A 288,358-nucleotide genomic window follows, 5' to 3' on the forward strand; every position below is an offset into this window, starting at 1 on the left:
AAAAAAAATATTTATGGCCGGTAAATTCTCTTATGTCCAGTGTTATTTATGTCAACTACATTTTTCTCAGCTACATTTTGAATGACAAAAACTATGACGAAAATCTATTGACATTTTCGTCAACAAGTAAAAATGAGACGAAAATGTTATTAAGGGGCAATTTGAAAGAGATCCAGTCAGAACTGATGTGTGGATGCGCACATTTGAATTGTCACACGCCGATCTACCCAGTGGGACATAAGTTGGCATACACTTGATGCATAAAACATTAAAAAATGTAAAGTCTGGGAGAAAGAAATGAGCAGACATATGGATAAATCGTGACAACACAAAAGAGAACTATATTCGGTACGGTTTTCCGTGCGCACACACTCGAAGCGCGCAGCCGCGCACACAGAAAGCTATACAGCGCACGAGTACTGAACTGAACTCTCTGTCGCATCTGAATGGACAAATACACACAACATTATGTCAAAATGTCCATTTTGGAGAGTATTCACATAAACACAGCCGGTTATGTTTTAAAAAAACATAAACAGTTGTGAGAATATCAGATGTACATCAGTGTATTGTATCTTCGCATTCGGTCTTAAAGTGACAGCAGCCTAATAAACTTAATGCCATCTGTGCCCTTAAGATTTATCAAACAACAAAAGACGAAGAGAAAAGCATTCACTGTTCTTTAATAGCTTTAATAAGGATTTAATTTACACATATAAATATTCACCCCCGACTCTTAATGCACCATGTTTCCTTCTGGAGCATCAGTGAATGTTTGCAGCTTTTTTAATAGTTGTGTTTGAGTCTCTCAGTTGTCAGTTGAGCTCAGTTTAACTGCTCAGGACAAACAAGGGACTCATGAGCAACCATCACAAAACAAACAAACATGGATCATCCAGGTAACCACACACAGCATTAAGAACCAAGGGTTTGTAAACTTTTGAATGGGGTCATTTTTATAAATTCAGCAGTACTAAATAAAAATATCATGCAATTTTTATGATCCTTCTTATTTTGTTAAAACGATTAACATTTTTGCAGATTCTGCAAGGGGTATGTAAACTTTTGACCTCAACTGTATATAGTCAAATTATCATTGCAATTCAACCTAAACGGCAGTTATAGATAATGAAATCACTGAATACACAGCGCTCAGTAAACAAGTTACTTCAGTCTAACTAACGTCATATATAAAGGTGGCGCCTACACATCATCAAAGTTACACCACCACCCAGAAACAACTCAAACTTCTCTAGTGTTATGACATTCAAAATCATATCTGTCATATCTTGTTTTATGTACCTTGTCAAACTACTTGTTTTCACTCCAGTAAGATAGTGTGTGCTTTTGGCAGTTATGCTGTTTTGTGCAGGATTGTGAAAGACATAAATCTCCTGACTAATGCAATATCTTATGCTCACCCTGGCAGCTGCAAGCATGCAAGAAAGCCCTCAAATACACTGCTGTGCCAAACGTTACGAAACATCTGATGCACTGAAGACGCCCTGCAGACAAAACTGTCTAGACGCCGTTCGCCGTAACGCTATACCTGTCTAAGGTGTGTGTGGTGAGTCAGTCACTGCGTTAGAGTGTGTTTATCATATTTAATGAGTTATGTCTACAGCAAAGTGATTGAAAACATGTTTGGGTACACTTTGAGGGCACATAAACACATAAAGAGAAGAGTGGAGAGAGTGTTCAAATGAACTTAACCATGAAAATAAACAAGTAGTAATACTGATTTAGAGTTTTTTTTTATATTTAGTCAAGTGTTACTTTGACGTCTGCATGTCTTCACTCTACCTACCAATGAAAGTGTGACTTCAAAATTTAAAAATGCCGCCACAGGATGAATTCAACTGCCATAAAGGAAACCACAAGTATATAAGACACCTACTTATAGAGACCACAAGTCAGGGTACGCCCAACAAATGCTAAAAATTCTCAAAGACACACACATACATTTACATACCACAAAAATGTGTTCTTACTTACTACAATCGACCAGCAAGTGTGGTTTTCTTCCTGACCAGACTACCACTTCTTAATTAACCACACACAAATAAAGGTTGTCCACAGCCTCAGTCCTCCAGCCACACATATCTGATGACAGAAACTTGTCAGAAAGATCAGTTCTATTAGTTTGTCAAAAAAATGAATGAATGAATGAATTTAGAGAGTCCGAATCACTTGAAATCTGGACAATGATTGTATTTCTGAAGACCTCAAATCATGTTCAAAGAGTTTTAAACATAATACAGTAGTTTAGGATACTTATAGTACTACTTTCACATGTCAACATTGTAAAAAAATTACCATATTTACTTTCGTAATGCATGTTTCTGATCGTATTCTTCACAATTTGTCTGTGTATGTTATTCCAAAGAAAAAAAAATACAATTTTTAATCAAAATGTAGCTAATAACCTGCTCTTCATGTGAAATGACTTTCTTCTCTGTTGATGCTACTTGACTTATCATTGAATATCTTGATTCACTTGAAAATATGTCAGATTACAGAAGTAAAATTTGTTACTGTAGTTTACTGTAGCTACATTCAGACTGTTAGAAATATCATAATCTTGACTGATATATTTTGAGATAAATGCCTATTCACTGAATGTACTGAAATACAGATAAGTTAAACATTAGCCGCTAATTACTTATAAATGGAAATGGCTTCTAGTTTTACCACAGATCCTGCAAGTTTAGTTGTTGTGTGAGGAAAACATAAATTACATATGTTTAAAATATATAGTATATATTAATATTATATATTATGTATATATTAATGCAGGGCAGATATCGAATGATAGGAAATATTGTTGGACCATTTATGCACAGTGGCACATTTTTCATTTCACTTTAATGTTTTGACATTCGTAGTTTTTATAAATTATTTAACTCTCTCGCGCTCTCTGCTGTCTTCTTGATTAAAAAGCTGGCTAATCCAATAATCAGCTGTTTACAAAATAATATAGTATTAGCGCCATCTACCTGTGACACAAGGCAATTACTTTTAAAACCTGACAATATGTAGTGTGCCAATCAGGAAAAATAAACATAAATCATGTTAAAAAAAGCAACAGACAGAAGAAATATTTCGTTTAAGTCAGTAATTGAGAAAGCTGGCCTGCATCAAGTGATGTCACAAACAACTGCAAAATAATTATATTTTTGTTTGGCTGTAGGCCTATTGATACTCTGTGCAAAACAATAATGCCAATTAATTATTTTGAAATGTAACTGTTTCCAAAAGAACAAGACTACTATTATATATAATTTTTTATAATAATGCCTTATCGATTAATCATAAACGACTGTGATTGGTTCAACTTCACCGGCGCACAGAACAGTAACAGGTATCACGTGACAAACAGTGCAACGGTCTAAAAATCCTTTTATATATGACACTGCTGAGAAGCGTTAGCCATTTGAATAAAATATATAATGAAGTGTTAAAATAGCAGGTTTGTTATTTAGATTTCATATACTTTGTGTCTCTAAGTACCATACCTGATCAATCAAACTACTAAACACTAAGCTTCGCCCGTTTTGAGTAAGCCCTGTTTCACCCTTTCACATTAATAAATACCTTTCTTATTTTGATTCAATCGTTGACATTTTTCTATTGTTTAAAACTAAAATTTACTCACACTATCTAACCTCAAAAGGATGCCACTACCCTGAACAGAAAGCTCGAAAATGATTGGCCACTATGACCCAATTGCAGACGCAGCCCAGAAAAGCAACCATCTGATTGGTTCCTGGTGGCGCGAAACAATCACATGGTACAGCATTTCGCGCGAAAACTTCTGCAAGAACTCGTGTGGTAGACGGGACGGAGAGTACGTCGTTATAACTTTGTAATACCACTTGATTTAAAATGGATCTTATGGAACCGGGAGCGAATCAGAATGCTGGTCAGATGATCAAGGATGAACTGGCGGAGAAATGCCAAAAATTATTCCAGGCTTTTTTGGAAGAGTGAGTAAATTGGTGTTTCTTATTGTTCTTCAGGCACTGGTTACACGATGGGTACCAGTATAGAATAACAACAATAATTCGAATAAACATTACACGCTTTTACAGTAACGTTAGTCGTATGATTTTATGTTAAACTACAAATGTATCATATATAATTGTATTCAATTTTAGAATGAACATGAACGTAATTAGACTTGTGCACGTGCACACCATCTTTGCCATAATGTACAATAATTATATTTTGTATTAATTTGTGGTCGTAATCATAATTTTGTGTACCGCTCCTCAGGTTTCATAATAGTGATGGAGAAGTGAAGTACCTGCGGGACGCAGAGGAATTGATCCGGCCGGAGAGAAACACACTCGTGGTCAGTTTTACCGACCTTGAGGGCTTTAATCAAGAACTGGCAACCGCCATCCAGGAGGAATTCTACAGGTGTGAAAGGAGCCAAAAGAAAAATCTATATTGTTCTCATACATTGCTTAAGAATTACATATACTGTATATTAAAGTGCCTTTAACTACTATGCAATAACACTTACATTATTAACCTGATACAATGCACTTATTGTGTAAATACATGCTTTTACATTGTACTTATTTTTAAAGAAATACCTGCATGTAATTACAGCTGTAATTAAAGGATTAGTTCACTTCAGAATTGAAATTTCTTGATAATTTCCTCACCCCCATGTCATCCAAGATGTTTATGTCTTTCTTTCTTCAGTTGAAAAGAAATTAAGGTTTTTGAGGAAAACATTCCAGGATTTTTCTCCATATAGTGGACTTCACTGGGGTTCAACGGGTTGAAGGTCCAAATGTCAGTTTCAGCGCAGCTTCAAAGAGCTCTACATGATCCCAGACGAGGAATAAGGGTCTTATCTAGTGAAATGATCGGTCATTATGTAAAAAAAGTAAAAATGTATATACATTTTAACCACAAATGCTCATCTTGCACTAGCTTTGCTATGCGCTACGCATTATGTAATCACGTCGGAAGTACCGCGGTAGGGCGAAAAATCGTCCGAAATCGTTGTTTTACCATTTTTTTGTAAAGGCCGTCTGACTTAGTCTTTACACGTTCGCTTTGTAGACACTTGATCTGTACTTCTACCTATGTCACGCGTGACTTTTCCAACGTGATTATGTAATGCGTGGTGCATCGCAGAGCAGTGCAAGACGAGCATTTGTGGTTAAAAAGTATATAAATTTTATTTTTTTTTACAAAATGACCAATCGTTTAACTAGATAAGACTCTTATTCCTCGTCTGGGATCATGTAGAGCTCTTTGAAGCTGCACTGAAACTGACATTTGGACCTTCAACCCGTTGAACCCCAGTGAAGTCCACTATATGGAGAAAAATCCTGGAATGTTTTCCTCACAAACCTTCATTTCTTTTCCACTGAAGAAAGAAAGACATAAACATCCTGGATGACATGGGGGTGAGTAAATTATCAGGAAATTTTAATTCAGAAAGTGAACTAATCCTTTAATCTAAAATTACACTGTTGACCCGTCCCTTTCATCTTGACCCATCCTTAAACCTAACCATACCACCAAACCTGTCCTAACCTTACCCGCATCCACCTCAATAGCAGCAAAAGTGTTATGCAATACAATATGAACACAATAAGTACATTGTACTTATTTCTTAGGTGTCTTAAGTACATAGTAGTTAAGACACCTAATATAAAGTGTGACCTTGTTTACTTTGCAGTGTCCATCTTACTATTTAATTACACATACTCATTGATCTAAATATTAATGCTTAACATTGTAAGTTGTTGTTAGTACTATGGTATCAACTATTAAGTATAACTTTTTCAATTATTATTATTGTTTATTAACATTATAATGCTGTCAAGTATGCTTACATTTTGAAACATAAGTGTGAGTGGATCAGAGAATCTTCCTGGAAGAGCCTGAAGCACTCTTATGTAACCCATAATGATAAATACATAATCTCAGATGTGCGGTTAATGTGTGTAATATGAGTATGTACTGCAAATGGACTCGCATTTGACAACTACAAAGCTGCCTTATAAAACTGATAAAACATTGTTTTTACCTGTATGTAAAAAGTAAAGTATATTTTTTGTTTGTTTTAGACTTTACCCCTACCTGTGCCGTGCTGTGCGTAATTTTGCTCGGGATCATGGAGAAGTTCCTATCTCCAAGGAGTTCTATGTTGCCTTCCAGGATCTACCAACCAGACACAAGTAAAGAGAATTATTAGATAGAGATGGCTGATTAATTATTTCAAACTAAGATATGCATAGTTGACAAAATTCTACATCAATTTGTTGTTTTATTTTTTGAACAAATGCGTCTCTAACTAATGTTGTGGGTTCCTGCAGGATTCGTGAGTTAACCGCGGTGAAAGTTGGCTCACTCGTGCGCATCAGTGGCCAGGTTGTCCGTACTCACCCTGTTCACCCTGAGCTGGTGAGCGGGACCTTCCTGTGTTTGGACTGTCAGGGAGTGATAAAGGACGTGGAGCAGCAGTTCAAATACACTCAGCCGAGCATTTGCCGCAATCCTGTGTGCAACAACCGTAGACGCTTTCTCTTGGATACAAACAAATCCAAATTCATTGACTTCCAGAAGGTATGAAAGGTGCTTTTTAAACCATATACTGTTACGTTCTTTGGTAAACCCTCTTACCCGCCTTGAAATGTAGGAGAAGCCACAGTGCAAAGCGTTACAGGGAAGGTTCAGAAAGGCTGCTAAATATATATCTTTCTGTTGGCTCGGCAAAAATCAAGTATGCCATTTTTCTGCAACATTTTTTAAGTGACGTGTCAGAAAAAAAAAGTATTTTTACATGACAATTTGCAATAAAATAAATAAAAAACGACATCACAGAAGCCATATTTGAAGCAAATGAATAACTAAAGTCCAGAAAATAAAACAATTAAACCAGTAAATACTGAAAATAGAAAGGTGTGGCAACAGATATTTGTAATGTCAGTTACTAGAGGCATAACTTTTATTATTTATGTATTTACACAGGAATAGGGCTGCATGATTTGTGAAAAAAATAGGTTAGACTTAATTTTAAGGTGTCTTTGTTACAGTGTAATTACACATTTAAGTACAGAGTAAAATTAATGAACTACATGTACTTACTATAGGGTTAGGATTAAGTTTTTTTTAGGGTTAGTTGCATGTAATTATGCATAATTTATAGTTATTACTATAGTAATTACATGTAACATGAGTAACAAGGACACTGTAAAATAAAGTGTTACCAAAAAATATAATTTACCAAAAAATATAATTTAAAATATAATTAAATATAACTTACTGATAAAACTTTCGACTGTTATTAAATTATTAGCTGAACAAAACCATTGTAGGGCTGCACAATTTGGCCAAAAATAATAAATTATTATTTATGATTTTTAAAAAATATATTAATTAAAAAATTATTGTAATATTTCACACAGAGCGCATATATTTATTTAATAAAATGACAGCATTTACAATTAGATAAGCCATAATGCAATTCTTATTTTTATATATATATATATATAATATGCTGTATTTATTATATATATTATATTATTATTTGTAATCTTATAGGCAAGACTCAACAGGCTAAAACACTGTTGTTGTTTTTTCTTCAATTTTGAGATTTTGGGCTTTTTGGCTTTTAATAAAGTGTTTTTTCAGACTAATGACAAGAAAACATCTAAAATCCACCTTTGAGCTTGTATTTTTTGGCACTTTATCTATTTGTGTCTATAGATTTCAATTACAATACATATTTTAAAGGCCGTTTTCTCAAAATGAGTATGTTCTCCTACACTGAGCCATATATCTCCACTGCAGAAGTACTTATATACACCAAACTTCACAGTTTTATTCCTATCTATATGTATCACATGCTTATATTATAAGCCTTTCCGATGTTGTTGTGCTCTGTCAGGATGATTGAGCAGATGACATTTCATCATACTGTCTTAAGCCATCCTCTTTGTCAACCACTGTATCTACAATTTAGTGTTGTTAGCATATATTGATGTTTTACTTACCTTGATTCCAGGTACGTATCCAGGAGACACAGGCTGAGCTGCCACGAGGCTCCATTCCTCGTAGCATGGAGGTGATTCTGCGGGCTGAGGCTGTGGAGTCGGCACAGGCCGGTGATAAATGTGACTTCATTGGCTCCCTCATTGTTGTGCCTGATGTATCCCAGCTGTCCACACCAGGTATACAGCTCTCATCCAGTCGGGCATCACTGATGATAATACAGTGCATGTAAATCTTACCATCATGCGATCATATTTGTTTCAGGTGTGCGTACTGAGACCAGCTCACGTACGGCTGGTGCGCAGGGTTACGAAAACGAGGGTCTCCGTGGGCTTAAAGCGCTGGGTGTCAGAGAACTTTCCTACAAACTTGCTTTCTTGGCATGCCACGTATCCCCCACCAATCCCAGAGTAAGAGTCAAGCCAAGCATTTCAACATTGAGGTCTCATTTTCTATGATGTGCCATTGTTTTAATTGGTGTCTCTGTTTGTAGTTCGGCGGTAAGGAGATCCGGGATGAGGAGCAGACGGCAGAGAGCATCAAGAAACAGATGTCGGTACAGGAGTGGGAGAAGGTGTTTGAGATGAGTCAAGATAAAAACCTCTATCACAACCTCTGCACCAGCCTCTTTCCTACCATTCACGGTTAGTCACTATGACTATCATTGGCCATATGTGTGTTATGCTAATTTGGCCACAAACACAAATTGACACTATCAAAATGTGAGGATTGTTGATTATGTTCTGTTTATACTATGGTCTGTATGAATAGAGATAGGGGTGTGAATTGTCACTGGTCTCACGATTCAATTCCACGATGCATCGCATCCTCAATTTTCAATATTACTGCACATGGCTACATTTTCGTCAGTGAATACAAACAGTCAGATATATGAACTTCATTTTTTTTATCTGCTCCAAGAAAGCACACTTCCTGAATATAGCATCAAACAAAACTTAAGTCTGAACACAGCAGACGACAGGAGCATTTAGAACTAATAAACACTAGTAAATACTAAAAGTGCATGAAACTGTCAAGTAGTTACAATAACATTCACTGGCACGCACACGCACACATGCGCTCTCACACATGCACACACTGTAAATATTAAAATAGCGGATGCATTTTTTTATTACTCTCTTTTGTGTTTTGCCTCTCTTCGCCATTTTATGCTAACGTGAGAAGCACGTATGCGACGAATAATGTCAGAGAAACATCAGTAGGCTATAATCGATTATGGTCTATTATTGCATCGATGCACAATCATCCATGTCTGCATCGCAATGCATCATAGAAACGATTAATTTCAACACCCCTATAAAGCAATCGTGTCTTGAATGAATCTTGAGATTTCTTGAGAGTCATCTTGAGATTTGTTGGTCTAGCCAACATGTATGTCTGGTCATTTGTTTACATCTCAAACAGCATTCTACCTGAACCATTCCACACAACCTACTGGATAATATCAAGATGGTTTACATCATGTGTTTTTCTCAGGTAATGACGAGGTAAAGCGGGGAATTTTGCTGATGCTATTTGGAGGTGTTCCTAAAACCACCATGGAGGGCACATCTCTGAGAGGAGACATCAACGTCTGCATCGTGGGAGATCCCAGCACAGCCAAGAGCCAGTTCCTTAAGTGAGAATTACTCTAGAACAGGTTAAAAATATAAAGAAAATAAGGGGACAAGGGAAATGTACTGACATTTCAGCTAGTTTTTTAATATGTGTCCGAAATGTGTATTGAAAAGTGGAATAACTATTAGTTTTTATGGCTGTTATTCAGGCATGTTGAGGAGTTCAGTCCACGGGCAGTCTACACCAGTGGTAAAGCCTCCAGCGCAGCTGGTCTCACAGCTGCTGTGGTGAGAGACGAGGAATCTCACGAGTTTGTCATTGAAGCTGGAGCGCTCATGCTGGCTGACAATGTGAGTTCAACTTTTACAAATTATTTATTTGTGTAAAACCCCTGTGATTTGATATTCATAATATTTGTTGTTCATAGGGTGTTTGCTGCATTGACGAGTTTGATAAGATGGAAACGAGAGACCAAGTGGCCATCCATGAGGCCATGGAGCAGCAGACCATCTCCATCACCAAAGCAGGGGTCAAGGTAGGGGTCAAAGGTCAAAATGTGGATTTACAGTTCACAGTTTAGCTTCACAAGCATCAGTGCCTCTGTGACATGTTTCCACCACCAGTTTAGATAAAAAAGACAATAATTAGGAATGGATTAAAACCTTGTATTACAGTATGAGTAATTTTATTTCATGATAACGATATAAATCACAATCTTTTCCCATTGCTGTTTGATTAACATCAAAGACATAGACAGAAGCGAGTATATTAGGCTGCTGTCACTTTAAGACTTAATGCATTGACACATCCAATTTTTTCTTAAGATATAAATGACATGTGAGAACTTGATTTGAATTCTCTTTCATGTCTTAAAGGGTTAGTTCACCCAAAAATGAAAATTCTGTCATTAATTACTCACCCTCATGTCATTCCAAACCTGTAAGGCATTCGTTCATCTTCAGAACACAAATTAAGATCTTTTTTAATGAAATCTGAGAGCTTTATCCCTCCATTGACAGCCTACACAGCTGCCATTTTCAAGCCCCAGAAAGGTAGTAAAGACATCATTAAAGTAATCCATGTGACTCCATTAAACAATTTTATGTTTATTTTAAACATAAAATTGTTTAATCTTTATGAAGCGCCTGCTTTTGCGTCAACACGCATGCATCGTGGTGCTCTCATGAACGCATGTTGGAGATGAATATTTTGTAAATAAAGTGGTAAATTTTGTTTTTTTGGGGCAAATAAAGCACTCGTGTAAAACTGAGGTTATAGCACTGGAGTCACATGGATTACTTTAATGATGTCTTTACCTTTCTGGGGCTTGAAAATGGTAGTTGTGTAGCTGTCAATGGAGGGACAGAAAGTCCCAGAAGCCATAGTAGCCAAGATATTTTCATACTTGTTCCATAAGAGACTATTTTTTAAAATCGTAGGCAACTCTGAATGCTCGCACATCCATCTTGGCTGCGGCGAACCCAGTAAGTGGACGTTACGACCGCTCCAAATCTCTCAAGCAGAACATCAACCTGACGGCACCCATCATGTCACGTTTCGATCTCTTCTTCATCCTGGTGGACGACTGCAATGAGGTATGATCATGAACAACAGTGTAACAGCATATGAAGATGATTGTGGATACAGCAGGATGTTGTTGTACTGTTAGTAAATGCCTCTGTCTCTCTCTTCAGGTCACTGATTATGCCATAGCCAGGCGTATAGTGGATCTCCACTCCAGGATTGAGAATTCTGTCGAGCGTGTCTACAATCTAGATGAGATTCGCAGATACCTGCTGTTTGCTCGCCAGTTCAAACCAAAGGTGAGTGACAGGAAGACTCAACTTCATTATTTCTGATGCTGCCTGAAGTAGAAGACAGCCACACAATATTGAGAAAATAAATTGGACTACAAGGGCTGGGTTGAAAATATAGATTTCTTGATTTTAATTGATTCTCATTTCGATATCGATTCTTAAATCCCAAGTATAGATTTTTTGGTCCGTGCTGTTTTCAGTTGAACTTCACTAAACATTATTTTTTAGCACACCTCCCATCCAATAATCATAATAACCTTTGTGCTTTGTTGCTTTTGATATGAAACAAAGCCTCAGCTTTAAAATTGTCAATTTTATTACGAAACTCGAACAATAAATAACATTTTGGTGCTCTTTAATGTGGCTTGACAGATGGCTGTAGTCGCCTCAATTCAAGTGGCATGTAAACCGATTATCTCTTTACTACTAGTTATAGCATGAAATAAAAGATACCGTAGAACCTCAATCAATGTTTTAACTGCGGAAAGACATCAATACAACAGCTTGTAAACAATACGTCACATAATGTTACATTTATCTCAGGAAAGCCAATCAATGTTGATAGTTACCTAGAAATATTAACCCTAGAGAGGAGCATTTTGCTAAATATATGCACCAGATTACACATTCCTTATATTTTTACATCAATATTTAATGTATGTTTAAATAAATCCGTCATGAAAACAAATGTTTATGACAGCAACCATTTAAATGTTCATATATTTCAAAAAAGGAATTGGAGTAAACACTATATTGTCATAAAAAGTTATTATTATAATGTTGTTACATTAAAAAATGCCTTATGTGCAATTTAAATGTTTTTAGACAAATCAGTTGCTCATTTTAACCTTCAGTATTAATGTAACAACCGACAGGGTTCCTTATCCACCTTATTTTTCAGGTAAGAGCAGGCACGGCCATTTGTAATTTTAATGTGTCTGGCTTCTGGTGTCATTCGCTTCCATTTTTTATGTCTCGCACATTCACAGAAAACACCTTACTTCTGCGTTGAAAAATAAGGTGGATATACTCTACAGTATTAGTTCAGAGATTTTTTTTTTCTTTGAGAAAAGTTGACGTACTGTACCTGATATATATCCAAATGAATTGATATCGAAATGAATTGAATCGGAATTGAATTGATTCGCACATTTGTGAATCAAAATCAAATCAAATCATGAAATTTGAGTCAATGCCCAGCCCTACTGAATACCAGGTGTAAAGGCCAAAGTCAGCTATTTATTAACTGTCTCAATCTGTGTGCGTGATTTCAGATCTCAAAGGAGTCTGAGGAATTCATCGTGGAGCAGTACAAGCGTCTGAGACAGCGGGACGGCTCTGGAGTTACTAAATCAGCCTGGAGGATCACAGTTCGCCAGCTGGAAAGCTTGATCCGTCTTTCTGAGAGCATGGCCAGGATGCACTGCTGTGATGAGGTGGGAACGAAGAAAAGAGAAAGACAGGAGCATGATTTTGGTTTGCTAATATCTAAAATGATTATCAGTAATAGTTAACTTCCTGTTTCTATTTTTTAGGTTCAGCCAAAGCATGTCAAGGAGGCTTTCAGGCTGCTGAACAAGTCCATTATTCGGGTCGAAACTCCTGATATTAATCTGGATCAGGAGGAAGAGGAGGCCATGGAGGAGGAAGATGACAATCAGATGAATGGTACAGTTGTCTTCTGTTTCTATACATTTAATGTTTCATTCAGGCTCATTTTGATTAATTTTGGTCTAGTACAACATTTTGATTTCATGGTGACTTTAAAATGCTACAAAAAAATAAATAAAAAATACAACATTAAACTGCCAGCGTGTTTTTGAGTTGAGTTCAGCCTATATTGAAGGTCCTTCAGATATCATATTGGACAAAAGGAGGCTTCAGAGTCAAAAACATTGATAACTACTGTTCTAAACTCTCTTCTGCTCTTTTTAGGTCATGACGCACCTAACGGTGTGAATGAAGCTGTTAACGGAGAAGTAAATGGTCACGAGCACACAAATGGTATTAACGGTCACGGGGTCAACGGAGACAGCGCTAAACCCTCGCTGCGACTATCGTTTGCTGAGTATAAACGCATTTCAAACCTGTTGGTGCTACATCTGCGTCATGCCGAGGAAGGTGAGCACTCTGCAGTTATTATGCACTTTTATCACAAACTACAACATGACAAGCTTAGACAAACACAGTTAGAAGAATCTAATTTGCATTGTGCCATTTCTCCTAGTCGAGGACGAGTCTGCACTTAAGAAGAGCGAAGTAGTGAACTGGTACCTGAAGGAAATCGAATCAGAGATTGATTCAGAAATGGAACTCATCAATAAGAAGACAATGATAGAGAAAGTCATCTACAGACTAGTTCACTACGTAAGGAAACATTTTCATGATATAAATCTTGTTAGTTTTATGTGAATATATGATAGCTTGTTTCCACCACAGAATAAAAAAATAAGTAAAAAAGGTAATTGCAACTTTTTAACTCACAATTATGACTTTTTTATTGAAATTGTGTTTCTATCTAACAATTTAGACTTTATAACTCACAATTACGAATTTATTTCTCACAATTCAGACTTTATAACTAGAGTTTCTGAGGAAAAAAAAGTCAGAATTGTGAGATAAAAAGTCACAATTACCTTTTTTTTATTCTTAATTCTGTGGTAGAAACAAGCTTCCAAATGAATATGTGATGTAAAGACTACATGAAAAGTGTTTTAACAAAAAATGTATTCACTTTTATCTTCATCAGGATTATATTCTGATTGAGCTGACACAGTCTGGGCTGAAAGGGTCCGCGGAGTCCAGTGGAACAGAATCCCAGGAGGAAGATGTTACTCTGGTGGTCAACCCCAACTACACATTCGATGACTAGACCTTCTGATGCTACATTCCCTGCTGTATTAAATCCAAAAAAGGGATGTTTGATAAGATGATGTTCAGGAAGCAGCCCTCTTCAGCCTCTTCTCTCTTTGTAAATTGGTTGTTTTCTGGTTTTAGCTGCATACTGTTTCCCACAATGTTTTTTGCATTGCATTGTAAGGATGGGTATATCCATCATCATTTTTAAGAGGATTTATGACCTTGCAAAAAAGGGGAAAAAAAAAAATTCATTTTGTAAATATGTGTCTTGTTTTTAGTATTTTAGAATATTTTAGAATGTTAGAAATGGACCTGCATAAAATGTTTTGCATATACAGTTTATCATGTTTTGTTAAAAGTGCTGTCAAAAGTATAACATCAAAATAACTTGTTCATTTTGCAATAAATTTTAATAGATATGCTTATCTGGTGAAAAGCAAGTTTTTTTGTGTGTTTGAAACATAAATGAGATGCTTAATTGTGTATATATTGTTTGAAATGTTACTGGCCTGCTATACACCCATACCGAAAACGTGAATTTTGAAGCAGTTACGTTCATTTTTGAAAACGTACGTTTCTAATAAATAGATAATACAGTTTGGGGTTTGAATGTGTGCAGTTTAGGTTGTAGAACAAAACGTCAAAATATCGTCAAGTTATGTTTATCACAGGCTTTATTTTACTCTTAAATTGGAAAGAAAAAAAAAAATAAAACCCCATAGGAAAATCTAACGGGAACAACTGGCGAATTAGACTTCCGGGTTTTGACGTCATCCTGCACAGTGCGTCACAAAGACACGTGATACGCTTTTTTTTTTTTTTTTTTTTTTTTTTTTTTTTTTACACAACAAAGATGGCTGCGCCCTGCAGGAATCTAATGAGGTCGACTTTGCAAGGTACATAAACAGGTTTATATATAATTAAATTCCTAAATCATTATACGTATGAAATAATTGGCTGGACGTTATTTTTTACTAATGAAGAATGCTTTTAAACCACCGCTACTCATTTAAAATAAAGTTGCATTTGGAACTTACCTCAATAGCTTGACATTCATGCAGCAATAATCTACTATCCACTGAATGAATGCAAAGAACAGGTTATGCTAAATATCTCTAACGAGAACTCTGGGAAGATGAACTATGTTTTTAAGAACATAATGTCTCGCGTCACGTGTAGTAGGTATCACACAAGCATGTTATACTGAATATCAGCACGGTTGTTGATATACACGGGAAGCTGTAGGTACTGCAGATATTTAGACTAATAGTACGATTTCGAGTGTTATATTATTGCTTGTATACAACTGTTAAATAAACAAGAAGATCATTTGAGAAACTTACATTTTAGACAGACTATTCATCATGAATGAATCAGTGGTTTTTCAGAGTCTACTCCCACTCCATGGAAAACCAAATGTAGCCTATATTTATTGCATTAACATTAATTAAACTAGAAAGCTGAAACGGAGGTATGTATAATTAAAACCTAAATTCAACATGACTGTTATTTATTTCTAAAGTAAGCTACATTTTAGGATGAAAGTATGTGACAATGTAGTTTCTGCGACAGCTCCAGACTCAGACGCACGGTGTAATACCGAATTCGTTCACTCCTTACTGATATCAACTGCCATTCAATACAGATAATTGAGCGGACACAGCAGCAACAGAGTCAACAATGAGATTAGATTCCTATGCTGGAGTCGACCCCGAATCTAGGACTATTTGACTCCCTATCACTATTGACTGATTCGTTCAAAACCTAAGATTCGAACACCGATTCACTGACTGACTCATAAAGACAGTCACGAGTCGCCACCTACTGGCATTACCAAAGAACTCTAAGGATGTAACCTTAAAGGGTTAGTTCACCCAAAAATGAAAATTCTGTCACTTTGACACTTCAAAATGTTCATAAAAAGATTGTAAAACTAATCCATATGAATTGAACGGTTTAAGTCCAAATTTTCTGAAGAGACGCAATCACTTTATATGATGAACAGATTGAATTTAGGCTTTTATTCACATAAACACTCATCAACGCACACATCAGTTATGGTAAACGGAGCTCAAGCATGTTTACTTGATGTGCGAGAACCAGTGAGGTTAATTCTCGTGTGTTACACAGCACGTTTGAGCTTCCGAAAGAGGTTTGATCTCACGTGTCAAGCAGGTTCAATGTTTATATGTGAATAAAAGCATAATTTAAATCTGTTCATCACATAAAGTGATTGTGTCTCTTTTCAGAAAATTTGGGCTAAACCGCTCGATTCATATGGATCAGTTTTACAATCTCTTCATGAACTTTTTGAAGCGTCAAAGTGGTAGTTGAGTAGCTGTCAATGGAGGGACAGAAATCACTCAGATTTCATCAAAAATATCTTCATTTTGGTTCCAAAGATGAATGAAGGTCTTACAGGTGTGTAACGACATGAGGGTGAGTAATTAATGACAGAATTTTCATTTTTGGGTGAACTGTCCCTTTAAACCATGAGTTTGGTTTTCAGAGAAAAATGTATTTAAATAGTTTTGGATTAAAATGCAAATCGGACTTTTTTTCTTGCAACTGCGAGTTTATATCTCACAATTCTGAGACAAAAATCTGATTTACAACAATAAACAACAATTAATCATTATTACAGTCAAGACAGACTTGAGACAAACATAAAATCAATCACATAAAAGCCTACCTAAAACGATGGGTCTTAAGGTGAGATTTAAAAACAAGAAGTCTTTCACTGCTTCGCACATCCTGTGGTAACCACTTCTATAAATAAGGAAGTTCCATTATCTCTTCATCACGGCACCTGTTAGTGGGTGGATATATTAGGCAGCAAGTGAACATCCTGTCCTCAAAGTTGATGTGTTAGAAGCAGGAAAAATGGGCAAGTGTAAGGATTTGAGCGAGTTTGACAAGGGACAAATTGTGATGGCTAGACGACTGGGTCAGAGCATCTCCAAAACTGCAGCTCTTGTGGGGTGTTCCCGGTCTGCAGTGGTCAGTATCTATCAAAAGTGGTCCAAGGAAGGAACAGTGGTGAACCGGTGACAGGGTCATGGACAACCAAGGTTCATTGATGCACGTGGGGAGTGAAGGCTGGCCCGTGTGGTCCGATCCAACAGACGAGCTACTGTAGCTCAAATTGCTCAAGAAGTTAATGCTGGTTCTGATAGAAAGGTGTCAGAATACACAGTGCATCACAGTTTGTTGCGTATGGGGCTGCATTGCCACAGACCAGTCAGGGTGCCCATGCTGACCCCTGTCCACCGCCGAAAGAGCCAACAGTGGACACGTGAGCATCAGAACTGGACCACGGAGCAATGGAAGAAGGTGGCCTGGTCTGATGAATCATGTTTTCTTTCACATCACGTGGATGGCCGGATGCGTGTGCGTCTCTTACCTGGGGAACACATGGCACCAGGATGCACTATGGGAAGAAGGCAAGCCGGCAGAGGCAGTGTGAATTGCAAGTTATAAACTCAGAATTGCAAGAAATAAAGTCCGAATTGTGAGATACAAACTCGCAATTGGAAATAAAGTGCATTTCTGACTTTTTTCCCCTCTGAATTATGAGAAAAAAGGTCAGCCTTGTCAGTTAAAGTCGCAGTTACCTTTTTTATTTATTTTTTTTATTTTGTGGTAGAAACAAGCTAACCCAAACAAAGTTCAACTTCTGAGATAATCTGCATCCACTTGATTACCCAACCCTTAACCTTCATTACTAACTACACCTACTCTGCATACACATGATCACTTTCTTAGTGGCACTACATTTTTTATTTTTTTTAGTTATTTTTTAAGTTCAATTTTCACAAAACACCTGCTCTAGTAGATCAGTATGGTAAGAAAGCAGAAAATAAATGTATGCTAATGTATATTATTAAAAAATTCTTTACCAACCTAATATAAATTTGTTTTTCAGGTTTATATCAGCTATCAAATAGGACACTGTGGATAGGATCACACTTTGAGCAGATAGCTGCCCGTCTCAGACCGCAGGAGGATGTTTTGCACAGCAGAGCCCTACACTGTGGACATTATGCCTTACAAACCATCACCAAGATGGAATCTCCAAAAGTTATGAACACACAGAAAGGAGCTGAACCTGAAAATAAGACCAACCAACAAAAGAAAGAAGAGGAGGAGGAGGATGAGGAAGATGAAGATAACAGGCCTGAGTACATCCCCAAAAGAAAAGCCAAAAATCCAATGATGAAGATTGGATATGCATGGTAAGAACAGCTTATATTGCATCTTTGCATTCTGCTTTAAATCAGTACTGAAAATCTATACATTGAGCAGCTGCTGACACCGAAGTGTTTCTCCTAGGATGATTGGCCTGCCTACTGGAATCATCGGCTTTATTCTGGCAAAGAGACAGGTGGACAAGAACCGACTGAAGCAGCTGAAAATCAGACAGAGAATGAAGCGATCCAACGAGGGAGATTACGAGAGTGACCGATATAAACCAGCCTCCAGGATGCAGTGAAAGCTCTACTTCTGTGAAATGACTCTATTGTACTAAAGAATGGCTTTATTGAGCACTTATCAGCAGGTTGCCATGGAAACAGTGAACTGTGCAGAATATAACAAAGACATTGTAGAAAGCAAGCATTTATTGTGGTGGATCTTATGAAGACTTTGCATTTGGGTATGCAAAAAAAGAATGATGATCTTTTACCCATTTTGATGTAAGTGCAGTCGTTACCATGATTGTTCATAAACATACAGAATAACTTAAGCAACCAATATTATCTATTAAAAATCAACGAAATAACTGAATAATACTCGTGTTCCTTTTATTATGATCGTTCTCGTAATAACAACATATCAAACGTCAGCCACATTGTTGTCTGAGAACATGGTAACAAAAAAATACATGTTTACTTTGTTTATATCATTCTAATGTATGACAAAGAAATTTAGATAACACTTTTTATGATTCATTATTTACAGAGTATCTTTGGCGCTAATCAAAAATGGAAAGGCACCACTGTACGTCACAATCTGTGACATTTATGTAGTATCAAATTCATCAAGCGAAGACATTTCCCAAAGCTAAGGCAAAAAATGTATGATATAGATTTATACTGTATATAAAGATGTCTGAGATAAATACTCTAAATTAATAAACTGAAATACACTTAGATTGTATGTACACAGCAAAAAACCTGTACCCTTTTCCAAAATGCATCACACCCATTTAATATCGATAGCAAATACAGCAAATGTATGTCGATACAGTAGAAATTTGCATAATACAAGTGAGCTGCCATTACCATGACATGGGGACACAGTAATGGCTCACTCATATTTTATCAGAATGTATGCATATGGTTACTTAATCATGGAAATCGCCAATAATTAGTCGTGGAAATTATATTCATCCCTTACCATTTGTTTGATGAGTATAATGCTAGCTATATTTTACAAGTTTGAGTATATATTAGTTGGGCATTGACTGAGAAGACACTGCATAGTGCATAAACAGTAAAGCCATTATGACAGCACAGAAAAGGTCCAAGCTTCTATCTCTCCGCAAATCCGATAATTTGCAGGAGGAAGAGGAAGATCTGGACAATGTCCACATAAAGGGAGAGGGCAGCAAACACATACTCCTCTGGGCCGATGGAGTGCTTCCTGTTCCCGATGAGCAGTTGAGTATGATAGGCCAGAAACTAATATTTAAAAACACACAAATGCAAAGAAGTGATTTTAGGATGGAAAGAGTGAACAATGTTCCCATGCAGAACCAAAGCCTTCCAAAAAAGGTGAAACTGAATTCAATTTGTTTGATTAGACATACCAGAGTGAATGCAATGGCTCCTATACCTGCGTAGAGCATGTGAAGCCATGGGACCTTAAAACAACGAACAAAGAAAACAACGGTTAAATGATCGAATGACAATTTTTGTGCAAATAACAAGATGCAAAGTCATGCTTACGTATTTGAATGACAGAACGATAGCCGTAATGATGCCAGTCACAAACACCACGATTCCGAGTATGCAGAAAAAGCCCGCACATTTAGTGAAATCCACCTATAGAAGAGCAGAAAATCATGTCAACACACACTCTGACACAATGCCTTGATGTAAAATCACGCCCATATTAAATATGCACCCCACCTTAGTCTGAAAGCAGAAGATTGTCACCGCAACGCACACGACAACAGTGATGCCCAGGGCCAGGAACACTGCCCTAGTACTGTAATAACTGCAAACACAAGGTACAATATATATACAGTGTAGTAATGAATTACATGTAATCTGGATTATGTAATCAAAAATTAAGGACTTGTAATTGGATTATATTATGTTGTAATCAAACTATAGTTACTTTTTTATTGATTACATGATTACATGTTATTTTCACAATGGCAGTAAATTATCATAATTTATTGGTTCTCTCTACTACTACTTTTTTATCTTTTAAATTTTCCTTTCTAGAAAAGTCTACCGCTTATATCTGTTCAGAAGGTCTTCCAGGTTTGTGGAATTGCACACACAGACTAGTCCCTAGTCATATGACTATCAGTTATAACCAGGGCTGTAACCACCATAGACATTGAGGGGGACAAATCCCTCCCAATAATTAAAAATGGCCAAATTGTCTCACTCAATATTTGATATTCTTTTGATGCTGTTCTGCTGTACTGCATTACACACTGCTCTGTTTGTTGTTAGGATGACAAAAAAATGTTTAAATGTTACATTTTTAAGCTGTATACCATGAACGGTCTAACAGCGATCGTCAATGTCAGAATGATTGAGATGGCCAATCAAATCAAAGTAGACGGGGCTTACTGTTCACAGAAGATGAGTGCAAATTCCAACGCAACGTTTTAGTTTCAGCAGTGAAGGAGTGCGTCGTAAGATGTAAGTAGCTAAATATTTAATATTTGACAAGTTTTTTTTTCTGATAGAAATGTTCAGTGACTGACAGTAACATCCAGTGATGCATCAACATTTTTATAACATTTCACCGTTTTGAATTGAAAATATGCTATTATTTACATGATTCATGTAATTTATAACTGAATGTGATGAGATGTGTGCATATTTAAAAAAAAATTATTTGCAAATAGTTTACTTCATAACTACAATAGATCTGAAACTTTTACCAAACTTACTTCCTTAAATCCCCTTTAATTCCTTTAAATAATAAGACTCATGCAAAAAAAAAAAAAAAAAAACTTTGGTCCCTCCCAACGTTCAAGACATGGTTACGGCCTTGGTTAAAAAAGCCTTTGATCACTGGGTTTACAGAAGTCATTTCACTTTTAACAAGTGTTTTCTCAACATTGCAAATACTGCATATTTAATCAGCTCCTGACGAACACATTAATCATTATTTGATTTATCACTCATTTAACCGTGTATTACTCTCATTGGAAGGCTTTGGTCTTTCAAACGCTTTAAAATGTACAGATTTATGTAATTTTATATTTACATACAATACAACTTTTTTTTTGTCAGCTGAACCTCTTTGACCCAATATATTTACTTGTATCTAAGTTAATAAGTTATGTCAATAATAAAATTAAGTCAATAATAATAATAATAAATAATAAAATTAAATTCATGGTTCTCTGATGTCGACTGATGGTCACATGACATGCAGGTAAACAAATAAAATATTGAATCTTTTTACTAAGTAGTGCTGTCAAACGATTAATCTCCTCCAAAATAAAAGTTTTGTTTACATAATATATGTGTACTATGTATATTTATTATGTACATATAAATACACACACATGCATGTACATATTTATATATATTTAACAAAATATATTATATTTATAAATTATATACATATATATATATATATATATATATCTCAACATTTTAAGTGGATCAAAAAGTTCATCAAAGTTATCCTAAGAAGAAGGTTTCAGGACAACTTTGATGAAAGGTTTTGATCCGCTTCAAATGTTGACTACTGTATATATACACAAAACACACACACATATTATGTAAACACAAACTTTTATTTTGGATGTGATTAATCGTGATTAATCGTTTGACTGCACTATTACTAAGAGTTTTATTTTGATTGTTTTTATTTTAAAATGATTTATTTTAATTCTAATTTTTTATGATTCAAATAATACCTTGATTAATAGGACCCCAGTCTGGGAAATCCATTAACAGGCAAGTATCAAAAATTAAAAATACATTCGTGGCACCAAAGCATAAAAAGGGGTGGAAACAAAACCATTCTATCATTCTATCACATGGACATGTGATAGATGTAAGTGTACTGTTGTTTGATGTCGACTGATGGTCACATGACATGCAGGTAAACAAATAAAATATTTCATCTTTATCTCATCATGTAGTGAGACATTCCTCACCTTGCTATATTTCCAGTCATGAACGATAAGGCCAGTGTCTAAAACAAGACAAAATTAGCAAAAAGATGACATATTTTATTTGTTTACCTGCATGTCATGTGACAATCAGTCGACATCAGAGAACAGTACATCTATTGAAACACTGCAAACAGTCCTCACGCTATGGTCGTGCTATTTTCTCATTTCTCCACCCACTTTATCTCACCATGTTGTGAGACATGCCTCACCTTGCTATATTTCCAGTCATGAACGATAAGGCCAGTGTCTAAAAGACAAGATACATAATGTTATTCAAAGACTTTATGTAACATCCTTAATACTTGCTCTACAGCATTACATGAAAGAACAATATTATCCATTACAGGTTTGGCCACACTCCCATTTAATTCATTCAGAGTGACTCAGTATTTTCCAACTCACAAAAATAGCCAACAGGATCAGGTTCCATGGGAAACGCCTCCTATAAAGTGACAGAGCAAAGGCTAAATCCATTGTTTCACATGACAACTTATGTTTGTAGTGGCTCTTTTTATGAGGGATTTAGTTTTTAGATTAAATGTGTGTGACTAAACTAAACTATGAGCAGTACAAAACATCATCATCTGTTCCTTTTATTATAGCTGCTATGAGATTGATTGAGAAAGGGAGCAATCATCTCACCTGGGTCCCTGACAGCAAACCAGCACGATGTGTGTGACAAAATAGACAGCACTGGGGAAAAAAAAATAAAAAATCGTCATTTCACATTGTTCTACATTTGTATTTAATGTTGTAAATGTGAAGTATTTGACACACTGAACAAACAAAAGTCTAGTTCTTACTATGAAACCCAGTAAATGGCTGGGTTTTTCCTCACAAACACTCCTACGGGTTCCCTGTATAAACAAAAACACAAATCTGAGTTTAACCACAAAGTCTACCTGAACAAGCAGCGATAACGTTTATCCTTTATTTTCTGTGAACACAAAGCACATGAAGTAACCACACCAAGAACAGAGACTCACACAAATGTGAAAATAGCCACAATGGCAGCTGTGACAAAAAGCTGAGCAGCAAGGATCAGGTAAACCTGCAAAACACGATGGAAACATTATTATCTGTTATAATATTCACACAGTTTTAATTATAGAGGACAAATTAAGCACAAAGTATACTTTTTACACATATGCGAGGGACAGCGTACAGTGCGCGTGACGCGGATTTCATCATCAGAAGAGTACGCGCACCGCCGGATTTTTGTAAACGCACATACTTTGTACACGATAAGCGATTAACCTGATAGCTTAGTTTATACACACATTTGCATTTACACTACATATATTCTCAATCATCTTTAATGTAATTATGTTAAATTAAGAGTTGAATTTCCAAATATGTAAGTTATAAAAAACAAATTAATGATGTTCAATTATTCACATAATAGGCTATTTTTATTAACAGGCTATTTATTAATTAACAGTTAATCAAGTGTAGGAAATTACGTTAAATTGGTTTTATTATGCACTAATGTGTTTTCGTACGCATTATATAGTAAGCTATACTTATTTTAAATTAATATAATTTGTATATACTTAGAATAATTATTAACTGACAGTTTAGGGAGACCCGATTTCGAGGGAGGACCTGATTTGTCATGACACTGGAAATCATGCAAGCTACAGCGACGACAGACATAGCGCCTACATAGACGAGAGATTGTGCAAAGAGGTTAGAAAGTACCCTCATTTGTACAACTCTAGCATGAAAGAATACAAAGATGTTTACATGGGTTGTAACTCAATTTTGCTCAAACCTGCGCATGCGTCGAACGCCTGTGTATGCGTACGAGTCAAATGAAGTATACTTTGCAAGGCTGTGTGTTCGCATATGCGTAAAAAAAAACAAAGTATACCCAGGACTTAATGCTTTTTTACATGGTCAACTTTCATGTTTCTGTTTGAGCATGAAAAAGGTCTGCAAAGTTAAAAGCACAAAGTCCCTCCAGCAGAAGTTATTCTCTATATCAAAAGGGACGGGCCTGGTTGAGTTGCGTTAGTAGCGTGTTGTCACCATGTCCAAGAGATGCTGTTTTTAAACCCTGAATCTATCGAATTGATAAGAAAAACTGACGACATTGTTAGAAGCTGAGATTTGTGAAGCTGTGGTTATGTTAAGGGGCGTGACATTTTTGAAACGCGTTCAATGTGGTTGACCAATTACAACACATTGATCCCACCGACCAATCAGAGCACATTGTGCTTTTCAGAAGGAGGGGCTTCATAGAGACCGGAACTAAACAGAGCATTACTGACAGACTGGGAAGAGAGAGCTGCAATAATGCAAAATATGTAAAAAAAAATAAAAATAGGGTGTTTTTTGAACATTCAAGCATGAAAACCTATTCTAATAGACCCCAAATACTAAATCATATAAAAACGGGCATAATATGGCCTCTTTAATGTAAAATTACAACATTCTCATAAAACTCTTTTACATTGAAGATGATGCAGATTATAGAAAAATGGTTCCTTACTTTCCGTATAAAACTGTGACGGACACTTGTACTCTCGAAATCTCCTGCTGTGGTAAATCCTTCATTGTCACCTGTAACAATCATGTTTTCAGTGAAAACTACATTTCCTGAAGCTTAAAACCATCATCATCTAAACAAAGATTAAAATAATCATATTATGTTTTAAATAGCTATCATTTCTAACAATTTTTACCCAATAAAGATTTTTAAAAGTTAGTGTACTTGTTTACAGTGCCAGTGAAGAGCATGTTTGAGATGAAATATGAAATAAGACGTGATGAAAATCAAGAGAAATCAAATATCACTTGTAAACCGAATGTGCTTTTAGTGTGTCATTTCCAATTTTGTCAAATTATGCAAAAGTGTGAACATTTTAATAGTCTTTTATACATAAAATACTAGTTTTGGAATTAGTGTAAGTAGAACAGATAAGAAAAAAAAAAAAGAGTTGGCCATTTTATTCCAAAAATACAGTTTAAAATGTCATTTCCATGAATATTAAACACAGATGTGGTGGGGATTTACATGAAAAAAAGCAGTGGGAAAAAAGACAAAATTCTCATGTGATGTATGTATGTCCACTGTGTTAATGGACAAATTAAATAAACTAGTGAGAGTGTGAAAACTGTTTAGATTATTTGTGCCAATGGTTAAAGAAATACCCAACTATGTAAGGGATAATACAATCAAAATAAACCCAGGCAAGAAGCTATAGAGTCTCACCCGGAAGGACTTTAAAGTAATAATGTACAACCAGCTACTCTTATTGCAAAAGTTCTTACCAATAAATAAATAAATGGACATTTAAATAATATTATTACATTACAAGAAAGAGACAGCAGAGTGTTATATGAGACGTGAAACTTACACATACTGTATAGGAAATCAGATGCCAGGGACAACAGTAAAATGATATAGTGTCATTAAACAAAAGTATTTTACCACAGCTGCGACTAACCAATCAGAATCAAGTATTCCAGAGAGCCATAATGAATCACTATATTACTGGCCTAATCTCGTTAGAGCTACAACATTATGAAAAATGATTACTTAAGTTAAAATTCAATTTAATCGCCTGTATATGATCTGCTAAAATTAAATTTCCTGTAAAATCGATCATTTAATTAATGAAGCAAATCCTAAACTAGCTTTGCTACAAGGTAAGCTGACCTGGATAACAAATAATATTGTTCTTAAATGTTTCAGGAGCATCAACACAATGAGAGTAAAAGCCTATAAAGGTGAAAATTTAATAAATACAACAAATAATACAACTGACCTACACCAGTAGGAATGACAGGCATGACTGGTAGACTTGGTGGCGGGTATGCCGCAGGCTGTCCTCGGTAAGGATCATTGGGCTGTGGGTAAGGTGGTTGTCCCCCGTATGCGTTGAATCCATATGGAGGGGCAGAAGCGGGGTAACCTCCCCCAGGCTGAGGGTTCGAGAGCAGCCGGGATTCATCATAACCCGGAGGGAAATCTGACCTTGACATGCTGCTTTAACTCCTGTTGGGTAAATAAAATACAACTATGACCATTTGTGAAAGTAAAGTGCAAATGCAACCAAAGTTAAAATCAGATTTGCACCAACACGAAAATTTATTTTTTGTTCTTTCTTTACGAGTACGCAAATGATCAAGTGTTACCCATGTTAACCAAGAAAACTTGTTTGCTGCCATTTCCAAACTTTCTCCCATCATCCAGCCCTAAAATATTTTAAAATAACTCTAAAATCTATGATAAGGTGTTAAACATGTAAAACACCTTATAAACTAATCCATGGGACTTTCCCAGCTATTAAGGAAACATTAAGGAAACATTCCATTTTATCATTCTTCAAACATTTTTGGAATGTTACTTATGAACATTCTAAAATAAGTAACATTTAAAAAAATGTTTGAAGAAGGTCCAACTAAAACATTTCAAAAAAAAAAAAAAAACACTCCATGAATGATGTATAAATAATGTTTTTGTGCTAACGTTTTGAAAACATTATTAAAGACCCACCAGATAACTTTGAACAAACTTTTTATGAATGTTACTGGAAGAACGTTTGGTCATAACGTTGAGAGAACATTGCCAGAACATTAGCTAAAGTTCTGAGAACATTCCGTTAGCTGTTAGTTTATACTTTGATCCATTCATCCCATGATCTGTCAGTTATTGAACACTGCCTATTAGGAGTGTGATGAGATCTCGTGCCACTTCATACTCAGCAAGTAGAAATGAAATGACATTCATTACAAGAAGGGCTGTCATGACAAGATTTCTTAAAAATAGTGTTAAAATATCATCTTGTTCTTGTGAACCCAATATTGTGTATCGTCTCGTCTCATGAGCTAAGTGTATCGTCACACCCCTACTGCCAATAACTGAGCTTGAAATGATCTTTCCCTTTACTATTACAAGTACTTTTAAGCAGAAAAACACAGTCAAAATAATTTCACAAGCAAGAATGGGCTTGCTGTGCCCTGGATATACTCTCTCAGCACTTTTCAATACTGACAAAAGTAGATAGCGTTCAGTCTGTGGTCACTAATGAGTCATTCTACAATTGTGGTGACAGATGATGTCTCTCAATTTTAAATGGTAAAAAGTCAAACACCATTGTACACAATCCCTGTAGAAACAAGGTGTAACTTGTAAATATTCATTTTAAACCTGCTCTTTCTTGGTTTTCTTCATACTGTTCATCTCTGACACACAATTCTACATTTCAGTACAGGATTTTTAATCACCTACTGTCTCCCAGAAGCAAGGTGTCCCCCAGGGATCCGTTCTCGGGCCATTATAATTCATAATTTACATACTACCTCTGGGCCAGATCTTACATTGTCATGGTTTTAATTACCACTTTTACGCTGATGACATTCAAAGACATCTGTACACCTGCTCTATCTACCCAAACTGATAAAATCTCTGCTTGCGTGCATGAAATAAAAAAAATCGGCTCAATTCAATTCGAATACTGAAACTAAACATGGAAAAAACTGAGATCATTTTTATTGTCACTCGCTAGCAATATTCCTGATTTCGCCTCTGAGATTGCTGGTACATCAAACCATCAAGTACAGAAACTTTATTCATATTATAATAATTTGCACACACTTTGTTACACAATAAATTGTTTGTAAATTATTATAATAATATTATATAGTTATATTATTATAATGTCAGTGGTGTAAAAGCAATATAAAAACAACTAAAGCACCTTTATGAAAAACACAGTTTTTATATAGACTTAATTAGAATATAGAAAGGCCATGTGTGGTTACTGTTTTAATATTAATAAGTGATATTAAGAACATCAGCCCAATTATTATATTTTGTAATACCTTCCTCTATCCTGAAAATCAACCTAATCATGAAATTTGTCAGTGGTGTTACTGGTTCCCAACTGTTCTACAATTATTGCTCTACGATTTAGTTAATGAAGTGAGAAAGCAGGTAAAATAATTAATATAGCATTGCAGGAGTGAGAAGTTCAGCAAGTTTCATTTTTGAAAACAATTCAGACGTAAATGTAAAATGATCCCAGTAAATAAGGAGAACGTTTCTGAGAGAGCACTAAACTTAGAATATCCTTCCTGCTTTAAGTTTTTTCCCATCAAGATTCTGTGGTAAAGATAGCAATGTGGCTGTGTAGAGTCTGAGAGGTCCGGATGCAAACAAAAGATAAGTGGACATTGTGCAGCTCCGCCTGCACCCAGTTCAAGTCTACACCGGTTTCTTTCTATTTTAATCCCTACAATGCCATGCATAAAATATAAAAATAAAATTTTTGAAAACAAATGATGTGGGAGTACAATCTCCTTGTTATTTAATTAGTGTATGTAAGCGACACTGTTATTATAGTTATGTAGGCCTGTATGTAGTTATTATCTGTTAGTTGTAGGCCTGTCACGATCATAAATTTTATGCTAATGATAAATTATCATACTGATACAGTGGGCTCCACAATATTGGCACCCTTGTTAAATATGAGCAAAACTGACTGTCAAAATTTGTCTTACATTCATTCAAAATATTCACAAACATGATTATAATCAGTTTCAAATAGTTGACAGAAAAAAATTCTTATCATAAAACAAATATTTTTGCTGCATAACCAATGAGGTTCACTCTTGTGTGTTACGCCACACGTTTGAGCTTCCGGAAGAGGTTTGCTCTTGTGCGTTATTCAGGTCTTTTCATAATAACAAGTGATCGATTCTCTTAAGAAAATTTGGACTAAACCACTTGAATCATATGGATTAGTTTTCCGATCTCTTTATGAAGTTTTTGAAGCGTTGAAATGGTAGTTACAAAGGCAGTCAATGGAAGGATATCTGACAGCATTCTGTCATCAAAAAGATCTTCATTTGTGACCCTAAACCACAAAACCAGTCATAAGTCGCACTGGTATATTTGTAGCAATAGCCAACAATACATTGTATGAGTCAAAATTATCGATTTTTCTTTTTTGCCAAAAATCATTAGGATATTAAGTAAAGATCATGTTCCATGAAGATATTTTGTACATTTCCTACTGTAAATATATTAAAAATGTATTTTTGTGAGTGGATATGCATTGCTAAGGACTTCATTTGGACAACTTTGAAGGTGATTTTTTCAATATTTTGATTTTTTTGCATCCTCAGATTCCAGATTTTCAAGTAGTTGTATCTCGGCCAAATATTGTCCTATCCTAACAAACCATACATCAATGGAAAGCTTATTTATTTACGTATAAATCTCAATTTCAAAAAATTGACCCTTATGACTGGTTTTGTGGTCCAGGGTCACATTTATGTTCTAAAGATGAACGAAAGTCTTACGAGTGTGGAACGACATGAGGGTGAGTAATTAATGACAGAATTTTCATTTTGGGGTGAACTCACCCTTTAATTGTTGAAATACTCATTTCCACTATCTGGGCAATAATTAAGAAATTTAAACCAACCGGAGAATGTAACACTCTACCTAGAATAGGACGTGCCTATATTGGCCCCCGAAGAGGATGATTTGAGTCGCCAAACAAACTGTAAGGATCAAAGATGGAGATCTGCAGATGCCAGTTAGGTCTTAGAGTCAGAAAGTCTCCAAAACTATGATCAGACCTCAACTATATAACCACAACTTGTTTGGGAAAGACAGGTTGCAATAAAAAAAGCATTTGGTGATATCAAACAGCAAACAGGTGTTAAGTTTCAATGTTTTATGGTCAGTCAGATGAGACCAAAATAAAGCTTTTTGGAAAAAAAAAAAAAACAGATGTGGGTTTTGGCATAGACAGAAACATAGCCATTTAGAGAAGTACCACTGTGAAGTATGGTGGTGGATCTTTGATGCTGTGGGGCTTATTTTCTTCCAAAGACCCTGGGAAACTTGTTGGGATACACACAGTACCAGCAGATATTAATTAAATCAACACCTGACTGACCCTGTCAGGAAGCTTAAAATGGGCCATGGATAGGGGTGGATGATATGGCAAAAATATATCACGATTTGTTTCAGGAAGATCACGATTTTATCACGATTCTTTTTCATATTGGTTTTATTATAAGTCACTGAGCAGTACAGCAAAACTAATTTGCCTACTTTAAAAATGTAGCTTTACAAGGTAACAAAATATAAAAGAAAAAAGAATGACAGACCAAATTTAAAAGGGGATTTTATTTAAAATTATTTATATAAATTTAAACTGCAACTGACAGAATGTGCACTGCAGCACGATACTACTATATTTCTTCAAAAGCAGATCATGGACACATTTTAATCTTTCACAATCTAAAATCGTGATATCGCACACACCCCTAGCCGTGGTTGAATCTTCCATCGTGGCAGATGATCTAAAGCACATCTCAAAATAAACAACAGAATAGTTCACTGACCACAGAAAGAAGGTTTTGCCATGGACATAGCAGTCCCCTGACCAAACCCCAAAGAAAACCTGTGGGATGAACTGAAGAAAAGAGTCCAAAAGCATTGACCTCTGAATCTGAAGGATCTGGAGAAAATCGGTATGGAGGATCTATTATGTTCATCAACCCTATTATGCATTATAGACAATCCATAGCTGTTATCTTGGCATAGGGAGTTTGCACAAAGTATTAAATGAAGGGGTGCCAACAATTGTGGAATACATATACATATAATTCAGAAAAAACACTTTGGGTAACACTTTATTTTAAGGTGAAATAGTTAAACGTTACTACATGTACTTACTATATTAGTAATAACAGTAAATTATGCATAATTACAAGTAACTAATCCTAAACCAAACCCTAATTGTAACTCTATAGTAAGTACATGAAGATAATTAATATTACTCAGTACTTATTTAAGTACAATGTAACTACTAGGTACGTCACCTTAAAATGACGTGTTTTTGTAGGCAAAACCCAGAAGCGAGTTAGCATTTTAGGACTTCCGGTTCCATCGCCCTGAAGTCTATGGGTTTTTTTTAATGGGTTTTTGCTAAATCGCCTGAAATAAGGTCTGTGGTTAACAAAGCCTCTAAATATTTTCACGTTTTGATCTATGACATAAAACACACCAGTTATAACCCGCTTGTGATTTTTTAAACCTTTATTGTGTCTTAAAAATTAAGGTTGCTAACAAATTGTTAAAAGGGACTACTTCCTTTGGCGGGGACTTTAGACGTCATCATGACAAACAGGACATTTGGACAGCATTTCTCATGAAAAAGTGGATAAGTATTCATATACAGCACAGATCATAATCAGCAAGCATGTTTTTAAAGAAAGCTGTTTTTGGTGGTGGTGACGTTGATCCGCGACCATAGTGTGCTGTAGTCCGTTTATAGCCTACTGTTAGCTTTTTATATCTGACAACTTTATTTAGGTTTCAAAATGTATAAATGTTGTGTTAACTTGTAAAGATTATCTTGATAGACAAAACGTGTAAGTGTCATAACCCTTTGTTAAACACAGAGCTTATTTTTTGTGATTTTCCAAAAGTCTATGGGAAAAATGCATTGCTTTCGATCGAGGGAACCCGTGCGCCGCTAACTTCCAGGTTGGCCTACAAAAACACGTCATCCCTGAGGTACTCTATAAAGTGCAACCAAAAAATTTTTATGATAAGAATTTTTTTTCTTTCATCTATTTGACTTTAATTAAAGGTTCGATTTTTGTGAATATTTTGAATGAAAGACTAAGAGGAGAAATTGCAAAAACTAATTTTGACAGTCAGTTTTGCTCATATTTACCAAGGGTGCCAATATTTGTGGAGCCCACTGTTATTTCGTTTAACAATTTAATTCTGTTTTGCTCATTGTAAGCCTAATATGTTATTTGGAGGGTATTACATGGATAAAAGATGGAAATCTTCTACATTTTGAACTGGAACTCCATCCCCCTCTTGAAATTCACTCCCTGGACTCAGTATCGTAGTTTCATGTGAACTATCTATATCTATATACGTAGTTTTGATTATCTACAATAGTGTTTTTTTTTACATTCTTTGGCAAAATTTGATTGAAATTTAAACTGCACAATTATTCTGGTTATCTCAAAACTAATACAAGAACGAATAATCAAATGTACAATCAAATAACCACAATCAGATGATTAATCAACGATCGTGACAAGTCTAGTTGACGGCCACTTTCCCTCTCACAGTTGTGATCACAGCAAAAAAAATAGCACTGACCACATTTTAACAGTCTTCCTGAAAACAGCCGACAAGGCAAAGCCCATGAAAGGCCTTACAGTGAGCGGTCTGAACACAACTAGTATTTCCTCGGCAACTAAATTTTCATATGCTTTATTTCAGGGAGAGAGAGTTTGTAATTTGAATGTTACGATACTTCTTTTTTGCATGTTTATACAGTATTTTTGCAATAGGAGAAGTACTTCCTGTTGTCAAACAGATGTAAAGCAGTTCACACAGATCCAGACAATGAGGTCAGCATGAGCATGTGACCATCTGCTAAGAAAAGTGTGATTCAAGTCTAACCTGGGTGAAACGGATTGTCATTTACTGAAAGTATCCTGGGAAAAGGCGTTTCTACATTTCATGTTCGGGGAGGAGTGACTGGCAAATTCACAGCAGTTAAAGAGCAACTAAACTGAGTCATAGGCGGTTACTAAATGAACAAAAATATTTCAGGATATGTGACAGAACACCTTTAATGTCACCTTTTACTTTCAAAACCAAGCACATAGAAGGACTTTTTTGTGTATCTTCCTCTAGGGTCTGTAGGCTATTTACACTGTTTACAAAAACATGGATGTTGTTGTGTAATTCAAGCCAGACTGGAAAAGAATGTCTCCATTCTTGATTCAGTTCATGAGTCAAACAAGCCCTCCACACACTCTTACATCATTACGTATTCTGCTAAGCAACCTTTTACTTTTAAAATGGAAAATAAACAACACTTTCTTCACTTTCCGTACAGGTCCACCCTGATACATGAGATTTGCCAAAATGTTATGCAATCAGGTCATGTTCAACTAAATATTGTTTAAAATAAATACAAAATTGATCAGGCACAGTGGAATTTATTACTATAATTCAATAGAAAACATTATTAATGCAATTAAACTGAAACAACAACAAAAACAAGGCAGCTCAGAGGCTTTGAAACAAATCCACAATTGGGCTGGAGGGCATTTTAGGAAAGTGTTAACTCTCATATTCCTACATTATAAGTTAATCTTTATAAAATAGACTAGAAGTCAATGTAAATAACGTTACAACGACTAAAAGCTGCGGTCTTGGACGTCATCTTGAACATGTTCACATATCTTGCCCTCACTCCCCCTTTGAAATATTTTTACCATGGTAACCGTAGTTTCCGGCTAAATATCAGCTGCTACAGTTGTTTTACTACTGTAAAAGCTTAATAGATTAATCAATCGACGTAAAAAAAAAAACCTTTTGAACAGTATTTTATGTTTTACAAGAGCACGTGATGGTGCAATATAACAATAATATTCTTACCACGCGCTGTCTGAAATCCAGAAAACTTTATACGGTCGATGTCGAAGCTTGGAGAAAGAAATATCAGACGATATAATCCTGTTTAAATAAAAACCCGTGAGTTGACACCCTGATCCAGCTTCTTCAACTAATGTAGAGCCAGGGTTTGGTCGATGACGTTCAGTGTTCAAGATGCTTTCAGACCAGCAGGTGGAGTCAACAGAGCCTGAAACATACTGCGTTTAACTAATCTACGAAATAGCCGTTGGCCCTGATTAAATGAAAACGACACCTAAATAATCTTGTCAATCTCTTATCTTTATGTAATGCTTCACCCAAAAAAAAAAATACAAATCCTCATGTAAGAAGTCTGTCGAGGTGTGGTGAACTAGACACACCCAAGCTACATATTTGTATTCTTAGAACAAGCTGTCATGTGTGCTCGTTCGGTCACTTCCGTTGTATTACACCAGGTGGTGCTAAAGTGCAGTTCCTACTTTTCTGCAATTCCTAATTTTTAGATATCAATGGTAGCAATGCAACAATATAGTATATACAGCAGTACTTGCTGGCAATGAAAAAAGTCGAATAGAGCGAATAGAGATAGGATCACAAAAGTAAGCTAAGATTTATTTTTTATTTCGATTTGTGCAGAAACAGTCTATGAAATGTTATCACTCAATAATAGCTGCCTGATACAAATAATGCACCTTATGAATAATAGAACAAATAAAATACGAGACAAAAGAGTCTTGGTCACTTCTGTCCAATCGTAATTGTACTTTTTAATTGCGTCATCGTCGACACGCCCACTATAATGGCGCTTCCGGACTGGACAGTGTATTTACTTTGTATTGCTTCAATATGTGGAGGGTTTTACATCTGTCGTTTTCCTAAATGCGCAAGAAAAAGTGCATGGAAAAACAGTCTGATCGGTAAACTGATGGCTCGCACAGAGAAACCACTGTTTTGGATAGCGTAAGTGGCTAGTTTGTCCTGCTGCGGCAGTCATTTTATTGTTTACACAGGCTACTGGTTTTATCCACTTATACCGAATATTATGTTTACATAAACTGTTTTGTAAGTCGTATTGAAATATAAATTATTTACGTACGTAGACGTTCCCTTCAGTGAGTGTCACTGATTTGACATTTTAATCATGGTCAGTGATTAATGTACCTAATGTAACGTTACTTAGAGTAAAATGTAATTTTTGTTTTTAGGGCTTGACTACACCATGGTTAGATCAATTAAATTATGCTTTCTTATAAACCAAACTAGGGTACTTGTTGTGAAATACACTAGCCTAAACACTTAGAAACATTAAAGGGTTAGTTCACCCCAAAATGAAAATTCTGTCATTAATTACTCACCCTCATGTCCTTTTAAACCCGTAAGACCTTCGTTTATCTTCAGACCACAAATTAAGATATTTTTGATGAAATCCAAGAGGTTTTTTTTATCCCCCATAAAAAGCAACGTAATTACCACATTCAAGGTCCAGAAAGGTATTAAAGACATTGTTAAAATAATCACGTGACTACAGTGGTTCAACTTTAATGTTATGAAGCGACGAGAATACTTTTTGTGCTTAATTTATGTTCCGAAGATGAACTAAGGTCTTACGGGTGTGGACCGATATGAGGGTGAGTAATTAATGACAGAAATTTCATTTTTGGGTGAACTAACCCTTTAATTTACTCCCCTAAATGATTATTTAGTTTGAATTGACAACATTTCTGCTCAAATATCATACTATTATTAGTGTTTCAAAGACAGGAAGTGGGGCAATTTCATAGAACATACCTGTACATAACTGCATAAAATACTCAGGTGTCCTCTTTAAAAACACTTCCAGGTACTCTCTGTATACGCGGACCAAACTTGGGTACATATTTCATAAGAGGCAGATGAGGAAAGCACGGGAGCGGTACCCCACTGGCCACTCCAGAACTCAACCCACAATAATAAACGGTGAGCAGAAACACCTTTTTCCATCATACGCTCTGACTGAACAGCGTATTACCAATAATTAATGTCACACTATTATTTTCAACAGGCATCAAGATAATACCAGTACCCATCTTATCAGACAACTACAGCTATGTGGTTATTGACACCGCATCCAATACGGCGGTTGTGGTTGATCCCGCCGACCCTCAGCCTGTTCAGGTTGGATTTCAAACAAGTGGTTTCAGAAATAGTTTGCTGGATTATATATCTTACTCGAATGAAATTGCCAAACCCATGTGGTTTAGTGGAAATTACTCCCTCTTCCTCACTGGTTTACCAAAACTGTGTAAGATGGAATAATTTTCAGTTATTTTTATTGGAAATCTGTCATTGTAGTGGACAGATTCCAGTTTTTCATTCTCACAAATGTAAAAGTAGAGTCATAGTATCAAAATATATAGGCTGCTTCATAAACATGAAGAGATGCTTTTTTTTTGGCATGTGTGATGTGTAAAGTCACATGTCTCATCTTTTGTATCATATTAACCAGAGCCCCTAACAAAGCCCCGAGTTTTATTTTCTCATTTCTCATTATTTCGTGGTCTGTCTTTACACCCACACAGGCATGCCTAGAGGAAGAGGGGGCGGCATTACAAGCTGTTCTCTGCACGCACAAGCACTGGTAAGACCAAATTTGCAAATGCCAAACATTTATACAGCCTGAATGCTGTGCAATGAATGTATTAGCAGCAACTATGACAGAATGACAGTCTTTTAGTTAAAGGGTTAGTTCACCCTCATGTCGTTCCACACCCGTAAGACCTTCGTTCATCTTCAGAACACAAATTAAGATATTTTTGATGAGCTTTTTGGCCTCTGATACACTACAACGTTATTACCACTTTCAAGGCCCAGAAAAGTAGTAAAGACATCGTCCACGTCCACGTGACAGTGGTTCAACCTTAATGTTATGAAGCGACGAGAATACTTTTTGTGCACAAAACGATGTCTTTACTGGGCCTTGAAAGTGGTAACAATGCGGCAGTCTATCGAAGGCCAAAAATCTCACGGATTTCATCAAAAAATATCTTAATTTGTGTTCCAAAGATGAATGAAAGTCTTAAAATGACATGAGGGTGAGAAAATTATGACAGAATTTTCATTTTTGTGTGAACTAACCAGCATCAAGATTGAATAGCTAAACACAAAAATTAAATCAAAGTATTTATATACATTTTTCCCAATCCAGGGACCACAGCGGAGGGAACAGGGCTCTAAAGAGACGATACAGTTCCTGTCGAGTGTATGGGAATGCTATGGACAACATTCCAGGCCTCACACAGTCAGTACCTTTGAATATCTTCTTCTGTTCCATCATGAATCATTTTAACTGTTAAAATGGCTCTAAAATTAATATTTTGTTTATTTACTCAGCCACATGTTGTTTAAAACCTGTAAGACTTTTTTTATTCTGGGGCCAGAAAATAATATATTTTGAAGAATGTTTTCAACTGTTTTTGAAAGTCAGTGAGGTCCAAAACAACTATTGTATGGACAAAAAAACACAGAGAGTAAAAAAATATCCACAGATTAATCAAATGCCCACAGGTTTGGAATAACATGAAGGTGAGATTTTCATTTTTGGGTGAATCGTTCTGTTTCCAAAAGTCTAAAAGTTATATGTTAGGTAAAAGTTAGATAGTAACTAACTAACTAATCAAAAATGTATCGGAGAATATATATTAATTTGTCTGTCTAATTTGTTCTATATGATATAATAATTTCATATGGTGTTGGGTATTACTTGAGAGCACGAAACAGACCATTTAAATTGATGTTTTTTGGATTTAGCCCCCTTTCAGACAAAGACACAATAGATTTTGGAACTCGGATGCACTTCAGGGCCTTCTTTACACCTGGGCACACGGTGGGTCACATGATCTACCTGCTTGATGGCCGGGTGATTGGTGGCCCCAGCAGCTTGTTTTCCGGGGATCTGGTATTCCTCTCTGGATGTGGTGAGTGTGGCATTAAACATTACGTTATCATTAAAATGTCATTGTATCATTTTGTTTAAAATAATATTTGTAGTGTTATTGTTACCTGCTTTCAATGTTTAACATTGTGCGTATACAAATTCTTAAATTACTATTTACCTGATATTGATGCACAGCAAGGCATGCCAACTGCAAACAATAATTCTGGATTCCTAAATCCAGCTAGGTCTATTTAAAGCTCTGACTCATTTCCAACCCTTGTAGGGAGAATGTTTGAAGGTAATGCCTCAACTATGTTGTCATCTCTGGATACTGTGGGATCGCTGAGCGATGAAACTCTGCTTTGGCCTGGTATGTAAACATATACTTTTTATAGTCACTTGAAGTTGATAACCAGAGTCAATTTTGTTCTTAGGTTATTTGGCCCATGTTTCAGACTTTACTCTGGGATCATAATAAATCCTGGATAGTCAGTTATTTATTGGACAAGTACAGAACATAAGCTGTTTGCATAACCTTCATGACTCCAATTAAAGCTTTTGTTGTCAGTTTTGAACTGTTACCCCTAGGCAAGAGAGTGTCTACAACTATATAAAATGCATTAATTAATTAGTAATGTATTTATGGCATTCTTGCACCACATTTAGGGCTTTTCACACTTCAAAATTCTAAACCTTGGGTAAATGGAATCCGGGGTTATTTTGCTTCAAATTTCACACTGCTCATAATTTACCTGGGGTTAATTAATCCTGGGTATTCATAAACTGATGTTTTATACTGTACATTCCTAAACCCTGAGTTAACATACTTATTTGCATATTTACTGTATCAGTGTCATTAATTGGATGAGCCCAGCAAACAACATGTTTACATAAAGACTCTAGCATTGCACATCCTCATATTATATTGTTTGACTGTACTTTTTCTGAATGAACTTTGCGGACTATAGAGGCAAGAATTAAGTGGTTCTAATCCTACTCCGGAGCAGGGTTTTATAACCCCGGGTAAAAAGCGGTGCTAAATTACAAGTGTGAAACATTCCTTTACCTGGGGGTTAAAACGGGGTCCCTATTTTGCCCTATTTTGAATCATTGCTTAAAGGTGCAGTAGGTGATCTGGGAAATGCTAACGTTAGCCTGCTAGCATTGAAAGCATGACTGCTGCAGATTGATTTTGGTGTTGATACTGTTGACATGGATATGCATAATTCCGAGTCTGAGTGAACAGCTCCGGTGTGGTGAGAAATCGAGTCCCCCAGGAATCGGGTCTCCTTTAGGACCCCGAGTGATCCCATTGGTTTAACAGGCTTTTAATGGGTAGTGTTTTTAACGCCTGATTATAATTCCTGCAAAATGACGTTATGAGTTACGTTGTTTAAAATGTGTTATAATGACTATTAATGACTTTTTAATTACATGGTTCATATACTAGTATATAACTGAAGCTATAGGTTGTGCAATCAAGGATTTCTCCTTCTTACTGTTTTTCATACATCTACCCGATTAGCCTGCTAGCTTAGCTTATATTATATTAGGTATGTTTTTTGCTTCCAATATCTGTTTCCAGTTATTTTATTATGCAATACATAGGCATTCATTTTATATTTCAATTATTTTGTTTGTGCACTTAATGTAATAAACATCATACAATAGCGAAATAGGTTATAATTAGTCAAGACATCACGCTAACAACTTTTGATCAGGCATTACCACCTGGGCCCTAAAGGAGACCCAATTACTGGGGGGGGGGACGCACAGTATGATGTCTGCGCGAACAGGCTGCACGAGGTTATGTAAAAAGATACGTTGACAGGCAGGTAGGACATCGTATTACTACATTCAGACACAATATAATAACTGAATGAACATTTTATGGTCCTACGCCTTCCACAGTTGGTATATATTTATAAAAATACATTTAGACCATTTAATATAGTGATTGCTATCAGGATATGAGGAGACTTTAAACCAGTATAACAAAAATGTTTCTGTAGAGAATCACCTATTGCACCTTTAAACCTTTGTTTAAGCTGGATTTAATCCAGGGTTAATTGTAATGTGACAAGCCTGTTTGTCACTTTTAGTTTTTTCGCTTTTTTTTTTCCGATTTTATTCTTTTTGCAAACTAGCACTTGGTTGTGATTATGAGGAAAAGCTCATTCATGTTAATAAAGTTGGTCTTTCTTCTCAGGACATGAGTATGCTGAAGATAACCTCCTGTTTGCTGCTGAAGTGGAGCCTTGCAATGTTGTGCGAGAGCAGAAGCTGCAGTGGGTGCAGCAACAGAGGAGTCAGAGATTGTGTACAGTAAGGAAAAAGAGAATTTTATTAAAAATTCCTAATATCAAAGATGCCAAGATGTCCAAAACAGTCCAACATAACTGTTAAATTTTGAGGCATTTAATAATATTAAATCATTTAAATAAAATTCCTACCATCCAAGCTTGATTTAAAGGGATAGTTCACCCAAAAATGAAAATTCTGTCATCAATTACTCACCTTCATGTCGTTTTAAACCCATAAGTCTTTCATTCATCTTAGGAACACAAATTAAGATATTTTTAATGAAATCTGAAGATTTTTATTCACATATAAACATTGATCAGCAAATGTATATAGAGCACTCAGATTTGGTAAATGGAAGCTTGAGCGTGTTTGCTAGACACGTGAGAACCAATGAGGTTCATTCTTGCGTGTCACGCCAGCATGAGTTTTGACGTTATTTACCATATTTGAGTTCGCTGATCAATGTTTTTATGTGAATAAAAGCCTAAATGAAATCTGTTCATCATTTAAAGTGATTGTGTCTCTTCAGAAGACTTTGATTAAAGGGGTGGTTGATTATGATTTTACTTTTTTAACTTTGGTTAGTGTGTAATGTTGCTGTTAAAGCATAAACAACATCGGCAAAGTTATGACGCTCAAAGTTCAATGCAAAGGGAGATATTTTCTTTTAAAGAATTCTCTGTTTAAGGACTACAACAAACGACTGGTAGGGACTACAACGAGCTTCTTCCTGGGTTAGTGACATCACTAACCCTAAAATTTACATAAACCCTGCCCATAAACCATGTTGTTACCATGCCCTCATTTTACGCCGGCCTGCTTCACAAACGAGGGTAAATTCAACGCTGGATTTGCACAAAAGATTAACATGACAGGCACATGCTAGTCGATGAGTTGAATCAACTCCACAGCAACTACATAAATTTATCCACTAACCATTCAGAAACGTCCAGTTTCATTCTAAAAGTTGTAACTTCTTCCTGAGTCTCTCCATCAGTGTCGACTCCGGTTTGATCAATGTAAGGCTGAACACCGTTACTGACAATCCTCATTTTGGCTGCGTGAGATTCTCCAGTTTTGTTGTTGTTGAGCAACTGAAGCATGAGCTGTTAAAGCTCCGCCCTCTTCTGGAAAGGGGGCCGGGAGCAGCAGCTCATTTGAATTTAAAGGGACACACACAAAAATGGTGTGTTTTTGCTCACACCCAAATAGGGGCAAATTTGACAAGCTATAATAAATGATCTGTGGGGTATTTTGAGCTGAAACTTCACAGACACATTATGGGGACACCAGAGACTTCTATTACATCTTATAAAAGGGGCATTATAGGTCCCCTTTAAATTAAAAAATCTCTGCATATCTCTCGCTTTTGGGAGAACTAACCCTTTTAAAGTCATCCTCTCTCTTCTTCATACAGTGTCCATCCACTCTAGCAGAGGAGAAGCAATACAATCCTTTCCTGCGGAGTCACTCCCAGGATCTCCAAGGGGCTCTGGGCCTGCAGCAGAAGCAGGACGAGGACTGGACGTCGTATCGCGCCCGTGTTTTAGAGGAGCTGCGCAGACGGAAGGACATTTATAAGGAACGATAAGGCTTTTATCCACTTACATTTGAAGGTTGCAACCACTGAAACCATTCCAAACTAAACATCTTAACATCCCTACGTAGGATTCAAAGAATTAATGTGAATTTAAACGGTGACCTGAAAAGTAAAGGATTTGTGCAGAGAGTGAAGTTGATTTGGGCATTATTTTGTATACAAATTATGTTTCTTTTAACTTTTAAGTATTTGGTAGACTCTGAAAGGCATTGTTTTCCTGTCGTTTTAAAGCTCTACTTTGTAGATGTTCCCTTTAAAAATGACCAACGTTTTGAATAATAATGGTACCACAAGCACTGATATTTATGTTGTCCTAATAAACCCATGAATTATTAACTAATTTGTGTCTGTGTTCCATGTGTATTCCAAATATTGTGGCGCGACTACAAGAAGGTTTACGGCAGTTGTTGACAACATCGTTGTCAAGGAAACCAAAGATGCTAATAAGTTGGAGGCATGAACGAAAAACACACATAGACCCTAAATAAAACGGTTTAAAGTCCAAATGTAGATGCTGTTAGTAGTTTGGACTGTTTTCTGTCGTGTTAAGGCCATATGTGTCATTTTGTAGTTGATTCCGTTAATTCTGCCTTTTAATAGCATTAGCAAAGTAGCTCGTTTGACATCTGCTGAAGCACTGAGCTGTTACAATCCAGGTAAAAAGAAACAGACGCGCATAGTTATTCACTCCTACAATCTCAAAGGTCGATATTATATATATGTAGGCAATATTTTGAACTATTTCTGTGATAGTCTCTGGTTTTGTCTGGACTTTCTAAGACATGGAGGAGAATGAAACCGAAGTACTGAAAGCTTCAGTTAATGCAGTGGAGTTTATTTACAGCATTGGTAAGTAATTTAAACATGATTATGATTCAATAAGTCACTTCTAAAGTTAAAGAATTCAGTTTGTTTGTCAGAGATGCTATTTTAGGGTCAGGGACCATCTGTTAATGGCATCCAGGCCCTTCACGTTCATAAAGTTGCACTATTATTTGTTTCTTTTTTATGTATAATCTGAACTTTGCAGGATGGAGGCTGTATGCCAGTATTGTAATAAGCATGAAGCACTGACATCTACATAAATGTCTTTAGTACTGAATGTTTCTTTACAAGTCCTCATAACTGCAGTCATCATAAATGAATCTTCAATAAAGAGACTAACAGTAAGTGATTGCAATTGACTTATGATTGCAAGCCACTTCTGCTGACACTTCTTATAGGATCCAGGGATCTGGATGATTGTTTGTTTGCGGATTCACTTGTGACTGTGTCAGATTCGGGCAGGGAGCTGGGAGACTTCTCTGTGAGTGTCACCAAGGCCAGCTACAACGAGGAGCTCTGCTATCTGCTCCATGCCAACAGTCATGGAACGATTGATGACATTCCTTGTGGCACATCCATTGAAGGTGTGATTACATTGTATAATGACTATTTCGGTAACGCTTTAGATTACAGCCCGGAAAGTACTGCATAATTACAATGAATTTACAGCGTAACTTTAGATAATTATAGTGTACCTATAAAGTAAGTAGGCTACGTGTAAGTATAGGGGAACAATATGTAAAGTCTGGGGAATAAAGGGGTAACAAACAGTATAAATAATTTGTTATTTTCCTGGAAGTATTTTAGAACTAAGGGGTACTTATACTATTATGATCAGGGGTTAAATTGGGATTTGTTATGTGGGGGGGCTCTGTGGTTTCAGGGGTGCATGTGTATGCGAAGACAAACTAAAATATAACAAGTTGAGAGAGCCATCTGCTATGAACACTAAAATGCAGATCAAAATCATTATATAGTAGTGTGCAAAGCTACATCTGATGACAATAAAATCTTTCTGTAGGCCTGTGCCTTCTCCTTTGTGTCAGTATCAAATATAAGAGTGATGTTACCATTAAAGGAGAGAATATAAATACAAAATACGGAGTTCGACATTAAGCCTTGTTTTGTGTTTGTCCTTTGGACAACTAAAATGGTAATTTAGCCTACTTGTCAGAGTAAGATAGTAGCTTGCCTGGAAAAAAAAATAGGATTTTTTTGTGTGTTGTAAGTATAATTTATTCTGAAACAAGCAACATTCTCATCAGTGTTTTATCAGCAGTGACATATTTAAATCTGCATATTTATGTTACTTACTCTGGGGGCATTTTATTAACCTTTATAAAGGGCATTGAATCGCATTGAAGGCTGAATCAAGAATGAAGCAGTTGTTTATGATTGGGCCATTGAATCTTCACTCAACCGATTCGTTCAAAACGCTGAATCATTCACAACGGATGAGCGTAGCTGCAAGATCCGCTGGTTCTGCTTTGTTTTGAACTATTTTCGCTGCTACAATAGAACAAAAAACAGGTAATATTGCACCTAAAACGTAAACTACTTGTTTATTGAACTGTTGTATGAAATTAGTGTAAATTTCAATCAAGGTGATATTCAGGAATTCAGCACTTTCGGTCGTGTGATGCTTAACTTTATCATATGTCTTAAATAGCTAGCTACAAAAAACCTACATATTGAATTTTTATTGCAACATGATAACTGAGTGTCTTTGTGTGAGCAGAGCTCATTTGTTTTGAATTCTCCTCGAGAGGTTACACGCGCCTCAACAGCGCAATAGGCTATCACCGCCATTATACATTACATATATTACTATCCACTATCAATCGCCACTTAAGCTAAATTAATCATTCTCGCGTTTTGGTTATTGACATTTTAATCAAGTTATTTATCTGGTCAGGCAAGTAAAATTCTCTTTCACATCAAAAAATCCTGCAGTCCCAGACAAGCGCATGTCGAGCCCTGGTAAGCCTATGTGCCGGGGATGACCTATGACCCTGGTAAGCCTATGTGCCGGGGATGTCCCCGGACGACCCCGGCCCAATTTAACCCCTGATTATGATATAGTGCACTGATAAAGTGCACCGATTAAGTTGTTTCAAGGCAAGTAGAAAGAACTATTGCAATCTTTTTTAATATATGGGGAAATATACTTTTGTTTCATGTAGTTACAGGGTAAGTATGACATTGCGGGCTGTAAATTAAAGTGGTGCTTGTTACATTCTTGTTTCAAGTAGTTACAGGGTAAAAAAAACCCCCGCAAACAATCTGATATCACTGACTCCGAAACCTTTATTTGAAAAACAACTTAATTAAAAACAGGTCTACAACACTTATTATTCAATTATTAATTTTTTTTAAATCAACTTTTCATTTCAAATTCTAAAGTCCTGACAGAAAGTAACACGTTTTGTCCACTTTTTGTTGTTGTTTCTCTTGCTTGGCTTCCTCCTCTTGTTGTTTCTCAACTGATGAATCTTAAGAAGGAATCCCATTAAAAGAAAATAAAGTACACCCAGAAAATTTCTCATGGTTTAGGCTATTCATCTTTTCGCTTCCGACCAACTGTCACCAGCGCCTGCGTGAGAGTCGACTTTGCGTTCGACGAAACTTACTGTAATGAGCACCGTGAAGCTTTCATGACATTCTCGCGAGAGATTCATGTGAAACTCGCGCGAGAACTGCCGTCTGTTATTCTGTCTTGTTTGTTTCTGATTATCATTATCTGTTATTCTGTGTATTTTGTTGGTCGAAAGTTTAAAATATTTGGTATTTTTTCTTACAAATACGTATCGTTTGACTTCAGAAGACATTGATTCATCCATTGGGATTGTATGGATTACTGTTGTTATTGCTGTATGTGCTGTTTGATGCTTCGACTTTTAGGAACACATGAGCTTGCATTATAAAGCGTTCCCAGATATGATTTATTTTTCTAAAAAAACTTTGTGTTCATCTTAAGAAGGAAAGTCGTATAAATCTCAGATGGCATGAGGGTAAAAGATGAGTAAATGGTGAGCACATTTCCGGGTGTACTGTATTTTCTTTTAATACAGAACAGCAAAATTCCCTCTTAAGATTCATCAGTGGAAAGAAAGAAAAAGAAGAAGAGGAACAAGAGGTGGAGGAGGAAGCCAAGCTTGAGAAATGAATAAGAAGTGTTGTAACTTTAAACCTGTTTTGAAATAAGTTGTTTTTCAAAAAAAGTGATATCAGATTGTTTGCAGTTTTTTTTATTACTTATCCTGTAACTACTTGAAACAAGAGTGTAACAAGCACCACTTTAATTTACAGCCCGCAATGTCATACTTACCCTGTAACTACATGAAGCAAAAGTATATTTCCCCATGTATTAAAAAAGATTGCAATAGTTCTTTCTACTTGCCTTGAAACAACTTAATCAGTGCACTTTCTCGCTGAATTGCTCCCAAAAGTACGATTGTTAACTATCATAATAGTATAAGTGCCCTTTAGTTATAAAATACTTACAGTATAAATAATTTGTTATTTTCCTGGTTGTTACCCCTTTTATTCCCAAGACTTTACATATTGTTCCCCTATACTTACACGTTCTTACTTTATAGGTACACTATAATTATTGAAAATTACGCTGTGAATTCATTGTAATTACGCAGTACTTTCTGGGCTGTAATCTAAAGCGTTACCACTATTTCTTCTCTTTATTATTTGTTAGTGAGAACACACATTTGTGTAATTTTCTCAATCTTTTCTTAAGGTTTGTTAAACTTAAAGGATTAGTTCAGTTAAAATGAAAATTACCCCAAGCTTTACTCACCCTCAAGCCATCCTCGGTGTATATGATTTTCTTCTTTCTGATGAACACAATCTGAGTTATGTTAATAAATATCCTGACGCATCCAAGCTTTATAATTGTAATGAAAGGGACCAACGAGTTTGAAGCTCAGGAAAAGTGCATCCAACCATTATAAACAACTCCACACAGCTCCAGGGGGTTAAAAAAAAGGCCTTCTGAAGTGAAGCGATGCACTTTTGTAAGGAAAATATCCATATTTAACAAGTTATAAAGTAAAATATCTAGCTTCCGCCAGACCGCCTTCCGTATTCAACTTACAAAGAAAGTGTAAAACTCTCACAGTTCAAAACATTTACGCTATGTCCTACGCCTTCCGTATTCAACTTACGGAAAAAGCGTAACTGATGGAGCCGTGTGGAGTACGTTTATAATGGATGGAGGCACTTTCTTCAGCTCATACTCGTTGGTCCCGTTCACTGCCATTATAAAGCTCGGATGCATCAGGATATTTATTAATATAACTCCGACTGTGTTCATCAGAAAGAAGAAAGTCCTAGGATGGCTTGACGATGAGTAAAGCTTGGGCTAATTTTCATTTTAAAGTGAACTAATCCTTTAATATTTGTTCCCTTGTGTTGTTGCCAGCCTACATATCCAAAAAGCTTGAGATACTGGAAGAGAATCATCATGAATATGTAAAGGTATCTTTTCTATCGACATAAAGTTTATGAAAACATAGAGTAGGTTCTGGTTAATTCAATACTTGTTAACCAACAGACTCAGTTTAATGTTTTAGAAATAATAAATATAATAATCTAAATTGCAATGTAAAGCCACCCAAATCTGAGGTGTTGTAAACATTCCAGCTGGAAAAGCAGACGGTGGACCGGAAGGTACATATTGTTAGACAGGATGATCAACTAGTGGTAAACAGGATCATCTCAGAGAAAGAGGTGAGTATGCTGCACAACATATGTTGAATATGCTGTATATTTACTTAAATTTGTGCAAAAAAAAAAAAAAAACATTTAAAATAGAAAATCCAAACCTCCCAGAGCTGGTCAGAAAGTAAGGCATGGTTTAGATTGATTACGTACATTAAAATGTTATTATCAGTTTGTGTCAATAATATAAATTCTCATCTTTGAACTTTAGGGAGTGAAGACACAAACCCACACATTTCCACTGAGTTCTCTTAAAGGCTTTGTGTCTGAGGCATCCAACTTCCTGATCCTGCGCATTCTGGCTCGGCACAAGACTGTTCCAGAAAATATGACATTCCTGTCATTTGATGCAAATACAGTGCTTTCTAAATCAGTTTATGTAAGTCCAGGGAGACTATTGCGTACATTACATGATGTTATTTATAGGCCAAATCATGTACATGATGTGCTGTTTATCATTCTTGCATTTGTTTGCTTCAGAGAGAACTTGGGTGTAAGAAGCAGATGATTGGGGAAGAGTTAGTCGATATCTTTGGGATTGAAAGGACTGTCTCCTCTGCTAATGACTCCTCAGCAACTTGGCATTGCTACTTCATGCCTGATGGGTAGAATACTCTCTTCTCATCTGTTTCTCATAAGAGTGGGTGGTAGCTGTTGATTAGCATCTTTCAAACAAAACCAAAGCTGCCTTATATGGTTGTTTACAAACTCAAAGCATTTTCCAGCGCCTACAGATGGAGTTTTAAAGATATGCAGAGGTTTGAACATTAACTTTCCTTAAATACTTTACACTTAGGCATCTGGCAAGCAGAGTGCAGTTGGGCTCGCCTGCAATTATGAAGCTACTGCATTTGCCTTTCTTGCTCGATGGAGGTTTGAATACTTGACTTTATCACTTTGCATTCTGCTCCTTTGTGATCAGAATTAATCTTTAAAGTAAAAAATTATGAATGAAGCAAAAAGGTTTTGCTTTTTTTTTCAGTGGAGAAAGACCACATTCCTGTGTTTGAGAAGAAGCCACTCATTTGGGAGGAAGACTTGGAGCTTTACTCAAAGTTTCTAGACAGAAAGGTTTAACACAAAGTACAATGTAAAATAAAGGTCACTTCTAAGCAAATTTGTGACTCATTTTCACTCGTTTATGACACAGGAGGAACTCAAAGCGGACTACTCCTCCTACATCAGACAACACCCTGAGCTAAAGGCTTTAATGGCGGACTTCCTGCAGTTCCTGCTGTTGAGGAAACCTCAAGATGTCTTCTCCTTTGCTCGTGACTTTTTTGCACCCTTTGCCTCTCAAAGTCCTCAGGGAAAATCCCGTAATGACTCCCAAAACTTTCCATAGGGATAATAAACACTAACAAAGTGTGTGATGTAGCAGAGATTGAAAATAAAAGTTTTCTTCTAATAGTGCCTTGGTATTAATGACTTTCTGCTCTTTTTTTTGTTTGTACTGTAATAGTATTTGGTTCATACGGATGACCAGATCCTAATGTGAGAGACACAATAGACTGGTAAAAATAAATTAGCCTGTAAAAATAAATATTATTTATACTGATTCACATTAAATATAAACTTTCTTCAAGCCAAGCTGTCTGTAAACTAGAAGTATTTATTTATAATTCCATGACTCAGAGGTATTCCCCATAATTATACCACACATTTGTGAGCACTTATGTCACTTCCTGTTGAAACTGAAAGTAAGGCGTTGTAAACGTCGTAGCATTAGCATGTCGATCAGACTCAATTGATTTTGTTTCTACGGGTGTTTACGTTGATTTTATTTCAGTTGGATGTTGTAAATGTAAAGGTAAGAGGAGTTTTGAGCATTTTCGTTGATTGTTCGTTCGAGTGAACTTTCATGAATGTGTTTGTCGTAACTTGTTTTGGGATTCGTTTGATGCCATCGCAGCACTTGACTCGGAACAAAATGTTTTTGGGTAGTTGACAGGAAATTACAAGCAGTGGCAGAAGTGTAGAGTTGATCTAAAACTATTTTTTATACTGTCGTGCTACACTGAATATTACTAGTTTAAAAAAAAAATCTTATCACACCGCAGAACTGTCAGGTGATTTTAAATACGTCATCTAAAATCGACAAAAATTCACACTTAACCTGGGCGAGGTTAGTTTTTCGAAGGGTATATTGTCACAAAGGTATATATCAATATGCTTTTGAAACAAAAGTCTTATTACACAAATGTAATAAGCAGTGGTTTTGTGTGATACGATCTAATACTATAGTTCAAAACTTGTTAAATGATAGTATTTGTTTGTGAATTCTGTTTTCCAAACTAAAATTCCATTATTATTTTTGTGAACTCAACAAAAACACTCTTGAAATACATTAAACTACATAATGAAGGTTCTTAACACCTAATTCTCAGAAGGATAAGGGTATTTTTCATAAATGTTGGGTTGGGTTGGGCAAGTTGTGACATGTTTCTGATGTATCAGAGTATCAGTTTACAATGCAAGGTCGTGACGATGTCTTGAACACTGAGGGGGACCAAAGTTTTGTTTTATTTACTTATTTAGTTTGTAGGGGGTAATTGGTCTTTTTATTTATTTAAAGGGATTAAATAATAAAAGGATTTTAATGGATTTAAGTGAATAAGGAAGTTGTGTAGTTCAATTTAAAAGCAATTTAAACAATTTGCAAATAATACTTTATTTAAAGCTGCAGTCCGTAAGTTTTGCCTCTTTTTCGCCATCTCTGTTTGAAACCTGCAATTGCAGTTATTTGTGGAATTATCATCTTTATGTGGGTTGTGCATCGGCATGACTCCTCAGAGCGGGTTAATCTAATGTTTTGAGGAGAATGTGTGGCTGTCGGTCACGGCAAATAATCATTTTCACCAGAAAATATCATCTGAACAAGTATGTAACAAATCTGCCACTTTTGTTCTGACCAACTGAGAAAATAAGCATTACAATAAGTCGCACTACAAATGGTGATTTAGATCTCATTATCGCTTATCTCATATCACATCAAACCGTGCAAATTAATTTTTATTGTTATACTTTGTTCTCCAATTGTTAATGTTAACAACATCAGCATTGCGTGACTACGTGTAGCTATTTAGTGTGTATTAGCGTTACCTGTAGATTTCAATTTGTGTAAATTCAGTCTAAATTCTAACGTTAATTTGTCATACCATACAATCCGCCATCAAATTGATAAGTTTAATTATTCCAGCTGCTGTGAGGAAAGGCTATAAATGATCCGGCATCCTCACTTGTGATTTAGCCTACTAGCTGGGACTCCTTCTTCATGTAAACAGACGTGACGTAATGACGCGAAGACGAACGGCTGCATGCTCGAATTTCCTGCAAAAAAAACCCACCAGTACCACCTGAATTAGAAAACATTATTACAAGTTTACCGTTGTGAATCAGGCTAAGGTAAGGAGATAGTTTTGAACACTGGCTAGTTACTTGCTCAGAAATTGATTTTGAATCATTTTTAACCAAAAAAAGTTACCGACTGCAGTTACTTTTATTCATATGTCTAAAATGTCAAAAACCTAAAATGTTTCTTTTGTCACATTCAGTTTTGAATTACATGAATCATGTAAGTAATACCATATTTTCAATTCAAAACTGCAAAAAATCATTAAAAAGATGAGCAATTGGCATCACTGGATATTACAATTTTTTAATTTTTAATCTTTCACTGTTAAAACTTAAAAAAAAATGTTTATTTATATTTTATTACACTTCAAACAAAGTCAGTGTACAGTCAAAACTGCAGTAATAGAGGAACATACAGCCAGGGGTTAGGCTAAACATTATGTAAATATTTTAAAGGACTCACATATAAAAACAGTTGCTTTCGTATTATGTGAATGAAAAATATATTGATATATATGACTTGATATATATTTGATTTTCTTTTTCAAGAACCAAAGATTGGGTTTTACTGTACTTGCATTAATAAATATGAAATTTAAATTTATGATATAATATTCTTTCATTTTATTTAAGGGAATATTAGTAAACCCAAATATAACATTTTGTTAAAACAAAAAAAGCAAAAGCAAAGCGTCACATTGGAATTCGAATTTCACGCTCATCTTCTGTGAACAGAAGCCCCGCCTTCTTTGATTTGATTGGTCATTTTGACATTGACGAGCACTGTTAGACCGCTGAGGCAGATCAGCCTAAAAATGTAACTTTTAAAGCTTTTTTTGTCATCCTAATCATAGAGCAGTGTGTAATGGAGTGCAGCAGAGCAACATCAAGAATATCAAATATTTGGGGGGACAATTTGGTCACTTATAATTATTGGGGAGGACTTGTCCCCCTCAATGTCTATGGTAGTTACAGTCTTTTCACAAGTATGGGTTTTCTTAAGTTGTTTAAAATGTTTTTCGTTTATTACACTGACTTCCTGTTTTACATTATGCAGCAGAATATGAATCCTCAGAAGTTTCACGAGATTGACGAGGACCTGACAAGTAGCGATGTGGCCCAGCTGAAGTTTCTGTGCATGGACCTGATTCCCAAGAAGCGTTTGGAGCCGGTGATAGATGCCAAAGATCTGTTCCTGCGACTAGAAGAGCAAGCACTGCTCGAAGACGGGCTACTCGTCCCTGAGCTTCTGATCACAATTGGGCGCCTTGACTTGCTTGTCATCCTGGATAAAACCAAAGAGGAAGTGGAAAGAGAGCTGCCAGAACGCGACGATTCCAGTAAAGGTGTCTCCGAGTACAGGTATGAAGGAAATTCCTAATGAACCGTAAATGTAGATTACTACAGTCTGAAATTCCCTCAAAGTGATTGTCTGATAAAGATAAGCACACTGACATCACATGCTAGACAAGATCCATAGAAGAACGCTATCATTATCAAATAGTTTTCTTAGAAAATGCTGCTTGTTCTTACTTTACTGTCAATATATGACGTCACAGTGTCTGTCTTGTTTTGTTTTACTCTCTCTTCTTATCAGAAAGATGCTATTTAGACTATCTGAGGACATGACAGAAGAAAACCTTCGCTCAGTAAAGTTCCTTTTGGATCTTCCAAGGGCAAAACAATTTGCTGTGAGTTTTATTTTGAGCCCTGAAATTATAATGCAGTTATAATTAATTGCACACAAATAAAAAATTAATGTGAAACTGGAATATGCAATTACTGATGAAGAACTACTTTGACTGCAAAAACTAGCTTTGTAAATGATTTTCCATTTTATTATTTAATTAAAAATGGTTGCTGTTTTTAATCCCAATTTTTGTCTACTATTTACAGTAATTATGGGCTGCAATTTAACCTGTTATTTTATTTGAATTGTACAGTCATTTCTAGATGTTGCAATTGAGATGGAAAAGCAACAGAGGCTTGGGGAAAACAACCTAGATGAACTTTACAGTGTTCTAGAGAGATGTGACAAACAGCTGGCCTGCAGGATAGAGGAGTTCAAGAATACACACAGAGGTTACTGATGAAATCAAATGAATTATACAATTCTGCTCTTCTCATTTACCCAAACATATACAACAGCTTTTTTTCATTTTGTCTAATAGGAGGCAGACTCCCTCTACAGGAAGTGTTTCCTAATGAACGACGGCCTTTACCCATTGTAAGTAAGCCAAATCTTTGCCTTAAGAATTTCACATAGTATAACACAAATCATTCTCAGGATTTTTGCAGAGGATGTTTATTTATTTATTTATTTTGCTTAACTGCTTTAAAATGGTCAATTTTTTGACAGAATATTTAAAGAAAATGACACGCACACAATGTACAATGTAAACCAATGTCATGTAACTTACTCTTCGATGATTGGTTGATATACCAAGGGAGGTATATTTTATACTTAATATTTTATGGTGTTACAGTGGTGAAATTACAAACTAGAAATACACATTCTGAGACATGAAATGAAATGAATAACTTGGAATATTATTAACATTAAATCGTCTTTCTCCCATTTTCACCTCAAAATTTTGGGTAGGCTGTGCCTCCCACGACGAGCCGCCACTGTTCTGGGTAATCTTAGAAAAAGTGTGAAAACATTTACACCCACAAAATCTAAAGCAGTGTTTATCAAACATAATTTATATTGACCTTCAAGTGGTGAGCTAACAGAGTACCAAATTATTAGTAAAAAAAAAAAAATGTCATTAATGTCACATATTTAAATGTATTAATTGATTTATTATTGGTTAAATGTTTTTTAAATTGGTTTCATTCTCCTCAGAAAACCATGTTTATCCTCATTGCAGTTTTAATGTAGTCTAAGTCATATTTCATTGCCTTGCTTAGTTTCGATGATTTTAAAGGATGCGGGAATGTCACACAACCTGTCAATATATGCTGAATTTGGTGCTTCAACCAACTGTCAGATGAATTTGAGCCAAAATTTTGAGTTTGATTGGATACAGGCCTTTATATGTTAAGCGTTGTTTACTGTCTTTTAAGTTTAGTCAAGCCTTTTTGTTTTGCTATCATAACTAAATGCAGTTGCATTTTATTATTTACTTTTAGTGTTGTTTTTTTACCCTGCTGTCCATGACTGTATCCCAACAGAATGGCAGTCCTTCTTTTTTTTTTGGGTTGTTGAGAACCACACATCAACAGCTTATATCTGCAGTGAATATTTTCACATAAATTAACATTCTCGAAAAGAAGAGCTTTTGAAAATAACAGTTAATAATAGTTGTAGTCACATTCCAATACAGAGTGCAATTATTAATATACTGCAGTTTAATGCAATATGTTTCTCTTCCCTCTATATCTTGCCACCAACACAGCGGATGGAAACAGAGAGAGGAGATGAACGTAAGTTATATATGTTATACAATGCTTAACACAACATTATACACCACATGAATGGTCTTTCTAAATGTATCTATCTCTCACCTTATACACTTTTTCTTAGGGAGGAGAGGCTCTTCTGTTGGCTCGCTTGTCACCGATTCAGACCCTGTACTTACGGTAAAAAAAAGTTTGATTACTTTTTATTCCTAATTGTTTCATTGTTAAAGTCCTCCTGTAGTCAATAATTTTATCCCTTAAAACTCACCAAAATGAAATATTTACACATTTTTTCCAGTGAAAAAAATTATTCATACCTTAAAGTAGAATGTAACTCTACACCCTTGCTTCAATTAGTATACGCGGAACCATGAATATGCAAATTAGCCCCGCCTCTACTCACTCACACCAGCTCAGAGATCCACTCGGTCAACTTTACTGTAGTGAACGCTGCACAATGGCAAGTGGAAATACTGGTTTAATTCAGCCAGAGGCCTATATGTTTGAACCAGAAACAGAAGAAGAAGTGGAAGAGTGAATTATATAGGCTTGCATTCATGTTGATACGTCAGAATGGTAATGCGGACACATAATGGTAAATAATATGATTAGCGTTTGCTTGATTATCTTATCAAGCAGCTAATAATGTGTTGCTAATGTTACACAAACCATGTTCCCGTTCTTCAGTCAGACAGCTGCCTTCTAACAATCAGCATAGAAACGATTTGAACAACTCAGAACGTCAGTGGAATTTAGTTCATCATAAAATCGTAATATACATAATTCTCCCTCTATATTGCTAAATCTACCCGATTTTTCATATCAACAGGAAAATATACCAGGATAACCTGGCTTCTCTTGAGACTCCCCTGGTTCACAATCGCAGCATAGTAATGATATGCTAAAGCCCGCCCGATTGGTTACAAGGTAGTTTGTGACGTAAGAAACACTGGCGATTTCAAACCGTGTTTTGAGACTGTCTTTGGTTCACTGCAGTTTTAAGGAGAAAATACTCAGCAATGGTGTTCACTTATGAATTTGCACATGGTTTGTCTTAAAGCATATTAAAAACACCACATAGACATATAAACAACTTGATTTTCACCACAAGGGGTCTTTAAATTATAGTTGAATGACAAACTATTCGATTCACCATTGCTATAGATGTGGCTTACAGTTCTATAGTTTCACACTCCTATAGAAAATGCTCATCAGGCAACACTTCTGGGTTCTTCTGGACCCTGGCGCTTCATTCAGATTGAACTGAAATTGAACAAAAAGTTGTGTGGGTGGGTTTGAAACACTGTTTTCAAAAGATAATGGGTTATTTCATCAGGATTGGTGAATCAGTACACATCCAGGATTTCACATCATTTGATTAGTTTATGGATCAGGGTCATTATGATCAGTTTTAAAGGATTATTTCACTTCAGAATTAAAATTTCCTAGTAATTTGCTCACCCCCGTGTCATCAAAGATGTCTTTCTTTCTTCAGCCGAAAAGAAATTAAGGTTTTTGAGGAAAACATTCCAGGATTTTTCTCCATATAGTGGACTTCACTGGGGTTCAACGGGTTGAAGGTCCAAATGTCAGTTTCAGTGCAGCTTCAAAGAGCTCTACATGATCCCAGACGAGGAATAAGAGTCTTATCTAGAGAAACGATCGGTCAGTTTCTAAAAAAATAAATAAAAATTATATACTTTTTAACCACAAATGCTCATCTTGCACTGCGATGCGATGCGCCACACATTACGTAATCACGTTGGAAAGGTCACGTGTGATGTAGGCGGAAGTACCGCGGTAGGGCGAAAAACTTCAACTCATTTTCTCCTCCAACTTCAAAATCGTCCAACATCGTTGTTTTACCTTTTTTTGTAAAGGCCGTTTAACTTAGTCTTTGCATGTTCGTTTTGTAAACACTTGCTAGGTACTTCCTTCTACGTCACGCGTGACCTTTCCAACATGATTACGTAATGCGTGGTGCATTGCAGAGCAGTGCAAGACGAGCATTTGTGGTTAAAAAGTGTTTAAATTTTTATTTTTATTTTTAGAAAATGACTGATCGTTTCACTAGATAAGACTCTTATTCCTCGTCTGGGATCATGTAGAGCTCTTTGAAGCTGCACTGAAACTGACATTTGGACCTTCAACCCGTTGAACCCCAGTGAAGTCCACTATATGGAGAAAAATCCTGGAATGTTTTCCTCAAAAACCTTAATTTCTTTTCGACTGAAGAAAGAAAGACATAAACATCTTGGATGACATGGGGGTGAGTAAATTATCAGGAAATTTTAATTCTGAAGTGAACTAATCCTTTAATTGAACCCAATAGTCCCGCAGCTGACAGATTTGAACTTTTTCATCAAGGCACATACTTTAATCACAAATTAACTGTTAGTGCCACCGCTGTGACAAAAATGATTTAACAACAATTTTCTATTAATAAAATGTATGTATGTTGCATACTGGCTATTTGTGAAATGATATGTAAATAAAAAATGTAATTTTCATGTGATTTGCTTTACATTCATCAGAATCAGCAGTCAGATACAGAATATTACAGCATGACTCAACGGCCTCTTGGATACTGTCTAATCATCAACAACTACAACTTTGAAAAAATGACCGAATTGAACAACCGAAAAGGCACTGAGAAGGACAAAGGTATTTTGGGTATTAACTTTTTTTTTTAAATCTCATATGTATTCCTTAAAATTGTGACTTCTAAATGAACTTTGTCTCTCTGTCTCTGTAGATGATCTTGTCCAATTGTTTCGCAGAATGCATTTTATAGTTGAGGTGCTGGATGATCTGACAGCCTCAGATATAAAAGATGTGATAAAGAGTTTTGCAAAAAAGGATCATACTCGAATGGGCGCTTTTGTCTGCTGTGTCCTCTCGCATGGAGAGAAAGGCGCTGTGTTTGGCATAGATGGTAATCTGGTTGAAATCCGTGAACTCACACTGCCTTTCGCTGAATGTCTCACGCTATTACGCAAGCCCAAGCTTTTCTTCATTCAAGCCTGCCAAGGAAGCAAGGCCCAGAATGGTGTATGGGCATCAGATGGACAAGTGAACGACACAGAAGAAGGAATATTTGAGGAAGATGCTTATAATCCTGCGTTGAGCAGTGTACCTATAGAAGCTGATTTCCTAATCGGAATGGCCACAGTAGAGCATTACCAGTCCTTTCGCCACACTAGAGAGGGGTCTATCTATATCCAGGAGCTCTGTAGACAGCTGGAGTTATTCTGCCCCAGGTGAGTTAGAAACACTGAATGAAAAATATTCATTGGAATTCTCAGATGTGCCTTTGTTGGGTCTGTATAAATTCATGTTCCAGTTCCGTGATGTTTACTTTGCAGTCTTTAGTTTCCACCGGTTTGACCCATTTATGCAGATTAAGAATGGCTATTCATACATACACTTCCATTGAAAAATTTGGGGTCAGTTTTGTTTTTAAAGAAATGAATATATTTATTCAGCAAGGACACATTAAATTAAAAGAGACAGTAAAGACATATGTATGTTACGAAAGATTTCTGTTTCAAATAGATGCTGTTCTTTTGAGCTTTCTATTCAAAATCCTGAAAAAAATTTATCACGGTTTTCGCAAAAATATTAAGCAGCACAACTGTTTCTTATTTGGTGCTCAAGAAAAATATTATTCATGAATATATTTATATTTAATATTTCATTATTAAAAATATTTCAATACGAAAGCAATTCGGTCGACCAAAATCCATACGGCTCCAGGGGGTTCATAAAGGCCTTCTGAAACGAAGCGATGGTTTTTGTAAGAAAAATATCCATATTTAAAACTTCATGAACTACAATAACTAGCTTTATTTGTGGTGTAAGAGAAACCCCTGACCTGACTCATGACGCAATGACGAATGTGGAAGTGCAGAGGATATACCAAAAAAAAACACCAGTCATGAATTAGAAGTCTAAAATAATAATTTTTAAAGCGAAATGTCGGAGGATTTCGATATAAGAGAAGAGGAGTTTGAGTTTGTTGCACAGCCCTATTTGTTTAAACTGAGAGAGGCGTCTAAGCTTACGATACTCCTACATCCCGTCAGGGGTTACTCTTGTGGCGCAATATGCGCTCGTCTGACGGAAGCTAGTTATTTTATTTAATAAAGTTTTAAATATTTTTCTTATTTATATTTTTTTTATTTAAAAATGATTTTATAAATTATATATATATATATATATATATATTTTTTTTTTTTTTTTTTTTACAAAAACCCATCGCTTCGCTTCAGAAGGCCTTTATTAACTCTCTGGAGTCGTATGGATTATTTTTATGATGGATGGATGCATTTTTTTGGGCTTCAAAATCTCGACCCCCATTCACTGCCATTATAAGAGCCAGGATATTTTTAAATATATCTCCGATTGTGTTCATCTGAAAGAAGATAGTCATATACACCTAAGATGACTTGAGGGTGAGTAAATCATGGGATAATTTTTGGGTGAGATAACCCATTTGCGTGGCGGCGCATCACGTTTATTTAACCCCTGACAGCATTTTTTTTTAGAGTTGCACTCCGTTTAGAGAACGACGTTTCAAAGCTTAAAATGGTGATACAATACACATGAATTATGATCCTTATGGCTTTCATTATCAACTTGGTCCTTACGTCAGTATTCCCTGTTGTCCTGTATTCATTTCATCAACAAACAATTTGCCTTCGGTAGAAATCGCTCTCTTTATAGAAACACTGCCTCCCTCGCCTCCTTGGATAAAATGCTCCTGTTGAATATTCATGGATTAATTTAGATGGATACATAGTAAAGTTTGCTTGTCTGCTTTTTTTCTGATAGAAATGAGGATATCTTATCCATCCTGACAAAAGTAAACCATGCAGTGAGCACCAAAGTTTTGAAAGGCCGCAAGCAGATGCCTGAACCTCGATACACCCTCACCAAGAAGCTGGTTCTTCCCATGGACTGAAGCTTATGATTGACTTCTGTATGACTGGATTCACACTGGACAAGTTTCCGTTATTCCGTTACTCAGTCTCTATATCAATCCTTCAGGGAGGAACTTCGGTACTATATATTCGTATTGATCTCGCTGTCTCTCGGAGTTCTAGTCTTAATTATTAAAGAAAACTGTGAGTTAAAGTTTATTGAACAGAGTTATGGAAATTTGATTCTTGTTTAAACAATGCAATTTAGGAGCAATAAAACAATTATATTTGATACTGGGCACAAATATTTTTAAAACTATAATGATAAGTGTGATGCCGGTTTTATATCAGCAGTCTAAATGATTTAGTTTTGAATTCTGTTGTAAATACAGATCTATTGATGTTTCTGGATTAAATAAAAACCAGAGAGTTGTTGAAGACCTTAACATGTAAATAAAAGAATGAAATAATGAAATATTCTTAAAAGTGTCATTTTTTTTATTTAATTTTTATTTTATTTAATATAATGTTAGTATAATGTTTTGCATCATAAAACAGAAAACTGACCCTGTTGTGTACTATAGACTTCAGATGATTTTTCCCCATTATTATGTTATTACATTTTAACTGCATACATGTTCTTTCTGTTAAAATACATGTGTACAAGAACACCAAAAACTTACATTAATATACATCATCTTTTTAAGAAAGGTCCCAAACCATCCCCAAGAGATCTTATATCTATTCCTTAAAACATAAGTTATCTTTCCTATTGACATATTATTACTGTTTCTTTCAGACAACGTCCTATATTTGGTGCACAAATACTTTTCCAATATAAAGAAATAAGCCATTTTGCTTGCAGGATATACACTCTAAAAAATGCTGGGTTAAAAACAACCCAAGTTGGGCTGAAAATGGACAAACCCAGCGATTGGGTTGTTTTAACCCAGCGGTTGGGTTAAATGTTTGCCAGACGTGCTGGGTAGTTTTATTTAACTCAACTATTGTTTAAAAATGACTGTATTGCTTGACTAAAAATCAGACACATAATTACTAGAGGCAACAATAATAATCAAAAGGTGAACATTTATTAATAAGCAACTTAATAAATGTTTATTGTTTAATTATTCATTAAACTTATTAATAAATGTTCATTTATTAAACATTCAATAAATGTTACTTTCTAACATATTTTGGGTTCATTTAAAGCAAGCTATACAGTGATTTTTAAACAATAGTTGAGTTAAATAAAACTACCTAGTAGGTTAGGCAAACATTTAACCCAACCGCTGGGTTAAAACAACCCATTCACTGGGTTTGTCCATTTTCAACCCAACTTGAGTTGTTTTTAACCCAGCATTTTTTAGTGTACGTTTATAAATATATATTCCTTTTTAAAACTTTATTTTGAATTAAATAATAATCAAAAACAAAAAGGTGACAATGGATCATTAAGATCTTCTGTCATTACTTTCACATCTTTTCAAAACATCTTGACTTCACACTCCTACGATACAGTGTACTTTTAAACCCACTGCATCTTAAGCAAGTGTCACTCTATTTCTAAAATAGTCTTCCAGGTTCTACGTCAGAATACCGGCTCAGTATTGGCCGACGCTGTTCACGTGATGCAGCAGCCGGCCAATAATGAGTCGGCGTTCTGACATAGAACCTCCTCGAAGCGATGAACGTGAACAGCATAAGAGAATGACACAGAAGAGAAGATACTGTTGAATAAAGTTATTTTTGTTTTGTTTTTGCGCCCAAAAAGTATTCTCGTCGCTTCATAACATTAAGGTTGAACCACTGCAGTCACGTCGACTGTTTTAACGATGTCTTTAGTGCCTTTCTGGACCTTGAAAATGGTGGCTAAATTGCTGTCGATGGAGGGACAGAAAGCTTTCAGACTTCATCAAAAATATCTTAATTTGTGTTCTGAAGATGAACGAAGGTTTTATGTGTTTGGAACGACATGAGGGTGAATAATTAATGATAGAATTTTAATTTTTGGGTGAACTAATTTTTCAAATGTTTTGTTGGGATACTGGGACTATTTCATCAATGACATTAGAGTATTGTTAATGTATAAGGACTAAATACTTTTGGTGCTATGCACATAAAGGAATTAACTTCTACAGCATTTATTAATATTAGTTAACGTTAATCTCAACATTTACTAATAGCCTACATATTTATGATAAAAAGTTGTATCTGTTCACATTTGTCAATGCACTGAACTAACATGAACAAGGGTTAATAAATGCTGTAACAAATATATTGCTCATTGTTAGTTCATGTTAGTTTATGCTTTGACTAAAGTTAACAAATGAGACCTTATTGTAAAGTGTTACTGAGCATTTTATTATTTATTAGTTGTTTTGCAATACCATTTTAGTATCTAGTTATAGTAATTATGGGTTTCATGTTTACCTGATAATGCAAAACTGTATTTTCTTTGTAGTAGTAGAGCGCTCTCATTCTCACTCTCACTTTCATTTGAATAATGCAGTCATTTCTAGACATTATGAATGAGATGGAAACCAAAAGCAACAAGCTTTGTGAAGACAACTGGATGAACTGGCTGGATTTGTCCAGGGCCGAATTTTAGCCCCTGCAGTCCACCCTGCACCTCAGCAAATGTGCATTTGCGTCCCATGCCTGTATGTGTACTCATATATCCTTGACCAGGGATTCTCAAACTGGGGTCCAGGGACCCTCAGGGGGGTCCATGAAAAAGTTCAGAGAAAAATGTTGTAAAAATGTATTAATATGAAAATAGATATAAATAATAAAACATTTTTTTAACGAAAATAAGTTACAGAATTTATTCCAGTTCTATTTAGATGGTATTTAATGATGATTATCGCTCTTTAGTTTATTATAGGCTAGTTTCTCTTCAGGTTTATACATCTATGGTGATAGCCTACACTGTAAACTTAATAGAAAGTAAGAATACAAAGTATTTTCCAGACAATATTGCTAGCATTTTTTTTTACTGTATACATTTATATATACATTTAGTTAAGAAAGGGGTCCCTCGCGAAGGGAGCATCATATTTAGGCGTCTGTGGCATCAAAAAGTTTAAAAACTCTGCCCTAGACTTCGCTGTAATGATATTATTTATGACGGCCATTTAATTTTCTTTCGAGGGCGGAGATTCGCGGGCTCTGCTGTCTGCGCGCGCTCTCTCTATCTCTTGCTCTCTCTGCACACCTGGTGCCCACAGACTCGGCCGGCAAGACACCATCAAAATATTCCCTTCTAGACTGGTCTGCACTGTTTATTCAGGCAGTTTTCTCGAGTTGACGGAGGTGAGTGCTTAGTGTTTATGTGAGAGTGCTTGTATGTTCATTTTTATGTAAATTTCAAAAGCCCGCGAACAGAAAAAACTTCCTGCTTTTTTTTCCAGCAGTGCTTTTCTTTGCACTCCACCACACTGACGAATGCACCATCACTTGATTTTTTTTGCGTTCTGAATTTGTTGCATGTTTTGGTTTTTAAAACCGTGTATTATATAATTGTTGTTGTTGTATGGATGTGCAAACATACGATTCTGTCGTCTTTACAGTCCTTTTAATTACTCTCAGATGGATGAAACTGAAACTGTCAGCAACAATAAAAAAACAAGTCAAGCTACCAAGAATGGGCAAGAGAAGGGCAAAGCATCAGATGAATTAAAGAGAAAGAAAGCTGTTAGGAGGAATTCACAAGTAAGTATTACATTTAAGACTATAGTATGGAAGCTTGTTTCTGCCACTAAATAAAAAAATTAAAAAGGTAATTGGACTTTTTATCTCACAATTCTGTCTTTTTATTCTTGATTTTTTTTTCTCACAATTTAAGATTTAAAGTCACAATTGCGTGATATAGTCAGAATTTTTTTCTCGCAATTGCCAGTTTTTAATATGCAACTCTAACTTAATCTCACAATTCTGACTTTTTTCTCAGAATTGCAAGATATAAACTCACAATTGCGAGTTATAAAGTTAGGATCGCAAGATATAGTCGCAATTCTGAGTTTTTCTCGCAATTGCGAGTTTTTAACACGCAATTCTGACTTTTTTCTCAGAATTGCAAGATATAAACTCACAATTCTGACTTTTTTTTCGCAATTGCGAGTTTTTAATACACAATTCGGACTTTTTTCTCAGAATTACAAGATACAAGTACAATTGCGATTGTTATAAAGTCAGAATTGCGTGATATAAAGTCAGAATTGTGTTATAAAGCCAGAATTGCATGATATAAAGTCAGAATTGTGTTATAAAGTCAGAATTGCAAGATATAAAGTCAGAATTGTGATATAAAGTCAGAATTGTGTTATAAAGTCAGAATTGCGAGATATAAAGTCAGAATTGTGTTAGAAAGTCAGAATTGTGATATAAAGTCAGAATTGTGTTATAAAATCAGAATTGTGTTATAAAGTCAGAATTGTGATATAAAGTCAGAATTGCGAGATATAAAGTCAGAATTGTGTTATAAAGTCAGAATTGTGATATAAAGTCAGAATTGCGAGATATAAAGTCAGAATTGTGTTATAAAGTCAGAATTGCGAGATATAAAGTCGAATTGTGTGATATAAAGTCAGAATTGTGTTATAAAGTCAGAATTGTGTGATATAAAGTCAGAATTGCGAGATATAAAGTCAGAATTGCGAGATATAAAATCAGAATTGTGTTATAAAGTCAGAATTGTGTTATAAAGTCAGAATTGCGAGATATAAAGTCGAATTGTGTGTTATAAAATCAGAATTGTGTTATAAAATCAGAATTGTGTGATATAAAGTCAGAATTGTGTTATAAAGTCAGAATTGCGAGATATAAAGTCGAATTGTGTGATATAAAGTCGAATTGTGTGATATAAAGTCAGAATTGTGTTATAAAGTCAGAATTGTGTGATATAAAGTCAGAATTGTGATATAAAGTCAGAATTGTGTTATAAAGTCAGAATTGCATTATAAAGTCAGAATTGTGATATAAAGTCAGAATTGCGAGATATAAAGTCAGAATTGTGTTATAAAGTCAGAATTGTGATATAAAGTCAGAATTGCGAGATATAAAGTCAGAATTGTGTTATAAAGTCAGAATTGCGAGATATAAAGTCGAATTGTGTGATATAAAGTCAGAATTGCGAGATATAAAGTCAGAATTGTGTTATAAAGTCAGAATTGCGAGATATAAAGTCGAATTGTGTGATATAAAGTCAGAATTGTGTTATAAAGTCAGAATTGTGTGATATAAAGTCAGAATTGTGATATAAAGTCAGAATTGCGAGATATAAAGTCAGAATTGTGTTATAAAATCAGAATTGTGTTATAAAGTCAGAATTGTGTTATAAAGTCAGAATTGCGAGATATAAAGTCGAATTGTGTGTTATAAAATCAGAATTGTGTTATAAAGTCAGAATTGTGTTATAAAGTCAGAATTGCGAGATATAAAGTCGAATTGTGTGTTATAAAATCAGAATTGTGTTATAAAGTCAGAATTGTGTTATAAAGTCAGAATTGCGAGATATAAAGTCGAATTGTGTGTTATAAAATCAGAATTGTGTTATAAAATCAGAATTGTGTTATAAAGTCAGAATTGTGTTATAAAGTCAGAATTGCGAGATATAAAGTCGAATTGTGTGTTATAAAGTCAGAATTGTGTTATAAAGTCAGAATTGCGAGATATAAAGTCGAATTGTGTGATATAAAGTCGAATTGTGTGATATAAAGTCAGAATTGTGTTATAAAGTCAGAATTGCGAGATATAAAGTCGAATTGTGTGTTATAAAGTCAGAATTGTGTTATAAAGTCAGAATTGCGAGATATAAAGTCGAATTGTGTGTTATAAAATCAGAATTGTGTTATAAAATCAGAATTGTGTTATAAAGTCAGAATTGCGAGATATAAAGTCGAATTGTGTGATATAAAGTCGAATTGTGTGATATAAAGTCAGAATTGTGTTATAAAGTCAGAATTGCGAGATATAAAGTCAGAATTGTGTTATAAAGTCAGAATTGTGATATAAAGTCAGAATTGCGAGATATAAAGTCAGAATTGTGTGATATAAAGTCAGAATTGTGTTATAAAGTCAGAATTGCGAGATATAAAGTCAGAATTGTGTTATAAAGTCAGAATTGTGATATAAAGTCAGAATTGCGAGATATAAAGTCAGAATTGTGTTATAAAGTCAGAATTGTGATATAAAGTTAGAATTGCGAGATTCTGACTTTTTTCTTACAATTGCGATTTTTTTAACTTACAATTCTGACTTTATAACTAGTAATTCTGACTTTATATCACACAATTGTGACCAAGAGAAAAGAGAAAAGAAAGTCAGAATTGTGAGATAAAAAAATGTCCTGTTATTTAGATTAGGTACATGCTGTTTGAGAAAATTATGTTTTTGAACAATTATTACATTATATTATATGATTAATAGTATTTTTCTATTTTTATGTTATGTAGGGAGCCAAAGAAAACCTACACAAATGTGTTCAAAAGACTAATTTACCTAAAAGAAAGCGGGAGCCTCTTCAATCTACCAGGAATATTTCTGACCATTACCCTAAAAAGAAGCATGCAGGTAAGTAATTTACAATCTGTTTTATGTTAGCAAACCAGAATATTAGCCATGCATAGCCTTCTCCTAACCTGTCTATATTTTCACAGTGACAAAACAGGAGGAATTTTATTCCATGTCACATAGCCCTCTTGGGTATTGTTTGATCATCAACAACTATAACTTTGGGAGTACGTCACTTGGAAACCGGAAAGGGACAGAGAAAGATAAAGGTATTTTTTTCTTAAATTCATGTGCCCTCGTAATCTTTAACCAAAATAACTTCCCCTTCCTCTTACAATGACATATCTTCTCTTTACTGATAATGCGTTTACTGGCGTGAGGGCGGGGCAACCAGTCACTCACATGAGATCACAGCAATAGCAAACCATAACCATCCAATCAATTCCCAATAGACAAAATCATGTCCCGTCCTATATTTTTTCTTGTTCGAGAAGCTGTTTCACTCAGCTATACATCACAATATGAAAGAAAAGATTATCGCAACTTCTGTTTCATGCCGACTTTAACAGTCTACTACTGAATGTCAAATATGGCTTTATGGTGAAGACTTAACTGTACTTTACTTTGTCTCCTAGATGATCTCACCAGAGTGTTTAAGAAAATGCCCTTCAAAGTTGAAGTGCGGGACGATTTGCAAGCAAAGGATATTCGAAATGTGATAAAGGAGTTTGCAGAGAGGGATCACTCTCAAATGGATGCTTTTGTCTGCTGCGTCCTCTCCCATGGAGAGAAAGGCTCTGTTCTGGGAATAGATGGAAATCAAGTTCCGATCTGTGAACTCACACAGTCTTTTGCCGAATGCCACACACTAGCATGCAAGCCCAAGCTTTTCTTCATTCAGGCCTGTCAGGGTAGTGAGGCCCAGCAAGGTGTGTGGATGGCCGATGGACATGAGAGCACCACAGAAGAAGGAACATTTGAGGAGGATTCTCATACTGCAGCATTCCAGAGTATCCCTAAAAGTGCTGATTTCCTCATTGGAATAGCATCAGTGGAGCACTGCAGATCTTACCGCCATGTAAAAAATGGGTCTATCTTTATCCAGGAGCTCTGCAAGCAGCTGGAAGATGGCTGTCCAAGGTGAGTTAAGTGCATGCTTCGATTAGGTTTCTTCTATTTTCACATAGCCTTTATTCCTGTCGTAATCGCAGCGGTGTGTTGCTGAAATCTGAGCCGGTGATGGGCCGCTGTTCGGCGGGAGAGCTGCGAACTTAAGACCGCTGCTCCGCGTTTCTCATAGCCAAAAGCTATCGTGACAGGCTCCTTATAACCTGCACATAAACAAATAGTACAGAGTTCTGAGAACATATTTTAACATCCAAATTAATAATATTCAGTATTATAATGAATAAAAATCAGTTTATTAAAAAAAAAAAAAAATGACCCAACAGGCTTAACCCATCGTTTTTTTAGAGTGTGTAAATAAAAGGCCCTATTTGCACTTGGTGTTACCATCCGGTTTGGCTGAGTTTATCAAAAGTAGTGCAATGCATCTTGAAAACACATTGTGGTCTGATCAGTCAAATCACCATCTAAGTTTGGGAACGCATATGGCCACATTGCATTTGTAAACACTAATGTTTTAAAGAGTCCCAGACATGATCGAAGGATGACCTACTCATGTAACCAATTTGTATCTCTTTTTTTTTGGCAGGAACAAGGACATAAACTCAATTTTGACAAAGGTGAATAGAGCAGTGAGCTCCCAAATTTTTCAGCGTTTCAAGCAGATGCCTGAGGTTCGCTACACTCTAACCAAAACACTCGTCCTTCCCATGAAGCAAGTCTCCTGATTGGCTGCAGCATGACTTTCTGGCATCTATTATAAAAGACATGGTCAGACTCAGAGCACAAAGATGAGCGGTTTGTTTCTTTGTTACTTCTGCATTTATGTCAACATTTATGTAGTGCTGTAGTGCATGGCACTAACAACACCAAGGTCATAGGTTTGATTCTCAGGGGAATTTATGAATTGATATCTATCTATCTATCTATCTTGTGGGAAAAAAGTGCCTTTTGTAATACCAATGTTTCATCTGTTTTTCATTTTTCATATATATTATCTGAATGTTGCCTTCGAGAATCAGTTATCAAAAATCAATTACTTTGAGGTGGACGATGTGTTTTAATTCTTAAGAATTGTGTTTTTGCATTGTTTTATTTTTAGGGACATATTCATGGCAAATTTTTATCAGCTAAATTTTATAGTGCTGTTTGATCTGATGGGTTAAAAAAAGCAGCACTCCAGGTCCTTATTATGTTGTGTCCCTGGTAGACAAGTCATAATGGTTTGATGTTATAACCATTAGTTAATGATTGATCTCATTTACGATAGCACTGCTTCATTTACATAACTAACTGACAATCATCAGAGGCATAGGACAGCTCTGAGACGAGGTTAAATTAATTGGAGCGATCAGAAATGTGACTAAATTATTTTTGTAAATATATTTTTGATGAACATTAATTACTAAGTCAAAGGAATGAGTGTGAATTAGGAGCTTCAATTAAATGTATTGTACTTTGAAACAATTGACCCTTAGCCGGGAGTTTGATTGACAAGCTATCTAACCAAACATAACGCTGAATCAGCCATTTTGTCCGACAAAGCAGTCAGGAGTTAGAAGATTACCTCGGTGGACTTGAACTTGAAAAATAGTGTGTACTGACATCTTTCCGTGTTGTGGCGTGACAGCGCCATGGCTTGTCGGACAAAGCAACAGTAACTTAGGGGGGCGGGTCTTTGCAAAGGGTCAGTTGCTTCAAGAAAGACCTGACAAATGCTTTCTTTCCAAAATAATTTTTTGCTGACATATTTTATCACTTAATGTGATTGAATACTCTTTTATAGCCAATTATTGGCACTGGACACAAACTGTAGTTTGTAGCAATTACAGTGTATTTATAATTACCATGTCAGTTCTGGAAACATTCTTTGTGAAGCCTACATATGACAAACTGTTTCTTTTGGTCCTATCCCATGGCATGTTTATGTGTTGATGATTGTTTATTTTAATTGGATAATGTCAAGTATATTTCATTGTACATGGAGTAATGCACCAGGTTTTTGTATTTAAACAATTTTTATGACTGTTACATGCAAAAAAAAAAAAAAGTTATCTTTGTTACAGTTTGTGTAATATGCACTCGTATGCAAAAGTGCTGTACAATAAACACAAGTTTGTCATTAACACACACCCATATTGATGATGACCACTGATTTGAATATTGTTTCATGTCTCAATAAATTGCTTGACACACTTACTTTTTAAGATTAATCAGGTGGAAGAGGTTCAGAAATTGGTAATTTAAAAGTGAAAGAAAGTGACATTAAAGGAGAAGTATGGTAACCCATACTCAAAATTTATCCTCTGCATTTAACCCATCCAAGTGCACACACATTAGTAGGAGTGAACACATAAACACCCGGAGCAGTGGGCAGCCATTTTCCTGTGGCGCCCAGGGAGCGATAGGGGTTAGGTGCCTTGCCCAATGTCACCTCAGTCATTGAGAATCAAACCCGCAACCTTTGGGTTATCAGTCTGACTCCATAACCTTTAGGCCACAACTATAAAACCCTTTTATAAATGCATTTGCCTAAAACATATTCAGGCACAGATTTATTCAGGGTTCCCACACCTTTTGACCAGTAAATTTCCATGACTACAAGTTGATTGCTGATTAAAGACCTTACAGAATTTTGATACATTTTTCGTTCCTGCAAAATCACATTGTTATAATGACCATTAATGTCTTTTAAATTACATTGTTCATAAACTAGAATATAACTGAAGCTATAGTTTGTGAAATCAAGCATTTCTCATTCTTACTGCTTTTTAGTTAGCTTATGTACTAGCATAGCATTAATCTACTCAATTAGCCTGCTAGCTTAATTTATATTACAGTAGGTATGTTTTCTTATTTTATTTTTTATATTATAGTAGGTAGTCAACTTACAAAGAAAGTGTAACACCTCTCGCAGTTCAAAACGCTTACGCTATGTCCTACGTTTTCCGTATTCACTTTTAACTTGTTAAATATGGATATTTTTCTTACACAAACGCATCGCTTCGCTTCAGAAGGCCTTTATTAACTCCCCGGAGCCGTGTGGAGTACGTTTATGATGGATGGATGCACTTTTTTGAGTTTCAAACAGGTGATTTCCGTGCGCTGCCATTATAAAGCCATTATAAAATTATTATTATAACTCCGAATGTGTTCATCTAAAAGAAGAAAGTCATACCTAGGATGGCTTGAGGGTGAGTAAATCATGGGGTAATTTTCATTTTAAAGTGAACTAATCCTTTAAGTGAACCGTACTGAGCCGTACCATGGAGTGGAAAAGTGAGCCAAGTGAGCACTTGTGTACATGTTTTACAACCTGTATCCAACCTCAATAGCAGCAAAAGGGTTTTGCAATACAAGATGAACAAAATAATATAACAAATAACAATATTTTGCTATCAAAAAAACTTTAGGATGACCATGGCACTCTTTCAATTTAAAAAGCCTTTATTATCAGATGGTTACATACAAAAAATCTAAAAACTCTCCAACACGTTTCGGCCCATGCCTTCCTCAGGGAGAGCACCAGGTGAAATTCATATCATATAGTATCAGCAGCATATCATTATTATTTTGCTATACTGTTCCTTTCATGCTACCTGATGGCATGTGACTTTATGTGCATTGCAGGTGACTCTGAGTAATATATCATTCCATTTTTACATGCAGTAATACACCATATTAAAAGATTATTTTATTATGAAATAATTGGAAGAGTGTATTTGTATAGAATATAGAAAGTGCATAGAAAAGTATAAACATTTTATATAAAGAAATGTGTAAAACATATCTGCAAATATTAAACAATTAACCAAATCTTATCGAAAGTTACTTATAAAACTTGGAAAAACAAACAGATCTCAAATGGCTCATGGTTCCCTTGAAGTAAACAATTTTGGTCTGGATTTAAAAAAAAATCGTCCTTTAAGAACATCCTCAAAGTAAATGTGCTGTTTAAACTTGTTTTGAGATTTCCTTTTAAATGATCCTATTAAAACATCCATGAGAATGACATATCAAGCCATGGCTTCACATATGTAGGAGCTTTCAGTGGTTCACCGGCCGCAGGATCAGTTTCTTCCTCATGGCGACTTCATGGACAGGCATTTGTTTGCTCATCTCCCCCAGACTGCTTACATCATTATTCACACAAAGCAGGATTGTGTGGATGTCTGTACCCCTGGAAACATAAAAATAAATAAATAAAAAATGTCTTTTTTGATAGTATATATAGTTCTGACTTTGTGCGTGATTGATTTCAGTACACATTCTTTACCTTTATCATTTTCTCTAATTTGTATACTCAGATTTTCATAATGAACATAAAACTGCTGCATGAAACCTTTATGTTATAAACTTACAGTGGACAATGTTTCTCTAGGTTTCGGCAAAGTGACTGAATAAACCAGGAGCCCTCTTCTGGCTTTCTAAAGGAAACGTGACCATCAGTGGTTGACCTGGCAATGAGGAAATCCGCGTCAGCCGGGATTGTGATATCAAAATCACCATCCACCTCCATCTCTGACTCTCCATCTTCTGGAGCATCCGCCTGGACTTTCACACGATATTGATGTTTTTTGCCACGACATGCCTGTATAAAAAACAGTTTGGGCTTGCCGGCAAGGTTTTTGCAGGTAATGCCATTGAAAGGCTCCCGTATTTCATCAACAGAAACAACACCATCATCGCTTCCACAGACTCCTTCTTGTATGCCATGGGAGAGAACACAGCATACAAAGCAGTCTCCATCTACTGTCTTCCCTAGGTCCTCGAGGAGATTCTTCATTTCAGCTGCAGTTTTATTTCTGTGCTCCACCACCTTAAACCCCAGCCAGCGGAAAACTTTGGCAAGATACTCTGGGGTTGAAAAGACAGAATATGAGAAACTTATGTAAGCTTGTTTCCGCCACTGAATAAAAAGTAAAAAAGGTAATTGCGACTTTTTATCTCACAATTCTGACTTTTTTTCTCATTATTGCGTGATATAAAGTTGCAGTTGCGAGTTATAAAGTCAGAATTGCGTGATATAAAGTCAGAATTATGACATAAATTTGCAATTCTGAGAAAAAAAGAAAAAATTGTGACTTTATATCACACAATTTTGACTTTATAACACACAATTGCGAGTTTATATCACGCAATTCTGACTTTATAACACGCGATTTTGAATTTATATCACGCAATTCTGACTTTATAACATAAAATTCTGTTTATATTACACAATTTTGACTTTATAACATGCAATTGCAACTTTATATCACACAATTCTGACTATACCTCGCAGTTGCGACTTTATCACGCAATTCTGACATTATATCACACAATTCCGACTTTATAACTCACAATTGAGTTTATATCTCGCAATTCTGACATTATAACACGCAATTGCGAGTTTATATCACACAATTCTGAGAAAAGAAGACAGAATTGCGAGATGTAAACTCGCAATTGCGAGAAAAAAGGTCAGAATTGTGAGATAAAAAGTTGCAATCATCCTTTTTTTTTATTCCGTGGCAGAAACAAGCTTCCATAGCATCTATTCATCTATATAAATATTCAGAATTATTAAAACAAATCTAATTCTTTTCTTTCTCAAATTATTTTTTAATAGTTTACTTTACACAATAAGTTAAATAAGGGATAATCCACAGCTAACTGTATATTAAATATTTTAATGCACGACGTAGAGGCAAAGAACCACCTGACGCGAAGCGGAGGATTGCCTCTGTGGAGTGCATTCAAACAGTTTAACGCACAGCTAGCCGTGGATTATCCCGCTTATACCATGGTCGTTTACCAGCATTGACAAGTTAAAGCTGTTACTGATGTTTGCAGCACAATATTTGACCGGAAGGGTAAACATGACGGTTATTTTCGTCAGTTACGGCTTGTTAGATCTAGCATTCTGCCCACTTTAAATCACGCACTGATATAAATATGTGCAGTTACATTTATTTGAATGAATTATAGCATTTATTTGAATTAATTATTAAGAGAGAAAGAGAGATGTGTGTGAATTACCTGCGTCTGTGCAGCATCTCTCTACTAACAATGAAGCTGTAAGTTTAATTACTTTAAAAACAGCGATGTTACCCCCTCGTTGCTGAGAAATATAAAGTAGCGATTTGGTAGCGAAGCTATTTTATTAATAAATGTCGCAGGGCAGCGATGACTGTGTGTGTGCAACGATCTCCAATCTCTGTGTGCAAGTCATGTGTGTGTGCGCATTAATATAGAACAATGATTATACTGATTGGAACTACCAGTGCATTAAACATTTTTAATGCACACCTTTAGACCAATCAGAATCGAGTATTTAGAAAGACCATAGTATAACTTAAAATATTACACTTTATTTTAAGATGTCCTTGTTACAGTGTAATTATATACATTTAAGTACTGAGTAATATTAATTAACAACAGGTACTACTTACTATAGGGTTTAGTTTAGGGTTAGTCGCATGTAATTATGCATAATGCAAAACTATAGTAACTACTATGTAACAAGGACACTGTAAAATAAAGTGTTACCAAAATATCTAACGCTAACTAAATAAAATACAAAAAATGTTTAAAAAACAAACTTTGGTCCTCATCTGATCCCCTTCTTTCACTCATGGTCGTAAAATTTACATTATTGATGATTACACAGACGCCACGTGGAATTTGTTCTATTTTGTAGTGAGAGACCTGAAATAAAAGCACAAATACACACATGAGTGGTACAGAACATACTTGACTGCAGCATTTACAGCTACTTGAATATATGAGCGTTACCTCCTGAACTGGAGAATCAAAAATGGCATGATCCTTTAATGTTGGAAAATTTTCCATTATACAATCCTGTCTTAAAAGGTCTATGAATTGGCGACAAGTTTCCTCCCCCTTTCCCATGAGTTTGTCAAGTAGGTTGATGACTCTTCTCTCTCTTTCAGGAATATCTGAGAGGTTCCTGTAGTCGCGCAGAGTAATAAGTTTATTCTGCTGCACATACTGCAAGACGATATCGGCCTCTACAGTTAAAGTGTCTATGAGGAAGACTTTATTTTGTTGAATTCTTTGAAAGTATTTTTTGTCCATTGTACAAAATCAACACTTATGAACTGGAGAAAAGAAGAAAAACATAGATATTAGTTTATGTCAGAGCATCTTTAGTACAGTAAATTGTTCATATTCACTTCACAGCAAAGAAGAAACATGCTATACAATAATACAAAGTTACAAAGAGTCAATAACCTAATAATGGCCAATAGTGCTGACATGAGCAAAGTGAAATAAAAGCTCAGTTCATATATTATTAACAACAAGTAACACAAACCAAGTAAGTGGCAGCTTGTGCACGCAAGTTTTAAAGTTACAAATGACTTGATGTTCACACAAGGAAACAATTTCATGTTGCAGCGTTCAGGTGAGCAATAAGTTAAGCCTATGTTTTAAATCGATCCATCCATAGTTCGATATAGATATGCTATAAATATAAACATAATACTTATTTGACAATTACTACAACTTGTTTATAACTAATATTACATCGTTCGGTTTACGATTGTCTGACGAACCGAATAAAATAAATGCGGTTCACATTTGTTTGCTTTCATTTTCCCTTTCTACACCACTTAAATCACATTTATACAAAACGTACAAACGTCGATATATCTAATTTGCAATAATATTAGCAGAGACGCTTAAAGATATATGTTATGTTACGTTTACATTTTAAAGTAAAACACCGACCTTGTTGTCAGATAATGGTTTCCCTCGCAGACTGTGTTGCCAAGTCCGCGGTTTTCCCGCATCTTTAACAGTGTTGCCGCGGGTTGTTTTTCATTCCTGGTTGAAGCGACCCCAATAACGTGTTATTTAGCTCCTGGAATGCGAATTTTACCAAAGGAACTCCGCCAAAAAAAAAAAAAAACGAGGATTTTACCCCCCTGAAACGCGATTGGGCTAGTTTTGAGTAACAATTGGGCGGGTTTTGTTGTGAAAACCTGGCAACTCATTCGGAGAACTGTGTGTGGGGTTGCCAGATATTCTGGGTTGCCTTACCTTATGTTGGGTCAACCTATGTGAATTGTCAATAAAAACATTTACTAACCTTTAGGAAAATGTTGATAGTCTGCCTCAGGAGGTCAAGCAAAATTTTATATGAGTAGTTTCATTTTTTTTATTCTTTTATTCAGTTTTTTCAGTAAATAAACTTGGTTACATTGGTAACACTTTACAATACGGCTGCACTAATATGCATTAATTCATGCTTAACTAATGCACAGATAATCATGTTTTAATGTATGACTCATGAAGGACTAAACCATTAAATAATGATTACTGCATCAGCAACTAATAAAGATTCTATATGATTAATAGATTAAGTAATATATGAATTGTTATTAATTAAATGTGTCATAATGTATTAATTTCTTAATAACATATTTTATTAACTAAAAGTGTAAGTGTAAGTTAAAGTTAGTGCACAAATATCAGCACACCAGAATCTGAACTACAGATTGATGTTGCACTGTGTTTAAACTGGATACGACCATTATCAAGTCATGCCGCAACAGCTGTCTGGACATGACATTTGTCCTTCATAACAGAAGTGCATTTGATGTGTTGTGTTGCGTCGTGCCGCATCCAGAATCACTATCACTGATTATAATGGGTTTTATTCTCTTTGTCCGGTGTAGACACGAAATAGCATTGCCCGGCCGTATGTTTTCAGTGTTCTGCCTTTGAATCCTTGACCTCAAGCTTAACCTGACACATTCCTGTGCCATGAACAACAAGGTTCTGTATGCAGCAGTTCCTCTGGTACAGTGGAATCACGGTTGTAGATAGTTGGAAATTGAAATCCATGGCTTAGATGTCAAAACCCATTAATGATATATTACTTAACAACTAGTTAATAGTCATGTGCCTCAACAAGTAAAGTCATAACATAATGATACATTTGCAAATAATTAGCTAATGATTAATTAAAGCAGACAATTTGAAGTTGAAATACATGGCTTCAAACCACTGTGGTAATTAACACATTAACTTAGACTATTTGTTAATAAAATATGTTATTAAGGAATTAATACATCATGAAACATTTAATTAATAACAATTCATATATTACTTAATCTATTAATCATATAGAATCTTTATTAGTTGTTGATGCAGTAATCATTAATTAATGGTTTAGTCCTTCATGAGTCATACATTAAAACATGATTATCTGTGCATTAGTTAAGCATGAATTAATGCATATTAGTGCAGCCGTATTGTAAAGTGTTGCTGACTAGTTAGCCTAGATTACTTTCCATGCTAGGTTAATCTATTGATTTCTAAAAAAAAAAAAAAAAATTGAAGAAAAAGAAAACAATAGTTGAAAATAAAATTAATCACTATTGTAATAAAAGTCATTTTTGTTTTACATGGTTAGTCAATGACATTTTAATTTTTGTCTCCATAAGCAGGGTTTTCATTGAACAGCGAACTGTAATGGATGTGGATAGCATTGGTAAGTTTGGTCCCTTTTTACATTAATTCAGGATGAAAATGGCAGAAAAATGTTTGTGTAAGTAGGTAAGAATAATAAAAGGAGGATCTGTAAATAATAATGTATTTATTAATTAATTATATATACATTATGTGTGTGTTTACAATGGAATCTCTTTCTGTGTGGGTATCCTCTTTTGTGTATATTGATACAAATATGCAATAATATATTTTTAAAGTACATTTATTAATCAAAATCCCATCCATTTCTTGAAACCAGTTGTGTTTTGCAGTCAATTACAGTTAGCGCTCTCTTTTGTGGTCTGTTCTTGTTATTTCATGTATTGCTCCCATAGAAGGGCTGAATGAGGTTCGTCCTGCAGTGTATCGAGCTGCTCTAAAGCTTCGCTCATTACAAAAACTATGTCAGAGTAAGTTTTTCTGTTTAACTTTTTTTTTTTTTTGTGAATGCAGCAGGATGCTTTTATATAACATCACATACTCTCACACACTTATTATGTATCAATTTTTCAAACTCCAGTGCACCTGGTGTCACTGCAGGATTTGCGCCCAGTTTTAAATACTTTATATTCTGGGGAACCAATGATTAGTCTTTCTCAAGAAGATGTACAGCAGCTTCTAGAAGAACTATTCCAGAGCATTTCACATGAACTTTCCGGTCAGGCAGTACCTGAAGCCACAGATCAAACCACCAGACTTCTCTTTAAACTGTTTGACAGGTGAGGGGTGACTATTAATTCAACATTATATAGTCTATTTTTGTACTTATGCATGTGTAATTTAAGCTTGCTTTCTTTTAGAGAGAAAACCGGTGTTATCCTGCTCAGGTCAGTGGAGGCCGCGCTGATCGCCCTCTGTGGAGACACTCTCTCAGCTAAACAGAGAGGTCTGTTCCACATTCACTTGATTTGTATCTCTTCTTCTGATTCTGTCTAGCTTTCAGTATTAAAGTTGTTAGGATCATGGTTCAGTGTTCAGAGTCTGTGCTTGTGTCTCTGCAGCTCTGTTCCGACTGGCTGAGAGCTACAGTGGGAATCAGGAGAGCGACAGGGGCTCCATCAGTCGAAGTGCTCTCAGAGTCCTGCTGGAAGACCTCAGCCAGGTGAGAAAAACAACAGAGTTTGATCCAATTAATAAGAGCCACTTCTAACAAATACTAACAAATTTCTAAATTAAAATCGTCTGGTTAAGGTTCCAGCAGTGGTTCAAGAAAACCATGTGTTTGGTCATGCTGAAACTGCAGTGTCCTCCTGCTTCAATGGGGTATTGTACATTTTCCCAACACACTATATTTATCTCACAGAATATAAGCATGCAAATATATAATCAGTGTTACAAGTAACTTGAGTTACATAATCAGATTACATTTTCAAGTAACTAGTAAAGTAACGCATTAATTTTTAAATTTACAACAAAATATCTAAGTTACTTTTTCAAATAAGTAACGCAAGTTACTTTTTCACATTTATTGACTGACGTCTCCTGTCTCCATGTTGAGAGAAATAAAGTGTGGAGGTGTTGTGTGCGCTGTGTGAACATGATGGTTATTGTAGTTCTAGACTAAATGTGAACATGCATTTACTCATCTCACTTGCACGAAAACACTCAGTATTCCTCAAAATGAATAAAAACCGTGAAATGCAATCTCAGAATTTTACGCAAACCTGTAATAAACTATATTAAATTACACAAATATCCTTTATGTATTTAAAGGGTCAGTTCACCCAAAAATGAAAATTCTGTCATTTATTACTCACGCTCATGCTGTTCCACGACCTTCGTTAATCTTCGGAACGCAAATTGAGATATTTTTGTTGAAATCCGATGGCTCCGTGAGGCCTACATAGGGAGCAATAACATTTCCTCTCTCAAGATCCATAAAGGTACTAAAAACATATTTAAATCAGTTCATGTGAGTACAGTGGTTCAATATTAATATTATAAAGCGACGAGAATATTTTTGGTGCACCAAAAAAAACCCAAAATAACGACTTATGTAGTGATGGCCGATTTCAAAACACTGCTTCAGGAAGCTTCGGAGCGTTATGAATCAGCATGTCGAATCCGCAGTTCGGAGCGCAAAAGTCACGTGATTTCAGCAGTTTGGCGGTTTGACACGCGATCCGAATCATGATTCGACACGCTGATTCTTTACGCTCCGAATCTTCCTGAAGCAGTGTTTTGAAATCGGCCATCACTAAATAAGTCGATATTATGTTTTTTTTTGGCGCACCAAAAATATTCTCGTCGCTTTGTAATATTAATATTGAACGACTGTACTCACATGAACTGATTTAAATATGTTTTTAGTACCTTTATGGATCTTGAGAGAGGAAATGTCATTGCTCCCTATGTAGGCCTCACGGAGCCATCGAATTTCAACAAAAATATCTTAATTTGTGTTCCGAAGATCAACGAAGGTCTTACGGGTGTAAAACGGCACGAGGGTGAGTAATTAATGACAGAATTTTCATTTTTGGGTGAACTAACCCTTTAATCTCACTTTATTAACCATTGTCTTTGCTGAAATTAGAAAGAAGAGTGTTGAACTTCCTTCTTCTATATCCTATTCTTCTTGAATTTTAGCACAGCTGAAAGGTTTGTTTGAGCTGCACCCTCTACAATATAGGCGTAAATATGCATTTCCTTCTGCTTTAGGCTTATTCATGTCACTTTTGGTGTGAAAGGGCCTTAAAATTTGCCAAATTAAAAAACAAACAAGCAAGCCCAGCCCAGGCGAGAAAAAGTAACGCAAAAGTAATGTAACGCATTACTTTTCATAAAAAGTAATGCAATATTGTAATGCCTCACTTTTAAAACTAACTTTCCCCAACACTGTATATAATCTCTTTATATTTTAGAAAGGTGGTCCTTCGCAAGAGGACCATCATAGTGTTTACTAAGCTATGGCATCAAAAAGATCTAAAATCCCTGGTAAAATTTTTACACATTTTCCCTTGACAGCCCAGATTTTTTAATCACTAAGCTATACTAGCGACAATATATGTTGCTCACACATGTATGTAAACAGCCTCAAATCCTGTAAATTAGGGATTTTTTTCTCTCTCTCAGGTAATCAGTGCACATGTGACTGAAGAGCATTTCATTGGCTGGCTCCAGTCAGAACCCCGTCTGCTCTTATGGCTGTCCACTCTCTACAGGATTTCAGTGAGTGAGGCTGTACAACACAGAGTCCGCTGCCATGTCTGTAAAGCCTTTCCTATCACTGGCCTCAGGTTGGTTTTTTAATATTATTGCTATACATCCTGGCGGGGTTTGAAACTGGTTTACTGGCCCACAGCTCTGGTTGTAATGTTTATGTTTCAGGGTTATTATCGTTTACTAAATCAAAAATAAATGAAACCTAAATAGTAATACTAAAAAATGACCTTCCCATAGGTATCGCTGTCTGAAATGCCTGAACGTACACCTGTGCCAAAGCTGCTTTCTGACTGAGAGACGCAGCAGGAAACACAAACCCTCCCATCCTGTACTGGAATATTGCACTCAGGTGTACTACCAAACATATAATGTTTTACATATACTGTACATGCATTAACTAGGGATGTCAGTTTAATGCCTTAATTTAGTGTGAGTAGTTAAAATAATTCATTTTAGTTTTTATTTTATTTTTAATTTATTTAGACACAATATTTTAGCATTTTAAAGGGTTAGTTCACCCAAAAATGAAAATTCTGTCCTTAATTACTCACCCTTCCAAACTCGTAAGACCTTTATTCATCAACACAAATTAAGATATTTTTGATGAAATCCAAGAGTTCTTTTTATCCCTCATAGACAGCAATTTAATTACCACATTCAATGTCCAGAAAAGTAGTAAAGACATTTTTAAAATAGTCCATGTGACTACTTAATGTTATGAAGTGATTGTCGCTTCATAAAATTAAGGTTGAACCACTGTAGTCACATTGACTGTTTTAAAGGGTCAGTTCACTCAAAAATGAAAATTCTGTTATTAATTACTCACCCTCATGCCGTTCCACACCCGTAAGACCTTCGTTGATCTTCGGAACGCAAATTGAGATATTTTTGTTGAAATCCGATGGCTCCGTGAGGCCTACATAGGGAGCAATGACATTTCCTCTCTCAAGATCCATAAAGGTACTAAAAACATATTTAAATCAGTTCATGTGAGTACAGTGGTTCAATATTAATATTACAAAGCGACGAGAATATTTTTGGTGCGGCAAAAAAAACAAAATAACGACTTATATAGTGATGTCCGATTTCAAAACACTGCTTCATGAAGCTTCGGAGCGTAATGAATCAGCGTGTCGAATCATGATTCGGATCGCGTGTCAAACCGCCAAACTGCTGAAATCATGTGACTTTGGCGCTCCGAACCGCTGATTCGATACGCTGATTCATTATGCTCCGAAGCTTCATGAAGCAGTGTTTTGAAATCGGACATCACTATATAAGTCGTTATTTTGTTTTTTTTTGGCGCACCAAAAATATTCTCGTCGCTTTATAATATTAATGTTGAACCACTGTACTCACATGAACTGATTTAAATATGTTTTTAGTACATTAATGGATCTTGGGAGAGGAAATGTCATTGCTCCCTATGCAGGCCTCACGGAGCCATCGGATTTCAACAAAAATATCTCAATTTGCGTTTTGGAACGGCATGAGGGTGAGTAATAAATGACATTATTTTCATTTTTGGGTGAACTAACCCTTTAACAATGTCTTTAGTCCCTTTCTGGGCCTTGAAAGTGGTAATTAAATTGCTGTCTATGGATATTTTCATCAAAAATATCTTAATTTGTGTTCAGAAGATGAATGAAAATCTTACGGGTTTGGAACAACATGAGGGTGAGTAATTAATGACAGAATTTTCATTTTTTGGGTAAACTAACCCTTTAAATTTTAGGCATTTATCAATAATATCAGTATCAGACAGAATTTTAATAATGGTACATTAAAAAACAACAACAATATATATAACACACTCTTTTAATTCTGCCTTATATAATGTGTGTTATGGTTTGTTCAGCCATCCTGGAAGGAGTCGATGGCATCACTGGCCTCCAGCGCTCGACACGCTTTGGTACCTCGACACACTCGGAGAGAAGCAGAGAGGAAGAGAGCCGTGAGAGTAGGGTCCAGGTACAGATTTTGTGTGTGTGTGTGTTTTTTGTGTTGGAAATAAATATTGAACAAACCTTTAAACAGCTAATGAAACATGTTTAACAGCACAGATGATTGCATGTGTTTGTGTGTCTGCAGTGCCCCCTCTCCAGTGCTGCCGTTTGTGGCAGATCCAGACATGCATAATGCTCCTGAAACACGTCTGACTGCTGCTGCGGTTACAGTAGAGTCTAAAGCCCTGCAGACAGAAGAGACAGAGACTCCTCAGGTAACTTACCTGCAGTATTTCACAATAGAGGGCAACAGAGGGGTTCCTAGAAGTAAAAATCTGACCTCCCATTCCAATAAAGCAAAAATGCACATTATATAATATAAATAAAATATTTTGGCTTTTATAAAGTCTTGTTTTCTTGTGATCTCAACAAAAGTTGTGTTCAGTGGTGGCCAAAATTGATTGAAATTTAAATCACCTTTTATTCTAGTATTATTTTTTTTTTAAAAAAGATCATTTTAAATATATAAAATATATGTAGAATTCAGAAGGCCTTGTTATTAGAGACACCGGTGGTCATTAAGTGAACTGCAGCCAGCGACTTTCTGAGTCTTTCACATAAAAATCAGTCTACATGGCTTTTATAGACAACCTAGGAAGTCTAGGAAGGTCTAGTTTTTCAAGTTTTGTTACAAGCTGTTCACACATTGGCAATAAAAAAGCAATAAATACAGTAAAATTCTTACATATAGCCCCTTTAATCAAAGTGTCTTCCTCTTTCTTTTGCAAAATTTATTCTCTGATGATGTGCACTGGCATGAGGGCGGGGCAACCTGTCACTCACATGAGATCACACCAGTCGTAAACAACAAAATCACAATTTTTTTCCTCATTAGAGAAGCTGTTTCACTCATACATCAATGTTTATGATGTTTTAGAAAGAAACAGCTGATCTCCAAAAAGACCTCATTGTTACCCAGAAGGCCATGAGGGATCTGCAGAGAGATAAATGGTGGGACTTTTTTCAAAGTAAATCTTTGAGGATAGAAAAGACTGACAGTCTTGTGCGTCGTGTGCGTGAGTGAAAATTGTGCAAATATCTGAACATAGACTATGCATATGTGTATGTTTTTGTTTAATACTAGTATTAAATGTGTTGACATATATTTGTCTGTGTTGGTATTGTATTTTTATGTGATGGGATGTTATGATCAGGCTCCTGGAGAAAGAGTTTCAGGTGTGGAGAGTTGCAGCGCAGTCAGAGCATGATTCATTGGAGGACAAATGCACTGAGCTGAAGACCATGATGGAGGCGCTGAACCAAAATAACCAGCATCTGGAAGATGAACTGGACAGAGTCAGACACGTGAGAAGCGGCATAAGGAGGGCATTTAAGATAAATGTATTGGAATTGCATGTAAAATCTCCATCCATTTGAATTGCACAGTTTTAACATAAACTCACAATTGCGTGTTATAAACACAATTGCAAGATATAAACTCGCAATTCTTTTTTCTTAAAATTCTGACTTTTTTTCTCACAGTTCTGACTTTGTAACTCATAATTCTGACTTTATAAGTCACAATTCTGACTTTATAACACAATTCTGACTTTATAACTCACAATTCTGACTTTATAACACAATTCTGACTTTATAACTCGCACTTCTGACTTTATAACACAATTCTGACTTTATAACTCACAATTCTGACTTTATAACTCGCACTTCTGACTTTATAACACAATTCTGACTTTATAACACAATTCTGACTTTTCGCAATTCTGACTTTATAACACAATTCTGACTTTATAACTCGCAATTGCGACTTTATAACTCATTATTCTGACTTTTCGCAATTCTGACTTTATATCACACAATTCTGACTTTATAACATTAAATAGAGGCAAATGTCACATTAAGTTTATTAGATTATGTTAAAACTGTGCAATCCAAATGGATTTTAGTAGGGGGCAATATTTGCCGCCTGAAATTGATGGACATGGTGAAAGTATACTACTCTCTGAAGGGAACATTCAGCATTTTTTTTTTTCCCCGAAAATAGTAGACATGCAGTGTTGACAAGGAATGTAAAACAAGTTCTTTAATTGTTCTTTGTTGTCATTGTCAGGTGTTGAGTCTGAGGGACAGAGATCAGCACAGAATTGACTTTCATTCCCATTCAGAACTTCAACCAGAACATGATGACAGCATTAGTGAGAACGACTGGACACAACCAGGCTGTTTAAAACCTCATGACAGCTCCAGTGGAGAAGAGGAGGTTGAGAAGGAGAGAGAAGCATTTCAGGAAGGAGGGATAGAAGTGGAGGAGGAGACTCTTTATGAGGTATCAGAAGACATCTCTACAAATCTGGATGACACAGATAGTGTTTTGACACAGGACGTCCAGACAGCTTCAGGGCAGCAAGAAGAAGTTGAGGAGGAGGGACTACAGGAGGAACAGGAGGAGCTACTGCATGAAAGACAGGATCTTTCTTTATTTAATCAGTCCATGTCTGATTTAGCACTGGAGGGGCATTCAGACTCAGATGACTCAGAGATGGACGAGGAGGAGGAACTTTGTGAGCTTGTACAGCGACTTAGAAATGAGCTCTCGCAATATACAACCACAGGTTTGTGCAGTCATTTTTATTATGCTTGCAACTTTGTAGCTTTGTTGTCACATATCATTCTAATATGCTTATTTTTGGTTTCTCTCCATCAGGGACTGTCTCTCTACAGAAAGAAATGCTAATGACGGCAGCAGAGGGAGTCAGAGACACGGTTTCTCATTTGGTCACTTCTGTGAGAACCACCAGTTTGGCATGATGGCAGCCAATCATGGGTTGCAAATAAACTTTCCCTCACATTTCCAACCAATACAAGCCAATTTTGTAGCTGTCATCCCATCACAAGGTTCATCATAACAGCAGATGCTTAGAGTGGATTGATGGTTGACCACCTCAATTCACAATTTAATGAAAAAAGAGGTTGCAACTCTTTTTCCAAAATTCACTTTATATTGTTAATCTAAATGAGACATTGGTTAATATTAGAGGCACCATTATTGACATCCTGGATGATATGGATAAGGCTATTATATTCTAGTTACTACATGAATATTTGATTTTGACTGGTCAATTGCAATTCAGTGGTCAAATTATTGGCACAACGTCTGGGGGCAACAGTGTGTAACCCCTAAAACAGAAGTGTTCAGTTTGCGTTTGGGTCTGTCTGGGTTTATTTTAAGATAATGGCTGGCTGACCCTTAATTATAGTCCATGTCAATAAATGATCATTCATCCCTAGTTAATGTGTGATTTTAGAGTGGATTTATAGGCTGTTTTTTAAATAGATTTTTAATACTAGATATTTTGGATCTTTTTTTTTTTTTCTTTTAATAATGTCATGTTTATTTTGTTGGACAATACATAAACATTATTAATTTTAATATTTTGCATTCAATACACAGTACATGTTATATTCTTATATTTTGTGAAATATATTCATGTTTTTTTTATTTTAATGTGAATGCAAACTCAATAAATGTACTAGTGCTAGTTTACACGCACAGTCGAACGCACAGCCTTGCAAAGTATACTTCATTTGACGCATGCGCAGTTTTGAGCAGTCTCTCGGCACGAGTTACAAACCCATATAAACGTCATTGTATTTTTTCATGCAAGAGTTGTACAAATGAGGGTTTTTTCTAACCTCTTCGCACAATCTCTCATCTATGTAGGCCTCCATCATGGCTGTAGCTTGCATGATTTCCTGTGTCATGAAAAATCGGGTCCTCCCTCGAAATCGGGTCTACCCAAACTAAGTTAATGATTATATACGAATTTAAAATACGCATATAGCTTACTAAATAATGCGTGAGAAAACAATTTAGTGCATAATAAAACCAATTGAATGTAATTTCTTACATTCAACTGTTAATTAATAAATAATTATAATAGCCTATTAAGTGAATAATTAAACATCATTAATTTGTTTTATTTATAACTGAAATATTTGGACATTTAACACTTAATTTAACACATAATTACATTAAAGATGATTGTGAATATATGTAGGGTAAGTGCAAATACGTGTATAAACTAAGCTATCAGGCTAATTGGTATCTGTATGCTATGCTAGTATAAGCCAACTAATACAGACATAAATGGTCATTATAACGTAGTTGAAACAGCATTTATCATAACATGATTTTGTAGAAATTGTAAACAGGCGCTAAAGAGAGTACCTATTAAAAGCAATTTAAACCAATGGGATCATGTGGGGTCCTAAGGGAGACCCGATTTGTCACTACACCAGTTTGTTCTGTTTATTAGTTTTTCTTTGAGTACCTTGTGAATCGACGTCCCCAGGGCACGGCTGCCACCTTGTGGATAAACTAATGACTGCAAAAAAAATTAAATGCGCAAGTGTGACCTGCGCATACTAGTACGCGCAGTTACGAAAATCCGGCGGTGCACATACAGTACATTTCATATTTGAAATCACCAATGAAATCTGACAACTGTCTCATAAATTTTGTTTCTAAACGCTCAAATCATGACAAAAACAGTATTTTTCAGGCTGGATCAAGCTAATACGCATGCGCAGTCCTAAATGCGCGTCTCTTGTGCCTTATTTCGGAGGCTCGCGTCTGACTGTTTCTATAGAAACCGGAGCTTCGGCCGCTGCAGTGACGCGATGACTTTACCAATCGGCGATTGGCTGTTATTTAGAAGGCGGGACTTATTCCACCATATTGCGCGTTGCACTTTCTCCCATTCAAAACAATAGACGCGTCTTGTGATATTCTATAGTCTTTGCCCTCGTGTATGCGAAAAAAGTGAAGTATACTCTGGGCTTTAGACAGATGCCAGTCAGAAGGATTGTACAGAAAAAAAATAAAGATCACAAAGAGGAAAGTTTTTGTCAAGTTCTTTATTAGTAGTATTTGTTGTTTTGGCAATGTTTCCATGGGAACATGAGATGGCTGTAAAAGGGCTCGGGGTTTAGAAGATGAGTTCAAAAACCTGATGGTGCAGATCAATGATGGTATAGAAAAACACCCTCTCTCTGCTCTCATTTCAGTGGCATTTGCCAAAATTAGAGCTCCCTTTACTGCAATAGCCCCATTCTATTAATAATATTATCACAAGTGCCTTAATTATGCTGTCCCACACAGATGACAATGACATTTTAATTTTCAGAAGCTGAGATTTTCATAGAAACATTCATTTTAAGTAATCAGAAGCTTATTATAATGTCAAACATAGATGGCCGAGCATATAAAAGACTGCCTTATTAATAATCCGCTAGCGTGAGATCAGTTTCATTGTTGGTCTCAGTTGAGAATTCTTTACCAAACCAAAAGGTTTGTGCAATGTTTCCCCTTTGCATAGTAAGTAAATGTTAACTGTTTTTCCTTTGACATGCAGATACCTTGAAAAGCGCAGCAGGCTGTGTGGGCTCTGCCCCCAGTGCAATTACATCATGCAGCTCTCTGATTGGCCAGTGATGGCATTCAGGTCAGGGCAGACCTACAGGGCCCAGCCAGTTTAAAAAAATGTTTTTAAGGGGAACAGTAATTGTTGTCATTAGGCATATATAACAGTGGTGATTTCATCATGCAGCTGTATTCGCTGCCAACCAAATGGATTGAATTTTTACTTTTTCATTTGGGTTTCATTAATACTACAGAAAGTGCCTGCCATATAACATGCGGAAATAACAAAAAGAAAAACTTTAAAGTTATGCCTTGAAAAATGTTTGTCCGAAGAAGATATGGGCCCCTCGAAGCACACATGGATGTGTTACCCACCTACTGGAACTTCAAATCATTCTTCTTTTTTTAATTAACAAATATCGGTGTCCCTCCTCTGCCATGCGAGGTCCACAGCTGAAGCTGGTCATGCCTGGGTCGGAACCGGAGATCGGGGCGTGTAAATCGGAAGTCGTGCCCCAATGAGTGGTACCATCCACTACCAGTTATCAGGGTTGCTAAAAGGCTCGAGACCAGAGGGCAAAGGAACGGGGGCAGCGCTAGAGAAGCAGTTCTACGTGACTTTGGATGAAAAATGTTTGATCATTGAGTCTCTTTCTTCTCTCGCTTTCTGTCCTTTTTTATTCAAGTAACGCCAACGCTGTCGGCAGCAGCAGGAGAGGGTAGAGTCCAGCGGGTTCTGACAGAACCCAGGGGCACACTAGGCAAGGATGCAGTTCTCTTAGCCTTTAGATGGCACTGGCGTTAGGGTCATATCGTCTTTTCTTGACATTTCTTGGTGATGAGGACAAACAGGACAAAACAAACGAGAGGGGGGTTAGTGCAGGCAATGCCAGAGACATCAACATACAATCTGCTGCCCATCTGACCGCCTTAACCCGCAGCAACCACGTGGTTGTCGTCTCATCAGCTTCTTAATCAACTGAAATCATTTATCAAAAGCTACCCGTAACGTTTTTGCTTGACCCCTAATGCCGTTGGGTTGCGGCGGGTAAAAGCGGCTGTCCTTCGCAGCGTCAAGGAGAGACACAGAGTGTCCCTCCGCTGACTGCGGGTGAGTATGTGTTAGAAAGACAACAAAGGATGTGGAAAAAGAACATTACCTCCTGGGAGAAAACACGGACATAGACATAGAGAACAGCAAGAAAGAGTGTACAACATCGAGGGTCAGAAAAGGACGTCACACCCACAACATGAACGACGACGATACCACCAGGAACAACAAGAAAGGCAACAAGAACTGCAACAACACTAACAACAACAGGGGTTTGACACAACCTCCCCGTAGCGTGGCTTGATGTGGGGCATCCCAGCAGTTTAACATGCACCTGTCCATAGAGAGGTTAGGTGGGAGACGCCACTATCGCTGTGTGGGGGGGTGACTGGGGTAGCATGCAGGTGCAGTGCAGCGCGTGTGTCTGTACCAGGTCTCTGTGAAGCAGGCAGTAAAGGCAGCGGTGCCGGGCGAGTCCGGGTGGGGGGTGAGGGCTCTTGCTCTGTTCTAGGTTTTCAGGGGGCCCAGGGCCTTCCGGGAGATAAGAGGGCGTGGCAGCCAGCCATGGCACAAAGGCTGCCTACGACACAACCTCCACCCCTCTCCGCTCAAACTCTCACCCTTTCAGACAACGGAGGGGGGATTGAGAGAGAGATCACGGCGAGGAGAGCGGGTCAGAAAGTCGTCATCCCTGCCCACCCCGTCCCACCCCAACAACCCACCCCGCTTCTCCAAGCAAGGAAAACAACAAACACCCCTCCCCTCCCTTCACTTGAGGTGAGCCCAGCCTTTGTGCGATGCTCTGATAGCACTCCGCTTTAGCTCTGGCTTGGAGCCAGTCCGCATGCAAACTTTAAATGGGCTCAGTCAAGATGCTATGTGCAAACGAGCATGCTGAGGTGGGCTAAGTCCTCTTGGATAATCTCCAGATCTCAAAGCTAGTTTTAAAAAACTTCCTCCTAATTGGGTCTACGCTGGCCATTGGAAAGGTTTTATAAACAGTTGCTAATCTACATTTTTTCAACCAAATCACCCGTAAAGTTACGCTAACAACATGTTTGATGTTACACACATTTACTGGAATCTTTAAAGCTACACTATGTAACTTTTAAAACATTACTTGCAGAGGAACATTGTTTTGGTAATTACGAAAGTTGTCCTTCGGCTACGCCAGGGGTGTCCAAACTCGGTCCTGGATGGCCACTGTCCTGCAGAGTTTAGCTCCAACCCCAATAAACACTCCTGAACCAGCTAATCAAGGTCTAATTAGGCATACTAGAAACTTTCAGGCAGGTGTGTTGAGGCAAGATGGAGCTAAACTCTGCAGGACAGTGGCCCTCGAGGACCGAGTTTGGACACCCCTGGGCTACGCTATTTTGCACGGTTGAATCTGATGGCTGGGGGGCCAATAAATAAACCAATATAAAGACACATATCCAAAAAATGTCTTTTGAGCAGCTTATAAGTAGCTTAAATGCAAACAGTTATGTAAAAATACAAAAATTTGGCTATGCTGACATAACGAATGCTATTCATATCAGAAAAGGTAAAATGGTAGAAACTATAGTTTCTTTCTGCATATAGATATTGAGTAGGCTATATGCAGGCAAAAGTTATATTTGGTTCAGAAATTGGCACTTTTACCAAGATAAACATTGTTAAAGGGTTAGTTCACCCAGTTCTTGAAATGAGCCAGTACCGCCAGTTTTCCTTGTGTACCGGCACTTCCGACACTGAACTGAGCATTGGGAGTACCGGCACTTTTATTTTTCCACTTTAAGCACTGAGTTCACCCAAAAATGAAAATTCTGTCATTTATTACTCACCCTCATGTCGTTCCACACCCGTAAGACCTTCGTTCATCTTCAGAACACAAATTTAGATTAAATCCGAGAACTGTCTGACTCTGTCTGATAGTCCACGTGACTGCAGTGGTTCAACCTTTATTTTATGAAGCGACGAGAATACTTTTTGTGTGCAAAAACAAAACACAGCGCTTTCGTGTTCTAGTGTTCATATTGGCCGGTTCTTGCGTCAGCATCAAACGCATGTGTCGTGCTGCTCACGTGAACAGCGTTGGCCAATACTGAGTCTGTGTTCTGACGTAAACACGGAAGCACTGGACGTAAACAGCGTAGGAGAATGACACAGAAGAGAAGATATTGTTGAATAAAGTTATTTTTGTTTTGTTTTTGTGCACAAAAAGTATTCTCGTCGCTTCATAACATTAAGATTGAACCACTGCAGTCACGTTGGCTATTTTAACTATGTCTTTTCTGGACCCTGAATGTGGTAATTTCGTTGCTTTCTATGGGAGATAAAAAAAACTCTCAGAGTTCATCAAAAATATCTTAATTTGTGCTCCGAAGATGAACAAAGGGCTTACGGGTTTGGAACAACATGAGGGTGAGTAATTAATGACAGAAATTTCATTTTTGGATGAACTAACTCTTTAAGTCAATGCACAGCAAATGTGATGAACCAAACTGGTGTTGATTTGTGTTTTAGTACGGGCGCCGTCACTTTTGTTTTCTCCTTGCAAACTCTTTTCATCTATGAGGTTTGTTTGTTGTGGCTTCAAGCAACTACAACACCTTCCACTGCATATAGTAGTAGCCTGACCTTCTATATATTTTTTATGGATATAATATAAACACACACATACGAATGTCAGAACTATGAAGTTTCCCGCAAAATTCAGCCCTTCATTTTAAAAAACAACAACAAAAAAGTTACATAGTGTAGCTTTAGGTAAGCATACAAGGTTACTTTCTCCAACAATTCCCACCTTACTACACAAATTGGTCATGGCATTACTGATATTGTACACATTTGAAATGTTAGCATGTAATTACAAAAAAGGCTACACATCATTCTTCTCTTTTATATTGTTGTTAATTCATAACTGTCATTAAACATCTTGCTCAGTATCCATTTTACCATTTTGCTCGCATGCATGTCAAGCGATGAGCCAGTTTGCACGGGGTTCTGCTACAGTCTACAGAGCGCTAAACCAATTAGGTTACATGTTTTGACGTAGACTAAAGCTGTAATTTGTTTTTTTACATATGTAGCCAGTTCATTTCAGTTTTTTTTTAATGGTTGTCAAAAGCTAAACGTCTAGCTAGCATGTGCTAATGAGGTAAAGTCGTGTGTAAAGAAGATATTAGCATACTTAAGAGATTACGTTTAAACAACTTAAAGGCTAAAATGACATATTGTTACAGGGAAAAAAAGACAAATTACACTTAGTGTCCCCCATTTACATTTTATTGTAGCATGTAACTCAGAATTTAGGACTTAAAATGATGACCTATTTTTAAAATCTGTTGTCTGTAGCAGAAGCCCAGGCCCTTGTGTGTGTGTGAATGTGAGTGTGTAGTGGTGTGAAGTGTTGTGTGCATGTATGCAAAAGTGTGTGTGTATGTGAGTGTGTGTATGTTTAAGTGTGAATGAGCCTGTTCCAGGCTGGCAGGCAATAGGAAGCATGCGGTGCAGCTCTTACTTAAATCCCCATCCCGTCCCCCCCAGCACTATGGCTGCCATCAGGATGGCCCCTGCGATGGAGCCTATGATAAGGTTGGTGGCACTAGGACCTGTAGAAGGGCATGATGGGAGAGAAACATGACGTAAGCTGCAGGGGGCACCTGCTCAGCATGCAGGGTTTACACATCAAATGCTGGACTTCACTTATATTATACACTCTTTCAGTCATGTGATTACTCAGGATGCGTGTGACATAGGAAAAGCTTGGGAATCCGTAGGGTAGATTATGCTCAACTAACTTACCATTAATAGAATAGTGTGTGTGTGGGATGTTATTGGACGTGGGTATGGAGAATTTAGGGGCTGCAGATTTTGGCACAGGGGAGCGGCACAAGTTGGTTTGTCGGGTAAGATCTTAAAGCGGGTGTTTCGAGCTACGCTACCAACGCAGGACTGACGAAAACAAATACACAGACGCACACACAAAGAAACGCTAACCTACAAACACACTCATGGTGAACTTTCACCCACTCACGCACACGTCGAACCTAGTTAAAATGGAATATTTTGCTCAGCTCAGAAAGTGGGCCAGTTCCGAGGGGATTTTGTGTCAATGTCAGTCCAAGTCATCTCATGTTTTTCCACCTTCCTCGGTTGTTCTTCGTTCTTGATCCTCGATTTGAATCTTTTGTTCTATGTAAATGCCCCACATGGACCAGAGAGGGAAGCACCGCAACACTCCATTAACACAGGGTGATAGTAAAAATATCCATGATAATAGCAGCCAGGGGAGAGGAGAAAATAAGAGATAGACCAATCAATCAGTCCAATTACACGACAAAAATTACAAGGCACCATCACATTCAACACAACGGACAAAGCCACTGGGAGAACATGTACACACAACCGCACGTACACGCGCACACACAGGGGATCACAGGATCTCCCTCTTGCTGGGGGAGTGGCATTAAAGGGTTAAGAGGTGCTTACTCTATTCCCCACCCTGTGCCTCCAAAAATCACCCCCAGGGCCAGAATGGTCCCTGCCACTGCCCCTATCAGCCTGTTTGTGGCCACGCTCACTGTGCAGAGGAAATAGGGGTGATTCAGCAGAGAAAATGTCACTCAAGGCCCCATTTTTAAAAAATTGTACACGTACTAGTGTTTGCAAAAGTCTTGTGAGTGGGAAAAGTGACACCTACAAAAAGCAGTGATCTTTGGAAATGGCTTTGCAGTGGATTTTTTTTTTTTTTTTTTTTGGAGTTAAGGTGTGTATGCAACTGAGGACTATCTGTGTATGTATATGGCAAGCTTTTTATGTTTAGAGAATTAGGAGAGGTCACGAACCCTTGGGGCCCGGGTCCTCGATGACGGGCGGCTTTTTCGGGGGGTCGTGCATGCTGCAGTCAGTCCCTGCCCAGGTAGCATCACAGGTGCAGGTTGCTTCATTATTGCACACCTGAAAGATGATACACAGTAGGAAAAATATGTCAGTATGCTGTACTGTGTGTGGTGTAAGCCTGGGGTTAATATTTATACAATAGCCAGTTTTTAATAATAGTAAATAAAAACAAATAAGCATATCATTTTGTAAAAAATGATGTTTTTCTTCTGGTTAATAATATTTAATAATGTTTTATTCACTGAATTAAAGATAATGTTTTTTTTTTTTACTTTAGTACAATAACAATATAAATGCCAATTTCAATCAGTGGATCACTTTTATTATAATTTAGTCTTGAAAGCAACATATCTGTATAATATCATGCTTATAATTAGTGTATCATATACTATATACTATAAATGGGTCTTTATAATACACACACTATAACTCATTTCGATTTTAATATGTTTTAAAGTCTAATTTATTCCTGTGAAGCTGAATTTTGAGCACCCATTACTTCAGTCTTCAGTGTCACATGATCCTTCAGAAATCATTCTAATATGCTGCTTTGCTGCTCAAGAACCATTTCTTAGTATTATCAATGTTAAATATAGTTGTCCTGCTTAATATTTTTTGTGGAAACCGTGATACTTAATTCTACATGATTAATAGAAAGTTCAAGAACATAATTTATTTAAAATATAATTTTATTTGTAGCAATGTAGAAGTCTTTACTGTCACTTTGATCAGTGCATCCTTGCTGAATAAAAGTATTAACAACTTCTCTTTTTTTTTTGTCTTACTGACCCAAAACTTTTGAACGGCAGGCTGCCGTTATATTTTTGGAAGGAGGTCACTTGCAAGTGGATTGCCATATTTGACAGGACTTGGCATTGAAAGGTTTAAAAACCCCATGCTTAAGTGATTTCAGCAGTTTCCTCTCTCCAAAATTCAACAAATCCCAAAGCACTACAGGCAAAGAATGTGTCTGATTGGCTATTTTACTGACAATGAGAGGCAACCCCCCAAAAAAGCTAAGCACTTTTAAGCATAACTGAAATCAAAATCCATCCCCTTCTTATAGATGTTAGATACCCATGACAATGTGTTATTTTAAGGTGTCTTGAATAGATTATCAATCCTCTGGATATAAACTAAATGCATGGGATGAATTCAATCCCTGTTGTTAACATTCTGGATTAAATTTGGATTTGAGTGAATTTCTGGCTTTGGAGAGTGGGAATTCAAACAGGATTATTTTCAAGGGTGACTGTTAGGGTTGTCACGACACCAAAATGTCAGTAGTCGGTACCAATTTCGGTACTTTTAAAAAGCTTGTCCCATTTTGTCTCATCCGTTGGTTATCACTGTCAGTCATTCCAGTTTCTGTTTCAATCACACATTTCAATAAACTTTGCAGTGTATTTAGCAGCAGGGCTTGACATTAAGCCTTGTCATGTGCTTTGTCAAGCCTTGTCAAGTAAAAAAGCTGCTTGTCCGGAAAAAAATAGGATTTATTCTGTTTTGGCATATTTGAATCTGCAATTTTTTACCTTTATAAAGGGTGTTTTTTTAAAATCTTATTAAATGTATGATTTATCTTTAATATTTTAATTCAATTAGAACAAGACCAAATTAAATCTTTTACACTGAAAAAAATTAATTAACTACATTAATTAATATTATGAGACTGTTTTAAATATTTTTTTGAAAAATACAAATAAGAAATGTTGGGGGGGGAAATGATACTTTTAAACATGAAACTAAACCGCCAGTAGGTGGCGGCACGTGACCGTCTTAATAATGAGTCATTGAGTCATTGATTCAAACGATTCGTTCAAACGGCTGATTCATTCAAGAATGAGGCAGTTGTTTATGAATGGTTCACTGAATCTTTCACTCAACCGATTTGTTTGAAACACTGAATTACATTATATTACATTATATATTACAGTACATTATAGGCTACATTATTATCCACTATCGATCACCACTTACACTAAACGTAATAAAATAAGTCTCATTCTTGCGTTTTGCTTATTCCATAGTTATTTTTTTGTTACTGACGTTTTAATCAGGCTACTTGTCTGGTTGGCAAGTAAAATTTGCTTTCATCTGCCCCTTCAAAAAATCCACTTGATGTGTGTGGCTCACATTAATCAAAACAAAACCTTGTGGGTTTTAGCAGTGTTTAGCAGATTCTGACTGACTAGCACCTCTGATAGATTATTGCGTTCACATGCTCAACGGATAAGATTGTGATACAACGCCAAAGAATGTACACTGACAAGAAGTGAAACTCAATAGAACGTTCCATTGCAACACCGGCGCCCAGTATAAGCCCTACGCTTCCGCCATTTCGAGGTGAAAGCGACTCGGCAGTCCACTAGTTTCTATGGCAATATCAGCTGCTTTGTTAAAAAAAAAAAAAGTACATTAAAGCTGAAATTAGCTGAAAACCTGAATGATGACAACACAGAATAACGTACAAACACTAGACTAGTGATCATCAAATCCTTTTAACGGTTTATTATACAGACTTTGTGTTTAAGTCTTCCACTTTTTTTTTCTCCACAAAACCTTTGCTCTCTAGAAACCATGTCAGTTTGGGTTGAAATTATTTGAAGTTCAAGTATTAGCATTATAAACACTGAATTAATACCAACATATGAAATTAAATTAAATTAAGGACATGCATTAGAAAAATTGGGAATGTAGGACAATAAATATATAACAGCTTGACAGTAAACTAGCTTTTGCAGTGTTTTTATATTAATGTCCATTAAAGCCAGGCTATGTAAACAAAAAAAAACACAGCCACTGTGTCCAAAAGTAGGAATTATGGGATAACAGCAGTGTTAATTTTGACAGCAAATTTTGATTTAGTTTTAGTCATAGTCTTTTGACTAAAATGCCATTTATTTTTAGTCATATTTTAGTCATCGGAAATTGTTTTAGTTTTAGTGTAGTTTTAGTCGACTAAATATCATAAGATTTTAGTCGACTAAATCTACAGTAAATTTAATCGACTAAAATCTAATTTAGTTAAATTGTAATGCATTAAGTAGGCATTTCTCTAACAATACACAGATCCAATACACTGATACACATCTGATATTCTCCAAACTGTTTATGTTCACTTAAGACAACCAACTGTACTTTACTCACCAAAACGGATGTGTTTTGACCGTGCAAATGCAAAAAGACATGAAAGAGAGCTCAATTCAGTACTTGTCAGGGATTGACACACTTATCATTAAGGTACAATTATAGATTTTTGTAAAAAAAAAAAAGAAAAAAAAGATTAGATTTGATTTTTAGTTTTTTCTGCTTTCTTTGTAATTTTAGTTAAAAGTTTTAGTAATTTTTTGTGTTTGTGTCTTTTAGTTTTTGCTTTTAAATGTCATTATAGTTTTTTATTTTTTATTTCAGTTAACGTTAATTTCAAGTAATGAAGATTTCTTTGGTTTTAGGTTTAGTTAACTATAATAACCCTTATACTTGTAAAATATATTGAATAATGTGTCAAATAATGTTCTTAGTCTTTCCTTCCTGTGACAGAAGATACGGTAGTTTACTATGAATTAAATAGAAATTAAATTAAGTTAAATACTGTTTGTTGTGCAAACAAAATAACAATAATGACCATGAAAAAATACTAATTATAAACCATCCCGAAATACACCGTGACTCTTATTCTGAAATGTCTGCAGTCTGTACTGTAGCAGGCTGCTTATTTAAGTTCAGATGAGGGAGATAAAATATGCATTCTTACAACCGTCTAAAACATATTACCATATAAACATCGTGTAGTAAACACTGTCATAATTCATCAACATTAACTTGGCATAAATGTGCGCTATTCATTAATTGCGAAGCAGTCTGAAGTGCTGCTGCTCGAGCCCGTAGAGAGCGCAACAGCGGCGCGTTTCCCGCGGTTAGATCAGCACGTTACACTTCAAATGTGCGCATCTTCCACACTGGACAGCAGTCCTGACTGGATATCTTCCCAAATCGTCCCTCTCTATCATTTTCGTCTAGTTTTTATTCATTGACAAAAATAAGAGTGGATTTTAGTCATAGTTTTAGTCATTCAAAACGCATTTTTTTTTTTAGTCATCGTCTCGTTTTCACCTGTGAAAAAATGTCGTTGACGAAAATTACGACAAAAATTATTCGTCAACTAAATTAACACTGGATAACAGACACAGCAATGCATCATGTTCTATAAGATCATGTTTGTAGCGTGATCCAGGGGATTAAAATGTATATATTTCAGACCTAGTGGAGTAATTTACTCCACTTTAATCCCCTGGATCACGCTACAAACATGATGATCTTAACTTTATTAATTATTAATTTACTATTAATAGTAAATATGTAAAGTTGCATAAAATGGAAATACTCAATAAATAGGCTAACTACGTTACCTCAGATGTGTAATGGTTGGATTCCACAACTGATAATATAAAACATATATAGGCTAAGACAATACAACATTTACTGTAGGTGTCATAAAATTGACTGAATTTGAGAAATTTTCTCAGAAAGTTTCTGATTTATCTGTGAGATTCGCCGATTTTGGGTGCGTAAGATGTGATGGATTCTATTGTCCAGCTGGCATTTTCACCCCAAAATGGCTGCCGCGCTACCGAAGCAACACCTAGTGGCTGTTACCCAAAAAGCCTCCTGGGTTCTATACTCTTTGACAACGCTCAACGTTGTCAAACAGATATGACTGACAGCGTTTGAAAGCAGCGTCTATCAGTGGGTACTAAATATACCTGGTATGCTTATTTTTTTTTATACTGACTGGTACATTACATTTGACAACCCTAGTGACTGTGGTATGAGACAAGTCCAAGTAGCAGTGAGTGTCAGATGGTGATCACTCACGCCGTGAGAAGAGCAGACTCGGCCGCCAGGGCCAGACGGACAGGCTGTGAGGTTCAGGGAGGAGATGGGTAGACATTTCCGCTCAAGGCACATCATAGAGGGGCCGCATGGCGTACCGTCTTCCACATATCCAAGATCTGTGTCATCATCCAACAGCACATGTCCCCCGCTACAGAAGAAGGAAAAACAGAAAATGTCAAAAATCGTATTTCAGGAGATTCGTCCTGAAGATTTAGAGGGAAAAGATTTGCAGAGATCCAGGAACAGACCTACAGTCCACCAGTCGCCCCTGATGGTTAAAGGTGGTGGGAGTGACGTCACCCTTCAGTGTTCCGATCCTTGGGATTCTCCCAATATTACTGCACAGCAGGTACCCGCAGAACACATCGCTGTAAATCCACAGGATTTGGAAAGTATTAGAGATGGTTATGTGATCGTGTCTAGACGGTAACCCATGTTCTGCAAATTTCACGTGGGATTCACATACAGATTTTTCCAGTATTTATTGGCAAACATTTGCTGCTTGTTCTAATTTCTTTACACCCACGTAGATCAAGATGTTGCTGATATTATCAGTAACATACAATATAAGTACATCTTGCCAATAAAACAAGACTCTCAACACAAATATGCCAATCTGGGTTTTATAAAGGGGAGTTCTGGCGTATGCATGATTTTAAAAATCTCAAAACTTTTGTGCGTACGCAAAATTTGGCTTTTATGCGCACTCACACTTTTAGGATGAAATGTACGGAACGTTTTATACATTAGGCCCCTGGTTTACATGCATAAAACTTAAAGGATTAGTTCACTTTCAAATAAAATTTTCCTGATAATTTACTCACCCCCATGTCATCCAAGATGTCCATGTCCTTCTTTCTTCAGTCGAAAAGAAATTAAGGTTTTTGATGAAAACATTCCAGGATTATTCTCCTTATAGTGGACTTCAATGGACTCCACTGTTAAAGGTCAAAATTACAGGGCTTTAAATGATCCCAGATGAGGAATGAGGGTCTTATCTAGCGAAACGAATGGTCATTCGGAAAAAAATGTAAATGTATATGCTTTATATAAACAAATGATCGCCTTCCAAGTGGTTCCGCCAAAACCGCACTTTCATATTCTTCAAAAAGCTTACGGTGTATGTCCTACGCCATCCCTATTCTACTTACGGAAAAAATGGAACTAGCGCCGCGTTCGTTCCGTAAGTTGAATAGGGAAGGCGTAGGACATACAGCGTAAGCTTTTTGAAGAATACGGAAAGCGGAAGCACTTCCAAGGCGATCATTCGTGTCTATAAAGCATATACAGTTGTATTTTTTTCCGAAAATGACCGATCGTTTCCCTAGATAAGACTCTTATTCCTCATCTGGTATCGTTTAAAGCCCTTTGAAGCTGCACTGAAACTGTAATTTTGACCTTTAACCATTTGGAGGCCATTGAAGTCCACTATATGGAGAATAATCCTGGAATGTTTTCATCAAAAACCTTAATTTCTTTTCGACTGAAGAAAGAAGGACATGGACATCTTGTATGATATGGAAGTGAGTAAATTATCAGCAAAATTTTATTTAAAAGTGGACTAATCCTTTAAGGAGACAAAGTTTTCAATGCTTTCCATCATTTTCAGCAGGTTTAAAGAGAGTGAAAAAGCATTAACAGCAAAGCACATGCCTGAAAACTTTGCAGAACAAAAGTTTCCATCTAGACTTGACCTGCTTTTGTACCATATTAAAGTTTCATGGTGCCGCATATTCCTGCTCTCTAAATAATTTGGGAAACGGACTCACTGTTTGCTGCAGGGCACCCATTTGTCTCCATCTCTCCCACAATTGCCTTTTTCTGTCCCCTCTGTATTTAACTTCTCATAGCAGTGCTTCTCTGACCCTCCAGCCTCTGAGAGAAGAGAAACAGACAGAAAGAGCAGCAGGAGGAAAGAATGGAGTTAGGAAAAAGAGGAACCGCAAGCAAGTGTGTTTGCAGTTATTTTAGTGTTTTCTTTGGCAAGAAGAGTTGAGTACTCTGAAAGCATCAGTGTCACTCACTTGGACCCCAGATGTATTTGCATTGACTGTCCCGAGTCTTACATTCACCACTGTAACAGCGGCCCTGGAATAGTAGCAAATAAAGTGTGGAGGGTTTGATCAAAAATAGCCTAAATATTGTTCTGCCATGTATCTAAAATTGCTTTATATAGATATTATCTGACCTGATTGAGCTGACAGGAGTAGCCATCTTGCTTATGAAGATTAGGGGGGCACTGTAAGAATAACAAAGATCTTTAAAACATATTTAAAAAAAGATATTATTGAAGCATTTTTGCAAAAAGAATAATAAAAAGATACCCAGAAATTTTACCATTTATTTCAGCATTATTTAAGTTTTAGTATTTTCAGATGATACTAAATGTGATTTGCTTTAGTTACTGGACACATAAACTATATTTTCTTGGAGGGAAGATTGTGAAACAGGTTATTTAATGGTACTTGGCAAAATGAGAGACAACTGACAACTGCACTATCAAAGTTAATCTTTCAGCCCTGCATATTATTTAGAAGTGTTAAAACTGCAGGCGAGCTGTCATTTACTGAATAACATGCCTTCTGTTATGGCAGTTATGGCGAATATTGAAGCTTTGGGGAGGCGGGGTATGACACATCATCATCACCAGCTATGTTTCCATCCAAAGTTGCAAATTTAAAGGGGTGGTTGATTATGATTTCACTTTTTTAACTTTAGTTAGTGCGTAATGTTGCTGTTTGAGCATAAACAACATCTGCAAAGTTACGACACTCAAAGTTCAATGCAAAGGGAGATATTTTCTTTTAAAGAATTCTCTGTTTAAAGACTACAACAAACGGCTGGTAGGGACTACAACGAGCTTCTTCCTAGGTTGGTGACATCAATAACCCTAAAATTTACATAAACCCCGCCCCCGAGAACACGCAACAAAGGGGGTGAGGCCATGTTGGGCTGCTTTAGAGAAGAGGAAGAGTTGTTGTAGTAGAGTGTTGTTGTCATGCCGTCATTTTACGCCGGACTGCTTCACAAACGAGGGTCAATTCAACACTGGATTTGCACAAAAGATTAACATGACGGCACATGCTATGAGTTGAATCAGTGGATGAGTTGAATCAACTCCACAGCAACTACATACATTTATCCACTAACCATTCAGAAACGTCCAGTTTCATTCTAAAAGTTGTAACTTCTTCCTGAGTCTCTCCATCAGTGTCGACTCCGGTTTGAACAATGTAAGGCTGAACACCGTTACTGACAATCCTCATTTTGGCTGCGTGAGATTCTCCAGCTTTGTTGTTGTTGAGCAACCGAAGCGCGAGCTGTTAAAGCTCCACCCTCTTCTGGAAAGGGGGCCGGGAGCAGCAGCTCATTTGCATTTAAGGGACACACACAAAATCGATGCTTTTGCTCACACCCAAATAGGGGCAAATTTGACGAGCTATAATAAATGATCTGTGGGGTATTTTGAGCTGAAACTTCACAGACACATTCTGGGGACACCAGAGACTTATAGTACATCTTATATTAAAAGAAGGCATAATAGGTCCCCTTTAACTTATGTGCAAAATTGGAATATCGCATTAAAAGATTTGCGAATAAAGCACTGTTTTCATCCCATTTGCTTCTGGGAGGGAATTAAACCAAATCCTTTCGATGACAGACTTTGGTTCTTTATTTCAGAATGATCAAACCAACATTTGAAATGCTGTGCGATGCAATTGGTCCGCTGGTTAGTCCAGTTATTCAATCACATCCACTGTTGAAGCAAAGTCAAGTGATTTTTTTGTTGTGCATCAAGGGATTTATTCAGTAAACCTGTTTCCATCGTAGTTTATTCGCATGTCTTCTTATCTGATAAAAAATTGATCCGCCTCAATTGAGCGCATAAGTTTTTTATGCACATTTTTGGTATTAATGTGCATTTTTTTAAGCAATATCTTAAAATGTGCATAAAAATAGGTGAATGGAAACATAGCTATTGTGTTTGACATGTAGATAATGTTGCATCATCTGAATAAATTGATTAGTGGCTCATTGTCAGGAAACTGTACCAGTTATGTCCTATTGTGTAACCATGACTTACTATAACTATTATTTACAGGAAAAATCAGATATGGGATAGAAATAACTCTCAATTTAATGTATTTATTTGTATAATGCAAATATTTAAATAAAAAAAGAACATTAATTTTATTTTTAAATGTTTGTTTCATGGGAATATCAGCAAATTTGAATATTCATCACATTACATTTTAACGGGCTGTACAGAAATTAAAAAAAGAAATGAAATACTACCCCAATTTAGCTTTAACTGAAATTAAACTATGCTTTTACTATGTAGTAAAAATATTTATGCACTTGTCCCTCTCTTTCTGTTTGACATTTCCCCTTTAAAAATGTTTTAATATATCAGAACTCATATTTAAATAATTGACATCATTTAAAGAAAATAAAAAATGATTTAGAACAAAGAAGAGCAAAACCTGTCCCGAGTCTCCTGAACAAGTCTCTGATATGTCACAATCATTTACAGCATATCGACAGCCGTATCCTCGTGGGTAGAACTGAAAAAATGATTGAGAGAAACAACTGATCAGGGTTACTGTAAGACACTCGGTAGTTGAGGTTGGTGGAAGTCATGATGAAGTGTCTTACCAGGCATGTGCTATTGCAGCAGGGGCCGTCACTGCAGTGCGCTCCATTAGACAAAGAACATTTTTTACAGCAGCCTTCATGGCACTCCTGCACAACCAGAGAAAAATAAAAATGGTTAGCAAACGTGAAATTATGTTTTGATATTGTCTGTAAGAAAGCATGTTCTATGTAAAAAAAAAAAAAAAAGTGCTAACCATTCGGGCTCCACAGTCGCACTCCTCTCCCACTTCCACGTAACCATTCCCACATTCTGTAGCCTCAAAGAGCTGCCGACACAAAGCACAAGTTTTATCCAGCATCATGTCCACTGATTTTGCTTGAACTTGATTTTTGCTTTAAGTTTGCTGTCAATGACAATCAGTCACAATACATGTGGGAACTGATGACATTTGGTGTCACTGCTATAAAACCTGCTTCAACGTTTCAACTTCAGCTTTCGGTTGAAAACCTATTTTTTGTGGGTTGCGGGTACATGAACAGAACAAACAGAGAAAGGCAAGTAGATCCAAAAATAGATTAGTAGGAGGGTAGGATCCAAAAATAGTGCAAAACTTTAACATACATTATTAAAAAGAAGTGCACGCCAAGACAGCTGGATTTTAAAAGAGGGTAACGTTTAGAGCAGAGGTATGGAAGCTTGTTTCTGCCGTATCCTCCTGAGAACCAGGAAAAAAATGTATATATTTAGTATTTTTTCATGTCATTACATTGTTTAGAGCATGAGAAAAAAAAAGGGAAAAATAACATTTTAAAAAAAATGATATTTTATTCATATGTTATGATATGTCCTCTGTAGAGGACAGGACACCAGGACTCATTTTTTAAAAAAAATAAAAAGACATGAATAGGCAAAAACAAAAAGACATGAATAGGCAAAAAAATAAAAAATAAAAAAGACATGAATAGGCAAAACCAATGGGATTTATTTTTAAATCACCAATCAATTTTTAGGTTTAAGGATTTTTTATACCAAACTTTGTATAAAGATGATTCTCAACTATGTTATGAAAGATATAACAGAATTATTTGATATAAAATGTTGTTTTATGCAATATGTGTGTAAAACAGCCATAAGTGGGTTTTCCCATTCTATACATTATATCTAATTTGCATATTAATGTGTTCTTGGGGCAAAATGTAATAAAAGATGAAGTGTAATAACGGGAGTAATAATCTGCCAGATTTTCATAATAATATCTAATATTTTATAGGAATACTGATACGTAATTTCTTTCCCTTTTCACTTGTAGTGTCTCCCAAAATGCGTAATAAACATGCTTTAAAGGTGCAGTGTGTAAATTTTAGCGTCTAGCGGTGAGGTTGCGAATTGCAATATAGAGAAGCTACGGTGGCCAACACAGGACAAATATGTCGTCGTCTGAGACAGCAGAGAGTAGCTAGTCAATGAAACGCGCTCTGTAGAGCAGTTTGTCCGTTTAGGGCTACTGTAGAAACATGCCGGCGCAAAATGGCGACTTAACATGTAAGGGGACCCGCGGTGTATGTAGATAGAAATGGCTCATTCTAAGATAATAAAAACATAACGGTTCATTATGTAAGGTCTTTATACATCTCTGAAAACATAGTTATGTACGTTATATTGCATTTCTGTCAATAGATTCTCCTAAAATGTACATACTGCACCTTTAAGTCCTGGTGTCCTCTACAGTGGACATGTATGAAAGTTTCATATGTCCTGTTTTGTAACAGAAAGTCATATTTTGATTTGAAACCCCATAACATTTTCCTGGGATGTTGATTTATGACAAACAATTTGAAAATTAGTCAGATTTAAATGATAATTACAAAATATTGTCACATTTTTATCGTCATTTTTAAAGACCAAGAAGAGGCAGTTGTCATTGTGAAACTTCCAAACATTTGGTATCTCTGAAAAATATCTCTTAAAACTGTGACATGTGCGTTGTCAGAGAAATTCACTAAAATATAATGTCCACTACAGAGGACAAAAGTTAATTTCCTGGTCCCAGGAGGATCTAAACTCACAATTGCAAGAAAAAAAAAGTCAGAATTGTGAGCTATAAACTCGGAATTGCAAGAAATTAAGTCACAACTGCGAGCAGAATTGCGAGATAAAATTGACCTTTTTTTAATTCCATGGTGGAAACAAGTTTCTATACAGAAGTGACGCCCCCTTTTGTGTCTATGTTATGTTTGTTCATTCATTAGCTGAAAAAATAGATGCCTGTTTTACTGAAAAAGTGCTGTGAAAAATGTGAAGCTCTTTTAGCTTATTTTTTTCCTGACATATAACAGGGAAAATAAGTTTAATGAAAAAAAAAACAAACAAAAAAAAAACTATGAAAACTGGTGATTGTAGTGTCAAGCTATTTTTTGTGGAAAAACAGGCCGTTGATATTCACTCAAAGTCTTGTGCAGTTCTTTTTATTTATTCACTTTGCAGGCATGTGTATGCAGGTGAAGTGTTGTGTTTTTTACATGTTTTTGTATGTTGTCCAAACTATTCTTCAAGCCTACCTTGCTGGGTTTGTTAAACAGACATGAAGCACCGCCTCTTAGAAGGAAGTTCCTGTAGTCGCTGATGCTGCATTTGGAAAACCTGCGTGGATGTTGCACCCTATGGAGGAGAACGGGGAAAAATGAACACAAATCAAGAAATATGACAGGAAACTAGAAGCTAAAATGCCCGGAAGGTAGTCAGGGAGATGCTATAGAATAATGTGTGTATTTAACGATACCCAGTGTCTTCCATTATACATCCCACCCATGAATCCATGCAGCCGCACTCCTCTGAGAGAACACAAGAGTGAGTGAGAAAGTCTGTGAGTTCACTTCTGATCAATCCTAAACTCTTACAGTGAACAAATGCAGTAGTTTGACACCAGACTTACTCCTCCTGATCACAGGATCCCATTGGATACCAAGATTCTGTGCTAAGCTCTGAGAGAGAGAGGCAGCCATTGTCCATGTGCTGCCAAACTGAAAGAGAAAAACAGATACAACAGTGCATGACTCACTTCATTTGTCATTTAAAACTGCTGTAAGGTAAGGTTTTACTGTAAATTGCCCAGTCTGTCTACCCAGAGTGCTGTGTGTGTCCAACCTCACCTCGTTAACACCGATTCCTCTTGATTTGGAACACACACCGCTAATATATGCAACACTGCTCCGGCCATAATGAAACGTCACATTCCTGCAAGCAGAAAGAGATTTTTATTGATCTTTATGTCCCCTGTTCCCTTTTTCTGTAACTGCATTACCAAACAATGGTATTCAGCCTCATTCTTAGGAAGCTGTGCCATTTGTGCAAGAAATGCTCAGAAATTCTAGAATTTATTACTAACTCTAATCCTAACACTAATGTGCTATATTATTTTTAACCCTGTGATAGTAAGTTTGGAATTTATGTATTCTGAGATTGAACAGAAAAAATCACAGATCGTAATTAAAAAAATATATATAAAGCTTTGTTTCAACTGGGTTCAAAATATTTTGGGGTTAAATGTTATCAGACATGAATCAGGATTTTGTTACCTAATATCATTGCACTTTTGCTTTAATGTAAAAACTGATCACTATGATATTTTTTACAAAACAGATGCATTGATTTGATAAGCCCGATAACAGTAAGCGTTAAAAAAAAAAACATACACAGCAATAATGTTGAAAAGAAAGAGCTGGGACAAATTATTCATTTTGATATTGTATATATTACATATACAGAGAAATTAAAATATTTTATTTTTCATGAAAGTAAAATTTAGTTTTTTTTTTTTTAATTCAATATAGCTTATTAAAGGTACAATAAGCGATTTCTGAGAAATGCTTTTGATACTTGAAATCACCAAAACAAACACGCCCCAACCCAAAAGGATCACACCCCTATCTTGATAGCTCCGCCCCCAAATTCACAAACACACTATGGCTGCATCCCATTTCAGTGGCTGCATTCTTCGAAGGCTGATTGCGTCACCGCGGTGCAACGAAGGCTGTCCCAATTTGAAGGCTCCTCCAAATGCGTCCTTTGTTTCCCATAAAATGAAGGATACAACAGATGGATCCTTCGCGGCCTTGCCTACCCCAGAATTCATTGTGCACTGGTGACGACAACATTTTTTTTTTGAGAGAAATTGCTGAATTACACTTTTAAACGCTAGTACTGGGTTTCAACTTACTCAAATATCTAATGATACAAATGTAAAAATAAAAAAAACTCTAAATTGGTTAAAATGTTGACATATCTTACTAAGATGCGATTATATATAGTTTATACTTCTTATTATGTGCAGAAATGGACCATGGTGAATATATTTAGACAGGTTTTGAACCCTGTTTTGTTTTTAGACAGTTTAATATAACGTCAACTAAAAAAAAAAAGTCCAGTACAAACGTTACTGCCACTCATCAACGGCAGCTGTCACAACACTCGTTCCAACCTTTGTGGCCTTTGAAGTTCGCGTCTTTCGAAGGATGCAACCTCTGAATTGGGACGCAGCTTATGCAACATAAGCACCTCCCCCCTAATGAATGTATACGCCCCTTACTGCTGATTGGCTACAAGTGTGTTTGTCAGAAATTGCTTACTGCACCTTTAAAATGTAATGATGATGTGCAAATTGGCTGATATTCAGATGAAAAACAAATATTTAAGAATTTTTTTATTTTAAAAGATATTTTGCATTATACACTTATCATAGTTAAATAAAATATCTCGACAAAGTTCTGTTTACACACATAAATGGCACACTTTCCTGAAAATGACCCACACATATTTAGTATTCTACAAAATCACAGAGCATGAAAACAGAATCAACATCAAACAATGAAAAAATCACAATCTTTATCTTGCCCTGAAACTCCAACAACTGAACCGCATCCTGTCTGTTACTGGCAAACCAAGCGACTCACGTGAAGAGGTGCACGGCATCAGCGTTAATGTTGATGTTCTGTTGTCGGTACTTTGAAAAATCTTTTAACATTTCCAACGGTTTCACGCTCAGAGGAATCCGGTCCCTGTCAGTCCAAATTTCCACAGCAACCAATACCACACGCGTATTCAGCTGCTCCTTAAAAATCTAAAGGAAATATTATTTGCATTTTAGATTAAGATGAACACAAGATGAGTAAATATTAGGGTAACATTTTGCAGCGATAAATATGCAAACATACAGCATCTACGAGGTTGACCACAGATTTGGCAAAGTTCCGCGTATGCTTTTTACTCTTATGCCTTTTAAACTGCAAAAACAAGAGATTAAGATAGAAAATCAGTTTCAAGGTTCTGCAGTACATGAAAGATTTGGAAACATTTGTTATTTAGTGCCCTCTAGTGGATAATTTATACAGAAATAAGCAGGGGTGCCCTATTTGTACTTGCAACAATTTCAGAGCTTTGATTCAGAAATGCATAAAAAAATGATTTAAAGAAATTTTCAGACTAAGCTAATTCGTATGGTTAGTCTGGATGAACTCACCGTGTTGTGGTCAGCGACAATCATTATTTCCAGATACTTCATCTCCTCAAAAATGTTACGTGGCATCTAAGAAAATTATAGCAAAATCAAAATTATAAACCATAATGTTGAAGTACGAGCACTGAGGAACAGTGGAGCGCATGGAAAAGGTTGAGAGTCATTTTCTTACAGCTCTTTTCCTCCTCCTCTTTAGCCAAGGCATGCTAGCGAAAATATGTTTTTCTTCTTCTTTTTCTTCAACTGGGTCATCAGCAGCTGAGGGAAACAGACATGAAGGTAACCATGGAGATGAGAGCAGTGATATAATATCTTGCCACATATCTTTAGGACCTTGGCACACTTACCCCAGTCACCTGGGGCAGAGGTCACATGAAGCGATGATGTTCGTCGCAAAGTGTGGGGTCGTGCCCCTGTTTCCTAAATGGTACAAACATGGTGACATTTGTAGACAAGGTGTGTGAATCAAGGCCGTAACCATGTCGTGAACATTGGGGGGACTGAATTTATTTAGTCTTTTTATGTAAAGAAATTAAATAATTAAAGGATTAAAAGGGATTTAAGTGAATAAAGAAAAAGAAGGTGGTTGTGAAGTGATCAATTTAAATTATTTGCAAATGATATTTTATTTTAAAGATGCACACATTTAATTGTATGTCTAATGGGGTGTGCATGTAACGGTACATGTATTCATCCTGAACCATCACGGTTCGGTGCATGCAGTCAGACGACGAATACAGTCAAGTGACAGGCGATCCACACTCCAATCCAGAAGGGGGCGCGCAAGGTAATGAATCAGTTAGTATAGTTTACTGCAGAACAACTCATTATGTCGGTGTGAAACAAATAGTTATGGAAATGTAGAAATTAAAGTTAAAGCTCCAATCTCCTCCCGAAAATCCAGAAAAAAGTCTGTTGGTGCCTCAGTAACTACTTTGCTCAGAGAAGCTGTCAATCATGACGTCACACCCCCGTTTTTATAGCATCAAATAACGAACTAAACTCAAACTTATTTAAGAAAACGAACAGTTGAACTTACATCAGCGTGATAAAAACTACATAAAATGACAGAAACCTTCTTTGAAAAAAATTAATTAAAGTGTAATTTAATTGTTTAGTTTGTCTCACGTCCCATTAAATTACATGGAGAGGGCGGGGTTTATGGCCTATACTGGGACCAACCACCTGGGGCGATCGAAATGCTTTGGCTTCACTTTTCAGGACTTGTGCGGCACGCTTGGTTTACATGTAATCTCTCAACTAATGTTTCATCTGCAGAAAGATATCAATAAGCATGTTGGTTCACTAGAGATATTAACTCTAGAGAGGAGCATTTTGTATATGCACTATATTAGCTTATTCATTATATTTACATTATATTTAAATTTTAAGTTATGACAGCCACTGTGCAAATGATTATATTTCAAAAATGAATGAATTAACTTAATAATTAGATTTAGAAGTTAATGTAAAACCTACCTTATGTGCAATTTACATTATTTAAGTGTTGATTATTATATCTAAAAATAAATAGCAACTGAATATAATAATTTGGACTCTGTTGTCCTTTAATATTATAGTAATGTGTAAGTAAGGGCTCCCTATATAGTTTACAGCATTAGCTTAGATGGATTTTTCATCCTTAAGAACATTTTAATTATAATTGAATTTATTTAAACACAGAGACATTTTTGTTAAAAAAAAGGAAAAATAAAAAGGCAATTTTATGTTTAGTTTTCTCCCCCTGCTGTACCGAACCGTGGCTTCAATACCGAGTTATGTACCGAACCGTCATGTTTGTGTACCGTACCGTTACAGCTCTAATGTAAAATATGCCAAACGCAAAACATTACTAGTCTTGTGACATTCAGTTATTAACTATAAGAATGATAGCATATTTTCAATTCAAAACGGTGAAATTTGATTTAAAAAGCTGAGTAGTTTGCATCACTGGATATTACTGTCGGTAGTTTAACATTTCTATTGTAAAACAGTTGTCAGATATTAAATATTTAGCTACTTACATCTCACCACACACTCTTTCACTGTTAAAACTAAAGTGTTGTGTTGGAATTCACACTCGTATTCTATGAACAGTAAGCCCCGCCTTCTTTAATTTGATTGGCCAGCTCACTTATTTTGACATTGACGAGCGCTGTTACACCAATGAGGCAGACCAGCCTTAAAATGTAACATTCAGTCATCCTAAGAACAAACAGAGCAGTGCGTAATGGAGTGCAGCAGAGCAGCATGAAGAATATCAAATATTGTGGGGACAATCTGGTCATTTCTAATAACTGAGGAGGAACTTGTCCCCATCAATGTCTGTGGTGGTTACAACCCTGGTGTGAATAATGAATCCCAAAAGACGATAAGCTGTAATGATGTGATCTTACCACGGTGTGAGTCTGTTTCAGAGGCTCGATGAGATAGACAAAATTACCATCATCAAACATCCCACTAGAAGAGTAAATGACAAGAAAGAGTCAGGGATGTCAATTGGAAAACAGATACAGGAACAAGGACAGATAAAACCTCAATGAGTCAAGAAAACCAAGAAGAAAACCACAATCGTGGTTTTAGAACCGAACAAACGCTTCTCACTTTCCCTCGACTGCTCTCTGTGACACTCAGCCACACACTAACATGGTGACATTCAAATCTTTTCATGTGTACCGACTGCCATCTGGCCTCACAGTGGGTCTCCAGGTCAGACTTTCTCTCTTTATCTCACACACACACACACACACATACAAATAAAACAAGGTTTCTTACTGAAGCCCGTCGCAGGTAGATAAAGCTACACGGGAGTCTTCTTTTCCTCTCACATGGCCGTGGTAGTAGCAGTGTTCCCCACCCTAAACAGACGCATATTCATCACTGCTATGTAGTAGTTATTTTCAGGGTTCTGTTTGACATAGATGTGTGCTTTTTGTGTCTTACCCTGGAGAGAACGGGCTTGTCTTTCTCATAGTGGATCTCCATATAATCTGAAGAGAGCAGATCACTAAAATAGAAGTGAGAGAGAGAATTCAATCTCACATTAATTATCCAACAACAAAATAATAAACCCAGCAAACAGGGAACGTTCTCAGAACTTTCGCTAATGTTCTGGCAAGGTTCTCTCAAAGTTATGAGCAAACATTTTCCAGTGATGATTAATAGAACGTTCGTTCAGAGTTATCTGGTCTTTAATAATGTTCTCAAAATGTTACCTCAAAAACAGTATTTATACATCATTTATGGAACATGTTTTTTCTTCCTGAAGCATTTTAGTTTTTTTAAATGTTACTGAACGTTCAAAGAACATTTAAGAGTAATGTCCAAATTATGTTTGCAAAATGATAACGGAAATTTTAAATGTTTTGATCATTCAGAAATAATGTTTCATAACTTAATTGGAACATTAGCAAAATGTCCTAAAATGTTCGCAAAATGATAAAAGCAAATTTTCCCTTAACGTTCCTATAACTGAAACAGATAAAAAACTGGACAATTTGAAATTTGGGAGGAGCATGTTCAGATAATTAACTAATTAAAGGGGTCATGAATTGAGAAATCAACTTTTTCTTGAGGTTTTGATATATAAGAGGTCATCGTACTATAAGAATATCCTGTAAGTTTCAGAACTGAAAACTTCCTTGTTAGTCCAATAAAAGCTTTAATTGACACCAGGCCCAGCGAATGATCTTGGAATGTGCCTCTGTAGGTGAAACTCCGCCTCCACAGAAGAAATCAACGCCTACTTCATCATTGCAACGTTAGCCCCACCCACTGGTGTGTTAGTGAGACGACGAGGAGAGAAGAGCGATACAAGGATGAAAAATAACATTACCTTTCAAAGAATCCTAATGCTCGAAATACGGTTATTTATTTTCAACAATGTTAATGTCTTATTTATTTATATTCAGTACATTTCACTGTGGATTCTTTGGTAAATCAATCACATTTTGGTACAGGCTTTGCAAACAGATTTTTTACGATACGGACTCGACAGTAATGCAACAACATGTAAGTAACTGAGTTAATTCTAATGCCTGATCTGATATTAATGATTCATGTACAGTCAGATGTTCTTTGTCTGTCAGTAAATCAAACCAGTGACTAAACGGTCCACTTCACGTTATTTCTCTCAGTAGGATGAAAATAATCTGTTATTTAAATGGTGATTAAATTATATACAGAAAGCGATCAAAGAACGCTCCCTTTACAATCACTGGATCTGTCAATCAAACAGCGCAAGTTTATAAGTGACTGAGTTCTGGACTCACGCCAAAAATCCCGTTTTATTCAACGAATCTCTTAGTTACATCACGTTTGCACTGTTAGTTATGATGAAAGCATTCGTTAGTGTGCAGAAATTGAGCTGCAATGATGAGATCACTGCTTTCATGCGCTCAACAACATGTCTGTGATCGGCTACAATGTTCATCACTGCAACCTTTCATGCCACAATTTAAATATAATGACATAGATTTAAATGTAATGTTATAATCAACACTTTTCACAGTTAGTTAACCTTGAAAACTGTAATAGTAAAAACGTGCTAAAGGTTTTCGACAGAGTAATACTTAGCTACTTCATATTGCAAAGATGTCAGCCAATCACAGCAGTGGGCGTTTACACTGAAGTCTCACAGCAGACACGCCCCTTAAAACAGAGCGTTCAAATCAGAGGGCTAAAATCAGGGTAGGAAAAATGCCTTTTATTTCTAAATTATGACAATTTTTGATGTAAAAATCATACAAACACTTTAAGTGCACCCCAGGAAACATTATGCAGTTCATGACCCCTTTAACACGTTGAGGAGCACATTCGGTTAATCAACTCAATTAACGAGATAGGGGGTATATATACAGCAGACTTGCGTCTGTTCCATGACAGTTTTCCAGCATGCCTCCAGCACCCCATCTCTTCACTTCAAACTATTCCTATCCCAACCTGAGATTGGGGGAGTGTTCTGGGTTCGGGCCAAATTCTGAGCTCGGAGCCCTCCCCTCAGACAGCACACCAAATACACATAACCTTTACTCTACTTAATTATATGTAAGTGTGAACTTGTGAAGTGCGCATTGGGAGAACACGTTCTTCCGTATCAGCTGTTGTGGGAGCTCCAGGCTGTTAGTGGATCAGAAGCTGCATCACTTCATCAGTGATTCTGCCACATAGGTTTGTTAAGGCATGGTAAATAAACATAAAAATGCAATAAATATGTATTTGAAATAGCAGATTGTGGCTATATTAATGTTATATGATAAATGTATTAACAACAGCATGAATAGCTGAAGTCACAGTGAAATTTATTGTTTTAAACAAAGAAGAAAAATATTTTGAGTTCTTTTATCCCATGATCACAAACACTTCTGTTGTCGCAGCTGGTCCTATTTTTATAACTGTCACAAGCTGACAATTAATCAGCCTTGCAAAAATGGACATTCGCAAACATATCATTTATCTCACTAAAAGAAAGTAGGCAGCAATAATTGATCTTATTTACGACTAAAATGTGTCTAAAAATGTTCTAAAAGTGAAAATCATGTGCACATATGAAGGGATAAAATCGCTTGACTTTTGTTTTATGTACTAAAAAACCCTGAGACATTTTTCAAAATATATTCTTTTGCGTTCCAACAACATGAGGGTGAGTAAATGATGACAGAGTTTTCCTTTTTCATCCTTTTAAACCGTTGAAAATGTAATCCATGGCCTTGGCTATTCCTGGTTATTATGAAAACCGAACAGTTTGGGAACTTGTGATCAAATAATCTACCTGAATTTTGATATAAACAGATATTGTTCTGCGTTCTCATTTTAATTGTGCAAAAAACTTGTTTGAGAAAGGCAGGCGTGTCCAAACTCAGTCCTGGAGGGTTACTGTACTGCAGAGTTTAGCACCAACTTGCCTCAACACACCTGCCTGGAAGTTTCTAGTATGACTAGTAAGACCTTGAATAGCTGGTTCAGGAGTGTTTAATTGGGGTTGGAGCTGAACTGTGCAGGACGCTGGCCCTCCAGGAGCAGGATTGGACACCCCTGGTGTAAAGGAATATATGCAGGAAAAAAAAGGAAATTCTTTCAATATGAGTTGCCAACCTCTACACCATCTTCCGGGTCCATCACAACGTTCAAAAAACAGCTGGAGAGACACCTTTTCCACAAGCACTTAAGCACTCCACAACCAAGGCACTTACTACTAATTAAATCCTTTCAGGAATGTCAGCATTTTCCCTCAGCTTCCCAGCAAACAAAAATATGTTCTAAGAAAGTTTTGCTAACAATCCCATTAAGTTAAGAAAACAATATTTCTGAATGTTATCTGAATGTTCAAAATGTCCAGTTTTTAAAATGTTTTAAATAAATTTTTTCTTGGTTATGCAAACGTTAAGGGAACATTCCATTTTATCATTCTTCAAACACTGTGGGAATGTTACTTTTGAGTGTTCTCTAAACATTCAGACACAAGTAGTAACATTCAGGGATGCAAACGCATCGGGGTGAAAAAGGTGACAAAGATGCGGTTCTGGGGTTTGCAGAACTTCGCAGAAACTCCTGGATTATAATGCATTATGATTGTCCCAAAGCCTTGTTAATGTGCATAAAGACTTCATCCTAGACTTTAAGATTGTACATTTTAATATCAGAAACAGTGCTAATAGTATAAGTTAGATGCCAAATATGTTATATATTTGTTTAAGCTTAATGTATGATTCTGGATAATCTGGATTTCCTTGAGGTTTTGACAAAATGTTCTATTTAATGTCATAAATGAGTCTATTAATAAATGTCTAAAACGTTACAAATGGGTCTATTAAAAAATATTTATTATTTTAAATGCTTTCATTACGTAAATAATTGTTTGAAATTAATAAATAAAGACTTGTTTCGTCCAGTGCTTTTGAATGAATCTCTCTCAAATACATTTGAGACCAGTCACTGGTTGGCACCTACTGGCATAACAATGTAATACAATCTTTATTTGAAGCTTCAGAGGTCATTTAGCCTACTCATTTTGATCGCTGCCGCAAAATCAGTGTTTATATCTGGCCAGGGTCTGCTAAAAATTGGCAGATGTGCTTCATCATTGCTAAGTGGTTTTTTCCTTTTTACACTGGGGTTAGTTACCCCACATTATAGTTTCTTGGGTCTGCACAATTCCCTTCGAAGCAAACAAACCAGCGTACCTTTATTTGTTGCTTTTTGATGGTTGTGTTGAAGTAAGCCAGAAACGCGCAGGTGCTGCTCCATTCGGCTATATTTAATATTCATATTGACTCATCATGAGTTGAGTATGTGCGCTAAATTTGCGCAGATTACATAAACTTCACCAGCAAACTGCGTGAACATAATGGCAAAATGGTAATGTTAGTAGCGTTATACCAGTATTTAGAATAAAAAATATGTTTGATTCGGTGGAAATAATGTTAAATCAGCACAAGTCAGCCGTGTCAGGCTAATTAACAGCTTTACATATTAATACTTATGGCAATTAAATCATTGTAATCATAACGCTACTTTACGAGATTCTTGCATTAAGGCACGCAGGCAGACCTAGCGGAGATGACTCTCTTCAGTCGTGCATTCACTCTTTCCAGGTGCGTTGCACCTGCGAAGCCAGGAGGAGGGTTATTTTTTGTCACTGAGAAGGCGATTCTCATGATTTCATTCACCGTGACCCTGTCCAAAGACTGTCCTCCCAACCACCCCAAACACTTTCTCATCAGATATACACGAATCTCATTGGCAACCTATTTTGATCTCAAAAAGGTGAATTTTCACTGAAATGTGAGGAGTTTGCATCTATGAACATCAGACGAAAGTGCAACTAAAACGTATAAATAATGTTTTTGTGCTAACATTTTGAGAACCTTAATAAAGTCCAGATAACTTTGAACCAGATAACTTTGTTCTGACAACGTTCCCAGTTAGCTTTCCCTAATCTATCTTTCAACTTTGTATACGGTGAATATTATTGGCTCTATATGACAAATTGCTTGCGATGTTCCTCATTTGTAAGCTGCCTTGACAAAAGCATCTGTTAAATGAATAAAGGTAAATGTAATTACCAGGGTGGCAGTTAATTCCAAATAAAAGCACCTTATATGCTGTAAATCATAACGCATAGTCACAGTTTTTACAGGGAATAGTTTGGATGATTTAAACCACAATGTTCTTAGATCTTCAATTAATACCTTGAACGTAAAGGTGCCGACACAGACAAATGGCAGGGAGACGACTGAATAGGACAAGCGGATAAGCACGGAACCAACTTCAGCAAGAGATTTTAGGATTTTAATACAAAAAGGAGAGAATATAGCTGTTTTATTTTTTTAAAAAAATGTGACAATGTGCAACTGAACACCAGAGCAATTCAGCGTTCTTGAACCTGTCTCTTACTTACACACACACACACTTACTTGTTCAAAGTAAGGTCCAGAGTGAACTTGGTGCCAAAGGCGTCCAGCTGGAAACTTGCTTGGGCCAGGTGGACATACTGCGGTCAGGGAGATAAACAGGGGCTCATTAACACTTCACAAAACAAACATATGTTACTACATCAAATCTGCCAGCAAAGCCTGCAAACGTAATGGTAAAATTTCATTTCTGTTTTGCACGCACATTAAATCATATTATCAAACGGCAAAGTGCATCTATAGATAAAACATCTGCTGTAGAGCATCATAAATCACACAGCTGTGCTGTTTTACAGCAAAAATACTGCACTGGCAGAAGTAAAGTGAGAGTGTGCGCACAATGCAATCCCACAACGTCTGTTCAGTACAGAGAGCGAGGGAGAAAAACTGCTTCTTTTGCGAAAAGTGCGTTAGATTTGTGAGGGAGGGCCGGTGAACCTGTATCAGCTCTGAGCGTTGGGCATACTGCACCATTCCCAGCAGCTGCTAGAGGTATGAAATGAAGCATCTTCCTTGCTCCACAACTCCTTAGCGCATGAGTGTTGAAGACCTAAATACGGGGGGGAGGGGATCTTCATACTTTACACTGCAAGACAACCCACGTCTCACCTGTCCATCCCCGGCCTGGTTCCTCGCACGAGTGTCCAGATCATGATACGTGCTCTCCAAATCCTCATTCAAGTAGTAAATGAGCCGGGAGGGATATGTGACGGTGACCTCACGCTCTTCCGATTTTCTTCCTGTGGAATTGCCCGGTGCTGCTGCTGCCGCTTCTCGCGGGGTCTCAGACACGTGCTGATCCCTGAGATCCTCATTCTGCACGGCACTGGAAACTGCAGGATAAGAGGAAATTGTTTACAGTCTTCATCTCGGAGAAGGATCCCGTCAATTATATATGAACGTGTGCCAGCAGTTGCAGCCCTGTGATGCTGCAGAGAAGCTGCGCACAGATCTCTCTTATGCAGATCTCAGTGTATCGAACGGAGGCACTACGGCTGATAACCAAATAAAACACTGAAATCTGATCACACATTTAAGACAGTGGATGAGAGGGCGAGACACGATACATGTAATGGCAACAGAGAAATAAGAGACACATATTGACAAAACATTACCATATATAATTTTTTTTTCAACTTTATCAGCTGCATATTTGGATATGTGATATCTGAATTGTAAAGGCATTAGACACGCATCATGTCAGCTAATGATAATCTATTGTCATGGTAATCGAATTAAGATTCAGTCCTTATACCATATACAACACCATACTAATGGGGCTGTCAACCCATAGAGAGGCCTTCAAAAGCTTTTACCCCCCTCTGCATAGATTGACATGTATAAACGGCCGTAAACACAGTTAAGTAATGGAGGCTGCTCAATCAAAGCCTGCACAAAACCTGCGTATTTAGCTGGGATTTCCTACCGCAACAAAAGGCGTTGGAAAAGCAAACTGTGTAAATGCTAGAGCAAATATGCAATAATATCACATAAATAATAAAGTTACACAAGGTAAACGCTATACTTACCCGTTGAGATTGAGGCGATAGAAGATGGCACGGAAATAAATATGCTAGCGAGCAGACACAGATGGAATATCAGACGCATGATTCATATTTGAAGACTAAATAAAATGTCATTAGCGCATCAATTTACAGCGAGTCCATTATTATGAGGGCGATTTTAGTGCGTATCCCGCGGGAAGTGGGGGAAATCCTTCATGCAGCATCGGAGACTGAGGGGTGGGTAGCACGGTTGGGATGCTGAGGGGTGGGGAGGACTGGGAAGAAGGCGAAGGGGTGGTAGCACGGATGGATGGAAGGCGGTGGCCAAGCAGCTCATATCGTAAGGGAAGCCAGTGCGCCTGCGCAGTGCATCTTCTGCTGCGCTGACGCGTCAACCATCCTCACTTTGTACACTCGCCAGCACACTCATCCTAGCAAATCGGTTGACTTCTCAGTGGTTATAATGAATTTGGACAACTAGAATTGTTATACACTAGCCCACAACCTAAGCCTGAAATAAAAGCTTTAGTCTTTTATACGTAAATAGTTAATCCATTAAAGGATTAGTTCACTTTTAAATGAAAATTAGCCCAAGCTTTATTCACCCTCAAGCCATCATAGGTGTATATGACTTTCTTCTATCTGACGAACACAATCGGAGATATTTTAATAAATATCATTACGCATCCAAGCTTTATAATGGCAGTGAGCGATACTAACGAGTATGAGCTGAAGAAAGTGTCTCCATCCACATCCATCCATCATAAACGTGTGCTCCGGGGGGTTAATAAAGTCCTTCTGAAGCGAAGCAATGCGTTTGTGTAAAAAAATATCCATATTTAACAAGTTATTAAGTAAAATATCTAGCTTCCGCCAGAAGCTTCTGTATTCAACTTACGATGAAAGTGTAACACCTCTTGCAGTTCACAAAGCTTACGCTACGTTCTACGCCTTCCCTATTCAGCTTACGGAAAAAGTTTAACTGACGCGACGCCAGTTTACACTTTCTTCCTAAGTTAAATACGGAAGGCGGTCTGGCGGAAGCTAGATATTTTACTTCATAACTTGTTAAATATGTTTTTTTTTTTTTTTTTTTACACAAATGCATCGCTTCGCTTCAGAAGGACTTTATTAACCCCCTTGAGCCGTGTGGAGTGTGTTTATGATGGATGGATGTGGATGGAAGCACTTTCTTCAGCTTCATACTTGTTGGCATCCTCACTGCCATTATAAGCTCGGATGCATCAGGATATTTATTGATATACTATATCTCCGATTGTGTTCATCAGAAAGAAGAAAGTCATATACACCTAGGATGGCTTGAGGGTGAGTAAAGCTTGGGGTTTCATTTGAAGGTGAACTAATCCTTTAATTAAAAGTGCATCTAAGTCAGACCACATGCATGGACAGACAGAATGTTTAAATTGGAAATTAATGATTAAGTTGATTTTATTCAGCCACTATTTGCACGTATTTTATATTTATAAATCCACCGGCATCATATAAGATTATTGCTGCCTTATGTACAGATCTATTTTTCTATCGCAATTATATAATTTTTCTTTCATTTTCTCAACTCATACCACTGCATTTTGCAAAAGAAATAATCTGCTATTGTTTGCACAGTACTTGTATATAGCCCCTAACTGTAACTTGTATGTATGTATTGCCAGTGCTGGGTAGCAACTGATTATGTGTAATCTGGATTATGTAATCAGATTCCAAAAATTAAGTACTTATAATTACATTATATTACATTTTAAAATTATCGTAATCAGACTACAGTTACTTTTTATGGATTACATGTTATTTTTACAATGGCAGTAAATTATTCATTATTCAATGACCCTCCATACTACTACTACTACTTTTTTATCTTTTAAGCCTAAAAGCCTACTGCTTATATATGTTCAGAAGGCAATCTGACCAATCATAATGCTAAATCCGCCATTTTGTCCAACAAACAAAATAGAAAGGAGTTAACAGATTAACATTGGTGAACTTGAACTTAATAGATTAACATTGTTGAACTTGAATGGTGTGTATTGACGTCTTTTCACAGTTTAAACATAATTTCTGATGTTCATTCATGTTTATTTCGTGCTATAACTAGTAGGAAGAGATGATCGGTTCAAGTTCCACTTGAACTGAGGCGCTACTACAGCGACCTGTCGCCACACATTAAAGAGCCACAAAATGGTACTTATTGTTTGAATTTCTTTTAAAAAATTGATGAAATTTGAAAGCTGAGACTTTGATTCATACCAAAAGTAACCTGCTGTGTCTTGTCTGTTGGCATGTTGTCAAGATTATCCTATTCAAATCAATGTAACAAATGAGTTAGGTCAAAAGTAATCTAAAAGTAGTCAGATTACATTACTTTAAATGTGTAATGTAACAGATTACATTACTAACTACAATTTTTGCAACATAATTTGGAATCAGTAACTGATTACAATTTGTAATCTACCCAGCACTGTGTATTGCACTTTGTGAAAAAAACAAAACTTTACTTGACTAAATGAAATGCAATACTTTTTTTTTTAAACAATGTTGATGGATTTTCATGGAAGACCACTTCCATCACTATGACTGATGTTTTTTTCTTAGATGCTTTGACCTCATCCATTAGGAACATCTAAACTTTTAAGGAACAGAGTGTAAAATGCCCATGAAGGCACTTGTATTGCATGTTTGTGAGAGAGAATAAATGGCTGATTCCCAAAGAGCACATTTGCCTTGTGTAGGACGTGTATTGTTGACCTAAGCAGTTTTTGCATTTGTTGGTATGTATTTTAAAGACAATTTGATATAGTGCCAAAATCCAAAGAGAAAAAAAATGCTCTTAATATACTTATAAAAGACAAAAATATTAATAATTATAAATTTAATTTACAACCATCAATATCATCCTCTGAGAAAATACCCATTAGAAACTTAAAAAATATATACTCATTACAAGTTAAAAAATGCATATGACAAATAAACAAACATATACAGACAAAAATGAACTTCAACTAGAAACAGTCAGCTGAAATTCAACTGTGCAAAACTATACAGCATTTGAAGAACAGAAGTCAGCTTATGCTCATGGCTGGTGTCTGATAACGTTCAGTCTGCTATATTTACAGTGGCGGTCCTCCCCCTCACTCTCTTCTGCTGACTGGCACTGAGCATTGTATTTATTTGTTTAGAAGAGGATGTAATAACCGGCTGTATCGCCAGTTTAGAGGAAGCCGATGATCTAAGTGAGGCCCTTGCAGGGTTCTTGTTTCTGGGAGATGTCCTACACTCTGCAGATATACTTGAGCTAACAGTTTGCCGGAGATTGCTTTGTGATTTAGCTTTGCGCTGTGGTTTGGTTGACTTCCTCTTGGTCCTGTAAGGGGGTACCGATGGTATCTGGGCTGGAGTCAAAGGTCCAGCCCTCCGTAAGCTACGTCTGATTGGTGTTTGGTCAACTGCCGTTTGTTGGCGGTGTTCCTCTTGTTCCAGTCCTCCAACTTTATAGGAACTGCTTGCACAAGAGTGAGGAAGTGCTTTGGAAGAATCATCCACATGGGCAGATGGCGTGAGGTGTCCAAGGAGGAAACAACTGCTACTTGAGATAGAGGAGCGGCTGAATAAGGCTCTTCGGCTGCTAGACAAAGAAGAACCAGGTTCTGAGGGGCCACCGCTCTCCAGAATAGAGTCTGAGGTGGAGGTACATAGATCAGCCATGCTGCTCCTACCACGACACTTTCGAGAACCTCCTGATGACTGCCCCTGCTCCAGGCCCTGCCTCTCCTTGTTAATATCCGGGCTAAGGCTACGGAACAGCTGCCGGACATGTGAAAGAGATTTGGAATTAGATGGTAAAGATATGCCTTTTGGTGGACTCTTCAAGATCCTATTGGTCAAAGGGTCGTAGAACTTAAGAGGTGTCTTTTTGTACTTGTACTTCTGGCCAACATCACTGTCACATGACTTCCGCTTCCTCCCTGCTTTCTTAATAGGGGTGGGCTTGGAGATTCCTTGACCCCCATCTGGGGAAGAAAGCACATAGACCACAGTTTTAGGTTGTAGAGGACTCATTATCTTGCAGTAAGAAGCAGGAAGCTTTAATGCACAGAGTCTGGTCTTCATGTCAGGGGTCCTTTCAAGGCTAGGGCATTGCTGGGGCTCTTCTCTGTGTGTTGAGGGGAATGTTTCTTGTGTTGATCTCTGTCGCACCACAGGGCAGCTAAGAGGGATGGTCTGTGTACCGTGGCTTACCTTTACCACTTGGCAACGTGACGCTAGTCTGTAAAATTTTTGCCTCGTTTTCCTCAACAAAACAGCTGAAGGTGTAGGGTCTTCTTCATTGTGTTCCATGAGCGGCAAGACATCTGTAGGCTCCCATCCAGCAGTATCTGCTTTTTCTTTTCTTTCCCGGTTCTTGTTCTTTCTCCTTTTTTTCCTGTGCTTCCCAAACAAAGCCAAGGATTCACTGTCAAAATAGCAACGGAATTGGCCTTGTTGGAACTCTCTCACTATGGAGTCTATCTTCACGTCATCTTCAAACATCACTTGTGTCCATGTTTTTCCAACAAAAGACTGTGGTATGTGGGGAAGATCGGGAAACACCTTCTCAGCAGCACTCCCCTTGGTTTCCTCAGGTGTTCCCACAGAGTTTAGAGCTGTGTGCAGCTGAGTCTGGTATCCTTGGTCTTCAAGGTTTATATGCACTTCCAGTAATTCGGCTAAATTCTTTTCTTCACCCTTTGCCTTTCCCAAAGCCATCTGTATCGCATTGTCCCATTCTTCACTGCCTTCGGATTCACTCATAGACTGAGGACTCAAAAGGAAGCTGCCATCATCCTCTTGCTGGTCGACTTTGGGACTGTAGCCATAACAGTATTTTTCAATAACCTCCTCTATCACATCTCGAATCTGGTCAGAATCATGACTGAATGTCTGTTCCCTATGGAGGCCTTTCGAATGGGGCAGTCCTGAAATCCCCACTGTGGACTCCTCAGCCACTGGTCGAAAGGTTGCAGGCTGGTCCTTTGAGGTAATGCACTTTGCAGCTTTTGGGGCATGGGATGCTGTAATGGAGTCGCTCCCCTCATTATCCCTATTGGTTTTCTTGTGTGCTTTCCTGTGTTCAATAGCTCCAGCCTTGGCGACTGGTGGATGCTTTGAAGCACAGGGATGTCTTTGTGAGCTTTCTCTCTGAACAGGTAGCGTCAATTGTGATGTATGTGGTTTGTCATTGGCAGAGCTGCCACTAGTCCTGTGCATAAAACCCTGTGTGGGAGAATACTTTTCAGGGGGAGGTGGTTCAGGCACCGTTGCTCCAATTTGGGAAGTAGTTTGTATATGTGTAGTTGCAGTGATGTCAGTCGTCACTGCTGGAATTGAGGCTGCAATTTGCAGCATTTGGCAGGACTCTTCATCAGAGGTAGGCATCTCCTCACGTGTCCCAACAGAGACACCATCCTCATCTGATCCACAGTACACCTCTGAGAGCACCTCCTTTGGGACAAGTGGGGTAGTTAGTGAAGGTAGATCAGCATGGGTAGGCCTACAGAGAAAAAGAAGCATCAAAAGCAATGACTGAATACGAGTTTTTTTTATTTTACAAAACACAAAGTACGTAACATATTATGGGAACATGTCAACAAGGCAATATGTTAAAACACGGGTAGCATACCGTGTATCACTGTAGTGATAAGGATGATGTTGGAGCACATCCTGGAGGAATCGCTCTAATAAACTTCCAGAAGATACACTAGCTCTAGAAGCCCGTACCACTTCTCTATGTTGGGCACTCAAGATATGCTGCAGAATACAACAATGAAGCCATAACTCATAATGCAATAATGATTATCATAAATGCATGATATTACAATCTCTAAGTCACAAGGAGATCAACTAACATGTAATATAGTGCAATATATATTTAGTTTGTATTAGCCATTGTTTAAATATAACTACTAACTCAAGCTTAACAAATACCTTGATCAAAACAGTAATTAAAGAGGGAGGAATGATGTTACCAGAGAGTTACGCACCTGTTCCACACTGTTGTACAGAACCTGACAGCAGCTGCAGTAACCCTGTCTTTGGGAGCTAGAAGGACCAGCAACAGGCTGTTCTCCTCTGCCAGTCCTTCAGGTGGGGTAAATAATAGATTTTGGTAAAATTATGTTTGTTTAAATTTGCAATTGAATTACTACTGAGAATACATAATGGGATGGCTAGTGGATTGGTGCAAATGTTGAATTTATTTTCAGACAACTCACCTGCCGGACGTACCAGCTGGACACCTCTCTGCATCTACAACACATAACAAAACATTTACATGCATTCTCTGAATCAGTGGTTCTCAACTAGTTTTGCTTCAGGATCCGGATGTTACATTGGACATCAGTGGTGACCCAACACAGTACCAAATCTACTTATCTTATAAAAGTTAAGAAAAATGCCCTTAAAAAAAAAACATATTACTATTTATTAGATATCTTAAGACAATAATTCCTCATTATTAATGTTCATTCTCATTATTTAGCCATATTTTTTGTAGTCTAGGTAGTCTCTGTGGTGTTCTTTTCTTTTGTAGTGTTGTTCATAATTTTTGAAAATAAGGACATGTCTCACAACCTGTCCATGTTGGCATCTAATTTGGCTAGATTTCCACAGAGTGTAGCGAACAGCACATACAGGGCCCAGTTTTATGGCAAGGCCCCTTTTTGGCTGCAACAGTAGAAAAAGGTTGGCTTTTGGTGGACTAGCACAAACAAATGTCCAACACCATCAGACAAGGATGCTAAGACAACTGACAGACACCTCTTAGAGGGCAAGAAGATGACCGCTAGTACCAAGCCCGGGAAGGACAGGACTTTTCATTGGTCCATGTGCAGTTTCTGCCCCTCGCCCATCTTGAGACTAATCCCTAATGTTTAGGTCCAGACTAGGGGTGGGTGATATTCTGGTAGACACGATTAACCGGTAGAAATTTGTCAACTGGTAAGAGATTCTGGACTATAATCTCTATCGTGGTTACGCTCAAGTGACGTTGCGGTGCTGCGTGGTCACTAAAGCTTATTGTTTCCATGCGTTTTTAGCATTGTGGTTTAAAAACAAGTGGTTTTAAACAATTAAAATGCAATTAGCAGATAAAGAGAACTTATTTTGCTATATGCGCGCTATCTGACAGATGGTTTCTGAACTCTGGTACCATTCACTCCCATTTGTAATTGGACTAGTTACACAGTCGGAATAAAAAAGTCACATGTAACCACGTCAATCGCAATTAGTTGGCCAAATCCGAAATTTAATTCGGATTGTAAGGGGTCAGGGGTGGTTTAAACCTTTTTTAATCCATTTAATAGGACGTGTAAACACTGTAAAACGAAACTTGAAAGTTCTACGCATGTGCAATGACGTATGACGCACGGAACGAGCGGTTGTTGTTGATAACAGTGTAATAAATGACAGTCCTGTCATTCTAAAATTCTCAATCCACTTATCATCTGTGAAGTGCTGCAGGACAATGTCGCTTAATGTGCTCGTCATCTCCTTATAAATAGATACATATTAATGGGATAGTTCACCCAAAAATGAAAGTTATCCCATAATTTACTCACCGTCAAGCCATGCTCTCAGTTGCATGCAATCCCTAATTCGGTTCTTTTTCACAGCTTATTGCGCTTGCATGGTCAAATACACACAATTATGTCAAAATGCACATTGTGTGGAGTATTTACGCAAACACAATCTGTTATGTCCTACGCAGATGTAAACTGTTAGGAGACAATCAGATGTGTAACGATATATTAGAACCGTGGAGTCATTAAAAGGACAGCAGCCTCATAAACTGTTGCCGTGTTTATGTGAGTAAAAGCCTACATTAAATCTGTTCATCACAAAAATTGGTTGAGAATTTGGACTAAACCGCTTGATTCATATGGATTAGTTTTACGATCTCTTTATGAACTTTTTGAAGCTTCAAAAATCAAATTGCAAAGGCAGTCTATAGTATAGAAGGACAGAATGCTGTCAGATTTCATTGAAAAGATCTTCATTTATGTTCCGAAGATGAACGAAAGTCTTACGGGTGTAAAACGACATGAGGGTGAGTAATTAATGACAAAATTTTCATTTTAGGGTGAATGAACACTTTAATGTAAAAAAGAATGCATGCATGACAGTTTTTCCATCATGTTTTGACTCTATGTGTTCAGAACATTGCCAAAGGTATTCTGGCGATAGTTTGGGAAGCCAGTAATGCATTGGTAAAACTTTAAAGACACTAACTGTGTGCTTTCGATTATGCAAACAAGTTCCACAGGGGAAAGAAGTGTGGGTCACACTTTCTGATGCCACCAGCCAATCACAGCACTGGAATGGAGAAGCACCCAATTGCAATCTCCTCCTTATCGGAAAGGGATAAATGCACCCTTTCAACAGACGCTCCTTTTTTTGAGTACCCGGTTTGTCCAGAGACAATAACAGACAAACCGTGTTCTGAGTCAAACGTAAGACAATAGCAGGTTCACCTTTCTGAGTCCCCAGTCTATAAGGGGGGGACATTAACAAATACAATCAAGTTCTGAGTCTTTGGCCTGTGAAGGAAGTGACATCAACAGATCCCATGCTCTAAGTCTACGGCTTGTGAGGCAGCAACAGATATGACTACGTTCTAAGTCTCCAGTCTGTGAAGAATGAGACATTAACAAAAAATACGTCTTCATCCAGCAAGCGGATTGACCAACTTCTGAGTCTCTGGCTCAGAGAGGCAGAAGACATACAGATACATTTGCAACAAGGTTAAGCTCCGGCGAGCAAACCTTAACTTCAAGGTACCTTCGTCTGCGTGTTCCAGATTTTAGGACCCATTTGGTCCTCCAAGAGATCATCCCACAGCGCTTCCCGTTCAAGGCTGTTGGAACAGATTCTGGTCCTCCTCCACTGCACTGCTACCCAGCACAACCAGTGGAAGATGTTATTTGTTTGATGCATAATAAGGTTCTTCACCTTATTAGTTTCAGAGAAACAACAGTTAATCTTTCCATAAGATAACTTAACTCCCAACTTAATTACTGTACTTCTACTTAATGCCCCTTATGCACTTTATTCCTTTATCATTCATGGTATTCATTTAGAAGTTGTGTTTATTACTCTTGTTTGTCTTTGTAAAATTTAAAATACAAATTTATTTTACTACACGTGTGCCTTTCTTGTGTTGATAATACAGTAAACAGCTCTATATGTTATCTGATATCTTACAAATCCTTCAGATTTGTCAGATTAAAACTCCAGTTTACATAATTTTTATATATTCAACAATCTTTGATTGTTTTTTTACTGTCAAGGTGACATTTTTGGCTGGTCCCCCACAGTTAAAGAAGGAAAGAGTCATCTGACACACTCACCTTAGGTGCCGTGTGACCAAAACGCAAAACACATTTTGGTGCCACGTGTAAGAAACCCTACACAGTAGTGTTTTTTCTTACAAAATTATTATAAATCTCTTTTACAAAATTAAACATTAAGTATTAATTTTATTATTCTAACATCATTATCTGCATTATTATTTAGTTGGTTTTATTATTAGTCCCACTGGCTCTCCAGTGCTCAATTATTTAAATAAATAAATATTTCTGAAATTCAATAGTGTGAGATTAGAGAACCTTACTTTTAGCAGAGGACTGTGGTCCTTCCTCCAAAGGCATGGTACTGTCTTTAAACAATCACACAAACAGAGAGAATGTTGCTTGCATAGTATATTATTGTATTGCACACTGTACAATTTGGATATTTAAAACTATTTCACGTGTTACATTACATATAGGCAATTTTCTCTTGCAAATGCTCTATTTTTATTTTGCTTAGGGCCTTGCAGAAAACAGTTCACTGACAGCAATTACTTACGTATTCTGCATTGTTGTGCATTTTATAAATACACTTTTATTTCAGCGAGAGACTGTAAAATAACCTTGTTTCAATGAACAGACCTACTAAATGAATGTATACTCACCTACATGGAGACTGAGAGGATGCCTATTAATGTTTCCGTGTCACATCACCGCGTTTATGTGCACAGCCACGTGTAGTGAGTTAAAAGTCGTATCTAAAGATATAGAATGCATTAGCCAGAATTAGAAAGGACACTTAAAAGTCTCTTGAAAGTGCACTTGGTTATTATTATGCTTGATAAATAATATTTAAAACAAAAATACATTAATAAAACACGGTTTGTATCTTAAATAAGTTTTAATACTTCACAACACATACATAATTAACTTCTTATGAATTTGAATTTTTTTTTTCTTTACTATGTCCAGCTTTAACTACTCATAAACCGTGTATATATGCCGGCCTGTACACACAAACACGGCCATTTAAACAGCGCGCGCCAATATTACCAAAGAAACCCACCTTCACTTAAAATGCATTTGAAAACGCTTGAATTTTAAACACGGTTTCAGAATATAAACACTGTTTAGGATCACACAAACTGCAGTTTGAGCTAGCTTCCTATGCTAATTCACCTAGCAAGCTAGTGACACTTAGCATGGTAACGTGGAAGGTGACAACAGGACCGTGCCATGGTAAATATTCACTTAAATACGATCTAGAAAATATATAAACATAATAAGGCTGCAGTCTTCAGCAAGCTGTCACCTGATTATGGATGTTATTCCACTTTGATCCCATCGGTTTCCGTATTTAGCGCATGTCTGCCTGTGGATTGACGTAAGAGTAAAGCGCGGGAAACCGCCCACAAGTCTGAGACGGAATTTAATCAATGGGGCAGTATACTCAACGCGACCAAATAACTATTATAGAAAATTCAGAGTGCATTCATTGATAGTAACACAACAAATCTTGCTAACTATGCAGCCTTTCAACAAAGTTCTCGTAGCAGTGCTAAACATGGCAATATATAGGGTGAATTCAGGGTGATTGGGACACGTTTTGCCATTGATATGAATTGAAAAGTGTCCCAATCAACCTGAATTCACCCTATATATAAAAGAGTGATTGAAATCCACATGTAAAGTCAAATAAATTACATAAATAATTGTTACAATTGGCTACAATATATTAGAAGCCGCTTAGCATTTTTTTTTATAAAATCAAAGTTCATAGAAATACATGATCTTAACAAAACATTCATGCTAAATGCACATGCCAAATATTTAAAATTCTCATTTTGAGGACACAGAGTATAACTTTAACTTTGAATAAAAATATCCAGAAACAGAGGTGCATTTGAAGTGCTTTTATTGGCTTAATGCTTTGTGTGGCGGGGTTTTAGATCTTGTTGAAGGCTGCGACATCCATTGACTGTACATAGTCCTCAAAGGCTGTGATCAGTTCCTCCAGCTGGTCTGTTCCAACTTTATCATCCTCCACGACACAGGCAATCTGCAGCTTCTTGATGCCATAGCCGACAGGCAACAATTTAGCTGTACAGGAGAAGTCAAGTGACAATTAGAAACACAAAAATTAGGGAAAAGTATAATTTTTTTTTTTTTGGTAGGCATAACATTTAATCAGTTTTAGTGAACAGTAATTGCATTCAAGAGATGGAATAGATTGACTTACATTGTCCCCAGACTAAACCGTCCAACTGTATGCTGCGGACACACTCCTCAAGCTTGGTCATGTCAGTTTCATCATCCCAGGGCTTGACGTCCAATAGGATGGAAGACTTGGCGATAAGTGCAGGCTCTGCTCAGACATTAAAAAGACAGTGTCAATCGCAAAGCAAACAAAGGAATCCAACAATCACAATTTAATGACTAGTGAATGTCAGATTAAAAAGTGTCAATCACAAGATTCAGCCGAAAGATGGTTATGATAAGTCATCATTGAACTAGCCACAATGTTGCTATATGTACACTATTGGTCAAAAGTTTGGTATGATTACATATTTACGTTTTTTAAAAGTATATAACGCTCACCTAGGTTGCATTTATTTACAGTAAAAACAATTAAAATGTAACATTTTAAAAATGTAACATTTTAAAAATGTAACATTTTAAAAATGTAACATTCCTGCGATGGCAGTCTTCGGGGTCACATGATCCTTCAGAATGATCACATGATTATTATAATATGCTGATTTGCTGCTCAAGAAACATTTATCAATGTTCAAAACAGTTTTTGCTACTTAAATTCCAGAAACCATGATACACAACCATAAGTTTGAGTAATATTAAAAAAAAAAAAAAAAAAAAAAAAAAAAAAAAAAAAAAAAAAAAAGTCTCTCCTCACACCAAGCAAGAATGCACTGAACTGATCAAGTGACAGTAAAAACTCTTATTTTACAACAGTTTTCCGCTTCAAATAAATGCTGTTCTTTCCACCTTTTATTCAAAGAATGGGAGAAAAAAAAAAAAAAAAAAAAAAGTTTCAGTTTCCACAAAAATTGTTTTCAACATTGAGAACCAGCATTACTAATTGATCAATAATAATAATAGAGCAGCAAATCAGCATATTAGAATTATTTCTGAAGGATTTTGTCACTGAAGACTGGAGTAATTAATGATGCTGAAAATTCAGTTTTGCATCACATGAATAAGTTACATTTTAAAATATATTCAGATAGAAAACAGTTACTTAAATTGTAATATTTCACAATATTCTTGTTTTTACTGTATTTTTGATTAAATGATTCTAAACTTTTGACCAATAGTGTATATTTAAAAGAAAAATAAGAAACCTACTTTTTGCTTTCTTTGCATTGTATGCTGCAAGCCTCTCCTCTTTGATCTTTTTGGATTCCTCATCCTGCAAAGAAATAGACTCCCGATCAGGTGTGCACAGACATACAGCATCTGCCTGGACATTTTTCTATTTACTGGTTTTCAGAAACAAAAAGGTGTCCATCACAACATCAGCCGAAAGATGGTGAGAAAATCATCATGTGACCAGGTAATTCTATCAAAACACAGCATCAGTTCTACTACTGCACTCACCTCTTCCTCATCAGAACCGAACAGATCGATGTCATCGTCGTCTTCATCGGCCGCTGCAGGAGCTGCTGCGGTGGTGTCCTGCACACCAGCAGGGCCGTACTGACCGAGAGGCTTCTTCACACCTGGAAGGCTGAAGGCAAGAAGAGGAGAGTGAATCCATGTAACTGGACGAGTGCATTTGTGACAGTCTTTTATCTCCCATCCAAATCAGAATTTGAATGATTGTACATCAGACACTCAGGCGAAAGATGGTGATAGAATAATCATCATATACTGGGTGAAGTACCTGCAAAACATTAAATATTACAATCAAGCATCATATTACCTGCCCTTCTCCTTCTGGTAAGACTTGATGTGGTTGTACCACCGCAAAGCATGGCAGAGGTCAGCTGATGGGGCACCAGATAGGGCATCAAACACTGCAATATCAGCCTGAGAGGGCACATACCTGCAACAACAATCAAATGTGTAGAGATATTGATGTTTTTCCATGGATCAACAGTACAGCAAAGAAAATATGACACCTCACAAACACTTGGGGGAGGGGTACTACTACAGATACAGATCCTAGAATAATCATACATACGTCTATATTAGTCATGCCAAAGAAATTATGACAAATACTATGACAATCAGAAATTATTTTAGTATTACAGCATATGAAAAGAAAAAAAAAACAGTACACAGACATAAGTTGATACAGAGCAACTAAGAACACATAAATAAACTCTCAAAATAGCTTACCCCTCGATATAACTTTTGTCTGCCAGAAACTCATTCAGAACTTTGAGTCCAGCGGGTGTTTTGAGATCACCAAAGCCCATTTTTGGAAGTTACCTGTGAGACCTCGTGTACAGACGTTGGGCCCTGAGCTTGGAGGAAGAGCGAAGGAACGAGAAAAGAACGTGAGATGGTCTTTATACGTCTGACGCCATGACTCCTCCCACGCTGACATATTTTACAAAAAATATCCCATAAGTAATTTTTAACAAACATTTACGCTAGGTATGTTAAACGTAACTTTTGTAGATAATAAGGATCGCAAGATAAGTTTGTCATATTTTTCACAGATACAACAAGTACCGAAAAACGTCTTGACTATTTGACTTTTAACGTGAAATATGAGAAGGAAACGACCGCTTTTATGAGCGGAAATGACGACGCATAAATGTAAAAGTTGGTTTTATTATTTTTAAAATGTATTTAATATATTACTGTATTTTCGCATACATAAATGCACGCATGTGCTATATTATAGAATAATCTGATCCAATTAAATGTTTTTGTCATTTTTTAAAAGATCGACGTGAATCGGCTATTTCCGTCATCTCCTCCGTAATCACCCGAGTACGAACTCACAACTGAACGTTCCGCAGTAACGCTGTTCTGGTCTAGAAGGCCAAATAGCGTCAAGGTAAGATTTAGAAATTGCATTTTGTTTAGATAAGAGTGTAAAGAGCTTTTTGTGTGGACATTTGCTTTGTGAATAACTGTTATCTTTATAAACGCATGCGAAACATGGGTAATTTACAGTAACGTTCTCCCTGTCCTTGAAGCCACTGTGCTGCTGAGTGTTAGCCTGCTAACTAGTGTGTGTATAGAATGGAAATGTCAACAGCATTTAAATGTTTGATGTACTTTGCCTTTAGTGTAATACATAGATACATTTAAAATGGTTCTTTTATAAATCCTTATGTTTGTTGTAAGGATATAAACATGTTATGTTGTTGTTATAAAATCTAGGGTTTTGTAATCTTTGCCATAGGACTTATTGTACTTACTGTCAGCACTCTGCAGAGATTTGAATGTATAAGGATTTATTATTAATACTGTCATTTGCACATCTAAGTTTTGATATTGTGCTATTTCTTTGCAATGTTCTAGTGTTTCAAAGTACTGTGGCATATTTATCCATTGTTAACCTAGATATTATGCATTGAAATAGTGGGGATCAACATGTTACGTGTGCTTCTAATCACTTGGCATTTTCTTCTACAGCGACATGTTGCGTTTGCCAGCAGTAAGTCGGGCTTTGGCTGGGGCGGCCCATTCCAAGGGCTCCATTGCCACCACTAACAATGGTAATTTGCTGCATGCATTTATTTTTAATCTTTCAAAATCAAGTGTGATACCCATTTTTCAAGAATGCTGAGCAACTTTACTTGCTTGTCAGTTGTTTTCTCACTCTAGCTTGTTTTTATGACAGTGCGGACCTCAGTCCGGGCCTCAAGCAATATGGTTGAAGTGTTTGTAGATGGAAAGCCTGTCATGGTGGAGCCGGGGACTACTGTACTACAGGTAATGATGCAGTGATCATTTCCTTTTTATAATTCTATGCAGAGATTGTACGTTCCTTGTTGTATGTTTACATGCCGACTGTGTTTAGGCTTGTGAGAAAGTTGGTGTGCAGATTCCTCGTTTCTGCTATCACGATCGTCTGTCAGTGGCCGGTAACTGCCGCATGTGTCTGGTGGAAATTGAGAGAGCGCCGAAGGTAACATGCACCATTGAATCTGCATTAAGACATCATTCTTAATACGCATTATCGATCATAATCGAAATACACGACAAGTACTTTAAGCATGTTTTTTTTTCCATCTGTTCTTCAACAGCCTGTTGCAGCGTGTGCAATGCCTGTCATGAAAGGGTGGAACATTTTGACCAACTCAGAGAAAACACGTAAAGCCAGGTTTGAGAAGCAGTTTCTTGTTTTATAAATACTTCTCATGCAGAGTTGCATGCATCACATATAATATTTATTTTTATTTCTTATTGTGTTATAGAGAGGGAGTCATGGAGTTCCTGCTTTCCAACCACCCTCTTGACTGTCCAATCTGCGATCAGGGAGGAGAGTGTGATCTGCAGGTTAGAAAAGCATTGTGTACTGCAAATTGAGAGAACTTGAGTATCCACTCAAGAATGGAAATATCCTTGATGCATTTTTATAATTGTCTTGATGTTGTGCTGGATGTATAGGACCAATCGATGATGTTTGGTGCTGACAGAAGCCGTTTTACAGAAGAGAAAAGAGCAGTGGAAGATAAAAACATTGGACCGCTCATTAAAACAATCATGACTCGCTGTATACATTGCACACGTTGTGTTCGGTGGGTTGGAGATCTATTATTATACAAGCTACATAAATGCACTAAATGTATGTTAACAGTATGGATTATTTTCTGATGCCCCAAATCAATTAGTAGTTTATGTACCATCAAAAATAGTAATGTTTATGTGCCATCAGCACACACAAAAAATGAATTATTAAGTTAATATAATAAATATTGTAATTTACTAATAATTATTATTAGATAATTTATAAATACATTTAGGTTTGATATATTAACAATAATATCATTTTTATCATAAGCATTACTGTTTACTTTTTTGTTTTCATGTCTATTACCTTCATGAGTGTTTCAATCTTAAACAAATGGCACTAGTAATATGTCTCTTTCTACAAATATCAATTTGTTTTGTAACTTTACAGCTTTGCCAGTGAGGTTGCTGGTGTGGAGGACCTGGGAACTACAGGACGCGGTAACACCATGCAGATTGGTACCTACGTAGAGAAGATGTTCATGTCTGAATTGTCTGGTAACGTGATTGACTTGTGTCCTGTTGGCGCACTGACGTCCAAACCTTACGCCTTCACTGCACGACCCTGGGAGACCAGGTACAATCCTGAGAGAGTGTTTGCTCTCATTTGTGCATTTGTATCCTTATATTTGAGTTTTTTATATGCTGCCTTGTAACCCCTTAACAGTCACCCCCCTGTTTGAACATAGACGTGAAAATGCACTATCCTGAGAATACAGACCTAAGGTTGATCTCTTTTTAAAGAAGATACTTAGAAGAAGAAGGTACTTTACTGTAAAGCAAATGTACTGTACTAAACATTATTTTGCAAAATAATTTTCACTCTAAAAATGCTATAAAATCAAAGCCATTGTTGTGTTCCAAATTTGATATCAAAGTTGATATCATAAAAATTTAAGCTCCCATGAGATTTTGTTTAGGCGCTGTACAAAAAATAGCCACCAGGTGTTACCCACATTCCATTTTTTTATGCGTTATCCTGTCACAATATCACTTCTATCACAAAACAGTCACCAAATATGGAACCTTGAGTCTCAAATAATATGTGTGTTGTCAAGATTAGAAAAAGTTTTGATTATAAAACAGTACCATTTCCATGGTAAGCCAATGTCTAACACTAGCTATGTTTCCATTCATCTATTTTTATGCACATTTTAGGAGATCGCATTAAAAAAATGCTGGATGGAAAGGCCAAGATGCGCATAAATTCTAAAAATGTGCATAAAAAATGTATCCGACTCATTTGAGAGCACACGATTGCGTTCACAAACGCCAGGCATCTGAATCCAAGATAACATGACAGCGTTTATTGCGTTTTGTCTGTGTGCTCTGAGGCGCAAATAATTTATTATATTAAAAAATTATTATATACAGTGGCTACTGCAGCAACTTCCATTTTTCTGTGGAAGTGGCGATTTTGTTAGCTACTGACAGTTAAGGGGTTTTAATAGTGGCTTACTTGAATATGTGTGCACTTTAATTTTTGAAAATGCAGTTCTCATGTGTCTACAGAAAGACTGAGTCCATTGATGTGCTGGATGCTGTTGGCTCCAACATTGTGGTGAGCACCAGGGGTGGTGAGGTCATGAGAATTCTGCCCCGTTTGAATGAGGATGTCAATGAGGAATGGATATCCGACAAGACCAGGTGAGCGCATAAGCTCCTAAAATATGAAAACACCTCTCTCTTTCTCCATTAACACACACTCATGGTTTGTCTACTGTTCTGTCTTTGGCTCTCCCTCTCTAAGGTTTGCATATGATGGACTGAAGAGGCAGCGCCTGACCCAGCCCATGGTGAAGGATGCCAGTGGACAGCTGGTTGCCACCACCTGGGAGGATGTTCTTACACGTGTGGCTGGAGCAGTGAGTGATTGCACATTATAAACTAGAATCACACATGTATCTGTTTAGTATATGCTTTGTCATTTGCAGACACAAGATTTCACTGGTTGTGACTTTCGTGTTTTGCAGCTCCAAGGAGTTCAGGGTTCTGAGGTAGGAGCTATTGCTGGTGGGATGGTAGATGCTGAGGCATTGGTGGCTCTGAAGGATCTCCTAAATAGGCTGGACAGTGAGACCCTCTGCACTGAGGAGATCTTCCCAATGACTGGTGCCGGGTGAGTCCTCATCTGATAAGAATGATGTCTGCCCTGATTTCAGTGATAAAATCTCTTCTTGATTTCAAGTAATTATTAGTGGATTTCATCTAATAGCAATAGTGATGTTACTGCAAACATCACTGTTACTATTGGTCATACCAAGGGTTAGAGATTTTCAACAAACTGCTAATTTTAAGGATTTGACTTGTAGCAACCATATTTCGACATGATAAAAACACTCAGAACACCAGCAACTGTTTTAGGTAACACTTTATTTTACTTTTACATTTTATTTTATGTAAGATGTGTCCCTGTTAAACATCTTACATGTACGTACTGTAGTAATAACAGTAAATTATGCATAATTTCAAGCAAGTAACCCTGAACCTAACCCTAATTATACAGTAAGTAAATTACTCACTACTTATTGTATATTACGCTGTAACAAGCGCACCTTAAAATAAAGTGTAACCCGACTTTGTAATGTAAATGTAATGTAAAATGTAAAAAAAATATATTTTTAAAAAATGTTTAACTTCTGTTTATGAGTTAAAGGTTTAGTTCACCCAAAAATGAAAATAATGTCATTAATTACTCACACTCATGCCGTTCCACACCCGTAAGACCTTCGTTAATCTTTGGAATGCAATTTAAGATATTTTTGTTGAAATCCGATGGCTCAGTGAGGCCTGCATATAGGGAGCAATGGCATTTCCTCTCTCAAGATCCAGAAATGTACTAAAAACATATTTAAATCAGTTCATGTGAGTACAGTGGTTCAATATTAATATTATAAAGGGACGAGAATATTTTTGGTGCACCAAAAAAACCCAAAATAACGACTTATGTAGTGATGGCCGATTTCAAAACACTGCTTCAGGAAGCTTCGGAGCGTTATGAATCAGCGTGTCGAATCAGCGGTTCGGAGCGCCAAAGTCACGTGACTTCAGCAGTTTGGCGGTTTGACACGGGATCCGAATCAAGATTCATAATGCTCCGAAGCTGATTTAAATATGTTTTTAGTACATTTCTGGATCTTGAGAGAGGAAATGTCATTGCTGGCTATGCAGGCCTCACTGAGCCATCGGATTTCAACAACAATATCTTAATTTGCGTTCTAAAGATGAACAAAGGTCTTACGGGTGTGGAACGGCATGAGGGTGAGTAATTAATGACATTATTTTCATTTTTGGGTGAACTAACCCTTTAAGAAATGTAAACAGAAATATACAGAAATGTAAATCGTCATCATTTACTTGCCCTCATGTCGTTTCAAGCCCATAAGACTTTCGTTCAACTTTGTTCATCACAAATGAAGATCATATTTAATGAACCTTTGAATCCTCCTTTATGCCCTTTGTGCCAGAATCCATTATCATTCAAGCATATTTTGATGGATTGTGTTAGTTTGAAATCTGTTAGAACTCTTTATTTATGTTAGCTTTTATGAAAAGATTTTTAATGAAGTACGGCCTGATTTAGTTTTAGAATTTTTACCTAAGATCAAATTTAAAAATCTCTAATTTAATTTTTTTTTTTTCCTTTTATTAAAAAAAAAAAAAAAAAAAAAAAAAAAAACCTAGTTCTCGCCGTGAATAGCCGAGGTAGCTCGCATGGTGTTAAATCATAAACAAACAAACAATAATGAACCTTTGAAAGTCTCTATTCCATCAAAACTTTCCAAAAAGTTCTTAATGAAAGTAATCTATATGAATCAAGCTGTTTAATCCAGGTGTCTTGGCTCAAATTCCTTGATAAATAGATTTAATTTAGGCTTTTATTCACATATAAACATTCATCAGTACACATTCATGAGCACAAATATGGTCAGCAGCAGCTCATCCATACTTTCTTGTGTGTCAAAACAGAACATTTTAGCTTAAATTAATAAGGATTACGATATCTTTATGAACTTGTTAAAGCTTAAATTTTGGTGTAATGGACTTTCAGTGGAGGTACAGAAATCTCTCCAGTCATTAGTGTTTAGAAGATGAACAAAAGTCTTATGGGTATGGAATTGAGGGTGAGTAATTGATGACAGTTTTTGGTGAACAATCCCTTTAATCTTACTATTAGGGATTTAAACTAATTTTGCTCTTTTGGCTTCTTAGAACCGACCTACGCTCCAATTACCTCTTGAACAGCCGTATCACTGGCATTGAGGAGTGTGACCTTCTGCTTCTGATTGGAACAAACCCACGTTACGAGGCACCTCTCTTTAATTCACGTGTCCGCAAGAGGTAAAACCATTGCACACTCTGTTTGCAAGCAGTTGAGCAGGTGTCATTTCCCTCCACACCACTTATTTCTTTTTATTCCCATTCTTCAGTTGGTTGCATAACGAGCTCCAGGTGGCCATGGTTGGTCATAAAGTGGACTTAAGCTACACTTACAACCATCTGGGTGAAACCACACAAGTTCTGCAAGAGATCGCTGCTGGAACACACCCTTTCTGCACGGTAACATTACATACTGTAGTAATGTCGGTGTTTGCTTAGAACTTCGATTCAGGTTTTTCCTAAGAATGACATCATTAGAAGTTGCCTCTTGCATGAGAATGAACTGGAGTATGGTTTTGTATTTCAGGTTCTAGCCCAGGCCAAAAAGCCCATTGTAGTGGTGGGTAGCTCCGCTCTCCAGAGGGAGGATGGGGCAGCCATCTTTAAGGCTGTGTCCACAATTGCTCAAAATGCTCGAGCCAGCAGCAGTGTTGAGGAGGGATGGAAGGTTCTCAATGTGCTGCACAGGTCAGCTACTGCCATAAGTGTGTGTGCAAATGTGGACCTTTCTTTGAGTATCATTTCTTTTCTATATTGTTCTGTGTGAATGAAAGAATTGTGAATGTTGACCCTTTGCTTAGCACAAGTACTGACCTTGTCATATACATGTGACCTCAGGGTGGCCAGTCAAGTGGCAGCCCTGGACCTGGGTTACAAGCCTGGTGTTGATGCCATCCGGAAGAACCCTCCCAAAGTACTGTTTCTCCTTGGAGCCGATGCTGGTTGCATCACCAGAGCAGATCTTCCCAAAGACAGCTTTATCATCTACCAGGGTCAGTAACCTCACTTGCATATTGTTTTATATTCTATACCAGCGATTGGGGACCACTGTTCTATACACATGAGTTCTGTACCTCAATCTAATGGTAAGCGGCTTGCATCCAAATACAGTATATTCTTTTGGGTTTAATGGCACCACATGCTTATTCAGGTCACCATGGAGATGTAGGTGCACTCATGGCTGATGTCATCTTGCCTGGCGCTGCATACACTGAAAAGTACGGCACATACGTCAACACAGAGGGCCGTCCCCAGCAGACCAGAGTGGCGGTCACTGCTCCTGGTATGGCACGCGAGGACTGGAAGATTTTGCGTGCCGTTTCTGAGGTACACTTCTTAACCTGTACTTTTAACAATGCACAGCTTGTTCCTCTTATTGTACCTGAGCTGTTCTTTAGAATAAAGACTGTTCAGCACAGATTATGTTTTTGTGTGCTCAGCTGGCAGGAGTCACACTGCCGTATGACAACCTGGATGAGGTAAGGAGACGGCTGGAAGAGGTCTCTCCTAACCTGGTGAGATATGATGATGTAGAGGAAGCCAATTATTTCAAACAAGCCCATGAGCTTTCAAAGGTTTGTGTTCTTTTATCAATATAAATTGTTTTAAATCAGAACTACTTGAACAGTTTACTAATGTGGTCCTGTTCTCCTTAGGCTGTGAATCAGTCATTGCTTGCAGCTCCTATCGTCCCTCCTCAGCTCACAGTGAAGGATTTCTACATGACAGGTGGAGTAACACATATATCATGTTGGTTTAATGAGTTGTATTAAAGGGTTAGTTCACCCAAAATGAAAATCATCCCATGATTTACTCACTCTCAAGCCATCCTAGGTGTATATGACTAATTTCTTTCAGACGAACATAATCGGAGATATATTTACAAATATCCTGGCTCTTCCAAGCTTTATAATGGGAGTGAATGGGGGTCCCCAAAAAAATGCATCCATCATAAAAATAATCCATACGGCTCCAGGGGGTTAATAAAGGCCTTCTGAAGTGAAGTGATGGGTTTTTGTAAGAAAAATATCCATATTTAAAACTTTATAAACTAAAATAACTAGCTTCCAGCGGATGACCATACACATACTGTGCAAGTCAACTTGCGCCACATCTGATTTGTGATGGGAAAAGGGAGAAGAGCGAGTTTGGCAAAAGGCGGATTCGAACCCGGGCCAAAAGCTACTTTCACGTGCCATACTCCCTACAGCCTATGCCTCTGCAGACGTTACATGGAGCTAGGGATGTAACGATTCACTCAACTCACGATTCGATATGATTCACGATACTGGTTCAAAATGAGATTTAAATGAGAAAGGGTCTTTTTATTATTTCTCAGACAAAATGCTGCATATTTCTTTGTGAAACTGAAATATCTTTATAACAAAACTAAATTGAAATTTTAAAACAAATTCTAAAATAAATAATACTAATAAAAGAAATCTCTTCATATGAGTACATGAACAAGATGCTTATTTTCTCTGTTACAGACTGATCTATCTGTAGCCATTTAAAATTAGAGGCAACCACTGCATATTAATCACGATCCCAACAAAGATGTTGCATACATGCAGCATAAGCAGTTTTTAATTTAAATTAGATTGTATCATTTTTAACATTGAAGCAAAAACACAATGTTCAGACTTTAGCTTCGTGAAATTATGCTACATAAAACTTCATAACAGCAGATGGGGCTGCATGAGAATGCAAATTCACTGTCTTGACAGCAGGTGGCGCTTATGGAACAGTGGCAATACTGCGCTTCCATGGTTACTGCTGTAAACAAAGCAGCGTTGTGCACTAAAACTACTTTAAAATGCATTGTACGGAAGTAAGATAACTTTTCTGAACACAGTCAGTTCCCCTCAGCTATACATTCATATAAACCCCCGCCCCCAAATGTATCATGATTCATTTATTATCTCAACCGACTTGAATCGTCACGTTTTTATCGATTTTCAACTGGTTCCGGATGCATCGTTACATCCTTACATGGAGCACATATTTTTAGCATTTAACTAAAAATATTCGATGGCTAAATTACAGCCAAATACATCTGTTGGTATTGTAAGCATTAAATGACATAAATTCCCTGTTTTGGGTTGACACATAACAACTTAACAGCATAAAAAGATATAAGTTCACGTTCATGCTGAGAGGCCGCCATCTTGTTTGAATTTTTTCTGAAATCTCCAAGCCGGTCGGCTGTTAGCATTCTGATTGGAGGATCTCAAAAAATTGCCCACTACCTATCTGAAGTATCCAGATAGAAATTTGTTGATCATTCTCAATGGGAAAGTGCCCAAGCAACTTTGCTCAAAAAGTTGCCCCGTGTATCATCACCTTTTATATCAAAATCCTATGATATTTCTCTTTAAAATTTCTCACTTCTAATTTTTCTTACAAAAACCCATCGCTTCACTTTAGAAGGCCTTTATTAACCCCCTGGAGCCGTATGCATTGTTTGGGGCTTCAAAATCTCACCCCCTATTCACTACCATTGTAAGCTTGGAAGAGCCAGGATATCTTTAAATACATCTCCAATTGTGTTCGTCTGAAAGAAGATAGTCATATACACTAGGATGGCTTGAGGGTGAGTAAATCATAGGATAATTTTCATTTTTTGGGTGAATACAATCCTGTAACCTAGTGTAAGTCTTTGAAACTGTCGTTTACCATTGCCTTCGGTTGTCTTTCTCTACAGACCCCATTAGCAGAGCCTCCCAGACAATGGCCAAGTGTGTGAAAGCTGTGACAGAGGGCGCAGCCGCAGTTGATGAGCCCTCAATTTGTTAAAACTCCTTCAGGCACACCAATCTTTCCATAGTAATGCACACAAAAGTAGTCATCGTCAAGTACATGTACAAACACATACCTGGATTTTAGCATACTTTGCTGTTTGTCTCTTGTGTCTTGTATAGACAGACTTCACCAGAGCAGCAAAATGTGTGAAATGATTTTTTTTCCTCATATTTAAATAGGCTTTGAAGGGTGTTGTAAAGTTTTCATTCCCGTGATTAGGCTGAATGAGGTCTGCTTTGTTTTGGAAAGCTCTTATTATGATAAATAAAAATGTATTATATCAATATACTATTGTCACTGTTCACATTGCTGGTTTAAAATATTTAATTTAGAAATAAATCTAAATAATTTGTTCATTTAGAAGCTAGGATGGAAGTGCAAGGAGAAATTGCTTTCTAAAATAAGCATTTTGATTGGTTTTCCTTCTTAATAATGAAGTTGGCAATGTAAAGCCTGTTTTGCTCTGAAAATATATATGAGAACTCTATTTATTGAATAATATTTTTTTCCCTACTATGTCAGGATCATGCTAGCATTACTGACTGAATAGGATTGATAGGGGGCAACATTAAGACACTTCGAAATCTCTTTACACCCAGTAACACCTGCTTCAGAGTTTATATCACAAGTCTGCTCGCCTTGATAATATTTATTGACAGCAACGTAGGGAAAATATGACTGGCAATAATGTTATCACCGCACGTGAGATTGCACTGAATTTGAAGTTGGTGATGTCATTCCAGGCATGGATGAGACGCGTGAGAGGAGGCTGTCGGAAAAGACTTTGGGGGAGATCCCTCAAAACTTGAAATCAATGACTGCGGCTTAAATAAAACTTCACGCTGGCCCGAACACTTCTGACAGCTGGAGACTCAAATGTTAAATCTATATAATGTGTTTGTGAGATCTGTCATCTTTCTAAAAGCCGACAATGAACATACAAAGTTGAATTCCAAAATGGTTGCAGAGGTTGTTGTTGCACTGTTGGCTGTTGTCATGTCCCCCCAGTGCCTGTAGTTGTGCTGTAAGAAGCCTCGCATCCGATGACTAAACCAACACCCCCTTCTCTTTGTGTACGGCTAGTTTTATTTCAATAATCGACAAAGATGTGCCAGTAGGATTCGTACAAAATTATATCCACGCGTTAAAAAACTAAATCTGCTAGCGTTAAGTGGACAGGTAGAGGCGGAATATCCCCGCTGAGAGTAATAGCCGTCGAGCGTATGAGAAGATCAGCGTAGCTTGTTTAGCACAGGCCGCAGTGATCGGAGGCTGAGCTGCTGCCGGGAAGCAACGGACTCAAGTAAAGGCGGAAGACCGCTTATCACGCACTGCAAGGCGGGTGCCTCGTTACTCGACTCGGGGGGATTCGGGAAGTTTCACAGGCCAACGGTAACTACGAATTGCGCAGAAATAAAGGAATGTTTGTCGTCAAAATGTGTATCTGATATCAATTTTTCTTGTAATATTATTAAAACGTAAACTCACGAAACTAACCAAAATTTACCTGATAAATAAAACCCCGAAACTTTCAAATGTCTCGGGTCGTCGACAACGCGTATTCTCGTTTGACAGGTATTTTGCTTATTATCGATCCTGAGTGTCTCTGAAGATTAAAAAAAATATTCCGACGACCTTTATAAAGTTTCAAAATACGTTCAAAATATTTGTACGACGCAACAAAGAAATAGTTTCTGTCGCTCTGATTTTGACCGTATCTTTCGTAAAAATAATTAAATTGTTACTACAGGCGCTACACCCAACTTGCTCAATCCTTGCCTCAAAAGTAACTGATAGTGCTGCCCAAGTACATGATAGAGTAGTAGGCGGGTTGTCCACCGTCCCCTTGCGTTTTCAAAGTTGCTTTGCATGTCAAACGTATTGTACTCTGCCCAAACACTTTTACAAGCCAACGTTTTATGATTTAGTGTTTCACCTGCTAAAAGCTCTGCTTACACCAGCTGTTTTTCTCAAGTGTCATTGATGGCTTGTAACAGGGGCTACTTTTCCTTCTTCCTGTCACTTTAATATTTAATGGTTTGAGCTGTTTATGCTGAGCTGCCTACACACTGCATACTTTCATGAGTGCTTTGAAATGCAGAGTTCAGATTTGTTAGGTGTTGGAGGTGACTGCAACATATAATGAAAGCTATTTTAAATCGTATGTCACTTGACCTGCCGATAAGCGAGTGTGTCATTTTTACATTCATGGCTCTATTATAGCTTTATAGTCAGTACAGATGCATAACCTTTATAGTTTTGTATACATTGGTGAGTGCTAGAAACTCACTATAAAGGAGAACAATAATAATGGAAGAGCTAGAAAAGCATTATGTCTCTGCAAACTATACAGTTTAGGGGAGCTGTAGATCCCTGCAATTGAGGTTAACAAAATGAATATTACATTAAAGGCTGGAATACACTACATTGAAGAGATTCTAAAACACTAGGCGTTATACACTTGCCGACTTTGTAAATGGTTACAGAGAAAAACTGAGCATCACACATGAAATTGACTGAGGATCACACATTACCAGACTTTAAAGTCATTCTGAACACAACAAACTAATGCAGAAACAAGCACCTCGTTGCAAGGAGATGAATATAAATGAAAACAATGTTCAAAATCAAAATATCAAAGATGTTCCTCTAACTAGATGGAATCATCGTCTGAAGCTAAAGAAATCAGAACCTGTTCCCATCATACACTACACCATACTTTCTGTGAAAAACAAAAACAACTGCCCAAAATCTGCAGACTGACAACTATCGTCGACTTCTCCAGACTGAAAATGGGGCAAAAATCTGGACAAAAGTCATGTAGTGTATTTCAGCCTTAAAAGTATAGTGCAAAAATTGTACAACAATAGATATATAACATTTAATTAATTTTTAAATTAAATTACAACTGTAAATGTAAAGCAATTTAAAGTGTGTGTCTCATTGACCAGTTGTTCTTTGTGCACTCCAAAAGAAGCTGAATTTGACTTTTGGTAGTCGACTCAATGCTTTAGTCACACTTTTGTCTCATTCACATACCGTTTTTTTATTTTTTCATCAGCTGATGTTCCGTAGAGTTCCAGCCCTGGGATGTATGAAGGCAAACACATCCACTACTCGGAGGTGGACCACAAGCCTCTGTGTTCATATAGTCCAAAGCTTTGCAAGCAGCGCAGGCTCAATGGTTATGCTTTCTGCATCCGCCATGTGCTTGAGGACCGGACCGCTCCCTTCAGGCAGTGCGAATATGTAGCCAAGTACAATAGCCAGCGCTGCACCAACCCAATTCCCAAGGCTCATGACCGCAAGTAAGTTTGTGTATTAACAAATGTTTAACCCTTGTGCTTCAATTAAATAAAGTTCCATATAGGTACATAGAGGACAAAAACTGTCATAAAAATCTTGGGAGCACAGACTTAAGTTTGGTCTCATTTTAAAGAAGACCCTTGGCAGATTATTGTTGAAGTAAAAAAAAAGTTATAGAGGTTTAAGTTTATGAAAATGATTTATAATCAATATTTTATATAAAATATAGATTTTATGAAACCTGTTGAACTCTAAAACTGCTAGAAAAACAAAGCCATAAATCTAAACAAGTTGTGTTCCAAATTTGAGGTTGATATCTCAAAAAATGAGCTTTCAGTAAGATTTTGTTTGGGCGCAGTACCAAATTTTCCCCATTAGATGCCAGCACTGGTACACAGTGTTTGGATTTGTGATTTGCAGTTTTTCTCTCTCAAATATTACACGCACACACACACACACACACACAATTTTTTTATCACGCACATGCAAACCACACTCTGACATCCACACCAACACACCCACACAATTATAGCTGCATAATTTACCCAGTTGGCTCTATAATATGCAGAAGCAGAAAACAGGAATAAAGCGAGTGAAAATCTGAAAAAAAGCCATCATCTGGTTAAAAAATAGTAAAAATTTAAATTTTTAAGCCTTGCCAACAGAACGAAAGCCTATTAACAAAGATTGCATAATTTTTATAGTTAAATGGCCCTGGGATTAAAAATTGCAGTTTTAATGGGGACATTTTTGTCCTTACGATCCTGAGTGGAGCTATTTTGTGTACCTAGTGTAAAATAGATTTATTAAAGGAAATGGGGGTGAAATAGTAAAATTCCAATAAAAATACAAACCTGTGCCAAAATTTATGTAGTTGGCATTAACACAGGCAAAATGATCAAAAATGTCAATTAGGTCACACAAGGGTTAAATAAAAGATGTACATAATAGTAAGTAATGTGTGTAATAGTGCATAAGAGTACTGAAAACAATGCTTGTCTTTTAGGTATTGTAATAGTCACCTTCAGGTTATGGGTGTCCTCCCCAAGAAGGAGCGAAAGAAGAAACAAGATACCATTGAGTCTTTGGCCCTCAAAATTACCGTTCCATCCCTGGCTCTGAAAGCTCACAACGGTCTTGAGCTTTTACCTCCATCCCCACCACCCTCTCTGGCTTGTCTAGATCCCTTTGCCTTTTGCAGGGGAGAAAAAATGTTAAAATCAAGTGGCACATTCCTGAAGAAACCCCAAGAAAGCCAAGCTCTGAACCATAAGCAGAAACAGCAAGATCACAGTGTGGATCCAGCCTTCCCAAACCATCTCAGAACATCTTCTCTTTCTTCAACCCTTCCACATCCTTGCCTCCCTCCTCCGCAGACCGGAAGAACCACACAAACACCCGTAGTTCCCTCCTCGCCTCACGCTGCAACCCTGCAAACCACGGCTGTTCGTTCAGGTTCATTATTCAAAACCTCATCGACACTTCCGGACAGCCATCAGGGCTCAATAGACACATCTCCAACTGATAACAAAATTAAAATGGACCTTAATCATGCTTTTGATAAAAAGGTTGCCCCTGCAGCTTCGGGGATGGCACCAAGCCGTGATGACATACATAGACGATTAATAAAAATGCGCTCAGTTGCTATGCAGCAACAAACTCCATGTTTGCAGAAGTTCCATAGATTGATGGACCAACACAAGGGGAGGTACCAAGACCTGAATCCACAATTAGGTAGGTAAATTTGACCTAAGATTTTGACATTTAAAAAATTAATTTAGCTTTAGTTTGTTTTAAAACACAGAATGTGTTCTAGGGCTTGACTTGTCAGAAGACAGTGAAGAGGAAGATGGAGACTTGGGGAAACTAGTGTCATATCAGTGCCAGAGACTACAAGAGAAGCACTTTGAGGAAAGGTACAGTAATTCATCAGTCTGACAATCATCCATCCACCACCTAATTTAATCTCTGGAATACTTGATTCTGATTGGTCAATTGCAGCTGCTAAGCAATTGCTATTCTGCAGCTAAGTTTTTTATATAATGACTGCTAAACTGCAACTTCTGGTATTATTCCATGGCTTCTTTCTCACATAATAGAATAATTTACTCTCAAATCAATATTTATGTACTCCTTTCACACAAAAGGGTAAGGTACAAATAGAATATGGACTTTCAATTGCTTCAGTGATCTTTTAAAGTCATTTTTGGAAGGTAAACACTTAGAGCAGTGGTTCTCAAACTTTTTGACTCCAAGGCCCCCTGTTGTCCACAACAATATTTGAAGGCCTTGACATTAGATTAAATTCTGTAAATTAAATTGCAAGATTCCAGAATTTGAATGTTCCCGCTGTTTTTAACCAAATATTTGCATGACTTTTCCAGTTGTTCATTATGTACTGGATAAGGATTAAGGATAGCGATTTTTAAGAATATTTTTTACTTACTAATTTCTACTCAATAAAATATGTTAGAACTTGGCATATTGTAAATACAGATGTATATGAAATACAAAACGTTCATTCATTATGAAATGCCAATTTAAAAAAAAAACAAAAAAACAAATTTCATGACTTTTTCAGGTCTAGAAATGACCTAAAATTAGGCTTTGCTCGTAAATCCAAATTTTTCAAGACTGTGGTAACCCTGGTTCTTCGAAGAAAAGAAAAAAACAGTTGTTGAGAGGGTGAAATAAAATAAGAAATATCTTGTGTTTTTGTTGTATTGCTTGTTTTGTCTCATTTTAAGTCATTTTCAGGCAGTGGTTTATTTATTATTTTTAATATGTATGTATGTATGTATGTAGAGGTGCAGTGATATTATTGATGTGGAACTTCAGGTCAGTTCTTTCAGCGTGATTCTTTTTAACGCTTCATTTAAAGAACCGACCGATAATAGTCATTTGTTTTTAAATTGGACTACATAGGTTGTTGTGCTGTTTGTTTGTTTTTTCGGTGCTAGAAATACTGCAGTGATCCATGACACACTTACTCTAAATAAAAGTTATGACCACCAATGAACTTGTTTATTGAATTTGAAAAGTTCTGTTCTCATATTCTTGCATGGCATGAATATTAATGCTTATTTCCACTCTGTGACCCACCAGTGTATCACAACGCACAGTTTGAAAACTGCTGATCTAGAGAATTCTCTTTCCCGTCTCACAGTGCCAGCAGTTCCCGTGCTGAGCGTTTGGCAGGCTTCTGCTCATACCTGAGACAAAAACACACGCACCTTTGCAGGGAGCAGAGGGGCTTCAGGAGAGAGAAGAGATCCCAGCATGCCCTTCGTAAAGCCCTGCTGCAGGCAGCAAGAGCGGAACCTCACCACACTGCACAGCTTATTCAGGAACAACATAAAGAGACCTCCACACCCTCCAGGTAAAAACACACATTCATTAGGGGTGTAACGATACATTGATATGGATCCATGCATCAATAAAATAACTAACAATATGATGCATAAAAATATCAATAACTTTTCAACAACTTGAGTGCCTGATTTTATTGTGTATGTCTTAATGGGGATAGTAGATTTGCTGTTTTTGTGAGTTAAAGAGGATCTATTATGCTTTTTTACATTTTTAACTTCCTTTAGTGTATAATGTTGCTGTTTGAGCATGAAAAATGTCTGCAAAGTTATAAAGTCCAGTCAAAAAAAGAGAGTTATTCTCTATTTCTGAACTCCCTGAAACATTTCTTCTGGGAACATACACGTCACAATATTCCTCATAATCCCTCCCTGGACATATGCAAAAAAATGAGACGAGGCCTGGTTGAGTTGAGTTCGTAGTGTTTTTCCACCCCAGACCTAATACGGTTAAGGTAAGAGGCGTTACATTTCCGAAACACGCTCAAATCGGTTGACCAATCACAGCTCACTTATCCAGCTGACCAATCAGAGCACATTGTGCTTTTGGGGAGTGGGGCTTCATAGAGAAGGAACTAAACAGAGCGTTACTGACAGACTGGGAAGAGAGTTGCTGCAACAATGGAGAATATGTGAAAAAAAAGGTGTTTTTTGAACATTCAAGCATGAAAACCTGTTCTAGTAGAACCCAAAAACAAAATCAAGACTTCGTAAAAGAGTATAATAGGTCCTAAAAATGAACTAGTAGCTGGTAAAAGTCCAAAGTACAGTTCACTTTTTACACGTACGCGAGGGTCAGCATACAGTGCACGTGATGTGAATTTTGTTATCAGAAGAGTGCGCGTACTGTACTCACACCACCGGATTTTTGCAACCACGTGTACTTGTGCGCACAGGTCGCACATGCGCATTTAATTTTTTGCGGTAATTAGTTTATCAACAAGATGGCAACCTGTGCCCTGGGGGTGTCAATTTACAAGGTAGTCAAAGAAAAACTGCATAAACACAACTGCATAAATGACAATGGAGGCCTACATAGATGAGAGATTGTGCGGAGAGGTTAGAAAGTGCCCTCATTTGTACAACTCTAGCATGAAAGAATACAAAGATGTTTTCATGGGTTGTAACTCGTGGCGAGAGATTGCTCAAAACTGCGCATGCGTTGAACGCCTGCGTATGCGTACGAGTCAAACAAAGTATACTTTGCAAGGCTGTGTGTTCAACTGTGCACATACACTACGTGTAAAAAAAAAACAAAGTATACCCACAGCTAAAACAGGCACATAATATTTTAAAAACTGATGTATCAATCGCAGGCCTCTGAATCTTATCAATTCTTAATCAAGATTTGACATATCAGCAGATATCCTATACCAGATACCAAATCGATGAAGTATTGTAATGAAATGTCCGATTTACACCCCTGATATGTGCTCGACATGTGTTCATGTTACAGTAGTTGTTTTCTTATGTTCTGATTCCACAGCACTGCAGTACCATTGGCTGGAGATGACTCAGGTTTGTGTTTGGCTATCGTGAAAGGTGAAGACTGCAGAAATTCAGCCTTACCGTTCACCAGGCACTGCTTTCAACGTATCCTCTCAAAGTTCTTATTCTTTGAATTAGTCAGAACAACTCAAATGAAGCTATGGAACAATAGCAGACTGCTTTTGGCTGTTCGTCTGCATTCAGAATGATTTTTCCTGTGACTTCAACAAACCATCTGCTTTGGTGATTGACTAAAGTTTTACGCGTTCCTTGTGTTGTGTCCTTAATGGCACTCTGTAGATATACTTCAGAACCGTTCACAGCAGCTGTTCTCAAGCTGCACCGCTCGCTTTGCAGACGGAGCTCAGTGTTCCATCCCTGTCTTTGACATCACGCACCAGACGCCACTTTGTGATGAGCACGCCAAGAAAATGGTGAGAGACAGAAGACTATTTTATTGCGTAATAAACTTTTGCTAGTAACTAACTTAACCATGTGTGCACTAATGGTGCTTTACAGGACAATTTCCTTCGAGGTGATATCAGCCGGAGAACGTACCACCACCACCAGCAGATTCAGCGGCACAGGCCACTGAAGAAAGCCAAGCCTCCAGCACTCAGTAAGAAGCATAAGAAGAAAGGCAAGCGAGGAGCACCAAAGCGCCCTCAGAAGCCCATTCCTCCCGCGCTGCCCCAGGGTAACCTGGGAATGCCTTCCATTTTGTGCCTGCCCACTCAGCCTTCTGGCATAAGGTGAAAGCCAAGTGTGTTTGTATGTGTGTTTGTTTGTGTGTGTCTGTGAATGCGCACTCATCGTCTTTGTGTTTTTTGCAGGAGCCCTTTAACTCCTGATTTAAGTGCAGATGAATTTCCAGATGACATCACCAATGACATCAGTGACATTCCACATGACCTAGAGTTGAATCAGGAGGATTTCTCAGATGTTCTCCCGCGACTCCCGGATGACCTGCAGGACTTTGATCTTTTCGAAGGTAATGGTGCTGTAATTTTAGGGCAGGGAATCAATACAGATTTTCAGATTTGTTTGCATTCTGATTCATTTCTGTATATTTGAGTTATAATGTCCATTTTGCTTAAAAAAGTGGACATTATATTGCATTTACTCGCTCATTTATTCATTTTTAAAGGAAATTAAAATTGTATAACAGGGCCCAATCTATGCATTTATATTTCTATGTTATTTAACAGATAAACATAACCAAAAAGTGGATAATGGATAAAACTATCATAAAATTATAAACTCATGAACACTAAATGTATAATATACCACTATATTATATATAAATTACAATATATACACACTACTATTCAAAAGTTTGGGGTCAGTAAATTTTTTGATGTTTTTAAAAGTCTCTTATGTTTACCAAGGCTATTTTATCCAAAATACAGTAAAAACAGTAATATTGTGAAACTTTATTACAATTTAAAAAAGCTGTTTTATATTTTAATATATTTCAAAATGTAATTAATTCTTGTGATGTAAAACTGAATTTTCAGCATCATTACTCCAGTCTTCAGAGTCACATGATCCAAATCATTCTAATATGCTGATTTGCTGCTCAAGAGAGATTTCTTACTATTATTATCAATGTTTGAAAACAGTTGTGCTGCTTAATATTTTTTTGGAAACCATGACAATTCTTTGCTGAATGTAAAATTCAACAACATTTGATGTAGAAATAGAAATCTTTTGTAACTTTATAAATGTCTTTACTGCCTCTTTTGATCAATTTAACGCATCCTTTTTGAATAAAAGTATTAATTCCCTCCAAAAAAACAAACAAAAAAAAACGTTCTGACCCCAAACGTTTGAACCGTATGTATTTATAAATCATATTCGAAACTATATAAAATATTCCATCTCTAACAGTAATAATGTAATTCAGTGAAGGATCCATCAAACTGATTCAAAAGGTAACTCTTGAGTTTGTGTCTTTTTGAATAATTCAGTCATAAAGATGACAGAAAGAGTCAGTTGTTTGTGATTGAGAGACTACACTGTTTCACAAGAACAACTCGAAAGAAGACCTGTTTTTTGTTTGTTTTTTTCTGCAAACCTATATAAATCTCTTTTGCTGTGTGGAACTGCAGGAAAAAGAATAACTTACAGAGTAAAAGATTGGGATTTTAAGAATTTATATTTTACCCAGGCTTATATAATATCTACTTTCTATGTCTTTTCTTTTTCTGGTAATTGCTGTCTGTTTTCTTTTCTCACATTGTTTACAGTCATTTGATTAGTGTTGTCAAAAGTACCGACTTCGGTACCAATACGGTACTGAAATTTTAAAAATGTGACGATACCAGCATTTCCCACTAGCATTTTGAGCGCTGTTGAGCGGATTCTTAAACACCTCTGATTGGCCATTGTGTTCACGCGCTCAACAGATATGTCTGTGATTGGCTACAACGTTCAGCGCTTCGAAACATTTTTGTAAATAGACATCGCCTGCTTTCAAATGCTGTGTAAGCACTCATTGAAGAGCGTCAAAGATGTCTGTTTTTGAAGCGTTGATCATTGTAGCCAATCTCAGACATATCTGTTGAGTGCGTGAACACAATGGCCAATCAGAGGTGTTTAATAATCCGCTCAACAGCGCTCAAAATGCTAGGGGGAAATGCTGGTATCATTATATTTTTAAAAATTTTGACAACACTACATTTGATGTTCTGTAATTCATGTTTATTTGTCGTTACAGGTAAGAACAGTGAGCTGTTGCCCACCTCTGAGGAAGCCGAGGAATTGGTTCGCGTTCTGCAGGCCATGAGCTCGTACCCAGAATCCCTTGCATGTCTAAGCGGAATGGCTGAGCTTGGTCCCGTAGAAGGGGTAGATTGTCGTAGCATGCCAGGGGGAGTCGTGGATCTACTGAGTGTGCGGCTGTCTGCTGAGACTCTTTCCAGCCTGGAGCTGGACCCCAGTCTGCTCCCCACCTCTGAAGATGCTTTTCCCCCTTCACCTCCATCACCACAGCCCCCTCTGACTCCTCCATCCTCTGTGGGGCATCTCACAGACAGCGCATACCCACAGAGACAACCTCATCTCCTAGCTAAGATGGATACCTCCAAAGCAGATCTGAGCGATCTGCCCCTTGGCAAGGACGAGGACATCTCTCATGGCTCCTGGGGCGTTCTCGCCCTTCCCCTCAGCGACTCCTCACAGTTTCACAGCCTTATTGCCTCGGACGGCCTGCTGATGTCCACAGCCCTCTCAACACCAATGACCCCCGTGCCCTCAGCCCCCTGTCAGCCCAGTTCGGCCCTCTCGGCTTTGCATCAGAGCAGCCAAACTGTCCCCGCCACTCGCTCCACACCCTCATCACCACCGTCCCAAACCAAGCACCTTCTCCCCCCACTGTTCAATCACTGTGGGATCCCAGCAGACTTACAGCCGCATCATAGTACACCGGCGCCCCCAATGGACCAGGCCTGAACTGCAGGCAGAACCAATTATCACAGTGTTCAGGGAACATGTTGCAGGTGATTTTTCTTTTTTTTCCAAATGTCAGGGTCATTGTGTCTGTCTCCTCAGTCCTCTGCATCTTTTTCCCTCACAAAGAAAGAACATCAAGCAATAAATTTCCTTGTTGGCGTAAAATAGTTGCTTTTTTCAAAAAGTAAACATAGATGGATTTTAGCCATGAATATCACTTGTATCCTTAAACACATATTTAATATATTTATAGAGTAGCAGTCTGCACAACTAGTTTTATTGATGAGTGAAAATGTGTGGTAACTGGTGAAAATGTGGGTCTTGTTTAGAGATAATGGGCAAGTTTTTCAGTGGCAAACACAAGGAGAAAGGTGTCATGGTTGTATCACTATTTTGTCCCGTGTGATGATTAAAAAGCTCATTGTTTTGGCAGATGGTGTTTATGTGCTTTTAGTAGCCGTTAAACTATGGGGTCTTGCTCTGGGTGTAAGTGCCTGCCATAAAAGCTGTGTAACACCTTTATAATTAGTGTATTGCAAATCAACAAAAATTACACTTTGCGTTGTCACTTAGTAAAAACCTGTGAATGCACAAAACTACACTCCTGAAAATATTAAGAGGCATTTACTCCCTGTTTTTGAATCCTCACGCAAGTAATTACCTTCTCACGTTACCGTGAAGTTACTTTAAGAGAGTGTTAAACTTTGAGTGTTCGATGTGCTCCTGTGTAAGGACTTTAGCTGAAGTGATAGCAGTTATGGGAAATAAATGGTGTAAAGCTATAGTTGGTTATCTTGTCATGGCTTTTAAAGAGAGTAGTTATGATGCCTTTACCCTAATGTCATGCCAAGTCTACATTTGCATTTGTCCCATTTATGTTCTTTCGCAGATGCTTTCTTACCAAAGTGGCTTCCAAGAAAGCCTCTTTTTATGTCCACAACAGAAAATATCTATATATATCAGTATATCTAACTGAACCAGTATAAGGAAATCATGTTTGGGCAGTTAAGCTTTTAAAGAGAACAGTTAAGTATAACCTTAATTCGATATCATTATAAATTGAATAATGATGTAAAATTGTGGTTTGGGTAGACTTGCCGCCGTTGTACCGGATAATGCTGCTTTTATCAACAGGCATACTGACAGATATCCTTGCACACAGAGGGTCGTCTCATATACTTTTTATACTTATTCACTGAATGTATCAAGTCAACAAAAAAAAAGTTTATTATAACCTATTAAAATGTTATGGTCCTCTTCTTTGTTCAAGGTATTTTTATGTCTTGACATGTTTACTTTTGTTACTTAAGTGCTTGGATGTGGGCGTGTGTGTAGACAATGTGTAAGAGAAATTCTATTTGTTTTATTTGAAATGTGTGAATTAAAACTGCTATGACCACGACTTTTTGTGCGCTTATTATTTCAATGTGCTGTCAAGTTTTGTGTTGCTGTGATGACACTAAAAGACTATATCTGGGTTAGGTCAGTCTATGGATAAACTAAAAAGTACCAGGCACAGAGATGATTCATAACATATAGGCCCTATTACTGGCTTTCTAAGCAGATTATAACTGTAAACTAGAAGATTCAAATTGTAATCTTTTAATGACTCATTTGAATGGAATCACTGTGGACTGAGAACATTACTTGACAAACAGCAGAGGGCGCCAAATCATTATAGAATGATCCAGTCTTTTGCAATGAGGATATTAGTGATGGGGATTTGATTCATCCCATCTTTTTAAATATATATACCACTGTTCCTCAGTAAAAATTGCCTGTCAATGGAGATTACCATATTCCGACCTGAAAATCGTTTTCCGTGATAATATTTATGTTGTGTGGTTTCGATCAGCTGTTTAGAATTAGTACTAAATTCCAGATTTGCGATGAAATGTTCGATTGCTATAATCCATCGAACAGGTTTGCAAAAAAAAAATGTTCGCGGTTCAGTTTGATTCATTCGGGAAATTCTTACGCACAAAATAATTTGCAGCGGTTTCTTACACCGTAATGGGCGGGGTTTATGACTGGGACCAACTGATATTACAAACAATTAAACAAAGCAAATATTACAAAATGTGACTGTTGGCCCAACAGCGACACCCGCAGGTGAAGTTACAGCAGGAAGCTTGCCTCCTCTGTCCCCATAGAGTACCTTAGAGATGATGTGTTTTTGTAGGCAAAACCCGGAAGCGAGTTAGCATTTTAGGACTTCCGGTTCCATCGCCCTGAAGTCTATGGGTGTTTTGAATGGGTTTTTGCTAAATTGCCTGAAATAAGGACTGTGGTTAACAAAACCTCTAAATATTTTCACGTTTTGATCTATGACATAAAACACACCAGGTTATAACCCGCTTGTGATTTTTTAAACCTTTATTGTGTCTTAAAAACGGCGGTTGCTAACAAATTGCTAAAAGGGACTACTTCCTTTGGCGGGGACTTTAGACGTCATCATGCCAAACAGGACATTTGGACAGCATTTCTCATGAAAAAGTGGATAAGTATTCATACACAGCGCAGATCACAATCAGCGAGCATGTTTTTAAATAAAGTTGGTGGTGACGTTGATCCGTGAACCATGGTGTGCTGTAGTCCGTTTATAGCCTACTGTTAGCTTTTTATATCTGACGACTTTATTTAGGCTTCGAAATGTATAAATGTTGTGTTAACTTGTAAAGATTATCTTGATAGACAAAACGTGTAAGTGTCATAACCCTTTGTTGAACACAGAGCTTATTTTTTGCGATTTTCCAAAAGTCTATGGAAAACATGCATTGGATTTCGATCGAGGGAACCCGTGCACCACTAACTTCCAGGTTGGCCTACAAAAACACATCATCCCTGAGGTACTCTATTGAGTTAAAAAACCAAACGTACCGCACAAGTCCTGAAAAGTAAAATCAAAGCGTCTCGATCGCCCCCAGGTGGTTGGTCCCAGTATAGGTCATAAACCCCATCCTCTCCATGTAATTTAATGGGACTTGAGACAAACTAAACAATTAAATCACACTTAAAATATTTATTTTTGTATCACACTGATGTAAGTTAAAGTGTTCGTTTTTTTTTTTTTTTTTTTTTTTAATAAGTTTGGTTTTAGTTAGTTATTTGATGCCTTATGCGCCAGAGAAACAAGTGCGCCGCCATCTTTATAATGTTGTCTTTGAACGTCCGTTTTTGCGGTAGCTCTGTATATTTCTTTAGCATTGCTGTCAAAGAATAATTAGCTGGTGAAGTGGATTTACTTGTTGTAGAGTTAGTGAAAGTTATCATGAGCATTGTAATGTTTAAAGCAGATGTCTTAACAAATGTCAGTAGACCGTGAGATTTTAAAACGAGCAGTTCATTCATAAATACGTAAGATCGCTGTAGAAATACAAACCGGAAGTCAAACGAGCGCAGCGCTGAAAAGGGGCGGGGCTACATGATTGACAGCTGTGATTGACAGCTTCTCTGAGCAAAGTAGTTACTGAGGCACCAACAGACTTTTTTCGGGAGGAGATTGGAGATTTAACTTTAATTTCTACATTTCCATAACTCTTTATTTCACACATTTACAGTCTATGGTTAAAACAGACACCCTAATGTGTGCAGTGGGTTTAGTAGGGGGTAATTGAGAATGAATGGGGGAAAGTCACGTGAGAGGAGGCAATGCCTCCATCGCGCTTTGATTGGATATGATCGGTTATGATTGGATATGATTAGGTTTACGCAATAAATCCCGCCTCTTTTTTTCGTGCGCGTTCTCATCGGCCTGAACGAAGACAATGATGGCGTTAATGGGAAGAATAATTAAAAAGTAAGTAAACAACTCAGCCATTTCACCGCTTTATGTCTCGTCAAAATCCAATTTGAATTGGGCTGAAAACATGATGAGTGTGTGGGGGATTTCAGTGAGCAATCAGCTTGGGGAAATTAAAGGTAGTGTCCGTGAACAGTGTGTACAAGCTTGATGACTGCTGAAAATAAGCTGACTGTTAAAAAGAAAAGCTGAACACTAGTTCACAAATAATATATATTGTTAATTATTGTTAAAAGTAAAGAATCCGTCGCAAAATATGGGGACACTTTTTGGGTGGGGAAGGAGGGATTCGTTCAAAGCTACGGATTCGTTCACGAACGAAACACCACTAGTGGAAATGACAAGTTGGAGTAAACTATCGGTAATCAACACGATTCTGTCTGATACCAGAGAGCGAGTATCTTTCCACCGCTCGAAATTGGTCTGCACATGAAACAAGTGCTTAAGAACGACGACGATACTGCTCATAATGACATCTATTTTCCTTCATCTCACCGCTAAGAGGGGCGCGAGGATGCTCCTCCGCGCGAGCCCGGAGCTCTGGCGTTACCTAGCAACGGCTCCCATACTGTACTCCCGCTCCAAGTGCCTGGCTTCCTTCAACTCTCCCTGCCGCTGATTCTATTTCTGTTGTAGCGTTGCAGTCGCAGTCTGCTAAAACATTCATAGCACAGTCCTCTTAGCATGTGGCTTCTGCGGTAATGTTTCAGAATGAAGCACCACCCTACCCAACGCGCCGCAGAGTGATACTGACAAATAGCGCGTCAAATGATGGGTGACAGACCAGTTAATCATGGGTTGCCGTCTCCGGGGACGCGCTGATTGAGTCTGATGTAATGGATGTTATTATGGCCAGTGACATGACAACTGCGACCTCGTGCACGGACGTGTTTCCCACTTAACAATTGTTAAAGCCGAAAAAAGTGAAACGCGGTTTCTCTCACGATTTTTGGTAAGGGGAACAGGGGGGAGGGAGAGAGAGAAATGGCAGTTGCATAAACTGTCACAGTGATGAGATCTTATCATTATGGCTCCAGATATGCCAGGGCTGCTGTTAGGCCATGACAAGGTTTAACGCCCCCATGATTCCACATGAACAGCTTCTGAAGCGCAATCGTGTGTAAGTATCAAAATGGCCCAGTTCACAATGGCGCATCACACGTATCTGTTAGCGTCGAGGCCTCTTGACCCACGGGCACTGAGGTAAACTGGTGAGCGAACACATTGCACAATGCTTCAGAAAATGGATCGTCCTTAACACCCACACAATTTTTCACTCAAATAACCAAATGCTTTTTTAGCTGCACCAGGCTTTGTTGCTGTTGTCATAGCCTACGTGTGGGTTCACGTCTTGTGAGTTGCTGGTTGCAGGTCTCGTTTTTTTTTTTTTTTTTTTTTGAAGAAAAACGAGGCATTAATAGCGAGTTGTGTAAATGTTAGTACAAAATGTTATTAAAACCCTTTCGAAAATTAACCATAGTTTTGTCATAGTAAAACCACAACAAAACCATAGTTAAAGGTGCAGTGTGTAAATTTTAGCGGCATCTAGCGGTGAGATTGCGAATTTCAACATAGAGAAGCTACGGTGGCCAACACAGGACAAAGATGTAGTCATCTGAGACGGAAGAGAACGCACTCTGTAGAGCAGTTTGTCCGTTTAGGGCTACTGTAGAAATATGCCGGCACAAAATGGCGACTTAACATGTAAGGGGACCCGTGGTGTGTATTATAATATTATAATGTAGATAGAAATGGCTCATTCTAAGGTAATAAAAACATAACAGTTCATTATGTAAGGTCGTTATACACCACTGAAAACATAGTAATGTAAATTGCATGTCAGTCAATAGATCCTACTAAATTTACACATTGCACCTTTAAACTATGGTTTTTGTAGCAAAACCATGGTTAGTTCGTGGTTACCATGGAGTAACTACAAAAAACATGTTTTTTTGGTTTTATTCGTAGTAAAACCACGGTTAATTTTCATAAGGGAATAATATTTTTGGAACGTTCTTGTAAGGTTATTAACGTTTTTGTAATGTTGAGAGAAAACGTTCTTAGAACAACATTTTTGGAACGTCTTTATGACGTTATTTGTACTTGATGAACGTTCTCGTGATGTTGATAGAAAACGTTCTTAGAACAACATTCTCAGAATGTTCTTATAATGTTATTAGTATTTTATGAATGTTTTTATAATGATGTTATAAAGCGTTCTTCGAACGTTAATGGAACATCCTTATGATGTTATTTGTACTTGAACATTGTCATAATGTTGAGAGAAAACATTATTAGAATAACATTCTCAGAACGTCCTTATAATGTTATTAGTATTTTTTTTTTTTTTTTATGTTTTCATAATGTTATTAAAACACTCTGGGAACACCGTTCATGGAACATCCTTAGGATGTTATTTGTACTTGCTGAACGTTCTCATAATGTTGAGAGAAAACTACGGAGTCAATATAATGCTGCATAGATTTGCAAAGGAATTAAGTTTTGAAAAATAAAAATAAAAGTATTGAGCAAAAAAACATTGTTTTGCAAACAAAAATAAAGAATTGCAAAATAAAAATAAAGTGTCAAGAGAGAAAAAAATTAATTTGGCAAACAAATAAATTGCAAAAGAAAAAATAAAGTACTGCAAAAAGAGATATAATTAGTACTTTATTTTCTTTTGCAATTCTTTATTTTTGTTTGCAAAACTTATTTTTTCTCTCTCAATACTTTATTTTTCTTTTGCAATTTATTTGTTTGCAAAACTTATTTTTTTCTCTCTCGATACTTTATTTTTATTTTGCAATTCTTTATTTTTGTTTGCAAAACAACTTTTTTGCTCAATACTTTTATTTTTCATTTGCAATAATTTCTTTTGCAAATCTATGTGGCATTATATTGACTCCATAGAAAATAACATTCTTAGAATAAAGGTTGGGAGACCTCAGAAGACTTAATCCATTCAAGTTGCCAGTAAATTTCACAGATAATGACAAAGAAACGTGAAATTTTGAAGTGGAAAGACTGAAATAATATTTTCCTGTAAAACAATCTTTGTTTTATTTACTTAAAAAAATAATGTTTAGTGTAGTATTGTAGTAACTTTATTATTATAATTTAGCTACTAATTGAATTGAAATTTGTTCATCTTTTTCTACAAAATTTAGTACTTGTTACAAATAAAAAATGGCTTCATGAACAATGGATATTATGGAGCCCCGCACATGACATGCAAGAAAAAAAAATTAAATCGTGTGCACGTTTTAGTAAATCGAGGGAACGAATTAATAAATCGTGCGCACGATTTAGACGACTGTTTTTTTCCTGCATGTCATGTCCGGGGCTCCGTAGGATATAGAGTACCTCAAGGATGACGTGTTTTTGTAGGCAAAACCCGGAAGCGAGTTAGCATTTTAGGACTTCCGGTTCCATCGCCCTGAAGTCTATGGGTGTTTTGAATAGGTTTTTGCTAAATCACCTGAAATAAGGTCTGTGGTTAACAAAGCCTCTAAATATTTTCACGTTTTGATCCATGACATAAAACACACCAGTTATAACCCGCTTGTGATTTTTTAAACCTTTATTGTGTCTTAAAAACGGCGGCTGCTAACAAATTGCTAAAAGGGACTACTTCCTTTGGCGGGGACTTTAGACGTCATCATGACAAACAGGACATTTGGACAGCATTTCTCATGAAAAAGTGGAGAAGTATTCATACACAGCGCAGATCATAATCAGCGAGCATGTTTTTAAATAAAGTTGGTGGTGTGATGTTGATCCGCGATCATGGTGTGCTGTAGTCCGTTTATAGCCTACTGTTAGCTTTTTATATCTGACGACTTTATTTAGGCTTCGAAATGTTGTGTTAACTTGTAAAGATTATCTTGATAGACAAAACATGTAAGTGTCATAACCCTTTGTTAAACACAGAGCTTATTTTTTGCGATTTTCCAAAAGTCTATGGGAAAAATGCATTGGCTTTCGATCGAGGGAACCCGTGCGCCGCTAACTTCCGGGTTGGCCTACAAAAACACGTCATCTCTGATGTACTCTATTATTTATCATATTTTTCTATAATTTTCACAATTATACTTTTCAATGTCAGTTCAAGTTTTTTGTAGTGACACTACTGTCTAAAATTGCTAAAATTCACACATCTCTCTGTAACAGACAATTTTGTTTTTTGCAAAAGATTCGAAAATATTAGTTCGGAATCGATTCTTGAAAACCTGGAATCTTGAAAACCTGGAATTCCATTGCATTATTAGCAATGGAATTTTCCTATCAGTCTTTTTTCTGATAATTTTCTTTAATAACTAATATATAAATGCTAACAAATGAAGCCTCTTTTTTTTTTCTTTCTATAGAATAATCAAGTGTTGGATGGATGATCTGCCACAAACTGTCTCAAGTGCATCACCCGGATACAACAAACTGGTAAATGGCACACTTCTGCCGAAACACACCTCAGAACAGACAGCACGTTGTTGTCCCTGCAGGGAACATCCACACGAACAGAGCATCCTGTTCCTATACAGTTTAATGCTGCCCTCATGTCCATCCAGCCCTTAAGCCAATTATTTATCTGTGGCAAATGCCATCCTGTGCCAACCTCACAGAGTTATACAAGGAAAGTAGCTTGGCACCCCTTTCGTCCTGCGCAAATTAAACAGTAAAACTGCTATTGAACAGGGAAGGATAAAAATTCTATTTTGATCTTATATGTACCCAAAGCAAACAGATAAACACATACAGTTAACCCAGACATCTGGGAGATTTGATCCATTTTTAAAATAGCAAAGATTTGATCAGGAGGTTGTTAACAAAGGATTAGCTTTTATTGTTTATCTATAATTAATGAGCAAGAGCCTTTCTCCATCTACTCCATCATCAAAGTAGTTCACTTTAAATGAGAGTGATTTAATTTTCACCATCGGAGAGCAGAAACAATTTAGGAACTCATTAATGGTTATTTCAAAGAACATTAACTAGCTAATCTTATATAGGATGGGATTAGATCTCTAGTATGGAACTGATGAAATGAAATAAGGAGTGTTTGACGTCGGACTGCAGGGGAAATAAATTAAAAGGGATGGCAGGTTGAGAGAGCTCTCTGAAGAGATGAGCAGGTCACAGCAATAATGCTCTTTAAGCAATGCAGGTTGACCTTCACAAACTCCTTCTTTTCATCTGGATCTGACATTTAGTGACAAGATAATATTCTCTGCTATATTTCAGCAGCTCTCTTTCAAACACACACAGACACGCGCGTTTTTATAATTAGCTTCCTGCTGATAGAAGTTCAGGATATTGGTCCCCTGTGGAGAGGTAATGTGTTAATGTTTCTTAGGGAAGTCGCATCGAGGGATTTATTTAACGGTGAACTGCGTGGAGTCCCTGCAGCTTGTATATCTAACGTAACTCACACACAGATTTCGCATTGTCTCTTTCGCACTTCACGCCCCCATTTCGTTTTGTTCTGAAAGGCGAAGCAAATAAATGTCTGCATCAGATGCAAGCTGACTTGTGCAGTTATAACTCGAGAAACACTTTACGGTACCGTGCAAAGAATAGCCGCTGGGGTACACGGAAAGGACAAACCTGCCCAGTTGTTACAGAAAGAGCTTTATTCTTCTAGTGAAGCATTATAAATAATTAATAATGATAAATAAATGAAAGCTTGTGAATTGAACACGCAACCTTTTACTAGGCAGATGTCTTTTGTTGTGTGGCACATTAAATGTGAATAGAGAGGGTTTTTTAAATCAGTATTTATTAGAGCAACTATTTAAAGGCACAATATGTAATTTTTCGCTGCTAGAGGTCGCCAGTTGAGCGAGATTGAGCGCGGAATCATGGGAATTGCCGTCTTCACCTCACAGCCGGTGGACAAGAACAGGACGGGACTCGGGCAGAAATCATATTCATGGATGAGATTATTAACGTTACTGTATTATGAAGCAGAGCAGGGCGAGTGATCAGAACAAGGAGCGATTGCTAATGAGACGAACGCAACACACACGCCTCGAGAGCAGAGGAGCTTTTATTATGCCGCAGTCGCCGCTTCCGCTTCTTCCTGTGGGGTAACACAGCGCTGTTTATCATATTAGATACATTTGAGTGTGTTGAAATTGATGTTATAACATTACTTATAGTGTTCGCTCGGCGGCTGCTATGAGACTCTTGTTGCACACTGCAGTAAGCTAGATCGATATTAGAATATCATAATATAATCAAGAAAACGAGATTCAAACAATAAGACTAAACGTGTTGAGCTATATAACGATTAGTTTTCCGTCTATAAATGTATCCAAACAGTTGTTCCCTTGTCTAATAAAACACATAATATATTAATGCGTCTTCCATGGTTTCTACAAAATAAAAACGGAAATCGAGGGTAACGCAGGTATGATGTCATTGGTTAAAATAGCTTATTTCTCTGGATTTAAACATTCTTGGAAACATCTGGAATAATGTAAGTACACAAGTCAAGAAAATATATAACACTGTTTTAGTGGTTTTTGTATATTTTAATCCAAAAATCTTACATATTGTGCCTTTAACGTGTGTCAAAGTTTTCTGTTATTACATACTACAATGATGATTAAAAGCAGGCAGACATTTTTTTTGTAAAGTTAACTTTATCTGCATAGAAAATGTGTCCATAGAAACCATGAGAATAGAATTCTCAAGGCATTTGAAGCAATCTAACACCTCCAAAGAGCAGCATCGGGCAGCAAGCTGCCAGTCATCCACACAGCTGGGTCATACTAGATCAAACTGCTTTATTTGTGGGGAAGACCTCTGCCAATACCAATGAGCTTATATGCGTCGAACATTGGCAAGTCCACCCATAGCTTTGATTCATTTTGGACTTCTTTTGTGATGACGGTTCAGGTGGAGGTTTATCCTTCAGTAGTTTCCTTTTATAGTAGACTTGTTACACATCACAACACATTTATTACAGTATTATAAACCACTCCAACTGCCATTCTAATATTCGTAGAATAGAATGTATTGAGATAAACACAATTAGAAAACTGTAAAACCAATTAACGTTAACATAACATAAGGTACGAGATTTTTCCAGTAAGAAGTTCGACTGCAATTTATAATCTTATTGCTTCAGTTTTCAAACACAAGAGTGAAACAAAGCCATAACAATGCTGACAAGGTCTTATCTATAAAGAATATTAAAACAGATATACACATCCATTGTGCTCTTTTCAGTCTTTGATGTTTTTTTCCCCCACTTTTATCCACCTTACCCATCGCAATACTCAAGTCATTCAGGTCAGGAAAATATTTGAACATTTCAACTAAGTTTAAACTGCTAAACAGAGAACAGCAGGAAACAATCATTGACAAAACATCATATATAAAGTCAGTTAAGTATTGGGAGCCAAATGTGAAATACTGTGTGAAAGCCTTATTCTTCCACAAATAACTAAGAAAAGCTTTCAAAGTGGCAAGCTTTTTAAAAGCTTTCTGAACTACAATGTCTACAATGTTTGGTATTTTACATTAGGCTCTTTATATTTAAGGCTTAATCTTTGACGTGAGATAATCTGGCTTGATTATGAAATGATAGATCATGCAATAGATTAAAAAAAACAAACAAACCTGAGTCGGTTCATCAAATATTTGTTACATTTCCATAAATGCACAGCGCCCATTTCTAAAGACCACAGTAACCAACCTCTCAATTTGTTATTGTGAATCACAATAACCAGTCTACTCATTAAATAAGACCAAATGGCTAACTCAGGTTATAGCCATTGGCTTCTTTAAAAACATTAGTTACCGTGGATTATCAGTGAATACTGACACTGCATTCTGATAATTATATTGATATTCTATTTTAAGATATACTTAATATAGGCAAGCCCCCAAAACATGTTTGTCTAACAGGCTAATATAAAAGATATATAATGAATCGTCGTTAAATAGTGTTGAATATTGGTATAATATCTATCATCTGTAATTAGGTTTTGAATGAATTCTGCTTTCATGCTGTTTGTGGTAAAAACATGCCAGATTGTGCTGAGAATTAGCATTAATCTAATATTTTATCCGTATATAAATTGCTAAAAGTATAGATTGCAATTTCAGAGGAGGTAAATGGGCGAAACTTGTAAGTCAAGAAGTCATTTTAAACTCAAGCCCGTGAACCTCTCCGAATTCATTTTTCTCAGTTTGGGAGGCAGATGTCCATCCATTCGTCCTCCGATTCCGATTCCACCCACCCCCCCTCCAGCCAACCTTTGCAATTTCGGCGGTAGATCTGTCACTGATTGGCTGATGTGTTCAGTCCCGCCCACCAAGCCCAGCTTGGGAGCGAGTCTGTCCTCCATGGGGCTCAGCATGGCACTGATTGGCTGAAGCCTTTCTTCTGCCACACCTGGAGCCGAGCTGATTCGCTGGAGCTTGACGGGCAGGTCACCCAGGTTGTAGGTGATCTCTGAGCTCATGCGCAGAAGCTTGCGGGGCATTCCGTCCCGGATTGGGGCGTCCCGTCCCGTAAGCTTTTGAAATTTGGCGGGCATTTTGGTGGTGGGCATGGGCGTTGCTATATTGATGGAGCCCGTTTCTGCATCGCTTTGAAGTTCCAGACCTTCCAGAGTGCCGCTGCCCTCCGTCACCCCACCGGCGCTGTGGCACAGAGAGGGGGCCGTCAGAGGGGAGGATAGGAGCAAACTCTCCTCCTGTTCTTTAACACTGTGCGGAGGTGTGGGAACCTCAAAAGTGCCGTGAAACTGCGAATAGTCGACCTTGAAGAAGCCCTCCTCCAGAGAAATTACCGGGTAGAAACGGTGACCCCACAGAACCTCGTCCTCAGTGTACGAAGTACGAGCCTGGCATGTCATACCTAGGATAATACAAAGAAAAAACTAATTTAATGAATGAAACAAAGTCAAGTCATCTTTACTTATAAAGCGCTTTATACAATACAGATTGCTTTACAGTAATAAATAGGGAAATCAATTATGCAAACTTCATCAATTATGAGGCATATTGAAATTCTGCTGTAAAGCAGCTCTAAAAAGACCATAGTGTCATTATTCAGCTCAAGTCAGTTCAGTGTTGATTCAATTCAGTTCAATGACAAGTGTCGCAAAATTTGTCAATTATGAAACAAATTCAGCTATAAAGCAGGTCTACAGAAGACAATAGTGGCATCATCCTCAATTCAGTTCAATTCAGTACAAGTTTTTTTCTCATCAGTGTCAGTGCAGTATAATGATAATATTACTGAATATTAAGTGTCTTTTTTGGGTGTGTTCACACTTGGCAGGTTTGGTTCAATTAAAACGAACTCTGGTGCGAACTTGTGTGGTTCGACTGAAATATGAAAGCAACACGGACCAAAGACATCTAAACTAACCAAAAACACCCTAAAAAGGACAGAATGCTGAAGCATCAGTGCCAATTGTTATTTGAAACAGACCAAAACAAGATTTGGGAAGAGATCCAGTCAGAATGACTGTAGATGCGCACATTTGAATTGCAATGTGCTCATCTACCAGCGGGACATAAGTTGGCATACACTTGCTGCATGTCTCATAAAACATTAAAAAATTTAAATGTCTGGGAGAAAGAGATATGGATAGATCTGAAAAAGCGTGACAACACAAAAGAGAGCTCTATTTGGTACGGTTTTCTGTGCGCACACACTCGAAACCGCGTACACAGAAAGCTATACAGCGCACGAGTACTTAATTGAGCTCTCTTTTTTTGAATGGACAAAAACACACATTATGTGAAAATGTCTGTTTTGGAAAGTATTCACGTAAACAGAGTCAGTTATGTCTTAAAAGAATGTAAAAAGCTGTGAGAATATCAGATGTGAATCAGTGTATTGGATCAATGCATTCTGTCTTAAAGTGACAGCAGCCTAATAAACCTGCTGCCGTCTGTGCCCTTAATATTAACCAAACAACAAAGACGAAAAGAAGAGCATTCACTGCTTTTTAATAGCTTTAATAAGGATTAATTATATTTAATTTATACAAATAAATATATCTGCTTAAAAGAATAAAGAATGATGTATGCAAGTTGTTGTAAAGAATCCATATATTATTCATTGAAACGAAGACCACATGTTCGTTTTTAGGAGAAGTGGTTTTGCATGTTCATTAATTTCTGTCGCAGTTCTTTTTTTTTTTTTTTTGGTGTGTATCTTTAGGTTCGGTCTTAAAAATGACAGTGTGAACGCTACGTGAACCAGGACTAAATGTATTATTTTCTTTTTTGCTCCGGACCAAAAGAACCAAACTACAAGTGAACACACCGTTAAACCCCAACTAAGCAAGCCAAAGTCCGAACGAAGGTGATGGAACAGCTTATTAATAAATCTACATCAAGCTTTATTGCAACAACAAATATGTTCCAGAGGAGTGTACTGTGCAACAATGGTTGGGTGACTAAAACTAATAGATGCATTACTGACAGCGTGTGCATACACACACACACACACACACACAAGCGCATTTACTGTTAAGCAACACCCACGGGAACGTCTGTTCACGGTCCATTTGGTTGCATGAAAACAAGAGCTTTATCTGTGGGAAATTCATTAGATCTGTGTATCACCCACACCAGCGAACATCCCTCCTTAATTAAAGCGTGCAAAGCCTTCACTATAAAGAGCTCGTTTTTATGAACCCTCTAACAAGCGAACGGATTTGCAACACGGCGTTCTACATCAGTCAATAGCAAGGAATCTAAGATAAGACAATTGTCGACTGAAAAGAAACACCGTGCTTGATGTAGAGTACACTTGATCACACAAGAAAGGTGCACTTTTCTTCCGTCTACAATTGCCGAGACGGTCCCTTGAAAACCAGCATCCGCATCTCCATTTCTCCATGTACGAGTGTGGTTCTTTGTCTGCCTCTGTGCCTCAGTGCAGTGGGAGCCAGAGGAGAGGAGATTTGAGATGTTTGCCGGAGAGATATTGTGAGGACTTTGTTCTATACAGGGATTTGAGCATCTGGATGAAGGTGTTTAGAAAGCGCTGGGACTGCTGTGCCGCTCTCCTGACAGAAGGAAGCAGACGGCTGCCGAGTGCACAATATAAACCTCAGACCTAAATATAAAAAAGCCAGCAAGACAAAACATACATTATACAGTTTTGAAAGTCAAGATGATTCTTTTTTTCCCCTCATGTAATGCCGCCCACGACCATCACGCACCAACACACTTTCACACACACAAACACAGGCGCGGTTATCCTCCCTTACTACAGTAAAAAAATCCCTGCTTTCTGAGCTGACAAATCCTGGGCTTAGCAGTATAACATAATATTATTCATCTTATGAAATATTTAACAGGCTTTCGGCTGTTTGCTGGGAGAGGGGAAAGTAAGGTCTCTGCCGAAGTTGAAATCCAGTCTGGCTCCCCGCGATTTCGGCTTACGTAATCATTCCGTATTCTTCCATTACGACAAATTTCATTTCTGCATTTGGGAGGAACGTTTGCGCACATTAGCTTCCACCAGAAAAAAAATGGTAGCGCTACACTCCAACATCTGACAGTTATGAGAACAATTTATATTTCCAAGAGGGATAATCTGTTTCTATGGTGACCGTCATCAAGTGTTCGGTTCCATTGCCACAGAGGTGCACTGCCTGACCTGTTTCTGTCATCTCTGTCTTTCTCTCTTTCACTCGCTCTCTTCATTTTCCCCTACTCGCTCCACATTCCCTCCTGTCCATTTTAGTGTCTCTTCCTAACACACCTATAGCACTAACCATCATTATCATCACGACTGCCTCTCTCGGTCCCTATCTCACACTCTCCCTTTCTATCTTGTTGTCTCTCTCTCTCTGTGGTGTGAGATAACAGTAAACTCTACTATCTGGCTGCTCTGAACGGTAATTGACCATGCAGCTGGGCCCAATTCTCTCCTGTATCTCGCTGACACACAGTGTGTGGTCCTGAGGGGATGAAGCACTGCCTCCCTTTTGATTTGCTGAGGCCTTTTGGGACGGTTGCACCGAACTGCCCCGTTTACTTGCACTGCTGAGAGCACAAAAAAATAAAACTGAAATTCTGAAACCACAGGCCAAGAACTAAAAATAAAAACGTCAATAAATAATGCCAATACTCTTTTCTTCCAAGCCTAAATGGTTAATTTTTCATGTCGCTCAATACTGTAATTGAATCCAGCCCAGTGCTATTTTAGTATCACTGAGATACTATTATAGTTTCTATTTAAAGTTTGAATTCATTTTTATGTTTATTTTTAGTTAAAGTAATAGTTTATATTCATTTTTATGTCACTTTTTTGTTTTATTTTAGTACAGAGTTAAACTAAATGAAAATGAGAAATGTTTCCTTGACAACTAGCTGAAATAAAATAATTTCAGGTCTCATTTATTTTATTTCTAGTAACATTTTTTATGGTTTTAGTTTTAGTCATCTATAGTAACCCTGATCTAACCATGTCATCCTTATCAGGGATCTGATAAAATATAACAAAAATAGCAGTCACAGGTCACACAATCATTCGACACATAATAATCTTCAACAGGCACACATTTCAGATGCTTTATCTTATTTACAGCGTGTTTAAATTGTTATGTCAGGCTTCCAGAGAAGTGTATTGATTGCATTTATTTGAAATGGTTTGACCCCAGCATCGTAGCGTCAGGCAAATCTGTGTCATGCTCTTTTGTCAAAACAATCAAGAATCTCATTTCATTTTTAGTGTTGATACATTGAGAAACTAGTTTGAGAAAAAGCCATGAAGTTTAAAATTGAAAACGAGAAAAATAGTCAAGTCATCTTCATTTATATAGCGCTTTTCACAATACATATTGTTTCAAAGCAGCTTCCCAGTGACGATAGGAAAATTATTATCGAGCTAAAGTTGGTTTTTGATTGAATCACTTCCGTTGTAAAAATTGTTAATTATTACTTTAGGGGCCGCTTAAATGACACCTTTCCTACTGAAAAAAAATCCCCGAATACCTTTAATACATTCTTGCCGTTCATTTACATGTTTAGTCTATAGGTTTGCGTGTTTGAGTGTGTATGTGCGCAGAAGCTTGGTCTTTTTTTTTTTTTTTTTTTTTTAAAGTGATATTTGTCAAACTACTTGTCTGGTCCGCATAATACAGAAAAATTAGTTGTGTCCGCGGATCTATCCGAACTGGAATCATTTTTGATAACGTTTTATCCATACATAGGGAAAGGAAAGGGGAGGAGGCCTTTGCAGGGGATAATTTAGTTGAAATGTCAGGGCTGTGTTATCGTCATGTCTAGGCGCAGGTCCTTTATCTCATCTGGATACGGCCTGGATCTGGCAGGCTGCGGCAAACCTCAGGATAAACAGAGAGAGACTAATATTAGCGTAGATGCCATTCTTCTTATGATGTAGCGAGTACATCAGGTGTTATGGGAAGTGTTCTCGGTTTCGGCTGACCTAATCTATGCAGCCTAACAATTTACATGATTTGAATTATAGAAGTTGGATAATGTGTTATGTGTATGCAAGTTTAAACACATGTGTTTTTAGTCTAGATTTAAACTGACAGAGTGTGTCTGCTTCCCGAACAGTGATAGGAAGACTGTTCCAAAGTTTAGGTGCTAAATAGGAAAAGGATCTGCTGCCTGCAGTTGATTTTGATATTCTAGGTATTATCGACTGACCCTAATTCTGAGATCGCAATAGACGTGAAGGACTATAATGCGTTAAGAGCTCACTCAGGTACTGGGGAGCTAACCATTTAGTGCTTTGTAAGTAAGTAGCAAGATTTTAAAATCTATATGATGTTTAATAGGGAGCCAATGCAGTGTTGACAGAACCGGGCTAATATGGTCATACTTCCTGGTTCTAGTAAGAACTCTAGCTGCTGCATTTTGGACCAGCTGTAGTTTATTTATCAAGTGAGCAGGGCAACCACCCAGTAGAGCATTACAGTAATCTAGCCTTGAGGTCATGAACGCATGAACTAACTGTTCCGCATTTGTCATTGAGAGCATATGTCGTAGTTTAGATATATTTTTAAGATGGAAGAATGCGGTTTTACAGATGCTAGAAACGTGACTTTCAAATGAAAGATTGGTATCAAAGAGCACAATACCGGTAAAACACTTTAAATTTGCAGAACAGGGAAGTGAATGGAAGCTCTCCACAATGCCAAAAATAAAATAACTTTGAAATTACTAATATCCCAAAAAAACAAAATACATTTATTTGAGGAGAAGTAAAATTTACACAAGGTATTAAAACTTCAGGGAATGTATTTTGAATGTTATCTAGACAAATCTTCTAAGGGGCTGTTTACACAACACCGTTTTCAACTAAAAACGGAAAACTTTGTGTGTCTTTTTTGCTGTTCATTTTTTACACGACAGTGGCCTGAAAACGCAAACTTTTGAAAACGGGTTTCAAAGTGCAAGTTTTCGAAAATGGTCTCCGTGTAAACAACAAAAACGCGAATCTGTGAAAACGATTTCGTCATGCACATGTGTATTACAAGTTCAGTCTATAGTGTTTCATCACCATCTAATGGCCTGCCAGCAGAATACAGCGTTTTTAGTCATTTTCACGGATTCGTATGAATGGGGATCGTTTTGACAATGGTGTCATCTGTCCGCGGAAAACTCGAAGGAAAAACTTCTCAGTTTTAAGCATATCGTTGTCGTGTAAACGTACCCTAAATAACCTTGAAAATCTTCTTCTGAGTAATATTTCAACAACTTAAGGTTTTGATATGAGACTTTTTCCTATGTTTCCATCCAAAGTTGTTAATTGGAAAATTGGAATATCGCTGTGGCAAGGAGGGTGGGGCCGAGAGCCGTGGGAACGGAGCGTGGCCGGTGGTGCGAGTGCTAATGAGCGTCACCTGCGGGCCACACCGGTTTCGAGTCACTCAGAGGAGCTCTGGAAGGATAAAATGAAGGATGAGAGAGGACCAGGCCTGGACTTGTTTTGTTTTAGTTCATGCTGCAGTCTTCCATGAGGGGCAGTCGCTTTACTTTACTTTTGTTTTGTTGTTTATGTTTCTTTTATGATTGAAGTTATGTTTAACGTTTGACAGTTCTCTGTTCTCCTTCCCTTACCAACAAACCTCATTACAATCACATAAAACATTTGTGAATAAAGCACTGTTTCCATTCAGCAAGATGAAGAGAACAAAATCATCACTTTCTGATAAACTGGCGCCAGATATCACTAAGAAAACTCTAGTTGCTGCAGTAGGAGATAAAGGCCTACATCATAAATGACTTGCGCCTCGGAACGCACAGACGAAACACAAACAGGGTCCTGTTATCTTGTGTTCGGAGGAAGATACCTGCTATTTGGGAATGCAATCGTGTAAGACCGTTCTGGGAGGTAATTATACCGAACCACTTTGACAACAGACTTTGGCTCAGGCATTTCAGAATGATTAAACCAACATTTTAGATGCTGTGCAATGAAATCGGTCCCCTGGTTAGTCCAGTTATGCCATCCAATTGTGCAAAGTCACATGACTTTTTGGAATGAGCATTGAGGAATTTATTCGGCAAATGTTTCCATCATACTTTATGCGGATGTTTTCTTATTGGATAAAAAAAATTATCCACCTTATTTAAGCGCATACTTTTTTAATGTGCATTTTTAGAATTTATGCGCATCTTGGCGTTTCCATCCAGCATTTTTTTTTATCTAGGCCTATGATAGGCCTATTCCAAAATGTGCATAAAAATAGGTGGATGGAAAGATGACAGCTATAGATGAGAAGATTCTTGTTAAAAATTCCTAAAGTCAAGATTTAATGAACGGATCATAATAATGGAACACTTGATAGTTCTTAAATCTACTTTTAAATTCTTAATTCACCATATCATTACCAGTGTTTCTGCAGCTCAGCTGGTAAAAAATAAAGTGCTAACAATGCTGAGGTCAAAGGTTTGATTCCTGGAAACACATATACCAGGGCTATTCAACTGGCGGCCCGCAGGCCAAGTCCGGCCCGCCAATCATCTTCATCCAGCCCGAGGGCACCCACACCACTAATCCTACCCAAGACTACCAAGCATATTATATGTACGCCATAAAATGTGTATCATATGCATATTTTCTATGAGATTACACACACGTACTACTGATACGCATTCTCATGTGATCAGGTTGGATGGCCGCAGTGGCGCCTGCAGCTGCACTGTTCGTATCATGCACGCTCCTCCGACTGACCTGAGAAACGTTTTCCGTGTGAATATTTCAGCAGTTATTATGTGTGTCCCGTATTGCTGTCGATTGAACCAGCGATACCAATCATTCGTGAATCATTCTTTTGTCTCGATTCTTTCTTTTCCGTGAATTGGCCAAACGCCCTTGCATAACGATCTGAAACTATTTGGATTCGTTCAGACCGCTCTGTCACTGAATCATCTGAAGTTGTTTCTCGGTCAGTAACAACAAATACAGAACAAATAGCGCTGTTTTAAGGCGTTTCACTAGTTTACTTTGAACTAAGCAGCACAGCCCAGTGGATAACGGAACAACATCAAGTAAGAAACGTTTCAATTCAACACACGCCTCTCGGTTACAAACCACAAAACACTCGATGATTAAACTAGTTTTAAATCGGATGAAACAGCCTCAACATTCCCAACAATGAGGAAAACAGGAGAAACGTGCCATGAGTGAAGATAGAAGACTTTTAAATCCCAAAATCACCACACTTACAAACATTTACCATGAATGAACTGTAGTAATTTAACATGGATTGTGGAAATGTGCAATATTTATATTGATTACCATGTTATATCCATTTATATTGCAAAATATTTATTAGGTGGGTAGGGGAAAATATAATTCATTTCTTTGTGAAGGTGTGTGTAGTTTTTACCTGCGTTTTTTTATAGGCCTATAATAATATATCATAATATAATATCATTTGACAGTGGTAGTAGTGAGTAGCCATGTATGGTTTTACCTGTGGTTACTAAGTCTCACTGTCAGAATATTTTCATTTAAGCCTATAATAATTATAGATAAAATAATTCTTACCAATAAGAAACCCCGGCCCTCCAAAACTTTTTGATTTGATAATCTGGCCCTCGAATGAATCTACATGAATAGCCCTGACATTTACTGATAGAATATTTCTTGAACGCATTTTAGGTTGAATTAGTAAATGTAATGTAATTGGTTTTAGATTAAAAGAAAAAAAAATGTCAAGGGTCCAACAAAAGTGCAAGTGCTGTCATATATCTTGCTTTAAGAATTTACATCTCAAGGTTATTTTGTCTTTTGAGCAAGCTGCCAAAAAGTTGAACTGAATGACACAAATTTTAATGCAGTCTTCACTAAAATTGCTTTAAATTGCAAAATCCATTAGTATTTCCAATGGCTAGATTTGTTAGTTTCAAGTCTTTTTTTTTTTTTTTTTTTTTTTGCAGTGTAATGTGAAAAGCTGTAAATAATTTGACAGATGTGAATGCTGGCACAGCTGTCATGTTTATCTCTGAGGGCACTGGATGGCTCTGGTTTGTTCCTCTGAGACTCCTTGGCCTTGAAGTCACTGCTTCTCTGCTTGAAGAAAATTAATGTATTACTGTCTAAATCTTTCTCCTGCCACATTGTGAGAATCGTATAGAGAAGCCTGGGATTAGTTATCACAGTTGTTACTCCAGAGAATTTTTCTCAGGGTAGCCTTATTATAAGTCAATTTCTGTATACACACCTTAAAGTCTCGGCTACAAAAAAAGCCATTTCCACTGTTATTGTCCAGGAAGAAAGATACAGTTCGTTGAACACAATGACAACATGCTCTAATAGCAGTGCTGGGGTACAAAAAAAAAAAAAAAAAAAAAAAAATCAAATCACCAAATATTATACCTTTAGGCATAAAACATCTTGTTGCTGAGACAGTACCATCAAAGGGACATCTTTGAACCTTATTTACCCCTAAAAGGTTAATAGTAGTAACTTAATAGTACATATTACTACTTCAAGGTACTAATATGCACCTATAAGGTAAAAAGCTGTCCTTTTAAAGTGCCCCTATTATGCTATTTTAAAGGGTGTTATTGGGTAATTCTTTTTTATTAAATAATTAAAAGATTAAAAGGGATTTACGAGAATAATGAAAAAGAAATAAGAACAATAAAAGTTCCAGGTCTAAACTGATGTCAAAAACGCAAAATGTTTCTTGTCTCGTCACATGATTAATGTACTTCATAACTGAATATCATATTAATCAAATAATAGCATGTTTTCAATTCAAAATGGCAAAATTTCATAAAAATGTTGAGTAGTTTGCATCACTGGATATTACTGTCAGCCTCTGAATATTTCATTCGTTAAACAGTCATCAAATACTAAATGTTTAGCTACTTAATTGCCACATACTCTTACACCGCTAAAACAAAAAGCGTTGCATTGGAATTCGAACTCATCTTGTGAACAGTAAGCCCCGCCTTCTTTGATTTGATTGGTCAGCTCACTCATTCTGACAGTGATGAGCGCTGTTAGACCACTGAGGCAGACCAGCCTAAAAATGTAACTTTTAAAACTTATTTGTCATCCTAACAACAAACAGAGTAGTGAATAATGGAGTACAGCAGAGCAACATCAATATCATCAAATATCATTTGGCCATTTCTAATTATTATTATCTAATAATTATTGTCTATGGTGGTTACAGCCCTGGCATGTAGGAAACGTAATGCCTAATATCTGAATTTCAGCTCCGGAGGCTTCCTCAGTGCTTGACGGTTTTCCAGATCAATTCCACTGTGAGTCCTCATCTTTTAAAGTGCGTACAAAGTGGATTTGCAGCGCAGAAAACAGCGTCTTCTCAACATGTTGACAACACAAACCAAACTCTTCCAGTTTCAGCTACAACTACAGTGTTTGAGGGTGGGTGTGGAGTACTGACAGTGTGGAGTAGTTATCACGATGGGTATCTGCCATTTACAAGCCTATAACTGGCTATTTAATGGCTCTTCAGCTAAATTTAGACAATATATTTAAAATATAAAAGGTAACACATCATTAAAACCATCAAACCATTATTTTGGCCAGCAGACTGAATTATAATTGGATTATATTTTAAAGGGTTAGTTCACCCAAAAATGAAAATTCTGTCATTAATTACTCACCCTCATGTCGTTCCACACCCGTAAGACCTTCGTTCATCTTCGGAGCACAAATTAAGATATTTTTCATAAAATCCGATGGCTCAGTGAGGCCTGCATTGACAGCTACAGTGGTTCAACCTTAATGTTACGAAGCGACAAGAATACTTTTTGGGCGGCAAAAAACAAAACAAAATAACGACTTTATAACAATATCTAGTGATGGGTGATTTCAAAACACTGCTTCATGAAGCTTCGAAGCTTTTGTTTTGAATCAGTGGTTTGGAGCGTGTATCAAACTGCCAAAGTCACGTGATTTCAGTAAACAAGGCTTTGTTACGTCATAAGTGTTTCGAAATTTCAGTGGTTCACCACTGGGGGGCATGACATTGGCAGTTTGATACGCGATCCGAACCACTGATTCGAAACAAAAGATTCGTAAAACTTCGAAGCTTCATGAAGCAGTGTTTTGAAATCACCCATCACTAGATATTGTTGAATAAAGTCGTTATTTTGTTTTTTGGCGCACAAAAAGTATTCTCGTCGCTTCATAACATTAAGGTTGAACCACTGTAGTGTTTTAAATATGTCTTTAGTAGCTTTCTGGACATTTGACAAAGTGTTAATTATCTTACTGACAATGCAAGCCTCACTGAGCCATCGGATTTTATGAAAAATATCTTAATTTGTGTTCTAAAGATGAACGAAGGTCTTACAGGTGTGGAACGACATGAGGGTGAGTAATTAATGACAGAATTTTCATTTTTGGGTGAACTAACCCTTTAACACATATAGCATATTTGATAGATAGAAATCCCAAAAATGACTCCAATTGAAGTCTGCTTTAAATTAGCTGATTAGCTAAAATACAAAACCAATTACACTGATAAAATTTTGTGTAGGATTTACTGAGGTAATTTTCACTCAGAAATTGATTTTTTTTTTTACTAGGGATGCACCGATATGAAAATTTTGGCTGATACCGATAACCGATAATTCGTTATATTTGAAAGCTGATAACTGATATATTGGCCGATAAATCAAAATCAAAATTTTTATATAATTTTTGAGAGCCTGATTATAAAAACAAAAGTCTCATCATTAAAAGCCATGTCCCAATCACACAATTATAATGTTCTCATTATAATATTATGTAGCCTATATGACATTCAACATACTGTATGTTGCACTTAACTGTATTTTCTTTTTTGAAGTGATTTCAATCATATTTCAATTCAAAACCATCATGGTGAGCAGTGCACATCTGAAGTGTCTCGGCTGAAGGAAATCCATTATTCATCGGCATTAACATATCGGCCAAATTTTCTTATCGGGCCGATAACAATAAAAATTATCATATATCGGTCGATACCGATATGGTGGCCGATATATCGTGCATCCCTAGTTTTTACAATGTACCTTTCTGAGATGTAGCCTTTGTGACAGCTAGCCCCGGTATCCGCTCTATGAAATATGAGCTTTCATATACAGAGATGCGTCCAAACAAAGACTTTAATCCTTAAGATTAGAACTGAAGGACACACACACACACACACACACACACACACACACGTAACAAATTTATGCTGTATTCCCACATGCACATGCCATAAACCTAGCCATAATTACAGGGCATAATTAAAAATGTCTAATGAATTATTTGATAAGTAGTAATTAGTATTTGATTTGTGAGGCTGATAAAAACAAGTTTCGTCTCCATACTTCAAACAGCCGGTGAGACTTTACTGTATGGAGACCGCTTAAGAAGGGGCCGATTTAGTTGCTATGGAAACTGATTCACAATGGGGAGAACAGAGTGCTGACTAACTGTACATATTTTTTTTCTTTTCTTTTCTTTTTTTACCCGCAAATCCCTTCACTTTCTGTAGGCGGAATTTTCAGATGTGCCATCAATGAGGAAGACCGGACAGCATATATGATTGCGTGTTTTCTTGATTATTTTAATGAAACGACACCATTGAAGCATGTGATTCTGAATCTGATTACGTATACAGTGTATTTGCTGCAGAGATTTTCCATTGTTGCTTGTGCGAATGCTGTTTCTTACTGTAAGTGCGTGCTGTCTTGTAAATGTATGGATTGATGTGCTGCGGGGTGAGAAAGTAAAGGTGAGTTGAGATTTGATTGACAGGTGGCTTAATCTCTAAGCATGCCAGACTAGAGAACCATGAGGCAGAGAGCAAAACGAAAGACTAACTTTGTATATCATCTCTTACATAACACGTCTCTCTCTCTCTCTCTTTCCATCTTTGCTGCAGTAGACACCAACATTCATTCTTTTCTATCATAAAAAGCCGATTTGCACCAGCGAACTTGCTTCTGCAGACGGTCTCGCACACAAACACTGATCCACACATCTGTAGCACACCACCCAACACCTTCACCCCACACATATTCTATACACAAGATTAACATTTTAGAAGCTTGATTTAGCATTCTGTTCATAACAGTTTGTAAATAGTGTGCATGATTCAATGAAAAGAAACACGAGCTTAGTATTTTTTCTATTTCTCAAAAACATTTGAAAATATAATAGCAATATGGTGGAAATGTAATGTGAAGCATAATTTGAGATGTAGAATTCATCATTTTTTGACATCTGAGCCTATTTGCTGCTTCGTGTGTGTTATGATTAAAACTCACCGGTGGTCTCCACGATTCCCTCTAAGATAACCACGATCTCAAATTGCTCTGTTTGCATGGACCTGAGCGAAAGGTCGTAGAATGGGCTCTTGGAGTCGATCACATGGCAGATTGTCAGAGGAGATACCAAGAAAAGCTGGTCGGCTCCGGTACTGAAACCAACGTCCAGCTCAAGTTGATCCAGAGGCAAAAACTCACCTTCAGGAGTCTGACGGGACTGAAGGGAAAGTAGAAAAAAGAACTACTTAGGATAAAACAGGGAGATGATGGAGTGCGTGTGTGAGAAAGACTGGGTTTAATGAATAAATAAAGCTTCTTTTTGACATCTTCGGTTCATCCATGAAACCTTTCCATTGCACCAAAAGTTCTTTATAGTGGAAAAGGATTCATTAGATTAATTAAATGTTTTTCACACTAAGGAAAAAAAATGGTTTAAGAACTGTTCACTGAAGGATTCTTTTACGGCATTGCTGTTAAAACTTCCTTTATTTTTAGGAGTGTATACAGTGATTCAAAAGGGAAAGTTGCATCCAGTCGCATTAAGTGGATCAATACTTTGTCCACTGTACACTCTAAAAAACGCTGGGTTAAAAACAACCCAAGTTGGGTTTGAAAATGGACAAACCCAGCGATTGGGTTGTTTTAACCCAGCGGTTGGGTTAAATGTTTGCCCGACCTGCTGGGTAGTTTTATTTAACTCAACTATTATGTAAAAATTACTGTATTGCTTGCTTAAAATTACTAGAGGCAACAATAATAATCAAAAGGTGAACATTTATTAATAAGCAATTTAATAAATGTTTATTGTTTAATTATTATTCATTAAACATATTAAGAAATGTTCATTTATTAAACATATTAAGAAATGTTCATTTCCAACATATTTTGGGTTCATTTTAAGCAAGAAATACAGTAATTTTTTAACAATAGTTGAGTTAAATAAAACTACCCAGCAGGTTGGGTCAAACATTTAACCCAACCACTGGGTTAAAACAACTCAATCCCTGGGTTAGTTTTCATTTTTAACCCAGCTTGGGTTGTTTTTAACCCAGCATTTTTTAAAGAGTGTATAAGTGAATTTTTAAAGGGTTCAAGCTAAGGTTCATTCTTTAACCTCCAGCCTTGACAAATGAAAATGAACCCAGGGATTGGATTGTTTTAACCCAGTAGTTGGGTTAAATGTCTGACCCAACCTGCTGAGTAGTTTTATTTAACCCAACTATTGTTTAAAAATTACTGTATTGCTTGCTTAAAATGAACCCAAAATATGTTGGAAATGAACATTTATTAATAAGTTTAATAAATAATAATTAAACAATAAACATTTAATAAATAGCTTATTAATAAATGTTCACCTTTTGATTATTATTGTTGCCTTTAGTAATTATGTGTCTGCTTTTTAATTTCCAACATATTTTGGGTTCATTTTAAGTCAGCCATATAGTCATTTTTAAACAATAGTTGGGTTAAATAAAACTACCCAGCTGCTGGGTTTGTCCATTTTCAACCCAACTTGGGTTGTTTTTAACCCAGCATTTTTAGGACATCAAATTGCAGCTCTTTCTCATTTGTCAAGGCTGGAGGTTAAAAAATGAACTTTAGCTTGAACCTTTTAAAATTCAATTATACACTCTAAAAATTCTGGGTTAAAAACAACCCAAGTTGGCTTGAAAATGGTTCATTTTCACACGTTAAGATTTACGTTTAATCATGCAGTTTATCTCTCTAAACTGTGAGGTCTTGGATTCATCATGACATCTACTCTCTCTTTTCTAGCCGCTTCCAGTCATGTACTCACTTTGAGTAGTTTGCAGCGTATTTGCGCGGAGACCATATGGCTGTTCCGCAGGTTACCCACTCGGAACATCAGGGTCAGTTTGCCGTCACGCATGGAAATAGCCGCGTGCTCGCTGAACATCAGCGTCTCCGCGCGTTTCTTCGGCTGGGACATCTTGATGAACATGCAACCGATCAGAAACGCGTCCACTATAGAGCCTAGGATAGACTGGAAGAGGAAGAGAATGATGCCTTCCGGACACTTGTCTGTAATGTAGCGGTAACCGTATCCGATAGTGGCCTCAGTTTCGATGAAGAACAGAAAAGCGGAGGGAAAGTTGTACACATTGGCCACGCACGGTGTGTACTTGTCATCGTGGGTCTGGTTCAGGTCTCCACGTATAAAGGCAATGACCCACCACATAGAAGCCATGAAGAGCCACGCCACCGTGTAGGTGAGGATGAAGATGAATAGATTCCAGCGCCATTTGAGGTCCACGAGTGTGGTGAACAGGTCCGACAGGTACCGGCTGGTTTCTCCTCCCAGGTTCCCGTGCTGGACGTTACATCGGCCGTTCTTGTCCACGAAGCGCTGACGTTTCTTTTTCTTCTCGGGGGCCTGGTTGAACCCGCCGCCGCTGGACGAGGTGGTCACCACCTGATAATCATCCCCAAATTTTTTCCGCAACGCTGACATCCTTCACGCTTAAACTTGTCCCTGATATACGAGAAAGCGTTGTTCCTGACTAAATGTTTTCGTTTTTCTTCACACTTCAGGTACACCAGCAGCTGTCTCCCACATTTCTGGGCAGATCATTTAGAAAAAGTTATTTTTAAGGCTTACCGCAGGAGTTTGTCAATAACAATGCGTTTGTCTTGGGATGGATCGATGCAGATCTCCTTGTCTTCTCAAATTCCGCATAACTAAAAAAAACTCACTCAGCCGAGGCTGTAAAATGTGGAGAAATATGGATGCGACTAGTTTGTAATCTCAGATTGGCTTGGCGCAGTCTAGCAGTTGTGCGTTGGCACCCTCCTCCACTACCTTCATCCACTCCTCCTGTTTCCCCAGGTGTATCGCACCAATTTGATAAGATGGTAGTTGGTAGACGCCCTAAGGATCCTGTCCAAGTTTTAACTCACCGCCTCTGCTGTTCCTCGCAGCTGGCAAGCGTTGTTATCTGATTCTGTTCGTCCTCTCACTGTTCTCTGTTCCTGCGCACTGCGCGTCTCCTGCTCACCAAGTCCATCTCCAGCCCCGACAAATATAAGAGAAACTTCTCTGAGAGGGTGGTGGAGATGGGAGGTGGGGGAGGGATGAACACGTGTTCTTGTGTTGGATACATTTTTCTGCTGCGCTTGTAACATGCTTCTCTGAACAGTGCTGCATCGACAATTCTTATTTTTTATGGAATAGTATTGCAATATTTATGATAAATAATTTATCTGTGCACATTATTTTTGTTATTTTTATTTTTTAAAAATCATGCGCCCTCCTGGTCTTTAATCAAAATAACTCACCCTCCCACTTGCAGCAACATCTTTTCTCTGATGACGTTTTTACTGGCTTGAGGGCGGGACCACCTGTCACTCACATGACATCACAGCAATAGTAACCACAACGATCTAACGATTTAATCAGTTTTCAGCAGCTGCTTGAGCACTTTTGTAACAAACAAAATTTTTGTAACTTAAATTAAATTTACATATCACTATATATATATATATATATACACACCGATCAGGCATAACATTATGACCACTGACAGGTGAAGTGAATAACTGATTATCTCTTCATCACGGCACCTGTTAGTGGGTGGATATATTAGGCAGCAAGTGAACATTTTGTCCTCAAATTTGATGTGTTAGAAGCAGGAAAATGGGCAAGCGTAAGGATTTGAGCGAGTTTGACAAGGGCCAAATTGTGATGGTCAGAGCATCTCCAAAACTGCAGCTCTTGTGGGGTGTTCCCGGTCTGCAGTGGTCAGTATCTATCAAAAAAGGTCCAAGGAAGAAACATTGGTGAACCGGTGACAGGGTCATGGGCGGCCAAGGTTCATTGATGCACGTGGAGAGCAAAGGCTGGCCCGTGTGGTCCGATCCAACAGACTCGCTACTGTACTCAAATTGCTCAAGAAGTTAATGCTGGTTCTGATAGAAAGGTGTCAGAATACACAGTGCATCACAGTTTGTTGTGTATAGGGTTACATAGCTGCTGACCACACTGTAAACCCAAATAAGTTGGGCTAACTCAAAAAATCTGAGGTAATTTTAAGTAAGCAGAACTATCAAGTTTTGAGTTTGTAGTACTCATGCATGTTAATTACTTCTAACTTGAAGTACTGAGTTAGCCAACTCATACTTTTTAATAGGAATTAACATAAAACCTTTTGTTAATAAACTTTCATTTTTAGTTCTTGCAAATCAAATGAGTTATTTACTTCACTGTAAACCCTAATAAGAAAATTCAAAAAATGCCAACTTGCTAAGTTGCTAATATGTTAACAATAGCATGGCATAACACTTACTGAATGAGTACAGCAACTTAAAACACGTAACTTACCTGCTCTCAAACCAAGCAACATGCGCCACTCGTCACCATGATGGTAACTCTCCAAAAACCCACATTAACAGAAACTCTTTTAAATTAGCATAACAAAACATTAATCACTACTAAATTTCCTTTGCCATTAATCTTGGACAAAAAAAAAACAAAAAAAAAAAACATTATATAACACTTAATTTTAGCACTTCTCCTTTTGAGTGCCATGGGCAAAGCATGCTGAGAAATAGAAATTCCAGCCCAGTTTCAGTTAAACTTAAGTTAGTCTAAATTAAAAGAAATGAGTTCATACAACTCAAAATGATGAAATTGTTCCATTTATTTGAAATATGTCAGTGCTGTGAACTCGAAAGGAAAAGAAAGTTCTAAATACTCATAACAGTTAATTAAACTGAACTAATTTATTCAATTTAAGTTTGTCCTACTCAAACCAATTAAGTATTTTGATAGTTAGGGTTTACAGTGCAGTCAGGGTGCCCGTGCTGACCCCTGTCCACCGCTGAAAGCTCCAACAGTGGGCACGTGAGCATCAGAACTGGAGCACGGTGGCCTGGTCTGATGAATCACATTTTCTTTTACATCACGTGGATGGCCGGGTGCGCTTACCTGGGGAACACATGACACCAGGATGCACTATGGGAAGAAGGCAAGCCGGCGGAGGCAGTGTGATGCTTTGGGCAATGTTCTGCTGGGAAACCTTGGGTCCTGCCATCCATGTGGATGTTACTTTGACACGTACCACCTACCTAAGCATTGTTGCAGACCATCATGGAAACGATATTCCCTGGTGGCTGTGGCCTCTTTCAGCAGGATAATGCACCCTGCCACAAAGCAAAAATGGTTCAGGAATGGTTTAAAGAGCACAACAACGAGTTTGAGGTGTTGACTTGGCCTCCAAATTCCCCAGATCTCAGTCCAATCGAGCATCTGTGGGATGTGCTGAACAAACAAGTCCGATCCATGGAGGCTCCACCTCACAACTTACAGGACTTAAAGGATCTGCTGCTAACATCTTGGTGTCAGATACCACAGCACACCTTCAGGGGTCTAGTGGAGTCCATGCCTCGACGGGTCAGGGCTGTTTTTGCAGCAAAAGGGGGACCAACACAATATTAGGAAGGTGGTCATAATGTTATGCCTGATCGGTGGATATATATATAACATGAGATTTGAAATGACAGAATTTGCTCCGGGTTTGACGTCAAAAGGTAAACAGACATGCGCACATTGAATGATCCGTCAGAACACCGATTTACATGAGTAATAGGCAAAAATAATGTACAGTTTACACATTATTTAGTTTTACTGTTTAAAAGAACACCGTTTAAAGGCATTTGCATGTTCTTGCAACAGTATTTTTGTCAGAAATTTCTGAAAACAGTCAACCACCCTGAAGGTCATCAAATATTTTGCACAAACACACAATTTATCAGAAAATAATTCATGTCCAGCCTTTAATATATTTGGCCCTTTATGTGTCAGAATGATGGATGAAGAAGATACAAGTGATGAATATACTGTCACATCAGTGTCAGATAGAGCAGGGGGAACAAGCTTTCTTTAACAAAACACATTCTTCATTCGATAAAGCTTCTAAAGCCAACTGTTATGACCGGGTCTTATTTAAGACACAGCAATAGGCATTGTCAAAAACTCTATTTCACATCTGTGTGTCCTTTTCCAACTCTGCGATTTTCCATGTCCTCCTGTTTCAATCCAGGCGGGGTGCTGGAAGATAAGGGCACAATTAGTGTGTTATTTTGGAGTCATGCAAATGACTTCCAGTCTATAATGGACTGACTCTGCTGCTCTGTGAGTGTCAGCACTATCAACAATAGAAGACTGTGACAGAACGTCATCAGGAATATCTCTACAATTATAAGTTTCACATTCACACATGCACAGGGTGTATTAACTCTTTTGGAAGCACATACAAATACAAGATGTGGCTATTTTAGGTTTCTATATAGATATTCTTGACTCAATTTTATGCCAAAAAGGTTCTATATAAGGAGGAATGCCTTAAAGTGTTCCTTTAAAGCTAATTTAAAGATTCCTAATTTTGTTTTGGAGGTGTCCTACAACAGGTTTACATGCATCCAAGGTCAAAAAACACTTTCATTTTCTCATAATATACATTGCACATCATCTCATTTCTCAAAGAGAGAGTCTGAAAATGGTTCATTCAAAGATTCAGTCTCTCTAAACCCCTCCTTTCCGAGAGTCTGCTCTGATTGGTCAGATGGCCCAGTCTGTTGTGATTGGTTGACCGTTTACAGTGTGTGTAGGAAACAAAACGCCTAATACCATAAATGAAATTTCAGCTCCAGAGGCTTCCTCAGCACTTGATACACAGTTATACGAAAGATGGCGTCATTTTTCCACATAAATTCCAGCATGAGTCCTCATCTTTTAAAGGGATCGTGAACTGAGAAATCAACTTTTCCTTGAGCTTTTGACATGTAAGAGGTCATCGTACTATAAGAATATCCTGTAGTTTTAGAACTGGAAACTTCCTTGTTAGTCCAATAAAAGCTTTTATTGACACCAGGCCCAGCGAACGACTGATCCTGGAATGTGCCTATATGATGTCATACATAGGTGAAACCCCGCCTCCGCAGAAGAAATCAACACCTACTTCATCATTGCAACATTAGCCCGCCCACTTGAGAAAAGAGCGAAACATTAACTTTCAAAGGATCCTAATGCTAAGAATATGGTTATTTATTTTCAACAATGTTAATGTCTTATTTATTTATATTCAGTACATTTCACTGTGGATTCTTTGGTAAATCAATCACATTTCGGTGCAGGCTTCGCAAACTTTTACGATATGGACTCAACAGTAATGCAACAACATGTAAGTAACTGTGTTAATTCTAATGCCTGATCTGATATTAATGATTCATGTCAGATGGTCTATGTGACGGTAAATCAAACCAGTGACTAAACGAGTCAACTTCACATTGTTTCTCTTAGTAGGATGAAAATAATCTGTATTTAAACGGTGATTAAATTATATATAGAAAGCGACCAAAGAACGCTCCCTTTACAATCGCTGGAGCTGTCAATCAAACAGCGCATTCTGGACTCGCGCCAAAACTCTCAGTAATCTCTTAGTTACATCGCGTTTGCACTATTAGTTATGATGAAAGCATTCGTTAGTGTGCAGAAATTGATTTGCAATTATGAGATCACTGCATTCATGCGCTCAACAACATGTCTGCGATCAGCTACAATGTTCATCACTGCAACCTTTCATGCCACAATCTAAATATAATGCCACAGATCTAGATATAATGTTATAATCAACACCTTTCACGATTAGTTAACCTTGAGAACTGTAATAGTAAAAATGTGCTAAAAGTTTTCAAGAGAGTAATACTTAGCTTTTTCATAGTCAAAGATGTCAGCCAATCACAGCAGTGGGCGTTTACAATGAAGTCTCACAGCAGACACGCCCCTTAAAACAGAGCGTTCAAATCAGAGGGTTAAATCAGGGTAGGAAAAATGCCTTTAATTTCTAAATTATGACAATTTTTGATGTAAAAATCATACTAACATTATAAGTGCACCCCAGGAAACATAAAACAATGCAGTTCATGACCCATTTAAAGTGCTTGCAAAGTGGATTTGCAGCGTAGAAAACAATGTCTTCTCGACACGTTGACAACATGAGCCAAACTCTTCCAGTTTCAGCTACAACAACAGTGTTTGAGGGCGGGGCAAAGCAGACGTCATTCGAGGGTAGCCAGTGAAAACCATAAGCGGGCATTTTGCAAATTTGTTACATTGTTACGTAGGTATGTAACAGGAAGTGAGACTGGAACTGCTGACGACTCATTTCAACAGTTCAGAATCGATTCTTTCTTTTAGGAGGCAATAACTTTATTTGTCATGCAATTTTATATTTAAGATTTTGCATACATTTTACATTCACAAACAGCTATAAATTCGAAAAAGCATAAAAGGGGCACTTTAAATGATTACATAGTACTTTAATGTTTAACAGGTTATTTTTTCTAGTGATGAAGTGTTTACAAGCTAATAGATGAAATTAAATCAAAATATAAAATGAATTAAAATTAAATCCATAACATGATCCCATAAAAGGCTCTTATATATGAAGCGCCTGAAAGAACCATTTCAGGCTCTAGAATTTAGAACCTTTTCTTCTAAGAGTGCATTCTAGTTTAGACTATTTTGTTTTTGGAAGCATTCAAAAGGGCACCATTAGGATGCTCTGTAGTGAAGTATGGGGTTAGTGTAGAACAGGCTTAAGGGTGTCTGCGCCAAGGACAATCCAATACACATACAAACACCAACGGCATGCTTACTAGAGCAAGCAACAGACACAACATGCACTTGTCTAAATGCTGCAAAAGCACATCACGACCGTTAGTGAAGCGCAACTGCTTCACGCCAGCCGAGGTTTTCCTCAAGACACTCGCCTGGTCTTCTCCAGAACGCCTTAATGATATACAGAAATAATTATATCGCTGGAGGAGCACTGACGGAGCATAATGAAATGTGATGAAACATGTCCAGACAGCTTCTAATGATGTCACTGGTGAGAATGACACATAATGAATTTTAGGAATTTTACCACCAATGGCACTGTAACTGAAAACACCCTCTCTGACTCTTGACAGGAAAGTCTGCCTATTTGTTTACTAAATAGATTCATCGGCACAGTGGGAAGCTAATGACAGGTTAGGAAGGTCCAATCAGTAACTGCTATTCCACTCATGTGATAATCACTAGATGGCAGAGTTCGTCAGAGTGATGCCTTTAAAAGCCCTGACATTAAACATTCTTGTCCCCAGAGATCGGAAAGAGAAGTCTGTACCAACAGATAAATATCAACCATCCAACTTGCCTTTTTACTTCCAATAAATAAATCCGAAGCACATCACAAGTTCTTGGTTCAAGATCATGTTTTAGCAGAACTGCTCTCAGATATTTGGTGAGAAAAATGCATTCTGTTATATAACGGTCACCGTGATTTTGCCAAGTACGACATGTTCCTGGATGATAGGTGAATAACACTGATGTACACAAAAACTGTAAACCTGTCCCTCGAATCTGATTGGTTGATTGGAGATGATGATCCAGGAACATGTTGTTCTTGGTGAAATCAAGTTCACCGTTATATAACTAAAAGACACGATATGTTACAAAATAATATATATATTATTTTAAAATTAAAAATATAACTGTTTATACTGATAATATACACAACCTGCCATGTAATTTGTGTTAAAAGACACACTTTAAAATATGCACAGCTTTTAAGAAAATGGAGGCAATTGTATTCATAAAAGGAAGAGATTACATTACACTAATGCACAAATTTAAATGTTATTGCCAGATGAGTCATAGGTATTTTTAACAGATTTTAAATCCTCATAAGGCTAAGCCTATATTAAAATACATAGACATTTTGTAATCACTTCAGATGCCTCTTTTGCTTGTTTCTGAGTCTCTCCATATGTCAAATGTCTGTACTCTTCCATCTGTACATTAATGCACAAATATAAATGTTATTGCCATGAGTCATGCATCACACACCGAAAGCTGTAAATAAAACAAAAATTATTGGAGTATGTTTTACAAGAAAATCCTATTTAGTTTTTTTCTGCTTTAAAATTTCATGTTTGATTCTCAGTGTGTTTCTTTGTAATTGTTTGTGAAATATACTAGCAATTTCTAAGTGAAAATGGTTTCTACACCTTTTTTTATTGGAAGGTATTTCACTTCTACCTGATCAACATCATCATAAGGTTGAGGATATATTAAAATACATAGACATTTTACTTGGTTTTTCACCCTGCAATCGTTTCAGATTCCTCTGACTTGTTTCCATCTTTTCTGAATCTCTCCATTTGTCATATTTCTGTACTCTTCCATCTGTAGCTTTTATTAATAATATGAAGAGATTATGTTACATTAATACACAAACACACCCTTGCATTTGTCTGCAAGGATACTGTTTAAACGCACAGCTACCTGACAAATATTCTGAATGAAACTCCCTGACTCTTCCATCCAGATAGGGGTATTCTCTGTTTTTATTGTTATTTTTATGTCTTATGTATTTGTTTCTTTTTTATGTAAAGCACTTTGAATTACCATTGTGTATGAAGTGTGCTATATAAATAAACCTGCCTTGCCTTGCCAAATATAAATGTTACTGCCAGAGAAGTCATGCATCATACACTGTAAAAATTGATTTTTCAAAGCTGTAAATAAAACAAAGATTACAATTTACAAGATAATACTATTTTGGATTTTCATGTTTAATTCAGTGTGATACTTGCCTTTTTCAATAACATTTTACAATAAGGTTTCATTTTGTTAAAGAGTTAGTTCACCCAAAAATGAAAATTATCCCATGATTTACTCACCCTCAAGCCATCCTGGGTGTATATGACTCTCTTCTTTCAGACGAATACAGAGATATATTTAAAAATATCCTTATCCTCCAAGGTTTATAATAGTTGTGAATGGGGGGCATGTTTAAAAAAAGTAAATAAATGCATCCATCCATAATCAAAGTAATCCATACGACTCCAGAGGGTTAATAAAGGTCTTTTGAAGTGAAGGGATGCGTTTTTGTAAGAAAATATAAATATTTAAAATTTTATAAATGAAAATAACTAGCTTCCGGTGGACGACCGTACGCATACTGCACAAGTCGACTTGGGCGGAAGAGCAACTTTTGACCCCATGCAATGACGAACACGGAGGCGCAGAAGATAGAGCAAAACAAAACAAAACACCAGTCACGAAATAGAAGTCTAAAACGAGAAATTTTAAAGAGAAATGTCGGAGGATTTCGATTTCAGAGAAGAGGAGCTTGAGGCCCTGTCCCAAATGGCACACTGCATGTGCACTTTCAGTCTTGTGGTTAAGTCCACAAGACCGTAGCGTGTCCCATTCGGTCATTTAAGCTTAAAGAAGGGTGCTCGTGAGCGCCTCCTTTGCGGCTGCTATGCACCCTCGATGTGCACTTTTGCTGAGCCCACAAGACTGTGAGCTACGCCGAGGACTTTACCCGGCAGTCAAAGCGGCATTACGTTGTGAAAGTGCGGACTCAGAGGAAGACCTTGAGGGTTTAGGGTGCCATTTGGGACAGGGCCAGTGTTTTGTTTGAACCACGAGAGGCATCTAAGCTTACAATACTCCTACATCCTGCGTCATACATCGCATCAGAGGATTACTCATTTGCCGCAAGTCGACTTGCATATTCTGCGTACGGTCATCCGCCGGAAGCTAGTTATTTGAATAAAGTTTTAAATATGGATATTTTTCTTACAAAAACACATCGCTTCACTTCAGAAGGCCTTTATTATCCCCCTGGAGTCGTATAAATTACTTTTTTTTATGAATGTATGCATTATTTTTGGCTTCAAAACGCGCCTCCCGTTCACTACCATTATAAACCTTAGAGGACTAAGGATATTTTTAAGGCAGCGGCTATTTGCACTAAGTGAAAATAGCAATATATTCTATTTACACTAAGTTACAATACCAGGATTTTCTTAGCGATATACTATTTACACTAGGTGAAAATAGTGACAGATTCTATTTACACCATGTAAAAGTATCAGTTCTTTGCAATAAGAGTAAATAGTAATTAGATGTTATCTATACTTTATATTGGCAGATACTATGTGCACCTCAGTATTTTTGTACATTATCAGGATGCAATAATATCATAGAGTGTAAATGATTATGTTTATTAAAATTATTAAATGGATGCTGCCTTATTGGGAGAATAAAAACCCTCCCTACACCTTCCCCTAACCAATAAACACTTTTAATATTATTAAACACTCTTTTTCAGTTTATTTCCACTTTTTATTTCTACATTATTTTCATTTTTATTGAAAATAAATGCGAGCTCAGCAAAAGGTGGATTTGAACCCGCGTCGATCGCATTAAAAGCCAGGTCTGCAAGCCTTACTCTCTACTGCTGTGCCCCTGAAGATGTTGAATTCCTGTTGTCTTTCTTAAAACTTGAGTGGCCCAACCAGACATTGGTAGTCGGAGCTAGTGTAAATAGCGTTTGCCAACAAAGGACACTATTTGCACTTAGTGTAAATAGACACTCCGTAATTTTAAATATATCTCCAATTGTGTTCGTCTGAAAGAAAATAGTCATATACACCTAGGATGGCTTGAGGGTGAGTAAATCATGGGATAATTTTCATTTTCACTATCCCTTTAACTAACATTAATAAATGCTATAAGAATATATTGCTCATTATGAGTTCAAGTGAACTGTTGTTAACAAATAAAACCTTATTGTAAAGTTAGTGAAATTTACTAGCAGTTTCTGAGTGAAAATTGCTTCTAAACCAAATAGGTATTAGGTCATTTTAAACATATTTTTTACTTCTACCTGATCATAAGGTTGAGCTTCTATTAAAGCACAGACAGTTTGCCTGTTTTTAATCTCCCTGCAATCATTTCAGATGCTGCTTCAACCTTTCCTGAATCTCTCCATGCATATGACAAATTTCTGTACTCTTCCATCTGTAGCTTGTTCTACCCATAGCCACCCACACTTCTTCTTCCTCCTCTCTCTCTCTCTCTCTCTCTCTCTCTCTCTCTTTCCCTTTTTGCCTCCACCCCCCTCCACCACTGAGGGAGTGAAGCAAGCGCTCAGTGAAAGCATTTGAAGAGAGCGCATTTCAATGTGCACAGAAACACCCAGACAGGAATAGCACTATGTCCTGAGAGCACATTTCTCTCTCTCTCTCTACACTGGATGATTCATATACACATACAGATGGTGATACAGGACAGAGAGGACATGTAAAATAGGCTTCATACGAGAGGACCCCCCCCAGTGCTGCTCAAAATGCCCTTGTTTGATGGACTCTGTCCAGGAGCCGCATTGTGGGATGTTTACATTGCACAGATCCTGTTTACCTGGCTGTTGATTAAAAGGCCAGGTTTGAGAGGATCTAAGCACCCTCCATGATCGATTCTTCCTCCCACCGCTGAATGCTTCACAAAAGGGGCTTTTAGGACTTATTATATGCCTGATATCTAAGAGCTTTGATGCGGTTAAGTGCTTGTTCAAGACACATTTAACCCTGAAAGTGCATGAAATAAAACATGATTAAGATGTGGTGATTTCAAAGCAAAATAAATACTATAACCAGTAGTTAAAGGAGCACTGGACGATATATTGTGCAAGTACAGTCAATTTATACAGGCATCACAGATTTTATTTCACCTCACAGTGTGTAAACAGAAGTATATTAAAAAGATTATCTATAACTGACATGTTGCACAGCCCCTCAGCGGCGTCTAATGGAAATATTGCTCCCATATATTTCCATGGTAATCCTGCTGTTCTATATCCATATGTTTACAAGCACAACACTCATTCCTGAGGGTTTATGTGGTTTCATTAATTATGGATTTCTATTTTCAAGTTAAACCCAACCGTGAGCCACAGCATACTGCCTCAATATGTGCTTCAGCTTTGACCACATTGGGTTGTTTAGATTGATTATTTGATTAAAATGTGTGAACTGGACCTTGTATAATCAACATGGCTAATTAAAATGCTATTTACTGCATTACATGTTCACATGACAGTAAAGAAAACAGCCCCCTTCATTTCGACACATTTCAGGAGCAACTCTGCCCTCTGCTGCATGTGTGACTGCAGACTAAAAAATATGCTCAGTTCTGTTTTCAGCTAATTGGTCTTTAGTTATTGTGTGCAAAACACACATTTAAAAATAATAATGAACATAATATTTAATACCTCAAATCCAAATAAAATGAGACTAATTCAACTAACTAATGCAAAAGACATTTAATTAAGTTTTCTGTTGTGGCAAGCCATTTATTCCTTAAACCTAACTAGCATATTTATGTCACTAGTGTGGATTTTTAATTACCAGATAGTAATCTATTAGTGATTAGTATTTTTTTATTTTTTTTAAATTACACTAAAACTATTGATTTAATAGGTCACTATTGCAGATCACTATCCCATAGGGACAAATGACTGTTCCATTGATTCTGGTAACTATGGAAGCTTGTTTCCACCACGGAATAAAAAAATAAAGGATAATTGTGACTTTTTATCTCACAATTCTGACTTTTTTCTCACAATTGTTTCTCTGAAAAGTCACAATTGCGAGTTATAAAGTCAGAATTGCAATATAAAGTAGCAATCGTGAGATATAAAGTCAGAATTGCGAGTTATAAATTCAGAATTGTGTGACAAAGTCGCAATTGCGTGTTATAAAGTCAGAATTGCGATATAATGTCGCAATTGCAAGTTATAAAGTCAGAATTGCGAGTTATAGTCAGAATTGTGTGACAAAGACGCAATTGCGTGTTATAAAGACAGAATTGTGTGATATAAATTCAATTGCAAGTTATAAAGTCAGAATTGTGATATAAAGTCGCAATTGCGTGTTTTAAAGTCAGATCTGCGATATAAAGTCGCAATTGCGAGTTATAAAGTCAGAATTGCGTTATAAAGTCAGAATTGCGAGATATAAAGTCAGAATTGTGAGTTTTGAAGTCACAATCGCGAGATATAAAGTCAGAATTGCGAGTTATAAATTCAGAATTGTGTGACAAAATCGCAATTGCGTGTTTTAAAGTCAGAATTGCGATATAATGTCGCAATTGCAAGTTATAAAGTCAGAATTGCGATATAAAGTCAGAATTGCGAGTTATAGTCAGAATTGTGTGACAAAGACGCAATTGCGTGTTATAAAGACAGAATTGTGTGATATAAATTCAATTGCAAGTTATAAAGTCAGAATTGTGATATAAAGTCGCAATTGCGTGTTTTAAAGTCAGATCTGCGATATAAAGTCGCAATTGCAAGTTTTAAAGTCAGAATTGCGTGATATAAAGTCGCAATTGCGAGTTTTAAAGTCAGAATAGCATTATAAAGTCAGAATTGCAATATAAAGTCACAATCGCGAGATATAAAGTCAGAATTGCGAGTTATAAATTCAGAATTGTGTGACAAAGTCGCAATTGCGTGTTTTAAAGTCAGAATTGCGATATAAAGTCGCAATTGCGTGTTTTAAAGTCAGATGTGTGATATAAAGTCGCAATTGCGAGTTATAAAGTCAGAATTGCGTGATATAAAGTCGCAATTGCGTTATAAAGTCAGAATCGCGAGATATAAAGTCAGAATTGTGAGTTATAGTCAGAATTGTGTGACAAAGTCGCAACTGCGTGTTATAAAGTCAGAATTGTGTGATATAAACTCAATTGCAAGTTATAAAGTCAGAATTGCGATATAAAGTCGCAATTGTGTTTTAAAGTCAGAATTGTGATATAAAGTCGCAATTGCGAGTTATAAAGTCAGAATTTGATATAAAGTCGCAATTGTGAGTTATAAAATCAGAAATGCGAGATATAAACTCACTTGCGAGAAAAAAATTGCGAGATAAAAAGTCGCAATTTCCTTTTTTATTTTTTATTCAGTGGCAGAAACAAGCTTCCATAAATATTCTTTTGGGTACTACATGTATATCTTACTTATTAGTAACTATTCCAATAGTTATAGTATCTATTCCAGCTTTAATAGTACTATTATAATATGTATAAGATGGTATTACAAAACTTCTATCCCAATTTTTTTTTTTACTAGTAACATTTCTTATCTCACTAGTATACTAATTACTTTTTTACTTATTAAATGGCAACATTTGCATTTTGTTACCAGCAATAGAATAGTTACTTGTCACTTCTGACCAAATGACTAGTAGCAAAGAAATAACTAACGTTAATATGTGATTAATAATTACAAGTGATTGACTGAATACACTCTCCTCACTATTGGAATAAATATATTTTCTAATGAACAGAAGTGACTAAAAAATAAGTAGCCTAGTACTAACACACAGAAAGATACTATTTAGTTCAAAGAAACAAATGTTATGTGATTTAACTGTGGTTGGTAACAGTTAACTTTGTGTTTTAACCAGTTCATACCTGCCTCAGTATCGTTTTCAGATTGTGTCAAAGGGGGCGCAATACGAGCGAAAGCCCTGTAAGCGCCGCTGAACACTGAACTCCAGTCGCAGGGGATGATCGTGTGAGTTCTCAGGAGTCAGACCCTGTCAGACCCTAATTACCTCCACAACAGGTCCGAGAACAACCATCCTCTCTACTGCATGTCGGCCCATAACTTCTGTCAAGATCTCGTTTGCTCTTGTGACTTTAAAGAACTGAAGGAAACTTCAGCACCTGCTCCTCTCTTCCAGAGGACCCCGGAGAGTAGTTCACAATGAATTCAACAGTTTTCAACGACACGGACAGTGCTTTGTTTTCCAACAGAAGCATCGAGAGCTTTCTTTCGTGTTGTAATCTGTCCTCAGTGGTGACGGACAGCGGGTTTGTGTCCGCGGCGCTGGACGAGCGCAGCGTGTTCATCATGCGCGCGGTGCAGATCGCGGTCATGTGCGTGCTCGCGCTCACCGTCGTCTTCGGCATCTTCTTTTTAGGCTGTAACTTGCTTATTAAGTCCGAGGGAATGATCAACTTTCTGGTCACGGACAGAAGACCGTCAAAGGATGTCGAAGCTGTCATCGTTGGATCGTACTAGTGCGTAAAAGTTTCATGGTTTGATGGGACGCAAGAAACGAAGAGAGGTTCTGCCCTGAAGGTAGAAGAAACGGGCACATTGAAGTCATGATTCACTGTTTCCACTGGGAAAAGTGCAGTTTATGAGGAAAGTAAAGGTGAAAGTGTGCCGTGAGACCCTGATGGAAATGAATATAAAATATAAAAGTGGAGAATATCTCTCTAACATGGACCCACTTTAATGTTCATAATGCTTGTAGAACAAACTGCTGATTTATGTGGGTAACCAATGCATGCATTTTGAGTAATGCATTTAAAGTTGGATAATTTTGTACTGTTTGTGTAACAAAAGCACTTCTTAAAGCTGGATATTGATGTGTATTTTGTGCTACATTCAATTACAGATGTATTTCTTCTAACTACAGTATGTTTTACTGTTAAATTACATTAGGAAAGTTTTATATATTGTCCAGCAAAGCTGTGGTTTGCACTTATTTTAATTATAATTTGCATGTTTATGAGGGAATTATGGGTGAATTCTGTATTATGTTGAATTAAAAAAGAACCTTTATTACAGTGACATAAATTTGAAACTGATAAATGTGTAATGGATGTGTCACTGTGAACTCAAAAGTGTTTTTACTATTCATAATTATATAAAACACAAGGACAAAATAACTGAATCATTATTACATTGTTGTGTTTTTTTGCAGATAACACTACATATGAGTGTGTGTGTGTCATTATCAGATGGAAAGGAGAATATGGACTTATATTTCCTAGCCTTTGGCTAATAATCTTGCAAAAAACAACAAAATCAGATCAAGAGCAGTTCATCCCACCATATGGAATAATATACAATCTCTATAAATGCTTCCAATTTCTCTCTTCCTTTTTTACACCATAGGGTTCTTTAAAAGTTTTCCTTATCCTAAAATTCCTGGTTTGTTTCCAGGTTTTCCAGATTTTTAATCCCAGATACAGTGCGTAATGTGCTCCATACCTCAGTAAACTTAACAAGCCCCCACTGTTCTTTCAATGTTTCCTGAACATGAGAAAAAGCCCTGACCTATCTTATAGCAACAGCACAACTACATAATTCACTTAAAATAAACTAAGATGACATTGTTTAGTTAGACGGCACACATCTGTACAGATCACCCTTACCTTAACCTTGTATATCCAGAGCCGTGTTTGTGTACTTTAGGCATATTTTCACTCACCTACACACATCAGTGCGTCAAACAGCTGAGCAAATGATAAACAGCAGGATGTTAAATGTGTCATGAATGGGGCCAGCACTCAGTTTTTGAGTTTTTACAGATCTCACATGTCACATCAACTCCGTTCTGAAGTGTCCGGTGCTCTTGAGATGACAAACTCTTCTTGTCTGTGTTTGCAGGGTTGCCAGGTATGCAACAAAACTACAACGGCCAATCAAAAATAGCCCTAAAATAGTCAAGTAATTTGGGGAAGGGGAACCCAAGGCAACAATGTAAAAATAGGCCAGTTCTACATGAATTGAGCTACACTGTGTTAGTGACTTTAGTTTCAAAAGTGTCTGTTGCTACAAAAAACTTGAACAGAATAGTTGTATATTCAATGTCAGTGTTAGGCCTATTTTAGTTTTTATTTTAGTTTTATTAACAGTTGGAATTCAATTTTTTATATTTTTAAGTTTTCATGTTAATTTTAGTTTTTTTTTTAGTTTTATTAACATTTTGAATTAGATATTTTATAAATTTGTAGTTTTCATGTTAATTTTTTTTTTTTTAGTAACATTTTGAATTGGATTTTATTTTTTATATTTTTAGTTTTCATGTTAATTTTACTTTTTTTAGTTTTTATTTTAGTTTTAATAACATTTTGAATTGGATTTTATTTTTCATGTTAATTTTAGTTGAACTTTTAGTAATTTTGTTATGTGTTTTTGTCATTTTATTACTTTTTAATATTGCTATTTAGGTTTAATTTTATTTATTTATTTTATTTCCAGTTAATAATTTTAGTGCTTCAGCTTAAACTAATTTCAGTTTAATGCCAAGACAACATTTCTAATTTAAGTTTTTCTTAACAAATATATATATATATATATATTATTTTAGCTTCATTTAAAATAACAGAAATGTTTATTAAATAGTTTTAGTTAATGATAATAACCCTGTTCATTGTTTTTAAAATCTTCTAAATATTAGGGGTGAATGTTCAGTAATAAATAATTGTTTTTTTAGACTAACAATCAATAGACAGAAATATTAAATGGAGGCTAAAGTTACTGTTCTGATTGTAAAATTTGTTTCACGGAGCTCTTCGTGTGGAATCAGACCAAGGCTAACATCAGATATTTTTATCTCATTCTAGCCAGTATCCAAGCAACACACATTATCTCTGTTTTCATTCAGCTTGTCCAACTCCATATCCAACACAAAGCCAAAACGAGGCAGATTCTCGGCTATTGTTGATCGAAGAAATGTGCGCTCTCTCTCTTTGTTTGGTTTGGTTTTGTGATGGTGGAGTTCATGATGCAAAGACTGAGATGATTGCATTAAAGAAGTCAGGTCTAATGCCATCACCAGATCAGTGGGTAAAGAAAGACAGATGGAAAGCACTAAGCGAGGGGGAAAAGGCCAAACACTGAGCTGGCCCATTAACTGCCTTGATGGATTTGCAGACTAAAACTTGCAAGAGCATCTGCTGGTTTAATTTGTTCCATGGATTTGTCACCTTATACAAAGCAAGCCAAACTGACTGATATTAAAATGTTCGGCTCATGCGGTGTTGTCGACATGACACAATACTACCAGCAAAAGAGTACATTTTTCAGCCAAAAGTCTTTTTTTTTATTCACTTATCTTCTTTTCCTGTCCTTTTTATAAGTAGAAAATACTATTACTATTTTTTTAAAAGCTGTTATTGAGGGGTCATTAAATAAAAGCAGTGTTATTTCAGTTTTATTATAGTTTTAATTATAAAAGCTATTAGTTTTTAGTTTTCATGCATTTTAAGTAATTTCGTTATGTGCTTTTGTCATTTTTTTTAGTTTTTATTTTTAAATATAGCAATTTAGGTTAAAAGTTATTTTTATTTCAGTTTTAGTTTTTATTTCGGTTAATAATTTTAGAACTTCAACTTATTCAGTTTACTAATATTATTAACTATTATTATTAACTAATACCAAAGACTATTTAATAACACAAGACGCGTCACTAGTATTGTTTTGAATGGGAGAAAGCGCAGCGCGCAATATGGCGGAATAAGTCCCGCCTTCTAAATAAGAGCCAATCGCCGATTGGTAAAGTCATCGCGTCACTGCAGCGGCCGTTAGAAGCTCCGGTTCCTATAGAAACAATCAGACGCGCTTGATCCAACCTGAAAAATACAGAGTTTTTTTGTCATGATTCGAGCGTTTAGAAACAACATTTATGAGACAGTTGTTGTCAGATTTCACTGGTGATTTCAAATATGAAATTTAATCGAAAGCTTGACAAACAGCTTTAGAGAATTTGATGTTTCCCCATTCAGAGAGACAGGAGCTGCACTTGAATGCCTGAGAGGTGTTTCAAAGATGGCCGCCGAGTGACATGACTTGTCTTAAAGTGACTACTAATACTAATATTTCTAATGTTTCTTTAGTTTGTTTTTCAACTAATATTTATATTTTATTTTACCTTTATTTCAATAAGTTTGTTGACGATTATATTTTTATTTCAGTTAATAGTTTTATTCAGTTTAATATTATCAACTATAATTATTAACTAATACTAATATTTCTTTAGTTTAAGTTTTTCAACTAATATTTATATTTTATTTTATTTCAATGAGTTTTAGTTAACGATAATAACCCTGAAGTGTTCAAACATTTGTCAACACAGTCTTGCAGGCTAACTCATCATTCTACATAAGCATATCAATAATAATCATCAATCACCGATATGGTTGTGATGGCATGCTATACCATGAGTTTAAGCCCAGGGCTGGAACTTCATTACCTTTTTGAACTGCAGCACTGTTATTAGTTTGTATTGTGTATTTGCAGATGTTTTTTCTTCTTTCTTTTGTCCTCGTACAAGTATCAGACAGATTAGGAGTCAATTTTGTTAGACACACAGTGAGCCGTGGGTGTAATTTTTTATTCTGTAGAATGATTACATGTCTCGCTGCCCTTTCGTGAAAACTAGCCTTGAGGGTGACAAGTGAAAAGGCATCATAGCGAACGCTTTCATATCGACTGCCACTCACATTCACGTCTGCACTCTGAACCGCTGCGCCCTAAGGCCTTAACTGAGATCTTTATAAACGCTCACCCACAAACTGCAAAACAGACGTTTCTATTAGTTTTTATGTCTTTGTGAATTGCAGCACATTATGATTTTATTTGGAGGCTTTTTCCCCCATTTAGGCAAGCACACATAGTGCTAGTGTGAAAAAAGAAAAACAAAGCAGAAAAAAAGAACCATTTTTTATTTAAACTGCAAATTTATTGCTTTTTGCATAAATAAATTCTTACAATATTCATTCTGCTAGCGTTATTTGACACAATATCCCACTTCTTGGGTAAGCAATGAATATTCCAGTGTTGTTTTTACATCCCTGATTATTTAAATGGCAGGAAAACAAGTAAGCAAATCAGTCAACGTCCAAGTCAGGTGGTTTCAGGATGGGATATTGTCTGTGACAGCTGCGCTGCACGACTGAAGGTGAGTGGGATGGTTTACTTTAGACAGACCTTCACCTCAACAGAATCAGCATTAAAAGAGACACTTTATCACTAAGTCAAGCAAGAATGGGTTTTGTAAGGCTAAACAACAAAAACATGGAGAGTGTGCTCACGCACGCATACAATCATCTTTCTTTTACCTTAAAATACCTGACTAATGTAGGTGCAACAGGTTCTGAGATGGATAAACTACTTCTGGAAATGCTAAAAATCTCAACAAACAAGAATTAAAGGGTTAGTTCACCCAAAAATGAAAAAATTGTCATTATTACTCACCCTCATGTCTTTCCAAAACCTTAAGACTTTCATTAATCTTTGATACACAAATGAAGATATTTTAAATGAAATGTAAAAGATATCGGTCTCTCCATTGACAGTCCATGATGCAACTACCACTTTGTCACTTCAAAAAGTTCATAAAGAGATCAAAAAACGAATCCATATGAATCCAAAGTCCAAATTTTCTGAAGAGACTCAATCACTTTATATAATGAAAGTTGTGTGGACTGTCTGTGGAGGGACAGAAATCTCTCAGATTTCATTAAAATATCTTCATTTGTGTTTCAAAGATAAACGAAAGTCTTAACGATAAAGATATAGTTCTAAAAATCGTTCTAAATATAAAAGAATAGCACTGTCCACACCACAGCTATAACGATAACGATATAGAGAAACAATATCATTGGGATCACTTTCAGAACGATCACTTTTTCCAGCTGTTGAACAATAAAACACTGACAGTCAATCAGAATCCGTTCTAATTTAAGTGCTTCGCGCATTTAAAATGGCAGACGTCATTGCGGAGAAGTTAATCACCAAGGTTCAGAAAAAGCCACCAATGTTTGACAAGCCAAACCCCCTTTTCAAGGATACTTTAAAGAAAATGCTAGCCATTTTCTTTAAACAGTGTAACATAAAATGACCTCAGGTATCCAGCGCTAGTTTCGACAACATTGTCTATCTTCCTTTGAAGTTGCGGTGAAAAAGACTAGGTGTTGTTTTTATTCCACTATATTGACTTCGTCAGCTCAATTGACTGTTAGATTAGATCGATTACACTAGCTATTCACTCGAAACAGCATGCTGAGGACATCTGCTGGTTAAAGCAGTGTAAATGCAACAAGAACAGAAAAAACATGTTGTTCACACTTTGAAACCGCAGCGCGTGAGCTTAGAATAAACAGACCGTTATCAAATATAGTTAACGTCATAATATCGTTCTTGGTGTGAACGGGCCTTTATGGGTTTAGAACGACATGAGTGTGAGTAAATGAAAATAGAATTTTAATTTTTGGGTGAACTAACCCTTTAATGTCTATTTAAATGTGATAAAATGAAGATGGAAATGTCTTGTAAAGGAAAACAAATTATAGGAGCCACATACACTCACAGAGGCGGCAATACATTAATACTCCATATATAAACGAGACAGACCAGTTCATAGCTGAAATGAGTCGCTACAGGGCCTGCTAATCTAATGAAGAAGAAAAAAGTAATCATAGCCTGGCAGAGTCCGCATCAAATAATTAAAGTCATAAATTAAATCCACACTTGTACACTCTCTGACCTTCTCCCAGGCTCTCAACAAAGCTTTAACACGGTCACTCTCCATCAACCACAAAACAGCTATTGTATTAATGATTTCCCCCATTAAAACGCTCAATAGAGCAGCAACTTCCAGCTTTAATAAAGCATAACTGCAAAGGGACTCTAGTCTTTGCTAAGAGGAGGTCCTACAAGGCACATCCAATTTATTTAGAAAGTCTTAAATGGCATTTACTGTATGTGTTGTCCCACTGAATGAATGACATCAAAAGGGCAAAAAGCAGATTTAATGCACTGCTATTGTAATGGTAAAAAGCTGCTGCAACACGATTCTGTAATAAAAGCCTTTTATCAGACAAAATAACTGGGAAACAAAGAGACCCTGACATCCCTAATGTTATTTTACTGAAATGTAGTCCATTAAGAAAAAGTCATTGTGCGTTTATTGAATTTATCAAATTAGCATATGAAAATATGAGAAATCCTCTAAAAAAAAACAAAAAAAAAAACATTGGACTTTACCAAGTGTGCCGCACACATCCTGAAAAGTGAAGCCAAAACATTTTGATCACCCCCTGGTGGCTGGCTGCAGTATAGGTCATAAACCCCACCCTCTCTATGTAATCGAATAGGACATAAGAGAACCAACAAAAACATGTTTTCCGAAGATGGTTTCTGTCATTTTAGGTAGTTCTTATCATGCAGATGTATGTTCAAGTTTTGTTTTTCCAATCAGTTTGGTTTTAGTTAGTTATTTGATGCTATAAAAATGGGATGTGACGTCATGATTGACAGCTGTGCTTGCGAATCTGTGATTGAGTCTGCTGAAGTGTGAGCGGGACCTTGATACCGCAGCTCCACCTCAGGATCCCTTTAGGCTCCGAATGATGTAATCGGCACAAGATATCAACGGGACATTTTGGCTTCATTTTTCTACAGTGGAAGGAAGTGGAGACACGTTGTCCATCTTTTTTTAGTCTATGTACTTACTGTTTTATTCAGTGTCTTAACAACTGAGAAATTTAAATGTAATAAAGTTTTAGACTAGTATTCAATTTTTTGTTTTTGTTCATTTTTTTTCAATTTTTATCTGTAGTAATATTAGTAACATTATTTGACCGTTCCTCCTGCCATTAAACTTGGAATTGCCTCCTGATAATTGCGAGTTAAATGACAGTCGAGGTCTCCGCAGATGGCCGGTAGTTGAGGAGCATCAGTTGAGATACCACATAAAAGTGAGAGCAGCCACTATTCCATTGAGTATTGCCATACTGTAGCCCATGTGGAAAGAGTGTCCGGTCATTCTTCTGCAAAAACAAAACACAAAACATCCAAATGGCATTAGTCCACAGCGTGACTACAACAAAAATCATAATTGTTGATTATTGTCCTTCGGTACTGAAATTTTAAAAATGTGACGATACCAGCATTTCTCCCTAGCATTTTGAGCGGATTCTTAAAGGGTTAGTTCACTCAAAAATGAAAATTCAGTCATTAATTACTCACCCTCATGTCGTTCCACACCCGTAAGACCTTCGTTCATCTTCGGAACACAAATTAAGATATTTTTGATAAAATCCGATGGCTCAGTGAGGCCTGCATTGACAGCAAGATAATTAACACTTTCAGATGCCCAGAAAGGTACTAAAGACGTATTTAAAACAGTTCATGTGACTACAGTGGTTCAACCTCAATGATATGAAGCGACGAGAATACTTTTTGTGCACCAAAAAAAGCTAAATAACGATTTTATTCAACAATATCTAGTGATGGGCGATTTCAAAACACTGCTTCATGAAGCTTCGAAGCTTTATGAATCTTTTGTTTTTGAATCAGTGGTTCGGAGCGCGTATCAACCTGCCAAAGTCATGTAAACCACTGAAATTTCGAAACGTTTCGAAACACTTACGAAGTAACGAAGCCTCGTTTACTGAAATCACGTGACATTTGATACACGCTACGAACCAATGATTCAAAACAAAAGATTCATAAAGCTTCGTAAAATGAATAAAATCGTTATTTAGTTTTTTTGGCGCACAAAAAGTTTTCTCGTTGCTTCATAACATTAAGGTTGAACCACTGTAGTCACATGAACTGTTTTAAATATGTCTTCAGTAGCTTTCTGGACATCTGAAAGTGTTAATTATCTTGCTGTCAATGGAGGTCTCACTGAGCCATCGGATTTTATCAAAAATATCTTAATTTGTGCTCTGAAGATGAACGAAGGTCTTACAGGTGTGGAACGACATGAGGGTGAGTAATTAATGACAGAATTTTTTAATTTTTGGGTGAACTAACCCTTTAAACACCTCTGATTGGCCATTGTGTTCACGCGCTCAACAGATATGTCTGTGAATGGCTACAATGATCAACACTTCAAAAACATGTTGTAAATGGACATCTTTGATGCTCTTCACTGAGCGCTTAATGTTAATGGTTTGTTGCGAATCCAAAATAACCTCTTGCATTCTTGTAACGATTCACATATATTTTGAGAAAAATACTCAGCTGTTGCAAATAAGCAAGTGTCTTTAACTACTATGTATCAGCATTTAAAAATACCTGCATGTAATTACAGCTGTAATTAAATCTATAAGTCTTGAACTTTCCCCCACCCTAAACCTAACCATACCACCAAACCAGTCCCTAACCTTACCTGTATCCACCTCAATAGCAGCAATAGTGTTTTGCAATACAACTTGAACACAGTAAGTACATTGTACCTAATTATTGTTTCTTAATGTAAGTAAAACACAAAAGTAGAAATCTCTGACGCAACAGAAGTAGACCTAAATCAACAACTTCTAATCGTAAGAGCTGTAATCATAATCTAAATTATTTATCTGATTAATTGTTTAGCTACATGATGTACTACCTACTCTCTAGAGGAGTGTGTCTCTAATGCAGGAAGTTTAAAAGCACACGGAACAAACAAACCTGAGGACCACGTATGGAGTATGGACAAGGGTATTGATCATAACAGCTGGCCATTACTCTAGTAAGTGCAGAGGCCCATAAAAATCCCATTATGAGGCATTCAGATGTCCCATGTTAACCACTCCCGTGAGTTCTCTTTAATGGCTGATTTGAACATGTTTTAGAGTAGCAGGTCCAGAAGTGCAAATCTGCATCAAACTGGTCAATGACATGACGTTCATTTTTTTGTTACTGTTCAAGAATACAATAAAACTGCAATTCAAAAATGCAATTAGATATTTTTTGGGGTGGGGTTGGAGGGCAACTGTCCTGATATCATAATAATCATAAAGTTAATATGGAATTATTATTATTATTATCACTAGTAATAGTTGTAGTAGTATTAGTATTACCCATGCAGACTCTTGTGTCAAGCTCAATAAGTCTTTTATGACGAGGCAAGGTTAATTCAGGCTGTAAAAATACATGTCCACAACAATGTAATAATTTTTATGATTAAATTCATGATATTTGTTTAAAAAAACTCCTTGAATGTATTTTAAAAAGGAAGGAATGTTACTTTCTACTTGGTCACACCACATGACATTTTTATTCCATTAAACTGAAAGTTTTCTTGAAAATGACAAAAGTTTTTTCCAAAATATGACACCAACATGAATAGAAAGTGTACATATCTGAGAACTTGGCACATGTAGCTAGTAGACCAGGCCACCTTCTTCCATTGCTCCGTGGTCCAGTTGATGCTCACGTGCCCACTGTTGGCACTTTCGGCAGTGGACAGGGGTCAGCATGGGCACCCTGACTGGTTCATACGCAACAAACTGTGATGCACTGTGTATTCTGACACCTTTCTATCAGAACCAGCATTAACTTCTTGAGCAATTTGAGCTACAGTAGCTCGTCTGTTGGATCGGACCACACGGGCCAGCCTTCGCTCCCCACGTGCATCAATGAGCCTCGGCCGCCCATGACCCTGTCGCCGGTTCACCACCGTTCCTTCCTTGGAGCACTTTTGATCACTGCAGACCGGGAACACCCCACAAGAGCTGCAGTTTTGGAGATGCTCTGACCCAGTCGTCTAGCCATCACAATTTGGTCCTTGTCAAACTCGCTCAAATTCTTACGCTTTCCCATTTTTCCTGCTTCTGACACATCAACTTTTGAGGACAAAATGTTCACTTGCTGCCTAATATATCCACCCACTAACAGGTGCCGTGATGAAGAGATAATCAGTGTTATTCACTTCACCTGTCAGTGCTCATAATGTTATGCCTGATCGGTGTGTATATACACCCATGTATGTGGGTTTTCACTCCTTGGTTATTTCTAAATCACATCCGCTGGACTAAATGACCATGACATGTTGATTTTCATCACAACAGATAAGTCTCAACCAGGCATATCACATGCTCAGACAGGGCTGTATCAGCTTGTGCCTGTTAAATCTAGTCAGGAAACATTAAGGTTCATCTATCCTAAAAACACAACAGACTTAATGACACACTTTAGACAGACAGCAGCCTTGACATGGAACATTAGGGAGCCAGACATTTCCCAACATATCAATGGGAAAAACAGTTTAGGACAGACAATAATTAAGGCCATCCATTCAGATAATTTACGGATGTGAGATCTAATCACGACTAAAAATCCAAAGCACCGAAAGAGACTAAACTAATTTCTATTAGCCAGTTAATTCACCAAATCAATTGTTGTGGCGTGAACTCCCTGAACCTCGCCTACAACGGAAGCAGATAATGTAAAGCTTATCTGCTGAAGACAGAGCCACAAACAACTGACTGTGACCATATGCACCCAATGATTGAAAGGTTGCGTTTCTATGGAAACAAAGTGATGAGAGCATTATACTAATATGTGTGTGCATATCTGGAAACAACGGAGGAAAGCTTCTGCTATCATCCAAGTCATTTGAGGATAATGCAAGAGGCTAATTGCTAGAGCAGTGCTGCGACACACAGTGAAAACAGACATGGAGAATGCCAATGGGACAGGTTGTGTGTCTACCACTGCTGTTTTGTGGTGGTGAACTGGAGCTATGCAAGCGTGAAGGAACAAGCAGACCCAGTCACAGTTCTGTGGGGGTCAGTCAATACCACCCCATCCGGCTGCTAGCTGGTCGATAGCCTGTTTGCGTTCTGAGCCGGCTGTGTAAGTTGGGTTTAGGACAGACATCGTGAGAGCACCGCTGCGTGATTAGATAACCAACTCACTCGGCGATGGAGTGACCCTGGGTTTTATCGCCAAGCCTCCAGACACAATCAATAACGTTCCTCCCAAACAGCCAATCAGAAACTGGCTTATAGATTCATAAATTGGAGCACAGCCTTAAACTCAAGTGCAAACTCAAAGTTAGCAGAGGAGACACGTTTCAGCTGGCTTCAAATGGGGATCCCTGTCTTTTCATCATCTCAAATGAATGAGAAGCTCAGGGGTGCCATCCAGCATGAATTAATTATAGTTGAAAAACAACTTCAAAGAGCTGTGCTACAAACTTTGTTCCATAATATGATAGGTTGCATCATTTTAAGTTAAGTTTTTGGTCACTATTCAATATTCAATATATGATGTTATCATTTGAGTGTCCTCTGAAGACTTTCAAAGCTTAGGTCTTCTAATGACTGGATCATTAAATCCAAATTGAGGTGATTTCGAAGTATATTAAATGTGCAAACAGCAACAGTTTGTCACGGCATTCCCACTGTACACATGTGCCTCCTCCTCGTACCTTGTGTACACAAAGCTCCCGGTAATAAATGTCAGAAGTACTAAGGTCACTGGAAATAAAACCGAATTCACAGTCTGATGGGTTAACGGCAATTCCTCAAACCCTCTAAACACTTCCTTATTTATTCATGGGTAAACCACTGAGGAAGTATGACTAATGCTCTATATCTTCCTACACCTACGCTCATTATTTTACCTCAGTGTCATTTGGTTTACTAATCATAGAGATAAAAGAGTTTCTGGGGTTTCACCAGATCCAGTGTGCACCCAGCCACATTTGCTAAGATTACAGATGACGCCAACAATGGATGGACTTAAAAGACTGACATTATATTGTTCTTACATTGCAATCACTACGATTACATAATATATTTATTGCCTTAATAATGCATTGAATGATAACATAATTTTGGCTGTCTAACTGAAAACATGACTTATACTATCATAAAAACACTACATAAGTTTTGCCGCTAGAGGACGGTTATTCAAAACAACAACAAAGGTGTAGATTGATGATGCCATGAGTGAGTGTGGAATCATGGGAGTTGTAATCTTCACCTCCACAGCCGATGGAAAGCGATCTGATGGGATTTGGTGTTCTTGGATGAGCTAATGTATTAAAGTTTTATTAACAGTACTGTGGTGTGAAGCATTTTTTACGTTGCTGTTTTCATAATGCTTATATGCTGCAGTCATCCGCTGCTGCTCCTATTGTTTGTTTATTTTATGATTAAAGTTGTGTTCAATGTCTGCCACCTTCTTTCCTGAACTTGAACTTTGTTACAATTACATTTGATCCCTTAAATTCACATTATTTTATTTCATTCTAATGAAATGGCCGACTTGTGTTGCTAAATGGCATGCAATTAATTTTAAAATATATTCTATGGTGGAAAAAATGCTTTTTTAGTACAAAAAAGCTATTTTTTATTGATCAAAAATCAACACAAACAATACACTTACAATACAAATTTCAACTGCTAGGGGGAGATATGAACCATATTATAAGAATACTTTAAAGAGTGTACATGCTTTTTGTTTCTTCGAAGGCAAATAAAGCTTTCTCTGATTATGCTATTTTAGTCACTTGACAAAATAGCGTTGCCTCTGAGGCACGGTACAAATATGTTACTCGTGGTAAACCAAGAATACAAGAAATTCAAACAATAAGACTAACTGTGTTGAGATATACAATAATAAGTTTTCTGTCGATAAAGGTATCCAAACAGTTGCTAACCCTGTCTAAAAAAACACATAATATATTCAAACGTCTTTGGCGTTTCAATGGTTTCTATGAAAGTAAACCCGGAAATCGAGGGCGATGCAACTATGACATCGTTAACAGGTGGTTAACTGGTTAAATTTGCTGATTTCTCTGGATTTAAACATTGTTGGAAACATTTAGGATGATATAAGTACACAAGTCACCAAAATATATAACATTTTTTGATATTTTAATAAAAAAAAAAAAAAAAAACATATTGTGCCTTTTAAGGGGTGGTCACATTACTAAAACTTTGGCGAAGGTCCACTGTATATTGTCAATGGTGTAGCAATGTATGAATCACAGCATTGTGTTGTTAAACTTGGCGAATTCATGTGATCAACTTGAACCAATTATGCGGAAATATATTTCCGAGTTTTCCGATCACGGAAACCTATTGAATTGACTGTTTCGGCCACGAAAATGAGCCTGGTTCCTTTCCAGGCTTTTCTCCAACACCTCACCACTAATGGAGTTTTTTTTCTTGACCCTGTCGCCTGTGACTGCTCTCTGGGGCTTAAAGACATTAAAAGAAATTTTGTAATTTAATGCAAGATTCCCTGTTCATTAGGGCCAAATTACATTGTATCACTGAAATGTGCATCTTCTGTTTCTTTGAAAAAAAAGAAAAAAAGAAGATAGATCTGTTAACTCTAAAAAGGTCTAAAATATCTAGAGAGTGCTGTCCATTCTCATTCATCTCAAATGCAGCTGCTTGACTGGTGTATGCAACCTTGGCAGTACACAAACTGCATGATGTTATTTCTTTTCTCAAGCACACTCAGTTCCAGAGCCATAATTGCCTTGTAACTAATTACTCTAGAGAAACAGGAAAATAACATCCTATCTAGGCATGCATCAAAATTAAAAGCTGATCATTATTTTCATGTTAAGGGAAGATAACTAATAAATGGTCTAAATTAAAATTCTATACTGTTTTCTCTAAATAATAATAAAAAAAATGCTAATGCATTTCGAAGTGGATATTCAAACAAGATGTAGATGTATTGAGAAAAATTCAGATTTGATGTGTCCATACTGGGAACAAAAAGTTCCATAAACCTTGATGGAGTGAGAAAGCTCGCTTTGGTGCTCTGATATGTAGGTCTTGCTGAGTTGGTTGTGGGATTCTTTCTGTGGTTAACATTTCCTGTTAACAGCTCAGATAGAAGTAACAAAAGGGGACACAGTCACGAAAGTCTGCCTTACCATTACTAGGAAACTGAATTAATCTACTGTACAAAACAGAGGATTGGAGTTGGGTTAGTTCACCCAAAATTGAAAATTCTGTCATTATTTACTCACCCTCATTTTGTTCCAAATCTATTAGACTTTCATTTATCTTTGAAACACAAATGAAGATATTTTTAATGAAACCTGAGAGGTTTCAGTCCCTCCACTGAGAACTTTGATGCTTTTGAAAACTCCAAAACTTTGATGCTTCAAAAAGTTAAAAGAGTTTGTAAAAGAAATTCATATAGATTGAATGGTTTAATCCAAGTCTTCTGTAGAGACACTTAGGAAGCTAACTGTACTTGCTTGACAAGCAAGAACAAATCTCATTGGTTCTTGCAGAGGCTCAAACGTGCTTGGTTGACATGGGAGAAAAAAACTCATTGGTTCTCGCGTGACTAACAACTGCGGTTGAGCTTTGTTTACCATTTGTTGTGCTCTATGTCTGGGTGTGGTGAATGTTCACTCTGAAGAGCCCTTGAAGTGGGGACTTTGGAGGGAGCAGGGTGTCATAATGAAGCCGCTTGGAAGGGGAGCGATGAAAGACCACGTAACTTCCTCATTAGCTTCACATGGAATGTTAGCACGACAAAAGGAATTCTTCATAATGCTGTTAATATGACATTTACAAATAAATTTACATTTACAATGAAGTTTTTAAAATATGCTTTATATGTGTGTGTGTGTGTGTGTTTGTTCTTAAGCATTAAACATAAAGCATTAAACACATTTCTTGCCTATAAAACTTTTTTTTAAAACTTAATATGAAATGCATGACGAAGATGTGTGTAATGTATCGCAACAAAACAAAACTAGAATTATTCTGTTTATACATTAACTCCAACTCTCCCGTCATATCTAGATTTAAGATGAATCGTGAGGATTCGCCACCCTGGGTCACATGACCATAAACAATTAAATTACTTCCTTGAAGTGTCCATCACCAAAGTCCCTTTAAGACAAGTCATTTCACTCGGTGGCCATCTTTGAAACGCCTCTTGGGCATGCAAGTGCAGCTCTTATCTCTTTGAATGGGGAAACATCAAATTCTCCAAAGCTGTTCACAAAGTATTTGATTAAATTTCATATTTGAAATCACCAATTAAATTAACTGTCTCATAAATTTTGTTTCTAAACACTCGAATCATGACAAAAAACAAAATTTTTCAGGCTGGATCAAGCTAATGCGCAGTCCCAAGTGAGCATCTCTATAGGATGCGCGTCTGACTGTTTCTACAGGAACCGGAGCTTCTAACGGCAGCTGCAGTGATGCGACAACTTTACCAAACGCCGATTGGCTCATATTTAGAAGGCGGAACTTATTACGCCATATTGTGTGTCGCACTTTCTCCCATTCATAATAATACGAGTGCAGCATCTTTCTATATAAAGTCTTTACCATCGCATGATCCCTTCACTAATGGACTTCGTGAAGGGATTCAGTTGTTCACTTTCGTTTGGAAAGCCCCTACAAATGGCGTCCCCTTCCCAGGTGCAAAAACACCATTTGGACTTCATCCTATATGTAAATAAAATCCAAAATTAAATCAGCAATTGTGTCTCTTCAGAAGATTCGGATGAAACTTGATTAATATGATTTTTTTTCTCTCTCTCTTTATGAGCTTTTTGAAGTGTCAAGGTTTTAGTTGTATGGACTTTCAATAGATTTTTGGGTGAAATAACCCTTTAAGAATAATATAAATTTTTGACCGCTTCAGAAAGCCGGCTAAGTAAATGTCAATGACTTCGGAAAGAGCAATACTAAAAAGTTCAGTCAAACTCCCCTCTCCCCTCTCTTCTCCAAGAGCATTAGAAGTTGGGGTAAAGGACATTTAGACATATTTGATGGGGCTTGGAGCCACATGAAATCCCTGCAGACCAATTCTGGGACAGTTTTTGAATGTTCCGCTTGGTGCAAGTATTCAGGTCTGAAGATGAAAAGCAATTACAGGAAAATTGCTTTTCTGTTCTCCTCCGAGTCTGTGCTCTCACCCGGGCGAGTCGAACCAGCACAAAGTGATAGGAACAATTTTCAATTTTACCAGCTGACAAGCTTCTAAGGCACTGACAGCTAAAAACAAAATAGGAAAAATGGGTGAATAACCTCAGACCAGAGGAACAGCCTTGATAACATGTTCTTATAACTCTTCTACTCTACACTACTGAACAGGACCAGCCATGAAAAAACAGCCACTTGTAGAGACAATCAGACATCAGGCTGTGAAATAAATGAATACTGCTCACAGGATCAGTAGGATGACTTTTGCAGGCGCTGCGGCAGTAAATTAACTCACCACCATCATCATGAGTCTAAACTTTTAGCCTAAAATGATCAAATGATCACTTCTTGGAATTTGAGTTTCTCTCGTTGAATGAACTTTTCATTTTTAAAAAGTTTCTTCTGATTTCATTGGTGTGGACCCCCACAACAACTACAGCCTTCTGCTTTTGAACAGTAACATACTTAGCACCATTTACAAAATTTCAGCTTTAATCATTTGGAAAAGGGAAATGTGTTTCCTCGTTTCCACTGTCGGGCCAAAAGCAAGCATGCCAAAAGCAAGCGGGCCTCATCGGGGCTTCCTCTGAGCCAATGGCCAGGGTTTTTTGGCCCGCCGAATAATTTGGTCCAAAGCGGGCCAACTGGGCCTTGAGGAGTGGTTATAAATAGAGGCGGAGTTTACCTGAGTCAGGAGAAGATCAACACCGCTGCTCATTTCCCATGATATTATATCAGGCTACCAACTAACTTCAACATTTAAGACATTTAAAACAAATTTTAGCTCAAAACTCACTTTCAGACACCAGCGAGTGTTTGAAATAACTTCCTTGCAATCCGATGGGGGTTCTGATCACCGTATGAGGCAGAAATACATTTATATGCAATGCTAAAGGCTACTTATACTAACCATTGCGATAATAAACACACATTTGCTTATGGAAAATACCAGAGACTGCTTGAAGAATTTAGACAAATCATATATGATTATAATCGTGTATTTATTTGGTTTCATGTTTTATCTGTCTCTTCCCTGTGCCTTTGTTGATACCGGACTATAATGCATCCGCATACATGTCATAAATAACATGCATTTCGGTTAAGTTGTGTAACCCATAACTCGTGTTTTCTTCTTGTGAGCTCCCTCTGTTGCTCTGACTGAAAGGATAATTGTATAGTGAGACAGGAGAGATCGCTCAAACCTCCTCAGAACGCATCATTTCTTGGAAAATTAATAGAAATGCTTACTCTTTCTAAGGAAATGTGACGTCTTAATGGAGATGTTTTGTGCTTTCCTATGATTGAAAATTAATGGAAGCAGGTGCAACTGAATAGGTACATGTTCTCTTTTTATGTGAAATGGTAAATCAGTCAGCATGATTGATGTGCACTCCTGACACAAATGAATAAATGACTGTCACTGTAACACTTTATATTGTAAAACATTGGTCAAATATCAATGCTGGAGTCTTAAGTGTTTAAGTAAAGACCAAACGTTCACTTCCATCGTGCTCGTTTTGCGATCTAGCTAGTCTTCAGTCAGCTGGTGAAATGGTGGGGTTTGGTTAAGGGCGGGTTTTAGTGTAGCGCTGCAGGGTTACAGTGGAAACGCAACTTGATTTTGGCCTCGGTGCTTGAGGTCCGAGGCTACTGGCCCCGCCCGGCATGTTGTTAGCCCTGGCTCGCATTGGCCCGACAGTGGAAAAGTGGCTAATAACTAACCAGACATTGTTTTTGAATAAACCATAAGATCACATAATGATATAGAACAAGTTCAAGTGAGCTTTACAGATAACCAAGCAAATATCTAATGACTGCTATTGGTCCATCAGATGCCATCTATCGTGCCATCAAAAATCAACTACATGGAGGTGTCTTTGACAGGAAATATCAGAAAACATCAGATTTGGATATTTCTTAATTTTTAGGTTTGCGGCAGAGCCTTTTTATTTTGGACATCTTATCAATACAGTGGCACAGACTATTAAAGCAAGATCATTGAGCAGTTTCCTGTGGTGTAAAACTATTTTAAACTACTAAATCTTTTTTAGATTTATCATCTAAAACCATTTAAACTACTTGTCTAACAATAATAACATCTAATATTAATTGAAAATAATTAGATTTAAAAATGGAAAAACAAGGAAATTGCACCTACAATGTACCGCATAGTCTTATTTTAATATATGTGACCCTGGACCACAAAATCAGTCACAAGTCACATGGGTATTTTTGTAGCAATAGCCAACAATACATTGTATGGGTCCAAATTATCGATTTTTCTTTTTTTTAATGCCAAAAATCATTAGGATATTATGTAAAGATCATGTTCCATGAAGACATTTTGTAAATTTCCTACTGTAAATATATCAAAATTTTATTTTTGTGAGTGGATATGCATTGCTAAGGACTTCATTTGGACAACTTTAAAGGCGATTTTCTCAATATTTTGATTTTTTTTGCACCCTCAGATTCCAGATTTTCAAATAGTTGTATCTCGACCAAATACTATCCTAACAAACCATACATCAATGGAAAGCTTATTTATTCAGCTTTCAGATGATATGTAATATATAATAATATATCTTGACCATGAAAAAAATGATATGGTCTTCAATCCATATTTTGGGAACTGAAGCATTTATAAAGAAATTTGACACATTGTGTAATATGATTGTGCTTTAGAGAATATGTTTTGGTGATTTAATTGCACAAATAATATGATAAACAGGCTCACTTGAGTCTGGCTGAAGAAAGAGGAGTTGGAGGGAACATTCCTGGCTCAAAGGAGTCAAAGTAGGTTAGGGTCCAGGAGAAACTGCAGCACAAAACTCCAGCCACAGAAGACAGGACCAAAATACTCCAAAAACCTGCAGGAAAAAATGTATATTACCGATGCTTTACAACTTGCAGATAACATCGGTTTGTTAATATGTAGCTACACTATGTGCAATTTGGACCTACCCAGGAGTTTCACTTCTGATCCGTCTTCAGTGGTTATCCTTTCTGCTCTTAAATCTACAGATCAGAGAATTATTAATCAAATTATCCATTTATGCACATGCTGGAACTTCAAGAGAAAGATTCCAAGAAATAGATATGAAAGTGTATACCTTTTAATACGATGTATAAGAATGATATCAGCACAGCGATGAATGAGACGATGACTATGCTGCATAGCACAGAGAATATACGAGCGGGCCACAGGTGTGTGTCTTTCCAGTACCGCTGCCGTACGGGGAGCCGCCCAGGCGTTACCCTGCGGTTCACGCCGCTCTCATACGAAGCTTCATTTGTTTCCCCCAAAGTGTTGCTTATTCCTGTTAATGCAGTATTATCTTCATCTTCAGAATAAATGTCTAAAGACGGGACATCTTTATTTCTGGCAGACCGCACCATGGTTGCCAGGAGAAAAGTTTCTAAAATTGAAATTGTTGGCTCGTGAGTCACATCCTGCGTCTTTTGTTTGCGCGTTTCCGTTTCCTAGACAACACGGAAAACTGGCTAAATAGTTAGCGCGCTACTTAATCCCACTTTTCATATTATTAATTACACTCGATTTGTACTATGCATGTTAAATGCTTTTTATACAGTTCGACGACAAATACAATTGATTTAAAGGGGATTTCGATGAACACAATGCGTATTAATTTGAATATTATCAAATGGTAAAATGTTTCAAAACATCGCGGTTTGTGCTTCCGTATTTGTGAAGCACCGCCTTCACTGTCGTGTTGTCCAATCGTAATTGACAATCCATGCAATACGACCATACGATTGGATGCAATGAACGTCATTCAAGAAAGTTACCCATCACATACGTTGTAAGTTTTTAGCACAGAAAACTATTTTAATTCAGACCGGTGGGTGATAAATATAGGTCTGCGTGACTATGATATTTAAAACATTAAAAGAAAAATTTTGTTAAAATAAGAAAATAAATAAGCAAATAAATAAATAATGCATCTAACGAAATATTTTCCAAATAATGTTGACATATTTATAATATAATTTTTTTTTTTTTTTTTTTTTTTTTTTTACAAATCATGCCTTTACACAAGAAACTAAATGGATGCTTTTAAAATTTTAGGATAGGGGTCCTTTTCATGACGACAATCATATTTTGGGGGTCGGTGGCATCTAAAAGATTGAAGACCCCTGTGCTAAATGACTAATTATTACTTGATTGATTTTTACATTTACATTTTTGAGTAATGTTCAGTGTCTCTAAGCACTTATCTATTATATTCATTTCTTGTTTTTTCGTTCTTTCATGGAACATTTCTTCAGCACTCTTAAAGCTTCTGACAGTGGCAGTTGGGAGGTCTGCCCACTCGTTCTCTGTAGCGTGAGGAGCTGCCAGCTTTGATCTTTCTCCTCTTTACTTCTGCATCATGGACTGGTCCCCAACCTGGTGTGATGTCCATTAGAAGATAGTATCCCACTGTGACCTGGTGGAACTGTTGAACTAAAGTCATTGAAAATGAGATGACTCACCTATTGCATTATTTAATATTATTTATGTACATTAATTTTTAATAGAGAAAGGAAAGCATTGTTTATCACATAGAAAATAAGGCTCTAAGTTGTGTAAGTGTCGATGTATTTTGAAGCATTTCACTATTGGCTACATTCTTAAAAATAAAGGTTTTAGTTCCACTAAAAAGAACCTTTAACATCTAGAAACTTTCCATTCCACAAAAGTTTCTATATAGTGGAAAAAGGTTCTTTAGATTTTTTTTTTTTTTTTTTTTTAATGTTCTTCACAATAAAAAAAACACGGTTCTTTTAAGAACTTTAAGAACCTCGCCGAAAGCTTCTTTGGCGAACAAACACACAAACAAAAAGGTTAAAGGTGAAACCTTTATTTTTTAAAAGTGTATGTTTATATACTATATTATATATAACATAAAACAAAATATAACTGACATTTTGTGTATTATTTGTAGAGATGGAGATGCACCAATATATCTGCCAATAATCGGTAAAGCATATTTTTGCACTATCAGCTAGTTTAAAAACAGCCGATAGTCAGGGCCGATACATCCTGTCAATCAAAAGAGGGCAGAAAAATGCACTGCATTTGGGCTTCGTGTAAAGAAAATGCTAAGAAACCAGTTTGATGTTCAATATTAATAGAAATTATATGAACTAATAACATTCAGAAAGTAAAGAAATATTAATTTAATCTTCAGAATTTAGAATGTGTGTTAATATTAATTTGAGTAATGTGTTTATGTTTATAACTGATACCAGTTACTCTGAAACAAGTAGATGAAATGGAGAAAATAAAGTTTTTATTTGCATTTCTTTCAAAATATAATGATTAATTATTAATTATAATGAAGTAATCATCAATTTAAAAGAAGATATAAAAGGCAGATCCCCCAAACTATAGGTATAGTTATCAGTATCGGCAGATATCACTCTGAATAATCGGTATCGGTGCATCTCTAATTATTTGCATTTTAATTATTGCAGATCACAGGTTAATTTTAGCAGAAAACATGGTAACACTTTAGAATAGGGAACATGTATTCACTATTAACTACGACTTTTCACTCAATAAACTCCTAATTTACTGCTTATTAATAGTCAGTAAGGTAGTTGTTAAGTTTAGGTATTGGGTAGGATTAAGAATGTAGAATAAGGTCATGCAGAATAAGGCATTAATATGTGCTTAATAATTACTAATAAACAGCCAATATTCTAGTAATATGCATGCTAATAAGCAACTGGTTAAAAGACCCTAAAATAAAGTGTTACCGAAAACATAAATTTACTCCACATAAATGTACTGTGATGTTTTAACCCTTGTGCTTCAGTTAAAAAAAAGTTAATGTCCATGTCCAAAAACTGTCATAAAAATTTGAATCTTGGGAGCACAGACTTAAATTTGTTCTCATTTTAAAGAAGACCCTCTGCAGATTATTGTTGAAGTAAAAAAGTTTGAAAAAGTGAAATAAGAAAAAAGTTATAGAGGTTTATGAAAAATATTTATGAACAATATTTTATATAAAATATATATTTTATGAAACATGTCAAAGAAAATCAAAGCCATAAATCTAAATAAGTTGTGTTCCAAATTTAAGGTTGATATCTCAAAAAATGAGCTTTCAGTAAGATTTTGTTTAGGCGCAGTACCAAACTTTCCCCGTTAGATGCCAGCAAAGCTCCACTGGTACACACAGTGGTTGGATATTGCAGTAGTTTTTCTCTCTCAAATATTATATGCATATTTTTTTTTTATTAAAACACATGCAAACCACACTCTGACATCCATTATTATACAATTATAGCTGCATAATTGATCAAATTGGCTCTATAATAAGCAGAAAACAGGAATAAAGCGACTATTTGCTTTGTAGGCCAAACCTAAGAAAATGGCACCATTTGGTAAAAAAAAAAAAAAAAAAAGTATTTTTTTAATTTATTTTAATTTTTTTTTTAAAGCTTTGCCAACAGAATGAAAGCCTATTGACAAAGATTGCATTATTTTATAGTTAAATGGCCCTGGGATTAAAAATTGCCATTTTAATGGGGACATTTTTGTCCTTAAGGTGGAGTGGAGCTATTTTGTGTACCAAGTGTAAAATAGATTTATTAAAGGAAATGGGGGTGAAATAGTAAAATTCCAATAAAAATACACACCTACGCGAAAATTTGTGCAGTTGGCATTAACACAGGCAAAATGATCAAAAAACAAAATAATATTATGCCTTTTCAGCAGTGAGCTAAACATTATTCACGGGATCTCGTTTAAATGAATCAGTAAGTTTAATCTGGCCACGTTTAATTGTACAAAAGCCTGTTCCACAGACCCGGGGCCGCTAAGATCCTGGCACACAAGGGGTTGCTACCACCTTGTGGCAGCATTATGTTACCACTGCCCACACCACATTCATTTCAAGTAGCTCCAACATCACATTTATCATCGAGCATTCTCATGTGTCAATCCAGATTTTCAGTAAAATAAAAACATTGACCACACAAAAGAATCACTGTTTTTAACGGTGCTGGTGTCTTTGCTTTATTTGCACACAACCACTGATTCCAGTTAAAGAGATCGAAGTAGAAAAACGTTATATGTGCCACTAGTGTCAGCTCAAGCTTTCAAGTGTTACGTGCAACCACAGACATTTACCATATGCAACAATAGTGATGAGAGAGCAATTCAGGTCACAGAGTAAAGTTGATTCACTGTCTTCACCATCGAATTAAATAATACTGTCATACTAAACAACATAAAAGTTAATACCATTCCAGTGATATTGCAGGACAAGTTGGTTTGTTTCAACAATATGTACAGCACCACAATGGATGAACAATGTAAAAAATAAGAGGCTCAATTTTGTAGCAAAATATCTGTACATTTAAAAAAAAGACTTTTTGTCCAATGAAATGTCATTTTTTTTCCTTTTTTTAAAAAAAACAGCAAACTCTTTTTCACGGCTCACAAATGTCACATGAGATAAAACCAGTAGGAGAGCAAGTCTGTGATTAAAATGAGATGTGTTGTACATACAATGTCAAACTGGTTGTGAATGCTTGGTAGTAAACATTTTCTCAACATTTCATGGATGTTTTTAGTCCGTAAAGTGTCATTCTCAACAGCTCTACACTATCAAGACCAGCTTAAGTTCGAATCTCCTTCTCGTTCTTCATCCACCTTTTTTTTTTTTTTAAATCAAAAGTTCAATTTTAAGATGATCCAGGTTCAATGTCAAAAATAAAAAATAAAAGTGCATCTTGTAAATCTTCCCCTCAGAAAAAGCTGCTTAGCTTGGAGTTTTAAAACAAGAGGTTAAATGACAAGTGGGCCAAAGCAAAGTCTTCATTCGCCATTTCTGCTCATTCTTGTACGTAATACACAAAGTTGAAACATAAAACACCACACTACTTCATCTTCCTTCACAATGTCCATTTGTAGAATCCACAACATTTGACTGTATAGGACTAACATATGGCATCCAACACATTCTCTCCATCTTTCTTTCTATAAAACAGTCCATTAAATCGAGATGCCAGATCCCAGGTAAGCGGAAGTGTTCAGTGTCACATTTATCCACCCTTCCATTGTCCTAAGTGTGCTATTTTTGCTCTTTTTTTCAGTGGTGTCATTGGCCTCAAAAGCTGGCTAGCAGGTGGTGATCTCCATGTTGCGCAGCTGAAGGTGCTGTACCTCCATGTTCCTTCTCCCGCTCCTTCTCAGGGCATCAGCCCGTCGGAAGGGTTGACTGCGCAGGTCTGAAGACAAACAGGTACACCGTTAAACACCGAACACAACAGATCTGGATGAGACGGGGCCAAAGATGGGTGCAAAACAGACAGGTGTGTGGATGTTTGGTTAGTTTTAGATCAATTTAGTAGGAATGCACAATATTCCACTACCATAACGGTTATTTTACAGTTCTCTTTTATTTACTGGTATTGGTTGATATTGGATATAATGGCCGATATTGAAAACATATTGAGCATACTTGTATTATTTTTACATTTACAGACAATGTTATGATACCTAACCTGACCCTACCTGATTCACTTGGAGCATTTAAAATGACTGATCTTAGTTTTTGATGTTTTATTTGAATTATCTTGAATATTTAATTGTGCAAACTCATTTCCCCTATTTTTACAATTACTGATTCATTGTTTTTTTTTTTTATTATTAGCCATTTATGGGTATCAGTTGATATTAGATATAGTCAAACCAAAAATTATTCAGACATTTTTTATATATTTTGACTAGTGGGTGCAGGACACTATAGTTCATTTATGTAAGTGAGGATAGCAAAATAAAGTAAACTGTGACATATTATACCCAAAAATTCTTCATACAGTGGACTACCAGTAAAACTGATAAAAATTTGGAACCAAAGATTATTCAGACCCTTTGACCTGACCATGTTTTGCTTAAGTGTTATCTGACGTAATTAAGAAAATTATTTTCTGACACAGTTTAACTCTGAGATCTTGTCATATTTTATTACCATTTTTTTTAAACTATAGTGAATAAACTGTATTAATGAATGGAATGTTCAAGGTGTCTGAATAAATTTTGGTTTGACTGTATAATGGCCGATATTGAATATTTAACTGTGGATATACTCTTTTCCCCTATTTTTACATGACTGTTATGATAAAGTTAATTTTGTAAAACTTTACAATAAGGTCTCATTTGTTAGCATTAGTTTATGTATTACATAACATGAACTAACAATGAGCAATACTTTTGTTACAGTATTTATTAATCTTTGTTAATGTTAGTAATAAGAATCCAGCGGTTTTTCCATGTTAGTTCACAGTGAATGTAACAAATACAACTTTTGATGTTAATAATGTATTAGTAAATGTTGAAATTAACATTAACTAAGATTAATAAATGCTGTAGAAGTGCAGTTCATTCTTAGTTCATGTTAAAGGAACACTCCACTTTTTTTGAAAATAGGCTCATTTTCCAACTCCCCTAGAGTTAAACAGTTGAGTTTTACCGTTTTCGAATCCATTCAGCCGATCTCCGGGTCTGGCGGTACCACTTTTAGCATAGCTTAGCATAGTTCATTGAATCTGATTAGACCGTTAGCATCTCGCTCAAAAATGACCAAAGAGTTTCGATATTTTTCCTCTTTAAAACTCGACTCTTCTGTAGTTACATCGTGTACTAAGGCCGACGGAAAATGAAAAGTTGCGATTTTCTAGGCCGATATGGCTAGGAACTATACTCTCATTCCTGCGTAATAATCAAGGAACTTTGCTGCCGTACCATGGGTGCAGCAGGCGCAATGATATTACGCAGCGTCTCTCACAAATGTCTCCATGGTTGCAAGGCACGCTCCCTGTGCAAGCAGGGGGTCATAGGCGCTGTGTAATATCATTGCGCCTGCTGCACCCATGGTACAGCAGCAAAGTTCATTGATTATTACGCCGGAATGAGAGTATAGTTCCTAGCCATATTGGCCTAGAAAATCGCAACTTTTCATTTTCCGTCGGTCTTAGTACACGATGTAACTACAGAAGAGTCAAGTTTTAAATAGGAAAAATATCGAAACTCTTTGGTCATTTTTGAGCGAGATGCTAACGGTCTAATCAGATTCAATGAACTATGCTAAACTATGCTAAAAGTAGTACCGCCAGACCCGGAGATCGGCTGAATGGATTCGAAAACGGTAAAACTCAACTGTTTAACTCTAGGGGAGTTGGAAAATGAGCCTATTTTCAAAAAAAGTGGAGTGTTCCTTTAACTAATGCAGTTAACTAATGAAACCTTATTGTAAAGTGTTACCATTCATCTTTACAACATACTAATAATTTATTAACACTGTTTAAAGTAATCTTTAACAAATAAACGAATGAAAATTAATATTTAATACTTCATATTGTACATTTTAATGTTGTGATGCCTAAATTAACTTGGAGCATTTAAAATGACTGATTTTAGATTTTGATGCATTATTTTTATTTAGACAAAATAGAATTTAACATTTTAATATTGGCCATTTATCTGTCTCTACCATTTGTTGATATTGGATTTAACGGCCAATATTGGAAATTTAACTGTGCATACTCATTTCCCCTATTTTAACATGAAGGCAAAACATAATTTAATAACATTGTTAAAAGTAATCTTTAGCAAATAAAAAATGAATTCACGCTGTACATTATAATATGATGCCGAAATTCACTTGGAGCATTTAAAATGGCTGATTTTAATTTTTGATGTTTAATTTAAAATTTATTTAAAATGGAATAGAATATTTTTTAATATTGGCCATTTATCTGTTATCAACAAAAACTTGGAAATATTTTTGGCTTATATTAGCCAGAATTTTACTATTGGTGCACTCCTACTATTTCGATCTTTCTGATAAGTCATGATATGTTGAAGGTAGTTACCAAGACACCAATTTGTGAGGGAAAACTTCAAGACTTTTTTTTTTTTTTTTATCTGTGACTAGAAATAGTGCACAAGAAACAAAATGCAAAATGGTGGAAGTATTAAAGGCAGGCATGCATTTTGGTCCCGCTACTATATACTAACATTCAAATTAATCATTTGATACAATGCACTTATTGTGTACATACTTGTTTTTACATTGTACTTCAATTAAAAAAAAACCTGCATGTCATTAAAGCTGTAATAATGTAATACATTCTGTAATTACTTCTATAATTACACTGTTTACCTTTCACTTACACCTCAAACCTAACCATACCACCAAACCTGTCCTAACCTTACCCGTATCCCACCTCATCACAGTAAATTACAGTAAACTTTTGCAATATAGTATGAACACAATAATTACATTGTACCTAACAATTATTTTGATGCAAGTACACATGTCCGTACTGTATTTAACACGGTTACACCCAGGTGAACAGTAAACAAATGAAGAAACAGACAGAGGGAAGGATGGCTAGGAGATGAGCGAAGAAGAGACAGACTTAAAGGCACCTTTCTGAGGGGAGAGAATTTAGTTTAGTAATGGAAGTCCTCGGAGAGGGCGGGGTCACAGAAGAACCGCGAGCCACGTTTGGCTGATCGTGCGGTAAAGGGGACGGTCTTCAGCACTGCAGCAAAATAATAGCCAATCACAACATAGAAACACCAAAAGCAAGAAGCTCTAGAAAAAGCACAGAATCAGACAGAAACTTCAAGCCTCTAAACTCCAGTAAAGCTAAACAGCATGGCATCTACTGCTACAGTACGTCTACCGTTACTATCAAAAGAACAAGACCAATACACACTTAGGGAAACCGATTCATTTGTCATACATTCAATCAAATGAATCTGTCTGAGTTTTTCCATCCAGTGGCGTTCTTACCCGTAATGATGTCCTCAATGGCTCCATCTTTGCCTTCGTAGACGTGGCGGCTATCTTTGCCTTGCCTCTTCCTTAACTCCGAAATCAGCTCCTGTTGCTGCCGCTTGCCCTTGTGAGATGGCGACTGGTGATTGAGTGAGTTAATAAGGGAAAGAATATGCGGTTATTGCACACAGTTTTACTGTAATCTTCCCACTTAACAATATTCCTTTAATGTACATTTTAGTGTGAACTAGTAAAGCCTAAAGCTCATTGTTTACGCTAGGGATGCCCCCTAATATTCGACTAATTGTTAGTCGATTAGAAGAGGCTTAGTCGACCAAAATTTTGTTAGTCGCAGAAAGAAAAAAAAAAAGCAACAGATCGTTAACGCCGGGTCCTTGAGGTAATTACAGTATGTGGGCCAGGAAATCTGAACGCTCACCTTATCCATTGACCTCAAATATGGCTTATCATTTGAAACATGCAAGCAGTAGCAACTTTACATGGCTGCTCGCTGTAACGTTAACCAAAATAATTGTGTGCTATTATTAGGTGCATATCCAAGTGTTTGTGTGGAGTGTGGAAGCACACTTTACTGCACGACATGGCACGATTACTTGTGTCTTTTCCTGATAACAGCGGAAACAACTTAAAATACTCCGTAATTTTTCGTCATAGAGATAGGAGTAATACATCATTTGAAACTGTAAAGCGTCTAATTTTATTTGTGTAAACTTACAATAACAAGAAAACTTGCCCTTTGTAAAATAAAGAAAACAAACAGGATGCATGTTCTGCCGTCTCGGTCTCTGCAAACTTGAGCGCGTCAAAAAAATAAACCAAAACTCAGTGTATACTTGCCTCACAGAATATATCTATAGAAAACTTGAAATGTCAAGCGATTGTCAACCAATTCAAGTGGAAAACAAATATTCTCAGATTATGTAATCCGTATGAAATGTGCATAAAGGCGCGTCTACTACTGCGTAGATGACGAGAGAGCATCGTTGACTTAATCTCTGCAGCCGAAACATGGAAAACATTATCAATAAATTATTAAAATGTTTAAACAGTCTCCTTGGTTTATATGGCTTATTAACATACTTGTGCGAAGAGTTGACTAATCACCTAAAAAGGATAGTTCACCCAAAAATGAAAATGATCCCATGATTTACTCACCCTCAAGCCATCTTAGGTGTATATATCTTCTTTCAGATGAGCTCAATCGGAGATATATTTAAAAATATCCTGGCTCTTCCAAGCTTTACAATGGTATCGAATGGTGCTTACGATTTTGAAGTCCAAAAAAATGCATCCATTCATCATAAAAGTAATCCATACGGCTCCAGGGGGTTAGTAAAGGCCTTCTGAAGCGAAGTGATGTTTTTTTTTTAAGAAAAATATCTATATTTAAAACGTTATTAACTATAATAACTAGCTTCCGGCAGACGGCTGGAATTTGCGGCAGAAGAGTAACCCCTGACCCAACGTCTGACGCAATGACAAACATGGAAGCACAGAGGACAGAGCAAAACAAAACACTGGTCATGAATTAGAAGTCTAAAATGAGAATTTTTAAAGAGAAATGTTGGAGGATTTCGATATAAGAGAAGAGAAGCTTAGACACTTACATCCTGCATCATACATCGTGTCAGGGGTTACTCTTTTGGCGTATAAGTCTACTTGCATAGGCCGTCTGCCGGAAGCTATTTATTTTAGTTTATAAAGTTTTAAATATGGATATTTTTCTTACAAAAACCCATCGCTTCGCTTCAGAAGGCCTTTATTAACCCCCTGGAGCCGTATGGATTATTTTTATGATGGACGGATGCACTTTTTTGGGCTTCAAAATCATGAGTGCCGTTCACTATCATTATAAAGCTTGGAAGAGCCAGAATATTTTTAAATATAACTCTTGATTGTGTTTGTCTGAAAGAAGATATACACTAGGATGGCTTGAGGGTGAGTAAATCATGGGATAATTTCATTTTTGGGTGAATTATCCCTTTAAATGAACGACTACTAGTCGACTAGAAAAATCTTTAGTCGAGGGCAGCCCTAGTTTACGGATACGTGTACAGTGCACGTGATGTGAATTTCATTATCAGCACAGCACATGCATACTGTAAGCATGCAGCTCGATTATTCTAACTACATACACTGTGTACAAACAGGTCGCACATACACGTTTTTTTTGCGCTAATTTGTTTGTCCACAAGGTGGCAACAGTGCCCCAGGGATTCACATGGTATACATGTTCTGACAAGGACAGAACATTTTGTTGACAGAGTGCAAGTTGTCCTAATGCACAACTGTGTACACGTCAAAGTTAAAGTCTATGCGTACAACAGTGAACGTACGCAATAAAATGAAGTATACTTTGGGCTTATGGCTCTCATTTATGACTTCAACATGATACCTGTTGATCTTCTTGCTCCTCCATCAAGGCCTCCTGTTCCAGAAGTTTCTCCATCATCAGCTGCTCCTGCCTCTTCCTTTGCTCGTTCTCTTCATCCGCTTGCTGCAGACAATGACAGACAAATTAGATCTAGGTCCTGTGTGAACCAGAAGGAAGTTGGTGCACTGATAGTATAAAGTCTCACCCTATAGGACTTGATGAAGCGAACAAACACAGGGAAGAACACAGAGGGTGGCATGGTCTTGGCGCTCTCCCCAAAGAACTTGACAACTTCGTCAAAAGCATCCTGTAATTACATCCAAGTCACATAATCATAATCATCCCAGCGCAGATTTTTCTTTTTAACCACAACACCCTATTGAAAGTTCAATAAATACCTGTGCAATTCTAGCATCATCCAGAAGCTTCTTAAGCCTGGCCTCGTTGTGATGGATGAAATCTTTGAGCAGGGAGTTGTGGCCATGCATGCTGTACTCTCTCCTGGTCAGATCCATACCTCTCTGTAGCTCCTTCACATCCAGGAGAACATTCTCCAGAGAGACTGCAACATGGGATTAATGAAACCCACTCTCAAAAACAAACTTACTGTAGCTTTGCATATTAAGGGACAATAAATCTGTTTTTCTAATTGTTCCTGTTAACCCTCTGAGGCGTACAAACACACCGGTGTGTTTAGAACGTTCCGTACATCACATGATCAACTGGTAAATTCAAAATTGCTTTTGTGTATTGGCTGGTGCTGAGCCAGAGACAATGTCATGAGAAATCAAGTCCCCCCCCATGAATCGGGTCTCCTTTATTACCCAGGCGGTAATGCCTGATCAAAAGTTTTTATCGTGATGTCTTGACTAATTATAACCTATTTCACTATTGTATGATGCTTATTACATTAAGTGCACAAACAACATGCTTGAAATATAAAATGGATGCCTATGTATTGCGTAATAAAACAAACTGGAAACACAACCATGCCAAAAAAATTTTTTTTAATTTTTTTTTTATATAAGGATAAGGATTGTTGCAACATACTATGTTCTGTAAAAGTGATTTAATATTAATTTCACAAAGTAATAGCAAAGTCTTATAGTATATAATAATACTATAATACATTTTTTAAAAATGAATTGTCACGCTAAGTACACAAACATCATTAATCTGAAACATGTTATTGGGAACTATATTGGAAGCAAAAAACAAACCTAATATAATATAAGCAAAGCTAGCAGGCTGATCAGGTAGATGTATGCTATGCTAGTACATAAGCTAACTGCTTATGAAAAACTGCTAAAATGCTTGATTTCACAACCTATAGCTTCAGTTATATACTAGTATATGAACCATGTAATTTAAAAGACATTAATAGTCATTATAATGCATTTTAAATGATATAAATCATAACGTGATTTTGCAGGAATTATAATCAGGTGCTAAAAATACTACCCATTAAAAGACCGTTGAACCAATGGGATCACTTGGGGTCCTAAAGGAGACTCGATTCCTGGGGGACTCGATTTCTCACCACACCGGACACGCTCAGTACTTGTCAAATATCACAACTATTCAGTGTTTTCAACCACATAATGTTTATTGTACGTTTCAGACATTTAAATACACACAAGTACTAGCAAAACAATACATTTATAGTTTGTAAAATACACACTGACGTCTATGGAAGCGGCAATACCAATCCTTACAATTATAATCGATGACGTGTTTTATTCACATCAGATACACATTGTGTAGATAACTGTAACGTTTACTCTATTCTTCTTCCACTTCACCGGCCACTTACTTTCATGTATTTTGGGAGAAGTAGATGAATTGACATGTTGTAAATCCAACAGATATATTGCGGTGAAAACTAACATGGCGGCTACGTTATATAGATCAGCTAACGTGATCATTATGAAGCTTTTTAAAGGACAAAACACATTCACTTACACGTATTTGAGAATCAGATAGCTAACAAGTTTGTCAATATTTTGAATTAAAAAGGAAACTGAAAATAAAAGCGATACATCTGTTATACATCGCTATTTTGGCTGCGGTGTTATTTTAGTGTATTTATATAATTATATTAAGAATTAGCTTCCATTTTTATACTTTCAGTTTTAATTTTAATTTTAGTTAATTTGTTTTTATTTCAGTTTGTCGTCAAGGCAATTTTTTTTCCAATTAACTATTTAAAATGTTCAATTAAAAGTTTAGTTTTAGTTATCAGTAACACTGATTAAGAAATATAATTACCCTTTCTAATTAGGATATTTCAAACATATTTTGAGTGTCGATGGACACTTACCTGCAGCAGCTTTCTCAATGTAGTGCAGCTCATTGTAGAAAATGCTCACAATAGGATATTTCTCCTTCACCACATTGGCTATGTAGTGCAAAAGCGTCTGCTTCCTGTCTGTGGACTTGGTCTCCAACAGCTGAAGGCAAGATACATTACAATATTATAATTAAACTGAATAATATTTCAGAAAAAAAATGGTTTTGCAAAGGTGTACGAGATGTAATAAGTTACCAGATCCAAGCTCTGAAGTTTGAAGCCATAAACAGCTCCTCTCTTACTACTGTTCATATAATTCCCCAGGGCCAAAATGATCTGAGATGAGAGAGATCACATACTTAATTACAAGCAAGACTGTAAAAAGAGACTCTGATGTTAGAGTTTTAGTGGCTTACCTCAAGGATTTTCTTTAACTTCTGTGATGATTTTATGGATACAGATGCTGCTATGATAGCATGAAGTTGCTGTAGGAAAAACAGCAACAGTAAAAAGACAAAATTTATAAATGCATTTCAGATCATTTTAGATATTCAAAACAGTGTTACATTATTCAATTTCACCATTGATTTGTTTCTCTATTTCTCTATCCACTTTACCGGTGTGAGCATCTGCAGGCTATCACTAAAGTTGCCCATGAAGGCCATGATGGTCATCCGCTGTGGCAGCCTTTCGATCTTGCTGAAAAGCATCATGAACCGGTCCTCATCAGTGAGCCCGTCCATTGGCCGTCGCTCCCGCTCGTACTGGCGGAGCATCTTCACCTCACTTTCAGTGGGCATGAACCGCATCAAACACTCCACGAAATCCACAGGCACTGTACGAAGGTCAAACCTGAGGGGAGGAGAGAAACTGATCACAGTGCTATTCAAAACAAAAAAACCCCAAAACCAATCCAAACAAAACCAAACCAAAACTAGGGGTGTAGATATTGACAAAGAATTATATCTTGATATTTTCTGGGATTTTCTTGATAATGATAATTAGAAAATATATTGCTGTGTGTTTATTGTGTTGATACTTTGGCAGGTTTAGGACTGCCATGGACAGCTGACTCTTAAAGTCTTTGATATTCTTCATATTCTGTGTGGTGGTCAGTTCACAGCAGTGACAGAAATGATCTTTTCCAATAAGTTTGTGTGCATTTTTACTTTTATAACACCATTTTTTATGCATAATGTTTTAAATGTTTTAAACATCAAACACTGAATATTGATATTTCGAAATTATTTTAAAAAGATACTTTAAATGTGAAATTAAAACCACCAGCAGGAGGCAGCAAGTCACTGTTAATGAGTGAGTCATTGGGCCCTATTTTAACGATCTAAGCACATGGCCTGAAGCACATGGCGCAGGTGCACTTAGGGCGTGTCCGAATCCACTTTTGCTAGATTAACGATGGAAAAAATGGTTGGTGCATGGTCCATAAGGGTTGTAGCTAGTCTCTTAATGAATCAATGGGTGTGTTTTGGGCAATAAACCAATCAGAGTGTCCCATTCCCTTTAAAAGCCAGTTGCACTTGCACCATTTACATGCCGGAATATAGACACCCTCAACCTGACGAGTCAGTAATTAGCCAATTTCATTCGTCATTACTGCAAATAGGTAATTTTGATACATGCAATGACTATCCATTATGACATGTAGCCATTTTTATCTTTATGTACACAATAATAATCTTTTACACTGTAATCCTTTTATTTTTATTATTTGGCATGTGTGTGCTGCTGCGTGTCCCTGTGTGTGTAATAAGCGTGTACGAGCGTTGTGCACCAGCCTATAGGCGCATATTACTAACACGCCTTTTAAATAACAAAAAAAATACTGCGCCATTGACTTTAGACCAGGTTTTTGTTGGTCAATGGCGCAGTCGTTCAAGCAATTCATTCAAACGGCTGATTAATTCAGGAACAAAGCATTTGACTGTCTTAATGAGTGAGTCATTGAATCATTCATTCAAACGATTCGTTCATTCAGTAAGAAAACATCGCTGTGTGTTGCTTAGAGATGCAAAACAATCCTGAGGCTTTGTTTGGAACTATTTTCAAAGATGAAATACAGCAAAAACAGGAAATATTGTGTCTAAAATGCAAGTCATTTAATATTAACTTGTTTATTGAACTAAAAAAAATCGAAATCACATTTGTAATGCTGATTTTGGAGAAAAAAACGGCACTCTTTATGTGATAATAATTAACGATATTAAATGATATAAATATAAAAGACATACAGAGGTATTTTTGCCCCCTTATCTTGAATATTGGGTGCATTCTAAATGCATTTTAATTGACTAAATCACACAGTGAAAGCAAGCAATCTAAATACACAAGCGCACTAGTCTAACCTACTAGACTAAATCATGTAGTGATATATATCACTTATATCACACACCCTAACCAAAACCAAAACAAAACCAACCAAACAAAACAAACCCAAAACAAACCTAAAAAAAACAAAACGAAAACAGCAGACGTAAAAGATACAGGAATTGAACTGTGAAATGAACAGCATCAGAACTGCCGTTTCAACAAGAAAATGAACAAGAACAATCCCATAGTTGTAAACACCATCTCACCAAGAATATGGCTCATATTCTTTGAGTTATCTTGAGATTTGAGGCAAAAGGGGAACCTACGTCTGGATCGCTTTGCAGATCTCCTCCGGGCTCTTCCCTGCCTTACGCAGTGTGATGGCGAGGTTTTTGGCTCTGTTGGCCTCCAGTAGTGAAACTTTATTGGGGCCCTTCTGAGGAGCCTTCTGCTTTTGCATCGTCATGTCAACGGCAGGGCCCTGGGCTTTGGTCTTGAACATTTCCTCAAACTCATCCACATTCAAATCCTACAAACCAAAGTATTCTATTAAATTGCTATCCATAGCACTCATGGATGGACCCACCACGAATGCAAACCTCATGACAGTCAACATAGAATGAAGACATTTACTGTAATGCACGTTCCAGGATTCATTGTGTGAGTTATTTTAAAATAAAAATGTTTGTTTTTATAATCTTTTATCAAAATGTACTTTCTTTCACCTCTCCTCCAAGTACCAGGCTCTTTCTGATGTACAACGCCCACTTTACATGATCCAATCAATTCTTGTTTTACAAAATCAAATCCCGTCCTAAATTTCTCTCATTAAACATACTGTTTCACCTGGAAATTCATCAGATTACTGAAGTACAGTGAGTACAGTTTGAAATTTTATATGTCGCTGCTTGCCATTTCAGTGGCTACAGTTACAGAATGTACTTTAAAAACGAGTTGAAACTAAACTGATCAGTAAACACCATCTGGCATCTTTCTATTATGTAGCAGTAACTCAAACAGGAACATGATAAAGAAGCAGACCGATATGGTGGTGTAATACATGCAGAGTTGATAAAGATCACACATTTCACATCATGTAAAAGTGCTGCAGACAAATACCTCCAGGATCCTCTCATCGTCGATTTCATTGAAGACAGTGCCGTTGATCTGATTTGGTTTCAGAGCCACCCAATTGAACACTGGCATGCGGAACTTGGTTTTGATTGGCTTTTTAATTTTCACAGCTGCCAAAGAAGAAAAGAGGCTTGTGACTACCCAAACATCGACTAACTACTCAATGAGATTAAAATGAATGCAATCACAAGAATGCATGATAACGTGTTAAGCAATGACACACAACACACAATATGACTAGATCATGACAGTAAATGGTGCCTATGACAAACATCAGAAAACCTACAGAAGAGCTTGATTGGTCCATCTTTGAGGGCAGGAGAAAAAGAGTAGATAAAAACAAATATTTAGAGAGTTATAAAGCACAAAAGTCTAGAAAGAGAAAGCAGAAAATGCTTGTAAGCGCTGAACAAAAATCCACAAAATACTGAACAATTACACTAGCGGTCAGAAACGGTGTTCTATTTGAATACATTTTAAACTGTAATTTATTCCTGTGATGCAAAGCTGAATTTTCAGCATCATTACGCCAGTCTTCAGTGTCACATGATCCTTCAGAAATCATTCTAATATGCTAATAGGTGCTCAATTATTATTGGCACTCAATTGTTAATAATGGTTAATAATGAGCACAACATTTTGACCGGTAGTGCATTTAAAGGATTAGTTCAATTCAGAATTGAGTTTTCCCTGATAATTTACTCACCCCCACATCATCCAAGATGTTCATGTCTTTCTTTCTTCAGCTGAAAAGAAATGAAGGTTTTTGAGGAAAACATTCAGGATTTTTCTCCATATAGTGGACTTCACTGGGGTTCAACGGGTTGAAGGTCCAAATGTCAGTTTCAGTGCAGCTTCAAAGAGCTCTACATGATCCCAGACGAGGAATAAGAGTCTTATCTAGTGAAACAATCGGTCATTTTCTAAAAAAAATAAAAATGTATATACTTTTTAACCACAAATGCTCGTCTTGCACTGCTCTGCGATGCGCCACACATTACGTAATCACGATGGAAAGGTCACGCGTGATGTAGGCAGAAGTACCGCACAATAGGGCAAAAAACTCCATTTCATTTTCTCCTCTAACTTCAAAATCATTTTTTGGTTAAGGGCGTTTGACTTAGTCTTTGCACGTTCGCTTTGTGAACACTGGATCGGTACTTCCGCCTACGTCATGCGTGACCTTTCCAACGTGATTACGTAATGCGTGGTGCATCATAGAGCAGTGCAAGACGAGCATTTGTGGTTAAAAAAAGTATATACATTTTTATTTTTTTTAGAAAATGACCGATCTTTTCACTGGATGAGACCCTTATTCCTCGTCTGGGATCATGTAGAGCTCTTTGAAGCTGCACTGAAACTGACATTTGGACCTTCAACCCGTTGAACCCCAGTGAAGTCCACTATATGGAGAAAAATCCTGGAATGTTTTCCTCAAAAACCTTAATTTCTTTTCGACTAATGAAAGAAAAACAAACATCTTGGATGACATGGGGGTGAGTAAATTATCAGGTAATTTTAATTCTGAAGTGAAATAATCCTTTACGGAACAAAATGGTAACACTTTACAATAAGGTTCCATTTGTAAACAACATTAGGTAACACATGACAATACTAACAGTAGTAACAATGAAAAATACTTTAGATCATTAATTTATCTCAGTTACTGCTAATTTTAACATTAACTAATACATTATTAAAATCAAAATTTGTATCTGTTAATATTATTTAATGGACCTGAGCTGACACAAACTAACAATGAGCAGTTATATTTTTACATTAACAAAGATTATTGGTAACACTTTAGTTTGGGTCCAATTCTCACTATTAACTAGCTGCTTATTAGCATGCATATTACTAGAATATTGGCTGTTTATTAGTGCTTATAAAGCACATATTAATGCCTTAATCTGTATGATCATGTTCTACATCCCTTAACCCAATAACTAAACTTAACTTCGTTACTAACTATTAATAAGGAATAATTAGGAGTTTAATGAGGCAAAAGTCATATTTAATTGTCAGTTAATAGTGAGAACTGGACCCTAATTTAAAGTGTGACCAAATTAATACATGCTTTAATGATGCATTAATTAACGTTAATGAATGGAACCTTAGTGTAACTAAAAAGGATATAAAAACAGGCAACAAAAAAAAAAAAAAAAAAAAATCATAAATCTGCAATGACATCCACACTGAAACACTCACGTACACAAACACACATACCTGTCAAGCCAGAGTTGAATATGACAGTGGGCGTCCCGCTGCCTGGGAGAGGAGGAGCACAGGGAGGGGGAGGTGGGGGTAAGGGAGCAGAGATCTCAATAGAATGCCCAGGAGGTGGAGGTGGGGGAGGAGGAGGTGGTGGTGGAGGAGGTGGAGGCGGCGGCGGTGGCGGAGGTGCGAGAGCTGCCGATGGCCCATTAGGAACTGCAGGAAAAGAAGAGACAGAGTTTGCCGCTAACAATAAAATAATTAATTGAAGGCAACAAGCTTGAGCACGCTTACAAGCTTACGACATGTAACAAAGACATGCACTATTTATAAGAGACTGACTGATAATTGGTTTGGATATTTACACATTTCTACTCAACGTGTCTTTAAACAATTGCGCCCACAAACACTATTTTTTTTAAAAATGTCTGTTGGCCCACTCTGTTGAATCACTGGCTGCAAACACATTGCTCACAGTAAAAACCTGGTAATATGATTTTACTGTGGACCTTTCTGGACCTTAAAAGTGTTGATTATATTGCTGTCTATGGACGAGTCATATACCTTGCGGATTTCATCAAAAATATCTTAATTTGTGTTCTGAAGATGAACGAAGGTCTTACAGGGTGTGGAACGATATGAGGGTGAGTAATTAATGACAGAATTTTCATTTTTGGGTGAACTAACCCTTTAATCTTAATCATCTTTAGTGCTCTGAACCATTACTCACCGGAGGAACTTGCCATTGGAGGTGGTGGAGGGGGAGGAGGAGGAGGTGTGGCCATTGCTCGAAGGGTGCCTGTCTGGGATGTGCTGCCAGAGCTGTAGGCTGCACCAGCACAGGCTCCGGCCAGGGCCATGGCATCAGGGCAGGGAGAAAGAGCCATGGGCTGAGGTGGTGACGGCAGCGGAGACACGTCTCCTTCCCCATCTCCCTCACCCCTCACCTGGATCTGGAGACTGCCTCGGCGCTCTAGCTCATGGATTTTCTTCTCTAGCGTGGACTGCCTCTGAATAGTCTCGTCCTTCTCACGAACTATCCGCCGGAGCGTGTGAACTTGTGAGCTGGCGTCCCGGTACACAGCCTGGAGTGCATGTGCACACAGACACACAAACAGAGTAATTAAGCATTTGACAAAAAAAATGCATTAGATCATCCAATGTAATTAAGTTACCATAGTCACATTATTTATAGAAGTTCTCAAAGTGTCAATCAATTATAAATTACAATCAAATTATGTGCAATTGATCAAAATAAAACTGATTGAAATGAGCTGTTATGTAGGAGCAATAGCCTTGTGGGCAGCGCTGTGTCATATGCCATAGCTGTGCACAACGCAACCCACGTTCGAGACTTATTTGTTCATTAATGATGTCGTCAGTGACTAGTCTACATCAACTTGACATTAAGCACATAAATGTTGACTTAAAAAAAAAAATCTGAAGTCGTTCACTCCCTAATAAATACTATAATAGTACATAAATAATACTAAACTAACACTCATTTGTACTAAATGAATGAGTTAAATTGAAAGGCCCTGATCATCTTATTGTTTCATATTATTCAATTTTTTTTTTTTTTTTGCAAAAGTAAAATGTAGTATAATGATGACAGGTTGTTATAAACCATTTGATGAGATCTAAACTGGTGGTGTGATACTGACCCGGACGGTATCCAACTCTTTGTTCTTCTGCATCAACTGCTTCTCAAGCTCCACGATTTTAGACATGGCCTCATTCTCTGTTTCTAAGAGTTTGTCGGCCATCTGCCAACATGAAAAATCGACAGAATGAGATAGGGGAAAGATGCTGCAGCATTCAGATAAGAACAGTGTTATTAACTGTGTAAATAAACTGTGCTGAAAATTATGAAGTTCAGCTAAAGTTAGAAGACTTAACCCTTGTGTGTCAATTAAAAAAAAGTTACATATAGGTCCATTGAGTACAAAAATGTCCAAAAACTTTATAAAAATCTTGGGGAGCACAGACTTAAGTTTGGTCTCATTTTAAAGAAGACCCTTGGCTGATTATTGTTGAAGTAAAAAACGTTTAAAAAGTGAAATAAGAAAAAAGTTATAGGAGGTTTAAGTTTATGAAAATGATTTAATGTATGAACAATATTTTATATAAAATATATATTTTATGAAACATGTTGAACTCTAAAACTGCTAGAAAATCAAAGCCATAAATCTAAACAAGTTGTGTTCCAAATTTAAGGTTGATATCTCAAAAAATGAGCTTTCAGTAAGATTTTGTTTGGGCGCAGTACCAAACTTTCCCCATTAGATGCCAGCAAAGCTCCACTGGTACACACAGTGGTTGGATTTGTGATTTGCAGTTTTTCTCTGTGTATATATATATATATATAACTAAAAAAATAAAAAAAGTCCATAAGGATGCACAAGGGTTAAAAAACAAAAATGAACTCATGTCATGACTCAATTCATGTAAATGAAGAATCGGTTCTAGAAAAGAGAAAGAGAAAAGGATGGTGTTTGTGCTTTCGCTCACATGCGAGAGATTCTCCTCCAGTTCCTCCACACGTTCAAGGGCAGCGTTTTTGGTCTCTGCGTCTTCTAGGAGCGTCCCCACATCAAACAGGTTATCCAAGTATGCCTGGATCTGCACTTTGAGTTTATCACTCTCAGTGTGCTTCAGCCTCTGTGCACAAAAACACACCCCAGAGACCGCGGACATGAGTTTCTGAGTGAGCGTAAAGAGAATATACTTTGAACAGTTTCATACCTCTAGATAGTCATCCAAAGCAAGCTTGGTGAAGTCGTACTGGAGGTGAACTCTGAAGTTCATGTCCTCTACTGAGTGCACCACAATATTGATGAACTGCATGCACGCCACCTGAGTCACGAACAGGGAATGATGATGAGAGCATGTCAGTTTAAAAGGCACTCCAGAGGACAGAGGAAGGACTCTGTAATATAGACCCACCATGAAATCAATATTGTTGTCTTCATTTTTGAAGTGTTCCATCAATTTCTCAAACCTTTGGGATTCAGAGCAGACCTGAGAAACACAAAAGATATAAGTTATATTTTAATAACACACAGGAAACAACATTGCACATTTTAAATTCTGACAGTTTGTTCTTTTGAATAGTTTTGTAGAAGTTCTGTGTTAAAACATATGATTAATTAAATATCTATAATGTTAATTTTATAATGAATGCGTAGTAATTTCCTTTGTTTTTATTTTGAAATGCAATTATTGAAGCTTAACAATGAAAATATCACCCATGAGTGAAAACATATGCAAGATTAGATCATTTTATTGATTATTGCAGATTTTCATTATTGCATTTCCTGTGCTGTTTGTGAATGTTTATTTTTGCTGCTGTCAAACCCAATAATTAAACATTATTTTGTTTTCTTTACTTTAAAATAGTGCTATCAATCGATTAAAAAATGAATTAAAATTCACGATTAAAATTATTTGAGTTTTTAATATTTTCATATTATAATTTTTTTACAGTTACTCTCAAAATTATTAATCACGATTAAAAATATTTGGGTTTTTAATATTTTTATATTGTAATAATTTCAAAGTTACTCTCCAAATAAATGTAGAAACAACTTAGACAGTATATTTTAAATATTTGTTTAATGGCAACTTTTTATGAATGAAGGCCAGTATCACTGATACTAATACTGCTACTGATGTCTCTATGAAACATTAATTATAGGCATTCAACATTACAGTATAAATGAAAGCTATCAATTTCAACAACAACAAAAAAAAACCTTTAAATTTTAATAACTTTTAATGTAAGTGAACTTAAAACAATCTTCACATAAACCCATTATAATAAAAGTTATATTTACCTGTGGCTTTCCTATCTGTCTAACAGACAGAAATTGAATAAAGTTATCAAACACTTTACAGTCTTCACTGCATAAATTATAAATTAAATATAGATTAATCCTTATTAAAGCTACAATTTTTCTCTGTTATCTTTGTTCTTTGATGAACATTAATGACAGACTTCACAGCAACTGGTTTATTAGGCTGCTGTCACTTTAAGAGCTGCCGCTGCCACGACTCTTTAAGTTAATTTAAGACATTATTAACTCATTTAAGACTGCTTTTATGAGGATACTCGACAAAATGGGCATTTTGGCATAATTCTGTGTGTTATTGTTTGTTCAAGCGCGAAAGAGAACTCGATGCTGGTGCGCGTCTTTCTGTGCACAGAGTCGTGTGTGTCACATGACACGACATTCACAGACAGCGCGTTCTCGTTTGTCTTGTGGCGCTTAAACGGTTTAAAAGCATTTACGTGAATAAGAGCATGATCATATAATGTAACGCTAGCCAAATTATGATGGAAAAACAGATGCTGCGTTAATTGCGTTAAATATTTTTTACTTTAATTGCATGCATAACCGTGCTAATTTCGACAGCACTACTTTAAAATAAACGGAATGCATTAACTACATAAAATGTTTCAGAATAATTGATTCATTATTTTACAGCCAATTTTGAGACATAAAGAAATTATTCAATGCAATATCAGTATTACTAAGCATAAAAATTTGATGGCTACAGTTATTATGAAAAAAAAAAACAACAACAATTTGAATGCGCATCAGAGTGAAATAAATGGAATGCATGAATTATGGTAGAATATCCTTTCTTACCTCTTTGAAATGGTCAAAAGCAGCAAGGATGATCTCATGTCCTCCTCTGACCAAACACACAGCAGCTAGAAGCTCCAGAACCAGGGCTTTGGTCCTGCACAGCGAAGACAAAAGGACACTTACATCAAGAAACTAAACCTGGCTGCACAAAATACATTGTGCTACAAACTTTGATAAAACATTCTGAGGAAAAATTAAAGATTCCAAATACAATCAATCAAGAAATCTCCAAGAAGCAGGTCAAGTGATCCTATTGGTTTTACGGTTGGCAAATTACAGAGGAATTATCCCACCTAAACAAGGGACTATTCATAAAAGTTTTGTTTAACGGCTTTGAAAGATTCTGTATCATAGCCTTTGGGAATAGTCTCAGTTACAAACCGTTATCTCCTATTGACCTTAATCAGCACAAATGACAGACAATTCATCTATTTATAGCTAAAGTTTCCAAAGAACACCCCTTCCAAAAAAGGTCTTTGATCAAATGTAATAGCTTAACGGTTTGGATGAAAGCCTTGACAGATAAGAGAGTTCTCATCAACCATTTGAGAGGTTTAAACACACAAACTGGAAGGCAATGAAGAAGTCTTCAAATATATACTGGTTAAAGGGTTAGTTCACCCAAAAATGAAATTTGTCATTAATTACTCACCTTCATGTCAATCCACACCCGTAAGACCTTCATTCATCTTCAGAACACAAATTAAGATATTTTTCATAAAATCCGATGGCTCAGTGAGACCTCCATTGACAGCAAGATAATTAACACTTTCAATGCCCAGAAAGCTACTAAAGACATATTTAAAACAGTTCATGTGACTACAGTGGATCAACCTTAATGTTATGAAGCGACGAGAATACTTTTTGTGCGGCAAACAAACAAAATAACGACTTTAGGACAATATCTAGTGATGGGCGATTTCAAAACACTGCTTCATGAAGCTTTACGAATCTTTTGTTTCGAATCAGTGGTTCGGAGCGCCAAAGTCACGTGATTTCAGTAAAAGAGGCTTTGTAATGTGATAAGTGTTTGGAAATTTCAGTGGTTCACCACTGGGGGGCGTGACTTTGGCAGTTTGATACGCGTTCCGAACCACTGATTCAAAACAAAAGATTCGTAAAGCTTCATGAAGCAGTGTTTTGAAATCGCCCATCACTAGATATTGTCCTAAAGTCATTATTTTGTTTGTTTGCCGCACAAAAAGTATTCTCGTCGCTTCATAACATTAAGGTTGGACCACTGTAGTCACATGAACTGTTTTAAATATGTCTTTAGTAGCTTTCTGGGCATTTGAAAGTGTCAGTTGTCTTGCTGTCAATGCAGGCCTCACTGAGCCATCGGATTTTATCAAAAATATCTTAATTTGTGTTCCGAAGATGAACGAAGGTCTTACGGGTGTGGAACGACATGAGGGTGAGTAATTAATGACAGAATTTTCATTTTTGGAATGACTAACCCTTTAAGAGAAACCATACTGATGTGTGTGTGTGTGGTGTTACCTGGGATTTTTGTTGTTAAGGCTCAGAGCAATTTCATTGACAGCATGGGGGTGGGACATGACCATGTTGAAGCCATACTTCAGACAAAGAGTGTGTGATATAGACAAGGGAAAAACAAAAAGAAATTCAAATAAAGTTGAAAAACCAGCTGAACAAAACAAAATTTTAATTCTTTCATCATCTGCTTACCTGGTAGTTCATAATAGCTCTGAGACACATGATGCACACATGAACATCATCTTTTTTACACACCAAACGGGAGTTCTTCAGAGTTCTGCGACTGGGCAGAGTATTAGACCTGAGATAGCAATAAAACGTTAAGGGCTGTCTTATAAAAATCTTTTCCAATTTTCAAAATGAACACAGATGCGTTTGATTGTGTTCGTCTACCTTAAGGAGTGCCGTGTGGATCGTGGTATGCTGCTGCCGCTAACCGGTGATGGTAGATTACTATCACCATGGAGATCTTCTATAGACCTGCTCCAGGGGGTCTCTACGGAAATCTCACCTGTGGTGCTCTCTGTTACATCTCCATCAAACCTGAGAGAGAATAAGAGTGTTGTTTAAAGCATTATCAACACACAGTCTATATTTCATCTCGGTTTATGTCAAAACTTCTACAAAATTTGTGTCCCCACAACTTCCTGTTGAGAAATTATACTTAGTTAATGGAGTTATTTGTTACCTGTCAAGGTAATAAATGACTTTTCTCTTCCAAAATTGGCTGTATTTCACTGGTAATATCACTCGAAGGGGGCATATACAAGGAAAACATCAATGGTCCTAAAATAGAACCTTGAGGCACACCATACTTTACCACTGTTTTGACAGTTGTTCTTTTACGTACACACACACCCACACACACACACACACACAGTAGGTTGGAGCTAAACCAGACCTGTCCGTGAATGCCAAAAGGATGCTTAAGGCTGGTCAAGGCTGGTCAAAAGAGTGGTTTTTAATCACTCTTTTATAATTTGAATCAAAGTTAGTCATCTAATTTTTTTTCAAGACTGGTCATAACTTTTTAAAGTCAGTAGTATAGAAAGGTAGATCGGTCTAACTCGAATACAAAAAGTAAGATTGATTACCCCTGGGTTAACTGCTAGTTGGTCAGACAGTTCTTAAGACAGTCTTAACATAGTGATTATGTTTATGCAACTGGCCCTTTGAACAGCACTAACATTACTTCAATTTCTTTTCTTCTCCTAAAACTTGGGACAGTGTTTCTCAGCTCCAGTCGAGGTAACTTACCACAGTAGCTGTGTTTACATGGACCCCTGTTTGTAACTGGACTAGTAGCACAGTCGGAATAAAAAAATAAAAATAAGTCACATGTAACCACGTCAATTGGAATAAACTGACCAAATTATTTGAATTTCATTTGGAAGGTAAAAGTTAAACCTTTTCTAATCCATTCGAGAACATTTAAACATTTTATCGGACTGAAAACTGAAAACAGGAAAGTTCTGCACATGTGCAATGACAGAAATGGCGTAATGGCATGACACACGGAACAAGTGGCTGTTGCCGTTGAATATAGTGTCATAAATGACTGTCATGTCAATCTAAAATCCTCCAACTCATTGTCTGTGAAGTGGTGCAGGACAACCTTGTCGCACCAGTCCTTTCTTCGAACACTCATCCACAGACGCCTTTTGTGCACAGGAATGGGCATTTTTACTGCTTTATAAATATAAGCAGCACAACACAAAGGTTCATGTGCTCGTAATCTCCTAATTGACCCTTCGCCGGGAGTTTGATTGACAGACGATCTAACCAATCATAACGCCGAATCCACTGTTTTGTCCGACAAAGCAGTCAGGGGAGTTAGTAGAACGTTGGTGGACTTGAACCTGAAAAATGGTGTGTACTGATGTCTTTCTGCGGTTGAAACAACATTCCTTCTGATGTTCATTCATGTTTATTTGGTGCTATAAATTAACTAGTAGGAATCCCGGTTCACAAGCTGCTTGAACTGAGGCGCTACAGCGATCTGTCGCGACACATTAAAGAGCCACAAAATGGTATTTATTGTTTAAATTTCTTTAAAAATTACAACATTTGAGACTTTGTTTCATATCAAAAGTAACCTGCTCTGTCTTGTCTGTTGACGCATTGTCAGTATCCTCTTTGCTCCACAATGTGAGAGCGGCACGGCTTGACGGACATAGCAACAGTAACTATAGGGGACAGGTCTTTGCGAACGGTCAATTAGGACCCGAAATAGATAAATAAAAGTCTGCTTTTAAAAAGAAAGAAAAAGAGGATGGTTGGTTTGCGACAACTGCGGGAAACTCTGTATATTTGTGCAGTGTACAAATGTCAAAAGATCAAATCCTATTTCAAGCTTGTCACGTATATGTGTGCACATCAACCCGATCTCTTTATTTAGCATTCATGTAAACGCTATGTCCAGACTCATCAATCGGAATGATTTCATGATCTCTGGCTGAAACAAAAGGTGTCCGTTTAAACATAGGTAGTGTTTTTGATGTCTGACTAATTAAAACACCTGATTCAACTCATCAGGTTCTTAGTGTTGAATAGGGAGACATCTAAAACATTCTGGGAGGTTGGTCCGGAGTTGAGAAACACTATCCTAAGAAATGGAAGTAGTGCTTCTAATAAAGAAAGGATCAATAGTTCCCAGCCTACAGAATAAATGCAGCAGGATTAGAAGTGGACTATGGGGATTTAAATATAAGCCTGGCTAAACAGATAGTCTAGAGTATGTGGACACCCATGCCGAGTTTCAGTAGACCCTGTCATGCCCGGATCCAACCCTGGCTCAGCATCAACCCACACTTGAACTTCAGCAATATTGCATTTAACTACTTATTAACTGGTAAATATTATGAAAAATACTATGTGGCAAAATTAACTTTTATAAGTACTTTTTAAGCTGACATGGCATTTTAAAACTAAACAATCATATCACAAGATGCTGAAATTACTGTAATTGTATTTGATTTTGCTTTCACACTAATCTCAAAATACACATTCCCATCCATCAAACCCACTGTCACAGCTAAATGAGGCACTTATTTAATTCATCACCCCCTTTCATTTGTCAGAAGCAACTGTGACCCAGCAGTGAGGTGACATGATTTCAGCAACAACAGTCGACTGTTGTGACAACCCCTACCAATTTCAAGCTGTTCTGAGATGGCAAGTAGTAGTAAGGTTAAACCAAACATAAAAAGTTAAAAGAAAACAAAAAACAGCAGTAAAGACTTACTCAAAAATTAAGATTGACAAGAAAAAGGACTACTTACGTGACAGCATACTGGGCAAAAGACAGGTACTCCACCAGCACATCAAGCCCTTTATTCTCCTCATTGAGAAACTCTCTCACCCACCTAAGTAAAGAACAAAACATTTAATAATCTTTTTCCGACTGAATGCCTCAAAAGAAACCTTTCACAGGTCTGAAATGAACTTAATTCACTGGACTCACCCGATGTGATTGGTCCTAAGAGATATCTCCAGCTCTCTGAGCACCTGAGTTGACTCCTGAACTCGCCTCCTAAACTTCTGTAAAGAAATAGGAAGAGATGTCCATTTCTGAGCAAATATGTACTTAACTTGGGTGGACAGTTGCAAAAACCAGTCGCAGTGTGAAACAATTTGCATATAAGGTTAGATGTGACCCTTATGGACTTTCAAACATTTAAAATAGGCAGGTATAAATTGTGATGATTGACACCATCCTAACCATAGGAATGTTCTGGTGTCTCATGGTAATTAATATTACAGTGACCAAAGACTGATTATGTTCTGCAAACTTAACTAAAGCTCCGAAGAGGTGTCGTGTTTTATGCTTGGAAGGCTGCTTTGTAGTGCGCTCTCTTAATGTGTTGAGATGTGCCTCTTATTATAAGTGCTTTGGGGCTTGTTGTTTGAGTGTGGTCCATAAAGCAAGTTTATGGAGTTATTAAAGTGGGCAAGTGTGGGTCGTAATATTTTGGTTGGTCACACTTTAGTTTGGAGAACAGATATTCACTATTAACTACGATTTTTTTAATGTTTAACTAGTCAACTTAAAAAAGCAACAACAATATGATTCAAGTAAAATTCTCCTTATTAACAATCTGGTTAAAAAAAGTTCTATTCCAAGTGCACCACACCTGAAGTGATCAACATGGTGTGAATGTAAACAAATGACTTATTAGTTTAATATTTTTCCAGAAAATATGCATGAAGGCAAATATTGTACAAACTTATCTTAAATATACGATATCCTTTATACTCAGAAATAATATAAAATAAAAAGCTAAATATTTCTTAGCCAAAAAATAATAGCAATAAATAACTCCAGTAATAGGCTATTATTAACAGCAAATGCTTTGTAAAAACAGAAAATATCTGCACATTTCAGCCTTTCAGTCACCATCATGCAAACTTGAAATATCAAACATGTAGTAGTTCTTTACAGTTTTTACATTCCATTGCGCTATTTTTTTTTTCTTCACAATTGTTTTTATGTTTGGTGGTTGTATTGGTTTGCATTTGGTTTGCATTCGTGTCTCGCGTCTTTTGCAGTGTCCCTTTCAAGGGAATGGTGCTGAACGCGTGCTGAACTTTTTTTTTTAACTTTACCGCCATGTTTTTAGAATGCCGTTTCATAGGTAAGACGCTGCAAAAGACGCAAACTTATAGATATATCTATAGTCTTTGGTTCTCACCCATGAAACTGCATTACAAAAACGTGGAGCTCAAGTAAAAAAAAAAAAAAACTTCAAATCACATCTAATAAATTTGCTTTTTTCCTTTTCCACTGCGTCTCGTTTTTTTTTTTTTTTTTTTTTTCTTCGACGCAATAATGCATTTCTGAGTGAACAGCCACTTAAGACTAGTGATGGGTTCTATGCCAAATATTATGGCTTGCTGTGCGGTTAATGGTCGAGGCAGATGTGCGTCTGTGTACATGTGCACACATGCGGAAGATAAACAGAACACATGTTGTTGGATCGTCTTGCACTGGCTAAAAGTTTTGTCCATCAGATTTACTACAATGACAATGGCTGGAGAATATGCCTCTCAAGACACCACAAAATCCGACAGCTCTGCTTGCTGCACTATTTTGAAAAATTACACTTTGGAAGCGGGCTCATTTGTTTGTGAGAGTCCAATGATCGTATACAGTTTTACAACATAAACGCTGCTCAGATTGCATAATTTCTTGAAGAACGATGATGGAGAGCAGATCGTTCACAAGAAATGTGATGCAAACAATGGACAATATATCAATATTTCATGGAATTAACGCTTTTGTGGACAAAAAGTGCTGTTGGATGTTTTTCAGTGGGTGCTCATGGACATTTTACCCAAGTGCGACGGATCACCTTGCGATCGGATCGCTATTTTTATTACAAAGGTATGAAGTCCTGTTTTGATTTTGCGTGTTGTCATTTGCACACCCGACACAAATTACAATATTACTGTTGCTGGAGCATCTATATTTTTTAAAACAGACACCGTATTATATAATTATATAACTTTATTAATATTTTATATAGTATCTAAGATAGATAGAAAGATCCTTAGCCTGAGCTAACTTGGTCACGTCGTGCTAGGCGGGCATGGTTTCAGCAACCAGGCACCTCAGTTCCAACCATGTCCCGCCTCTTTGCCCATTTTTAGTTATCCGGTAGTGACGCACGCTGACACGCTGCCAAGATGGCGATGGTCCACTTTAGGCTTCAAAAATGCTCTTCAGAAACCTACAGGTGATGTCACGGACACTACGTCCATATTTTTTTACAGTCTATGGTTCTACTTCACACGAGAGCGGTTAATCAGGCGCGCCATCATGTGGTCAGACCATTTTCTTGTCTTAACTGTTATCATTGCTGAATGGTCAACATGTCTAATTGTAACGTTTGCTAACATTTTATTCAAAACTGCATTTTCTCGATTTAAAACTAATAAAATCATGGCAAAACATTAAATTAGAATTAATTGAAAAAAAAAAAAAAAAAAAATCGTAAAAATCACCCAGTCCTACTAGGTAAGTAAGACTGATTTCCCCTAACTAACTAGTTGGTCATAATAGCTACGTTTATGCAACTGGAGTCAAGGCTCATACCTCTTTCCCTATGATTTCTTGCACTGCGTATACAGAAGAGAGAAACATTTAAAATACGTCATTATCAACTAGTTTTTTGGTTCGGTTCAGTTCTGTACACACTGCATTGAATTTTTGTAAATGCGGTTGTCGCTACTTGCCTTTTTCAGGAGTTAATTCGCTTGTGACAACCGAATTAAGCTGCAGTGTGTACGTTCCCTTTTAAATTCATTAAGAACTTCTAGAGGAGACATTAAAATTAAGAGGTTGGGGTTTCTTCCATTACTTAGATGCAGCTGTAAAATATGCAGGAGACATTTCTCTTTGTAGCTATTGCCCTTCTGCATATACTGATTTATTTGCATACATTATTCATTTAAGGCATCTTTACACTCACAAGTCATACAAGCTATCTGCAGTTTCCTCAAAAACTGCAAGTGCACAATGATGATCACCTCTTGCAGAGTTTGAATCTACAACTTTTGGATACCAGGCCTAGATCTTTAAATCTTAGTGGTCTATTAATATGGCAGATGAAAAGTCATAGAGGCAGCGTGTGTAACTCACCTTCCTGGTGACGGCAGGGTCCAGAAAGCTTCTGAGCTTCTGGATGTATGTATGGGGAGGATTCTTCACTTGGAAGCGCTCCTGTTAGACACACAAATGATTCCATGTTTCTATTATTTATATTTAACACTCCTCTTGAAGCAAGTTCAAACCCCTCCCCAACTTCAACATAAAACATTTACTAAGCAAACCTCCTCTTCTGTTCAGTTATCCTCTGATCTAATTCCCAATCATTCAGAGTCTCACTTTCACCCAATCACTTCTGAACCACATTTCAGTCTTGAAATCATCATGGCAATCACCGAGATATGATCATTCATTATTTAGACAGCAGGCATTTCACACGCTTTCACCTCAACATACATTTCCAGAGTCAGCCATGCTCTCCTCTTACGTCAGTGTAGCCATGGTGACATGATAGGGTGGATGTAGAGAGAATGTATTAATAAAGAATCTGTTTACTTAGTGGTGCTGTAATGATAAAGGAACTATCCTCTGTGTATATACACTTCAGGATGATTATATATCTGCACTCATTTTCAGCTTGGATCAATTTAAAGTGTTACAGACTTACAGGAAATACAACAAAAATGACATTTAACCAACTTTACAAACACTGACGGACAATTAAATATGCTTTCCGTCATAGATATATCATTCTTACAGTAAAGTATGCTAACAACTACAAAGTTTAAAGGGGTCTCCTTGAAAATAGTCCCATAGTGAGGATATGGGAAGAGAAACAAGAGATCTCAAATATAGTCCAGTGGTTGTTTATATAATCGGCTGACCAGATCACAAGTGTCTCTTGTCTTTTTTTCCACTGAATAAAAACCCAAGAAACCACAACAGAGCACTTGGTAAGACTAAAAAAGGTCTTTCCACAGAGGTTCTCGTGATATCAATATCACATTAAAAATACCAAACATTACAATATTACAGTGAACACTGTATACACAGTAACTGGAACTTTGACATTATACTATAGACATTATATTATAATATTTTGGTCACACTTAAGATCCAATTCTCACTGTTTACTGACTATTATCTACGACCTTTGACTCAATAAACTCCTAATTACTGCTTATTAATAGTTAGTAAGGTAGTTAAGTTTAGGCATGGGGTAGGTTTAAGGGATGTAGAATATGATCATGCAGAATAAGGCATTAATATCTGCTTTATAAGCACTAATAAACAGCCAATATCCTAGTAATATGCATGCCAATAAACAACTAGTTAATAGTGAGAATTGGACCCTAAAGTGTTACCAATATTTTTAAGTCAAAGGGGGTTTAGGCAGTCATGCACACAAGCTGTCATTTTTAGATTTTGAAGTATTAACCATGTAAAGCCTGAAATAAAGGTCCAATTTCATTTTTTAAAATTTATTTTAATAGTGTTTATTGAACACTCAGACAAAATGTAAAAAAAAATATGCATTTTTCTTTTTGTTGAGTATCATATTTGATACATCAGGCTTTTATGGCTCATATAGTCTGATATAGGAGAATATGAAGCTCATATTTGAGGAAGAAAAGCACTTAAATTTTATTCAGATTCAAAAATTGGCAATTTGGTGCATTTTCTGATTTATAAAGGCCAAAAAAGTAAGATGAAATTCTGATAGCTTGTAATGTAAATCAATGAGATCTTTATAAGTATAGCAGACTACTTTCATGAAATGCACATAAACATCAGTTTTCACTCTATATCTCCCAATAATGTCTTTGTAAGATGGATTCAAATGATCAAAAAGCTCTGTAGTTTTTATTTGTGGGGGGCAAATGTACAAATAAACGTTCCTCAAGAGCTTGATGTATCATAATTGATCATAGGCGTAATTTGCAGATGGGACATGTCCCCGCCCCTTTTTGCCAGGGTCAATATTGTCCCCACCTCTTTTTGAAACATCTCGTGGCACAGATGTGCCTAATACAAATGAAACCTCTCCAGCTGACTGGCAGAGCATTCATTTTGTTCGTTAGTTAAATAAGAGGCAATCTGGCACTGTTGTTTTTGAAATCTTGCTGAGCGTTTGTTGCAGCCATTATCAGCTGTGCTCTCTTGGCGCTTTTTACGCTGTTGCGGAGACTCTATTTGTTCTGGTGAAATAACAAAACAAAATGCACACAAACATGTCCATGCTCTTAACATACAATCACTGATGTACATCTTTGGTTTTAATGAGAAAAAAAAAATATATATAGATCAGATTAGGTCCCAGAACCTCTTTGACATGCTTAACAAAAGTTCTACCACCACACAAGCATTTCATGCCAATCTATGTATTTATTCACTGACGTGAAGAATATAGGGACTGGCAATATATTGTATTATAGTAGATTATAGTAAACATGACTTCTATGTTGATAAATTAAACTTAATGTACTACTCAGAATTGATTTCTGGACATTGTAATGTTATTTTTTTTCTGCGATTGTTATTGCCCCGCCCCACTCTTGTCCCACCCACTTTTTTAAACAAAGTTACGCCACTGTATTTGATACTCACATTCAAAAAATGTAAGTATGGATAATCAAGTAAACCTTAGTTGCTTCAGTCCATTAAGTGTTTATCTTGAAAAATTACTAACAATATAAAACTTATTCTTATAAAAAAAATCAGTTTAGCTTAAAAAAAAATCTGTAAAGATTTCACAGCAAAGAAAAAAACAAGCGTACCACAACCTGAAAAAGGACATTTTAAGAGTTATACAAAAAAACAAAAAAAAAAACTTGCTAACATCAATCACACAACAGATGGCATGTGGTTCGTGTATAACAGGTTTTTCAGCAAAGTTTTGATCATGTTGATAATTTAGAGGCCATAGAAAGTGGCGTATCAAATATGAGCCAGGCTTTATAGGGTTAATATTTGGTATAATGAAGACTACAATTTTCTATAAAAAGAAAAAAAAAACTTTTGTAACAAGCTCTGACTATTAAGATATGGTTATATAGCAGTTCTGTAAAATTGCTTTCTGGCTTTTTAGAGACTCATTGCAGAAAGCATGCAAACAAACTCTCTCACCTGATCACATATCAGCTCCCATTTTTTTTCATTGTCATACTGTCTAAGGAGCCTCACTTTATCCGGAGGAAGGTTCATAGAGTTCTGAGGAAGAAAGAGAGAAGAGTTACATTCTTCTTTATCATGCATGTGAAGTCATTCTTTGCATACCATGTTCATCAAAAACACGAGTGATGAAAAGCTAAACAGCTAGTTTTTGAAATTCCTGAGACTCCATGGACTTTTCTTTACAGGTTGTTCAAAAACACCAAGTCACCAGCAGTGGATAACCCATTTACTATTTCATCCAATTCTCTGGCCCAACTTTGAAACTGGTTTCAGTCTAAACTGCTTAAATATCTTCAGAACAGCCACATTCTCCTCTGCAGCTTCATACAGAATATCATGAGCATAAGAAAAAGAATTTAATCAAAATGCCAGTGCCTTCTTAAGACATGTAGATTTTGGAAAAGAAGCCCAGTATGAGAGTGAGTTATAGGAACTAGCCACTAGGGCGTTCCCCCGAGAACTAAATTTTTCCCTAGGGCCATTTTCCTGGTTGCACTCACACCGCCAGTAGGAACTCTGAAGTAGTCTCAGCCTTAGACGTCACGCCTACAGACCGTTGGCTGAACATCTGATGCATATGGCACACTTAACTCTAAACATTTCAGGATTTTCGAAGTCGTCATCTGGTTGGTTGAATTCCACAGGATGTCCAGGAGACGGGTGCGTCCTGTTCTTTAACTGTTCGCCTGGAAACAAACGCTGTGACGCCAAACCCTCTCATGGAAGAAGAACGCTGTCATGTTTACAACTGTGACAATGAGCGCTTACCAGGATCAACTAAACGCTGGATTTTCAAAGTATGTGAAGTTCACGGCTCCATTGTTGCAGTAAACTTAAACAATGTTCTTAAAAACGAATAATTTATTAGATGTACGCGGGTCTGTTATTGCAGGGACATCGACTTTACATTTCACGCCCCTAAACAACTGTGAATTGGTTGCGTTACATGTCAGTCAAATGTCCTCTTGGGCGGTTCTTGGCCAATGAAAACTGCGATAGAGTCCAGATCTTCTGCAGTCAGTCTGAAGGTCTGGCTACGCGAGACTAACTCTGAAGTGACGTAAGCCGGCAGACAGCGGGATGATTTAAACGCAGCATTCAACAATGTCAACAACTGGAGGATGCCGTGAGAAGAGCCTGGGCTTCGGCTTAGGTCCATCTATCGCTGTTTTCCATATGTAAACTGTGTGTTTACACGGCTTTTAAAAAATGATGCGTTCCTGTGTTTTGTATGGCATGCACTCAGACAATCAACGTACATTTACGTCAACTGCTGGGTTAGACCCTACTCTGAAGTAGAAGCTAATTTAGTCTCCCAAAATAACTAAAATCATTCCCAGTTCCTGTGGTGCGAAGACGCCAAAAAGCTGGTGCTTCTGCCAATAGTTATATGAACTAGGGTTGTCTAAAGTACCGACTTCAGTACTGAAATTAAAAATGTGACGATACCAGCATTCCCCTAGCATTTTGAGCGCTGTTGATCAGTTTCTTAAAAACCTCTAATTGGTCATTCTGTTTACGTGCTCAACAGATATGTCTGTGATTGGCTACAACGATCAACAATTATGAAAGCAGGCATCTATCAGCGGAACCCCAATATATCCACTGATAGACGCCTGCTTTAAAACGCTCCTGTAAGCTCTTATCTCTGTAAGCACTCAGTGAAGAGAGTCAAATATGTCCATTTACAACATGTGTTGATCATTGTACCCAATCACAGACATATCTGTTGAGTGTGTGAACACAATGGCCAATCACAGGTATTTAAGATTCCGCTTAACAGTGCTCAAAATGCTAGGGGAAATGCTTGTATTGTCACATTTTTCAAATTTCAGTACCAACATCGTAACTTTTGACAACCTTAATAGGAACTATATGAAAAAGTTCCTCCGGTGCGAAAGCCCCTATATTTTCTATCCACCATGAAATTTAGATAAAAATGTCTCCATAGTGGTTATTACATGTATGTTACACACTTGGTCCATATGATAATTTAGTACAAATATTAAGTAATATAACGGATGGATAGAATCACCTTAATTAATTGCATGAATTTAAATTACATTTAAATTAATATGAGTCCATCAAAGATAACCAACTGAAAACAGTGTAAGTTCATCATGTCTTTTTTTTCTTTTTACTTTCTGTTCTTCTATTAGGGAATAATAAGCCAAGCCCAAATTCAATTAAATGATTAATGAGAGAATAGCTCTGATTCCAGCAGAAATCAAAGCGTCAAATGAAAACACAAGAGCAATGCCCAACATGTGGAAGAGGGTGAAGAGACTTGGGCTGGAAAAGCCAACTCTGTTGGGACACAATTTGTGATGCAAATCTGTGAAAACGAGGCAGCATTTACCGATTTGCATTCACTCCCCCCGCTCCATTTCTCCTCTCACAGACACAAACAGACATGCCCACACACATGCATGATGCTGCACACATGGCATGAAGCGGTTATGCTGATTTGCAGATTGGATTCTCCATGCACTGATTAGATCTTGACTGTTCTGAGAGCAGCTCTCTAATGTAAGCAAATGACATGTGTCTGTTTGGAAGACGATGTGAAAATCAAATCAGGGAGATAACTAACAGATGATCTATTCTAAGTGCATTGATTAAAGACCCTTGAGAACTTCACATGTAAAGCTTCTCAGAAGAATGCGGTTTTGGGTAGTCACATTAATCAAATCACATGAACAGGACCAGCAAATATTAATAGGAAAACAGGTCAAGATACAATACAGAGATAGATGCACTTTATTGATCTCTGAGGGGAAATTTAGGGTCTCTGGGGGGAAATTTGTACCACGCACTCCAAATGTAATTTTAATAGACTGCAAGCTGGATCTTGATGAGAGAATTATATCACAGGATTGATAGCATTATCTTGAAGAGCCGTTCATGACAAACTGATGCATTTCAGACCCCATCACAGACAACAATCAGACAGGTCGTGCCAATGGCTGAAATATCAACCCAGCAAGACCATACTGACATTGTAGCTCTATCTATATCTAAATAAGTGCGATTACTTTTCATGCCACGCAGGTTCTTAGTCCAAGCACCTAAAAACAATCCTATTTAAAAGCAAATGCAGGGAATACAGTGGCCTACAGGAGCACGCTGCGATGACTGGATTAAGGACAGACTCCTTGAATCATGCATCAAAGCATAATCACCGCAATATGAAAGAAGCGCACAGTTCTGATGACGCTAAAACAGATGAAAAACCCAAAGGATTCCACAATAAAGGGCCGCGCGCCTGCAATTAGTAGCTAACATGCACGCGCAAACAGCATCAAAGCATTGCACACTGCCAACCGCACACAATAGAGGCGTGTGTGCTGGCGTGGGCTGCCAGCTTCCATACTAGTTGTGCACATGATACAATTACATCGATATGCCTTTCAGGATAGAAGTGAAAATTACCAGTGCGATTGCAAATCTCTCCTCCAGTTCGGCCGGGTCCGGCATGGGCAGTTTAGGGGGTTTGTTGCCCCTCGCCCTGAAATCTGTGAGCTGAGCATCCATACTTTCAGCGTTCCCCATGTTTTTTGTCTGATGCCCAGCGACGGTAAACCCGTTCGAAAAACGTATTCAGCTCCAAAATGTAATAAAGAGGTAAAAAGCAACCCAAAAAAGATAAGCAGGCTTTTATAGGTGACTAGACGCCCTCTCCATCGATGCAAACCCGCAGAGCTCTGTATCAGATGAGAGACTTCGACAATAGCATCCCTACATTGTTAATCCGTATCTGTCGGGCCCTCCGCTCATATTTTCGGAGCTGTTGAGCATCGCTCACTCAACGGCAGCGGGTCTGAAGCTGGGCGCATTTATCTGTATCATGCACAATAAATGCACCGCTGGAGGTTTGCGGCATGATAACGCGCATGGCTCGGACTCGGGCAGGCCAGTTAATCCGCGCTGTGTGGATGATAACAGACGGACTTCGACAAAACGCAAACTCCCCCATTCAATCCCCGACACAATGAAGCCTTTCAGCACCAATCCCCCGCTGGGGAGTGCCAAAAAGCCATGCTGAGGAGTCGAGGGGGAGGCAATGTTTTGTTCTGTTGCATGCTGGTATTTGTAGTTTGAACGGCGTGTGAATTGCCATTTTTGTGCAGCTGTGATAATATGGATTTATTTTGAAGCTCTAAAAACACGACTCGGAAACTACATGTGTTTATATTATATTATAATCTTGTGCATTTTTTTTTTGTTTATTTATGAGCCTACTGTTGTTAGGAAACACTTTATTTTAGTGTCCCTAACATGTATACTTACTATAGTAACAACAGTAAATTATGCATAATTACAAGCTAAACCAAACCCTAATTATAAAGTAAGAAAATGTTATTTAATATTACTAAGTACTTATTAGTTTAACAGAAGAACCTTAAAGGGTTAGTTCACCCAAAAATGAAAATTCTGTTATTAATCATGTCGTAAGACCTTCGTTCATCAGAACACAAATTAAGATATTTTTGATGAAGTCTGAGAGGTTTCTGTCCCTCCACTTTCAAGGTCCAGAAAGGTAGTAAAGACATCATTAAAGTGTGACTCCAGTGGTTTAACCTCAGTTCTGAAGCAACGCAAGTGCTTTGTTTGCGAAAAAAACCACAATTTACCACTTTACTTACAAAAATATTGATCTGCAACGTGTGTTCACAAGGCTTCACAAGGCATGCGTGTTGTGTTCAGACTCGTGCGTCAACTCAACGCACATGCGCAAGTGTTCACGAAACATATTTAAAGGCCCGCTGAAGTGTCTAGGAACGCGCAGCATTATTCAGTGTGTTGACGTAATTTCAACTGAAACAGTAAGACAGGGTGATATATCGTACAGCCCCGCCCCTTTTTTTAAAATAGCCAATAGCGTTTCGTTTATATCACAGCTCGGCCAGAGCCGTTAAACTCAGTAAAACCTCTGTTTTCTTTTAATATCTAACTGTTTCTCCTCCTAATCTCCTCTATATCACTTTAAAATACAGCATTCTGTGCAGAATTTAAATGGGTCCGATACCTTTCGTGGTCTGAGCCGATTCATCCATACGATCCGCTCTGTGCTCCAGAGCAGACTGTGCTCGCTCTGTGGCGGTTCACGTTATACGCGAAAACGGACTTCGTTTGCGTCAAAGGAAAGCATATTTACACTGTCTGAATCGTTCCCTATCCCCTATATAGTGCACTATGTGCCATTCACCATGTAGAAACTAGTAAATGTGTGAAAAAAATGACAGATTTCAGCTGCAGCTTCAGTGTCTGTTGATAGTGTAGGAGGGGGCGGGCCTTCAGATTCTAGAGAGCATTTGATTGGACAGAAAATTTGATGAGAAGCTGAAGTGCGATGTGATGTCATGAAAATTCATGATCCATTTTAGCGGAAGGGAGAGACTGTAAGTTTTGAATGCTTATATCTCCTAAATGCGAATTTTGTCATTGTTTTGGAACACACCAGCTTATTCAAATCCTAAGACTAGACATATTCATACTAAAAGCTAAAAAACTTAAATTTTGATTTCAGGGGGACTTTAAACATAACATGACATAAAATGTGTGAAATATATCACGAACAAAAACCAACTTGAATAGAGTACCTCAGAGATGACGTGTTTTTGTAGGCCAACCCGGAAGTTAGTGGCGCACGGGTTCCCTCGATCGAAAGCCTATGCATTTTTCCCATAGACTTTTGGAAAATCGCAAAAAATAAGCTCTGTGTTTAACAAAGGGTTATGACACTTACACGTTTTGTCTATCAAGATAATCTTTACAAGTAAACACAACATTTATACATTTTGAAGCCTAAATAAAGTCGTCAGATATAAAAAGCTAACAGTAGGCTATAAACGGACTACAGCACACCATGATCGCGGATCAACGTCACCACCACCAAACTTCCTCACACTTTATTTAGAAAACAACTTCATTTAAAAACATGCTCGCTGATTGTGATCTGCGCTGTGTATGAATACTTATCCACTTTTTCATGAGAAATGCTGTCCAAATGTCCTGTTCGTCATGATGACGCCTAAAGTCCCCGCCAAAGGTAGTAGTCCCTTTTAGCAATTCGTTAGCAACTGCCGTTTTTAAGACACAATAAAGGTTTAAAAAATCACAAGCAGGTTATAACTGGCGTGTTTTATGTCATAGATCAAAACGTGAAAATATTTAGAGGCTTTTTTAACCGCAGACCTTATTTCAGGAGATTTACCTTTCTGGACCTTGAATATTAGCATTATACAATATAATCTATACCATTTATTGAGAAGTAAATTGCCTCTGTCCTTCTATCGTTGTTTTTTTCCCCAATAAAGTCCTGAAGAAATCCTGATTCCTGTCCTCTCCAATAATTATAAGTTCACTAAAGGCCAGAAGTATGTGGACACCCCCTAATTAATGGGTTTAACTATTTCAAAAATTCCAGTGAGGACAAATTGTGGCAACGGTTTTGGGAGGGTAAAGTGGGACGTGTCATATAATAGATATTTCCTAACAAACTAAATGTAGTTGCTCTTTAGCAAAAAAAACATTAGATTATTACATTGTAGCTAACATATTATTCTTTTAATGGTTGCAGGTTTTACATGGTTTATTGTTGGACCATGCTGATCATTTATTTACAAGATGATAGATTAGCTGGACAATGACTTGAGCCAAGATTGTCCTGGTAGACCTTGATCAAGAAACTATTTATACAGCTAATAGACCACTTTGGAAAATATTTAAGAATTGTTGCAAAACTGCAGCAATTTTCTAGAAATTTATAATAAAAATGACTGATAATCTGCCCCACGTTATCAAAAAAAAAAAAAAATTCATGTGACAACCAGTGTCTAATTTAAAGGTACACTATGCAACTTTTGGCCCTCTAGTGGTTGAAAAACAAAACTACATGCATTTTGCACAAGAACATTGTCTTGGTTGTGCTTTGACTCTGCATGACTGTGTGGAATATGACAATAGATAATGCTTTACAATCAACTCTGTTAGAGGTATGGAATGCCAAAGCTGAAATAATAAATAAATAAATAAATAAATACATATACAAATAAATGTGTATTTCCACTTTTATTTCTTTATTTATGTATAAATGTATTTTTTCCACATTTATTTTTTTCATTTGTTTGTTTATACATTTATTTATTTCCACATTAATTTATTTCTACATTTCTTTGTCCGTATGGTAATGAGGGGGGCGTGTTTTACCTCAGACAAAGCAGTCGAGCTCAAAGTGGCAAGGGCAAAGCTTTGAGGCCACAGTGACAGCTTGTGGTGTGACAAAACCAAATGCAAGAGGTGCGCGGACACCTCTTTACACGCCCCTTTCGTCTGATTAGTCAACCCTCCCCATACACGGTATGTGCAACTGCGACCTTACAATTCATTTTCAGTGCAATTCGTTTTACAGTGCAAGATCAAAAATTCTTTTCATGGCTGCGGCTTGTCATTGAGATTACTTTATTCATAATTAATAATCGCAATTTCCTGCGAAAACCAGGTCTAAAATATAAACACTTATAATAGGTTTACCATGGGTGAGACAAAAGCATGTTATGGAAGAAGGATTGATGATGTATTGACTCATTATTTAAATTTTTGTTAATTTTGAACAAGTTATAGTGTGCTGTGCTTTGAACAGCCTGTATAGAAATTGTAGCATTGCATGTCATTAAACCATCTTTACAACAATAAAAATGTCACAAAAGCACAGAAGGGAAACACTTTATTTATATGACCAGTGTTCAGATAATCACTGCCAGTTATGCTGAATAAACTGAATAAATACAGGGCCGCTTAGATTTGTTGATTTGTGTCAAGTTATAATACGCTACTTCTGATGTGATGGGAAATTTAAAGCATTATATATTAAGTGAAAAATCAAAAGAAAAGACAAAACAGGTCTGAGTCTTAATTCTATGATTAATTCATTCTCAGAGAATAGTGCAGACACTCAAAGGCAGCAGAAGCCTGTACAGGGTCATAAATATGACATGAAGCTTTGTATTGCAGGTTGCTGCACAAAATTCACCTCATTGTTCTGTCATGCAAGTGAATTAACTAAAAAAGGCAAAATGAACTCAAAGTGGAAGCAGCACAGACAGTTGTTTGTATTTCAGGAGTCTAATGCTAGTCACTTCCATCAACTATTGACTACATTCAGTCATTTAGAAACAATAATTCTTATAACTATTAAATAAAACAGTAATATAATCATTAGAAAAAATGCCAAAAATAAAAAAGTTAATATCTTCATACAGTAAGGTCTCCAACAGGATTTAAAGGGTTAGTTTACCCAAAAATGAAAATTCTGTCATTTATTACTCACCCTCATGCCGTTCCACGAGCTTCATTAATCTTCGGAACGCAAATTCAGATATTTTTGTTGAAATCCGATTGCTCCGTGAGGCCTCCATAGGGAGCAATGACATTTCCTCTCTCAAGATCCATTAATGTACTAAAAACATATTTAAATCAGTTCATGTGAGTACAGTGGTTCAATATTAATATTATAAAGCGACGAGAATATTTTTGGTGCGCCAAAAAAAACCCCAAAATAACGACTTATATAGTGACGGCCGATTTCAAAACACTGCGTCAGGAAGCTTCGGAGCGTTATGAATCAGCGTGTCGAATCAGCGGCTCGGAGCGCCAAAGACACGTGATTTCAGCAGTTTGGCGGTTTGACACGCGATCCGAATCATAATTCGACACGCTGATTCATAACGCTCCGAATCTTCCTGAAGCAGTGTTTTGAAATCAGCCATCACTAAATAAGTCGTTATTTAGTTTTTTTTGGCGCACCAAAAATATTCTCGCCGCTTTATAATATTAATATTGAACTACTGTACTCACATGAACTGATTTAAATATGTTTTTAGTACCTTTATGGATCTTGAGAGAGGAAATGTCATTGCTCCCTATGTAGGCCTCACGGAGCCATCGGATTTCAACAAAAATATCTTAATTTGTGTTCCGAAGATTAATGAAGGTCTTACGGGTGTGGAACGACATGAGGGTGAGTAATTAATGACATTATTTTCATTTTTGGGTGAACTAACCCTTTAAATTGTCTTCATATTGATATTGACAACATACTAGACTAGATAAGTGTTATTTTAAAAAGCATTGTCATGTTTTTACCACTAGATTGCACTGCAGTGCAGACTTAAAATGTAAAATGTGCAAATGTATACTGACTCACGAAAAATTACTGACATAGATGATATCAATGTGATGTGATCAGTCTGATAAAACAAGTGTTTTTTTTTTTTGTTTTTTTTAGTCCAGCTGTCCCAACATCAAAGGGTGCTGTACAGGCATATGGTTGTCATATTCAGTTTTTTAGTCCCTTTTGGTAAATCAGTTGGGATAATTTTCTGGACAGAAAGGCACAAGCAGGAATGTCTTTGATCTTGGCAAACTGAAACAGTTTTGCTTTTTCCAAGCTATTCTAGGCAGTAAGAAGAAACATAAAAATGGTGTAAAAAAGAAGAATCGAAACTAAATGTTTAAGATATTTATAGTTCCTGTGGTATTCAGTCATTCTCTTTCTCTTTCTCACACCGTCAATCACTTCTCCATCATTATTCAGTCCTCCTCCTCTCCTTCACCGTCTCCTTCCTCCTCCTGCATGAACTCCACCAGCAGTTCAGCGGTGCAGGTTGCTTCTCCCAGGCTGTTGACGGCTTTGCAGGTGTACTTGGCATCATCATCGGGACAAACCTCTGAGATCACCAGGCTACAGTGGCCGTCCTCTTCATAGTCGATCTGGAAGTGACGCGTCTCCTTAATAGGCTGGTCGTCCTTGTACCACACAACCTCGGGGTCTGGGTACCCTTTGAGTTCAGAAAACACAGTAAATCAATATGAAATAATAAAAATGCTATCAAAAAAGTCAAAGCAAATGCAAGTGGACCACACAACAACAGTCATTTACCTTTGACAATGAATAATGTAAACTAATATGGAGTAGTGCACCATGTTGTGGTAAAAGTTGATTTGTTAATGTTCTGACTGACTGATCTCCACCCAAATCTACAAGCTTTCTCATTGTTTGTTTCTTTTGAACTTTGTCATATTAAAGGGAGAGCAGAAGGTCAAAAGAATCCTCACTATATTGATGATTTGGAAGTGGTTAGGTAGAGAAAGGGATATGACTATTATATGGGCCATTCTACAGAATTGGTGCAAACTGCTGTCCCACAACCAATAAAACACATTTTAAAAGCATTTAAGTATTCAAATCTTAGATGTTTAATGAATCTCACAATAATATTTAAAATATCATTACGCTTAATATATATAAAATCATCATTTATTGGGTACTTTCAATTGGGAGGTGGCTGTCCTGAACCCTAACCCTTAAATTTCAACTTGTGAAAATGATATTGAAATAAATTTTGCATTTTTTTTCATCGTTGTTTTTAAAAATATCTTTTTGATTTTTTTTTTAAAATAAAGTAAAAAAAAAAAAAAAAAAAAAAAATTATTTTATATTTTCTTTGTAAATCATGAAACTTGTAAAAAAAAAAAAAAAAAAAAAACCGTGTCCCGCATTTTCATGTCACTACCGAAACAGTGTATGTTTTAGTCCATTGGCTGAGACTGATTTTAACCACACTTCTACATTTTTGATCAGGATCAGTGTCACTTTCTCTCATAGCTACATGGTAAGTAGATAGGGCCCATCATTTTGAGGTAAATGTGTTCAAAAATCTGAAAATCTGTGTGTAACTTTAGGGAACGTCACTACCGAACACCTTTTTCTGCAATTTAGCAAACTTTTTTTGGGTGTTATTCCATAAAATTTAGTTGTGTGTACGACTGTTCAGAGCTGTGCTAGGTAAACATGTGCTGATTAGCATCTTTGAGCTAGGCTCAAAAGTATTTAAAATTGTCACTACCGAAACAGTCACAACTTAAACATGTGGTGACAAGTTTCGGCTGTGACATCATTGTTTTGGTAGTGACAGAAGGAAACACATAATCCTTTATTTGGGGGACTTTAGTACGTTTTAGTAGTGTGTTAGTATGTGAGGTAAAATTCTGTAATGTGATGGTCACTACCAACACATTACTGTCACGACCGAAACATGGGATGTTTTGTCAAAAAATAAAGTATATTGAATGATCAACTGAGATGTTATTATAGTGTTTGGATCAAAGTATACGCAAACTAATGAATCCTTCACTTTGAAATCGGTATGATAAACTTTATGCCTTTTACGAAGAAAGATTGGATTCAAAATACAACAAATCTCATAAATTACACTGGAAACATTATTAAAATTGTAATTGTTTTGTTTACCTATTAAATTATTTATTATTGTGTTTCGGTAGTGACAAATTTGGTGAGAGGAAAAATATTCCAAAACTTTCTGAACATACAATATGAGAATTAACTGCACAATTACTAGAAATGTGTACCTTGGATATTATACAATTTGCATACATAGAAAATTTGTGGAAAAAGATAAAGATACTTTAAACTCTGACTTTGAACCAATTCTGTAGAATGACCCAACTATTTTTATTTTTGAGACGCTAAAAGAGATTAAAATAGGTTTTAAAAATATACAAAAGAGTGAATAAAAGACTTTTTTAAAAACCTGCTCAACCAAATGGTTGATATGCCTGTGAAATTTAAAGGTAATAGAGACTAATGATCTAATGAGACTAATGATCATAGCTGATAATGTTAGCACATACAAAAAAACAACAATTGTTTTTTTTTTAAAAAATTGCTTCAGTCCCTAATATGTTTAGACACTGGAAAGGCATTTCCTCTGCTTTAGCATTCAACCAAAACATTAGGATTTACCTTTTATGGATATCTCTAAGAACCTCTTTTTTCACTGGGAAGCACTCACTTACAAGATTTCTTTTAAAGAAATTAATACACATATCAAGCAAGGACGCATTAAGTTGGTCAAAAGTGACATTAAAGACATGCATTATGTTATAAAAGATTAAAAATAAAAGCTGTTAATTTCAGCATCAAAGAAAAATATATCAAGGTTTCCACAAAAATATTAAGGAGCACAGCTGTTTTTAATAATACTGATAATAATAAGATACCACATATTAGAATGATTTCTGAAGGATCATGTGACACTGAAGACTGCAGTAATGATGCTGAAAATTCAGCTTTGATCACAGGAATAAATTACATTTTAAAATATATTCAAATAGAAAACAGTTATTTAAAATTGTAATAATATTTCACAATATTAAGGGTTAAGGGCCGAAAAATTATAACAGCGCTAAAAGTATAATAGCCTTTGAGGTCAAAGGTCATTACCTTCAATCTTGCAGTCAAAGCGGGCAGCGCTGCCTTCCACCACTTCCACATCCTGTATGACAGAGGAGAAGGTGGGAGCCTCAGGGCTGCGGTTTTCATCCTCCACACTCTCAAGGAATGATACAGGAGCCTCTTCTGAACACACACACGTTTATATTATATTTATATACAATCAATATTTTTACATATATGACATTTAATATGCAATAGAGTGCAACAGGCGGGATCCGGAAGTAAAAACTCCATAGAGAAATTGATTTTTAATAATAACTTATAAAACTTTTAAAGACAACCTTACTGTGAGATACAAGGTTGTTAATCGATGGTATTTACTTCTGATGAAGATGTCAGCCTGCATGATTTCAACTTGGTTTTAAAAAAAATCGTATTCAGCAGCAGAATATGTGGTGAAAAACTACATTACCCATGATGCTGTACAGAAAATTCCATCAAATAGAGTCGAAACAAGAAAAATGCCCTGAAAGATCTTGTTATAGTGCGTTCAAGTCATGTTGAAAAGATCAACTTCCCACCTGGTAAATACGAACTTCCCAGGAGGACTTGAACGCACCATTAGCTCCGCCCACTCCCATGAAGCACCGCAATTAACATAATCGAGTCAGTCTTCCTATATGCTCTCAAAATACTTGAATATATAAGAATATTTTGCAATAAACTTAATATAAAATCAACATTTTTAAATGAGTAGTTTTATATTTCTTCATTGTTTTTAATTCGATTATGCTGTTTGCAATGCTTCATGGGATTGTAGTTCTTTCCCTCACTAAAGACAAGTACACAATCTTTTACCTTTGTTTTTTTGTCTGATTTTCACTTTTTTTTTGCTTCACATCAAAGTTTGTAATGTTATGATTCACCTCGTAGCTGGTTGGCTTGGTTCATGGCTTATAACACTTTAACAAAGGCTTCTTTGAAATCCCTATTGGAGAAATTAATGGAAAAAATACTTCCGAAAACAGAGCCACTGAAAAAGCGCTGCTGCAATCTATATACTGCAACAATGTGAAAATTGTCTGCTGAGCCAATACCGTCAGTCGGAGAGATTTTCTTTGGTCCGATCCCTCCTAACATTCCCATAGAGCTGAACCTGGAGATCGCTCGCACTGCGTTCCCTGTTTTCTGCACAGACACTCACAAACATGAAGTCTAAACTCTGCCACTTCCATCAAGAAAACAGGTTCCTTTGAATCTCATTCTTTGTTTAATGAATAAATCAAAATAAAATGCAGAGCTCTCACCTGCCAGCGGCGTCTCAGGATGTACTTCTTCATCCTCTCTTTGGACAGCTGTTTAGCCTCCATATTTCTGGTGTCCTGTTTGAGCCAGGAGTGCTCAAAACACTGAGCGCAGGTCAGCCTGGCCCTACAACGTGACATTTATAGGGTCACAGAATCCAGATCAAATGCTCTTCTCAACATTCAGCTTGTACTAATAAATTTAAGTAATTAACTTTGCCAACTACACTCATCATTTACAATATTGTTGATTTAACTGGGTTCTTTGTTAAGGGTCTATGCCAAGAGCTCAAAACCTTCCTTCAATAGTTTCTTTTGTTCAGCTTTCATCTTACCTCATGTCCTTTTTTAGGAGACTGCTGATGAAGTCTTTGGCCTGATCTGAAATCTCATCGAATGCCTCATCCTCAAAATCCCAGGTGGCTGAGGTGACATTGGCGAGGGTTTCATTGTCATTATCTCCCATGAATGGTGAAAGACCACTGACACTGAGGGTAAACAAGAGGAAGGGTATCAGGCAATGATCTTTGATTCTATTAATGGATAAGGTACAACAGGACTAAAAGCATTTCTTAAGGCCTGGTCCTAAAACATATAATGATTAAAAACTATACACATACCATTCAAAATTCTGGGGTCCGTAAGTTTTTTTTTTTTAAGAAATTAATATGTTTATTAAACAAGAATGCATTCAATTGATCAAAAGGGACAGTGAAGACTTGTATTAAGAAATCTATTAAAAATAAATGCTTTTTAGCTTCCTATTAATCATAGAACTCTGAAAAAAATGTGCCACAAAAATATGAAGTAGCACTGTTTTTAACAATGATAACAATAAGAAATGTTACAAACACTAAATTAGACTGCATTAGACTGATTCTGAAGGATCATGTGACACTGAAGTTTGTGTTCACATAATATATGTGACCCTGGACCACAAAACCAGTCATAAATCGCACGGGTATATTTGTAGCAGTAGCCAACAATACATTGTATGGGTCAAAATTATCAATTTTTCTTTTATGCCAAAAATCATTAGGATATTAAGTAAAGATCATGTTCCATGAAGATATTTTGTAAATTTCCTACCATAAATATATCAAAAATGTATTTTTGGATATACATTGCTAAGGACTTCATTTGGACAACTTTAAAGGTGATTTTCTCAGTATTTTGATTTTTTTGCACCCTCAGATTCCAGATTTTCAAATAGTTGTATCTCGGCCAAAATACATACATCAATGGAAAGCTTATTTATTCAGCTTTTAGATGATGTATAAATCTTAAAAAATGCTGTTTCAGAAAAATGTTGTTTCAACCCAATTTTGGTCAAATATGGACAACCCCCCCAAAAAAATAATTAAAAAATTAAACCCAATGGTTGGGCTTGTCCATATTTGGCCCAAATTTGGGTTGAAACAACCCAGCATTTTTTAGAGTATACACACACACACACACACACATACATATTATATAAATATAATAATGTAATAATTGTAATTGTAATAATATTTCACAATATTACTGTTTTGACTGTATTTTTGATCAGATAAAGGTGAGACTTATTTTAAAAACATTTAAAAAATCCTACCAAGACCAAATTGTTGAACGGAAGTGTACATATTCTTTTTATTGACTATGGTGTAACATATTCAATGAAGTGTGTATTTTGTAAAAAGAAATGCCAAACGTCTTACAGTTTAGAGCCAATAACATAGTGATATAGTTTATAAGCAATATTTATAGATACAGAGGCAATATTTCATGGCTGTGGATGACTTATTTTTACATACAATGCCCACATGAATCAGGACAATTATTGCAGTTCACAGCAAAAAACATGTTTAGGAAACTATTGAAGTGTTTTTTAATTGCTATTTAGTGTTTTGGAAAAAAAACAAAAAAACAAAAATAAAAACGGTCATTTACTACAGGGCTCTGTTATAACCTACAGATAACAGTAACTGACACAAGTCAGTTTAAATATTTATATTCTTCCTCCAAGGTATCAAAACTGTGTTTATATATTATGAATTGTAAATGCAAGCTTGGAAAGCGAGTTGTCCAAAAACTAATAATGGCCTTAAAAGGAAATGTTTCCACTCCTCAGCATTGATTACATTGTCTTTACGTGTTAGCGACGGTTAGAGATTGGTCACTCACAGAATGTAACAGATGACGCCAATACTCCACATGTCTGTTGGGTAGCTGATAGCCTCATAGTTGATCACCTCAGGAGCTACAAACTCAGGAGTTCCAAACAGAACCTTCAGAGATCCAGAATCCTCTGAAAACAACAACAACAACATCACAACTGTACCAAACAAAAACAGACGCTGTGCTTGTTTTCTGCAGTTGTTCACACTTGTTTACCTAGCCTTCGAGCAAGTCCAAAGTCAATAAGTTTGATCTTGCTTCCCGTCTTGTTGATGCACATGATATTCTCAGGTTTGAGATCCAGGTGGACAATGCCCTGCTTGTGGATAAACTGGACTCCATCTATGATCTGCAGCATGTACTTAATCACCTCTCGCTCAGTCAGCTCGAAATCCTCATCAACGATTCGCTCAAACAGCTCACCTCCAGAGATCCTGCAGCCAATGGGGGCCCACAATGACATCATCATTAAGTGATGCTAACCAATCACTGTCAGACTGCAATCTCACTGCATTAGAACTGTTTATGCACATTCCATTTAACAAACATATGAACAGTGTCTGTGCCTGCGGTGCTAAACAGTTCTCTTACAGTCAGGGAGATTTAAATCTGGGATATTTTCCATCATGGCTGCCAAGCTAAGAAAGAGAGCATCCATGCTCTCTCCTCCCCACCTCGCTGTTTCTCCATCTCACTATATAAGGACATATGACACACACTTCTCCAATCACAGGGTGCTGGATTTTACATTCCACCTTCGCCATAAAAAGCTAAACTGGTGGAATGATTTAAAGGTGTTGAAAAAACAACTACCAAACATCACAGCCTGTTCAAAGACACCAGGGAACACAACTTACACTCTAAAAATGTTGGCTTAAAAACAACCCAAGTTGGGTTGAAAATGGACAAACCCAGCAATTGGGTTGGGTAACACAGTGGTTGGGTTAAATGTTTGCCCAAAGTGCTGGGTAGTTTTATTTAACTATTGTTTAAAAATGACTACATGTCTGGCTTAAAATGAACCCAAAATAGGTTGGAAATTAAAAATCAGACACATAATTACTAGAGGAAACAATAATAATCCAAAGGTGAACATTTATTAATAAGCAATTTAATAAATGTTTATTGTTTAATTATTATTCATTAAACTTATTCATAAATGTTCATTTATTAAACATATTAATGAATGTTATTTCCAACATATTTTGGGTTCATTTTAAGCAAGAAATACAAAATAGTTGAGTTAAATAAAACTGCCCAGCAGGTTGGGTGAACATATAACCCAACCGCTGGATTAAAACAACCCAATCGCTAGGTTTGTCCATTTTCAACCCAACTTGGGTTGTTTTTAACCCAGCATTAACCCAATGTAGGTTCACCAAAGTGACCGAAGCTTTACGAATCATTTGTTTTGAATCAGTGGTTCGGAGCGTGTATCAAACTGCCAAAGTAACGTGATTTCAGTAAACGAGGCTTCGTTACATCATAAGTGTTTCGAAATTTCAATGGTTCACCACCGGGGGGCATGACTTTGGCAGTTTGATACGCGCTCCGAACCACTGATTCGAAACAAAAGATTCGTAAAGCTTTGAAGCTTCATGAAGCAGTGTTTTGAAATCGCCCATCACTAGATATTGTTGAATAAAGTTGTTACTTTGTTTTTTTTTGCGCACAAAAAGTATTCTCGTCGCTTCATAACATTAAGGTTGAACCACTGTAGTCACATGAACTGTTTTAAATATGTCTTTAGTAGCTTTCTGGGCATTGAAATGTTAATTATCTTGCTGTCAATGGAGGCCTCACTGAGCCATCAGATTTTATCAAAAATATCTTAATTTGTGTTCTGAAGATGAACGAAGGTCTTACGGGTGTGGAACGCCATGAGGGTGAGTAATTAATGACAGAATTTTCATTTTTGGCTGAACTAACCCTTTAAGGAAACTACCCAATCGCTGGGTTAAAACAACCTAATCGCTGGGTTTACCCATTTTCAACCAAACTTGGGTTGTTTTTAACCCAACATTTTTTTAGAGTGTACCCTGCTGAAACATCCATGATAAACCAGCATGAATTCCATGTTGGTCCAAGCTAGATTAGTTGGTTTAATGCTGGCATAGTGCTGGTCCTACTGGTGGACCAGCATCGTCATGCTGTTCTCAAGCAAAACCAAGCTGGTTTAGCTGGTTCACGAGTATTCCTGCTTCCCATGCATGCAAAACTTATTCTTGTGATCAGCAATGCTGGATCTTTCAGCAGGGTAGCCTTCTGCTTGGATGATAAACAATAGTTTAGGGACTCACATCTCCAGGACCATGACCATGTCAGACTTTCCCTCAAAGGCGTCCACACACTGCACCAGTTTGGGGTGGTGGAGGCTGTTCATGATGCCAATCTCCTGCCTCACGTTCTCCTTTTCCTTTTGTGAGAATGCCTTGATGAACTTCCCTGCCCATACCTTCTTGGTGGACTTCTCCACTAATTTGAAGACTTGACCAAATTTACCCCTTGTAGAGACAAAAGAAAGGCCATGAGAATTGGAAAAGAGATGAAAAATCTGGTACAGTAAATCTAAAAGGTCTAAAAATGTTATATTGATAATATTGATGATGGATATAATATACACATCTCTTACGTTCCTAAGCGGTCCTCTATATCATAGGAATCCTTAACGCTACAGTCTTTCTTAATGACCACATCTCTGTATTCTGGTTCTTTCTCCTCATCTGTGAAATGAACAGGATATGTTTCAGACTGACCATGTGGGAGTCGTGTTAGTAAACTTTGGATTCAGAAAGGATGGATCGGTGGGCTAATTGCTTGAAGTTCATACCATCATCAGACACAGTGGCTCCAGCTTCCTCCTCTTCCTTTTTCTCTGGAGAAGAATATGAATTTTTAAAAGCTTAGATTTTTAAGTAGTGCATCAGATCATCATATTTATACTTTGGGGTATTCAAACTGAATATCTTTTTCCCCATCTAAACCTGGACAAAAATTGAACATTTAGACTTTTGAAAAATTTAAACAATAACATTTTACATCTATATTATTTAAATAAGCCTATATTTATTTGCTTCGATTGAAGTACACAAGATGCTCTAGAACATTCTCACATCATGCTGAATAATGTGATCATCGAGTTTTGCACAAACGTGGAGTTTATGGTTGAGTGCTGTTGCCATTAAAGCAAGAGAAATTTTGAAATTCATGTACATTTCTCAACTTTTCATTCAGAAAAGAATGCAAAATAAAAGCATTTTCACTAGTAGCTTCAGATTTTTGGAGCCCACTGATTCTTTCTCAATCAATAGTAACAGAACGTATCTCACAATTAAGCAGATGTTCATTCTCACCTGTTATCTCCTCCACTCCCACATTAATAGGCTCGGATTCTGCACTGGGCTCTCCAACTCCATACACATTAACAGCTCGAACACGGAACTTATACTGACGGTCGGCGAGAAGGTTCTGGACATGGTATGAGGTGCTGTTACAGGAGGTCAGGTCATTCCATGTGTTGTCCATCGAGTTCCAGATCTCCAGGTTGTATGACTGGACAATGCTGCCCCCATCGTAAGTGGGGCCGTACCAGGAGAGGGTGAGTGAGGACCTGCGGATGTCGGAAGCAGCTGGGGTGCCGGCTGGGGGATCTGGCTTATCTGGGACACAGATTTACATTGGAAATTTCAGCAATAGTTAGATAGCTATGCATAGAAAGAATACTAGCAAATGTGCTTTATGTCAATATGTTTTATTAAAATGCTAATGAGCTCATATATTCTTACTGCTCCATAATTGCACAGTACTGTAACACAGGCCCTGCTTGCCTAGCTCTGTGCGGGCCTCAAACCCGGGTCTCGGGCATGGGAGACGGGCCCGCTAACAAGGACGCAGTCTCTAGCACACTGCTCCATAATTGGAGACAGACACAAATTTATATTTTTATATTTTTTTTCAGAGGAATTCTATAAAGAAAAAAGTGACCAAACCCAAAATAACACACACACACACACACACACACACACACACACACACACACACACACACACACACTAATGTGATACAGTCTATCATAATCCCATCTGCCTCCTCCTCTCATAATATGTCAATTCCTGTCTTTGTTTATTCCCATACCTACGATGGTGAGATTGAGTGAGGCCTGCTTGGTGCCAAATTTATTCTGCAGTTCTAGAGTGTAGCAACCACAGTGATCCTGGTCGCTCGCTGTGATTGTCAGCTGACTGCTGTTTTCTGTGGTCTCTATGGAAATGCCCCCACTTCCTGGCTGGATCTAAACAGGAGAAGAGTGCATAATGTATTGTAGTATGCAGTATGGGTCTTTTTTAGGCCTTTATTTTCTTATTAATTTTACCACATTTTAAACTAAAATTGGGTGTTCACTGTTTAGATTTTTTTTTACCATTTTTATATCAAACTGATGCACCGTTTCAGGCCATCGATGCAAAAATGCAACCAAATCAAAAGTCATGTAATGTATTTACTTAAAAATAAGCCATTCAGTATCAGTGTTGGGGAAAGTTACTTTTAAAAGTAATGCATTAATATTGCTTTGCTCCCTAAAAAAGTAACTAATTGCATTACTTAGTTACTATTTAAGGAAAGTAATGTGTTACATTACTTTTGCGTTACTTTTTCTCACCTGGGCTGGGGTTGCTTGTTTGTTTTTTTAATAACAACAAAAAAGTTCTATTTTTGGCAAATGTAAAGCCCCTCTCACACCAAGCGAATAAGCTTCAGGCTGATCACAAATGTGATGTTTATTTAAAGTCATTTTTTATTATTAGTATGGTTGAACTGGATAATCGAAGGTCAGCAGCAAAGAAACTGGTGAATAAAGTGAGATTAAATACATAAACCCCCGGTTTCACAGACAAGGCTTAAGCTAGTCCTAGACTAAAATGCATGTTTGAGCTGTTTTAACTGAAAGCAACTTGTACAGACATATCTTAAAATATGTCAGTGCCATTGTTTTGTCTCAAGATGCACACCAGTAATGTTTTTCTCTAGTGTACATTTATAAAAGCTACTTAAATATCCTAACTGAACTAAGGCCTAATCCTTGCTTATGCTAAGCCCTGTCTGTGAAACCGGGCCAAAGTATATTTGTTTAATTTAATATACTTAATTATTGCAGGTTTGTGCGATATTCTGAGATTGCATTTCACTGTTTTTGTACATTTTGAGGAATACTGACTGTGTTTTTGTGCAAGAGAGATGAGCAAATGCTTACATTTAGTCTAGAAGTAAAATATCTGTCATGTTCACAAACAATGTGTCTGCACTTACTCTTGATTTCTTATCTTAGTTAAAAGAGTAACCAAGATATTTTGTTGTAAATTTAAAAGTAATGTGTTACTTTACTAGTTACTTTAAAAAAAAAAAAATCTGATTGTGTAACTCAAGTTACTTGTAATGCGTTACCCCCAACACTGTTCAGTATATACTTTTGATATATTACTATTAATAAAATTAATAAAGTTAATATTTACAACTAAATGTAATATTTTTAAAGTTTATTTGAATATCAATTAATCAACTTACAGTACTTTATATCACTGCTTTACTTCAATTCACTTAACAATGACTGTAAACCAGTACCGACCCCATAAAAAATGATATCAAGATCTGTATCAGCTGATCAAGATGACAAGAAATCAGTGATTGATTTTGGCTGCAAAAATCCTGATCAGATCATTGTGTTGTGTTTTTTTTTAATGTATATTTTTAATAAGTATTTGTGCTGTCATGTTTAGCTTAAAGAGATGCTCATGTGGGAAATGTATTTATTTTGTTTTTTAGGGTTTGGGATGCCATAAAAAAAAATCACTCTAAAATGGTGACTTTGTTTCAAAATGTTTGGGAACCACTGATCTGTCATCTTACAAACTCTCTGTCCTCCTCCAACTCTTCCTACCGGCTTTTTAAATTTGAGCCAGGTGCAAGTTATTGGTGCCGACCCTCCAAAGTTGCCCAACAGCTCCACCTTTTCTCCTGCCCTGATCTTCTGATCTCCAGAGAACTGCAGAAACTGAGGTGGAGAACCTGCAGGGCATCAACATAAGTTCACATTCAACACTCTCATGATAAATTGCACTGGATTTTCTCTCTTTATCTGAATTTTGCAAGACAGCTGATTACACAAGAAAGTGTCTCTGTACATGGCCTTCAAATATTTCTTAAGTTAGTATGATTATGTAAGAGTTAGTGGGAAGATAATCTTACCCTGTTTGGCGGGAGCTGGTTTCTTCTTTATTCTGGCTTCATCTGCAGAAGATATAGAGCATGTATTGATTTAAGATAGAAAAACAAAATCTACAGTAAATCTTTAGAGAGACATATTTACACAATTATTAAAATAAACATTTAATTAAAGGGATAGTTCACCCAAAAATGAAAATTCTGTCATTATTTACTCATCCTAAACTGTTCGTTCTAAACCTGTATGACTGTTCTGAAGAATGTTGGTACTCAAACAGTTTTGGTTACCATTGACTTCCACGATTAAAAAAACACAGAGACATTTCTCACAATATTTTCTGTTTTTGTTCCACAGAAGAAAGAAAGTCATACAGGTTTGGAACAACATGAGAGTGAATAAATGATGACAGAATTTTCATTTTTGGGTGAACTGTACCTTTAAGTGGAGGTAATACAAGCATAAATAATGATTTGTTAAATAAAAACCTTTTGACAGAAGAGGCCTGAAAATGAAGAGGGGGAAAAACATTCTGTGGAGTCTGTATTGCTTTTGTTGTTGGTCTAATACAATTATGTGCATTTTAATTAAAACTGGCACATTTAAATGAGTGAAGACACAATACATGATACATAATACAATACTTGTTTTATTTGTATTTTAAAGGGTTAGTTCACCCAAAAATGAAAATTGCCCCATGATTTACTCACCCTCAAGCCATCCTGTATATGACTATCTTCTTTCAGACAAATATAATTGGAGTTGTATTAAATAATGAGATTTTTGAAGCCCAAAAAAGTGCATCCATTCATCATAAAAGATATCCACGCGGCTCCGGGGGGGTTAATAAAGGCCTTCTGAAGCGAAGCGATAACTATAATAACTAGCTTCAGGCAGACGGCCGTACGCATCGATTTACGGTGAAAGAGCAACCTCTGACCTGACGCATGATGCAACGACGAACGCAGAAGCGCAGAGGATAGAGCGAAACAAAACACTGGTCACAAATTAGAAGTCTAAAACAAGAATTTTTAAATAGAAATGTCAGGATTTCAATATTATAGAAAAGAGGAGCTTGAGTTTGCCCTATTTGTTTGAACAGCGAGAGACGTCAAAGCTGCGTACGGTCGTCTACCGGAAGCTAGTTATTTTAGTTTTTAAAGTTTTAAAAATGGATATTTTTCTTAAGCAAATGCATCGCTTCGCTTCAGAAGGCCTTTATTAACCCCCTGGAGCTATATGTGGATATCTTTTATGATGGATGGATGCACTTTTTTGGGCTTCAAAATTTCATCCTCTATTCACTGCCATTATACAGCTTGGAAGAGCCAGGACATTATTTAATATAACTCCGATTGAGTTCATCTGAAAGAAGAAAGTCATATACACCTAGGATGGCTTGAGGGTGAGTAAATCATGGGGTAATTTCCATTTTTGTGTGAACTAACCCTTTAATGCCTCATGTAATTTTCTATTGCTCCCCTTAAAATAGATAAATAACATACTCTCCATTCAGTAGTGTCAAACAATCCTCTAATCAACCATATCATTGCACCACATAAAAGGAAATTTAAAAGGAAAATATCTAGTCAATATTCATCCGTGGGCGCATCTGAGAACTGACAGGAGTTCCAAGGAAACTGCCGCTCCTGATCAGCATCCAGGGAAAGAGTGTCTGTGTGGACACTGTGTCTTACTGGAATTCCCCTTATATGGGCACGCTAAATATAGAGTCTCCAAGATCCAGGAAGCAGTGTCTCTCTCCCTCCACTATTTATTTAAGGTTTGATCGCCGTCAAGAAACAATGCAACATGTAAACCCCACTAATACTCCAGCACAGTCCAAACAGAGAGAGTGAGAGAGGGGGAGAACAGGGTAAGGAAGACAGAAAGGACACTCAGATCTATGTGTTTCAGCTCACAGAAGTCTACCATTTTAGGCCTTCTCTTCTGTCTCCAACTGATTCGTTCCTATCGTTCATTTCCTCTCTTATGCTTGGACACACCTGAGTTTTTTCCATAAGCACTGTGGGAATACAATGTACTCTCAGCTGCCTGTCCTGGTATTTGCCTGTCACATGCTTTTTTGTGCCTTAAATTGTACATCACTTTGACATTGTTTGTTAAGAACATAACTGCGATGTAAACATGAGCTACTTAACTGTCTTAAAACCTGCTATGCTTATGAAATACAAGAAGAACAAATGCAGCAGTACAACCGGTTGCCTAATGTTCCAAAACACTGTCGGCTGAGTTTATTTTTTACTCCACCATAATCACATGGATTAAAACGCAGGATCTCGTGTGACAGTTGCGTTAAAAACTACTGTACAGGCAAACTGTTTGAGCACCACAGATACAATCTGCCATCATGGGACGGAAATCCTCCATAGATAGAGTGCGCGTGATGACCATTGTCCTGTCTATGGGGTCATCTTCTCAAATGACAAATATTTTTGAAAGGGAAATCTGGACTAAATGTTCACTAAATGAGGAATGTAGGACTAAATGGAGAAAATGGATTTCATGGTGAATTATTGTGGTTTCTGGAAAGTTACTGAAATATTCACTACATGTGGTGAGCCTCAAGAGAGGCAAAACAAACAAGGCCTATTTACAGTGTAAAAGTTTGTTGCAAACAAGATTTTAAATAAAATAATGGATTCCTATGCAACTCAGCCCATGCATGAATATTTGTCCACCAACAGAAGTTAGATATTTTCTTCTATTGATGATATATGGACATTAAAAATGTGCATAAACTTAAAAACACAGTACAGAGGTGTATTCCTTTAAAGGGATAGTTCACCCAAAAATTTAAATTCTGTCATCATTTACTCAATCTCATGTCATTCCAAACCTGTATGACTTTATTTCTTCTGTGGAACATGAAAGGAGATATTTTGATGAATGTTGGTAACCAAACAGTTTCCGTTCCCACTGACATTATATGGATCAAAAATACAATGAAAGTCAATGGGAACCAAAACAGTTTGGCTACCAATAACATTTGTCAAAATGTCCTCTTTTATGTTCTGAAAAAGAAAGAAATGCGTACAGGTTTGGAACAACATGTGGGTAAATTATGAATTTTCAGACCCCCCACCAATTTTCAAGGTGCTCTCTTAAATGAAAAGTTCAGCCAAATATGAAAATGTTGTCATTGTTTACGCACCCTCATATTGAAATATGTATGACAAGAGGAGTTATTTATAACTGAATGTCCAAGCTGCACCTTTTCATACACTGAATGTGATCATGAAGACCTGGAATATAGTCCATGAGTAACATGGACTACTTTTATGTATAATTTTTGGAGCTTGACAATCCCTGGTCCCCATCCACTTTAATCATTAGGAAGAGGGCAGCATGAACATTCTTTAAAGCATCTCCTTTATGTTCCACAAATGGAAAACTTTCATAAGATTTTGAAAAGTATGAGCAACTTTTCATTTTTGGGTGAACTATCCCTTTAAAAATAAACTAGTAACAGATGAAGTAAACAGCAGGTGTCCTTACTCACTTTCTGTAGTGGGAGTTGCTGAAGAGCTCTTCCTGTTCTTCTTATCTGCTGATGGATCTGAAGGATCTAGAGGAATGCAGTACAAATGAATATATCAATATTTTCTCCCTTTTTGTTTCAAATAAATCCTAATGATCAGTTTTTGGAGGAATTTGCTATTGTTGCACCCTCACTCAATACTATGTTTGGATGTTGGATGAAGAGAAGTCTAGGAGACAAGACACTTACCATCTACAGTGACCATACAGGAACACTCTGCTTTACCATGTGCATTCTCTGCTCTACACGTGTAGCGTCCTTCATCCTCTGGTAGAGCCTTGTCGATTGTAAGTGAACACTTTTCATCTGATGTAAAAACAAGAGGTAGAATTGAATGACAAGTGTGTATTGTCCTTATAGACACGTAGCTGTTTTGTTTTAGCTGACAACTAAAATTTTTTTTGATTTTAGCTCGGATGTTTTCTATATTATTCAAGGCTTTATATTCTAAAGTTATTTTCTACTGACTATAAGTAACTTTGCAATTACTTGTCAACTTATTCTACAAACCCGAACCTTAACACCTAACTCTAACCTAACAGTCTAATACTCCAATAAAAGTTAATTGACATGGTATTGCAAATTTACTTATAGTTAGTAAAGTGTAACCATATTTTGTATTCCCCAAAAACATCTCTTAATAATGTTATCTTTTTTCTTAAGATTGTAAGACAAAACTTAAGAAGAATTTGAATTTCCAAAAAAGATTGTTCTGAAATAACCTCCTAAAGTTATGATTAAATCCGACTTGTCTTAAATCACCAAAGGTAAGATGTTCAATGAATTTATTGAATTGTTATTGTCAAATAAAAGGTTTGTCATTTTCTTCTTAAAAAAAAAAAAAAAGATGTTGTTTTTGAAAATAGAAAACTTCTTAAGAATTGCACTTAGGAACATTTTTGCAAACTTGAGAAGATTTTAAATCCTGCCCTGTATTATAAACACAAAATCCACCAGAACAACAGAGAGCCTAAAGCACTGGATAATGCATTAGGGGACACCCATCACATCCCTGTTTGATTTATACTTAAAGGGAATCCTCTATTGCTATTCCAGAACTTTCTAATTGTGACCCAGATGATCATTCTGTCTCATGTCAGTGAAATGGGATAGGGTGACCTTAAACCCGTAGATCGAATAACCTAATGTGAATGAGCTCAAAGAGCCAAGATAACACTCACTGAGTGCTGCAGTTGGCAATGAATCAGCCTCAGCTTTAAGATCATGCCTCTCAGTATGTGATTTACAACACAGCTCAGAACACTAAAGTAGGGAATTTAGGAAGAGAGGGTTTAAGCTTGTCCACATCATTAAATACACTCGTAAAAATAAAGCATTGATGGTTCTTTAACATCCATGGAACCTTTCCATTACAGAAAAGATTCTTTATAGTGGAAAGACGTTCTTTAGATCATTCAAATGTTCTTTAAACTTAGAAAAAAAGAACTGTTCACTGAAAGGTTCTTTGGGGAACCAAAATTGGCTCTTCTATGGTATCGCTGTGAAAACCGCCTTTTGTAGCCTTTGGGCCCTATTTTAACGATCTAAGCACATGGTCTGAAGCGCAAGTGCACTTAGGGCGTGTCCGAATCCTCTTTTGCTAGTTTAACGACAGAAAAAATGGCCGGCGGTCCAAAAGGGTTGTACCTAGTCTCTTAATGAGTCATGGGTGTGTTTTGGGCGTAACATGTAATAAACCAATCAGTGTCTCATCTTCCATTTCCTTTAAAAGCCAGTTGCGCTTGCACCATGGTGGATTTGCTATTTACATGGCGAAATTTGCAAGCCGAAAAACTGAACGCTTCTCCAGAGAGGAATCCTTTTATTTTTAATATTTAAAAATGTTTGTGTGCTGCTGCCTGTGTGTGTAATAACACACGTTGTGCACCCGCCTATAGGCGCATATTACTAACACGCTCTTTAAATAACAAAAAAATACTGCCCATGGGCGTGCTGGTCTGAAAACGAGGTGTGTTCAGGTGCATTGTTGGCGTGTTGCTATTTTGAGGCAACTGAAAACGACTACGCCATTGACCAACAAAAACCTGGTCTAAAGTCAATGGCGCAGTCGTTTTCAGTTCCTCAAAATAGCAACATGCCAACAATGCACCCGTTTTCAGACCAGCACGCCCATGGGCGCAAATGCATTTGCTATTTAAACAACGTGAGCGCTGAACATGAAAATGATAACTACATCAGGCTGAAACTAGCAAAAAACACTTGCGTCGCATTGCACCGGGTGTATGATAGGGCCCTTAGTCTTTATGAGTCACTCTACCACATTACATTGGACTTGTCTGTCACATTTAAATTTATATTAATGAAGACATAAAGAACTGTGGAGAAAATACAAGATCAATAGTATTTTTGCATTGCAATTTCAAAATATATCAACTTTTATACCTTCCTGTGATAAGATAATGAACTTGGATGGCTTCACAATTTTCCCATCAAGTATCCAGGTGATGACAGCTTGGGGGTCAGAGGTCACCCGACACTCTAACCTCAGCTTCTCTCCATCCACCACAGTGATGTCACCGAGAGGCTGTGTGAAAGCAGGCACCTTTCCAGCATCCTTCTCTCCTCCATTCACAACTTTTGCCTTTTTATCATTTGTTATTTGTCCTTCACTTGTCTTCTTCTTGGGACTGGCTTTCTCCTTGTTTTCAGGTGTCCCTACATCAGCGCTGCTGGCTTTTTTCTCTGTTGTTGCATTTTCCTTTACGTTAACCTTTTTATCAATTGCGCCACCATTTACGCCATTGACATCGCTTTGCTTTTCCTTCTGGGGTGTGTTGGGTGCTGGTTTTGATGAATTCTGCTCATTTTCCTCTGGTTCTGCTGCTTTCTTCTTGTTCAGGACGGCCCTGAAGTCTGACGGCGCGCTGCTTGGAGGTGGTGTGGCAGCAGGTGCTTTGGATGAACCATCTTTCTTGTTGAGCAACGATCTGAAGTCAACCTTTGTTGGGGTGCTCGTCTTGATCTCGGCCACCGGCTTAGGCCCCGACCGGGGCTTTAGAGCTGCCCTAAAGTCTGTCATCTGTCTTCCTTTGCTAGCCTTTCGAAAATAAAACCAGATATAAGAAAGCTCCTTTCGTCAATCCCTCTCGGCTCCTTTGGTAGGGGTTCCTTGCGGTTCCAGAGGATGTAAATGGATATGGGTATCCAGCTGTATGAACGTTCCTTCAGTGACTCTGTGGAGGTCCTGCTCTGTCTGTGGCTTCCAGTCACTGTGCAGCACTCTGTTCTCTCCACTCTTGGGACAACCCCTCTGGATCAGAATGAAAGAGGGAGGAGAGAAGGACAGAGGGAAGGAGAGAAATATGTAAGCGTGGGGAGTGGAATCGGATTGTTGAAGAGCTTAAAGTCCATTCTATAATAGGTTAATTGGAGACAGGAACACATTTCATATCTGTGTGGCATCAAAGGGGGGAGCACCATTGCCTTATTAGGGAAACACTTCCAGTGCATGGGCATCAACACAGCAGAACAGAGCTAGGAGGTAAACAGATGGCAAGATAGCATCAGAATCTGATCCATTATGTTAAGGACAAAAACACAGATAAAAATCTTCAGTCTTTCATCATTGCCTGATTTGGAATTGCATTCATTAAACAGCAAAAAACTTTGAGAAAAGGGTTTTTTCTCATCCATGTTCCTTTGGTGCTTGGACAGAAACCAGAAAAGAAGTGTTCTGGTTTTTACGTGGGTGTTTCTTTGGTGTTTCTTCTAACTTTATGACCTCTCTATAAATGAAGGCCTCTCATAGGGCCATTTTGAAGATGCATTTCACCAATCAGAGTTGAGTTGCATGTCTCCAACAGTTTATATTAAAATGTTACATGGCCAGCCTTATATGGCTATAAACCTCAATGTTGCTCTTCAACTCGATGTGCGTGTGTGTGGAAGATGGACACAACATGGGAATGTCTCCTAGATAAAATAGCTTCCTGTGCTGTTTTGCTTCAGCACAAGGGGAATTGGTGAGCGAACTTTCCATTGCTGCTGGATTGAAACAGTCAAACTCACATCTTTAAATTGATCTCGCTTATTTTCTGTGGGAGACTGGGAGTCCAATCCTCAATGGTAATAGGAGTCTTAGAGATAACCATAAAGATGAGATTGGATGTGTTGTCTTGAGTCATGATGGATAATCTGACCAGGTGTAACTGCTGACTTCTGATGAAATGTCCTCCATGTTCAAATAGTAAATTAAAACAAAAAAAAGTCTCATTTTGTTTAGGCAAAAAGCTGAAAAACACATTACTATTGTGTGGGTTTTAAACTCTGGTAAGCAAAATCCAGACTCTATTGTTAAAAACAAAACAATGGTATAAGCATACGTCATGAAAAGACCCTCACTTCTGCCTCTTTCTATGAGTATATCTTTGGCTCTCCCGCAAGAACATTATCCAGACTTATTAGGAACAAACAAAAAGAGTGAGCATCTCATTTTTAACTGCCACCCATTTAGGGGTTATCATATTCATAGCTTTATGCTTCTGTAAACATTTCTCTTGGCTTGGAATCTTTTTTACACTTCTAATGAAGTGCATATCATAGAGAAGACAAATACAGTATGTAACTGTTTTTAAAATCCAAAAAAAGCTATCAAAAGTAAAGAAAGAGATCTGTAACTTTACTAACATGAACATCACTTCTATTAATCTTTAAAATAATACCTAGTTTATTCACATAAGAAGTGCTAAGTTTATAATCAAGATCTCACGCATACTTTCCCAGTGTTTATTTGCACAGGCCACAAACTGGTAAACTGTGACTGTAAGCAGTGTTTATTGTAATCAGTTTTTCATGACAAAAAATCTGTTAGATCTTTCAGTGCATGTTCTGATTTCAAGGGAGGAATAACTGGATGAGAGAATATGATGGTAGGAATGTTCCAGAATGAAGAACAGGTATAAGGCTGGTCGATACTGTTTACCTTTTAAATATGATAGGAGCAGTTCTTGGTATTTTAAGGCATCCATGTTACAGTACTTAAATTATTTATTTAAGTACTGGGTAATAATAATGAACTACATGTACTTAATATAGGGTTAGGGTTAGGATTAAGGTTTTAGTGTTAGTTGCATGTAATTATTCATAATAACGTGTAACAAGGACACTAAAATAAAGTGTACCCAGTTCTTATATCAAAGTACAAGTAGGCCTATGTATGTTCTTCAAAGTCACCAGGAAATCAAAATGTAAGTTTTTTTGGCTTTTAGTAAGAATGTTACTCTCATCTATAAGCTAGTGTGCCCCAAAATGACAAAAAATCGCATTTAGAAGGTATAAGCATTCAAAACTTACAGTCTCTCACTTCCACCAATATGTATCAACGGATTTGATGACATCACTCTGGACTTCAGCTTCTCATCAGATTTTCTGTCCAATCAAATGCTCTCTAGAATCTAAAGCGTCCCGCCCCCTACATTATAAATAGATGCTGAAGCTACGCTGAAATCGGTCACTTGTTCACACTTACTATTTTCTACATGGTGAATGTCACATAGTGCACTATATAGGGGATAGGGAACGATTCACACAGTGTAAATATGCTTTCCATTAGGCAAATGAAGTCTGGCGAACCGCCGCCGCGCGCACACAGTCTGCTCCGGTCTAGATAGCACAGAGCGGATCATATGCGCGAGTCGGCGCAGAACAGAAAACGTATCGGACCCATTTGAATGCTATATTTTAAAGCGATGTGGAGGAGATTAGGAGGAGAAACGGTTAAAGATTAGAAGGAAACTGTGCTTTGCCGAGCTGTGATATAAACTTGACTAATTTAAAAAAGGGGAGGAGCTGTTCAATATGTCCCGCCCTGTCTTCCTGTTTCAGTGGAAATTACGTCAACACATTGAATAATGCTGCATAATTCTTTGCATAATTTAATAATTCTTGTTGCTTGTTAAATTTAATGTATATTTAATAAACTTTAATATATATTTGACTTGAATTAACCCTTAAATGTGACAAGAATCTCAGTCAAAGCTTCAGTTATTAGAGCCTCACAACTATTAGTGCTTACATGTGAAACTGCAGTCAGTGCACTGGATGACCACATACAACACAATAAACAAGCCAAAACTGGATTACACAAGTCATAAATTTCTTATACCATTAATAAACACATTTTCTCATCTCCTCCTTGCATTTGAGTTATGACAATACTCATAACACATTCTGAAACAGTGGGTGTGACAGAACAGAGGGGGCATCCCTTAATATCCAGAGTGGTGTGAAAGGAACACCACTACATGCTTTGTGTCTGAGAATGGAGAGGCTCTCATTTGGGGCAGACAAGCAAGGGGACACTGTTTACAGAACAGCTTGTGTGGTCTTCTTCTTTTGAGACCAGAACCTTATATGTCCATGAAGACTTGGACCTCCAGATCAATCAGCACCTCTCATACCAGACATGAATAAGGGCTTCTGCGTAGTTCTTTTCATAGAATGTTGTAACATATACAGTATATTGTTTCAGACTGGTCAAGCTTGCATTTCAGATGCTGTTTTCATCAGTTCAGCATTCATGGCTGTTACAAGTAACATCTAAACTTGCTATTGTATAAGATACCTTAGCTGTATTGTACTGACAATGACATTTTAACCTAAAAAAATGTTATTTTTTGTTTAATTTTAAGTTTAAAATTTTATGTTTTGTATCATTATTGATAGATTAGGCTTTTATGGCCCATATGTTAATATGGAGCTCACACTTGAAAAGGGAAATAACCTAATTTTTATTCAGAGGCCCAAACTGAGCAAAAATATATACAATTTACATATGCATACTCTGTCCCGCTAGCGCTCATCCGCACTCACTCTAATCATGTACACTTGCAGCTTATCAGCACCTGGTTTAGACTTGCATTTAAACCTCACACTTGCTCTCAGTCAACGGCTGGCCTTATTGTAGGATTCTAGGACTCAACTTTCACTCTGCTGCAAAGCAAAATAACTTACCTGTGTGCTTACTTACCTGTTTATCAACGATCTGCTCTCGATGTTCAAGATAAGTGATTATCTTGGGAGAAGTATATTCTTAGTTTACTTGTTATTGGACGATCTGTGTTGGATTTAAAAGTTAAATGCATATGAACTCTGAGTTTGCTCACTCTCTTGAAATATATATCATGCATCTTCGTTAAAGGGGGGGTATCACACACAGTTTCTGCCAATCTCATGTTAATCTTGGGTACCTATAGAGTAGTAGTGCATCCTTCATATCTCCAAAAAGTCTTTAGTTTTATCACATTTATAAAAGATACATATGCTGACTGAGTCTTTCCGAAAAAAGCCGAGCTCCTGGAGGAGTGCCGTGTGAGCGGAGCTAATGAGTGACAAGCACACACAGCTTTTGCGTAGTGATCGTCTGCAAGCTACAATACACCATCGCATTATCCATGGATAACTTTTAAATCACTATAATGAATATAGCGAATAATGAATAATGAATTTATGAATTCACTACATTTGTGTTGTTTACATTATATGCACTTAGGGGCAGTTTTACTCACCACCTGTGGTTCCGACTCATGACCGGGATCATTATCGCTGTGACTGCTCTATCTTTCAGTTTCAAACGATTTGTAAATCCAGGGTAGAACTGGGCCTCATTTATGAAACCATAAGCGCCGATCCTGAGGGCTCGAGCAGCCACTGACAAACACAAGATATTCTCCATTCATTTAACCAATAAAAAAGTGATTGCAACTATCAGTTTCTATGGTTATTTTAATAACAAATGTTGAGAGCGCATCAATGTAATGCGTGAGCACAAATCTCTCAGCTCCACTGAACACTGGGTTCTTTGGGAAGCAAGGCTATCTTTCCCTCACAACCAAAAACACACTTCTTTGGTGACATTGTTGATTTTGTGAAGTCCTGTGACCTGTGTAGCACTGCCGGCAACTTCCAAAGCCGAACGCGCGTTGATGGGCGTGCTCTTGCTCTCTCGCTCTGGTCGACGTGTGCGCGCAAGCTCTTCCGGGAGAAGTGCCCGTACAAGGAATTCCGACCTTTCTGATGTCACACAGGCACATACTCGAAAAAAAGATCCCGAAGTTCTTGAGGATTTGGAAGAGTATTTTTGGCACAGAAATACTCCGTCATACGTCCAACTCGTGTTTTAAAACATTGATCATGTTTAGCATGAGAATCCAACTCTTTAACAGTGTAAATAAGTCAGAATACATGAAATAGCATTATACGCCCCCTTTAATGGATGTTTCCAGGCAGAACTCCTTTTTTATTTGCATGCCTTGGATTTGATGGGTATTTTGGATTTTTTGAAAAACCTATTTTTGCGAACTAGTCCTAGTTTTTTTTGGCCCGATCTGAACCAAACCAGTGCAGCAAGAGTCTGATTGTCAATAATTATCAAAAAAAGTTGAAATTTCAATTCATGGTCTCTAAGGCATGCCAAAGTGGGCGGAGCCACTTTTACTAAAATGGCTATAACTCATGAACAGCATGAGATATTTTCACCAAACTTGGCACACATATGTAAAGCCCGGAACACACCAAGCTGACAGTCAGCCGTTGGGCAGTTTTTGTTCGTCAGTTGACTAAGCTTTCTCAGTGTGTTCTGCACCGTGGGCTGAAGTTGGTCCTGGTCTGCTTTTTTTCGGCCGATTCGACATGTTTAATTGGCGTCAGAGCTCTTTGGTCAGTTGGGCCATCTGATCATTCTGATTGGCTGTTCAGCTACTGCCACCTGCTGGTACGGAAAGGCATTTGCTCTTATGCAGGCGCAGAAAGAACGTACTACTTGGCCGTTGGCTGTCGAGCATCGGTTTGGTGTGTCAGGGCAACTTTGGACCCAGATGCTGCCGATGTGAGCCAACCCCGCAGTCTGCTTTCGTCGCCACTAGTTCTTCGGCGTCGGCTTGGTGTGTTCCTGCCTTAAGAGCTCATTCTGTGGTTGCATGAAAAAGGATGCAGCGACTGGCCACATGGTGGCGCTATAACATTGAAAAAAACTATATATGGCTATAACTATGCAACCCAAAGTCTGACTGACTTGAAAATTGGCATGCAGAGTCTTTGTTCAAGGTGCCAAAACTGCCTTTGAGGACATTTGCTTATTTTGAAAAATGCAGCTGGTGGTGGCCAATGAATTTTGAGCAGATATCAGACAACTTCACATTTTTCATGTGTGTAAAGGATTGTATATCATGCGATTTTTCGCACACACCCACGACATTCATGGTATGGTAAAACTCATTCTGAGCAGCTTTGCCTCTAAGACCGCCACTGTCCATTAAATCGTTTGTTAAATATTGGAGATTATTTCAAAACCCAACTTTAGCAAAATAGTCCTAGGTTTTTGGCTCAACCTTTTTAAAAGCTTTAAAAACCATATACAGTATTTCCAATGGTAAATTGGCTGTAAATAATCTTTTCCATCCATAATCGAGATGATTACAGGCTTACTAATTAAAAAAACATTATACCTTTTTTTACGCATGTACTTAAAGGCCTTAAAGGGCTTGAACCCCGACAATTGCTGCTCGCAGCTATATTTATGAATTATTCTTTTAATGATTTTCTTTAAAAGTATGTATACACTCACTTGTATGTATTCAAGGTCCAATGAAAGTATTTTAGTCATTTCTACATAATTGTTAAACACTGATTTTTAGAGTCATTAGAAAATGGTATAAATGTTACGTGTTGGTGTATATGCACATAAATGTATAAACCCAAAATTATTACAATAAATACAAATAAAAAGATTACATTTCTAAGAACTTGGTTTATTTTGAACTACATTTTTTTTTTTTTTTTTTTAACAAGGTTTCTTCTTTTCATTGTCTCCGACATCTATTCTGCAGGTGCCATCACATAAAAGTTGTAAATAAGACTAGACTGGGGAAAAAAAGAGTCGGTCTGCCATCTTGTGGTAGAAAATTTGACCCATCTGTCCTCATGTGAAATGGGGTAAAAAGAGAAACATTAAGAATGTTTTCTGTTATCTGTCTGTATGAGAATCATGAGGCCGGATTTGTATTCTTTATTTAACTCTGTTTAATGCTTGTTTGACCTAAATATGAAACAACTGGACATAAGTTGACCCATATTTCCTCTAAACAGTATCAACACAAACAGACGACCAGATTGGGCAGTGCAGCAGACACGTCAAAGTGGGCGGGGTTACAGTACACTCACTTCCGCATTACTGTACTGAATAGATTTAATAAAACCGGTCGTGTATGTTGAAGTTTCGGAGTCAGTTTCGCGTTATTAGAAAAACTTGAGTTTTTATCTCGTAAACAAAATTTGTAACCATTTATTTTCATAAAAAGATTTACATGAAGTAACCACATAAAAAGTGGACGTGATATAATCATCGTATTAAATCAGTATTTAACGTTAATCGTCTTGAAGAGTGACCCGCATCATAACTGAAAGATGTTAAAAGCGATTATCCTAATTGGGGGGCCTCAAAAAGGTGAGACTTTAGTTACTCTTTGAACTGTACAAATATTATGAATGAAAGATGAATGACAGGCATATCACATTATGATGACGTGGCGCAAGGACATGTGATAGCGTCCGATATAGGATAACAAAAATCATTTGAAATTGTAATATAAAGGTAGCAAATACTAGGAAATGTGGAGATAAACACTTTATAGAAAACGCATTTCATTAAAATGCCCTGTGTTCAGGTACCAGGTTCCGCCCCCTGTCATTCGAGGTGCCCAAACCTCTGTTCCCTGTGGCAGGAGTTCCCATAATGCAGCATCACATAGAAGCCTGTGCTCAAGTAAGACACTGGTTATCTTTAGATCACATGTAAGGTCTATTGAATTGAACGTTATTCGCAGTAATCAATATCTATTTTGAAAGTCTGCCATGTTTTATTCTCTTACAGGTTCCTGATATGAAAGAGATCATACTAATAGGTTTTTATCAGCCCAATGATGAGCTAAATCGCTTCATTTCTTGTGCTCAGCAGGAGTTTAAAATCCCAATAAGGTAAATACGAGTTATTTTAAATTAAAACAAATCGAAAACTTTTTTTATTGTGTTATATAATATGAATGCTATTGGGTGATTCTATAATTGCAGGTATGTGGCGTCCAAAGTCATTATTTTTTTCTGCTTTTTTCAAGTGTTTATATTTTTAATTATTTTAATAATTTGTTACTCATTGTCATGGATCACAAGATGTTAAAGGTCATAACTTCTGTAAAAAAAAGTGTCTTATATAGTTGAAAATCATGATTTATTTATTTTATTTATAAAAGCCCCAGATAGTAATTTTCCTAATTCTACAACATTAAAGCCTGCAGTATGTAAGTTTTGCCTCTTTGTCGCCATCTCTGTTTGAAACCTGCAATTGCAGTTATTTGCGGAATTATCTTCTTTATGTGGGATGTGCCTCGGCACGGGCTCCTCAGCGCGGATGTGTTTGCTGTCAGTCGCCACATCAGTGTGGATACTGTACTTTGGAATATCCAGTTGTCACTGATGATTGTCATTTGGACTTTTCTGGATTACAATCCGCCATCAGAATGATAAGTTTTTATTGCAGCTGCTGTGAGAAAAGGCTATAAATGATCAGCTACCAGCAGCAGATACCCAGATATTTGATTATTAATTTCACTTTTATTTCTAATGTCTACTAGCTGGGACTCCATCTTTATGTAAACAGACGTGACGTAATGACGCAAAGATGAACAGCTGCATGCTCGATTTTCCCATGGATACCCACCATTAGAAAACATTATTACAAGCTTACTGTTGTGAATAGTTTTGAACATTGGCTGGTTATGTACTTGCACAAATATTGATTTTGGATCATTTTTAACAAAAAAAAGTTACGGACAGCAGCTTTAAATAGTTTAAAAATAACGTTTATCTTATAAAAATTTGTGTCCATAAATCTTGCGTCAACTCTGTCACCGTACCATACTTTGCCTTTAAATTGGTGGAATTATCTTCCACAACTATGTAAGATACAGGAAAAGACGTCACTTTCCCTCACCGATAAGATCTGAAGCACTGAAAGGTATATGTGCTCTCTCTGAGAAAATGTTTTAATCTAAAAAGTTGTCACACCAAGAGTTATTTTGTAAAACATCAAAATTGTTACCACAATATCAAAAGGAAAACAGAACTGATCACCGATCACACAGTGAGTTGTTTAAAAGTCTTTTAATCATGATTTCATTAGTGCCTTGTGCTCTTAGCATTTATGGCTAAAAAGTTAAAAATGGTCAATTCTGTTACCATCAAACTCTGTTTCCAAGGTAGAGTAACAATGTTGACAGTATGTAACAGAATTGATAGTAACAGAGTTGACAAGCAATACTATAAAGAAATCTGTTTTTTCGTTAAAAGTAAAAAAAGAAACAGTTTTTTCACTTACAGTCCCCCTGTAGTCAATAATTTTATTCATTAAAGCTCATCTTTGATCACCAAAATGACACATTTAAACATTTTTTTCCTTGAAAAAAACTTCCTCATGCCTTAAAATAGCTTGAATGTAACTCTACACCCTCGCCTCATTTAATATACGTGGATCTATGTATATGCTAATTAGCCCCGCCCCCACTCGCTC

General features: G+C 36.9%; 20 protein-coding genes across 38 annotated transcripts in view; 11 read left to right on the plus strand and 9 right to left on the minus strand.

Moving 5' to 3' along the window:
* The first annotated feature begins 3,792 nt into the window (after positions 1-3,792).
* mcm6 (minichromosome maintenance complex component 6) lies at positions 3,793-14,701 on the plus strand. Its single transcript, XM_051896326.1, has 17 exons — positions 3,793-3,986; positions 4,276-4,422; positions 6,096-6,206; positions 6,345-6,594; positions 8,036-8,201; positions 8,287-8,432; positions 8,516-8,666; positions 9,520-9,661; positions 9,809-9,950; positions 10,028-10,135; positions 11,040-11,195; positions 11,295-11,423; positions 12,692-12,853; positions 12,953-13,085; positions 13,353-13,538; positions 13,645-13,784; positions 14,167-14,701. The coding sequence occupies exons 1-17, from the start codon at positions 3,886-3,888 to the stop codon at positions 14,287-14,289; spliced, it is 2,493 nt and encodes an 830-aa protein (XP_051752286.1). The 5' UTR covers positions 3,793-3,885; the 3' UTR covers positions 14,290-14,701.
* Positions 14,702-15,066: 365 nt separating this feature from the next.
* On the plus strand, positions 15,067-19,064 carry si:ch73-71c20.5 (DUF4748 domain-containing protein). The gene is made up of 3 exons (XM_051896334.1): positions 15,067-15,172; positions 18,202-18,511; positions 18,609-19,064. Exons 1-3 carry the CDS (start codon positions 15,130-15,132, stop codon positions 18,766-18,768), a joined length of 513 nt encoding a protein of 170 aa, XP_051752294.1. The 5' UTR covers positions 15,067-15,129; the 3' UTR covers positions 18,769-19,064.
* Positions 19,058-34,512, minus strand: tmbim1a (transmembrane BAX inhibitor motif containing 1a). Of its 2 annotated transcripts, none has more exons than XM_051896333.1 (12): positions 34,100-34,512; positions 26,427-26,656; positions 25,148-25,218; positions 23,640-23,704; positions 23,457-23,510; positions 23,296-23,346; positions 23,056-23,095; positions 22,636-22,673; positions 20,408-20,495; positions 20,225-20,320; positions 20,086-20,139; positions 19,058-19,957 (listed from the first exon to the last, which is right to left on the minus strand). In XM_051896333.1, exons 2-12 carry the CDS (start codon positions 26,641-26,643, stop codon positions 19,808-19,810), a joined length of 924 nt encoding a protein of 307 aa, XP_051752293.1. In that variant the 5' UTR covers positions 26,644-26,656; positions 34,100-34,512; the 3' UTR covers positions 19,058-19,807. The 2 variants fall into 2 exon arrangements, with proteins under 2 accessions (XP_051752293.1, XP_051752292.1); XM_051896332.1 differs by lacking the exon at positions 22,636-22,673 and adding an exon at positions 22,863-22,900 and having other exon boundaries at positions 34,100-34,511.
* A 357-nt stretch (positions 34,513-34,869) lies between these two features.
* On the plus strand, positions 34,870-42,253 carry pnkd (PNKD metallo-beta-lactamase domain containing). Its single transcript, XM_051896329.1, has 9 exons — positions 34,870-35,056; positions 35,937-36,052; positions 36,138-36,250; positions 36,655-36,713; positions 37,281-37,373; positions 37,883-38,049; positions 38,293-38,379; positions 40,219-40,334; positions 41,731-42,253. Exons 1-9 carry the CDS (start codon positions 34,896-34,898, stop codon positions 41,902-41,904), a joined length of 1,086 nt encoding a protein of 361 aa, XP_051752289.1. The 5' UTR covers positions 34,870-34,895; the 3' UTR covers positions 41,905-42,253.
* A 95-nt stretch (positions 42,254-42,348) lies between these two features.
* Positions 42,349-48,884, plus strand: catip (ciliogenesis associated TTC17 interacting protein). Of its 2 annotated transcripts, none has more exons than XM_051896330.1 (10): positions 42,349-42,569; positions 42,667-42,762; positions 43,137-43,322; positions 47,174-47,229; positions 47,395-47,481; positions 47,684-47,851; positions 47,953-48,077; positions 48,269-48,345; positions 48,455-48,543; positions 48,623-48,884. In XM_051896330.1, the coding sequence occupies exons 2-10, from the start codon at positions 42,696-42,698 to the stop codon at positions 48,815-48,817; spliced, it is 1,050 nt and encodes a 349-aa protein (XP_051752290.1). In that variant the 5' UTR covers positions 42,349-42,569; positions 42,667-42,695; the 3' UTR covers positions 48,818-48,884. The 2 variants fall into 2 exon arrangements, with proteins under 2 accessions (XP_051752290.1, XP_051752291.1); XM_051896331.1 differs by having other exon boundaries at positions 42,694-42,762.
* A 236-nt stretch (positions 48,885-49,120) lies between these two features.
* Positions 49,121-59,628, plus strand: casp8 (caspase 8, apoptosis-related cysteine peptidase). 2 transcript variants are annotated; one of them, XM_051896327.1, is made up of 10 exons: positions 49,121-49,282; positions 51,884-52,188; positions 52,424-52,517; positions 52,770-52,908; positions 52,998-53,053; positions 54,228-54,255; positions 54,356-54,411; positions 56,766-56,895; positions 56,987-57,491; positions 59,065-59,628. In XM_051896327.1, exons 2-10 carry the CDS (start codon positions 51,890-51,892, stop codon positions 59,192-59,194), a joined length of 1,437 nt encoding a protein of 478 aa, XP_051752287.1. In that variant the 5' UTR covers positions 49,121-49,282; positions 51,884-51,889; the 3' UTR covers positions 59,195-59,628. The 2 variants fall into 2 exon arrangements, with proteins under 2 accessions (XP_051752287.1, XP_051752288.1); XM_051896328.1 differs by having other exon boundaries at positions 49,153-49,282; positions 51,887-52,188.
* A 2,677-nt stretch (positions 59,629-62,305) lies between these two features.
* On the plus strand, positions 62,306-68,923 carry casp8l1 (caspase 8, apoptosis-related cysteine peptidase, like 1). 2 transcript variants are annotated; one of them, XM_051897988.1, is made up of 6 exons: positions 62,306-62,468; positions 62,745-62,867; positions 65,609-65,726; positions 65,813-65,935; positions 66,302-66,806; positions 67,381-68,923. In XM_051897988.1, the coding sequence occupies exons 2-6, from the start codon at positions 62,745-62,747 to the stop codon at positions 67,517-67,519; spliced, it is 1,008 nt and encodes a 335-aa protein (XP_051753948.1). In that variant the 5' UTR covers positions 62,306-62,468; the 3' UTR covers positions 67,520-68,923. The 2 variants fall into 2 exon arrangements, with proteins under 2 accessions (XP_051753948.1, XP_051753949.1); XM_051897989.1 differs by having other exon boundaries at positions 62,330-62,468; positions 62,726-62,867.
* Positions 68,924-70,220: 1,297 nt separating this feature from the next.
* On the minus strand, positions 70,221-74,718 carry LOC127514777 (caspase-8-like). The gene is made up of 5 exons (XM_051897949.1): positions 74,526-74,718; positions 73,569-73,894; positions 73,376-73,481; positions 71,153-71,648; positions 70,221-70,971 (listed from the first exon to the last, which is right to left on the minus strand). Exons 2-5 carry the CDS (start codon positions 73,869-73,871, stop codon positions 70,839-70,841), a joined length of 1,038 nt encoding a protein of 345 aa, XP_051753909.1. The 5' UTR covers positions 73,872-73,894; positions 74,526-74,718; the 3' UTR covers positions 70,221-70,838.
* Positions 74,719-75,984: 1,266 nt separating this feature from the next.
* Positions 75,985-86,170, plus strand: dytn (dystrotelin). The gene is made up of 14 exons (XM_051897626.1): positions 75,985-76,293; positions 76,628-76,702; positions 76,813-77,011; positions 77,093-77,178; positions 77,294-77,394; positions 77,484-77,555; positions 79,365-79,528; positions 79,692-79,803; positions 81,313-81,425; positions 81,546-81,675; positions 82,338-82,411; positions 82,615-82,765; positions 83,529-84,030; positions 84,123-86,170. Exons 1-14 carry the CDS (start codon positions 76,275-76,277, stop codon positions 84,224-84,226), a joined length of 1,902 nt encoding a protein of 633 aa, XP_051753586.1. The 5' UTR covers positions 75,985-76,274; the 3' UTR covers positions 84,227-86,170.
* A 146-nt stretch (positions 86,171-86,316) lies between these two features.
* Positions 86,317-117,995, minus strand: adam23a (ADAM metallopeptidase domain 23a). Of its 5 annotated transcripts, XR_007930677.1 has the most exons (27): positions 117,727-117,995; positions 116,807-117,030; positions 116,201-116,277; positions 110,730-110,793; positions 110,562-110,644; positions 110,183-110,246; positions 108,134-108,206; positions 107,959-108,044; positions 107,790-107,855; positions 107,485-107,553; positions 107,224-107,390; positions 105,424-105,508; positions 105,207-105,294; positions 105,054-105,105; positions 104,833-104,932; positions 102,528-102,599; positions 102,334-102,420; positions 102,162-102,242; positions 99,866-99,916; positions 99,702-99,765; positions 99,447-99,552; positions 97,926-98,045; positions 97,657-97,825; positions 92,724-92,835; positions 91,397-91,487; positions 88,322-88,512; positions 86,317-87,671 (listed from the first exon to the last, which is right to left on the minus strand). XR_007930677.1 is itself a non-coding variant. In XM_051897622.1 (26 exons), exons 1-26 carry the CDS (start codon positions 117,803-117,805, stop codon positions 87,626-87,628), a joined length of 2,376 nt encoding a protein of 791 aa, XP_051753582.1. In that variant the 5' UTR covers positions 117,806-117,995; the 3' UTR covers positions 86,317-87,625. The 5 variants fall into 5 exon arrangements, 4 of the variants coding, with proteins under 4 accessions (XP_051753582.1, XP_051753584.1, XP_051753583.1 ...); XM_051897622.1 differs by lacking the exon at positions 88,322-88,512; XM_051897624.1 differs by having other exon boundaries at positions 86,317-88,512.
* Positions 117,996-120,574: 2,579 nt separating this feature from the next.
* zdbf2 (zinc finger, DBF-type containing 2) lies at positions 120,575-128,787 on the minus strand. 6 transcript variants are annotated; one of them, XM_051897481.1, is made up of 8 exons: positions 128,353-128,787; positions 127,706-127,798; positions 127,364-127,408; positions 126,532-126,644; positions 123,969-124,002; positions 123,738-123,834; positions 123,377-123,504; positions 120,575-123,247 (listed from the first exon to the last, which is right to left on the minus strand). In XM_051897481.1, the coding sequence occupies exon 8, from the start codon at positions 123,130-123,132 to the stop codon at positions 120,814-120,816; it is 2,319 nt and encodes a 772-aa protein (XP_051753441.1). In that variant the 5' UTR covers positions 123,133-123,247; positions 123,377-123,504; positions 123,738-123,834; positions 123,969-124,002; positions 126,532-126,644; positions 127,364-127,408; positions 127,706-127,798; positions 128,353-128,787; the 3' UTR covers positions 120,575-120,813. The 6 variants fall into 6 exon arrangements, with proteins under 6 accessions (XP_051753441.1, XP_051753440.1, XP_051753437.1 ...); XM_051897480.1 differs by having other exon boundaries at positions 126,532-126,702; XM_051897477.1 differs by lacking the exon at positions 126,532-126,644 and having other exon boundaries at positions 127,710-127,798.
* Positions 128,788-128,938: 151 nt separating this feature from the next.
* eef1b2 (eukaryotic translation elongation factor 1 beta 2) lies at positions 128,939-131,640 on the minus strand. Its single transcript, XM_051897489.1, has 6 exons — positions 131,400-131,640; positions 130,981-131,103; positions 130,656-130,785; positions 130,404-130,467; positions 129,280-129,405; positions 128,939-129,140 (listed from the first exon to the last, which is right to left on the minus strand). The coding sequence occupies exons 1-6, from the start codon at positions 131,477-131,479 to the stop codon at positions 128,986-128,988; spliced, it is 678 nt and encodes a 225-aa protein (XP_051753449.1). The 5' UTR covers positions 131,480-131,640; the 3' UTR covers positions 128,939-128,985.
* Positions 131,641-131,942: 302 nt separating this feature from the next.
* On the plus strand, positions 131,943-142,002 carry ndufs1 (NADH:ubiquinone oxidoreductase core subunit S1). The gene is made up of 19 exons (XM_051897484.1): positions 131,943-132,069; positions 132,654-132,736; positions 132,862-132,953; positions 133,042-133,149; positions 133,268-133,344; positions 133,439-133,520; positions 133,632-133,762; positions 134,146-134,331; positions 135,267-135,401; positions 135,505-135,619; positions 135,728-135,873; positions 137,967-138,095; positions 138,185-138,314; positions 138,442-138,602; positions 138,753-138,907; positions 139,066-139,241; positions 139,355-139,489; positions 139,571-139,643; positions 141,619-142,002. Exons 2-19 carry the CDS (start codon positions 132,658-132,660, stop codon positions 141,708-141,710), a joined length of 2,202 nt encoding a protein of 733 aa, XP_051753444.1. The 5' UTR covers positions 131,943-132,069; positions 132,654-132,657; the 3' UTR covers positions 141,711-142,002.
* Positions 142,003-142,152: 150 nt separating this feature from the next.
* Positions 142,153-154,733, plus strand: ino80db (INO80 complex subunit Db). The gene is given in 11 exon segments (XM_051897482.1): positions 142,153-143,108; positions 144,778-145,024; positions 146,029-146,756; positions 146,839-146,938; positions 148,189-148,401; positions 149,877-149,983; positions 150,179-150,312; positions 150,398-150,630; positions 150,712-150,869; positions 152,598-153,242; positions 153,245-154,733. Coding segments are annotated over 10 exon segments (2,592 nt in total). The 5' UTR covers positions 142,153-143,108; positions 144,778-144,806; the 3' UTR covers positions 153,301-154,733.
* An 8,909-nt stretch (positions 154,734-163,642) lies between these two features.
* kcnj3b (potassium inwardly rectifying channel subfamily J member 3b) lies at positions 163,643-181,933 on the minus strand. The gene is made up of 3 exons (XM_051897486.1): positions 180,676-181,933; positions 178,878-179,094; positions 163,643-166,002 (listed from the first exon to the last, which is right to left on the minus strand). Exons 1-3 carry the CDS (start codon positions 181,348-181,350, stop codon positions 165,281-165,283), a joined length of 1,614 nt encoding a protein of 537 aa, XP_051753446.1. The 5' UTR covers positions 181,351-181,933; the 3' UTR covers positions 163,643-165,280.
* A 13,306-nt stretch (positions 181,934-195,239) lies between these two features.
* Positions 195,240-196,484, plus strand: rprmb (reprimo, TP53 dependent G2 arrest mediator candidate b). The gene has a single exon (XM_051897492.1). The coding sequence runs from the start codon at positions 195,506-195,508 to the stop codon at positions 195,821-195,823; it is 318 nt and encodes a 105-aa protein (XP_051753452.1). The 5' UTR covers positions 195,240-195,505; the 3' UTR covers positions 195,824-196,484.
* Positions 196,485-200,245: 3,761 nt separating this feature from the next.
* arl6ip6 (ADP-ribosylation factor-like 6 interacting protein 6) lies at positions 200,246-215,879 on the minus strand. The gene is made up of 4 exons (XM_051897490.1): positions 215,355-215,879; positions 215,206-215,259; positions 214,979-215,111; positions 200,246-203,370 (listed from the first exon to the last, which is right to left on the minus strand). Exons 1-4 carry the CDS (start codon positions 215,638-215,640, stop codon positions 203,277-203,279), a joined length of 567 nt encoding a protein of 188 aa, XP_051753450.1. The 5' UTR covers positions 215,641-215,879; the 3' UTR covers positions 200,246-203,276.
* Positions 215,880-219,245: 3,366 nt separating this feature from the next.
* fmnl2b (formin-like 2b) lies at positions 219,246-254,322 on the minus strand. 4 transcript variants are annotated; one of them, XM_051897471.1, is made up of 28 exons: positions 253,712-254,320; positions 250,232-250,315; positions 247,199-247,279; positions 244,022-244,098; positions 243,840-243,923; positions 240,952-241,101; positions 240,751-240,859; positions 240,562-240,638; positions 239,062-239,155; positions 237,356-237,430; positions 237,155-237,265; positions 236,921-237,070; positions 236,074-236,175; positions 235,140-235,494; positions 234,422-234,625; positions 232,482-232,502; positions 232,181-232,305; positions 231,388-231,590; positions 229,351-229,585; positions 229,150-229,218; positions 228,989-229,069; positions 228,764-228,893; positions 226,842-227,005; positions 226,649-226,750; positions 226,465-226,566; positions 224,064-224,187; positions 223,694-223,809; positions 219,246-220,488 (listed from the first exon to the last, which is right to left on the minus strand). In XM_051897471.1, exons 1-27 carry the CDS (start codon positions 253,829-253,831, stop codon positions 223,718-223,720), a joined length of 3,321 nt encoding a protein of 1,106 aa, XP_051753431.1. In that variant the 5' UTR covers positions 253,832-254,320; the 3' UTR covers positions 219,246-220,488; positions 223,694-223,717. The 4 variants fall into 4 exon arrangements, with proteins under 4 accessions (XP_051753431.1, XP_051753433.1, XP_051753430.1 ...); XM_051897473.1 differs by lacking the exon at positions 232,482-232,502 and having other exon boundaries at positions 253,712-254,321; XM_051897470.1 differs by lacking the exon at positions 223,694-223,809 and having other exon boundaries at positions 253,712-254,321.
* Positions 254,323-259,250: 4,928 nt separating this feature from the next.
* mylkb (myosin light chain kinase b) lies at positions 259,251-279,290 on the minus strand. Its single transcript, XM_051897474.1, has 17 exons — positions 278,182-279,290; positions 275,968-276,084; positions 275,740-275,805; positions 272,243-272,284; positions 271,935-272,062; positions 270,134-270,290; positions 269,353-269,658; positions 268,830-268,874; positions 268,632-268,722; positions 268,300-268,503; positions 266,216-266,433; positions 266,006-266,129; positions 264,178-264,330; positions 263,846-263,969; positions 263,636-263,726; positions 262,587-262,721; positions 259,251-260,121 (listed from the first exon to the last, which is right to left on the minus strand). Exons 1-17 carry the CDS (start codon positions 278,816-278,818, stop codon positions 259,874-259,876), a joined length of 2,886 nt encoding a protein of 961 aa, XP_051753434.1. The 5' UTR covers positions 278,819-279,290; the 3' UTR covers positions 259,251-259,873.
* gmppab (GDP-mannose pyrophosphorylase Ab) overlaps positions 275,906-288,358 on the plus strand; it is a 16,920-nt gene continuing 4,467 nt past the window's right edge. The window contains exons 1-3 of one of the 3 annotated variants that reach the window (XR_007930669.1): positions 275,906-276,065; positions 286,461-286,558; positions 286,667-286,770. Coding sequence is in view for 1 of the 3 variants with exons in the window: in XM_051897488.1 (XP_051753448.1) it covers positions 286,201-286,240; positions 286,461-286,558; positions 286,667-286,770 (242 nt within the window). In the remaining 2 variants the exon portion in view is untranslated. Of the gene's footprint in view, positions 276,066-285,928; positions 286,241-286,460; positions 286,559-286,666; positions 286,771-288,358 lie in introns of those variants that run through there. The other 2 variants (XR_007930668.1, XM_051897488.1) reach the window with 2 other exon arrangements.

The sequence above is a fragment of the Ctenopharyngodon idella genome, chromosome 6 (assembly GCF_019924925.1).
Source record: "Ctenopharyngodon idella isolate HZGC_01 chromosome 6, HZGC01, whole genome shotgun sequence".
NCBI classification, from domain to species: domain Eukaryota; kingdom Metazoa; phylum Chordata; class Actinopteri; order Cypriniformes; family Xenocyprididae; genus Ctenopharyngodon; species Ctenopharyngodon idella.

Coding starts and splice junctions, on each gene's coding strand:
- mcm6 (XM_051896326.1), top strand. CDS start 3,886: ATGGATCTTATGGAACCGGGAGCGAATCAGAATGCTGGTCAGATGATC. Junction 6,207..6,344: donor GATCTACCAACCAGACACAA/GTAAAGAGAATT, acceptor GGGTTCCTGCAG/GATTCGTGAGTTAACCGCGG. Junction 9,951..10,027: donor CGCTCATGCTGGCTGACAAT/GTGAGTTCAACT, acceptor TGTTGTTCATAG/GGTGTTTGCTGCATTGACGA.
- si:ch73-71c20.5 (XM_051896334.1), top strand. CDS start 15,130: ATGGCTGCGCCCTGCAGGAATCTAATGAGGTCGACTTTGCAAG. Junction 15,173..18,201: donor AATGAGGTCGACTTTGCAAG/GTACATAAACAG, acceptor TTTGTTTTTCAG/GTTTATATCAGCTATCAAAT. Junction 18,512..18,608: donor ATGAAGATTGGATATGCATG/GTAAGAACAGCT, acceptor TGTTTCTCCTAG/GATGATTGGCCTGCCTACTG.
- tmbim1a (XM_051896333.1), bottom strand. CDS start 26,643: ATGTCAAGGTCAGATTTCCCTCCGGGTTATGATGAATCCCGGCTGCTC. Junction 20,321..20,407: donor TCTTCTGCTTTCAGACTAAG/GTGGGGTGCATA, acceptor GCTCTTCTATAG/GTGGATTTCACTAAATGTGC. Junction 19,958..20,085: donor GAGCCATTGCATTCACTCTG/GTATGTCTAATC, acceptor TTTAAATATTAG/TTTCTGGCCTATCATACTCA.
- pnkd (XM_051896329.1), top strand. CDS start 34,896: ATGGCGCTTCCGGACTGGACAGTGTATTTACTTTGTATTGCTTCAATA. Junction 36,251..36,654: donor CCGACCCTCAGCCTGTTCAG/GTTGGATTTCAA, acceptor ACACCCACACAG/GCATGCCTAGAGGAAGAGGG. Junction 36,714..37,280: donor CTCTGCACGCACAAGCACTG/GTAAGACCAAAT, acceptor TTCCCAATCCAG/GGACCACAGCGGAGGGAACA.
- catip (XM_051896330.1), top strand. CDS start 42,696: ATGGAGGAGAATGAAACCGAAGTACTGAAAGCTTCAGTTAATGCAGTG. Junction 47,230..47,394: donor ATCATCATGAATATGTAAAG/GTATCTTTTCTA, acceptor TAAACATTCCAG/CTGGAAAAGCAGACGGTGGA. Junction 48,078..48,268: donor TGCTACTTCATGCCTGATGG/GTAGAATACTCT, acceptor CTTTACACTTAG/GCATCTGGCAAGCAGAGTGC.
- casp8 (XM_051896327.1), top strand. CDS start 51,890: ATGAATCCTCAGAAGTTTCACGAGATTGACGAGGACCTGACAAGTAGC. Junction 52,189..52,423: donor AAAGGTGTCTCCGAGTACAG/GTATGAAGGAAA, acceptor TCTTCTTATCAG/AAAGATGCTATTTAGACTAT. Junction 57,492..59,064: donor CTGGAGTTATTCTGCCCCAG/GTGAGTTAGAAA, acceptor TTTTTCTGATAG/AAATGAGGATATCTTATCCA.
- casp8l1 (XM_051897988.1), top strand. CDS start 62,745: ATGGATGAAACTGAAACTGTCAGCAACAATAAAAAAACAAGTCAAGCT. Junction 62,868..65,608: donor CTGTTAGGAGGAATTCACAA/GTAAGTATTACA, acceptor TATGTTATGTAG/GGAGCCAAAGAAAACCTACA. Junction 66,807..67,380: donor CTGGAAGATGGCTGTCCAAG/GTGAGTTAAGTG, acceptor TTTTTTTGGCAG/GAACAAGGACATAAACTCAA.
- LOC127514777 (XM_051897949.1), bottom strand. CDS start 73,871: ATGGACAAAAAATACTTTCAAAGAATTCAACAAAATAAAGTCTTCCTC. Junction 73,482..73,568: donor TTGATTCTCCAGTTCAGGAG/GTAACGCTCATA, acceptor CTTTTATTTCAG/GTCTCTCACTACAAAATAGA. Junction 70,972..71,152: donor CTAGAGAAACATTGTCCACT/GTAAGTTTATAA, acceptor TTATGTTTCCAG/GGGTACAGACATCCACACAA.
- dytn (XM_051897626.1), top strand. Junction 77,179..77,293: donor TCTCTCAGCTAAACAGAGAG/GTCTGTTCCACA, acceptor GTGTCTCTGCAG/CTCTGTTCCGACTGGCTGAG. Junction 81,676..82,337: donor AAGAGACAGAGACTCCTCAG/GTAACTTACCTG, acceptor ATGATGTTTTAG/AAAGAAACAGCTGATCTCCA.
- adam23a (XM_051897622.1), bottom strand. CDS start 117,805: ATGCGTCTGATATTCCATCTGTGTCTGCTCGCTAGCATATTTATTTCC. Junction 108,045..108,133: donor CTCTGCCCCAGGTGACTGGG/GTAAGTGTGCCA, acceptor TGTTTCCCTCAG/CTGCTGATGACCCAGTTGAA. Junction 99,766..99,865: donor ACTCCTGTCAGCTCAATCAG/GTCAGATAATAT, acceptor CTACTATTCCAG/GGCCGCTGTTACAGTGGTGA.
- zdbf2 (XM_051897477.1), bottom strand. CDS start 127,400: ATGCCTTTGGAGGAAGGACCACAGTCCTCTGCTAAAA. Junction 123,835..123,968: donor CCAGCTGGTACGTCCGGCAG/GTGAGTTGTCTG, acceptor CCCCACCTGAAG/GACTGGCAGAGGAGAACAGC. Junction 123,505..123,737: donor TGTACAACAGTGTGGAACAG/GTGCGTAACTCT, acceptor TGTATTCTGCAG/CATATCTTGAGTGCCCAACA.
- eef1b2 (XM_051897489.1), bottom strand. CDS start 131,479: ATGGGCTTTGGTGATCTCAAAACACCCGCTGGACTCAAAGTTCTGAAT. Junction 131,104..131,399: donor GACAAAAGTTATATCGAGGG/GTAAGCTATTTT, acceptor TTGTTGTTGCAG/GTATGTGCCCTCTCAGGCTG. Junction 130,786..130,980: donor TACCAGAAGGAGAAGGGCAG/GTAATATGATGC, acceptor TCTTGCCTTCAG/CCTTCCAGGTGTGAAGAAGC.
- ndufs1 (XM_051897484.1), top strand. CDS start 132,658: ATGTTGCGTTTGCCAGCAGTAAGTCGGGCTTTGGCTGGGGCGGCCCAT. Junction 138,096..138,184: donor AATTCACGTGTCCGCAAGAG/GTAAAACCATTG, acceptor CCCATTCTTCAG/TTGGTTGCATAACGAGCTCC. Junction 138,908..139,065: donor CAGCTTTATCATCTACCAGG/GTCAGTAACCTC, acceptor ATGCTTATTCAG/GTCACCATGGAGATGTAGGT.
- kcnj3b (XM_051897486.1), bottom strand. CDS start 181,350: ATGTCAGCGTTGCGGAAAAAATTTGGGGATGATTATCAGGTGGTGACC. Junction 179,095..180,675: donor TACGCTGCAAACTACTCAAA/GTGAGTACATGA, acceptor CTTTCCCTTCAG/TCCCGTCAGACTCCTGAAGG. Junction 166,003..178,877: donor GGGAATCGTGGAGACCACCG/GTGAGTTTTAAT, acceptor GTATTATCCTAG/GTATGACATGCCAGGCTCGT.
- rprmb (XM_051897492.1), top strand. CDS start 195,506: ATGAATTCAACAGTTTTCAACGACACGGACAGTGCTTTGTTTTCCAAC.
- arl6ip6 (XM_051897490.1), bottom strand. CDS start 215,640: ATGGTGCGGTCTGCCAGAAATAAAGATGTCCCGTCTTTAGACATTTAT. Junction 215,260..215,354: donor CTTATACATCGTATTAAAAG/GTATACACTTTC, acceptor TCTGATCTGTAG/ATTTAAGAGCAGAAAGGATA. Junction 215,112..215,205: donor ATCAGAAGTGAAACTCCTGG/GTAGGTCCAAAT, acceptor TTTTTCCTGCAG/GTTTTTGGAGTATTTTGGTC.
- fmnl2b (XM_051897470.1), bottom strand. CDS start 253,831: ATGGGGAACGCTGAAAGTATGGATGCTCAGCTCACAGATTTCAGGGCG. Junction 250,316..253,711: donor AGAGATTTGCAATCGCACTG/GTAATTTTCACT, acceptor TTTCTTCCTCAG/AACTCTATGAACCTTCCTCC. Junction 247,280..250,231: donor GGGAGCTGATATGTGATCAG/GTGAGAGAGTTT, acceptor TGTGTCTAACAG/GAGCGCTTCCAAGTGAAGAA.
- mylkb (XM_051897474.1), bottom strand. CDS start 278,818: ATGACAGACTTTAGGGCAGCTCTAAAGCCCCGGTCGGGGCCTAAGCCG. Junction 269,659..270,133: donor ACTCAATCTCACCATCGTAG/GTATGGGAATAA, acceptor TCTGTGTCCCAG/ATAAGCCAGATCCCCCAGCC. Junction 260,122..262,586: donor CTTTGACTGCAAGATTGAAG/GTAATGACCTTT, acceptor CTGAACTCAAAG/GGTACCCAGACCCCGAGGTT.